Below are 220,369 nucleotides of genomic sequence, written 5' to 3' on the forward strand. Positions count from 1 at the left end.
TGTTGGTGTGTGTGTGGTGTGTGTGTGTGGTGTGTGTGTGATGTGTGTGTGGTGTGTGTGTGGTATGTGTGTATGTGGTGTGTGATGTGTCTGTGTGTGTGTGTTGTGTGTGTGTGTGGTGTGTGTTGTATTGGTGTGTGTGGTGTGTGTGTGTGCACTCAGGGTCCCTCTGCATAGCTGGCATCCCTGCCCACACTGGCCTCTGCCCAGGGCCCCTGAGGAGAGGCAGGCTCCCGGGGTGGCTCCTGACAGGATGCACTGGAGGCCGGCCGGGAAGCAGTTCCTCACCGTCTCCCACCGTCTGCTCACAGCTTGTTAACCTGGCAACTGTTTCCGCCCCAGCCCGAGGTGAACCCGGAGGTAAAGCCAGGGAGAGTGCCCTGTGTCATCCCCTGGAGGGAAAGCCTCGGCCTCCTCCAGGTTTCATACTCCTGGAGAAGCAGGTGCTGACTCCCTCCAGACCCCCTGCCGTCTAGCATCTGCTCCGTCCACCAGTTCACACCTGGAAGGGCGGCCGGGACACCTCTGACGTGACATCTGATGCCCGGAAGGGGCCCCTGGGTCCCTCGTCGGCGCCTGAGCCCCTGGCCCTCTTGAGAAGGACACAGAAGCAGGCTACGGGGCACGCAGGGGGCTTCGTTATAACCAGAGACGAGGCTGGAAGGGGCGGCACAGGGCCGCACAGGTGACAGGCGCTGTCGCGGGGGGCAGGCGGCCAGCGCCCCACGTAGGAACGGACGAGGGGGTGCAGGCCCGCCACTTGCTGCAACAGCTGGGGGAACACGGCGAACCCCCAAGTCATCTCTATTGGCCTCGGGACCGACATGCCCAGTTCTGACCAAATCACCCTTTTCAAGCCTCGCTTGCAACACTTCAGCACTTCTGAAGTGGGGCACCCCCAAGTTTCTTGGCATTCTTAAACACTTTCACAAATTAAAACTCCACACACCTAACTGTCCTGATAGCCAGCATAGTCTGTATTAATGATGAGTTTTCATTAGCCTGTCCGCCTTGCGTTCTTCCCACATTCCCATGTTGGCATGCTATTCTTATAACAACGGCAGCCACAAAAAAAGAAGAAAAAGCCGCTAGCTAAAAGGTTCGAGAAAGTGAGCATTTCTCTGTGCTTAAGATTTACCTGTGATGGATTCATTTTGATATTTGGCAAAACTAATACAATTACGTAAAGTTTAAAAATAAAATAAAATTTAAAAAAAAAAAAAAGATTTAAACACAAACCATAACTAAACAGCCCTAAAAAGGTCTGCGGCTCCCTAAGCCTGGAGTTTACACTAATGTAAAAACATTTGCTTTTAAAAACTTTAAAGTATTTTAGATAAGTAATTTAAGTTCAAACAATTTCTATTTCTTAGGTCAGCCTGACAGTTCAGTGCTGACTGACTGGGATTTATTCCCAGCAGGAAATTCATCTGGACCACACACACGCGTGGATACTTTATTCTGAATTAACATTTTGAAAGTCTTAAATTATTTACATGAAGAATGCTGATTCTGATTTATCGAGGCTAATTCTGTCAGTAACACTGGGACAATAGCAGTTATTACAATATATAATTTCATAACTACTTAGTATATAGGAATACACAGTTGTATACATTTTCAATTTTGAGCCAATGAAAAAATTTCCTACCTTGGGCATAAGAAATATTAAACAACCATCTGTGACTCTTAAATAAGAGACAAAGGCCTGCAACTTACCCATTGGTACCAAACATTTTGAGAAAAAGAAAAGAAATTCAAATAATCCCAATGAAAAAAAACCTTAAGAATTCAACAATCCAGTCTGCATCTAATTCATATTCATTTCGCCTTTGAAAGCCTTGCTCATCTAAGTTTTAAGGCGACTCCCTGTTGGACCGAGCACAGAAGAGAGCAGGGCATGGGGTGGGGGCACAGGGAAGACCCCCACGGGTGGGACAGAGGGCCACTGAACCAGGAGGGCCCCTCTGCGGTCCCACGCAGGTGCCCGCCCGCCCTCTGTGCCTCGAGCGCAGGGGTCTTCACACTCAGCTTCAGCACTTGAAGGAGCCGCGCAATCAATCCCGTGGGTTGTAAGCAGCATGTGCGAGAAAAATGGGCCAAGATGGACTAGACCAGCATGACAGGCCCACGCGCAGGCCAAGAGGAGCCACGTAGTTCTCCCGACTCTACCACAGAGGGTGCCCGTGCCCCAGAGGCCGGGGCGGCAGCATAGCCACGGCGCCACGGGTGTGTTCAGCGCTGCCCAGCGACAGATGGAGTGGCCGGACACAGGGCAGTGCGGGGACGGTCAGGGAGGCCCGCGGTCAGAAGAGGCAGCGCCCAGCTCAGAACGGGCTCTGAGCCTCCCCTCTGCGTGTGTGTGTGTGTGTGTGTCCCAAAGAGCTCGTCAAGCCCCAATAAAATCAAGAGAAACTGAAAACCCACAATCACAGCATTTTCCTAAGAATTTAACAGCTAGTATTTCTGCCCTGCCCTTGGAAAAGCCCCAGATCACTCATTACAAAACCTTTAAAAGTCCAGAGTCACACGGACGAGGTGGCACGTGGGCGCCACGTGAATGCTGCGGGCTGGGGGCAGCATCCGACTTTACATGAGGACCCTCTGGCCTTCCTGCCACATCAAGACAGAGACCTTCCCCACTGGCCGGCCCGGCTGCAGGAAGACCCGCGCCCCACTGCATGGCCAGGCCAGGCGTCACAGAGGGCGCGTCCCCACAGACAGCTGGACACCCACAGCTCGGGTCAGCACACACATGCACCACACAGCCTTGGACAGACCCGCTTGTCAGAAGCACCTTCTACATCAGCAGCCACTGAGTGCCGCCAGAGCCCAGGACCCCTGGCAGCTGAACTCGAAGCCCAGCTTCATGACACGCTTTCTCATGAAGGCGAGACCTAGCCATGGGGCGGGGGTGGGGGTGGGGTGGGGTGGGGCTGGCCCTGGGTCGGGGGTGCAGGAAGTGGGGGGATTGCTTGGACAGCTTCCACTTGCTCAGCCAAGCCCAGGCTCCTCCAGACATGGGGCGCCCACCGCTGCAAACCTGCCGCTCGGGCGCTCCTGCCAGGGCTGGAAACCAACCCAGCAAGTTAAGGCCCCGCCATCCGGGGTGGGGCAGGGGGGGCGCGGGTGTCCCAAAGCGCATGGCACAGAATTAGGGTCCCCAGGGCCCCAGGCAGGCGAGGAATGTGAGGTCAGATGGACTCAAGAGGGTTTCGGAGGGCCGAGCCCAGGGGCCCACTGACCTCCGGGCTCCAGGGTCGAGCCTGAGGCAGGAGCAGGCACATACTGCGGGGGGCACGTGCTCGTCTCTGGGTCTGCAGACGCAGGTGGGAAGGGCGGCCCCTGGGTGGCAGCTGGGACACGACGCCAGAGGAGGTGAGCCCGGCCTCCACGTCTGCCCGACGAGAACTGCTGTGGGCTGGAGGGGAGAAAGGAGCCGCCTGTGGGCACGCGAGGAGACCAGAGGCAAGACAGTGCGGTCTCCTCGAGAGTGATGCAGGGAGAGCCCAGCTCAGGGTGACCGCCTCCGAGAGAGAAAGGGGAAGACGTGGAGAAAGGGGAAGACAACAGCTTCCCTCAGCCTTCCTCTCACGGGGACCAGAGCCTTAAAAGGTAAGAAAGGCGTCTGTGCAGCCCACAGACCAAGGGGCAAAGTGGCCGGTCCAGACAGACGGACGTCCCCGCCGTGGGCAGCTCTGGGGTGAAGAGGCCTGGGGCGGGCGGGCCCAAGCCGCTGGGGTGCCTCGCTCGAGGGCCTGCCCACTGGAGCAGCCCCCTGACCCGCAGCCCCGGCTCTCTGCCCAGCGCTGCCTGGAAAGGCCCCGGGCCACCCGGAAGAGACGCTGGTGCTGTTCCTCACGGTGCAGCCTTCTCAGTCCACGTGCCACCCAGAGCCCAGCACACAGAAGTAAAGCTGGCCATGGAGAGGGCCACACACACTCGTCACGTCCGACCCTTGCACAGACCGCCTGAGTGATGAGCCCGCCACTGCACGACGTGGTGTGACTGTCTTCATGCCCAGGACCCCCAGGACCGACTGACCTTCCGGCCCAGCCACCCGAGTGGGCGCCCCAGGGGCTCAAACATCTCCGCCTGGTGGGCACGGAGGACGCTGACTGCGGGTCTGGCCGAGTGAGAGCAGAGCGGTATCAGGTCACAGAGGGCAGTGCCCAGGCGGTGCCCTGGGGCCCAGACCTTGAGAGGGGGGCCTGCCCCTGCACCCCAGTGGGCAGTCTGAAACCTGACAGCAGCGGCGGTGACCGGATCCTGGAACTCCTGGAGCTCGACAACCCTGCACAGCACAGGCTCAGGTCCCCAGACCGCTCGGGCCGGGCGAATTCTGTCCCCGCCTCCTGGACGGCAGCCCGGCCACAGCGCGGACAGCCACGGCCCCACCCCAGCAAGCTGGTCAGACACGGCAGGGGGCTCCAAGGGGTCCATGGAGAAAGCCCACCTAAGCTCTCTTTCTTCCTGCAACAAATCCTGACCCAAGGCTGGACCAGCACGTCCCCCGTGCGGTGGTTGGGACCGGCAAATGGGCGGGTCCTAGAGTCCAAAGTCCGTTCCGCTGCACCTCATGCCTACAAGACAGGGACCGGGATGGACGGGCCGACGGCACTGACAGCCTCCGGTCACAGCCAGCCTCCTTCTGGGTCACACCCCGAGAGCATCTCAAGTGGTCCTGGGAGACGCCTCCTCTCAAGGCCCACGGGTCCTCCTCTCCAAGGCGAAAGACGCTTCCGAGTCACAGTTCTTCACAGTCACGGCTTTCCTTGGGCCCGTCCACTGAGGACAGGGCCCCAGAGCGCCCGAGACACCCCCGCTCTGACGACGGACAATCTGAGGCTCAGAGCCGCCAAGGGCAGAGGCCCCTCCCACGTGGCCACCCCAGATCAGTGCCATTCACCTCGAGACTTCTCTCTCTAGGACTGAGATGGAGGCCACAGCACTTTCTGCCCTCTGCCCCTGGCCCGCGGGCAGAGCCAGCCAGCCCCTCAGGACTGCCCGCCACCCCACCACCTTCCTGCAATTTTCTGTTGCTTAAAACAGGACCACACCAACCAGACTCGTTCACACCCTCGGCGAACAACTTATTCGCTGGGTTGAGCATTTGCAAAATTTCAAAATGAATCCAAATCATTATGCAGGCAAATAAAAGGCAGATTTCTAGTGATTTTTTTTTTCACTCAAAATAAAAAAACAACCTTTTCTAAAACTTGCCTCTGTATATTATGGGAATGGAAATGCAGCCTACATGTAATACAAATTAGTACTGGTTAACCGGTACGTGTGTACGGGACCCAGTATTTCCGAAGTTCACGTTCCAGAGAGACAAGAGTGGACAAACAGGAGCCCAGTCCTGCTCCTGCGGGGACAGCCAGAGGCAGCACGCAGCAGGCACGCCCGTAAACATCAAAGAGGCTCCCCACCCTCTCGAGGGAGCTTTATTGGCACAGGGAGTTCTCAAAATACACACGAAGTGTTTTTAAAATCCATTAACACCTGCCCTTCCTTCATAGGCACAACTCTCAACCTGTCCAGCAGACTTATTTCTGTTTCCTATTTGAAAAGCCAATGCAGTCATGTTCCTAAACCCAGCATCCCAACCAGTCACCTCTGAGTGAGCAGCTTCTCCTCTCCTCTCTACAGGAGGTTGTAATTAGATGTCCGGAGATCATGCTAGGATGAAACAGCTCTCAGGAAAGGATGAATTTAAACCGGTCCCCGGTAACGAGGGACGATCTTCTGTAAATAATCGAAATGTGGTTTTGCCTTTACTTCAACACAACGCAGCCAGAGAGGAAGACAAAATGTATTATTCCTACTCTCAAAGCTTTTCAAAACGTTTTACAGTAAGTTCACGTTTATAAGCTCAGATACTAATCAATCAGCAAACAGGCTTGCCAGTAGCTTCCTGCGCATGTATATGAAGCAGAACCAGCTCGCTCCATTTTAAAATACTGCATGCACAACCACGCCACTCGCCTGTGCACCTGAAACTAACTCACTGCAAATCAATTTTTTAGAAAAAGAAAACTATACTTCAACTCTTAAAAAAGGAAAAAATGTTATAAAACAGCAATTTAAAAAGTAAAAGATGATTGTAATACAGTTATGTCGTCGAAATCTAAATTCACTCATCTCCCAAATCTGTCTCAGTCACTATGGTGAGGACGATGGACTGCCGCTGCTCCCCGTAAGGCTGACTCGGGACGCGGGCAGTGTCCCCCCGAGGGGTTGAGGGGGCTTGGCGTGAGGGACTCCCAACCCAGCCTCACTCGGGGTGTGGGTCTGTGGTCCCAGGGCCGGGCTTTTATTATCTCCATGGGACACACTTCAAGCTCCAAGATGCAAACACAAGAAAAACATTTTCAAAGTTTACACTTAAAAGCCACCATTCACTAACAGGCTGAAAATAAAGCTGTACCCGAGACGCCAGGCTTCCTCAACAATTCTGTAAGCAACAAAAACATCTGGAGTGGCCTACCTGCTGGCTGTTTAAAACGTGGGTCTCCTCCAGCAACCCTTTCTCCGAATTCATCCTAAGACTGGAGGACTTCCTACCCACTCCAGGCACGCAGCTCTGAAACACAGCACTCAGCCTTGCCGCACGCCTGTGCACGTCAGAAAGTTTAAAGGCATTTCAGATGAAGTTCCATCCGCTCCCTCCGTCACCCTGGCAACAGGACACTGCAGGAAGCTGTGGTCTGCCGGGATTCAGGCTCTATCTCAATTGTCTCCACAAAGAAAAAAAAAGCCGTTCACATAAATCATGCCGTGAGATCATTTTTAAAGTATTTCCTCTCCCAAATCAGAAGAATAAAACTTCAGCTGATAGGGGCAATTTCTCAGTCAGCACAGCAGCTGCAGAGAATTTGTTTTCTAGCCGCGTGGTGCAGGGTGCAGCCTTAATTACAGCCCCCGACGGGTCTATTATGAGCTCCACGTGCACGCGAGCGTGGGCCCAGCCCAGAACGGAGGGTCCTGAGACCTGGCCCCAGCAGGGCCCCTGCTCCACCTTCAGCTCGGTCTGGTCCCACCACCCGAGCTGGCCTCAAAGTGAGAGAGCCGTGGCAGGTCCTGTTTTAACTTAAAAGGGAAGCAGGAAGAGAAAGAGCCCTGTGTCCAGAAGCGAGGGAGCCCTGCAGAGCACCTGCTCAGCTCTGGACGTGCGGGCGCCCAGGGCCTCATCCAAGGGGCTCCTGGGGGCACCCTGCCCAGGGCTGCGGGCAAGGGGGCCGGCCTGGGGCTCCACCTTGTTCGGCTTTGTGGGGAGAAAGGCACAGGCAGCCAGCGGGAATGTCTGGTGCACAGACTCCACGACGCTGGCCGTGTTTACTGCAGAAGCGCAGGGCGCGGCCCGGACGGCAGCTCGCAGACAACAGGCGGCTCCGGCCCGGCCTCGGACCCGTTCTCACACGATAAACACACGGAAGCAGGAGCGGGCAGCGAGCTGAGGCCGCCACCTCCACCTCAGGGAGCACGGGAGGGCAGCCCAGAGCAGGGAGGACACTGGGGGCCGAGAGGGCCAGCGAGGAGAGGGAGGGAGCAGGGACCTGGGGGGCAAGGAGGGCACGGCTGCCCCGCCCAGGAAGGGGCCCCGGGACTCAAGGGCCTCAGGCACCTGCCGGCCTGGAGGGGCCGCAGAGCCTTTACCTGGGCAGGGCCCCGTCTCTAAGGAAAGGGGTGCCCTCCAGCCCGCGGAGGTCCCCTTCACGCCCGTGGTGGCAGGGCTGAGACACAAGTGGGACACAGTGATCTCCTTTGCACTCCCTGGCCTCCCCCTCCAGCACGCACACACACATAGGCACACGTGCAGAGGAAACCCACAGGAGGGTTCTGGGGGGTGACCCTGCGGTTTTCATGGGGATCAGCTGAGCCCCTGACTCTGTGACCCTGACCGTCCTCCTTGCTGACTTCCAAGGGCTGTGCACTAATTCATAGGATTTGGGGGGAGGCGGTGACCCCTTGCCAGAGCAAAGGACAGCAGTCTGCAAAGGCCTCCAGACAGAGCCTAGCCACGACCACCAGGGACCAAGAAGGAAAAGAGACGATGGGACAGGCCCCGCCCACAGGCACAACCTCCTGGTACGGCGGGAAACCCTGCGTCCCGGAGCTCAGCCGCTCAGGTCCCCACTTGGTCTGTGTTTTCAGCGTCTTGCACAGACGTCCCTGTGAGCCTGCACAAGCAGCATGGCGTCACTTCACGCGTCTTATTACCACACTCAGCCCGAAAGGTGGCCCAGCCACGCGAGGTCCACGTGGAGCTGCGCCCTCCAGGTTCCTCTGTCTCTCTGGGGCTCTCTCTGTCTCCCCTTTGGCTATCAGTCTGTCCCTCCTCTGCTGTCCACAGGGCAAAGAGAGGAAGAGAAGAGGTGAGAATCGGGCCACAATGCCCCTCTGCCAGGTGGCACCCTGGGGGGCAGAGCCTGGTGGGCCTCCTGGAGCGAGGAACCAGACATTCTGAGCACCCACCACACCCACCACCACGTCCTGGTGGTGTCGACCTATCGCCAGATGGGGGTGGGCTCAGAGACGGACGGGGCGAGAAGTCCAGCACAGCCCCTAAGAAGCCTGGCACGTGCCAGTGGTGTGGAGCTGTCCGGCTTTGCCGAGAGGACAAGGGCGGACAAGCTCAGAGAGGCCCCTGGCTCCCGCCCCTCCGAGAGGAGGCGGGCCCCTAACCCGAACCAGGAGAAGGAGGCCAGCGAAGGTCAGACCACCCACCCTCGGGGATGCCCAAAACTTCCCGAGGAAGAGGCGGGGCATCCACAGTGACCATGGTGACCATCAGGGGAGGTGCCCGGGAAGCCAGCCTCGCCTGCCCCCAGCTCCTCCCCGCTGGCCTCCTGCAGCCGCCTGGTGTCAGCTGTGACCCCCGGGCGGGACTCTCGAGTCTGAGGTGAGACATCTGACCATTCGCCATCCACTGGCCCAAGCCCCCCATTCCCCTGGCCCAAGCCCCCCATTCCCCAAGCCCTCCCCTCACCCAGACCACCACATGGCCCCAAAGGTAATCCTAAGGGCCCCTTCCTGCCCCAACGTCCCTCCTGTTTACTCTTGGCAAAGCAGCCGAGGGACCCTTTCTAAACCAGACTGCCACCGCTCGCGTCCACCCATCCGGCCGGGAAGCCAGTCCTCTGGGGCAGGGTTGGCAGCAGTTTCGGGCAGGGCTGTCCACACCCAGTGGGTGTTCCATAAACAGTCCCTGAAGGAGGAATCAAGGCACTGGGAGACCCTAGCATGTGCCCCTAAGTCAACAGGATCTCAGCGAGAGGTAAGATTCTTTCCTACGTAAGAATTTAAAGAGTACGCTAGCACGGACCGACCAAAATAAGCAAAAATCCAAGTTGAATTTCCCTAGAAAGAGCAAAGCAGTAGAAGTAAGAAAGAGGTAAAAAGAGCTTGTTTCGAAATGTCTGGGGAGATTTCACCCCAGAACATGTGAACTCTGTAAATTGCCCAGAGTACCCCAGAGGTGAGCCAGGGGCTGGAAGGCTGAACCTCTCTGTCAGTCTCAGATCTGAGGTCCAGCTCGGGGTCCCCGCCTTTGCTTTGGGGGGTCATCTCCACAGAGCTCACGTGTTCAACACCAGCACTGGAGGGACCACGGAGAGCCACCCTCCTCCCAAAGTGCCCCTACCCTGCTCCCCAGAGGAGAGTCTGGACCTGCTCCCGGGGAGGGAAACGCATGGCCTCAGCGCCCCCTGCTGTCCAGACTGGGCACTGCCAGTCCTGTCACAGCTCCTGGACCCACTCACAGGCGGCCCTCGGCGAGGGAGCAGGCGCGAAGACTCCTGGGCACGGTCAGCAGAGGCCCACCCGGCTCCACACACAGCACGGCTCGCAGTGGGGGCGAGAGGGTCGGCTCCTGGGAGCTGCGCTCCAGCGCCGCTCCCCCAGGCCTGCGCTGCTCAGCTCGGATCCCCACACCTGGACCCTTCAAGGCCCTGGGCACCTTGAAGATGTCACGCAGAGGCGAGGACCTCCTTCCGAGGCCGGCTGTACACCTGCGGGCAGGGGCGGACCTCTGCTAACCCAGGCTCCTGCCCCACCTCTCAGGCCCCTCTCAGTGACCGCCTGCCATGGTCAGGACCACAACACACAGAAACTCACCTGCTGCTTCTACACCTGCTGTCTCAGGACCCCCAGGGAGGACCCCCCACACCTCCACCTGCCAGCAACACCTCTCCTCGCCCTGGCCCCCACCGCCCTGCACACCCCTCTGAGGCTCCCTCCTGGTGCCCTCCTGCACATCCATCTGAGGCGCCCTCCTGCACACCCCTCTGAGACTCGCAGGCTGCACTGCCCACTCAGCACTCACAGGCCCGGAGGACACACGATCGTGCACATGGCACTCCCGGGAAGCTACCCGTTCAGAACAGAGAACAAGCAGAGCCAGCGTGAAGCCCATACAACCCTGCAGGTCACAGGGAAAAGCGTCACCGGTGCCCACTTCTCTCTTTGGTTCTGCACTGGACATGCCACCCCGGGCCACAGCTACATGGACAGAGCGTGCAGAGAGTTCTGCAGTGCCCGCCCACCCCGTGACACCTGCCAGTCCATCCCGAGGTGGCTGGGGCGTCAGCCCGGTCATGCTGCAGCGGTAAGGCAGCCTGTGACGATGCTGCCTTGAGTCGCTGCCTGTCTCCTGATCACAGGCTGTCGTCTCAGAAGGGAGGGGCTCATGTGTCTTCAGGGTCACTGCGAACAGCAAACACTCACGCCCACTAGGCAAGAGTCCGGCTGCTTCACACCCACACCGACACGTGCACGGTCCACTGTTCTTTCCACGTCCGACATTCTGCAGCATGGACCTCGCGGACTGCCATTTGCTTCCCTGACAACTGCTGTGGTTCGATCCACCAGAGCTGGGTTTGCCACTGGGTGTCATCTCTCATCAAAGGCCGGTGTGCATCTCTTGCTGGCTTTGCTTTGCTTGCTGGGTGTCATGGGGACACAGGGCCTCCGAGGGTCGCCGCACTCATGTGCCCCTGGGCACCCTAGGGATGGGGTGCTGGGATGAAGGTAGGTTCTGAGCATTCGCTGGGTCAGAGTCCATCCTGGTGTTTACGGTTTGTGTTCAGCTTAGAAAGTCTTTCCCTCCCCAGCACCACGAAGATGAGCGTCTACTTTATCCTCCACTAACTCTCGCTTTGCCCTTCCCAGGAAGATTTCCGACACAGCTGGATTAAATCTGTCTGCACAGCATGGGGGAGAATCCAGCTTCTCTTTCTTTCCCTCTTTTTCCGTGTAGACCTGTCCTCACCTCAGCACCACTGAAAGACCACGTCGTCCCGGCTCTGCACGCAGCTGGTGTGTCCGCAGGCGCGGCTCTGTCTCTTGCTCTCTCTCCTGCTCCACTGCCTCTCCAAGTACTGACACTTAGTCTTCCCCGGCTCTAAAAGTGTAAGTTTTGGAGGCTAATAGAGGACGTCTTCCTAACTCATTCCTCTTCAAGAATGTCTTGGCTACTACACTTGACTGTCTGCATTTCGACAAATTTTTTAGAATTATCTTCTTAAGCTCAACAAAACTACCTGTTGGGATTCTCATTAAAATAACATCCAATCTATACATCATTTTCTAACTGTATCTACAACTGACTTTAAAATTGTTTTAATTGACTGAGGGTTAGGGTCTCCTTTTAGGTTAGGGTCTTCTCTGCTGCGCACGGGCTTTCTCTAGTTGCAGCGAGCAGGGGCTGCTGTCTGGCTGCGGTGCACAGGCTTCTCGTGTCGCCGAGCACAGGCTCCCGAGTGCACGGGCATCTGGCTGTGGTACACGCGCCCAGCTGCCATGTGGCATGGTCCTTCCATATGCACAGGGATGGCACCCACGTCCCCTGCACTGGCAGATGGATTCTTACCCACTGGACCACCATGCAAGTCCCCACACAGCTGACTTTTGTATCCTGACCATTTATCCAGCAATCTTCCTAAATCACTCATTAATTTTCAGAATGAACTCATAGATTGTTTTAGATTTTCCATGTTACAACCTCATCATTTGAGAATGATAACATTGTTGTGAGAATGATAACATTGTCATTTTCCTTTGCAAGTTTTTAAACTTCAGTTGTTCTACACTAACTAGGACTTGCAGAAAACATTTAAATTGAAATGGTAGTGACAGATATCTTTCCTCATTCCTGATCCCAAAGGGAAAGCTTAAGTCTTAAGCATGTGATGGTTTTTTTTTTTTTTAATACCCTTATCAAATTAAGGAAGTTCCCCTTAATCCCTATTTTGTTTAAGGGGTTTTTTTCTTGACCATGAACAGATATTGAATTTTACCAAATGTCTTTCCTGCTTCTGTTAAGATGATACATGATTTTTCTCCTTTACTCTGTTAATGTGGTAAATTACATGACTGATTTGCAAATGTTAAAAATACTGTGTCCTTAGAACAAACATGAGGCTGGACCCAGTGACGTGTGTAGCTGAGGACCCCCACGTGTCCCACCAGTGAGCTGCCCCGCAGCTCTCCTTTCCTCTCAGGTGTCCATCAGGTTTGGGTTCAGGGTTTTGGGGGCCTCACCCAATGAGCTGGACAACGAGATGATGTCCAGGCCCTTTCTAGCTCTAACAGCCAAAGATTCCAGCTTCTGCATCAGAACACAAATTAACTTTCTGTTTTAAGCAAAAAGAAACCCCATAGACAATTTATTCCAGATAACTATTATTGAGTTTGTAAGAAATTATCTTGTGGTCTATTTTTAAAACATCACTGAGCTCAAATAGACAGCTGCATGCTCATATTCATAACATCACTGGCCGCATTAGTCAAAGATGGGAGCAACCCCAGGGGCCATCGTCAGAAGGATGGATAAACACAAAGTGTCTGTCCACACAGTGGAGCGTTATTCAGCCTCAAAAAGGAAAAATGTTCTGACACCTGCTACATGGATGGGTGAACTGTGAAGATGCTAGGTTAAGTGAAATAAACCAGACACAAAAGTCAGTTCCTGGAGGCAGAGAGCAGGCAGGGGTGGCTGCCAGGGGCTGGGAGGAAGGGGGACTGAGTGAGTCATGGGCACGTTAAAAATGATGTGAGTGCTTACTGCCTTGAGCTGGACACTTAAAACGGTAAATTCAACGTTCTATTCTACTACAATTAAAATACACACATACACACACATGTATACACACCCTAAACAAAGGTAGAAAAAAGTCACAAAGATATTTTCAAAATATTTATCTGACAAAGGATGTGTCCCCAAAATGTAAAGAACTACTATGAAATCTACTTTTTAAATAATTAAATAAATAAAATAAAAATTTAAAAACTAGAAGGACATGAATAGGTTACTAATTCAAAACAGGGAAAACTCATATAGCCAAAGAGCCCAGGATGGAATGCTCAGCCTCACTCACAGTCAGTGAAATGCAAATTAAAATGAGCTGGCATTTTATTGACACAGAAAGACTTCAGTTCGGCAGTCCCAAGCGTCAGTGAGCAGGGGGGACACGTCCCGCTGGTGAGCAGACCCTGGATGGGCTCGGCCACACCAGTCACAGCCACCTGATGCCCTGAACGGGTGTGCACACGGACCCCTGCCGCCCACCGTCCACTGACGACCTGTTCAGAGAAGACTGTCCCGACCGTGCATGGAGTGCCAGGCAGCAGCAGAGTGGAATGAAAACCGTTCATAATGGAATGTCGCGTAACAAGTAAAATAAACTAAGACCCCAAGGCAGAGCTTGAAAACGTGATGCAGTGCTCTAAAACTGGCAGAATAAGATGTGTAGTAGAATTACATTTGTGTAAAATTTTAAAACACACAAAATGAGCCAGTTAAAGGACCATGCTGCCAGGGTGGAGGGCAAGCAGGGAGGGGTGAGCAGGTGGAGCACGTGGGGCTCGGGGCAGAGGGGCTGCTCCATGCGACACTGTGATGGTGACCGCATGCCCTCCTCCACCCGACCAAACCTTCCGGATGACGGCACCAGGGGCGGCCTCCACGCGAGCCTGAACTGAAGCTAAGAGTCAGGGACCCGAGCGGCCTCCACACGAACCTGACCTGAAGCTAAGAGTCAGGAGCCCGAGCAGCCTCCAAGCGAGCCTGAACTGAAGCTCAGAGTCAGGGGCCCGAGCGGCCTCCACGCGAGCCTGAACTGAAGCTAAGAGTCAGGGGCCCAAGCAGCCTCCACGCGAGCCTGAACTGAAGATCAGAGTCAGGGACCCAAGCGGCCTCCACGCGAGCCTGAACTGAAGCTAAGAGTCAGGGGCCCGAGCGGCCTCCAAGCGAGCCTGAACTGAAGCTCAGAGTCAGGGGCCCGAGCGGCCTCCAAGCGAGCCTGAACTGAAGCTCAGAGTCAGGGGCCCGAGCGGCCTCCAAGCGAGCCTGAACTGAAGCTCAGAGTCACAGACCCAGCACAGCACACACACGGAACTCTCAGTACTTCCTGCTAAACTTCTCTGTAAACCGAGAACTGCTCGAGGAGTGAAGTCTATTCTTTTCCAGCGTTACAGATCAGAGAGAAGAGCGATACAAGGTGAAACCGTCAGGACCTGTGGCGCAGAACCACATCTTTAGAAGGGGGCACGGAATGGAGCAGGACCCCTTGAGGCCTTCCTGGGACACACCCTCGCGCACCCCCACCTCCTGTTTGTCGACAAGCTTTCGCCTCCTGGCTTTCCCCTAGTCCCAAAGAGCAGATTCAACCAGAGAAGTGAGAAAGCGCGAAAATGAAAGAGAACCGTCAAGCAGAACAAAATAGTAACAGTTTAGCCAAAAACAAAGTCAAGGACCTTTAGCTTCTCCTCAGGGCTGCAGATAATATCCTGAGCCATGTCCGCAAACTGTTTCGCAGATACTGAAACCCTCGCCAGGAGGAAGTGAACTGCACGCTGCCCCCCGCCCAGCACCTTGACCCCAGGCCAGCTGGAAGCAGAAGGCAGATGGCTGAGATTCCCGTAACATCACCTTGTTACCTCACCACCAACCAACCGGAGAGCTGCCCGTGAGCTGATCAAGTGCCCCGTGAGCCCCTCCCCTGAAGCCCAGCCGGAGTCCGGGCCTTCTGAGCATGAGCTGCTCGCTCCCCTCCTCTGGGGCCACAAGAAAGGCTGCTCGGTCCTCCCCACAACCTGAGTCAGTGGACGAGCCTTCCTGTGCACCGCGCAAACGGACCCAAGCTTGGCTGAGTAACGGGTCACGACAGACCCCATAGGGTCCGTGTGTCCAGAACACCGTGCCCGGCAGGCTGAGGACACAGGCGTTATCACGACTCTGCCGAGAGGCAGAGGGAAGGCCGGGGTGGGAGGGGGGGGGAGGGGCTGGGAGTGCACGTTCGCTCGCCTTGAAGACCAAGGTTACGGGAGAGGGAGGGGGCAAGGCAAGGGTGGGAGTCAATGGAGACTCAGATGTATCATTTCTGAAAACCTGGAGAATAAAGAGAGAAACACTCAAGTCACCTTACCTCAAGATCATCGAGGGAGCGGGTGATGCTCAGCCTCCGGGACCTCCCGAAGGACCTTCGGCTGGAGGCGCGCGGAGCCGGGGTCACGAGTCCAATGCCCCGGCCGAACTTGGAGCCCTGGAACAAAGACAAAGACCCGTTACCTGCTTGGGAGAAGACGCTCGTTCTGCCCGACCGGGGCGCCGCCTGGAGAGACGAGAGGAGGGGAGGCCTCCAGGTCAATCTCACGGTGCGTGGTCCCCACAGCCGAAAGCACAAAGTGGGAAAGGGTCACCCAGGGCCCGAGTGCTCACTGGGCCACCTCCAGCTACGCGTCCAGAGGCGACCCCAGCCTCAGCCCACGCGCACGGGCACGGGAACAGCACAAGCGCGTGTCAGGGAAGCTCGAGCGGGCGGAGGAGTCGTTAGTAACACAGGCTGGTTTTCAGAAAGTTTGTGCTTTCACATAATTTTATAAGCGTTTTAGGGAATTAAAGAGTCTCGGGACGTTCAGCTGGTGTCTGAAGACCAAACCAGCCCCGTGGATGAAACAACCAACCATTAACACATCTCATCCTTTCTCTGGGAAATGACCAGAATTAATTCACTGCCGTTATGCCAGACATCTCCCCAAATGTGGTTCAGCAAATAAGCCGTCACATTTTAAAAATAAAAAGCGTCACAGCTGAAAATCTCCGATTTCCTGGGCACGTGAAACCCTAAGTGACCAGCTTCAGGCACAGAAGGAGCTGCAAGTTTCTAAACATGTCAAGACCTCGGGTTCTCCGCTCCGCACCTGCGGAGGGACCCCAGGCATCCTGAGCAAAGACAAAACGCACAGCACTTCCTTGAAGCCTCTGCGCTGAGTTTCTGCATCGTCAGCCTTGCAGACGCACCCGTGCCCTGCTGAACACACCTCCGCCGGGGACAGAGGTCCAAGCAAGGCCGTGCTGCAGACACTGAGTAGTGAAGGTTCAGAAAAGCGACCCGGAGCGGAGAGTGTGAGCTGGAGCGAGAGGAAATCCGGAACAAACGGGAGAGGAGGGAGGGAGACAGAGGCAGAGAGAGGACGGAGCTGACTCAGGGAGAGGGGACGCAGAGACGACTGGGACTCCTCGGACTCATCGTCACCAGCAGCAAAGGGGTCCCTGGCGCAGTAATGCGTCACCACACACTCCTCAGCCCCCGTGTCCCAGCAAGAGCCCGGGCGCGGACACATCCCCGCAAGCGCATCCTCATCTCTGCACCTCCAACCCAGGCGGGACTGTGCTGCCAGCCTGCCCGCCAAGGTCCCTGGGCAATGCGATGCCCACGGAACTCCTGGGCATGGGCCTCAGGGCAGCGGGGGACAGGGAAGCGGGCCGTGAGGGTGCCGAGCCAGAGCCAGACCCGCAAGGGTCCGGGACTGTCACCCTGAAAAAGAGCAGCCGCGGAGCCGTGAAGAAGTGAGGCTGCGCGGGGCGGGGCTTGGCCTCTAAGGAGCCAAGTTGCCCAGAAGACCTCCTTGTCCCCAGACGGGCCTGGGACCCACCATGCTGCCTCCCGGAGGCCCAAGTGTGCTCGGGGGCCTGGTCTCCAAGACCCTCCGCCACCCACCAACCAGGGGTGAGCCTGTGCTCCCAACTGCGCTTCTGCTCCAGGGCACAGGCACCCGGGCTGGCCCAGCGGGGCTCTGTGACACTAACGGGCTCTCACGGGCTCTTCTCTTTGTCCCAAAGGTGTCCCCTCCCCTGCCACCTTCCTCTCCCACCCCCAGCAGCACTCCACCTCACTGCTGGGCCTTGCCAGCAAGTTACTGACATACTCTTGAGCAATATTTGTCTAATATTTTCAAAAAATATGCCCCGAGCTGAGTCTGTGTGTGAGATGTATTGGAATCCAGCGACCCCTTTGCAGACCCATGCCGCCCCCCACCCCCGGGCACCACCCCCCAGTATGGCACACCCTTTCAAGAACTTCCTTCAGCCTTGTTTTCCATAAGCAAGCCCCCCTGGGGGAGGCGGTCCTGGAACCACAGGCCCCCAGCAGGCCCACCTCCCCAGCGGGGGCTGCAGGGCCTCTGCTCTCCGTGCTCCCTTTGGGAACACCTGCAGACACGCTGTTGGGGGAGGCACACTGACTGGAACCGCCCACCCTGGCCAGGCCCCACGGTAACCATTCGCACGAGTTGTTTTATGACAGGACCTCCTGGCAAGGAGTACGGAAGTGATAAGCCACCACCAATAAGAAGAGCTCGGGAAAGGCCTACAGGAGACACGGCGCGTCCGTCCACTTCCCAGAACCCCTCTTGCTAGCGTCCATCTTGGCTGAGTGATGCGTGCGCCACCAGGGGAGGCTGATTTAGAATCACTGGCCAAAGACCGCCGGAAACTAATCCCATCACCAAAAACCCGAGGCTGCGAGCCGCGCGGCAGAGCGGTCCTCCTGGGCTCCCTTCCCCTCCTGCTCTCCACCCGGGCGCCCTTTCCCAATAAAGTCTCTTGCTTTGTCAGCAGATGTGTCTCTTCCAACAATTCATTTCCGATTGTTAGACAGAGCCCAGTTTCAGGCCCTGGAAAGGGTCCTCCTTCCTGCAACAGGCCGAGGGCCACCCCGGCCTCAGCTGAGGTTTGGCGACCTCAGCACGATCCCCCTAGATGGGGCCCAGAAGAGGGAGCCAGCCGGTGGGGTGAAGGCAGAACCTGGCCGCCGCCCACCCGCCACCCGCGGAGGGGCCTCCCGTAGCCCACGCAGTGAGCTGGCTCGTCCGGCCTCCTCGGGCTGCAGATGAGAAACCACAGGCAGAGAAGGGCCCGCTCGGGACCGCGGGGGCCAAACCCACCTCTCGTCTTGATGGTCAGAGCCAGGAACGCCCAACTGAAGGGTGGAGACACAAGGCCAGCAGCCCCGGGGGGGTAGGGCCAGGTCCCTGCTCAACAGCGCTGGGCACGCGGTGGGCGCTCTGGGAGCACTTGGGGAACAAACCCCAGCGCACGGGGCCGTCTAGCTTCCAGCAGAGGCCAGGTCCGCTGAAGGCTCCCCAGGAGACCCCGAGGAGCGAGATTTCCAGCTGACGTACCTCTCTTGCTGAATCAGGCAGTGTCCAGTCAGAAAGCAAAGCCACCCTGACTGCCTCACAGAGCATCCCTGTAAAAAACCGCCAGCCAGGCAGCAGAGAAACGAGCGGGCAAAAGGGATGCACGGTGCCAGGAGGCCGGGTCAGCACAGGAAGAGGAGCTGTCTGAGCCTGCGGGCAGACATGGGGTGGGTGCGGCAGGACCCTGGCCTCAGACTCAGGCCCTCAGGGGCCACGGGCGACGGCTGATGTCAGGCAGAGAGGCCCGGGGAGGCGAGGAACCGCACGCTGGACACGGGCAGCGGGGGAGCACTGCAGGCCCCCAGCCGCTGCAGCCAGAGCCGGCAGCGAGCCAGCTGACCCGGGGGGAGGGGGCAGACCCCGTCCCCGAGCCCGGCACAGGAGGCGGCCCCGGGGCTGAGGGACGAGAGCTGAATGGGGCTCCTACAAATTCGGCCGTCAGAAGAAGTCTAAGCCCAATATCCAATCAACTTTAGAACCAAAAGAATTCCACTTGCAACATGGCCCTGGACAAGCACGCAGAGGTGACTCGGGTGGCGTGAGAGCTGAGGAAGGGCCCCTCTTCACTGCAAATCACCTTCTCAAGAAAGAAGCCGAGACTGGGTCTCCTGCTCAAGAAAGAAAAGAGCAAGTGTGTTTCTTGTTGTTCAGTCGCTCAGTCGTGTCCAACTCTTTGCGACCCCGTGGACTGCAACACACCAGGCTCCCCTGTCCTACACTCTCTCAAGGACTTTGCTCAAACTCATGTCCATTGAGTTGGTGATGCCATCTAACCTCTCCATCTCATTCTCCTGCCACCGCCTCTCCTTTCGCCTTCAACCTTTCCCAGCACCAGGGTCTACCTGTAGAAAATTCTTAGAGATGGGAATACCTGACCCTCTCACCTGTCTCCTGAGAAACCTGCTTGCGGGTCAAGAAGCAATAGCTAGAATGTATACAAAACGACAGTCAAATCAAGACAGAAAATTAAGGAATATGCTTTGTTTATTCAATAATGTCTAAGAGACAGGCAGTCATCAAGAGTGACAAGAGACACTTGTTTAAAAGACAGAAACACAGCGTGTGCAGAACTTCCAGCTGATAAAGGAGGCGATGAAGAAAGCAAGGAAGCCAACAACAGCCTGGAAACAAAACAGAGACCAGGCGGAAGGGGAAGCCGAGGAAAGACAGAGACCAGGCGGAAGGGGAAGCCGAGGAGAGACAGAGACCAGGCGGAAGGGGAAGCCGAGGAGAGACAGAGACCAGGCGGAAGGGGAAGCTGAGGAGAGACAGAGACCAGGCGGGAAGGGGAAGCCGAGGAGAGACAGAGACCAGGCGGGAAGGAGAAGCCGAGGAAAAAGACTCAGACAGCACAGGGCAACGCCACGGAGCCAAGACCACACACGGCAGCGATCTCATTTATTCCAATCTTACTCCTGAGTCTCGGAACATCAAACTGCATTGGGGCAAACATCCAACCACCTGCCACTCACAGTAACAACCCTAAAACATGAAAAATGGAAAAGTTTATTAAAGGCAGAAAATGCTGACTCAGAGAAGGCTTGTGTAGCTATGTAGAACAGACAGAACAGTTTCACCTCTAACAGAGGTTTTTAAGTAAAAGATTCAATACGCCAAAAAGAAAGGGGGGGGGGCGGGAAAAAGAAAGGGGGGGGCGGGAAAAAAGAAAGGGGGAAAAATGCCACCATTGGTTTTATGACTTTGTGAGGTTAGAATAAACTTGACACCAAAACTAAACAACGAGAGGAGGAAAAACTACAAGACGGTCTCACTCTAAAGCGCAGACGCGGAATCCTACAGGAGCACCAGCAGCCAGAGCCCGCGGTGATAAAGACAAGCCCAAGCTAGGCTTATCTCAGGAACGCACGCTGCGCTCAGTATTTAAACTATCACTATAATATACCATGTTAGCATTTTAAATGAGGAAGCCCATTTGATTGTCTCAATGAGTGCAAAAGAACCAAAAAAGAAAGACTAAAATTCAACACCCATTCATGATGACAAGTACTCGCAAGCAGGCACAGAAGTAACCCTGGCAAGGCAGCTGCACGCAGAAAGCAGCAAATGCGCTGCACTTTTAAATATCACATGACGACAGGCGCGACTTCTCCGTATGTGCCATTAATAACAGTAGCAAAGCATACAAGGTATCTAGAAATAAGTCTGGTCAAATAATCTAACAATAAATATAGTCAACAATGTTTATGAAGGTAAGTACAAGACTTTACTGAAAGAAAATAAAGAAAATCTAAATGACGAGAGATACCACTTTCATGGATAGGACAGGATACAGGATATTTCATCCTGGATATGCTGTCCCAATAAAACAATCAATAGCAATTTTTTTTTGGAGGATTTATTAGCAGATTATGAAATCTATATAGAAGAGTAAGGCTCAAGCAACACCAAGATCAGATAAGGCACGTTAGATACAAAGCTACAGCTCTGAAAGTAAAGTGTGGTTGAGGTACTGACAGCGGAGGTCAGAGAACCGAGGCCCACACGTACGTGGACACGTGGCCCACGGCACAGGGCACCAGTGGGCCCCTGAGAGCATGGATTCAGTGCTCCAGCCAGCTGTCCACACAGAGGGAAGAATTAACTTGTCACCCCCTCCATAAAATGTTAGGGGGAAAAAGGAGAAAATCTTTCAGAGCTCAGGATAGTAGTCAATGTGTTAAATCAAAAGTGCGAGAGAAAGGCTGAGAAGCTGGAGAACATCAAAGTCAGGAACTTCTGTTGGTGACACGGCATGTGGAACGCTGGGAGAGCACTCAGGGACTGTACGTAATTGGCGGAGGGTAACAGCCAGAATCTGTAACTCCTACCAATCAGAGAAGACAGCCCAACAGCAACATGGGCCGTTTTCAGCAGGCCCCTCGAAAAAGAGGAAATCATCTTTGTGATCGAGGGAACACAAAGAGAAACCACAGCGAGATGCCACTGTACCCGAACAGGTTGGCAGAACGTGGAGGAGCCTCACGAAGGCAAGTGTCGCAAGCGTGCGGGCAGTCTGAGCTCTGAGAGGAGCAGGCGCAGGGCTGTCGGGAAAACAGCGCGCTTCTGCGTGCTGAGGCCTTGCTGAGCTCCTGGACCCGACTGGGGGCGTGCAGGGTGACGCCGGATACGGTTCTCGCCGCTCCAGGGCAAGGACTGGGCACCGGGACACAACACGGGCAGGACTGTCCGTCAGTGATTCCATCTGCGCCGGCCCCAGAGACCCGTCTACTGTCGACACGAAGGAACACAGAGACCAAAGGCTTCCCACTCGGCCCTGCTGCAGAGCCACAAAGCAGCCTTCCATTCTCTGGACAGACCCTGAGAATTGCCTTCATATGCACACCTGGAGACGTGTGCAAGAATGTTCACCAAAGCATCGTCTGTCATTCTGTTAATGGCTGTGTGTGGGTGTGTGTGTGGGTGAGTGTGTGTGTGTGTGAGTGTGTGAGTGTGTGTGTGAGTGTGTGTGTGTGTGTGTGTATGGGTGAGTGTGTGAGTGTGTGTGTGTGTGAGTGTGTGTGAGTGAGTGTGTGTGTGTGGGTGAGTGTGTGTGTGTGGGTGTGTATGTGGGTGACTGTGTGTGTGTGTGGGGTGTGTGTGTGTGGGTGAGTGTGTGAGTGTGTGTGTGAGTGTGTGTGTGTGGGTGTGTGAGTGTGTGTGTGAGTGTGTGTGTGTGTGAGTGTGTGTGTGTGAGTGAGTGTGTGTGTGTGTGTGAGTGTGTGTGTGTGGGTGTGTGCACGCGTGGTAGTGGAATACTCACACAATGGGTAATTTTATAGCTAACATGATGAACTGCAGGTGAAGATAATAAGGCTAACTCTCTGAAGTGATAGCAGTATCAGAGAACAAGTTACAGACACTGTGTTATAAAGCCACTTAAAGCTTCAGTTCAGTTCAGTCACTCAGTTGTGTCCAACTCTTCACGACCCCATGAATCGCAGCACGCCAGGCCTCCCTGTCCATCACCAACTCCCAGAGTTCACTCAAACTCATGTGCATCGAGTCGGTGATGCCATCCAGCCATCTCATCCTCTGTCATCCCCTTCTCCTCCTGCCCCCAATCCCTCCCAGCATCAGAGTCTTTTCCAATGAGTCAACTCTTCCCATGAGGTGGCCAAAGTATTGGAGTTTCAGCTTTAGCATCGGCCCTTCCAGTGAATACCCAGGACTGGCCTCCTTCAGAATGGACTGGTTGGATCTCTTTGCAGTCCAAGGGACTCTCAGGAGTCTTCTCCAACACCACAGTTCAAAAGCATCAATTCTTCGGCGCTCAGCTTTCTTCACAGTCCAACTCTCACATCCATACATGACCACAGAAAAAACCATAGCCTTGACTAGACGGACCTTTGTTGGCAAAGTAATGTCTCTGCTTTTTAATATGCTGTCTAGGTTGGTCATAACTTTCCTTCCAAGGAGTAAGCATCTTTTCATTTCATGGCTGTAATCACCATCTGCAGTGATTTGGGAGCCCAGAAAAATACAGTCTGCTACTGTTTCCACTGTTTCCCCATCTATTTGCCATGAAGTGATGGGACCAGATGCCATGATCTTCGTTTTCTGAATGTTGAGTTTTAAGCCAACTTTTCCACTCTCCTCTTTCATCAAGAGGCTTTTTAAAGCTTAAGAAACAGCAAAACTAATCAATACGGGATTCAAGCACTTCAAACCCTTCTGATTCTGGCAGGAGTGTGGTGGCCACTTAGCTGGGAACACCCTCCCTTTTCCTGGCAACTGTCTAAAGCCAAAGAACAGGAGGCGGCGGCCCTGCTACGTGCGGGCTCCCTTGCTGCCTGTCTGCTCCACCTGGGTGTCCTCCCGTCTCTGTGCTCCACACTGCGTCCAACTCCTCTGGCAGCCCTGCCCCGCCGGGTCCAGGAGGGGCCGAGCACTTCTCCCCGCCGGAGTGGGGAGCACAGGGTGCACGAGGTCGGAAGGACCGCCTCGTGCGGGATGAGCGAGCGCAGAAAGCCGAGGGGCCCGACGTCCCATCCCCCTCCACCATGTCCCCGTGTCCCGTCCCCGCGGCATGCCATCCCCACATCCCGTCCCGGAGTCCCTGCGTCCCGTTCCTGAGTGCCCGCATCCCCACATCCTGTCCCTGCGTCCTTCCCGGAGCAGGGTACCTCCACCGGCCGGCAGGCGGGGCAGGGCGGGGCGGGCCCTGTTATCTCCCAGACCAGCTGAGTCTCCCCATCGTTCCACCACTGACTCTTAGAGAGCCAGGCGACGCTGAGCAAGGGCACTGTTTACAAGGAGGGGAGATCAAAGCCGCTCTTTTTAGAGGCAGTTAAATCTCAGGGGCCTCGCCCAGCCTTTTCAGTGTACTCTAGACTTTGATTTTTTTTACAGTCTATTTTAAAACTTCCTCTCATTGTACTAGAAGAGAGGTCAGTCTGTTGAATCCCATACTGTCCTCACGGGAGGACGCATGAGCCTGTCCTTAGCAAAGCCACAGAAGTACCGATACTGCTTCCAGCACCAATCCTCACTCTGCTCTTAATAAATAAATAATTACTAAAATAATTTTAAGTTTTTTCTTCAAATGTGTTCTTTTTAGTTAAGTAAAACATGTTCAAATTCCCACAATACAAAATCGAAACAACAAAAAAATAAAATTCCAGCGTCCAGGACCCTACCAGTTTTCCCCTGCTGCCCTGGGTGACCAGGACTAAGTGTCTCCCTTCCGTTTCTTCTATGTTTTACACATAAATATGTGTGCGCTTTGAAATGCATACGTTTACTTGGGGGGTATTGAAATGCTTTACACAAAAGCGGGACCATGTTAAACATGCACGTGCCCGGCTTTCCCGCTCCCTGCACCGTGAGGGCTGTCCCCACGGTGGCGCTCCGCCCACCCACCTCCCACCTGGCTGCACACCCGCCTCCCCTGCAGCAGGGGCAGCCACGTGACGAGGCCGGGCCCATGAGGAGCACCAAGAGGGTCCCCGCAGCTTCTGCCTGGCCTCCACCCCCCCCACCCCCAACTCCTGCAGACCCCCGCCCCCCACTCCCGCAGACCCCCCTCCCGCCCCCCACTCCCACAGACCCCCCACCCCCCACTCCTGCAGACCCCCCGCCCCCCACTCCCGCAGACCCCCCGCCCCCCACTCCCGCAGACCCCCGCCCCCCACTCCCACAGACCTCCCCTCCTGCTCCCCACTCCCGCAGACCCCCCTCCCGCACCCCCCCTCCCGCAGACCCCCCACCCCCCACTCCCGCAGACCCCTCCTGCCCCCTACTCCGTCCTCCTGCAGGCTGGAATGTGGACAGCCGCTGTCTCACCCCTGCGGAGCAGCTGTCTTCAACCTCAAGTTCAAGCACAGGCACACGTGAGACCATGGAAACAACACCACTGGGAACACGGCTCCTAATGAAGGGGGAGCCTCCACGCCGGCCCTGGGCAGCCCACCCAGGCCGACCAGCGGAGAGCACAGCCCCACAGGTTCAGGCCACGCCACGTGAAGTCCTGTGTAACAGACTGAGATCCATCACTTGTAAATGAGCGCATGTAGCCTACCGTGTGAAAATACATCAGTCTTCACTCCATTGTCAACAAGCACGTTTTATTCAATCGTATTTTGGTGACGACCACTGCTGCCAGTTTCGAAATGACTCACCCTTGAAAGCCTCCCCTCCTGCATTACCCGAGCCTCTCTGGGGCAGCTGACCTCAGACACTGGCCTCAGGACGCCTGAGAGGTGTCCGCCTGCACGGGCAAGAGTCAGAAAACGCTTTCCCTGCAGGCTTCACAGCAGAAAGGGTCTCAGAAAGCTGAGATGTGGACTGAGCCAGCGTACACAGGACGAGGAGACAGCAACAAAGCCCGGGTAAAGCAGCATAATGAAGAGAGGGCCGTCTGGACACAGAGGTGACAGGACTTGGGGACCGACTGCTGACCAAAGGCAGTGATAAGAGTCCTGCTAACAGCTGGCTTCCTTCGTGCAGACAGAATAGAAAGGCTGTGTGCCAGGAGTTCCAACGGGAACATTTAACACAAAGAGCTGTTGAGCGTGACATGGAGGCAATCATGAGCACCCAAGGGTGGAGGGGAGAGAGAGACAGAGCGCGCACCCCTCGGGGGCCCCTCCTAGCCTGGGGTCAGGCCTGCTTGCCCTCACTGGTCACAGGCTACCCGTTCAGGGGCACAATCGGCAGAGGTGGCTGAAAAGAAGCTGGTGAGAAGTCCCCTGGGGCATGCAGAGCTCCTCGGGGCCCTGGAGAGCTGTGCCCTCCCAGGGCTGTGCTAGCAGAGCAGAGCCCGCCTGTCAGGAGCGAAGGCCGAGGCAGCTGACAGGTGCCCGGCGGAGTGACGGAGGCTCCACGCGCACCGGGCCCCTTTGCGAAGACCGAGACTGACCAGCTCCAGGCACGCGGGAGAACCTCTGCGCGGTCAGCCGCTCACATCTACGTGAAACACGCCGAGGCCTCGAGGACACATACAACGAAGAAGGCCCTGGACCAAATTTGCTCGGAAAAGCCACTTCATGAACATCAGCAAACACAAGGACTCTGTGTGGGGACGGAGTTGGGGGGAGGGCAGCAGCGGGCACAGAGGCGGGGCGGGGCCGGCGTCCCTGGCTCTCCCTCTCAGCACTGAGCACTCAGCACCTTCTTCGCCTGCGTCGGACGCTGGAGCTGGGTCGTGCGGACAGCACTCTGCCTGCAGGGCCGTGCTGGTTCCCGCGGTGCCAACGTGGCCACATTCTCCCAGGGCCATTGCCCAGGGCAGCCTGCTCCCCAGCAGCCAGTGCCGCCCCCCAGCCTGCCGCCCCACAGGCCCGCCCCCTGGGCTTTGAGTCTCTGCCCTTGCCCCCTCCGCTGCTTCCTCCGCAGGGTTCCATTCGCGCTCCCCTGGCTGTGAGCCAACTCTCGTCTGGTTCTTCCTGAGAACTTCTCTCTGTTCAAATCGCAGGCGTGTTTTCTGTCTCCTGGCCGGACCCTGAGGACGCAGCCTGATTCTGCACAGAGTAAGGCACTGAAGCCACAGTCTCCGTGGAGACGAGCTGACAGCAATTCCGGACACCACCCACCCGGCCTGCTGCCCTATCTGGCATCTCCCTCTCCCACGCCTAATGCCTCTTCCTCTTGGCATTTCTGGCACTTCCGGCCTCCATCCCTTCCTGGCCTGTCCTCTGCTGATGCAGACAAGCCTCACGCCAGCTCAGGCCAGGCCAGGAGGGACACCAGGAGCCCCAGCTTAGGACCCTGGAAGCTTTTGCCACTCCAGCCGGGGCTGTGGGGTTAGGCTGTGCTAAAATGAGGAGAACCCACTTAGCAAAGAGCAATGGACACACTTCCAGAGACTGGAGCTGCAGTAACGTACAATCTATTACTACTTATTTATTACTGTACTACTAACTACAATTTATTACTACTTAGATAAATTGTGTGTCCGTCACATCGCAAGATGAATGCCACCTGACTATTGGTAAGTCGCTGGATGTACATAAACCCTACTCTCCTTATCAGTAGGATGATGAGCTCACAGCATCCCCATTCAGGTCAAATAAGGAGATAAAGCAGACTGCAAACAGTGAGCGCTTCGTCGCCACTCCCCAGCTCTGGAGACATCCCTTCCACGCCAAGGGCTTCGTTCTTTTGTTACAGTGTAAGCAGCAATAGCCAACACCTTCCTTTTCACTACATTTTTGTTCAAGGTGAAAGAACATTAAAAAGAAGTCCAAGACCCTCCTAAGTGCAGACCACTGTCCCTGACAAAGGGTCCAAGATAATACAAGAGAACAACGATAGTCTTTTCTACAAAGGATGCTGGAACAAGGCGTCCACAGCCAAAAACTGAATCTAGACACAGACCTCACACCCTCAGAAAATTAACTCCAAGTGGATCACAGACGTCGGTGTAAAACAAACAATCCCAAAACCCCTAGAAGATAGCACAGGAGAAAACCTAGGTGACCGTGGGTTCAGTGATGTGTCTGGCACAGCACCAAAGACACGATCCGTCAAAGAAAGAATTGACAAGCTGCTGGACTTCATCAAAATAAAGAACTTTTACTCTGTGAAACAGGGTATCAAGAGAATGAAGACAACTCGGAGAACGGGAGTAAATATTTGCAAAGACACATGTAATGAAGGACCGTTATCCAACACAAACAAACAGCCCTTAAAACTCAACGGTAAGAAAACAAACAATCCAAGACTCAGGGCTCCCCTGGCAGCCCAGCGGTTTAGACTCCACGCTTCCAGTGCAGAGGGCCTGGGTCTGATCCCTGGTCGAGAGAGATGTGCCGTGCAGTGTGGCCAAACAATCTGATAAAAAATGCGCCAAAGATCTTAACAGACACCTCACCAAAGATACCCAGATGGCAAGCAAGTACAGGAAAAGACATTCAACATCACATGTCATCAGGGAGATGCAAGTTAGAACAACGAGACACCACTACACAAGTGTCAGAAGGGCAAAAACGTTCAACTCCGACACGCAATCAGGGCCAGAATTGAAGCGACAGAAACCTTCTTCCTTGCTGGCAGAAATGCAAAATGGTGCAGCCACTTTGGAAGATACTTTCTTACAAAGCAGAACATACCCTGAGCCTGCAATTCAGCAACCTCACTCCCTTGGAGCTGACCCACAGGAGTCAAAAACTTACACCCACACAGAAACCTGCACACAGGTGTCTAGATCAGCTTTATTCAGAGCTGCCAGAACCTGGAAGCAACCACAGTGTCCTTCAGGAGGGGAACAGATAAACAAACTGTGATGCCTCCAGACAATGGAATATTGTTGGTGCCACGGGAAAATGAGCTGGCATGCCAGAAAGACAAGGCTTCTGCTTAAAGGCACGTCACCGAGTGAGAGAAGCCACTCTGAAAAAGCTACGTGCCGGTGCTAAGCTGGCATTCTCCAAGAGCGGGACAGTGCAGACCGCAGAAAGCCTGAGTAATGGCCGGAGCTGACAGAGGGAGGGAGGGGCAGGCAGAGCACGGAGGGGATTCAAGGCAGTGGAAACCACTCTGCATGACCCACAGTGGTGAAGACACGTCCTCATACACTTGTGCAAGCCCACAGAACACACACCACAGAGTGACCCTAGGAGAAACTGTGGGGTCCAGGTCTGCTGATGGTGACCAGGTCCCCCTGGGGGGGAACGGGACGGCGGGGAGGCTGTGCACCTTTGAGGACAGAGGAAACGCCGTGCCTTCCCCTCAGTTTCATTATAAACCTAAAACGGCTCCAAAAGACAGTCTTTTGAAAAATAGAAAGAAGCCCAAGGTTTGAATCATGAACCTGCTTCATCCTGACGGCTGGCCTCAGACAAGTCCTTAGCCCCTGCAGGACCAGTCACCTGCCTGGACGAGCACAGCACCACCGTCTCAGGGTCCCTGAGGTCAGACCTCTGTCCCCGAGGAGCTGAGACCGCGTGGAGCTGGACGGGGCCGACGGGCACTTCCCACCAAGCAGACAGACGTGAGGCAACTGCCGTCCACCCTACGCTCCTGTCAGTGACGGCTCCCCGGCACAGCGGCAGTGGAGAGGAACCCCTCGTGGGGGACGCACTCAGAGAGAGGGCCGACGCCCATACTTCAGGTAACGCTTCGGCCACTTTCCGGGGCCTCTCCTCCCCAGCCCCTCCCCGACCCAACGGGGACGCCCAGGCGAAAGCTGCCGTCCACCCGTCCATGCCGCAGGTGGCCCAGCGGGAGTGGGTGGGAAGGCGGCCCCAGCCAGGCAGCTCAGACCCTGGAGCTGGGGGAGGGGCCCTCGAGGGCAGAACCCCCGAGCCCGGCCACTGTGGCGATGTGCTCAGGCCCTGTGATCACAGCCGTGTTTATAAAGGCAGGGTCTGCACTCAGACACAGCACAGGGCCACCCGGGCGTCGAGGGAGGGAAAACCCTGAGGGACTTCCAAACCCTCTGTCTGGAAGCTTTCTTTCAAGTGTTTCGTGTCAGACCTGGGAAGGGGTCAGGTCTTGACCCCCTCCTCTACTCTGACTCCACCCGACCCACCAGCACCTTCCCGGGATTTTCAGCTTCTGGGAACAAAGGTGTGAACAAACGCAGAAGAGGCACTTCAAACCAAAAAGGTCCTCTGAGAAGAATTCCTCTCAAACCAGCTGAGCGGCGAGCCAGCCCCCTTGTTCCGGCCGCACCCCACGTCTCGCCCTCCCTCCAGCACCTGCGGGCCCCGCGTCCCGCCCTCCCGCCAGCACCGGGGCCCCGCATCCCGCCCTCCTGCCAGCACCTGCTGGGCCCGGTCTGGCTCAGATGGTACAGAACCCTCCTGCCAACTCTGGCAGGTTTGATCCCTGGGTTGGGAAGACCCCTGGAGGAGGAAACAGTAGCCCACTCCAGTATCCTTGCCTAGGAAATCTCATGGACAGAGGAGCATGGCGGGCTATAGTCCATGGGGTTGCAAAGAGTCGGGCAGGACTGAGCAACTGAACGGAACTGAACTGAAGGGATCACGCGCACAGTCCAAGCCTCCCTGAGCTGTCTGCGGCGGCTTCAGCTGCTGCTTCTCGTAGCAGCACCTCCTGCGTGGAGGAAACGCTGTGGGGAAGCTCCCTGTCCTGAAGGGAGCAGGCTGAGCGTCCAGAACCTGCCCCCATGGCACCCACCGCAGTAGGAAAGGATGGGAAGCGGGGAGGAGGGCCTCACCCCAACCGGGAGCTCACTGCCCCTCCACTGCCGCCTGTCCCACCCGACGCCCGCCTGGGCCCCACCCAGAGCCCCAGTGAACCCAAGGGAGGTGCCATGAGGCCTCCAGAGGCGCCCGGGCCGGGCGGGAGGAAGCGGGCCACGCAAGTGCCAGCGTCCATCAGTAACTGACCGAGTCAGGAACCACGCTCGCCTCCCCGACCCTGCCTCCAGGCTCACCTTCTTGTCTTCCTTGGTCTTCCTAACACTTCGATGGGGGCCGAAGATGTTCTGCACGCCAAGGGCCTTCCTGGCCCAGTCCCTGCGCTGGGTGCTGGGCGGGGGCTGGGCTGGGCTGCCCTCCACGCGGTAGCGGTCAGCGGGAATCTTGCTCATGGGCGGGGGCAGCGTCCCACAGTTGACGCTGGACCAGCCGTCCGTGGAGTCGGTGTAAGACTCCTGGTCGCTGACGTGCCCACACTGCCACTGCCGCAGCACGTGCACTGGGAGCCACCGCTGGCTGGAGCCGCCGCCGGGGCCCACAGCGCCCCTCCGGGAGGGCGGGACCGGGCACCTCAGGGGGCCGGGGGGGCCCTCCACGTGCGGAGCGGGCCCCAGGTGCTTACCGAGGTCCCGGCACCTGTCAGCCTGCGGGGCAGCCTCGAACGGGGCCCCCTCAGGGTCGAGACAGAAGGCCCCGTTCCAGGGGGCAGTCCAGGGCTGGGGGCCCCTCCCACCTGTGCCCTCCCAGGCGCCGCCGCCGGGGCCGTGCCTGCTGGAGGCGGCGCCCAGGTCCACCACGAGCACGCGGCTGCTCCTGTCCTCGGGGCTGAAGTTCCCGATGCCGCTGTCGCTGTTGCTGCTGGTGCTGGTGTTCTGGTGGGCATCGGCGTCCCCGTCAGCGAAGGCCCGGGCCCGCACGCCCTCGATCAGCTCGCCCATGTCCCGGTAGAGCACGGAGATGAACTGCAGCACGGGCAGCGAGGACGCGGGGAACTCCAGGCAGCCGTTGGTGTCGGGGTCGGCCGTGCACTCAAACCCGAAACGCCGGGCGATGCCCTGGTGGATCTTGTGGCTGAACAGGTCGGGGTCCACCATGAACACGTGGCAGGACGTGCGCAGGGTGCCATCCTCCTCCTGCGCCAGGCTCCCGTCGTCGCCCGCCTGCATGGTCACCAGCCCGAAAAACCTCCTGTCGTCTGGGCACACGGCGCTGAAGGCCAGCCTCTCGGCCGGGTAGCGGGCCAACACGGCCGCCTTGTCCGTGCACAGCTGCACGCAGTCGTGCATGACCTTCATGGTCACCAGCGAGTGGATCTTCTGCTCGGCCCGCAGGCGCCGCAGGCAGCCGCGGATGGCCTGCACGCTGTCCGACTCCAGGCTGCAGCCGGCAGACGGCAGCTCGATGGAGCCCAGGTAGCCCACAACCATGGCCACGTTGAGAATACTTGCATCCAGCCCAAAGTCCTCAGGAGCCTCCAGCCCCGCGCCGAAAGCAGAACCATGGTTGCCCGCTTTGGGCGTCTCCTCCTTAGAAGGCAGGCTGGGGTGCGGGTGACTTGCACTCTCACAGGCAAGGTCACACCGGCCAGCGGCCGACTCTGAAAGCGACCTCTGCTTCAGCTTCAGAGGCTCTGAACTGCTGGCTCGAAGGCCAGGGTTTTCAAAGATCATGTTGAAAATCCCTCCTGACTGCATTTCCTCAACGACTCTCTCTGCCCTGTTTATTCCTAAAGCCTTAGAGTCGAGCTTGGGCTTCAGCCAGCCTTTTCCTTCGTAAAAGCCGAACTCCTCGTCACTGGAGCAGGACTCCAGGTGGCCGCCGCCCTCCGCGATCACCATGTGCAGGACCCCAGAGCACTTCCCGATTAACTTCACCACGTCTTCATGGGACGCTTTCTTCACGTTGATCTCGTTGACGGCCAGGATCTGGTCGCCGGCGCGGAGGCCCACGAGGTCGGCGGGGCTGCCCCTGAGGACGCAGCTGAGCACGCAGGGCGCCTGGCCCGAGAGCGTGAAGCCGTAGCCGGCCCGGCCCCGGGCCACCTCCACGCTGCGCAGGCGCGGGGGCGCCGGGTCCCCCGCTCGGAACATGTCCGCCGCGCCCGGTGCATCGCTCACCCCACCGGCCGGCCCATGGCGCGAGGCTGCCAGCAGCCAGTCCGGTCTCCTCGGAGGGGTGCCCTGCGGAGGAAGAAGAGAGAGCTGGTTGTTGAAGATCGCACCCTGTACGGTGTGCTTGCTTAAACTCGAACGCACAGTCCCCAGCGCAGCCACCGCGGGGTCAATGCGCAGGAGGGGCACGGTCGCTGTGTAGCCCAAGGGGCCCCCTTGAGGGGCAGGCCTTCTGTCCTTCCGACCCCCACCTCGGCCCACCCCACTCACAGTGTGAGGAGCACAGGACTCCAGCAGAAGCTGCCCCCTCGGGTCTGGACGCAGAGAGGCGCATCCTGGGACCCCCAGGGCCCTGGTGGGCCCCCACCCCGCCCTGGGGGCAGTGCAGAGCCCCAGGGGGAGTGGCCACCCCTAGTCCAGCCTGGCTTCGATCACCACTGCTGTCCACACCAAGTCCGCCCCCAGGAAGGGCCGTCTGCTGGTTCTCTCTCACATCCGCCACCCTCTCTCCAGTAACTGATTTTGAACAAGGCGTGGTGTGGAGAGAACACACCAGCCTGAAACAAGTCCTGCAGGATGGAGGCCACCCCGCGGAACAGACGAGACAAGCAAGGAGAGCACGGGAATCTGTACTTAATTGTCCCACAGGGACGACTGCACAGTGAAAAGGACTGGTTGTCACCAGGAACAAACCCGGGTTGGGGTCCCCAAGGCCACCCCGGCTTCCAGCAGGAGGACGCGCAGGACTGGGCACATTGGTCCTCTTGGCTCCAATCCATCACAGCGAGAAGCTGCAAAGCAGAACCAGCAATGGGAGAAGGTCCAGTGGGGGAGGGGGTGGGGTCCAGGGGAGACGGGCCCCAGCTTCCAGAACCCCGTCCCGAGGACACACAACGGACCCCCAGAGACACGTGCGCCCAGGGAAGCTTGTCACAGACTCAGAGCCAGGGTTCTTACTGGGGGGCCGGCCCTGCAGGCCCCTCTGCTGGGCACTCAATCCAGCCCCAGGGTGGAGGGTGTAAGCACAGACAGAGCATGGAGGCACAGGGAGCCCCCATCTGTGGGGGTGCTGGGGGCCCTCCCGACACCCCAGCTCCTGGATGCCAGCCCCACACGTGGGCCTCTCGGAGGACGGCAGTCAGGACCACTGGGAGGACCCCTCTCCTCACAAAACCCTTTAAAGCTCACTTCCAAAAGCAACACACTGAGTAAATTATACTGTGAAGATCCAAGATATAATAGAACATGTTTTTTTAAAGAGTGTATGTTTTTTAAACAATTGTTTTAACATTGTCAGAAGAAATTCTCAGGTCTTGGGAAACAGTTTCCAGTAACAGAAGCCTAACACAAAGTAACTGATGCTCCCCACCAAAAAAGTGCAAGAGCTGGACAAAAGGGAAAGCATGTTATCATAGGACTACAAGGGCAGCCTCAGGCATGACAGAACAATGGTCTGCAGGATGTATGTTTAATTACTTTATGATGAACAAAGAATAATTTATTTCTAAAGTGGAAGTGAAAGTCGCTCAATCGTGTCCAACTCTGTGATCCCATGGACTATAGAGTCCATGGAATTCTCCAGGCCAGAATACTGGAGCGGGTAGCCTTTGCCTTTGCCTTCTCCGGGGGATCTTCCCAACCCAGGGATCGAACCCAGGTCTCTCACATTGCAGGTGGATTCTTTACCAGCTGAGCCACAAGGGAAGCCCAAGAGTACTGAAGTGAATAGCCTATCCCTTCTCCAGTGGAGCTTCCCGACCCAGGGATCAAAGCAGGGTCACCTGCATTGCAGGCGGATTTTTTACCAACTGAGCTATGAGGGAAGCCCTAAATCACCACATTATTTAATATCTGAGTGATGCCAAATTAACCATTCAAATATGACTGGAATTAATGCCCATCACTGAAGGTGTGTTTATCAGTCTGCCATGTACTGTCCTCCACTCTTCCCACCGGATCTCCTAAAGGGGTGTGGGCTGAAACACGCCCCAGAGCCACCCACGTCCAGACTCCTGGAGCCTGTCACCTCACAAGGCCAAGGGGACCCTGCAGATGTGATGAGGGGAAGGGTCCTGGGAGGGAGGTCCCCCTGGATTCACAGGGTCAGGGAGGACATGACCACAGGGTCATCGTCAGAGGGAAACAGGAGGTGGGAGTCAGAGAGAGGCCTTGATGAGGGCAGCAGAGAGCAGAGCGCTTGGCCTGGAAGGTGGGGGGTGGGCCCCCGGGGGCCTCCAGGAGGGAGCAGCCCCTCCTCCACACAGGCTTCCCCAGAGACGCTGATTCTGGGCTCCTGGCAGGGCTGTCTGGGAGCTTCATAGTTGGGCAGGCATGTGTGTAAGATGTCACTGTGATGCAGGTGTGACTGTTATTCCCATTTTGCAGATGAGGAAACAGAGGCACAAAGAAGTAACTTGTCTTCAGCTGCAGAACTACTCAGCGTCAGAGGTGGGCTTGAACCTGCTGCTCTGGGCTTCCCCGCTCCCCACACAAAGGGCTTCCGAGAGGAAGCAGAGCGGTACTGGGAGGAGACCACCAGCAGACCCCTGTACCTCAAACCCACCCCCAGCGCCACCCTTTCCCAGCAGGGGCCTCCAGCCACCACCCTGGCTGCTGACACCAAAACCCACCAGGCACCGCCTTCCCCAGACACCCCTCGGGGACACACACACACAGCCCCGGAAACACACCAGATGCATGCTGACCGCCCTGTGCCCCAGCCACCTCATCCCCCAGTCCATTCCAGCCCTGCTCCACGGCCACTCCAGCGCATCTGCCTCCCCCAGCCACAGGGCCCGAACCACCCAGGGCCCTGGAAGACCACAGGCGGCTGCGCTCATCGAGGCCACCACCCAGCAGCGCCCTTGCCCAGCTTTCACCCTGAAAGGGCCCCTTTCCACACCCGCCGGCATCAGTAAGGCCCGTCACCTGTTCATCGGTGTCACCAGCAGCCTGCCACGCACTGGACGGGGCCAGACATAGGACTGTTAGGAGGGAAGGTCCCTTCCTGCGAAGAGCCCTGGGCAGGGGTCGAGGAACCAGAGGCCCCCATAGCAGCAGCTTCTGAGGGTGTCCGCAGCCCCGCCGGCAGCTCCCAGGCGACCCAGGAGGCACCCCCCCCACCACTGTGCTCCCTGCAGATCACTGCTGCCGGCTCCCCATCCCTGTCCCCTCTCCCTGAGGACCCGCTTCCTCTCTGAATGCAAAGCCCCCATGTGGGTAACCCCGTGGCCTGACCACCCGCTGAACTCTCTCCTAGGCGCCAACCCCATTTCCCGAGCTCTCAGCCACGTGTCACCCAAACACGACCCTGCCCCTACGCCCACCCAGCCACCCAGGCCCTGTCCCTTGTCCCCGGCACCTTCGTCCCCCTGATGCCCCACCCTGGGCCTTCTCCATGCCTCTGCTCGCGCCAGCAGCCCCACTCAAGGTCACGTATGTCCACATGCTACTCCCTGGCCTCACGCTGATCCTGCACCCCAGAGACCCCACTGCAGGCCCCCGCAGCCACCCCACCTCTCCCACCCACAGCTGCTCCCGCCGCCCCACCTGCTGCGCCCACTCCAGTCCACCACGCTCTCCGCCCCTCTCCAAAGTCACACTCGCAGCCCCAGGGCCCTCAGCACCCCCGTCAAGCCTGACAGTCTCCCCCAGCCATTCACGACCACCCAAACCCACCCGGGGGCCCGGCTGTCCCCTCCCTGTGGCCTGTCTCTTACTTTACAGAGAAGACAAACCCCACCAGCCCACCCCGCCCCCACCACCCCACCCCACCCCACCCCGACCAGCCCTCCCCCAGCAGTGCGCACCCTCCCCTCTCCTTCAGGCCAGCATCTCCCCTGGACCCTCAACACCGTCCCCACCACCTCGGGGTAAGGGGGACGGACACCACCTGCCGGGGTCTGAAAATACCCAAACCTCTCTAAACACGGAAGGAGTAAATGCCTCCTTCCCCAGGGCCACGCTGCCGCTCCCCCAGGCAGCTTCTTAAGGGCTCATCCGTACTGGGGGCCCAGCCCTTGGTGCCTCTGAACACCACTCACACCAGCCACCAAGGACCACACGGCCCGGACCAGCAGGCGCGCCGGGTCCTCTCCCCCAACTGCTCAGCAGACTCAGCAGATTCCGCACGTGCGCGTCCCCCCAGGCTCCTCCACGTGGCTTCTCTCCCTGCCCCCGGCAATCACGCCCACCCCAGAGAGGGTCTCCCACCTTCTGATCTCCACCTGCAACTCTTGGGCAAGCTCAAGGCCCCATAAACTCAACAGTCAAAACAAACCCCCTTCCCCAAATCCACCCCCTCTCCGTGACTGGCCCGCCACTCGCTCAGTCACATAGCAGGGGGTAAGGGGGGTGGCCAACACAAGTGGGGGCTCCCATAAAGACTCCTGAGACCCCGATCAAGACACGTGGAGATTCACACAGATGCATTTTCAACTGCAGAGGAAGGAACACTTCTGAATGCATTCTATGAACCAGTACCACCCTGATACCAAAACCAAATATATCACAAGAATAAAAAATTAAAAGCCAATATCACTGATGAATACAGATGCAAAAATCCTCAACAAAATATTAGCAAACTGTATCCACAACATATTAAAAGTACACCATGATCAGGTGGGATTTATCCCAGGGATGCAAGGATTTTTCAGTATCTGCAAATCATTGTGATAGACCACATTAACAAACTGAAGAATAAAAATAATATAATCATCTCAGTAGATACAGAAAAAGCTTCTGACAAAATTCAACATCCATTTATGATTAAAAAAAAAAAACTCTCCAGGAAGTACACATAGAGAGAACCTACCTCCACATAATAAAGGTCACATATGACAAACTCACAGCTAAGATCGTACTCAGTGGTGAAAAGCTGAAAGCATTCCCTCTAAGATCAGGAGCAAGACAAGGATGCCCACTCTCACCACTTTTATTCAACACAGTCTTTGAAGTCCTAGCCACAGCAATCAGAGAAGAAAAAGAAATAAAAGGAATCCAAACTGGAAAGGAAGAGTAAAACTCTGCAGATGATACAATACTATACTGAGGAAATTCTGAAGACACCACCAGAAAACCACTAGAGCCCATCAGTGAGTCTGATAAAGCTGCAGGATACAAGATCAATAGACAGAAACCTACCGCATTTCTATTCACTAACAACGAACCATCGGAAAGACAAACTAAGGAAACAATCACATTTCCCATCACATCAGAAGGAATAAATAGTCGTGAACAAACCTACCCGAGGACGTGAAAGACCTGGACTCAGAAAGCCACAGACGCCACTGAAAGAAGAGGCAGACGACACAGACGGACGGAAAACACACCACGTTCACAGACTGGGGGACGGACACTGTGAAAACCTCCATGCCACACAAAGCAATCTGCCGTTTCGATGCGATCCCTACTAAAATGCCAAAGGCATTTTTCACAGAAATAAAACAAGTTTAAATTTTCTATTGAAACACACAAGACCCTGAATACCCAAAACAATCTTGAGAAAGAAGAACAGAGCTGGAGGAATCACACTCCCTGACTGCAGACTATGCTACAAAGCTACAGGAGTCAAAACAGCATGGTCCTGGCACAAAAGCTGACACTCACACAGATCAACGGAGCAGAACAGTGAGCCCAGAAACAGCCACACATGCTTATGGCCAATTAATCCACAGCAAAGGAGGAAAGAATACACAGTGGAGAAAAGAATCCCTTCAGCAGGGCTGAGATAACTGGAGAGCTTCAGTGGATGAAATTAGAATGTTCTCTAATACCACATACAAAAATAAACTCAAAAAGCATCAAAACCCTAAATGTAAGGCCAGAAACCATAACACTCCCACATGAAAACATAGGCAGAACACTCTTTGACATAAATCATAGCAATATTTTTAATTCATTTCCTTAGCAAAGGAAATAAAAGCAAAAATAAACAAATGGAGCCTAATTAAATTTAGAAGCTTTTGCACAGCAAAGGAAACTATGGACAAATGAAAAGATAACCCACTGAATGGGAGAAAACATTTGAAACGATACGACCAGTAACGGCTTAATATCCAAAATACACAAACAGCTACTACAACTTAACATCAACAAAATACCTGATTAAAAAAGTGGGTGGAAGACCTGAATAGACATTTTTCCAAAGAAGAAGTGCAGATGGCCAACAAGCACATGAAAAGATGCTCAACGCTGCTAGTCCCTCGGGAATGCAAATCAAAACCACAATGAGATACCACCTCACACCCGTCAGACGGCTATCATAAAAAAAGAACATGAATACCAAATGTTGGCGAAGATGTGGAGAAAAGGGAACCCTCATACCCTGTTGGTCACAATGTAAATTGGTGTGGTCACCGTGGAGGACAGTCCCACTCCTGGGTATATGAAGGGGAAAGTGGCTCAGTCGTGTCTGACGCTTTGTGACCCCACGGACTGTCCGTGGAATTCTCCAGGCCAGAACACTGGAGTGGGTAGCCTTTCCCTTCTCCAGGGGATCTTCCCGACCCAGGAATCGAATCGAGGTCTCCTGCGTTGCAGGCAGATTCTTTATCAACTGAGCTATCAGGGAAGCCCTCCTGGGTATACAATCCCCCAAAAAAAACTAATTCAAAAAGATACATGCACCCCGATGTTCATAGCAGCACTGTTTACAACAGCCAGAACACAGAAGCAACCTATGTGCCCAACAACAGACAAACAGATGAGGAAGATGTGGTGAATACATGCAATGGAATACTGCTCAGTCATTCAAGAGTGAAATCCTGCCATGTGCAACGACACGGATGACTTGGAGGGTATTACGTAAGTGAAATAAGTTAGAGAAAGACAAATACTTATCACCTACATGTGGAATACCATTTATATTATAATATCACTATACGTGCAATCTAAAAAATACAATAACCAGGGATTGTAACAAAAAAGCAGCAGACACAGAGAACAAAATAGTGGTTACCAGTGAGGAGAGGAGTTGGAGGGGCGAGAGAGGCGGAGGACTAGGAGGTGCAGACTATTGCGTCTAAAACAAGCTGCAAGGGTCCATCGCGCAGCACAGGGAGCACAACCAGTGTTTTACAGTAACTATGAACGGAGCACCACCTTTAAAACCGTGGCTCGCTATATTGTACACCTGTAACTTACATGACTTGGTACATCAACTATACTTTGACTAAATAAATAATTTGCCCTGCAAAAAGCAAAGCAAAACAGAAAAGATGAAGCCTCAAGCAAAGGTTATCACAGACAAGGAACAACCGTGCAGAGTCTGCAAAAATCCACAAGTAGCCCAGGGCGGGAGGACAGTCCAGGGCCGCGTCCACAGCGGAGCGGGGCACTGTGGGAAAGGGACAGGCCGGAAGGACGCGCCCAGGGGTGACCGGGGAGGGAAGCTGGGGACGGACTCAGCGACAATCCTCTCTGCTCGTCTGTCACTGGGCTGCCCGTAAGGCAGCCTGGAAGGGTTTCCCAAATGTGTAGTGTGTGTTTGGGGTTGGATGACTTAAATTGTAGATTACGTGGAAACACAAAATTATCCCTGGAGAACCTTAGAGGGAGCTGAAATCAAAGCCAGGCTTTAGCTTTTGGTGGGATGTTTGACCTCATTTGACTTAAAAAAAAAAAAAGAGTGGGAAAGGAGAGAAAGAAATTGGAAGAAATAGCAGAGGGATCCTATAGTAGTTAAAAGAAAGAAAAGACGCCCTCAGCCCCGCCCCCCGCGAAGTCAGGAAACACAGGCCCCGTGCTCAGGTCTCACAGACAGAGACAAGATTGGCGGTTCATCACAAGTGCCAAGCCACAGGTTACGCCCCATCTCCAGGGACGGCTGCAACAGGCTACTTCTGCACAAGCAGCTGGTTACCACATGCCAGGGAACACCGCTCCAGTTACGGGTGGACGGGCGGAGGGGTGGAGGGAAGGACGGATGGGGAATGGGGAGGTGGATGGGAGAATGCAGGGATGCATGGACGGCTGGGGAGGACGAGGGAATGGATGGGGAAGGACGGATCGGGGGACTGATGGCAGAATGGAAGCATAAGTGGAAGAATAAGGCAGACAGAGGAACGGGTGGAGGAGGAGAGGGTGGACGGGGAGACAGATGAATAAATGGACGTGTGGATAGAGGGATGGACGGGGGAGGGAGGGATGGATGCATAGGTGGATGGACAGACGGGATCGGAGGATGGGTGAGCAGGGGTGGAGTGGGTGGGTGGAGGGACTGACTGAGTTCGTCAGTGGTGGCCAAAGTTTGCCCAATAACACCTGCTTGCCTAGTTGATCCAAAAATTAATGGACCATTTCCCAGATCTACAGACAGACAAGAACCTTCCCATTCAAAGGGCCCATTAAGCGCTAAGCAGGGTAAGTGAAAAAGTCCCCCCAAACCTTCAGAGAGAAAGGTCTTGCGCGAAGGACGAGACCCTGCCAGCAGGTGTCTGAGGACAGCAGAGCCCACCCCCCAGGTGCTAGGCCCCCGCACGCGGGCCAGCAGGCAAGCGGAGGCTGTGGTGGGTGTTCAGGTGGGGGCACACCGAGGCTCTTAGTGATAGCTGTGCTATCAACACGCCCCGCCAGGACTTCAACCTGTGACGGCTGTAAACAGTGAGGGTGGTCAGAAAAGGCAGATGTCCAGCAAGGCCGCTTGAGTGTGACGGTCAAGCACGGGGAGGAATGTGAGTCTGCGGCCGCCTGCACCAGCCATCAGGAGGGGCCCCGCCAGGAGCAGAGGCCCCTCTCAGCAGGGCTGGGCCCAGGGCCCACACACACCCTGGCAGAGGCACAGACTGAATCCACCAGACAGACAGACAGACAACAGGAGTGCTGCGGGCAGTGCCCCCAGACCCACCCTCCGCTCTCTGGCTGGCGGCCACAGCTGGGACCCGCCGGGCGCCCCACCCCCACCCCGAAGGACTTCTCAGCCTCTGCAGCAAAGAAGGAAGGACTCTTTTTAAAAGGCCCTCTGGTCAGGCAGGATCTGAGTGCAGAGCCTCACCCCTCCCCTGAAAGCCCGAGGTGCTAAAATAGCTCTACTGATAGGTCTCTGCCCACGTCCCACCCACGTCCGCCCCGCAAACTCGTAGGAGGCCTTTGCCAGGCTCAGCCAGGGGAAGCCCATCCTGGGGAACCCATTTTGGGGGGGAGCCTGTCCTGGGGGAGCCGTCCTGGGGGCCCCCCTTCTGGCTGTGCCAACAGCTGAGACAGCACAGCAGGCCACTCGTCAGGGCCCTGGGCTGTGGGGCTGGATGCTGGGGCCAGCCAAGCCACGCCCCGCACAATGGAGACCCCAGAGCACCTTTCCTGGGGGCAGGCGAAGGCCAGGCTCACTCTAAGTCTTCCACCGTCTGAGGAGCCACAGGGCCTGGTGGGTAACAGGGGACCCCACGCAGCTCCCCAAGGGCAACAACTGGCTTGGGGCCCTCACCCCTACACCAGCCTCATCTGCACTCTCCCCTCTGCAATGTCCGTCCCAGACCACCCTCCTCCACAGGGCCCAGCACTAGCCCAGAAGGCAGGTTTTGTGCGGGTGTGGGGACGTGCGGGTGTGCAGGTGTGGGACGTGCGGGTGTGCAGGTGTGGATGTGCGGGTGTGTGGGTGTGCAGATGTGCAGGTGTGCAGGTTGGGGATGTGTGAGTGTGTGGGTGTGGGGACGTGCAGGGGGGGACCCGCAGGTGGGGGACATGTGGGTGTGGGGATGTGCAGGTGTGCGGATGTGCAGGTGTGGGGGCGTCCAGGTGTGCGGGCGTTCGGGTGTGCGGGCGTCCGGGTGTGCCGGCGTCTGGGTGTGGGGGTGTGCGGGTGTGTGAATGTGCGGGTGTGAGGATGTGCAGGTGTGCGGGCGTCCGGGTGTGCAGGCGTCCGGGTGTGCGGGCATGCAGGTGCGGGGGTGTGGGGGCGCGGGGGCGTCTGGGTGTGCGGGTGTCCGGGTGTGCGGGCGTCCGGGTGTGCAGCTGTGCAGGTGCAGCGGGAGGGCTCTGCGTCCAGGTCCTGTGCCCCTTGGAGTGGGAGGACGTGCATGGCGAGCCTGCACAGAGCCGGGAACCGTCCAGGACTCGGCAGCACTCAGTGTTAGGATTTAATGACTCCAGTCCACAGAGGCTAAGTTTTCTACAAAGAACAGATCCGACCTTTGCCGTGAGGAAAACAGCTGACTGAAAAGGGCCCCATCCTCAGCCACAACCACCCCCCAGTCGCACACAAAGGAAGGCGGCTTCTCTGCAGCCCCAGGTCAGTCCTGCCCCACCGAGGCTCGGGAACCCGCCCTGCTGTGGGGTCTCAGGAGACACTGCGTGAGCTGGGAAGGGGACTGGCGAGGGCGTGAGGCCTCAGCAAGACTCCCACCCTGGTTGCAGGAAAGCAGGTGCCAGGGCAGGGGGTGGGCTGCCCCTTCATGTCCGTCAACAGCAGTCTGGACCAGCGCCAGCTCAGAAAGGAGGGGCAGGGAGGGGTGGGCACCACACAGGAGCAACCCGGAGAAAGCCCGCTCGGGCACATTCCCAGGCCCCAGAGAGCGAAGTGGCAGCCCACCTCACTCCCTGTCCCCAGACACCGGCACCTCATCACCCCAGCGCCCGAGCCAGCCTGAGACCTCCAACGACGGCTGCTGGCCCAGCCGCCCAGCCAGGTGGGCCTCATGGAGCCCCCCGCCCCAGGGTCCCAGCAAACATTCAAAGCGAGAGCCGTGGGGGCCGCGGGGGCGACGCAGGCGGCCAGGGCCATGCTCCCCTCTCCGCTCAGGTCACCTGCGTCTTCCAAGTCCTGACCTGGACCCTGAGGGGTGTCCTGAGGCTCAAGGGCCAAAGCAGGCTGACACGCTCCTATCCAGGGGGAGGACGCCGCCAGGTGTCAGATCACAGGCAGGGAACCTGTGGAGGAGTGTTCAGGGACGGACGTTCACACGTGACGCACACAGGAAGCCCCAAGCTGAGATCCATTAGCCTGAGTCCAGGTCACAGCGGAGAGAGGGGACCCTGAGCTGCGGGCTCACGCGCGCGCACCCCTCCTGCGGGCAAGGCTGGGCCCCCAGCAAGCTCGCCAGGCTGCCTCTGAACTCATCCCGGCCCTTCGGCCCGACGTCCCCACAGGCCCTGGTGTCCCAACTGCTCACCCGCCCCGCCTCTTCTGTGCACGACATAGTCCTGGCGCCCGGGGTGTCCGCTGAAGGCCGCCGCATGCGGGGAAAGCTGTAAAAGATGGGCTCACTGGCCCTCGCCAGCAGGAGCCCACACAGAGGAGGGCTGGTCTCAGCGAGCTCGGAGGGACAGCCCTCGTCTGCTGGAGAGAACACCACGGAGGTTTCATGGGAGGCCCCCGAAGGTCTCAAGAAAGCGCTGTCCGTGGAAACCTGGCAGTGAGAGCTGAGTCACAGGGAGGACAAAAGGAAAGCGGGGTGCCGGCCCCCAAATCCTACTGGCGGGAGGCAGGCTGAGGAAGCAACTCAACTGCAAACGCGTGCGATCCTCGTGGGTGGGAAGGCGGAGCGCCAGTGTCCCCAGACCTTCGGATGGGGAGCTTCTAGCACGTCGGGGCTGTGCCCCAGGACGCCTGCACGTCGCTTTTGAGGAGCGTCTACAAGCTCATCCCGTGTCTGTCCCAACACCGCTCACTGCCGAGGGGGGGGCTGAGCGCCGGTCTCCTCGGTTCACGTCCAGGATGGAGAGGAGGGCACTCCCGCAGCGGCACTCAGGGAACCCCTGCTGGGGAGCCTGCTGCGTGAGTCTTGGGGGGCATGTGTCTTGCCTGTGGGAGGGATGAGTCACTGAGGCTGGGGGCTGGACAGACAGGCGGCCTCCCAGGGGCCCCAGTGATCCTGCCTGTGGTCGCCCACTCTTGGCAGGCCCCTTCCCCAAGGGCAGGCTCCACAAGGGCCCCCTTCAAACCAACCGAACAGGCAGCTTTGAGACGAGGTCGCTTTCAAAGGCTCTCCTGCTCACCCCTCCCTCACTTGCTCCGAGAAAGGTCAGCCAGGCACTGAGCTGCCCTCAGAAGCCGCCCACGTGGCAAAGAAGGCCTCTGGCACCAGCCAGCAAGGCAGTGAGGCCAGCCAGGGGTCACACGAGTGACCCGGGACATGGATGCTCCAAGGCCACCAAGCATCGTGACGGTGAGCTTGGTCCTCCGCATCGCGCCCGGCCGTCACTCTGACACCAACCTCGCGAGACCTGGCATGGAGCAGCCAGCTCAGCTGCAGCGGGCTCCTGACCGAAGGGACCAGGAGACATAAAACACTCGTCTTTTGGGGTTGGTCTGTCACACAGCAGCAGTAACGGACGTGCTACCTAATCCAGTAACTGACGTGCTGCCTAATTTCAAATTGGGAAAGGAGTATGTCAAGGCTATATATTGTCACTCTGCTTATTTAACTTCTATGCAGAGAAACAATGGACTGGATGAAGCACAAACTGGAATCAAGATTGCCAGGAGAAATGTCAATAACTTCAGATACGCAGATGACACCACCCTTATGGCAGAAAGTGAAGAAGAACTAAAGAGCCTCTTGATGAAAGTGAAAGAGGAGAGTGAAAAAGATGGCTTAAAGCTCAACGTTCAGAAAACTAAGATCATGACATCCAGTCCCGTCACTTCATGGCAAATAGGTGGGGAAACAATGGAAACAGTGACAGGCTATTTTGGGGGGTTCCAAAATCACTGCAGATGGTGACTGCTACCATGAAATTAAAAGATGCTTGCTCCTTGGAAGAAAAATTATGTCCAACCTAGGTAGCATACTAAAAAGCAGAGACGTTACTTTACCAACAAAGGTCCGTCTAGTCAAAGCTATGGTTTTTCCAGTAGTCATGTATGGATGTGAAAGTTGGACCATAAAGAAAGCTGAGCACCGAGGAATTGATGCTTGTGAACTGTGGTGTTGGAAAAAACTCTTGAGAGTCCTTTGGACAGCAAGGAGATCAAACCAGTCAATCCTAAAGGAAATCAGTCCTGAATATTCATTCATTGGAAGGACTGATGCTGAAGCAGAAGCTCCCAATACTTTGGCCACCTGATGCGAAGAACTGACTCATTTGAAAAGACCCTGATGCTGGGCAAGATTGAAGGCAGGAGGAGAAGGGACGACAGAGGATGAGATGGTTGGATGGCATCACTGACTCGATGGACATGAGTCTGAGCAAGCTCCAGGAGTTGGTGAAGGACAGGGAAGCCTGGCATGCTGCCGTCCACGGGGTTGCAGAGTCGGACACGACTGAGCGACTGAACTGAATCCAATACGTGAATGCTGTCACTTGACTTTTCCCCATTCCTGCTGCACACACACAGGACAGCACATGCTGGTTTCTAAGCAGCGATGCCTTGATTAAGCATTCTTCCCTCAAATCTAATCTGTGATGAGCTGATTAAGGGAATCCTGCTGCATAAACCAGAGATAAACTGACTGGAAATGGGAAATCAGCTAATAAAGCCACTACCATCAGATGACGACCTGGGCAGCCACTGTCGCGTGGCCCCATTTCACAGAAGAAACCAAGGCTCGGGCCCCTTGCCTACACCATGACCAGAGGCAAGAGTCAGGACTCACCTCAGGGGGCCTGACTTCAGTCTGTGCTCTTGACCCTGGCTGCCCCCACTTTTTCCATCAGCATGCGAGCCAATGCCAGTGTAGAGGCTGACCTCCCCTGAAGCATGCTCGCAAACAAAAATTATCCACCTGCTTCTCAAATGGCCCGTCTCAATTCCTAGGGAGCTTCACCTCCCACGTTTGAACATTAAGTCCAGGAAGCAGGTCAGCAGCTCCCCAGATTACTGGGATGCATGGTTGTTGAATAATTTATGATGGACTGAACAGCATACAACATATAAAACGCTCCAGCTTTGCATTTGGGTATTATGCAGGGCTTTTTGTGAGGGTTCTTTTTAAAGGTCAGTTTTTAAGGTTTTAATGCTTTAAGCCCAGAGATACCAAGAGGCCAGGCTGCAGAGACGCAGAGCAGATGCCCTGGGTCTGTCCCCGGGGGGCACGTCCGTCTCAGCTCAGCAAGAGCCAGGTCACAGCAAGGCAGCCATGCGTCCACAAGGGATGGAGACGTGTGTGTGTACCTATGGCTGATTCATGACAGTACTTGGCAGAAAACAACAAAATTCTGTAAAGCAATTATCCCTCAAAAAAAAAAAAACCACGAAACAGTGAAGTAGCTCTTGGAATTAGGAGACACAGCAAATACAAACAATTAGGAAAGAGGAGGAAAAAATAAGAGAGAGAGGAAATGAAAGACCGGCAGACTTAAGAATACAAAACACCTCAGGAAAACGCAGACACGACTCTCACTCACGGTCCAATAATGTTAAAAGGACATGGAGTTCCAAAAATAAAGTTGAAGACGTACAGCGATGCTGATGCCGTGCTTACCGCCTAAAGAGAGGCTAAGACACCAGCTTTAAACTCATCCAGCTCCACCTCCCTCCACGAGAAGACACCGCAGGGTGCGTCTTACACGGTGCTTTTTCTTCCCTCCATGGGAAGGGCGAGCGCGGCTCAGCCACAGAGGAGGGGGCCGCCGAGCCTGCGAGTGCCCGCAGCACACAAGCAGAAGGGCCCCGGGAACTGGACGCCTCCCGGGCGGCCTGAATATTTCATCGCCGTCTCCGGCGCCCCGGCTACGCCAGGCCTCACCCAAGTAGCCCCGGTCTCCAGCCCTCTGCCTTTTCTCCAAGCGGAGAAGAGAGTCCAGACTTAGCAGAAAAGACACTTTTAAATCACAAAGGTCCGTGTGACTGGCTCAGATGTATTCCTGTATCACATCTTTCTGATTCTGATGCTATATAAAGTTTACATCGTGAAAAATCCACATGATAACCAATGAAGAGAAGCAAATGTTTGCGATCTCTCTCATCTAAAAGAAAAAAATAAAAGTGTAAAACACTGCAAATCAGCTATGCCTCAACAAAAAATTTAAGTTAAAAAACAATTATTTTTTAAACCTAAAACCTCCGACGAGCAGGTGCCCCCGGTTGGGCTGGCACAGGCACTGAGGGGCCAGACTCCTACAGCTCCGAGGGCACGAGGATCCCATGCTGCGGCCAGGCATCCGTGTCCAGAGAGACTGCTCCTGAAAACACGGGCGCCACTGGGGGCCAGGGACCCTCTGCTAGCCCTGGGCATCACGCTCCAGTTTGCTGGGCGTGATGGAGACACTGGGATGCGTGCACTCTGGAGTAAGTCTTTGACTCCTGTCACAACAAAAACACTCTCTACACACGAAGGAATTTCATAAAGGTCTCAATTAAGGAAAGAAGCAGCTTCGCAGAAGGCAGGCAGCCAGACATCCAGGTGGGAGCCGGCAGGGCTGATCCCGGCCAAGGTAGGGGTGGGGAGGGGCGGGGGGCGGGGCTGCTGGCACGGGCAGGAGCTAACACCTGCGGGCCCCACCACAGATGTTCCCAGGGCCCCGCGCAGGCCTCAGTGCCACCCGAGCAGGCCCAGCGTCAGCACCCATGACCGTCCTGCACGCTCACTCACTCGTCCGCCCAGGAGCCGGGCGGGGGCCCCTGCGGCGGCAGTACGCACGGTCAGGTGACCAGTGACGGCCCACCCTGAGGGGCAACAGGCCGATGCGACCACACGCGGACGTAGGGGGCACAGGAGGCCCTGTAGCCCTGACCCCATTTGTTTTAAAAGCCGCTCTTTCCAGAACCTACCCCCCCACCTCCCTCCGCCGCTCCTTGGCTCAGTCTGCCCCATTCCTCCCCGAGACCCCCTCAAGCCTGCCCGCCCACCACGTGACAGCCGTAAGAAGCAGCAGAAACATCAGCTCGGGTCCATGTGCCACAAGGTCAGGACACACGGAGGCCGTGAACCCAGAAGCCCTGACTGTCCAGGAGCACCACGCCACCCAGGAGCCCCCTCGCTCCCACGCGGCCCCCACAGCCAGGCCTGAGTGGGGGGCGAGTCCAAAAGCGGGTGCTGACCTACTCCAGCTGTCGGCGGGCAGACCCCACCTGCCAGCTCCGGGCTGGCTCTGGGCACCAGCCTGGCCATAACCGGCTGGGGAAAAGCAGGACGAGCAGAAGCCAAGCGTTTCAGGGTCTACAACTGATGGGACTGCAGGGATATTCCTGACTCCAGAAACAAAATCTGGTTCAATAATCTTGAACTACTGGAGGTTAAACCATCTCAATCTTCCCTTCCCATTATTCTTTGACGTTCCCTTTTTATCTCTGCTCGGGATTTATTTCTGTTTGTGGTTTTTAAACCTGGCGAAGAGAGGATATAAATGAAGTTACTGAGTTTAGCAAATAAAAATAAAGGACATCCAGTTAAATTTGAATTTCAGATAAAAAGACAAATGACTTTTTACTCAAAGTAGGCCCCAAATATTGCCTGGCAGGTTTTATCTGACGAATCTAACTACGAAGAGGGCCCCGTTTTAGGCCTCCTACAGGACACTGCCCCCTGCCTACAAATCTGGTCATCCGCGGGAGGACACAGAGGGAAAGGCCGCGGAGCGCCACACACTCCTGACTCGTTTTCTTCAGCGGGGCGGACGGGGGCGTCTGTGGCCTGCATCTCTCTCTGGTGCTCTCAGGGAGACACGGGGTCCCCGGTGCCCACGGGAACCCACCCAGGAGGCACGGCCGCAGAGGGCGCGTGGCGGGAGGCACGTCTCCACCCTCCTCCGCCCCCACCCACCCCTGCCCGCGACCCCACAGGGCTCCTCACGTCCCAGGTCCAGGGTGTGCTGGGCTGACAGCGGCCCCAAAGTCGTAAGGCCTTAACGTCCAGAGCCTGGAAGTGCGCCGGCGGGGAACGGGCCCTGCAGATGGGCCTGCGGGCAGGTTCTGAGAGGAGGAGGCTGTGCTGGCTGCCCACGGGCCTCCGTGCCATCACACGTGCCCTCGTAAGGGGGCGCAGAGGGAAGGGGGTCCTGGGGAGGCCATGTGAAGATGGAGGCGGGCCCTGGGGCCCCAGGAGCCTCCGGAGGGCGCAGGAGGGCCCTGCCCACACCTCCAGGCGAGCATCTGCGTCCAGAAGAGTGAGAATAAACCTCCACCTCTGAGGCCCCGGTTGGTGGTACTTTGTTACAACGGCCGCGGGAAACGAGCGCCACGGGGCTCAGGGGCCTCCCCGGCCTCGCCGCTCACCCCCGCGGTGCGGAGCGCCGGCCTGCCTGGCTCCTCAGGCCCATCCCTCCGGGCCAGACTCCAGGCCTCGGGGGCAGACGGCGGTCTGGGCACCTCACGCTGCCCAAGTACCTCCAGGTAAAATGTGTCCCAGGCCGGGCTCTGCGGGGCCACAGGCTGGCAAGAAGTAGGGGCTGGACGCAGACGCGCCACGGGTGCCCACCCGCTCAGAGCAGCCAGGCCGAGGGCACCAGCAACGCCCCGCAGGCCACACAGCCGCTGGCGTCTCACACTCGCTCTCCTAGCTCATCCGCACGGCAGTCTCAGCACTAACCACGCTTCACAGACGGAAACTGGCACAGAAGGGCAGTGCTGAGGCCAGACCAGACAGCAGGGCGGGTGAAGGGCAGGCACCCAGGGCGGCGATCTGGGCTGGGCCTCTCGGCCCACAGCAGCAGGACCAACCCGTCAGAGGCCAGCGGACAGACGCCCTCCTGACCCTCGGCGACCTTACCAGACGGGGGGCAGTGAGCGGCGCACAGGGCCCCTGCGCTCACCCCGCCGTCTGCACCCCAGGCAGGCACGTGGGGAGTGCAGCCCTGGGCGTCCACCGGCCCTGGAGGGCTTTCTCTCGGGCTACAGTGGTCACTCCCTGGCTCCCCACTTCTCCAGACCAGCAACAGGTCAGCTCCGAGGGCAATGCCCAGCCCAGCAGGTCCCCCAGTGAAGGGAGAGCCTCACACGGGAAGGCCCGCTGGGGGCACGCTACAAAACCCGACCACCCGCGGGGGCTGAGCGCAAGGAGGCGGGCGGACACCAGGGGTGCTGCTCCTCGCAGGAAGAGGGCTGCGTGGGGTGAGGAAGGGCACTGGTGTCTGGGCATGTCTGGGGCTCAGCCGGACGCCGCGCTCCTCCAGCTTCGGGCACAGGACCAAGTCAGGCATGGAGGCGGCTACAAAGGGAGGGGCGTCTCAGTATCTCAGATGGGAGGGAGCTGGGGAGAGAGGGGGACCCGAAACCTGGGGGTAAATTCTTCCAGGCCCTGACCTCCCCAGGCCAGGAGACTGTGAGGGGCCAGCGCTCCAGAGGCCACGGCGGAGCCGCCTGGGTCCCCACAAGTCAACTCCCGGGACAGACCAGCGCCTTCATAACGGAGAGCCACTCCTGCAGATGCTGTGATGCCCAGCACACAACCTCTTTTACTAGAGGCTCAGAGAAACAGGGAGGCATGACCCAGTCAAGAGATAGGCCAGGGGAGCTGATCCTGAGATAAGCCAAGAGCTGAAATTACAGGCCAGGACTTTAAAGCAGCTGATACAGTGTGTTCAGGGATTTAGTGGGAGACACAACCATGGTAAGCAGGTGGCCTATTTCAGTAGAGAAATGGAAACTATTAAAAAAAAGAAGCAAGTGGAAACTCTAGAAGTAAAAACTACAGTAATTGAAATTTTACAACTCATCGAAATGGACTTAATTTGGATTGCAGATGGAAGAAAAAAGAGATGAAAAAGAAACAAAAAATTTTAAAATTAGAACCAGGCCTGAGTGCCCTGGGAGACAATAACAAACATGTAACACAGCACCAGGAGGAGAGGAGAAGTGGGGCGGGAAGAGCATCCGAGTAAACCATGACCAAATCTTCCCCAAGTTTGGTAAAAAAAGTTATAGACGTATTTATCTAAGGAGCTCAACAAACCCTGAACAGGATAAATTCAGAGAAAACCTTCCCAAGGACATCACGGTCCAAGCGCTGGGGGTCTTAGGCACAGACAGAGCCGGCGACAGCGTCTCCACGTGACACACGGCGGTTACGACGGGCTTGACTCGACGGCTGACTCCACCACAAGACGAGCAGACCAGTCAGAGGGCCGGGAAGAGAACCCGGCCTCCAAGCCAGCAAAAAGGTCCTTTAAAGTGCAACAAAAATGAGCACGGTTCAGACAAACCCAAACTGGGAGGATTTGTCACCAACAGACAAGAAATGCTAAAGGAGTGTTTCAAGCTGAGGAAAAATGATACCAGATGGAAAGTCAAATCTATACGAAGGAAGGAAGCATAACAGAAATGGTGAATACTGGTAAACGTTTTAAAAATATGATTTTCCTTCTTTTAATCTCTTTAAAATACACGACTTTTTAAAGCAGAAACTGTGACAGTGTTTCGTGGCTTAGAGCACATGCAGACTAAGACGACTGACGACAAACTGCTCTGCCGCGGCACAAACGGGACTTCCGTTACCGTTACAATACACGGCTCTTACGCTCCATCTGGAGTGTTATCAAACGAACTCTAAACAGACGGCAAAAAGTCAAGATAGGCATTTTAGACTACTAAAAAATAGTGCAAAGACGCAGTACTAGAAAATACGTGTGTGTTTATTAGATACACACACTTGGTACATGCACCCATAGATACAAACGTGTGCATCCCTGGGTGAGCACACACAGACACACATGCACTCAATTAACCCAAAACAAGATAAGAAAGGAAAAACAGCAACAAGAAAACAGTAGGACAAACCGAAAACAAAGTGACCCAAGTCAGCCCTGGTAATATTCATGCGAAACAGAAATGAAGGAAGAGTGAGGAGCAGGGGGTCAAGAGGAGACCAGAAAGGCAGGCCAGACGTCACAGGTCGTTACGGGTGAGCGATGACTACCTGGGCGTGCACTATATTCTTCTGTTTACTCTGTCTGTAGTCACATATTTTCCACAATCAACACTTTTTAATTTGTATTAAGAGCGTGCCAAATATTATCTATAATCAAGTGGGCCTTAGGAAGCATCACTACAAACAAAGCTAGTGGGGATCGTGGAATGCCAGCTGAGCTATTTAAAATCCTAAAAGATGGTGCTGTTAAAGTGCTGCACTCAGTATGTCAGCAAATTTGGAAAACTCAGCAGTGGCACAGGACTGGAAAAGGTTAGTTTTCACTACAATCCCAAAGAAAGGCAATGCCAGAGAATGTTCAAACTAGTATTCAATTGTGTTCATTTCATATGCTAGCAAGGTAATGCTCAAAAGCCTTCAATCTAGTCTTCAACAATACATGAACTGAGAACTTTCACAGGTACAAGCTGGATTTTTAAAAGGCAGAAGAACCAGAGACTGGTTGTGTCCGACTCTGTGACCCCATGGACCATAGCCCACCAGCTCTGTCCATGGGATTCTTCAGGCAAGAATACTGGAGTGGGTTGCCATTTCCTCCCCCAGGGGATCTTCCTGACACGGGGATTGAATTCACATCTCCTGCATCTCCTGCACTGGCAGGCAGGCTCTTTACTGCTCGCACCACCTCCCAAGAGCAGGGCAAACATCAAGCAGATCAACAAAAGGAGGAGGAGGACCGAGGATTAGTGCAGCCCCAGAGTTCCAGCCTCTAAATAAATGGAGTTCCAGAGAGAACACAAAACTGAAAGAAAGTGAAGAAGCACACTAAAAAACGCCAGGCCTAGGCGAACAGGGCTGCCTCACCCACTAGTGATGAGAACATGTCATCACGTTCTGACGGTTCAGATCTCGGGGAACAAGGGGTGCTCCTGAGGGCCTCCTGGAGCCCATCACGGAGAATCACTGGGGCATCTGCTTCCCGCCAGGGCTGGCAAGTGTCACATGCAGTGCAGCAGCGGCTTCGACGCTCTGAGAAAACACTCCTTGGTAGAATTCTATACCCAGCTAAACTACAAGTTAACGGAAAAGCAATTTTCAAAATCAAGAGCAAAGGGAAAATCCAGATGAGGTTTCTTGGCTATCATGAACATGCACTTCCACAGAACCAGGGTGAGCCCAGACTGGGAAGAGAGGTCCCTGAGCACAGACACATGTGGGCGTGCAGGCCCCACAGGGGCCAGGACAGAGCGGGGCAGGAAGCCGGACCCGGGAGCCAGGGGCCACCACAAGAGGGGAGCCGCAGGCCTGCGCAGGAAAGGGCTTGTGCTCCAGCAGCTCGCTCCAGGAACAGACAGGTGAGCAGCAGACACTGGTGTAACCGGCAATGCAGTGACTGAGCTGGGAAATGGAGGGCGAGGGAGCATCACCGCCTCAGAGGAGAGAGCCTGGGTCCCCGCACCTTCTAGAGAATTCAAACACGCAGACTAAGACAGCAGCTTAGCTGGCAGGAAATGCCTGAGGAGCCGGAAGCTGGGGTGCCTGCCCCGGGAGATGCGGACAGCAGCGCAGGAGAGCACCTGGCGTCTTCATTCTTTAATCAGTAGCTTAGCTCCTCATCTAAGTGTCCTAGAAGAGTGGCCAAGATGACTGTAAGGGACAAAAATAAGATGTAGAGAAAGATACATACGTAGCACAGAGTGTGTAAAAAAACAAAGAAAGTCAAGGAAGGATACATGTGGGATGTCATCTGATGACAGGGCTGGGGACGGAGAGGAAGAGGGGAAGAACGCAGGAAGGACAAGCCGGGCATCTCCTTTGCCTCGAGTCCACGGCCTCAGGGTTGAGTCTGCTGAACCCCCAGAAACCACAGGGAAACTTGCTTGTTAAAATAGAACGTGCCCATGGTTTGAGTATACTTCAAGGACTGACTACAGCTTTTATTTTTTTTACATTATTTATTTATTTATGTAGGCCGCACCGAGCAGCGTGCAGGATCTTAGCTCCCCGATCAGGGATGGGACCCAGGCCCCCTGCAGTGGAAGAGTACAGTCCTAACCACTGGACCACCACGGAAGTCCCTGGTTACAGCTCTTCTCAGATGGCCAAAGGAGCAGGTAACCAGCACCCCTAAAAGTAAACATGAGCCATCTGCCGGCTGGGAACCCCAAGCCAGGCTCATCTCCTCCCAGGGACTGCTGCGGTCTCTCCTCCAGTGCTGGGCGGGGACGCACGGGGCGGCAGCAGCAGCATCCCCTGGGCGGGGGGGGGGGCGGGGGCGGGGGGCGAGACGCTGCTCCCCAGCCCACGACAGGAGAGACCCCAGCCCTTGCAAGAGTGCCCAGGGCAGTCCGCAAGGACACCAGGCCAGAGGCCCCGGGGCTGTGAACGTCCCCTCACAGGCAACAGGGCCTTGGCAGGTGTGGTGACACTAACGCGCCTGTGTGGGGAGAGGACCTGGCTTCCACACGCGGGCGTGACCACGCGTGTCCTCTCGGGAGGGATGCAGAGCAAGGAGCCAGGACAGAAAGAGGGAAGCAGGAGCCAGGGAAGGATGACACGGGCTTGGTGTGAGGGTGCCCCCGCTAGCCGAGAGGACATCCGGCCTCCTTCTGCTTTTAAGCCACTAGGCTATGGTCCTTTGTTACAGCCGCCACGGGAAACTCATACAGGTGTTAACCAGGAAGTAAAATGTTTCTGTGAATTCCACCAAATTCAAAGAAGACATAACACGCCATGGCTTCGCCATGTTCGTGTCAAGTCTTAGCGACACACTGTTCTTCCTTCATCCTGACTTTTGCTTGACCCACTTCAGACAAAGGCAAGCGTCCAAAGGCAGTGTAATCAGAAAGCTCACGCGCTCTCCTCTGCTGCGGGAGGCTTGGGCCTCCCCGCCTCCCCTGCCTAGCACGCCCCTGCAGGCTGGCTGCCTCCTCGGACAAGACCACCCGGTCCCGGCCTCCCAGCCTGCAGCTGCTCCTCTGCCTGGTCGCTGGCCCCTTCCTGGACGCCCTCCTCCTAGAAGAGGGGGAAAGGAGCCTGCCCTGAAGCTGGGGCGCTGGCCCACCCCGTGCCCGCTGCTCACCTCCTGACCCCGCCCAGGACGCTGCCACCCACCCCGCCCCGGTCTACTCCACACGCCAGCCCAGGTCCCCCTCTCCCAGGGGCGGTCACCCAGCACCGGGGTGGGCACCTCAGTGATGGGCTTGTCCCCATCTGAGGAGCATCCCTGAGGCCCAGGCTCCGCGTCCCCAACCCACAGCCAGGACCTCTAGGCTCAAGACCACCAGGTTGGAGGACATTCTGATGAAACGTCCCACTGTGACAATAAGTCCCTAAGGCAGGGTTTTAAACACCTTCTCTCTTCTTGTTCATGGCCCACTGCCCACCGCCTATCCGGGCACTCGTCTCAGACCTGGAGTGGGGGGTCTCCAGAGCAGCAGTTCCCTCCCTGCCAGCCTCACGGTCCGTCTGCGGGTTCCACGGCCTCACAGGCGCCCTTTAACCATAGCACGTGCCACCGATGGACACTGACCACTCGGATCCACTCCGACCCCGAGCGACCCCGCGGTTACAGGCAGGTCCTGTTACAAACCCAGCCCTGCAACGGGGAAGCCGAGGCACAGAGGGTGGTCGTCTGCCCCGGGGTCTGTCTACATCCACAGCTCCGGGCCATTCTATCTGCACCCACAACTCCAGGCCACTCTGTCTACACCCACAGCTTCAGGCCACTCCGTCTACACCCACAGCTCTACGGCCACTCTATCTGCACCCACAGCTTCGGGCCATTCCGTCTACACCCACAGCTCCAGGGCCACTCCATCTACATCCACAGCTCCAAGCCACTCCGTCTACACCCACAGCTCCAGGGCCACTCTATCTGCACCCACACTGGGCCACTCTGTCTACGCTCACAACTCTGGACCAGTGTTTACATCCACAATTCCAGGGCCACTCCATCTACACTCACAACTCCGGGCCACCCCGCCTGCACTCACAGCTCCAGGACCATTCTGTTCACACTCAACTTCGGGCCAACACTGCATCTACACTCAAAACTCCGGGCCACCCCGCCTGCGCCCGCAGCTCCGGGACCTCGCAGCGTCCCCCACCCCCTGCTCTGAGCGGCAGCTCGGAGCCCGCACCGGGAAGCCAGCACAAGGCTGCGTCGCGGCGCCGCATTCCCAGAGCTGGGGTCTCCGGAGGCGGCCTCTGGTCAGACAATGCGGCCGCCCGGGATGTCGGACAGGAAACTCGGGAGTCCGTGAGGACTCGGCCCCGGGCGCCCGCCGTCGGTGGGCGTCGCAGGCCCCGCGCGCTCGGCCCTGCCTCGATCCCGGGCCCTCGGGTCCCGCGGCCGCCCCTCCGCCCGGCCGGAGTCGCGCTGGGGAACAAAAGGAGGGCGGCGGCGGCCGGGCGGCCCCGAGAAGCAGGACCCGAGGCGCCGGCCGCCCCCGGCACTCTCCGCTCGGCCAGGCAGAGCGGGCCGCGGAGGCCGCGAGCGCGCGCCCTCAGAAGAAAGAAAGCGGAGGCGGGGCGCCGGCGCCCGGCCCGCAACCTACCGGCCGCTCGCTCTCCGGCCGCGATCCACTCAGCCAGCGCGCGCAACGGTCACAGCCGCCGTAGCCCGGGGCCGGGAGGGGGCGGGGCCGATGAGAGGGGCGGGGCGACGCGAGGGGCGGGGTCGCCTAGAGGGGCGGTAACCTGAGTGGGCGGGGTCTAAGAGAGGGCGGGGTTGTAGGGCGGGGCCTTTGGAGGGGTGGTCCATCCTTGGTGGGCGGGGCCGTCTGTGTCTGGACCAATGAAGGGATCGGGTCGAGTAGGGCGTGAAAGGCGGGCGGGCCCTGGGGCGGGGTCGTGAAGGAGCCGGACCTCCAGGAAGAGAGTGGGGCTGGCTTGGCCTCCAAGGCTGTGGGCGGCTCTCAGGACGCGGCCGGTGTGCGTGGTCTACAGGGCGGGGATGGGGCGTCCAGTGGACAGCATGAGGGGCGGCCCTTCCAGGGAGGAAGGTGGAAAAAACCGAGGGACGGAGTCCGAAGGGGCAGATCTGGAGGGGCGGGGACCCCCCAGAACTGGGGCGGGACTTCCGCTACCCGCGCGAGGTGGCGGGTCCGCCTCTGGCTGTGGAAGCCCTGCGCCCCCCACCCTGCGCCGCCCGTATCCCCTCCCGCCCCGGGTGCCCTCCTACGCCCTCCACCCGCTTTCCGAAGGCGCGTTGACACTTCTGCGCCCCACATCTCGGGGTCCCCGCCCCTCCTCTCGACAGCCTTCCACAACCTTAAGGCTCACCAGACCCTATTCTGCCGGGACATCATTTTATTTTTAAGGAAGGGAAGCGGAACGGAGTGTGGGGTTCCCAACAGCACTCAGTCACCCCCTAGTCCCCCAACAAGAGGGAGTGGTCAGGCAGGCCAAGCAGGTGCCCAGCTCCACCCGGCTGTCCTGGAGCTCCCGGGGGCACCTGCTCCCCTCTTCTCTTCCTGGAACCCGGCCTTGTTCCCAGGAGCACCATCCAGGGTTACCGTCCCTCCCACATCCCGTTGTCTTCCTCCTCAGCGATCACTTCTTTGGAAATTCCATTTCCCGTTAGTCAGTGACCTGATAGGCACCTGCCAGACCATTTTCAGGAAACAGTCGGCTGGGCATTTATTGTACAAGCCAAGAGTAGGAAAGATTTAAGCCCAGGACTCCTGGCTGGTCAGACCTTGACTCTCAGTTATTTGGCCGGCTCCCAAACCTGGCCAGAGCCTCCTCGCTTGTAGGATAAATCATCGTGACAAATATTAATACGCCAGCCATCACACTTCAAGCCCTTCCACTCACGGTAGAAAAACCAGAAAATCTTAATTGATGCTTCATCTTCCCTTCAGTGTTCCCAAAGTGGCGGCAAAGGATAAACTTGTCACTACCTGGCAAGTGGTCAGGACATGTCTTCCCCTTATATTTGCAAATGAAATTCCCCAGACAGAATCCTGGGATGTGGACCTGTGTCCGCAGGAGTGTGTTGACCAGTGGGAGGGACGAGCTCTGCCCAGCAGAGGGCAGGAAGTGTGAGCTCTCAGGCACTGAGGCCAATGGTCTCTACAACAGCACAGCTACAGACCGTGTCCCCCCAAAATTCACATGTTGAAGCCTGTTCCCGGATGTGACGGTGTTTGGCGGTGATGAGGTCATGAATGTGGAGTCCAGTGAACAAGATTAGTGCCTATACAAGAGAGACCCTAGAGAGCTCCCTCATCCCATGGGCCACAAGAGAATACAGACCAAAGACACCTGTCTGTCAACCAGGAAGCAAGTCCTCACCTGACAATGAATTTGCGCATGACTTGATTATAGAATTCCACCCTCCAAAAGGTAGAACAGAGGGAGAAACCTCTGCTGTTTCTAAGCCACCAGTCTGTAGTATCACTGGGGTAGCAGTTAGCGGGGTGGATGTATGATCTTCCAGAAATGCCTAGATTCACTTGGCCCACCTGTGCACTGAGCCAGCAGGGAGAACCAGGTGCCACTTGTCAGCTGGGGCTGTTATGACAGACACCACAGACTAGGGGGCTGAGACAGCAAGTGTTTATTTCTCACATTTTTGGAGCCTGAAGTTCCAAGATCAAGGTGCAGATGGATCCTGCATCTGTTGAGGGCCCTCTTCCTGGTTTACAGACAGCTGTCTTCTCAGAAGGTGGAGATCAGAGAGAGAGGACAAAAGCTCATATCTCTTCCTGTGCTGTTCTTAGTCGCTCCGTGGTGTCAGACTCTTTGCAACCCCATGGATTGTAACCCTCCGGGCTCCTCTGTCCATGGGGATTCTCCAGGCAAGAATGCTGGAGTGGGTTGCCATGCCCTCCTCCAGGAGATCTTTCCAACCCAGAGATTGAACCCAGGTCTCCCCCATTGCAGGCGGATTCTTTACCAGCTGAGCCCCCAGGGAAGCCCTGTCCCTTTCTATAAGGGCACTAATCCTGCTCGTGGGGACTCCTCTCTCATGGCCTGATCACCTCACTAAGGACCACCCCCAACACCATCGCCTTGGGGGTCAGGGTTTTAACACCTGAATGGGGGTGGGAGGTGACAGTCCACAGTGGCACAGCTGCAGCTTTGACAGCCTGCATTGGCCATGCCAGCCTTGCAAAAGGTCTGGGGCAGGTGAGCCAGACAGTTCTGCAGCACAGACCCCACACGCAGACCCAGAGGATGCACTCGCACTGGCGTGGGGGTCCTGGCTCCCCTCCAGCCTTCCAAGGGCCGATGACTGGGCAATGAGAGGCCTGAGAAAGAAGGGTCCGGGTTTCGCTTCTCATGCCTTCACCCAGGGTCAGATTGCTCCAAGTGAAGCTGTTCACAGGCAGCCCAGAGACGACCTGCATCACTGGGCAGAAGGCCAGGCCCTGTGCCGGCTCTGGGGACAGCCTCATGTGTCCCTCCCAGCCCTGCTTTCACCGCCCTCCCACAGGCTCTGTGCTCTAGGGAGCCCTGGCCCAGGCTGGCAGGCAAGCATAACCCTTCCAGAAGGCAGACCTCCACGAAGGGGTTTTGGAACTGGATTCCCACCCTGTGTAAAGGACCCTGCTGCTGGTGTGAGTGACGTGAGGGCAGGACTCGAGTCCATGGTGACCACTAATGCCTTTGTTCACAGTCACTGGGCCAAGATGCCGGCCAAGGCAGTGCTGGGATGTGTGAAAATTAACAAAGGGAAATCTCACTTAAAACAGAGCTGGGGGGAGCTCCCTAGTGGTCCAGTGGTTATATTACTGAAAGGTATGCAGGGGGTGCGGCTGCTCGCCGCTCAAAAGCCAGTAAACAGGCCAGGTTGGTGGAAATGAAAGTTTGCTTTATTTCAGATGCCAGCAACTGGGGAGGAGGGTGGTGGACAACTGTCCAAAGGCCGACTCCCCAGCCCCTCTGACAAGCAGGGGGTGAGTGCATTTAGAGACGGGGGTTGGGGGGCGTTATATGCAGAAACAGCACAGTCATCTCTAACAGTCATCTTCAATTGGTCATCAGTGGTCTGACTGGCAGCATCTTGGTTGTTTTAGGTACAGTTAATCTTCAGAAAGTGAAGAGGAACTAAAAAGCCTCTTGATGAGAGTGAAAGAGGAGAGTGAAAAAGTTGGCTTAAAACTCAACATTCAGAAAACGAAGATCATGGCATCTGGCCCCATCACTTCATGGCAAATAGATGGGGAAACAGTGAAAACAGTGTCAGACTTTATTTTTGGGGCTCCAAAATCACTGCAGATGGTGATTGCAGCCAAGAAATTAAAAGACATTTACTCCTTGGAAGGAAAGTTATGACCAACTTAGATAGCATAGTAAAAAGCAGAGATATTACTTTGCCAACAAAGGTCCGTGTAGTCAAGGCTATGGTTTTTCCTGTGGTCATGTATGGATGTGAGAGTTGGACTGTGAAGAAGGCTGAGTGCTGAAGAATTGATGCTTTTGAACTGTGGTGTTGGAGAAGACTCTTGAGAGTCCCTTGGACTGCAAGGAGATCCAACCAGTCCATTCTGAAGGAGATCAGCCCTGGGATTTCTTTGGAAGGAATGATGCTAAAGCTGAAACTCCAGTACTTTGGCCACCTCATGCGAAGAGTTGACTCATTGGAAAAGACTCTGATGCTGGGAGGGATTGGGGGCAGGAGGAGAAGGGGACGACAGAGGATGAGATGGCTGGATGGCATCACCTACTCGATGGACGTGAGTCTGAGTGAACTCTGGGAGTTGGTGATGGACAGGGAGGCCTGGCGAGCTGCGATTCATGGGGTCGCAAAGAGCCGGACATGACTGAGCGACTGATCTGATCTGATCTGATCTGAATATTACTTACTGTCCTCCGACTGTCTTCCTTTGTTTCAGCATTTCTCACTTCTCTGATTATTCTTTGACTGAAGTTTTCCACAGACAAAAGGCAGGCAGAGGACACGGGGCGGGGATGGGCGGCAAGCACCAAGCGGGCCTGCTCTGTCTCAGGGAGGCACTCCAGGCTTTCACTGCCGTAGGCAAGGTTGATCCCAGGTCAGGGAACTAAGATCCTGCGTGTGTGTGTTGTGGCAAAACACACACACACACAAAACCCAAACCAAACAAAACAAAAACAATAAGTGAATAAATAAAATGGAGTTGGGAAGCCCTGAAGGGGACCTCTCACCTACAGGAAGAAAGTACTTTGCATCTTTGCATCTGGGCTGCTTAACTTCGCACCCCTCCCCCTACCCTGCAGGAGGAAGCTCTTCTCTTCACCCAGCAACAGCCTAGCCAATGAGAAGCCTCCACTGCTCGGCCAATGAGAAGCCTCCACTGCTCGGCCAATGAAACGCAGTCAGCCCTGAAGCCCTGCTTTCCTGTAATGAACTTGGGAAGCAGGCACTCCCTCCTTCCCCTTTTCACTGGATCAGGTTCCTCTCCGCCACCCCCACCCCAGCCCCACGTTTGCCAGACTTGCTCGTGGTTTGGCCACAGCTTACATGTCTCAAGTGCAGTTCTTCTGCTCTTCTTGAATGAACTCATTCTACTGGTAAAATAACTTAAAATAACTGATGTGCTGTTTTATTCTGGAGGTCGGCAGAGTTAAGTGACTGTGCCACGTGGGCACCTGCCCTCTGTTAGCAGCCCCCTTTCTCTCCAGGAGGAGGCCCGTTGGGGGCAATAAAGCATGTGCCCACTTAGCCTAAAGAGTCCAGCGCGCCCAGAGCCTGGTGGTGGCTGCCTTCAGGGGCCAACAGTGGACGGTGGAGGGGCTGCCGTGGCTGGTCCCTCCCTGCACGCTCAGGAGGGAGTCCAGAAGAAAGGGAATGTGCTTCCTCCGCAGGAAAGGTGTTGGAGCCACAGGAGTGGGCAGGCTGGGGAGGCCTGAACTCCGGGGGGCTCTGTGGCAATAATGTTCTCCAGGCAAGAAAGATGGGCAGGTCACCGGGTGCTGGTAATTTTCCACAACCTAAGGAAAAGAGGGCTGGTGAGTGGAAGGCTGCAGCAGCAGACCCAGGGGAGAGCCTGGCCATCCCAGGTTACCGGATCACAGTCCAGGGCCCAGAGCATTTCTGCAGATGGAAGGCTGCAGCAGCAGACCCAGGGGAGAGCCCGGCCCTCCCGGGTTGCCGGATCGCAGTCCAGGGCCCAGAGCCCTTCCGCAGATGGACCTGTGGGCCTATTCCTCCCACAGGCCCTGCACACTCACCACTAAGCGGGGGCGCTGGCGTCTGACAAGCCCCTCACGGTCCTTCCCGCACCTGGGCCAGCCCTGGAAGTCCCGAGGGGCGGGGACACACTGCCAGGCCCCTGTCCCGAGCCTGCGTCTGCTGTTCCTCCCTGCTCAAATGCCCCGAGAACACCACCATCTGCAGGAAGAAGTTCACCGAGTCCAAGGCCGGTGTTGAAGCGTCCCCTCCACGAAGGCCGTTTCTGCCTTCCAGGGGGTCCAAAGGACCCCACCTTGGGCCTTACAGCCGGGCATCCAGATGCAGCTGGACACGAGGCCAGAGCAGAGGGCCAGTCACGCGACCAGTGACCGCAGGCCGAGTTCCCTCTCACTCCCGAGCCGGCACGCCTCCCCACTGCCTGTCCATGGCAGGCCTGCTGGGAAGTTGCCCCCAACCCATCACCTGTCAGGGCTCAGCTCAGGCGTCACACGCACCCCACCCTGGTACCCACCAGACCTGTAGGCCTACCTGTCACTGTCCCAACATTCTGTCAAGGGGTCGAGTTCAGGTCTGTTCCCCACCCCCCAGACTACACCCCTCCAACACGAGCTCCTGGAAAGAAGGGACCATCAGTAGGGTGGGCTTCTGAGCGCCCGCCCGTCCCAGGCACGTGGTAGGCTCGGGGACACAACATCCCGGACAGAAGCGCAGAAGGCTCCAGCAGCTCCGGGTGGACCGGCCCAGCCCAGGTGCCATGCAGGGGGGTGGCCAGCAAATGGGGGCGGGGGAAGCCGGCCAGCAGAGAAGCCTGCAGGCTCTTCAGTAGGACTTTGGGAACCACGTCCAGGACCCTGGGCAGAGAGGCTTCCAGAAGCATCCTTGGCTGGGTGAAGGAGGGGACAACAGAGAGGGGCAGTGGTGGCGATGCTGGGGACTCGAGACAGTGACCCGGCCTCGGAGACAGACAGGGCCCTGGGGAAGGAGCCACGGTGGGTCAGAGGGCCTGGAGGCAGCGGAGGAGGCAGGGCCCTGGGCCAAGCGCCAAGAGGCCAGGCTGCCATGCACCCAGGGGTCAGACGGGACTGGGCCCCCAGCCTGGGCCCCGCTCACACCTTGCCCCCACCTGAAGTCCTCCATCCCAAGCGGCCCGTCCTGAGGCCATGGCCTGCAGGGCTCCGGCCAGCCCTCCCCGAGGACCTTCTGCAGTGGGGGGACAGCGGGAGCAGATGACCAGCCCTGAATGTGTGGACTGCGCCCCTGCGTTTGAAACCCTCTAGGATCCGGGAACAGAGGGAATCAATCAAGTGAAGCTCCGTGTGGTTTTTAACTAGAACACAGGAAATTCATTAAATAGACCATGTTGTCACTAAATAGAACTTGTATTAATTAGGGACATTGTTACCAAACAGGGTGGCATTAATGACATAGACCATATTGTTACAGAAAAAGAATATACACCAATCAACCAGAGCACACGGGGGCCCGGGGGCCCTGAGAGGATCCCACAGGGCTGCTGGTGGTCTGGGGAGGGGGCGGCCCCACAGGCAGCCTGGCCTCGGTTAAGGTCACTGAGCCCGGAGGGGAGGCCCCTGCCTGGTGTGAACATTCTGGCCGGGGCAGAGATGTCTGCTGAGATGTCTCTTCTCCACGAACCCCCTAAACACGCCGGAACGAACCCCTCCTGCTGAAAATGTACCTATTGGGGGACAGTGTATGTCAGGAGATCGTGTTTTCCTCCACAGAAATTAAACAAGAAATAAATCAGAAACATCCCCTCAAAACAGGGAGATGACAAGAGGTCATTTCTGAACGCCCCTCAGCGATCCTGTGACAGCCCCTTGGCTCCTTGGTGGACTCAGGCTCGCCTTTCAGACCAGGACTTGGGAGGGCGAGAGTCCCGCCGTGGCCACTCCCCAGCACCCACGAGTCCATGCTCCTGGCCCAGCCTGGCCTCTTCTGGGGCCCCGGGCGTGTGCAGAAATCCCTTGAGCAGGACGGGCCCCGGGCGTGTGCAGAAATCCCTTGAGCAGGACGAGCCCCGGGCGGGCGCCCCTGGGTGCTAGCGAGTGGGTGCTCCCCAGCCTGGCCTCGCCTTCCCCAGCCCCACTCCTGCCCACTCACAGCTGTGCCACGCAGGCTCCGGGGGGTGGTGTCCCAGACCCGACATCGTTGATTTGGACTGATTCTGAGTTGAGACTGTATTTGCCAGTTCACTGATGGGAAGCTGCCTTTTACGTAAGAGTGAGCAGAGAGCCCTGACGCCAGCCGGTAGTTGCAGGGCTGTAGGAAGTTAGCCCGCCGCCCCCGCCGTGGGCTGCCATGACAAAGAGGGGGACAGTAAAAGATGCCTTTCTGGTTCTAGTCTGGAAATGCTTTCCCACCCACTGACTGCATAGGCGCAAACGTTGCAGACCACAGGGGAAGGTCTGACCTTGGCCTTCTGAGAGCTGGCCCAGTTCACCTGGGCCCCTCCAGGCTTTCCCATCAGAAGTCCTCTGTCCCTGAACCCCCGAAGCCCTCACCCCATCCCGCCTCTGATGGATGTCAGGGCTAACCGAGGGACACCCAGGCTGGACACAGGTATTGCCTCTCATGCCTCAAGGAATCACATTTCCCAGTTGGTCCTGGGACGGGACGTCCTGGGTCACCCCAGCGGTGCCCCAGCCCGGGGCTGTAGGGGATCTCCACCACCAGCGTGCTGGGTCAGGAGAAGGAGTAGGCAACTCCACAAAGCCGCGTCTACACCCTGCAGTTTTCACATGCTTCTCAGTCTCAGGATGAGAGGGTTGGCTGGCATCACCAACTCGATGGACATGAGTTTGAGCAAGCTCCAGGAGTTGGTGATGGACAGGGAGGCCTGGTGTGCTGCAGTCCATGGGGCCTCAAAGAGTCGGACATGACTGAGCGGCTGAGCTGAACTGAGCTCTCAGTCTGACCCCTTTCAGGTCCAGCGTGACAGAGTGGATTTCCCGGCTGTCCCTCCCTGGGGAGCAGGGGCCACCTGGGGCCAAGCCAGGCTGGGTCCCCCCACAAGAGACACGGCCTCCTGGGAGGCTGCCATGCTTTCTTCACCTTAGAACCCACCGGACCCCCGCCCATCAGACGACCGCCCCGCCCACCCAGGTTCCCATCCAGGCCTGCAGGCCCATCTCAGGGGGCTGTGCTCCGGTCTGTGCAGGAACAAAGGGAGACTCTTCGGAGGCTGGGGGGTCGCGGGCCTTGTCTGCCTGCCGCCAGGTTCCTCCACGGCCCTCTGGAGCCCCTCTGGTCAGTCCCTGCCAGCCTTCAGCCCCTCCACTGATCCTGAATACTCCGGTCCCCAGGCCACAGTGCGGATGGGCACTCCACACCCCATTTGCCCGAATACTAATAAGTGAAGAAAATGCCTTCTGTCTTTCCGCCTTGACAAAATTCCCACAAAGCAACAAAATTGAAACAGCAAAAGCTGTGGATTTTTCCCTTTTTTTTGGTGAAATAGACAAGCACAGGGAATCCCCTGGTGGCCCAGCGGTTAGGGCTCCATGCTTCCATCGCCAGGGGCCTAGGCCCAATCCCTGGCCAAGGAATTTGTATTCATACTTAGCCACTCAGTTATGTCCGACTCTTTATGACCCCATGGGCTGTAGCCCGCCAGGCTCCTCTGTCCACAGGGACTCTCCAGGCAAGAATACTGGAGCGGGTTGCCAGGCTGTCCACCAGGGGATCTTCCCAACCCCGGGATCAAGCCCAGGACTCCCGAATTGAAGGCGAATTCTTTACCATCTGAGCTACCAGGGCACTTCAAACCACAGGGCATGGCCAAAAAAAATAGACAAAATTTGCCTCGGAACCATTTCTCAGGTGGTATTAAGCTGTTTTGCAGCTGTCACCACTATCGGCCCACAGAACTTCCTGAACGAAAACTCTGTCCCCTTTAGACACTAACTCCCCATCCCTCCTCCCCTGGCACCCACCCTTATACTTTTTGTCGCTATGAGCTCGACTCCTCTCAGTTCATGACCAGCCTAGACAGCACATCATAAAGCAGAGACATTACTTTACCAACAAAGGTCTGTCTAGTCAAGGCTATGGTTTTTCCAGTGGTCATGTATGGATGTGAAAGTTGGACCATAAAGAAAGCTGAGCGCTGAAGAATTGATGCTTTTGAACTGTGGTGTTGGAGAAGACTTGAGAGTCCCTTGGATTTCAAGGAGATCCAACCAGTCCATTCTAAAGGAAATCAGTCCTGAATATTCATTGGAAGGACTGATGCTGAAGCAGAATCTCCCAATACTTTGGCCACTTGATGCTAAGAACTGACTCATTAGAAAAGACCTTGATGCTGGGAAAGACTGAAGGCGGGAGAAGGGGGTGACAAAGGATGAGATGGTTCGATGCCATCACCAAACTTGATGGACATGGGTTTGAGCAAGCTCCAGGAGTTGGTGATGGACAGGGAGGCCTGGCGTGCTGCAGTCCATGGGGTCACAAACAGCTGGACACGACTGAGCGACTGAACTGACCGAATGGCTCAAGGTTCATCCATGTTTAGCCAGTGTCAGAACTTCCTTCCTCTTTAAGGCTGAATAATATCCTGTTGTACGATGGACCACATTGTGTCCATCCATCAATCCATCCACCCAAGGACACTTGGCTATTTTCTCTGTAATCAAAAATTTTTCTTAATTTTTAAAACATGAAATAGTCAATCTTCTTTAATTAGTTTTTCCGTAAGCATTTCCTCATGTTATCAATAGCGTCAATGCCCCAGGTGACTGAACAGAGCAAATCTGAAGTCAGCTTCGTTTTCCCCTGAAGACCATGGCCAGTCTCTACCTGAGGATATCCTGCTATTTCAAGTCGCTCTTATAATGCAGCTGAATCTTGTGTAAATTAAATCTAATTGCTTTAACAGTGCTTAATTGATGTTCTTTTTGTGTTGCTGAGGGTGATTTTAAGGTCAAATGCGATACACGTTTCATGGAGATGTTCCATCTAGGGGCAGGCGCAAAATCCATCAAGTCTGGTTTCTGCCTTATTCTGAAGCATGGCGTCCCTGTCGGCCTCCAGGAAGCCACGCCTCTGAGTAGTGAATTCGGACTCTGGCCGGAGCTGGCGCTAAGAGCCGTCTGGGTTTCAGGCCCCGGTTCTGTCTTCTTTTTCTTTTGTACATCGTGATTCACGGTCTTCCCCTGGCAATCTTTAAAATTATTTAAATGAGGGCAAAATTATTTTATTTGACTGTTGAAAATTTATTGGGATCTTCTTAAATAAACGCCTCCCGGCTTCGTGTCCAGGGCGCTCCCTGCTGCGGGTGCGCGGTGAGGGCCCCACGAGGTGGCCCGGTCCACTCCCCCCCCGCACGTATGTGGGGAAGGACGTGCACGCCCCACGCGGCGGACGCGCCTCGGCTCCCAGGGAAATGGCGGTGATGCTCTGCTGACTTCTGAGACCCTCCCAAAGAAGCGGGGATGGAGACGGGGAGGAAGCAAGACCACGGCCATCGGCACCGTCAACACGTGGGCTTCGTTGTTCGAGAATCCAGGTGCCCACTCTGTCTTTGAGGAAGGGTTTGACAAACTTGTTACTTTGCGTGCATGCTCAGTCGTGTCCGACTCTTTGCAACCCCAAGGACTGTAGCCCACCAGGCTCCTCTGTCCATGGGATTCTCCAGGCAAGAGTACTGGAGTGGGTTGCCATTTCCTTCTCCACGTGGAGCATAAAGATGAAAGAAAATGGGACTTCCTCCCCCTGGGGTGTAGAAGGAGGCAAAGGCTTCCATTCCCACAGTAAGAACAAAAAAACCCAGGGTAAAAATTATACCCTTATGGCTCAGCGGTAAAGAATCTTCCTGCAGGACAAGACCTGCAGGATTCGATTCCTGGGTCGGGGAGATCCCCTGGAGGCGGACACGGCAACCCACTCCAGTGTTCTTACCTGGAGAATCCCATGGACAGAGGAGCCTGGTGGGCTACAGTCCCTGAAGCTGCAGAGTCAGACAAGACAGAGCGACTTAGCGCACGTGCATGAGGATAGGGGGCCAGTTGTTGATAGTGGGTCAGTTTATTGTCGTTGGTCAGTCAGTAAGTCAGGTCTGACTCTTTGGGACCCCATGGACTGCAGCACGCCAGACTTCCCTGTCCTTCACTATCTCCCTGAGTTTGCTCAAACTCACATCTATAGAGTTGGTGATGCCATCCAACCATCTCATCCTCTGTCGTCCCCTTCTCCTCTTGTCCTCAGTCTTTCCCAGCATTAAGGTATTTTACAACGAGTCGGCTCTTCACACCAGGTGGCCAAAGTATTAGAGCTTCAGCATCAGTCCTTCCAATGAGTATTCAGGGTTGGTCTCCTTTAACATTGACTGTTTGATCTCCTTGCAGTCTAAGGGTCTTCTCCAGCACCACCGTTCAAAAATATCAGTTCTTCAGTGCTCAGCCTTCTTTAGGTCCAGCTTTTACATCTGTGCATGACCACTGGAAAAACCATGGCTGTGACTATGTGGACCTTTGTGGGCAAAGTGACACCCCTAGTTTGTCATGCACTGTCTGTGTTTATCATGGTTTCCTTCCAAAGAGCGTCTTTTAATTTCATGGCTATGTTCATCATCCAGTAGGTACAAGTAGACCAGAAGGTACAGGATAACTTTTATGAACTGAATTCTTGAGAAAGACAACTCTTAATCAAGAACAGACATTCACAATTATATATATTCACAGATATACAACTATGGATCACTTTGCTGTAGACCCAGAAGATTATAAATTGACTTCAATTAAAAAACAAAACCAAAACTGATTTAATGGTGATGGTTGCACCACTCAGTAAATTTACTTTAAAAAACCATTAGAGAATTCCCTGGTAGTCCAGTGGTTAGGACTCTGTGTTTCAGCGCTGACGGTCCAGGTTCAGTCCCTGGTCAGGGAAGTAGGTCCTACATTCTGCAGCTAAGACCCAGCTCAACCAAAGAAATAAATAATAAAAATAAATTTTTTAAAAATTAAAAAAAAAAACGCTGCAGGGTAATAGGAGGTAGAGGGCTGGGCTGAATGTGAGCAAACAATGTAATTAAAGCCTTGTCCCAGCTCCAGCGACAGCTTGACTCTTGGAGGAATCCAAACAATAGGTCCAAACCCAAACTGTGGAACGGCTCGCCTTCTGTGGGAAACAAGCAGGATGAAATCAAAACAAAACATCACATACCGGTCACCACCGTTCACTTACACACAATGTCTGGAGTGGAACTGAAAATTACAAAAAGTGTGAAGCAGCAGAAAAATTTGGCCAAAAATCAAAAGAAAACACAATCAAAAGATATAGACCCCAAATGATCCAGGGATTGAAATTAACAGACACATAATTAAAAAGATATTATGAGTAAGCAGAAGAATTACAGACAAAGAGAAATAATAGAGATGGGGTATTTTGAAAGACAAATGGAAACTAAAAACCTCGAAAGAAGTTCAATCACTGAAAACGACAATATCACAGTATCTGAAATAAAAAACTATTGGCTAGGCTTCTGGACACTGAAAAAGGAAATTTCAGTAAATCTGAAAACAGATCAGTATGAATGATCCAAACTAAATCACAAAGAGGGAAAAGAGGTTGGGTAAAAGGGAAAAGAGTACGGTAGCCGATGGGGTAATACCAAGTGGTGGGGGGGCGCTCTGTAATTGGAGTCCCAGCAAGATAAAGTGGGGGAAATATCTTAGAAGAAATAGCAGCCAAATTTTTCTCAAATTTGATTTTTAGAAAATCAATCCATAGACCCCCAAATTCAACACACCTCGACACAAGCTGTAGAAAACACAACAACAAAACTGAAAAGCCAGAAACACCTAGAAGGAAAAAAAAGACTCCATACGTCACCACCACAACGAAAACGAGTGCGTTCGTATCAGGGTCCGCAGAAACCCGAGACAAACAGAAAGCAGCGTTTTCAAACGACTAGGCACGAAAACTGCCAACCGATACTTCTAAACAGTGAAAACAGCCTTGAGCAGCAAAGGCTCAGCGAAAGGCACTGCCAGGCAGACAGAAGCGACCCTAAACACGCGCTGTAAGAAATGCTCAAAGACGGTCTCTGGCCAAAGGGAAATGGTGCCAGATGGAGACGTGGATTCACGCGAAGGAATGAAGAGCAGAGCAATGGTAAATACGTGCACAAATAGGAAAGACCTATTTCCCCCCTTTTTTCATTTCTTCAAAGGACAGTTGGACATTTCAAGCAAATATAGTGACCATGCTTTATGAGGTTTATAGCAAATGTACGTGTAAGTTATGCAAAACAATCGCAGAAGGAACGGGAAAGGAAACGGAATTTTATGTTGAAAGGTCTTTACATTATACATGAAGTAGTATAATATGATTTCAAAGTAGACTGAGGTAAATTAAGGATACATATTGGAATCCCTAGAGCTAACTCTAAAAACATAATTCAGTATACTGGAGCTAAAACGCAATGGAAGGGACTTCCCTGGTGGCCCAGTGGCTAAGGAGCTAAGCTCCCCACGTGGGGGCCGGGCTTCCACCCCGGCTCAGGGAACTAGACCCAACGGGCGGCAACCGAGAGTTTGAATGTTGCAGTGAAGGTCGGAGGCCCCGCATTCTGCCACTAAGACTCTGGGCAGCCAAAGAAATAAATATTTTTTAAAAAAACAAACAATGGGATGGACTTCCTGGCAGTCCCGTGATTAAGGCCTTGGCTTTTAATGCCAGTGGTGTGGGTTTGATTCCTGGTTGGGGAGCAAAGATCCCACACGCCTTGTGGCCAAAAAAACCAAAACACTAAACAGAATCAATATTGCAACAAATTCAATAAAGAATTTAACAATGGTCGACGTCAAAAATAAAATCTTAAAAAACAAACAAAAACTCAATGGAGGGAACAAAATTTTGTTTTAAATTTTAAATCAGTTAATCTGGAAGAAGTTAGAAAAGGAAGAAACAAAAAAGCAAAGAACAAATAGGACAATTAGAAAACAATTAGTAAGATTATAGGTAGATTCAATCTACAATATCCCTAATTACATTAAATATAAATTGGCTGAACATTCCAATTAAAAGGCAGAACATGTCACACTGGATTTAGAAAGAAAAAAAAGCCTGCTATATTCTAGTTTAGCAGAGACACACTTTAAGTAGAAAAACACATTTAGATTAAAAGTAAAGAGATAGAAAAAGAAATACCATGGGAAAATAGTCATAAGAAAGGTGGAGTCGCTGTATACTCAAACATTTGAAGCAAAATTGTGAGAACTAAGAGGAGACGATAATAAAAAAATAATAGATTTATAATTAAAATTTCAACATTTTTCTATTATAAATTGATGACAAATAAAAAAATCAGGGCGGATATAGAAGATCTGAACAACACCATCAATCTAACAATCACTGCATATGGAAGACTACCCCCATCAGCTGCAGAATACAGACTGTCTTCAAGTGTACATGGAACACTCTCCAAGAGAGAACATATGCTGGGCCATCAGATAAATCTTTTAATGTTAAAGGACTGAAGTAATACAGCATACATCCCCTGACAGCAGAAACCAACAGTGATGCCTAGAAAATCACTCCGTTTTTGACAATCGGGTAACATACTTCTAAATAATCCAAAGGTTGAAGAAGAAATCACAAGGGAAATTATAAAAATATTTTACCTGAATTGTTAAAATCTCAATATCCTGAAAACTGTGGTTTCAATTTTCAGTGTTTATAATAGAAAAAAGTGATTTGAAAGTCATGACCTAAGTCTTGTGCGTGCTCCATCGTGACCCTGTGGACTGCAGCCCGCCAGGCTCCTCTGTCCATGGGATCTCCAGGCAAGGATACTGGAGGGGATTGCCGTTCCCTTCTCCAGGGGATCTTCCTCACCCAGGAGTCGAACCTGTGTCTCTCGCGTCTCCTGCACTGGCAGGTGGCTTCTTTACCAGCTGAGCCACCAGAGAAGCCAGTCTAAGCCTTACATTAAGGCAAAGCGGCGAAAAACAAAGAACAAACTAAACCAAAAACAAATGAAGGAAATGAGTTAAATGGAGGAAGGAAGTAATAAAAGTAAGAGTAGAAATTAATGAAATACAGAAGAGCCAGACCACAGGGAAAGCCAAAAGTTGGTTTTTCGAAAAGATTAATACAATTTGTCAAACCTTAGTAAGATTAGTGAGAGACAGAGGGGAACATAAACTACTAATACGATGAATATCATTACAGAGCCCACAGACAGCCAGCAGACAGTAAGCGAGTAGCTGGTTTAATATCTGAAACTCAGCCTTTGTGATTCACCACATTATCAAAATAAAGGGGAAAAAATCTTGCACTTAATAAATGCAGAGAAAGATTTGTCAAAATTCAATACCCATCTGTGATTTGAAACTCTAAACAAACTAAAACTAGAAGGGAATTTCCTCGATTTAATAGAGTATCTAGGGGTTCCCTCGGAGAAGGCAATGGCACCCCACTCCAGTACTCTTGCCCGGAGGGTCCCATGGACCGGGGAGCCTGGTGGGCTGCAGTCCACGGGGTCACGAAGAGTCGGACACAACTGAGCGACTTCACTTTCACTTTTCACTTTCACGCATTGGAGAAGGAAATGGCAACCCACTCCAGTATTCTTACTTGGAGAGTCCCAGGGATGGGGGAGCCTGGTGGGCTGCCATCTATGGGGTCGCGCAGAGTTGGACACGACTGATGTGACTTAGCAATAGCAGCAGCAGCAGGGGTTCCCTGCCTTTTGCCTTTTCACACTGGCAAAAAGTCCGTACTTAGACTACAAGGAGATCCAACCAGTCCATCCATAGGAAATCAACCCTGAATATTCATTGGAAGGACTGATGCTGAAGCTGAAGCTCCAATACTTTGGCCACCTGATACGAAGAGCTGACTCATTGGAAAAGACCCTGATGCTGGGAAAGACTGAGGGCAGGAGAAGAAGGGGGGCACAGAGACTGCAATGGGTTCCCATCCTTCGTTCCTTCTCCAGGGGAACTTCTGACCCAGGGATCGGACCTGAGTCTCCTGTGTTGCAGGCGGATCCTTTATCGTCTGAGTCATGGGAGGAGCCCTAAAATTTCTCCAAAGGGAGAGCTATACCCTGTTCAAAAATGGCCAGATTCAGTATTGATTGGTAGCATGTCTCTTCTCTTCAAGTTGATCTGTAGATTAACAGATTTATGCTGTCTCGATAAAAAATTTCAGCAGGCTTCTTTGGGGAACAAATAGATAAGCTGAGTTAAAATTTATATAGAAATAGTAGAGATCTATAGCAACCAAAACAACTTTAGAAAGGAAGAACAGCTGGAAAAGTCACACCGTCGGACCTCAAGACTTTCTATAAACCACAGCCAGCGATCAAGATAATGTAGACGCTTGACCGGCAGAAGTGAATGGAGTCTAGCCCCACCTGCGCTCAGCGAATTGATATTTGACAAAACACCAGAAAAATTAAATGGGGGAAGAAAAAGACTTTTAATAAATGGTGCTGGAATAACTCAATAATCATGAGAAAAAAATAAACCTTGATCTCTTCATCACATGACACATAATAATTGATTTGAGTTAGGTCAACGATCCAAACATCATCACAGCTGCTAGAATAGGATCCGGGAAAAGAAATTCATGGCTTCGGTGAAGAGTTCTTAGGCCACAAGAGCTGTGGCCACACAAGAATAACAACGGTAGATAATTTTGATTTTGTTGTTGAGTCGCTCAGTTATGTCCAACTCTTTGTGCCCCACGGAGCGCGCCACGTCTGGTTCCCTGTCCTTCATCTCCTGGAGTCTGCTCAAACTCATGTCCATGGAGTCAAAACAAATTCTCTGCGCCCCCCTCCACAGGTACCACTAACTCACACTCTCCAGGACGGTGGAGACCCACACCAGCTCTCCACTCCGGAGAGGACTGAACACTGACCCTCCGCGTGAGAAGTCTGTGGGACCCTGGACCGCAGTGCTGAGAGGAGAGACACGCGCGGGTGAGCACGGGGCGCCCAGGTGCCTCAGAGGAAGCCCTCTCTGTGGTCTGGGCTGCGGGGTCAGGGGTGAGTGGGCTCTGCCTGGGGTGGAAAGGAGCTCAGAGGCAAGCATGGGGGCTGTGGGCTGGGCTGACCTGGCCCAGGATGCACTTTCAGGGAGGAATGCCGTGCGTGTGGGGCCCAAAGTCCAGGGTGCAGGCTCCACCCTGACTGGGCGCGGCCACTGTGCCCAGCCGCCCACCGGCCGCCCCTGCCTGCCCTGTGCAGAGGCCCATAGCCCCCACCTCCAGCTGGGAGCGTTACTATTCTTGGCTGTAACCTACACAGCTGCCCATTAAAATTCCATTAGTTTCGAAAGGCCTGAGCTGCAGTTGATATTTCTAATTATTGTGAAATTAAAATTGTCCCTATAATTTAAGGATAATTGCAGGAGATGCCAGCTGGCACCCTGGGGAGCCACACTGTTCCCAGAGAGCTTGGAAAGTCTGGTGAAAGTTCTCTGAACATGGAAAGACCAAGGCGTTTCGGGAAATGAGGCAGGGGTGGGGGGCAGGTGGTCAGGCACGAGGCTGGAATATAAATTTCAAAATTTCCACAGGAATGGGTGGCCGTGAGCTCCCGACCTGGAGGTGGTTGGGGCAAGCAGCCCCCAGACCCCAGGCAGCCAGAGCTGAGGGTTTGCTGGGAGGAGGTTGGAGCCGTGGTGAGTGAAGAATCAGCTGTGGGGGAGGTGGGCCAGTGTCGGAGGAGGAGCGGCAGTAGAGGGTGAGACGGCGGCATCAACTCGGTGGATGTGAGCATGAGCAAACTCCGGGGGACAGCGGAGGGCAGAGGAGCCCGAGGGGCTGCAGTCCATGGGGTGGCAAAGCGTTGGACACCACTGAGCAGCTGAACAGGGACAAGTAAGCTGGGAACATTCTAGAAGCTGGTGGAAATCTCGTGGAGTGAGGCCCGCCTTGAGGGCGTTTTGTGGATGTGACATAAAGCAGCAGCTGGAGCAGGCGGGGGACAGGGATCTGTGTGCCCGGCCCCCTGCGAGCGAGGCCCTCTCAGCCAAGAGGCCCAGCCGGGCTCCCCAGGGCCCGCCCCACATCCCGGCCGGGGACCATCTGCACGTGCGGTGGGGAGGCCTCGGCCCAAGGACCCTCCGAGCCCCTGGGCTCCTGGACGGGGCTACTCCCTCCTGCCCTGGCCCCCACACCCTCGTGCCCACTGGCTGGCCCTACTATCTGTCAGCCCCTCCCACGCTGGCCGCTCTGAAGGCAGGACTGTGCCAGGTTACACTGGGTCCCCATGAGGGTCCCCGTGGCGTGTGCCCAGGGAGCTGTGGGAAACGGAGGGCCTGTGGCCCGGGGCAGGACCACCCAGTGCATCACTGCAGTCTGGGGACAGCCCTGCAGCACCCACGAGGGGGCCAGCATCAGCCTGGGCGACGGGCCACTCAGCACCATCTGTGCGGCAGGCTGGAGGCGCGGAGCTGACTTCATCTTGCTCCTGGGACTTTCTCGCCGACCCCGCCATCCCCCAGGGCTGCTACTCCGCCTGAGTGTGGTCTGCCCACTGAGGTGGGCCAGGTGACAGTGTGGCCCCACTCTCCTCACAACACGACCCGGGTCACTGGCTTTCTGGCCTGCGGTGGGCAGAGGGGGTGACCCCTCCACCCCTGCTCAGCTGCCCTCACTCGGCCAGCGCAGTGTTCTAGGAGCAGCCGTGGCCAGGACCCCTTTCCCTTTCTGATACTAAATTTGCTAAAAGTTGAGCTAGGCTGGAAATGGGGCTTCCCTGGTGGCTCAGTGGTATAGAACCCGCCTGCCAATGCAGGAGACTCAGGTTCAATCCCTGGGTCGGGAAGATCCCCTGGAGAAGGAAATGGCAACCCACTCCAGTGTTCTTGCCTGGGAAATCCATGGACAGAGGAGCCTGGTGGGCTACAGCCCACAGGGTCACAAAGAGTCAGACACGACTGAGCAGTTGACCAGTAACAAGGCTAGAAACGACAGTGGCCTGGGATGGAACTTTATTACTCTCTCGTAAGAGAAGCCAGGCCTGCACAGCAGCATCCCAGGGCTGGCAGGCCCCAGGCCCACAGTCTCCCTCCTCTGTTGGGCTGTGACTCTCATCCTCAGGGGGGGCCTCATAGTCCTAGAGGGCTGCTGGAGAGCCGGACATCTTCTCCATGTCCCCTGTTGTGGGGCCAGAAGCACAAGAAAGTGGGGAAAACGCAAGAAAAAACCCACATACCTGCCTGTTCCTTTCTTAAGGAGGTTTCCCAGAATTTGCACCCAACTTCCTCAGATGCCTTGTCACCTTAAATTGCAAGGGACTTTGGTCAACTTCAGTGGGAATATTGCTGCCCAGAAGAATATAAGTGTTCCTGGGGAAGGGAAGAATGGATACTGACGGGCCTTTAGCAGGCTCTGCCACAAAGGAGGGTCTTCGGTTCATTGTAACAGGAGAAGAGAAAACTTGAATCAACCTCGACATCAAACATCAGAGATTGGAATAAAAAGTGGGGTCTGTCCTGAGCTCCTCCAGGGCAGGGACACAGCATCGCAGCACCTGAGCCTGAGCAGGGGCCCAAAACAGGCTGTGGCTGTGGCTCCCTGATGGCTCACACGGCCGGTTACACCGTGCCAGACAGACTGGAACAGCTGAGACGGCCGCGGCCCCCGACCCTGGTCACCTCTGACCCCCTGGCCCTCAGAGCATCCCGGCCGCCCCTTCACATCACCAACCCTGACTAACCCTCCCCGTTCTCTCACAGCCTCACCCTGGACCCTGGATCGTGGACTGGGGGAGCGTTTGTGGCGAGCATGGTTCTGATGGAACATTGAGAGCACAGCGTCCAGAATCCGTCTCAGAGAAGGGCCCCCAGGGGGCTCCCAGAGGGCGGGCGGGCTGGGCAGGAGACGGGCCACGGGCGTCCCCGTGGCGGCCGGGGTGCTGCCCGGCTCCTCCTCTGGGTGCGGGAGGAGGGGGCCCTGGGGGACCGAGGGCAGTGGCCCCCGCGACACCTCGGTCCAGGCCCTTTCCTGGCCTTTAATGATTGTGCTCACCTGTCCTGTCCGTTGTCATCCATTCACAAGCACTCGGAACACTACACAATTACACGCTTGACAGGAATAGGACTTCCCCCACGTCCGTATTACAATAACACAGAAAAAGGGGATTTTATACATGTGCCTTACTGTTAACCTCGAAGGGTTTTCTTTTAGGTTTCCTGGTTTTACAATCACGCCGTCTGGCCAAGAGGGAAAGTATCGCATCTGGCATTCCCGGTTTCTACACTGATGGCTTTGTCCTTGGCTGAGTGGGCACAGCGCCAGGCAGGGACCCGCCACACTCCGGGGGCGCTGGCCGTTGGCACCGCGGTGACCGAAGCAGGCACAACCTTGTCACCCACAGGGCCTCGAGAGCAGTAAACAGGCCCGTGACGGGGGTGGGACTGGGAGGGGTGGCCCCGGCCTGGTCTGTGCGGCAAACCCCACCCCTGGGAAGGCTGGCGGCAGGGTCTTCACTGCAGACCCCGCGGCACACGCCCACGGGGTCGGGCAGGAAGGGGTCCGTGGGGAAGGGTGGCAGCTCCCAGGGGCTCCACGAGGGCCTGAGTCCTAGGCCCCAGGTCCCCGCGCCAGACGCTGTTGCCCGCCTGGCCCCCAGGGCCCCGTGCGCCCTGGTTCCTGCCACGGCCCCGGCCACAGGCCAGCAGTGAGTGCACTCCTTTCCCTTTGGAGTGTCCTCGATGAGCAGTAGAAAGCCTACTCTCCAGCTGGGGTGGGTTGACCCCACTGCGGAGGGCTCCCACGGGCTCCAGGGATCAGAGGCTCAGTGTTGCACGGGCTTAGCCACCTTGCAGCCTGTGGGATGGTCCGAACCAGGCGTCGAACCCGAGTGCCCTGCACTGGCAGGCAGATCCCAGCCACTGGGCCACCAGGGAAACTGTGGAACAACGTCTTCCTCGACAGGGGGACTGACGGAAGCTCTGATTGTTCAGACCTGTGTACCTGGCAGACGTTTTCTTGAAGACAACAAAGTGAGTCTGTCCCTTCAAGGAAAACTGACGGTGCTTGTGACCAGCGATGAACTTCAAGCTTTCATCAAAATCAGAGACTGGGATTTTGAAAAACTTGCATCCACCACCAGGAGCTTGCCAACTCACCAAACTACAGACGTTTTAGCTGAGACTGACGGTGAATTCACACAGGGACACTGACACAGGATGGTCGACACGGGGCAGACCTGTGTGCTTGGCGCCCGTCATGTTCCAAATGCCCACCTGTGACGTCACAGCCCTAAGTGTGGAAAGGACTGGTGCAGGTGCAGGACGGACGGACGGATTCCAGGAGACACTGGTGAAAGCTCACTGATAGGGTTTCAGAGTCTACGCTGTAACCAGCCCACAAGGGACCACCGTGGTCGAGTCTGGGTGTCGTCAGAAGGAAGAACGCCCGTGACCCGCAGGTGTTGAAACCTCCGCTTCTTTTCCAAACGTGTATCCACACGAGGCGGGATTTCCCAGATTCCTTCACCTGGCAACCAAGCCATGTCCCATCGCGGCCCCCGAGTGCTCAGGCCAGAGATCCGAGGAGACGCGGCACAATGCCACTCCTCTCGCTGAAACTCCTCGTTTAGGAAAACATGTTTTCCATGCACTTGGTGTGTGTTACCACTGTAAGGAGTTTATTGCTATCTTGAAATGAACATTTCTAAATCTTGGGTTTAATTTTTTAATTTCTACTTTTTAAAACAAGTATTTTTAATTTATCTGGCCGCACGGGGTCTCAGTTGCAGCATGTGGGATCTAGCCCCCTGACCAGGGATCAAGACCGTGCCCCCTGCATTGGGAGCGCATATTCTTAGCCACCAGACCACAGGGAAGTCCCTGCTGTGTTACTCCATCTGTCCTTCCCGGGGGGGTTTCAGGGTGTCACCACCCTGAAGGGTTGCGTGCCTGTCAGGGCTCGGACCAGAGCTTCGAGTTTCTCTGGGCCAGGGCCCAGTGTCGGCTGAACCAGTGAGTTCTCACGCTGGTGTCTTGTCTAAGAGCTAGAAATTCACTGGGCAGCCCCAAACGCCGTTGCTGGACCCGGGGCACCTCCAGGCTGACCTCTGTGGTGGGCGGGTGCGGGAAGCAGACGCGGTCACCACGGGCGCACCTGGCAGCTGGTTCACCCCAGGAACCACCCCCCTTCACCTGGCAGCACGGTCCAGCCCCAGGCAGGAGGGTCCAGAGTCCATGGCTCGAGCTCTCTAGGTGGGGATGGGGTGGGGGGGTTGCGGGTGGGCCATCCTGCCAGCCCAGCTCCACCCAACCCCTCCCTCCCAGGGGCAGGCTTCGGGCTGGCCTCTGCACCCCCAGGGGGACCTGGAGTCTGACACCGGCTGAGTACTGGTCACTGCCTGGCTGCCCTCAAGGGTCACGGGAGGATCCGGTGTGCTGGTGGCCATCACACCAGGGGGTCTGCAGCAGCCTCTGGGCAGGGCCCTCCCCCCAAAGCACCAGAGGGAGCGGGTCTAGACAGTCACCTGCCACTAACCCCAGTCCCCGAGTCCCCTCAACCCTGCTGATCAGGGCAGTGACTTGCCCATCCCAGGCGAAGCAGACATTCCATGAAAGATCCCCTCCACCGGGCAGAGCCACACGGACCCAGAGAGAGAATCAGGGCCATGGGACCGAGGACCGTGATAGACGCTCTGTGCAAACAAGCAGGCCCTCAGACAGGTTTTCTGGCCCAGGTTTTCTCTGGGCAAGAGTGTGAATGACCTTGCTCTCCCTACAGGGTGAAGCCACAGCCAGTGGCCAAGCTGTCTGTTCTTTGTGACTTGCCGCTTCTCACTAGACGCCTGCCTGAGAGTCACATGGAAGGGTTTCCTCTCCCCCGTCTGCACGGCACTCTCAGAGCTACGGAGTGGCTGCGACCCCGGCCGTGTCCCGAGTGAGACTCTGAATGAAGCCCGGCTCTCGTCTCCCCTGGGGGCCTCCCTTCAGTGGCCACCTGAGCCCAGTGACTCAGGAGGAACTGGGGGTGGGGGTGGGGTGCTCTGGACAGGCTCTCTGGCCTGTAGACCCTGCACCCCACCCCAGCCCCTCCCTCCTGGGAAGGCATCTCCCCCTGGGGTGGCTGTCCGCTCCCCAGGCGCCCCAGCTGTTGTGTCCAGCCCCTCCGGGCCCTCGAGGCCTGCAGGCGGCCCTGCCCTCCCAGCGCTTTCACACCCTGCTGCTAGTCTGTGTTCCCGCCCGTCCACGTGTCAGCTCCTGAGGTCAGCGGGCTCTCCCACCTTTCCCGAGTTGATAGATGGCACAGGGCGGGATGCATGGGCAGGATCATCGTTTTTATTGAGCTGTTGCCGATGGGGGTCCAGAGACCCCACGTCCCGGAGTGGGGGTGAGGTGGTAGATAAAAGGCCACCAGAGGCCGTGCGGCCCCCTGGGGTCTCGGGGCCAATGCAGGCCCAGCGAGGGGGCACCTGCGCGCACACCTGCCACGGAGCCGCCTCCACCGGCTTCGTCTTCGGGCGGGGGACGGCCGGTCGCCTCCCTTCATGCCCAGCCGTGAGCCCTGCTCCCAGGAAGTTGTGAAAAGCACACGATTAACGTCAAAAGCCGCTTCCAGTACTGTCGACACTGACAATACCGGAGGGCAGATCCCAGGCGTTCTTACTGGGGAGCCGCCCAGCAGTGACCCTGAGTCCAGGGGCCTGGTGTCCAGGGAGGGGCTTTACGCCGGGGGGTCCCACGCCCGGGGGCTCGGGGCCGTTCAGGGGGCGTGGCCCAGGCCGGAGCTGTTCCGGGGGCGGGGCCCAGGCCAGGGGCGGGGCCCAGGCCAGAGGCGGGGCAGCTCCGGGGCGTGGCCCAGACTGTGGCGTGGCCCAGGCCGGGGGGCGGGGCCCAGGCCTGGGCCTTTCCTGGGCGAGGCCCGGGTCAGGGGCGGGGCCCAGGCTGGGGGCGTGGCCCGGGCCGTTCCGGGGGCGGGGCCCGGGCGGCCTAGACGCCGGACTTGGCGATGATGCGCTCGAGCAGACTCATCATTCGCTCCTGCAGCTGCAGGCTCTGGGCCTGCAAGACGCTGTGCTGGTCCAGCGCGCGGCGCACCTCGCGGCATGTCTCCTCCAGGGCGCGGCTCAGCCGGCGCTGCTCCTCCAGCAGGGCCTCCAGCAGCCGCAGCTTCTTTCTCTGCAGGTGGCCGCCCTGCCCCTTGCGCTTCTTCACAGGCCGCTCCTCCGACCTGGAAGGACAGTGTGATGTGGAAATGGCTGGGCCCTCCTTGTCACACAGCATTCCCACACCCACTGTGCTGGGTGGGCAAGGTGCACTCATGGTGGGGTGAGTGGACACCCAGAGGGACGAGGAAAACGCAGGGTGGGAGGGCCTACAGGGCAGACACCACCAGTTGGGGCCAGCCTCTGGCAGACGGGGGAACCCCTGCCTCCTGGCAGCCTGGAAGGGGCCAGCACACCTTGGGGTGAGGAGATGGGGACAGCAGGCCAAGGGCGGGGCCATAGAGGCCAGGCTCCCCTCCAGGACAGGAATCCTTCCAGGGTCAGGGCTGAAGGAAGCCCATCTCTCTGCTGTGAGTGGGGCCCCCAGGGGTGGCAGGGAGCTGCCAGACGCCCCCAGGCCCTGCCTGTCCCCAGCCTAGGCCCTCTGCTTCTGTGCAGGATTGTGGCCCAGCCACCCTTGGGAGCAGAGAGCACAGCCTGGACTCTGGAGGGAGAGGTGCCCCACGGCCCGGCCTGGCGCAGCACCGGGCAGCCGTCAGTCTGGGAAGTAGGCTCAGCCCACGGAAGCAACTGTCTGCCAGCGGCAGATCCCCTGCACCCCAGCCCGGCCACTAACAAAGGCGATTCTGTTGGGAGGTCTTTGCTGAGAAACCACCCCCCCGCAGGGAAGGGGCGCTGGACAACCGAGCAGGAGCCCCCAGATTCTGGGTGTCAGACTGGAGGGGCCCCCGAGATGCCTTCCTCACCCCACCCCCATCTGACAGACTTGAGACTGAGCTTGGGGGAGGCAGGACCAAAGCGCAAATGTACACTCTTCCTGTTCTCTTCTCCAATGGCCAACTTCTATTCACCAGTGAAAGCCCAGCCCAACGTGACCTCCTCTGGCTCCCTGGCCCCACACCACACCTGTCTGAGGGTGTCTTGAGGCAGGGTCAGCTCAGGGCTGGCAGGACGCCATGGATGGCAGAGGGGCTGGGCCCCCACTGCAGCCAGGCTCCAAGGACACCGTGGAGGCTCAGCCTGATGCCCCCTCCCTGGTTTTGAGAGACCAGCCAGCCTGGCAAGGCCAGGGAGAAGAGGTCTGCTTGGGGTGGGGGAGCTTGAGAGCCAGACACCGAGGAAAGGGCAGGAGGCTCGCCTCTGACTCCCAGCCTTTGCCAGAGAAGGTCCTGACTTATCCCCATTTTACAGACAGAGACTGAGGCCCAGAGAGATCATGGACTTTCCACACAGCTGAGCAGCGAGGGTGCAGGAGACGCGCTTGGGCAGTGAACTCGATGGCCCAGGCCTCGGCCCACCTGCCTCCCTGTCTCTGGCCTCCCTGCCCCTGAGGTGCGTGTGTGCCGCCGAGGCCTCTGCAGTCGGCCCTGGGTGGCAGAGACTGCCGCCGCCAGGACGGCCGCCTGACCCGTCTCGGGGGCGGGCGGTGGGGCGGGAGCGGGGCGCACACACACCTGAACTTAAGGGACAGTAAGCTGGAGGCGCTGTCGGAGCCGTCGTCCTGGAAGCGGCCTTCGTAGGAGCAGTGGTTATACGGTAAGTACAGAGGGGCGGACTTAGCAGACGGCGACAGGGACGCCTCGGTCTGGGACGTGGAGGGCCCCGGCTGCTGGCCGTCCGGCAGTTTGCCATCACAGGACTCGGGGACCTTGGCCAGAATCCTATCAATGGCTAGGTAATAGGGCCAGTCGGGCGGGACGGACTCGCTATCTGTCATGCATTTTAATTTCCTGAAACGAGAGACACAAGAGCCAAGGGTGAGAAACGGCTGCTCCTGGCCCTGCCCGCCCGGCCCGTCTGCAGAGGCGCGCTCGCGGGCGCCGGGCCCAGGGGGCCGTGCGGCACGGGCGTGGGCCACTCCTGGCCCTGCCCGCCCGGCCCCTCTGCACACGGGCGCCGGGCCCAGGGGGCCGTGTGGCACGGGCGTGGGCCACCCCCAGCCAGACAGGCCGCCCCGGAAACGTGGGCCAGGTGAGACCGGGTCAGAAAGAGGTCGGGCTCGGGACCCTACGCCGCTGCGGGCGTCGGCAGGCCCCACAGGCCCCGGTGTCAGGCTGGCGTCTCGAGCTGACCCCTAAAGTCCTCTCTTTGCTTTTCTGGAGTTTCTAAATTCTCTGCAATGAACAAATGCCGCTTTTTAATAAGTCAGTCAGCAATAATAAGAACACATGTGGTATAATACCAACATAGGAGTGAGATAAGAACACATGTGGTATAATACCAACATAGGAGTGAGATGTGGTATAATCTGTAACGCGAACGTAGAATGAGTCAGGTCACAGGCGTGTCCTGAGGAGGACGTCCCGGAGCAGGAGCTCAGGAGGGACGAGCACAGGCCTCGGTGGTCACGGCTCTGAGTCTGCGGCTCATCTCTGCCGCTTCGCTGTGTGAGCCTAGGCAGGTCCATTAACCTCTCTGAGCCTCGTGTCAGTAAAATGGGGATGATCCAAGTTGTGCTGGGAAGACCGGAGCAGACAACGCCCGGTGCCTGGCGAACAGCGAGCTGTCCAGATGACGTTCTTGGTACCAGGAGGGGGGGCGCTGACGCCCCCGGGGAGGGTCTGCTGCCCGCCTACGGTGGGCCCCGCCCGCCCAGGCCCTGCGTCCTGCCCTCCCCTGCAGACAGGCCCTGCGGTCCCTGAGCCTCGGCTGTCCCTGGGGAGGTGAGGCCATAGTGCAGGCCCCGGCCAGCGAGCGAAGGGGCCACAATGGGGTTGGCGTGGGCCTTCTGCCTCCCGAAACCCCGGCCACCACTGGCAGCCCCTCCACATTCCCCGTCCTTGCTCCTCCGGCTCTGGGGAGGACTCTGAGTGACAGGGTCCCCCACCGCAAAGTGGCTCCTGTCTCCCAAAAGGGTGCCCCGAGGTCAAGTCCCTGCCGGGGCGTGGCCACTGGTCACCCTGGTCCCTGGAGATGCGCTGACCATCTGAAAGCATCGCCCTGGCGGGGGTGTGCGGCTCGGGGCAGAGGCCGAGGGACATGGGGTCCTCAGCAGGGAGCCAGGACGGGCTGCTCCACCTCCCTGAGGGCAGGAGGGCGGAAGGCTGTGCCGGGTCCCAGGCCCCCCTCCAGCTCCTCCGGAAGCCCCCAGGTCCCGCTCTGGCCACCCGAGACAAAGCCTGCCCCATTACAGGGGGCCCCTGCACAGCACACCAGCAAAACACACTCCCTGGAACCAGGCCACCCCCAGGCTTCCTTCACAGACAATCTGTTTTTATACTTTGGCCACACGGAGCAGCTGGTGGGATCTTAACTCCCCAGCCAGGACTGAACCTGGGCCCCTAGCAGTGAGAGCGTCGAGTCCTAACCACTGGACCTCCAGGGAATCCCACCAACCACCTGCATATCAACTGTTTCCAGAATCCCTGGGGGGTCCTGTGGTTGGGACTCCGCAATTCCACAGACGAGTGCCCAGGTTTGATCCCTGGTCGAGGAACTAAGATCCCACAAGCTGGCGGTGCATTCAATAAATAAATAAAGATTGGCTTTGTTTTTGTTTTTTTTTTTTAAAGTTTTCATGAAAAAATAACTAAAGCCTCGGCTGTGGGCAGCTCTGGGTGGTGGGGGTCAGGGGAGGTGTCGGAGAAGGTAAAGAACCAGTCCCCCAGCCAGAGTGTCGGTCTGTAAGGTCCTCTGCGTGCGCACTCCGTCTCTTCAGTCGTGTCCAACTCTTTGTGAGACCCCATGGACTAGCCACCAGGCTCCTCTATCCATGGGCTTCTCCAGGCAAGAATACTGGAGTGGGCTCCATGCCCGCCTCCAGGGGATCTTCCCGACCCAGGGATCAAACCCAGGTCTCCTGCACGGCAGGCGGATTCTGCAGCGCTGAGCCCCTGGGGAAGCCCTCTCCTGCTCTGGGCCTTGGTGCCCGTCGGTGACGGCAGCTGAGAGGTGCCGCTGCGCACAAGACTGTGAAGCGCTATGCGCGTGCGGCCCCACCCCGCCGGCCACCCCCTCGTCTCCTGTGGCCGCCTCAGCCCACCTCCCCTCCAGGAATGGAAGAGGATCCCTCCCTGGGGCTCAGGAGGCGGCTTTCAGGATAAATAATGAATAACCCGGCCAGACGCCAATCAGAGCCGTGAGTCACGGAGTCAGATAGCAGGCCATAAAGCTGCCCACCCCAGCCCTGCTGCCCCCTCCCTGCCAGGCGCTGCGGGGTGGTGGCGGGGGTGGTAGGGGGCACATGGCTCGGCCCCGGCCTCGGACCACCTTTACCCCAGCGGCCGGCCTCCTCTGCTCTGCCCCGAGGCCTGGCTGGGGGCCAGGCTGCGGGTCAGAGATGAGCCTCTGGACGGGCCAGGCTCAGGACCGGCTCCTCCAAGACCGAGAAAGTTAAACTGATGCAACTGAAGCGGCCTTCAGTTGTCCAGGGCCCTGGGAGTCTCTGCACACCCCCAGGCCCCAGACGGGCTGGGAGCCATAGGCCAGGAGGGGCAGGGTAGGGGGATCCTCTCATCCACAGAGTGTGGCTCAAGGTGCCCAGGCCAACCTGCAGGGGCCTGTCCACGCCCCCCTGGCTAACCTCTGCTCCTGTCTGGGGCTGCCTGGACTGGGACCAGCGGGGTCCTCGTGTGTCCTCCTGGGAAGGCAGCCCCCTAACACGGACAGGCTCCTGGGGGCTGTGTGGGCCCAGCTTGCCCACAGGGCCCACTCTCTATGCCTCCCTGACTGCAGCCCAGCTCCTGCTCGACCTTCACCCCACCCGTGACCCCCTCCACCCCCATGACCTCTCACCTGCCCATGACCTTCTCCTCCCGGGGACCCCAGGCAGATAAACCTGGCCCCGCCCTCTGAGGTGCGGGGCACGGCCTGGAACTGCCCCCGCCCGAGCCATGTGCCTGGCAGTGACCCAGCCCCTCCCGAGGCAGCCAGGGTAGGGGCCCAGCGTGGGGCGGGGAGGGGGTAGAGGCGCGGACCCTCTTGGGTGCTCAGGGCCTCCACACCCCCTCCCCAGCCCTGAGGCCAGCGCTGTGCCCACAGTGGGCTCAGTGGACACCGGAGACAGCGGGTTCAGGGGCCTAGCGGCCCAGCCTCGGGTATCCTGCCCCCCGGCCGCCAGCAGTACCCTCCACCCTGCAGGGCCTTGGGGGTCTCCCTGTGCACCGCTCCATGGGGCCCACAGGTCCCCTCTTGCCTACACAAAGCTGGGACCCCCCCCAAGCCCCCGCCATCGTGACCCAGCAGGCCGCCCGCTGCCCACGGGCCTACCTGTACTGGAAGGTCATGTTGGTGATCTTGATCTTGATCTCCTCGCCCAGCCGGCGCTCGCCCGTCATCTCCAGCAGCTTGCTGGCCATCTTCTCGTACACCTTGGCGTTGCGCTTGGTCTGCTTCAGCTCGTCGAAGAACTCCTCCCAGACGAGCATGAGGCCGCGCATCTCAGCGTCCGTCCAGTTGCGGGCCCGCCGGTGCTTCTCAGCCTGCGGGGACACGAGGTAGCCCGGTACCTCGGCCGTGGCCATGCCCGGGGCACCTGTGGGGTTAAAGAGCGCGCTCGGGGCGGGCCGCCGGGGCCTGCACACCGCGGCGGGAGCCCTGCTCCTGGAAGGCAGCTCCTCGCTCAAAATGGGGCCTACATCTGACAGGCAGGAATTTAGTTAAAAGCTTTTAAACGGGAAACGTCATTTTGATGTCACGTTTCCATAGCAACAGAGCAACTGCATAAGCTACAACAACAGAAACCTTTTAACTGAAAGCGCAGGAATCGGGGCCGCCCTGACGGGCCATCAATACTGCAGCGAGCGGGCCAGGCCCAGAACAGGCGGCCCAGGCGCCCGGCCCTGCCTCCCAACCCCGGCCTGGCCGCCAGGCTGGCCGGCCCGGGGCCACTGAGTGAGGCCCCTCTGCTGGGAAGATTGGGCTCGGGTGGCCAGGCCCCACTCTGCCAGGGGCCCAGGGAGGGCCCAAGATGGGGGGCTGGGGTGCAACGGAATGAGGTAAGAGGCGGAGAGGGAGACCCAGAGTAAGAGAGACGGGAGGACAGACAGACAGACAGGAGACTGGCACAGGAACACACGCTTTGGGACCTGCAGAGACACACGTGTGCAACGCCCACCCGCCCGCATGCCCCACGCACGGCCATCCTCCAGCCAACGGCTCACACTTAACAGTACAAACGCCACCACCACCAGGCTGGGCACCAGCAGCTGTAGCAGACCCCTGGCTTGGTCACTGTCTGCTTCTTCCCCTCCTCAAGGGGCATGGCTGCCGGCCTGGGCGACATGGTAGCCTGGGTGACTTGGCACGGGCCGAGGAGCCAGCGCAGGGCTCGAGGCACAGGGTACCTGGGAGCAGATGGTGCCATGAACAGCAGGGCCCTGTGGGGCTCCCAGGCATGGGAGCCTTTTTGTCCCCCATCCCTGATGGACAAGACTCTGTGGCCTGCTCCGCATTCCGAAGGGCAGAGCGGTTGCTGATCGGAGGAGGGACAGGACAGGCCCGTCAAGATGAGCAGGAGACAGACCACTGGAGACCCTGCACAAACGGTGAGCTCATCAGCAACCCCGCCTTTTGGAAAACTTGCAGAAGCAGAAATGAAGACTTGCTACTGCCTTGACCCTTATCACAGACCCCTGCCTGACTATAACCTCTGCCTACACACCAGGGAGCGGGGCACAGCCCTTGAGGTGCTAGTGAAACCGCTGACCTCAGTTGGGGCTTAAAGCCACGTGTCTGGGAACGTAAACCTGGCCAAAACCCTGCTGGAGACTCGACCCCAAGTGGCCGGGACTCCAACTCGGCCACAACGCGTGCTCTGCCAACTGAGATCACAGGCCTGATGTCAGGACCTAATGAAGCTCAGGTCTCTGATGTCTCATTGCAGAAGGAATTCAGCGAGAGACAAAGTGATAAGGAAGAAGCGGATTTATTCAGAGAGAAACACTCCACAGAGTGTGGGCTGACGCAGAGGGCAAGCAGCCTCGCAATGTCGTGTGGTTAGCTTTTCCTGAGTTGGGAAGGTCCCCTGGCGAAGGAAATGGCAACCGACTCCAGTATTCTTGCCTGGAAAATCCCATGGACAGAGGAGCCTGGCGGGCTACAGTCCTTGGGGTCACCAAGAGTCAGACGTGACTGAGCGACTTTCACTTTTGTTTTTTACGAGCTGGGTAATTTCACAGGCTAATGTTGTTCAGTCGCTCAGTTGTGTCTGACTCTTTGCAGCCCCATGGACTGCAGCATGCCAGGCCTCCCCGTCCATCACCAACTCCCAGAGCTTGCTCAGACTCATGTCCATCGAGTCGGTGAGGCCATCGTGCCATCTCGTCCTCACAGGCTAACGAGTGGGAGGACTGTGCCAACTGTTTTGGTGAAGCGGTGGAGATCTCCAGCAGTTGGGCCACTGCCCACTTTTCGGTCTCTGAGGGTCAGCCCTGGGACTGCCATGGTGCCTCTGGGTGTGTCGTTTCGCTTGCGGATGTTACAGAGAGAGTGGACGGAGGATCGGGGTCTAGCTGAAGTTGACTTGTCTGCCACCTTGGACCCACTCGACTCTAATCAGCTTATGTTGTGTCCTCGGTCTGTGCCATTCTTTCAGAGGGTGCGCCCTGCCCCTCCCTCCTGTTTGACTAGCTTTGCCTGGAGAAGTAAAGCCACCCTTTCCTTCTCCTCTGAGACTCTGTCTCCACGTTTCTGTTCGGCATTGGTGCACAGAGTGCCGAGATTTGGACAACAGCGTATTCCCACCCGTCCTGCAGCCGGACCATCTGCACCCAGACCTGCCTTGTGTACGGGGCTCGGTGGGGTGCTCCCTGTACCCCCAGGACCCCACAGAAAAGGCCTTGGTGAAGCCTTGCTGAGTAAAGCTATGGACTCTGAAAGACTGACCTCAAGTAACTCTCCCCTCCCTTCCCAGTCGGTGGCCTGGATTTTGCCTTCGGGCTTCCTGGCAAACTCTTACTCGTTCTCCAAACCGTGTTCTGGCAACACCTTCGCTCTGAAGTCCTGCTGTTCCACTTTGGTCCTTCCTCCCATTTTCCCTCCTGCAAACTGAACCTCCGGTGAGCCAGCCGTTTCCTGTCTGCCCTCCAGCTGTGTGACCCTGGGTTAAGAACACTTGCAAAGACAACAGTCTTAAGAATGCGAGCTCGCTGACCATTGGCCCCTGTTCTAAGCGCAGTGTGTCTGTTTTCAGCTTTGACCCTCATGGCATTCTTGTGAGGGAGGCTGGCGCTGCTGTTATTCCCATTCTGCAGATAAACAGCCTGAGGGACAGAGGTGAGGCCACCCTGCGGGCAAGGGGCCAAGCTGGGCTCCGAATCCAGGCAGGCTGGCTCGGTGCCGGGTCTGACCTGTGCTCCCCGGGAAGGACACGTCAGGCCTTCTCTGCCCACGGTCCTGGGCAGGGTCTCACAACCCATGCTGCCTGCCTGGGCAAACGCTCCCATTGTGCCCTGGAGGCCTGGGGAGGCCCCCTAGTGCGACCCTGGACAAAGTGGCCTGGCCAGCCCCCTCCTCAGGCCTCCGCCAGACTCAACTGAGGCTCAGTCCCAAGATCTTGGGGGCAGACCTCCACGTCACACCTGCTGGCCGGGCTATGATGACCACACAGAGCCCCTGTCCTGCCCCCCGGCCAGTGTGCTGCGAGGGTTCTGGGGGGGCGCTGAACTTGGGGAAGGGCTCACAGAGTGCAAGCTGAAAACCTCCCCAGGCACAGAGGGCCCTCCTCAGGCCTGCTGGGTACAGGGGAGTCCTGGCCTGAGCCGCCCAGGACAGGGAAGCCAAGCCTGGGGCCGGGGCCAGGGCGGTGGGGGGCTGGGTCCCTGAGGCTCTGGCTAGGTGACCTCACCCTGCACCTCCCCGTGTCCAGAGCTTGCCCTCTCACCCCGAGAGAGGGGCCAAAGCCCAGCTGGAAGGAGGAGAGGGCTCAGGATGGGGTGGGCCACCCGGGGCTCTCTCCTCCCTGCAGTCGGAACTTGGGGTGCAGAGGCAGAAGGCAGCAGGGTGTCCTGGGTCAGCACCTGGCCCTGCCCTCAGCTCCTGGTGGGAGCCCCTCCCTGTCGCAGCTTCTGAGGTTTCCTGGGGACACAGGGCACCCCTGCCTGGCCACACAGCACCTCCCGGGAGGGCTGACAGCTGCTACGCCCCTCGACCAGGCACCTGGCCCACTCAGTAGTGTCTGCAGAGTGCGTGAGGGATGAAAGGCCCACCTCCTCCAGGTAGTCCTCCCCAAGCCCCTCTTAGATAAAGGATTTAACCTACCAGGTGGCCTGAGAGCTGATTCTCTGCCCCCAGAGCCTGGGGTAGCCCTGACTGTCCTCCAGGTGGATGTTCCCTCAACCCCGACCCCCAGAGCCGAGCAGGTCTGCCTCATAGCAACCCCCAGCGCCCAGGCAGGGCTCCGAGGGGAGGCAGGCCAAGCTCAGGATTTCAACCTGCCTCAGCCAACTACAGACACAGCTTGGTCAGACCACCCCCAGCCCTGTCCTCACAGACACCTGCCTGGACAAGTGACCCCACCGGACATGGGCTGGTGCAGAGGGCACAGCTGCAGCTCCGAGGCCCCTCCCTGCCCTCCCCTCTCCTCGGGGCATTTGGAGAGGGCACAGGCCGGCATACTGGCCCGGCTGCGGAGTGGTCATCAGGAGGCGCTGCCGCCCTAGGTGCCCAGCTTGGGCAGCCCCAGGGCAGCAGGTCCCAGTGCCTCTGCAGGGGCAGCTGTGGGCCTGGGGCAGCGCTGCTGGTATGCAGGGCCAGTGATCACCCCCTGCTGGCAACCAGCCGACGGGTCCCGCAGAGGCAGGGTAAATGGCTGGGCTCCAGCATCTCCACTGAGGTTTCAGGGGTGCTGGAAAGCCTCGGGTGTGGGGCAGGGGGGCGCTCGCTTTGGCCTGCAAGGACAAGAGGGAGCCAGGGGGAGACGGAGGCAGGCCAAGCTCTCGGCAGCCCGTGGGAAGGCCCTGTCTGCCCTTGGTGGGGTGTGGACGGGGGCTGCGTACCTTGGCACAGCTGCATGGCCTGTGGGGACCCTCAGGCTCTGCGTGCCAGGGAGGCAGAGGGCCTGGGGCCAGGCGTCCAGCAGCACCTGCAGAGAGAAGGGTGGTCAGGCCTCAGCGGGAGGGGCCCGGGCACGCAGGGGAGGCCGGCGCCCTCCAGGGGCCCAAAGCAGGAAGGGGCATCCCTCAGGGGCCTCCAGCACCTCACCGGGGGCAGACGGCAGGGAGCCAGGCCCATCCCAGGAGGTGGCAGTCCTTACGGCAGCATTAAGGCCCCCAGCCGGGTGGAGGTGGGCAAGCACAGGGGGTGTGGGGCTGGGTCCAGGCCAGGGGCGAGCGGAGCAGGAGGGTGGGCTCTGCTGGGCACAGTGACCCGCCTGGCAGCACCGTCCTCTCCCCACGGGAGCCCAGACCCTTAACTCTCGGTCCTCAGTGGGCATGCCCAACCCTGAGTCGATGGCTCTACCACACTGGGCCGCCCCTACCCTGAGTGCCCCAGGGCCAGGACGAGTGCAGGCCCAGTCGGCGGTTATCTGCTCACAGCTTGGCATGGAGGCTTGGCAACGCCTGCCCTAGAGGACGTGGCCAGGAAGGGGGGACCACACCTGGGTAGCCCCCGGGTTCCTGCTCGAAAGGCCAGTGGGGATAAGCTATCCTGGGCGAGAGGCCAAACTGCAAGGCCCCCAGGCTTGTGGGACCCCAGGCACCCCTGTGGTCTGCCAGGAGCCTTGGTGACTCCACAAAGCCAGCCCACCTCTGTGCCCATGGGCCCCTGGCAGGAGGCCCCTTCCAGCAGCGCCCGGGCCACCCTGAGGGGCGAGGCTGGACCAAGAACCCCTGGGCCCAGAAGGGCTTTCCAGGTTCAGGTCAGGAAGCAGGGGGTGGGCTGCCCTCTACCGAGGGCACCTGTGCTGGGCGGCTACAGGGTGAGCGGGACGTTGTCGCTTCCTTCCAGGGCGTCTGGGGCCCTCGTCTAAACACGGAGGCCAGGGCGTGGCCGCCTCACCCAGACCATGGCGGGCAAGGAGGGCTCAGCCCCTCCCAAAGGGGAGGCTGCTGGGGCCTGCGGCGTGTTGGGGGAGACGGGCCTGTGAGCTGACCTCTTCCCACACGCACAACGGGTGCACACACACTCGCGGCCTGGCCACTGGAACAGCACCACGAGGGCAGCGCCCACACGTGCCATGACCAGGGCACAGGCCAGGCTTCCTAAGCCCGCTGCCTCTCTCTCTGGGCACCCGCTGTGGTTGGGCTGGGGGCTGCCCACTCCCACCAACACCCTGGGACCTGGGAAGCCTTCGGCAGACTCTGTGGAGCACCCATCCCAGGCAGTCCATGACCTGGGTCTCTGCCTCCGCAGGTGGTGTAACCTGTGGGCTGTGACCCTGCACGGCCGGCGCTCCCCAGGAGGGGCTGGGAGGGCTGGTGCCCGCGCAGCTGACTGGAGAGGATTCCTGGAGGAGCTGGTGTTTCCAGCGGGAAGAACATACCAGCTCAGATGGACGGGGCAGCCTCACCACTCGGTCCCAGGGCACGGGGGCCGGTAGCCAGTGAGGCGACAGGGGCAGCAGGGCCACGAGGGGCTCCAAGGTCAGGTCACAGGCCCCATGTGAGCCCCCAGGACCTGTGCCCGCTGTGACCACCCCTCCAAGCTGGGGCCTGGGGCGAAACCACACGGCCCCTACAGGGATTCGACATAACCACCGCAGCCTCTGCAGCCTCGGGCACTGGTGGGGGGCTGCCCCCGTCCCCGCAATACCCAGCACCTGGGTCCCATAGCGCTGGGCTCCTGCTGGTGTGGTCTGCCGCCCCCTGCGGGGGCAAGGTTCCCCATAAGCAAAGCAGGCCTCACACGGCAATTTACTTTTTTTTCTTTTAATTCATATGTACAGTATTTGTAGCCGTTTAAAAAATTAAAATATACATCTCATGTCAGAGCTTCGCTCTCTTCTCACAGACAAGCCTGGGCCAGGCTCCGGGATGCATCCATCACAGCCCTGTGGGTGCCCGGTGTGTGCATGGTGGGGACCCTGGCGGTGGACAGCGTGGGCTCCAATCCTGCTGGAGGACGGTCACCCGTGGAGCGTGCTGAGCCCACCCCCTGCGGAAGGTCCCTGATGCTACACTCCTCTAGGCCAGCGGCCACCCGCCTGCAGCAAGACAGCTGCAGCGACTGTCGGGGGCCAGGGGCTCCTTCGGCAGCATGACTGAGTGCCAGACGCACAGGCCCCTCCGTGGCTGCCCCCGCCTGAGCCCAGCCCCCGGGCTCCCCCGCTGAGCCCAGGCCTGTGGCACCAGGCAGCGGGGAGGGGCGGGGGGGGGCCGGGGGGCGGTCCCCTCCAGGTGGGGCCACCCCAAGCTCTCCGGGGAGCGTCAGTGACCTTCAAGGTGGTTCTTGCACCCCCGCCGTCACTCCAGCGTGCAGGACCACCGAGCATCACCCTCGCCAGGACCTACCGTTTCGGGCACAACGCAGAGGGGGACAAAAGGCAAAGCAAGGTCACGCGCCAGGAAGAGACGCCCATGGCACCGAGAGGGAGCAAGTGCACTCCTCCAAACCACAAAAGAGTAACCATGCTGAACGGCCCGGAGGGGCTTCCCCAAGACGGCCGTGGGCAGCTCTGCTAACCCGCGGTGAGCTGCCTGCACCCCTGGGCTCGGCAGTGACACCCGGCCACAAGTGGGGTTGGGTGCTACATGCCGGGTGTCCGGAGAATCCCAACACCATCCTCGCCTCCCAGGAGGATGCGTGTGCTGTAGGAAGGCGAGGGGACAGCGGGGAAGGGCACCTGGAAACACCCCCTCCCCCTGCCCAGCTCAGTGGGGCCGCCACAGGACCCATAGGATAAGACGCACAAGCACCTCGCCCACCAACACCCTGGTTTCGCTCAAATCTTCCCTGTGTCACCAGCAGGAAAACAAACCGCATCCTCGCCGCCCCCTAACGACCCTTTCCACACAGTCTGGGGTGGTGAGGTGACTGCTGCCAGACGCAGACTTTAGTCCACTCGGTCCCTCTCAGACAGCTGACAAGCGGGCCCATCTCTCAGACGTCTCAGCCACGCGGCCCACCCTGTGGGGCAGGTCTGAGTAAGGTCAGCTTCTGCAGAGACCTGTTGGCCGCCCTCAGAGGCCCGGATGGAGACACAGGTGCACACCCCCACACATGTACCCTCCTCCATGGATAGTGACCTCCCCGAGCACTGGCACCCACCCTGGGGCAAGCCAGCGGGTCTCTGGGTGGCACCGATGGCCAGAGCTGGCTGCAGCTCCTCGCTGAGTGCTGACAGTCACGTGGGAAACCCAGGCAGGCCCTCGCCCAGCTGTGCCTGGCGCTCGGACTCCGAAGGGGACCGGCCCCCCGCTCCACGCTCACAGGCTGTCTCTAACAAGTGCAAACACCTAAGCGCAGACAGCACGGGCCTGCGACACGTCTGCCTTGGAGGTGCTGAAGGGACCCTGCGGGTGAGGGCAGCAGTTCCAGAACTCCCCGTGTTCATGGTCACTCCAGCAGGCTTGCGCCTGCCACGGTGAGGATGAGCCCAAGTGAGAGGCAGGGGAGCAGGGACGTCACTTCTGTGGAGTCGGAGCTCCGCCCTCAAGGCCCTGGCCGGCTTCTGACCCACGTCCACCGCTCACACTACTGGGCCCTCTGCAGGGCGCCCGGATACAAGGGCAGCTCTGAGGAGGGGCTCCCTGCGCACGCTGACCCTGGCTGGCCCCAAACTGCCTGGCTCCGGGGGTGGGGGCTGGGGCCTGCACCCATAGGAGGTGTGTGCAGCGGGCGGTGTGCCGCAGAGACAGGCGTGAGGTGCACCTGAGGCCTCCTCCCCCTACAGACCCTGGACGACGGCTGCATGTCAGCCCCGCTTGCCGAGGAGACGCCCAACTGGACGCACCTGAGCTCCTGACCAAGCTGCGTGTCGTGCCGCTGACCACAGGGCCGGCTGCCCCGCGGCCCTATAGAGCCGCCTGGAAGGGCTCCGCCAGCCCCCGGCCACGCACACTCCACTGAACTGCTCTGGGTCCAGGAACAAGCTGGGCCAGGGCCTGGAGTAGGGGTGGCGGTTGTGCCCGGCGCCCCCTGCCCAGCACTGGCCCCGCGAGCACAGACCTGTGCTCTCCCGAGCTGAAAGGAGGCCCCGCTGATGGACCGAGGGGCGAGGTGGCGCTGGGGTCTTCCTTGACCAGCCGCTGGGACACCGTGCTCTGCTCCTGACACAGTAAGCTGCTGTGCCCTCGGGGCTCCCGGCCAGTGAGTGGCTGGGCCCATGACGCAGGAGGGACACAGGCCTGGACGCCAACACCTGCCAGCCAGCCCCGGGCAGGCCAGAGCCCAGGTCAGGGCAGGCGCAGGGGGCTGGCCTGCTTGGCTAACTGCCCACATGCTGTCACCGCCAGAGAGTGGCCCGTGCCCGGAGCCGACCATGCACAGCCAGGACAGCCAGGTGGGCACCTTCCCCGCCTCAGCAGAGCAAGGACTCCTGACCAGCACAGCAGAACTGCCCTGAACTCCAAACGGGAACTCTTATAAAAGAGGGTGGCATGGTGGAGGCTTAGGGCTGCCAGCCAGCCAACCCCGCGGGTGGCGGGGAGGACAGACCCCGTCCACCTGCTCAGAGACTGTGACATGCAGTGCTGACCTGGCGATGCACAGACTGTACACGGGCGTAGAAAGTTACCTTAAAATTAATCTCTTTACTGATAGAATTAAACTTTAAATCCTGAGAAGACAGAGACGGGAAGGACAGTGCAAACTGTCGCACTCCCAGCCCCCCCGCCTGGCCAGACCCGGCATGCGTGCCCTGCGGAAGCCCGAGACACCCCAGGACTCCGCATCTCGGAGCCTGTGGCGTCCCCTCCCGCCTGCGGGACAGCGGAGGGCTCATGGCTCGCTGGCAAGAGCAGAGGAATCCTGCCCCCCGGGCAGGAGCGGCTGGGACCTGGTGACAGCCGAGCGCTGGACGGGAGGAGGGTGTAAAGAGCGGGCGGCTGGCTCCTACACCAGCTCCAGTCCGAGGCCCGCCACAGCAGCTCCCGCCCCGAGAGGACTCAGGCTCAACCCCAAACGTTACCGCGTGTGCCCTGCACGCAGCTTCGCCACCACGTGGCGGGACGCCCGCCCCCTGGCTCCCCGGAGAGAAGCCCATGCTGCCTGCTGCCTGGCACAGGCTGGGCCCCGCGGTCCAGGGGCCACCTCGTCGCCACCCGCATGGGCACTCAGCATGCAGCGGCCTTCTGGACGCTCCGCAGACAAGCCAGCAGGCGGTGGTATGGGTTTCCGGGCACGGCGACCACCTCGAACACGGACTGGAAGGCCCTGCGGTCGAGCTCCTCCTCTATCTGGTGTCGGTAGAAGTCCGTGGCCACCAGGCAGAAGAGGTTCACGTCCACCTGCTCCAGCTTGCCCATCCTGCTCACAACGTGCGGGAGGCTGGCCGGCCAGTTAAGGGCGCAAGACGGCAAGCTTGGGGAAACCTGTTCCTGTGCTCCCGGGGGTTCTTGCCTCCCCCAGGGCTCCGGCCCCGACACAGGCCTGCGGACAGCGGAAGCACCGGGGGGGCTCCCCAAAGCCGCAAAAGCAGCGGCCCAGGGCTGGGCGGCAGCTGCCTCCTGTCTGGGTCTGGCCCCTTGAGCCAGAGGCTCCGCCCGGGGAGTTGGAGCCCCCGCCCCGCGGGGCCGCCCCTCACGCAGGGCTTACCTGGCCTGGTTCCCGCACACCCAGCACAGAGCCATGCCGCCCGGCCAGGCCGCTCTCCGCTCCAAGGCTCTGCGGTCTGTCTGGGGAAGGCTGATGGGAGGGGCCATCCCCTTTTGGCAGCCAGCGTGTTGGGGGCGGGAACTGGATCTTCACTGACTTCAGCGTTTGCCCAGGAGTGATACACAGCACGTGACAAGGGCTAATGAGAAGCAGCGTGAGCGGCCCGCCCAGCTGACAGGCCCGCAGGCAGCCATGGGGGCTCCTCTGGGGGCCTCCCTGCTGCGCGGCCACTCGGCGCAGGGAACCACGGGCTCCTGTTTCTTGGTCTGTGCCTCACTCTCTTGGGGTTTAAGGGACGCATCACCCTGACACCTGGGCTCCCTACTGAACGTGGGCTTCCAAAACGCTGACGCAAATGTCAACCAGGGTGCTGACGGGACGGCAGGGCTGCCCGGGGCCCAGAACCAGGCAAGGATACATCGCCGAGACCCACGGGCTGGTGGACGCGCTGACGAAGAAGCAGGAGAGACTCCACATGGCCATGGCGACTGGGCTCCGCTGCGTGAAGTTGGAGAGGGACAGCATGACCCAGTCCCGCACCATGGGCGATTGCCCCGCGCCGTGCAGCGTCTGGAACACCTGCGAGAGGCCACCCCATCAGCGCCGGCCGGGGGGAGCTGGGGGCCCGGGGCCTGGTCTGGGCGCCCTGCCCCGGCCCCTCACCTGGTACACGACGGTGGCCATGAACTGCGGGTATGGCTGCTGGCTGGACAGGAACTCGCCGATGACCTTGTTCATGACGTCCTGGGGCGGGAAGAAGTCGTCCAGGAACTGGGGCAGGACGCGTGCCACCACGCGGGCTTCGCAGGGGAACCCCTTCCGGATCCTGTGGTGGGGGGGAGCGTGGATCAGAGCCCGTCTCGCCCACACTCCCCAGCCCGGGGGCTCCTGATCCGGCTGGCATGCTGAAGTAGCAGCAAAGATGGCTAGGGCGGTGACATCACGGCATGCCACAGCCCCTTGTGACAGACCAGCGTCCTCCTGAGGCCCTCAAGCGCGCCTGTGCCCCTGGAACCCATCAGCGCCCTGCCAGGCCCTCTTCGTGGCAGGCCCTCTTCCCTGCCCCAGTGCTCTTGGCTGCCTGCCCTCAGCAGACCCGTGGCTGGTCCCTGGCACAAGGCCCTCCCAGGGCCAAGGGGCAGCCAGCAGGCTACTCAGGCTACTGGCCATCGGCACACCTCCGCTGGCCCTCCATGTCCATGTGTTCCGCGTGCAAGCCCCACCTGCAGGAAGCTGAGCACACACAGGCCTCGGGGGTGCGGAAGTGGGTCCTCTGCACCAGCACACACGAGGGGCCAGCGCGTCACACCCTGGAGCCCGTGGGGGTGGCCCCCAGAACCAATCAAACAGGCGCCTGTGACTGAGAAGCACCGGAAGGGACCTGGAAACCAGCCCGGTGTGCCCACTCCACCTGCCTGCAAATGCCAGCCGTGACCCGCAGGCGTGAGACCCGCAAGGGAGAGTCAGCGCTGTCGACCCAGCGTCCCCCACACGTGCGAGCGTGGCCAGGCTGAATGCCGGCCCTGCATGGGCGGACGTGCTCATCTCGCAGCACGCCTGGCACATGAGCCCCCGCGGGTGGGGCTAAGCGTGGGCGCCCTGCATGCCCCCGGGCTTGGTGAGTGTGAGCGCGGGACTGAGGACGTGCGCTGAAATGGGCAACGAGGGCGTAGCATGCTCAGTCCACTCTCCAGAGCACCTCATCCGGCCAGAGCACGCCTGGAGAAGGTTCTGTGGAGAGTGCTCTCGTGAGCACCCGGATGGTCACCTGCTGACCAGAGCTGACCAGAGCTGAGGGGCGCAGAGCAGAGCCAGCTTCCCTGAGGCCACAAACATGGCCTGAGAGGCCCAGGGCAGAGCCGGACGAGGCCCCCAAGCCGTCCTGGACCCCAGGGCACACATGTGGAGGCAGGCCGTCATCACAGGCTCTCAAGGATGCTGCCTGCTCGTAAGGCTGTCCAAGGGCCACGAGAGCAGCCTCCTTTTCACGAGGGCGGCCTCCTCCCGAGCCGCTGCTAGCGCAGCCCCCAGGCCCTTCTCTACAGGTGGCAGCTCAGACAGTCGCTTCGGTCTCCAAGCAGGCTCCAGGCCGTCTCCTCAAAGGCCCCCGACACCGCCACACTGCCCCTCGCCACCAGGACCTGGGCAGCACTTGGGACAGCCCTGAGCCACCTGAGCCCAAACCCGGGCGCTGGGTGCCAGGACGGCCCGCGGCACAGAGCCCGGGGCCCAGGCGGGAGCAGGCCGCCCCCAGCTGCGGGCAGGCGGGCTTGTGCTCACCTGTCAAAGAGGACAGACACCCGCTCCATGGCCACGATCACGGACTCGCTGTCGGGGGCGGCAGTGCTGGGCTCGGAGGCTCGGCCTGGACTGACTTTCTCCTTTCCTGGAACAGAGCCGTTTTGTGCCGCTGGTTTGTAAAACTGGATGGTTCTGGGAAGCGGGCCTGGAGCTCACACAGGAGTTTACGAACTCCTCCTGATGGTCTGATACCGGGGGGCGGGGGCCCGGCCCCCAGGGCCCAGCCGAGACACAGGGCACAGGGGTCAGACTGAGAACCGCTCCCAGACGGGGCTCTGACCCCACGCAGCTTGGTGGCCCAGAGAACTGGAGGGCCCCGCAGAAGCCCTGCGTCTGGAGCCCAGGGGCACCCGCGTATCGGGCTCACCTGTGTACATGCAGGTGAGCATGAGGCCCAGGGCCGCCATGGCGCGGTGCGGGCTGTGCACATTCACCCGGTCCACGCTCAGCTTGACCAGGGACTCTGCGTCTAGCCGGGAGAGCTGCTCGGAGAGAAGGAGGCGCTCCAGGCCCCGCAGGACGCAGTGGTAGACGACGGACGGGGTGGCCTCTTCGCTTCCAGACAGCATCACTCCACACATCTGCACGGGGGGAAGGCTTCCGGGTCAAAGGGCCGCCCAGCCTCCTCCCTGGTGGGAGCCTCTGCCGGCCCAGCCCCCAGTCGCAGAGCACAGCCCGGGCCAGCCTGGCTCACCTGTATGACGGAGGCCGAGAAGTCCGGGCCCACGTCCAGCGGGTAGTTCTCGATCAGGTAGAAGGCCGTGGCGCACATCACCAGCACGTGCTGCTGGCTGTGCACGCTCACGCAGCTGAAACCGATACGCAGCCAGGTGAGCGACACGCCCGCCGCGCTGTCTGCCAGCACTGCGCGCTGGCCTCCTGTCTCAGGGACTCAGCCAGCGTCCCTGTGAGGAGGGCACCCACGTGGGCCCCTGCTGGCGCCTCAGCCAGGGTCTGCTGTACGCGCACTTCTCACAGGCACCCCCACCCCCCACCCCATCGGACGAACCCGGGAGACCGCGGTGGGAGGCCGGCCACGCCCACTCACTGGGCTCTACCCTGGAGGTTGGAGAGGAGGTAGTCGGTGACGACAGGGACGAGCTGCTTGGCGGTGTCATCCAGGAGGTCGCACTCCAGCACGTACAGGACGCCGTGCAGGGCACCCATCGTGCTGGGCAGGTGGCTGCTCCGGAGCGCGCTCTCCAGCAGCCGGCTGACCGGTTCCGCCACAGCCTTGTCCTGGGCACAAGCACACGGCGGGCTGGGCAGGGCCCATACCCCAGGGGAGGCCCGGGAGGCTGGCCTCACGCCACAGGGGCCTGCGTGCAGGGCTGGGGTGTCGCGGGGGCCCCCAGCACCCCTATGAGTCAGGGCTCCCTGAGCCTCCATGTCACATCTGTGCTCACACCCTTCTCCTGGGGCTGGAGTTCAGTGTGTGAGTGACACAGGGACCCACGAGGCCGGCCCTGGGAAGAACCCCAGCCCTGAGTCTGTGACGGACTTCCCTGGGGACAGATCACCCCACCCAGGGACAAGCAACCACTGCTGGCTGAGGGCCTTGTCTCACTCTGCAAAAGCCTCAGAGGCTGTCTGACTACCCCTCAGCCCCCGGGAACTCTGCCCTGTGGTCCCCGCGAAGCTGACACTGCAGAGGACTCCCTTCCTCCCACCCACACCGAAGACCGCCAACCACCAGCAGAGCCCGCGGGGGCAGCTTTCATAACCTGGGGAAGTCTGGAGAAAAGCAGAGCTTGAGAACTCCGCGGCCGGGCTGCGTGGGTACAGCCACAGAGGACAGGGTCCCGTCCCAGCAGCGTGTCCCTGTCCTGGGGGAAGCAGTGCTGCCCCCCACCAGCGGGGGTTCACCCCAGGCCGACCCGTCCAAGCCTCTTCTTGAAAGCGTTACTCATTCCATTTATAGACAACACAGCTTAGCCTTGGGGATTCAGGCCTGAGCACAATTACCGTGAGAACGAGCCAGCAGCGAAACTCCCCGCTGAGACAAAAGGACCCCTCAGGCCTCCAGTCTAGCTGCCTCCAGCTCCCGCAGCAACCCAGGGGGCCCCACTTGGGCTTCGAACAGCAGAAGCCAGGGGACTCATCATCCCGCCCCTTGGACGGTGCTGCAGGGCACTGCAGGGGGCGGATGCGTTCTCAAGGGGGAGGACCTGGCCTCGTGCCCCCTAGGGCACAGCCGAGCCCCTGGAGGAGGCATCGCACCACCTCAGGACCCAGGGCCACGGGAGCCCCACTAGAGGCCCGGCTGGCACCCCACGCTCTGCAGTGACGTGGGGCCCCTCCTCCCGCGGCTGAGGCCCCGCACGCCCTCCGCTCACCATCCCGAGGACAGCGGCTGCTTTGCAGGTGGCGGGCACCAGGTACTGCAGAAGAATCTCGTCTTCCGAGGGGTGTACCTTCCGCAGCTCCGTCAGCGTCAGGTACATCGTCTCAAACTGGCTGCGCTCAGTGAACAAGTCCGAGACCACGAGGAGCTGGAGACGGACACGTGGTGGGAGGGGGCGGGTCACTCTGGGCTCCACACCCTGAGCAGAACCTGCACCAGAGCCTGGGCCCAGGAGAGAAGGGTGCCCGCGGCCTCCCTGGAGCCGGGCTCACACACTGCGGCCACTGCCAGCCCAGGTCTCAAAGCCGCGAAGGAGAAGCAGGTGCCTGGCTCAGAAGTCAATGCTTTGGCACCGATTCCTTCTGTCTCCCCAGAGTCTCCAGTTTCTCGTGTGACATCTGAAGATGGGCTCTGATCAGGTGGAAGCCCCCCGAGCACCGGGAGTGTGTTGGAAGCGGGGGCTGGCTGGTCTTCAGGGACCCTGGCAGCTGAACAACTTAGCCGGCAGGACTTCAGGCCACCCGTGGAGGCACGCAGGCCTCTCGAGGTCACAAGGTCAAACACTTTTGTAGCAACGCTGACCCGACCTGCCCCTCTCTCCTGTGCCCTCCCGCACACAGGCACAGCGTTGTTTCCCAGAAGTCACCTGATGTTAACAGACTGAATACACAGGAGCTGTGAGAACCCAGGGACTGCTGATGAGCCAGATGCTGGATGCAAAGCAACTAAAAACTTTTAAGTTATCATTTTTAAATAGACAATTTTTTTTTTTTTTTTGGTCATGCCATGTGGTTTGTGGAATCAAATCTGGGCCCACAGCAGTGCTGAGTCCTAACCACTGGACCACCAAGAATTTCTAGCAACTTGTTTTTTTTAAGATCTTTAGCAGTACTTGTAGTTTGTTGACCTCTTTAATAAAAATCAATTTGCAACTTACAAGTTAAAAGTGAAGTTTTTAAAAATATCAACTTGACCAAATATCAGACAATCTGTAGAAACCTTTAAAGGAATACTGAGAAAAACAGGTTTAAAAAAAAACAAGTCACTCCCGAAAGGAGACACCTTTAGGTCAAAAGAACAGAAATAGCTAACGCGATGGATCCAGTCCCGGGCAGCCCTCCTTCCGGACGAAACCCAGGTGACAAGCCGGCACCGAGTGAGTGACTTTTCAAAGCTCTCAGGTGTGACTTCAACGCTGCGAGGACTGACGGGTGCTGCTCATAGGAAGCTACACTCCCTGGCGGCCCCTTGGGGCTCCTGGACATGAAGGACTCTGAGGCCAACCCCCGGACAACAACCGCCCAGATAGGTGCTTGGCTGCTGGGGGGGTATGTCTGTCACAGGCCTGAGGAGACAGCGCTGTGAGGACAGGCGGTCCCGTGCCGACTCCACGATGCGGCCACTGGGCTGGGGCGTGCCTGCCTGGCACTGTGCGTGGAGTCGGCCCTCCCCTGGCCTGAGAAGCACCACAACCTTCCGGTGTCTCCGCACGGGCCCCGGGTACCACAGGGGCGGGCACGCCACTCACCGAGCGCACTACCTCGCTGATCAGGGTGACGGGGGTCCTCCTGGCGGAACTCGACGGCAGGATCCAGCGACTGTACAACTCAAGCAAAAACTGCGAACAGGAGTGGATGTCGACTCCAGCCCGGTGTTTCCTGCAATTTCCCCCAAAAGAGATGAGAGGTTCATCAAGAGGCCCCCAAACAAGGGACTGGACGGAGCTCCCGCTCGCTTGGACAGAAGGCGGAGGGAACCTGGAGTTGATCGGAGATGTGGGCGGGGACGACGGTGCCGGGGCCTCGGTCTCCTCCTCCTCCTCGTCCCACTCCTCCTCTCGCAAGGGCGTGATGCTGTTCCCCAGCCACACCGAGTGGATGGACACCTTCAGGGGACACGGGACGGGGGCGGTGCTCAGGCGCCGGGCCCGCCTGGGGTCCCTGAAGCGAGCACCAACCCCCATCCCCAGTCAGGGCTGGTCAGACCCCCAGGGGTTCGGGGATTAAGAATGAGCCCCGGGAGCAGCTGAGGTGAAGAGGCGCTAAGAAAGGGAATGTTGAAAAAGAAGAAAGGAAACTTGGCTACTGAGAGACGTCAGGGTGAGGTCTTGACACAAAACGGAACGACAAGGTGGGATCTCTATTCAAAACCGGTCCTCTCACCAGACAACACGTGTGGGCCCGTGTTTCTGAATGACGTAACAAAGCCCCCTACACATGCAGAGGACAGTCAGCTAGCTCTGGAGAGGGGGGGTGTTGGGGAGGAACCAGTCCTGCTGGCCACCCTCCGGGCACTGACCTGGCCAAGCTTGTAGCTCATGTCCCCCAGCTCACGCTCGGGGTTGAGCTGCAGCAGCAGCTTGTCATGGCTGATGAGAGCACCTGCGGGGCAAGGACGCATGAGTGTCCCCCTAGTGGGGAATCCCGTCCCTGCACAGCCCTGAGTGTCCCCTGCAGAGTGGGGAGTCCCATCCCTACACAGCCCTGAGTGCCCCCCAGTGGAGAATCCCATCCCTGCACAGCCCTGAGTGTCCCCCCAGTGGGGAGCCTCATCCCCACACAGCCCTGAGAGTGCCCCAGTGGGGAGTCCCGTCCCCACACAGCCCTGAGTGTCCCCCAGTGGGGAGTCCCGTCCCTACACAGCCGCCCCCCAGTGGGGAGTCCCATCCCCACACAGCCCTGAGAGTCCCCCAGTGGGGAGTCCCGTCCCCACACAGCCCTGAGTGTCCCCTGCAGAGTGGGGAGTCCCGTCCCCACACAGCCCTGAGTGTCCCGCAGTGGGGAGTCCCGTCCCCGCACAGCCCTGAGAGTCCCCCCAGTGGGGAGCCCCATCCCTGCGCAGCCCTGAGAGTCCCCCCAGTGGGGAGCCCCATCCCTGCACAGCCCTGAGTGTCTCCTGCAGAGTGGGGAACCCCGTCCCCACGCAGCATATGAAGCTGGCAGGGCCAGCAGGGTGATATGAAACTATCACTTTTTCTCCATAACAAACCAGACTGAACGGGAACTGGCTGTGGGCTGAGCTGCAGAAGCTGGAGTGTCAGTGGTCGCTGACAAGGTGCCCACCCAGCCGGCAGCCCTGACGACTTTCTGGAGAGTGGGGCCTCCCGAGCCCCCACCCTGGCGCTGGGACAGTCCAGCTGTGCTCATGGGCATAGGGAGCAGGCTGACACCCTCAAGCGACCCACCCTCCCCATGAGCCCCTGGAACCTGTGGTGGCCGGGGCCAGAGACGGGACGGGGTCCCACGCCTGGTACAGGTGGTGAGTGGCGGCGTTTTCTCTCCTGGAAACCATTGCCTGGATCTCCTGCTCGACAATCCCTCTGATGATGCTCAGCTTCCTCCCAAACCTAAGTTCAGAGCAAAGGTTACTGCCATCCAGCTCCTCCGGAATCTTCACAGTGAACCCCCTGGCTCCCAGCTTCGCCTCCAGGAAACACGGAAGAGCCCGGGCCCTGCACAGGCGCCCCCTTAGCTCCGCCGGAGCCGGCCCCCGACACCGGAGGCCAGGTCATCAGACTCAGCCACCAAACCACCCTGGCAGCAAAGGAAAGGGCGCCCCGGGGCCTCCCTGCTCCCATGCGGCCGTGCTCTGGGGACACGGTTCTCGGGCCCACCTGGTGTCAAGGGCCTTCAGGGGCTTGTTCCGGGGCTGCTGCTCCAGGCAGCTCACGGCCGGGTTGCCAGCCACAGGCACGGTCATCGCGCTCAGCACCAGGGAGGTGATGGCCTGCACAGCCAGGACGTGGATCTGCGTCCTCTCCACGTCCTCCTGGAAGGAGAGCCCCAGGTCACCAAGGCGCACACCGCAGCACGCTACCTCCCCCATGGCTGCCCGGCCAGGCGGCCTCACGGGCACGGGCCCCGAGCAGGAGGAGGAGACGCTTCAGAGTTTCCCTGAAGATAAACCCAAAGGCTGGGGACGCCCGATGAGCCGAGCATCCCTCCCGAAGGCCGGCCCGGCTCACAGGCAGCTGCTGAGGGTTCACGGAGGCCCTGACGCAGCAGAGAGAGGCTCCCTCTGACCCTGGAACTGAGTGTCTGGCCCCGAGCGGGACAGATGGACGTGCCTTCCTGCCCGGGGTCCCGGGGTGTCTGCCTGAATTCACCAGAATCCACATGCATCTATGATTTGAGATAAATCTGATGGGCAAGTGGCTGCTTTTCAGAGCCAGCTTTCCTCCAGACACAAACCTCCAAATAGGAATTACTTTTTAAGAAACTGTCCTCAATTTCCTCACCAGCTTTAAGGGCCCTGCATATGACAAGCTGCTAGCTCCTCTCCAGCGAAAGTCACTCCTGGTAATGTCTGACACATATACTCTCTGAACTGCCGTTTCTGCTGCTTCATACCACACCTTCTACCTGAAGAACGTGTGTCTGAGGACTTTCAATATTTTAGGCTTTCCTTTACCAGAACGTGTCTTCTATTAATTTTAAACTACCATAATATGCATTAACACTCCAAGCCGCATAAAATTTTTGCAAAACAAGAGAAATAAACACTGGTAATCACGTGTGGCCTCTAAGACACGTCTTTCCTCTTTGATGGAATGTTGCTACACACCATACCTGAACAGTGAGAAGCAGAACACAAGATACATTTAAGAAAGGACACAGTCCTACGGCCTGGAGGCAGCACGCTGCGGTAAACGCCTTCCAGCCACGATTCTAGAGCACCCAGACCTTGGAACACCAGCCAGGACGTAACTGGCTACCCGTTTACCAACCGGGTGAGACAGGCGGAAGGGCGTGCTGCCCCGGCCCCCACGCACGGGGTGCTTCCGTGCGAGCCTGCGCGCAGCCTTACTTCCGGGGGGCTCTCCTCCTGCTCCATCATGAGCGGCTGAGTCACCAGGACGCCGAGAAGGGTGGCCCATGTCTCCTCAAACTGGGTGCGGCTGGTCCACCCTGGAATGTGAGTGTTGCTTTAGACAGACGGTCCCCGCTGCTCCGCCTTCTCTGCGAGACAGGGCAGTGGGTACTCTGGCTCTCGCTGGCCAGGTGCCCACAAAGCCACTGCCCAGAGACTCAGGATGGCGCTGCAGTGCAGCCTCACTTCCGGCCGAGCCCAGCGGTGAACAGACCAACACAGCTGAGTTCAGCCCAGGTGGCCTGGTGTGAAGCACCCTCTGGACCCTGCTGTGTGGATGTCCGAGTGGGTGACGCTCATATGGGGTCAGAGTGCCCTCTGCCCAGCTTAGCAGGGGCTGGGACGGCCTTACTTAGAGTCACACCCCCAGACCACATGGGTGTGTTCAGCCTCCACTGTGGAACCACACCAGAGCGGATGCACAGGCTGCCGGGTGAACTCTACGTCAGGGCAGCGGCATAAAAGCTTAGAGCAATGGCTGCCCTGACTCCGTCAAGAAAGACGGTAGGTCGAGACAGAGTGTAACCTGTGGGGAAAGTCCAGTCTGTGAGGAGAGCATCTCAGGGGCCATTCTCAGGCACCACTGTCCCAAGCCGCTCTCAAGGTGGTCCTGGGTGAGCAGTTATCCCAAGGGCCGTGACCCTAGAGGGGAGGAGGCCGTGCCACTTGAATCAGGGCTACAAGGGGCAAGAACAGGGTGCCGAGGACAGAAAACCAAAGCCGCAAACATTAGGAACTCTCTGGTGACGTGACGTGGACAGACAGAGCGGCTGATTCAGGTACGGAGCAGACACACAGATGAGCTGAGGCAGGAGGCCTAGAGAGACGTGTGCAGACTCCCCAGCAGGAGAGAGGAAACGAAGGACCACGGGCAGCAGCGGCGTACGGGGAGGCCTGCAGGCCACCTCCAGGTGAGTGGGGACTGACGACGCAGATGGGGAAGCCCAGAGACACAGGGCGCGGGGGTCGGGTGGGCTGGGGGAGGCAGGGGCCGCCGGGGAGAGGGCGGAGAAGTTCCGAAGACAGCAGCCTCAGACTGCTGCTCAGGCTTCGCTGTGGACAGGGAGAGGGCTCACCGCTCGACTCAGGGAGGAGAGGTGGCAGCGAGGTGTCTGCTGGCCCACGCCCCAGGGTCACCGCAGCACAGACCCCGTGCAGGCTGAGAGAGGAGGGGCGCTGGGCGGAGGGGCCGACGTGGGGCTGGGGCTGGCATGGAGTTGCCCTGCCGGGCGCAGCCTCGCAGGCTCTGCCGATGACAGCGCTCACGCGCCAGGGCTACCCCCAGCCACAACACGGGGACGAAGAGGGTGAGCTTCCGCTATGCTGCAGGCAGCAAGGCAGCGTCCTGAGGGGAGCCTGGGACCCTGCTGCTGACGGAGACGCCGCGCGTCGGGCCCTTCCGTTTCTAAGGTTGCAGCAGTTGTGTGAAACAGCCGCCACCCGCGTGCCACGGACGGTCCAAGAGCAGTCCTGGGGGTCAAAGCGGCTGCCCCGCAGCCCAGTGCTGCCCCCCTGGGGTCTGCTGCCTGCCCCGCCTCATGGCGCACACCGCTCTGCCTGGCACACGGGGACCGGGGCGGCAGCGGTCACAGGCGGCTCCCGCAGGGAACCCCGCACCCTCCAGCCGAGGGGCCGAGACACAGGCCAAACCCGGCTCAGCACCACCCATCACAGGGGCACCGCCTGACCTGACGTGAACATGCGGGAATAAACGCTCTCACACACACACGTGCACACACACTTGTCATCGTGACAGCTTTGTGTATATTATAGAATGTACGCACACGATTGTGTCCTGCCTCAACGCCTCCCTGGATAAAAGAAGGCAGACCCCACCGCTGCCCCAGCTCCCAGCAAGCGTGTCAGGGCGACGCGCCCACAGGGCCCTGGCCTACCCAGCGTGTTGATGCGGTAGATGAACTCTCTGAAGACCTCCTTCTCCTGAAGGAACTCCACGGGGATCTCAGGGAACACTGTGCCGAAATCCCCGCCTGGTTTGGGTGACCATCCGAGTTTCCACACCTAAGAGGGTGGGAGAAAAACAGTGAAGGCAAGGTGGCCAGACGGGGAGGGCACCCAGAAACGCGCCTTCTCTCCCCACGGCTCCCTGGCTGCAGACACGGTTGAGCGGGGGAGCTCTCCGAGTCCAGCTTCGTCGCCCAGTGCTGCTCCCGCAGCAGGAGCCCAGCTCCCAGCCGGCCCCGGCTTGCGCTGGATCCCCGAGTCCGGTCCCCCGGCCCCGGCTCGCGCTGGGTCCCCGAGTCCGCAGCAGGAGCCCAGCTCCCAGCCGGCCCCGGCTCGCGCTGGATCCCCGAGTCCGGTCCCCCGGCCCCGGCTCGCGCTGGGTCCCCGAGTCCGCAGCAGGAGCCCAGGTCCCAGCCGGCCCCGGCTCGCGCTGGATCCCTGAGTCTGGTCCCCCGGCCCAGCAGCTCCAGCACCTCTGGCAGACACTCTCAAGGAGCCACGTGGGGCGCAGCGCTCGCGCGAGGAGCCTCATCTACAGGGCGTGGTCTGTGCGGGCCAGACACTGGGGCCTCCGGACTGTGCCTTCCTCTATCTGCTCCCCACTCCCTCCCAAAGGCGAGCCGGCTTGACACCTGCAGGGACGGCCCGAGGGCAGCGCCAGCTCCCCAGCTCTCCTCCCAGTTCCATGGTGACCTCAGGACAGCAGCTGCTGGGCTTTCCCTCAGAAGGAGCCCCTGAGTGGGACTCCTTCCCCTCCCACAGCAAAATCCTCTTCAGGCCAAGGGCCCCCTGCCTCCTCTGAGCAGCCACCGCAGAACCTCGTGTGCACAGAGGCTGCACCCCACCAGCTGGCACGCACCCTCCCCAGGCAGCAACAAGCACCCGCCTCAGGCCCCGGCCCACCTCCCCCGGCCGGCTGCAGCCCCGCATCCTGCTCGTCCAGGCCCTACCGGTTATCTAGAACCAGGTCCTTTAACAGTGCCCACTGGATCCTGGTTCTGGTTCTGAAGCTAGCTTTGGAAGAGCAGCTGAGCTGCAGCTGGGCCAAACCCCTGGGCCGCCTTGGGGTGACTGCTGACAGGGAGGCAGTGAGGAGCGCAATTTCTGCTCTCCCACTAAAGAGACGGGTCTGAGGAGCCGCCTTGGGGTGACTGCTGACAGGGAGGCACGTGAGGGGGCGCAGTTTCTACTCTCCCACTAAAGAGACGGGTCTGAGGACCTTAGAATAGCACCTGGTGCCGTGGGGGCAATTGCTTCATTTCGCCTCATTTTGCCACGTGATCCCTCACCGTTTCAGAGCACTGCTACTAATGACCGAGCCACGGCGCGCCCGAGGAGCCCAGACGGGTGTCTTGACGGCACACAGGAGCACGCCAGCCCCCGTCAGCGGGCATTGGCGCGCTCACGCCTTGGCTTCCTGCTCAGGGACCCCGAGCTGGGCGCCTGCCGAGTCTGCCTCGTCTGCGTCCTGCGCCAGGGGAGGGCTGACTCACCAGGGGCGGGACGCGCATGTAGCTGTTGACGAGCGGCAAGCGGGCCAAGCTGATGACGATGTTCCTGAGCACCGGCGTGAGGAACGCGGGCGTACGGCTGTTCCTCTTGTGGCCCAAGGCCAATACCGACGGCAGGCACTCCACCATCTCGGCCACCATGCCACAGGCTGCAGTGATGTACTGAGGGTCTGAACAGACACCGCCGTAAGAGAGGCCCCTGCTGTTGAAGCACACCCCGAACCACCGCCCCGCCCCCGACTTGCCCAGCCTCACAGGGTGGGAGGCACAGGCCCACCACGCGCCAGAGACGTGACTTGTCGTGGGCGCCTCACATGGACTCATTTACTTCACCCTCCTGCAGCCCCATCAGCTGAGCGGGACACCCCCGCGGGGTGTGAGGTCACGGAGAGCCAGGCGGCGGACCATGCCCACAGCGGGGCGGAAAAGGAGCCATCTCCCAGCTCCAGGACAAGCAGGACACAGCCGAGGACGGGTCAAGCATCCACACCGACCACGTAGGAGTACTCTCCCATGAATGACTCTCAAGCCCCCGAAGACTCGACGTAAGAGAAACGACCCCAAGACTTACTCTGTGTGTCTGAATCCACGCTGTCCTCTCTGGCAGCCTTGGGGGTGCTCGTCCTTCTTTCTGGACTAAGAAGCTGGTCCCCGGGCTGCACCACAACTGAAATCACAACGAAACAAACAGAAGAATTCCAAAGCATGTCGACCGTCCCTTTCTGTTCAGATTTTCACATTCGTGTAGCCTTATGAACGCTTCCCAAGTGACAGGTTAGGTCAAGTGAGCTTGAAGTTTCCTAGATTCAACTTGGGACAACTTCAGACCCACTAGACTCAAGTATCAATCTCTAGTTAATCTGAAATGCACCAGGATCTGAACTTCTACACTTGGATTCCTCAGTCCTTCCGCTCTCTGCCACCTCTGACCCTGAGGGCTTTTATCAGACAGCTCATGATCCATTACTGCTAACAGCATGCCTGGAGCCCCCAAGAAGCTTGGCTTTGATAAATCACTCCCTGGATCTTTGTTTTCATGTTACTACAAATGGACAGATGAAAACAATTTAAACAATGAATCTTCAAAACACCACTCTATATTTAATTTAAAAATACAAAACATCAAGACACCCTCTCACATGTAAACTATAAAATCCAATTTTAAAAACATTTTGGCTAATGACCCTTGTTAAGGACACTGTCCCTTGAAAAGAATAAGACACTTTTATTTCAAAATTGATGCAGTATAGAAACAAGCATTTTGACTGTAACAGAAAAAAAGTGATTTTTGAAGGTAATCTTATTGGTCTTGTGACGACTCACAACTAAAGGGGGAACCGCCAACTAGGACCCGAGACCAAAGGGCCAGGAAGCAGATGCAGTTCTTAATGGAAGCTGAAATTCCAAATCCACACAAAAGCAAATTCAAGTCAAATTCTAGGGCAGACTCCAAGAGCCCGGAGATGAAGGCAAGGCCCGTAATTCCTCCACCTCCTCACTCCCGATTCCCAGCTCAGCACCTGGAGAGCAGGTGGCAAATAACCGTCTGCGCCTAGCCCTGCAGCACGGACCACTGCTTCAAGGGCCAAAGGACAGCGCGCGCCCCGGTCTCGACTCACTGGCCTCCAGGATGAACCGCACACAGTGGATGAGGGAGCAGGCGTGGGTCACCATGTCGGGCGCGGCGAGCAGGCTCCAGAGGCCGGGCAGCTGCAGGGCCAGGCAGCAGCAGTCCAGGCCCGCCTGCAGGTCCAGGCTCAGCGGGACCCTCGAGTGGATCAGGTGCCACGACAGTGCCTGTGGGGCGGGTCGTGTGAAGGAAGGCCCCGGGCCCCATCCCGCCCCAGGGCCCGCCGTCGGGCACGTCCAGACTGCCCTCCGGAGCCACGGCTCTCAGGCCACCACTCCCAGCTCCTCCAGTCCAACCCCGACCCGCTAGCTCACTGGGGGACGCCCGCCTCATCTGGTTGCCCTGTCTTCAGCTTCTGCGCCTCCGGCTCTGACCACTCAGGCTGTGGGCTAGGCGCTCCCCTAGAACTCCCACAGCCCGGGGGGCTCCCACAGCCCGGGGCCTTGGCCTCGGCCACAGTCATGGAGGCTGAACCCGACAGTGAGGCTGTGCTGGCTGCTTCCCAGCAGGTAGAGCCACTCAGCCCGGCTTCCCTCGTCTGTGAAATGAGACCAGCAGCCCTCACAGGGCTACAGTGAGCCCTGAACGGGATGCTGCAGGGAGGGCCGCCCTGCCCATGGCGACGGCAGCGGCCTCTGCAACATCACCAGCTGCCTGTCTGCCAGCCTTCCTGCGGCCCCAGCACCTGAAGGGCAGGGTCACAGCACTCGGGCTCATCGCTTCAGGAGCAAGCGTGTGAGTGCCCTCTGCATGCCGCTGTCTCCCCGCGGCCCGGCGGCGGGGGTGTGGGTGCTGTTCAGGTGTCTGCCTCCCAGGGCGCAGGCCGGGCGCTTCTCCAGAGGGCACATGAAAGGACCGGGGCCCACCCTGTGCACACGGTTCAGGTTGGGGGTATTTATAAGTGTTAACACCAAGAGCGTTCAATTCCCCACAGCTGAAATAGCAGGCTTATTGCTCAATTTGAAATATAACAAATTTCTCAGATCGCTACTTTTTAAGTGTCTAAAATTAAAATACTCACGACTTTTTCTCCCTGGAAATAAATTTAAATGGATGGTTTGTACTAAATCAAAAAACTTTCTTGGCATCAAGGAAACAGACTCACAAATAAGTGAACAAGGCCTCCCCGCCCTGTACCTGGGAGACCCCGGGCAGGAGGCCAGGTCCCAGGTCTGACTCGTCAGAGCGCCCGCCCCCCCAGCCCAGAGGCAGAGATGGGGGCAGATGCTGCCAACCTCACGAGGCAAACTGTACAACAGAGCCACAAGAGGAGCGACCGTGCTCAGAGGAGCAGGGGTGGGCGTGCTGCGGGACACGGGCACTGAGGGGAGGGCAGGCCTCGGGCGTCAGGCTGGCCCCGCTCTGGGTTTCAGACAGAGGAGCCTCCTCCCTCTGCGGGCGGTGCCTCAGCCTTCCCGCAGCTCTGAGCCCGAGTTCCCGCACTGCGGCTTACCTCGACAGTCATGACCATGAACTTCACAGTGTCCCTCTCTTTCTCAGGAGGAAGGTGCAAATGGCTGGGCAGCTTGGAGAACACCAGCAGGTACTGGGCCAGGGCCTGGGCCAGGGTGGTCAGAGTCCGATACAGTGCAGCATCCCCTGGAACAGAAGGCCCCGTGGGTGGACGAGCCCCCAGCAGAGCCCTGACCTTCCCTGCGAAGCTGACAGCGGCTGCAGACATGGCTCCCGGAACACACTGCACACACCCCACCGTCCCGTGAGCCCAGGCCCCGTGTTCCCGAGGCTGAGACTGCGCTCCTCGGGGCCCGGAGCCTGGGCCACGCCAAAGCATGGCAAAGTGGGACACACAGCAAGGACACTCGGAGCCAGGGCCCAGGGCGGGCCCCCGGCTGCCTCTACATGCCACAGAGTGCTGGCCCGCAGCCTTCACTGTGCCTTCACTCGGCGCAAGGCCTGGCACCAGCTCTGCAGCATTTTATAAAAGTAAGAGGAGCTTTCAGTGTACTTACCAAAGAGGTCATCCAGCTTGCTCCAGTAGGCGCTGGGTTGCGTGGGCAGGAACGGCTGGAAAGCTTCGTGGACGGCGGGAAGCTGCTGGACCACAACAGTCACGCGGTCCAGAGTTGCCGTGCGAGCTGCTTCAAAAAGGGGGCTCTCCTGGCCCCCCGAGATCTCACGCATGCCCAGGCCCAGGCACGGCGCCAACAGGCTCAGGTTGAACTCCTGAATCAGGGCATTAGAGGTTGAACAACGACTGTGACACGTGTCCAGTCAGGCAAGAGACACACAGCAGAGAGCAGAACACAGACATTCGGAGACGGCAGATAAGCACGGCGTCAGAGACTCGCGAACAAGTACCTGCTCCCGCTTCTGTCACAGATAACCGACCACCCCCATCCTACATCCGACCAATGAGGTATTTTCTGGACTCTACTAGTTCCTTCAAGTTTTATTTATTTTGGCAGAGCCACAAGGCATGTGTGATCTCAGCTCCCCAACCAAGGATGGAACCCAAGCCCCCGAGTGGAAGCGCAGAGTCCTAACCATTGGACAGCCAGGGAAGTCCTGGTACTTTAATTCTAAAGAAATGTTTCTGCCTTCATATTTATCTGAAGTCAAAAATTTAATATGATGGAATTTTAACTGATACAGATACAAAATCAAGCTGATGTGCCACCCAGGAAATCAGTGGAACACCAAACGTCCCCAGTGTCTGAAAAAGACAAGTGATGTTTCAAAAGCAGGTGAAAGAAATCACAGCAGGCATAGAAATGTGGCAAGTTTGATTGGAAAAACAGCACTCATTCGATAATGCTTCAATTTGTATTGTGCTCTGCCAGCTTTTGAAAGCCATTTAAGGATCTTTCCAGCAGATCTTTAGTTAACATTCAGAAAAGCGTGTCATCACCAGTGACCAAAACTGAGCCCTCTGGTACAGCCATTAATGCTGAGCCTTTCTTTAAAGCTGGTAAAAGTCTAATTCGCAAATTTGGAAAATTCAATAAATCGGTTATTAAGTAAGCTTATCATTTACCAGCAAATCAGCTTTCACTGAATGGCTCTTAAAATGATTTTAGCAAACTGATGCTCCTGTTCTTTTTCCACGGAGCTTTTATTTTCACACTGATGGAGGGTCAGTGCTTGGGAACACGCGGCTGCGTGGTTGCACCGAGGCTCTCCGTGTCACACCTGGACTGTCCCCTGGGCCTACGTCACTCCCACTTGGTCTACTCAAGGCAGCACCACGACACCTAAAGGTTTATCAGCTGCTGGTCCCAGGAGGTCTGAGAAGGGACCTGCCAGGGCTGTGGCCAGCTCCACACAGCAGCCTGCAGGCTGCCTCATGAGGCGGGGGCCTCCCTGCATGCACTGCGTGCAGGGAGGGGCTTCCTAGTTTCCAGAACATCATCACAGAGTCTACTCCATCACGCACCGCAACACCACGCTGCTGCTGCCTGTCAGGGGCGCGAGACAAGCAGATCTCACTGCAAGTCAAGGGAGCCTGCTTCCTTCAGGTTCCCAGGGGGTGCCAGTGGCAAGGAATCCACCTGCCAACACAGGAGACCCAAGAGATGCAAGTTTGATCCCCGGGTTGGCAAGATCCCCTGGAGAAGGGAATGGCAACCCACTGCAGTATTCTTGCCTGGAGAATTCCATGGACAGAGGAGCCAGGCGGGCTACAGTCCATGGGGTCTCAAAGAGTCGGACACAACTGAGCGACTAACACTTATAATTGATTTCCTTTAACTGCGTGAAAGGGTGAGCTAAACACAGGAGGCTGAGGTCACACGCTGCATCAGGTTCCCTGCCTTTAAGGCACAAAGGTGAGGGGCGCACACTGCAAGCAGGTCATGCCACAGTGGAGCAGGGCAGGCCCGCGCGAGCGGCGAAAGCGACGCAGACCCCGCGTCCCTAGCCCCGTACCGAGTGCATCATGAAGGCGCCCAGGTCGCCCGCAGGGATCCGGCTCACCAGCTCTGCGCCTTCCAGCAGGGCAGAGTCTGACCGAGTCCAGCACTGGGCCTTCACCAGCTGCACGTACCAGTCCTGGACAGAAGGGAAGGAGACGGCAGGCTGCAGCCGCGCGGGCTCTCGGGGCTGCAAGCTGACCGTCAGCCTGTCTCCGTGCTGCCTGACCCTCACGCCCATGGCCTGGCCCAAGCACACTGGGCCATCCCTGGGCCACGACCAACCCTCAGTGAGACCAGATGCTGGCCGTCACCACCCCGCGGGCCCTCCTATGGGAGAGGCCATGAGGGCAGTGATGCAGACCTGTGACCTGTCCACACCGCCTCCCCTCATCTGCTGAAGGCGCCGCTGTCCCTGAGCCTCAGCCGTGCCCTGAGGGCAGCGGGCCCACCTCTGTCCGCCCTGCTGGGCACTGTGCCCATCGCCTCTGGGCATCTGCTCTGCTCCCTCTCCCCAGGGCCAGCGCCGTGGAAGTGAGGACAAGTCATGCCTGAGAACTGCGGCCCAGGCCTCGCTAGTCTCTGCTCGGGATGCTGGATTCTGGGGTCCAACGACATATTTAAACTGAACTCGCTCCCAGAAAGGACAGCAGCAAGGCTCTGCCAGGGCTCTGAACGAGCTCCAGCTCTGAGGTGAGTGGTTCCCAACCCAGGACAAGGTGCCAGGGCCCACAGGTCGGGGGTGGATATGCGCAGATCAGCAGGCCTAAGCAGAGGAGACAACTCGGGTGGGTGGGCCACAGACACCGTGTTCCGATTCTCCATCGACCACCCGACCCTCGGCCCCTGCTAAAAGCCAGGGCTGCATTGCACGGCCCTGTCACCGATGCAACTGTACCCACCGCGGGCAAGAATCAGGGCAGGCTGAGGGCCCTCGGGGGCTGCACTGGGTGCCGGGAGGACCTGGCACCTGAGCCACCCCGTGGCCCAGGCGGACAGCAGTCCTCAGCAACCCAAGGGCCGGGGTGTCAACACGCAGACACTTACTTTGTCAGGATTCACTGCCTCCAGTGCCAGGGGCCCATCCCCGTCCAGGGGGTGGGACGTGACGGGGGGCGTGGGGCCATGCGACCCCGGTGCGGTGGCGAGACGAAGCCTGTCCAGCAGGGAGTAGAGCCTCTGGTGTCTGGAAGGCAATCACACGCGGGTTAGAAGCCACACCGGCTCTTCCAGCGAGATGAGACGTGCCTGAGACTGTGCAGAGCTGCTCCTCCTCAACACTCACACAGGTCATGGTGCAGAGTCAGGCCTAGCTGACGGGCAGCCTCCAGAGACGCGGCCCGTCAGCATTCTCCAGGAGCCTCGCTCACCGGACAGCGCCGCAGGGACACACAGCGTGAGCGCCACTCGGTGCTGCTCGGGGACCCACGTGGACCAGGTAAGACCCCAGGGCACAGATCCACTCAGTCTCCGCATAATACACAGTTTATACCCATCTACATTCACTTCATAAACAAATCACCTCATCTGGCACAGGGTATTTTTATTCTTCCTCATCTAGGGACGAAAAAAGAAAGTCTGACCTCCCATCACTTGTTTTGAGAACAGAGTTCTGATGCAGACTACAATGTCAGCCACTCCACGTGCTGACAGGTCACCTGAGGCCACACACTGCCCAGGAAGTCCTGTCCCTCTGAGTTAGACCATCAACTGCTACTCCTGAGACTGCAGTCACAGCACACTGACCCAGCACAGGAGAGAAGGTAAAGCTCCCTTTTATTCTGCAGTGATGGAAATACACTCACGTCATAGGCATCAGGATTTCAGATAAAGGCCTCTAAGGCTCTGCAGACAAAAGGAGGTGATAGATTGCTATGGAGCGAGAACACTGACGAGCTGCAGACACACTTCTGGGTAACGTGTCTCAGCTCTGCTGTCTCACTCACTGATCGGATCACAGGTTTCGATCCTAAGACAGAGCTGATCACTGGTACTGCCACTCAGAGCAGACAGTAAGCGAGGGCTATGCCAATGCGCACCCTTCTCAGCCATGGGCACTAACGCGGCAGAGCGGGTCTGCACTCTGCACAGAGACCGGGTAATTTTGAAGGCTCTCTCGAGGCCCATCTGCCACCTAGAATGCACGTCCCTCTCTTGTCCTGTGAGGCTGTGCCCTTGTGAACCCTTGTCTCCGCACCTGCGGTGAGAAGCCCGGCCATGCGTTACCTCTGTGCTAACCCGCTGCTCTGCAGGTGCTCCTGGATCCGGATCAGCTCCTCCGCCGGCAGCTGGGCCGTGCTGCTCTAGAGGAGACAAGACCACGTCAGTGTGTGTGACGCACAGGAGGTCAGAGGCACCGCGCTCATCTACAGAACACAAGAGCTGCGTCCGGCTCCTGGGAGCAAAGGCGGACCGTAAGCACAGGAAGCACAAGAGTGGGACACACAAAAAGGACCGACGCAGCCGTGCTGCACACGTCGCTCAGGGCCGTGAAGACGACGCCTGCGGAGGAGGAGCCGGCCCAGAGCTTCACCTGCCCTGCCAAGTTTCCAGTAAAAATCAACGCGCAATGTTATCTCCTAGTACCTGTAAATTTGCGGCCAAAAGCATTTCCACCCGGCGACAAGCAAGGGTGTCGACCATGCGAGCCAGCACACGGAACGGCGTGCACAAAAGCTTGTCCACGTACAGCATCAGCACGGCACCCGACTGGCTCAGGTGGATCCCTTCCAGGCACTGGAGCGTTCTCTTCAGCATGGTGGGCTGCAGAGTGAGAGAGGAGAGAGATGAGGGCAGCGGAAAGAATAGGTTAAAAAACCAATGGGGGCTTCCCCGGTAGCTCAGGGGTAAAGAATCCACCTGTCAATGCAGGAGACATGGGTTCGATCCCTGATCCGGGAGGATCCCACACGCAGTTGAGCAACAAAGCCTGTGCACCAAAACTCTGGGGCCTCTGCTCTGGAGCCCGGGGGCTGCAACCACTGCACCCCGCACGCCCCGGGCCCACGTCCCACAGCAAAAGAAGCCAAAAATGTCAATGCTCCATTCTTCAGGCAGAGAAAACGCGCATCAGCCGGCACCCAGGAGACTTACAGTTGAAAGATTTTCACAGCGAGACTGAATTGCCTGGATGAAAAGGCCACTGGCAGCGGAATTCCGATGGATGGCGCTGATGAAGTCCTGCACCGGAGGCTCGTGGGACAGGTTGATCAGGTCTTGAATGTGGTTCACGATGAGCCATGTCAAGTGCTCCGAATCATGCAGGTTCTGGCACTGAGGACAAAGCCAGCAATGAGAGGCCACCGTCCAGTGGACACACACGGCGACGCCACAGAAGAGGCCAGGACAGGCAGGGAGGAGAGAGCCGGTTCCAGACTGCAGCCCTCACTGAAAACGCCTAGCGTCTGGACAGCGATACTGACGAGGTCCAAACACACTTCACAGAGCCTGACCCCCGCCACCCCAGCCCCAACAACCACACAACGTGGCCGTGACATTCCATCAGGCCCCAGGGACGTGCACCCCAGCAGCTCGGCCCCCAGGGCTGAGGGCGTGGGGCGCCCAGGGCAGTGGCGGCCGCGTGAGACTCCAGGGCAGGCGGCACTCCAGCCAGAGCGCACCTGCATCCCCCGCCCCGGGCCGCGGTCCGGCCTCCTGACGGGAGCTCTCCAACTACTCTTGCTCCAACTTTGTGACAAGTCAGTGGAAAAAAAGAATTCCCTGTTAACTGTCACAGTTTTGATAGTTTCTGAATTTAAAATATGAATGATTCCTACATATCCGATGAACCTTAAGGGAAGATATTTCACATAAGATTTATAAGGAGATAAAAAATACACATTTTAAAATATGTATGTTGCCTTTTCATTATAATTCCTGATCCTAGGCAGAAATTGTTAAAACAAGATACATTTTCTGCCATCGGGTTAATGATTAATACTTTTCATGTGGGATAATTTGATACTATTAACATAAAATAAATACTTTTCCTACTGTTCTGTGAAAACATCATTATATAATTATAACAAATTACTTTAAAAAGTGGAACAAGATAGAAAAACTACTTCAACAACAAGAATGTAAAGCAATGTGTAAGTATTAACAAACTGCCATCATGGCAGGAAGAAGCTCTGCAGAGGGCGGAGGGGAGCGCGTCATGTCTGCCCCGAGGCGGGCGGTATTCCCGTCCACCCGGAGAAAGGATCAAACGTCAACGAGGTGGAACGTTGGGTCCTCTCTGAGTTGTTACCATTAAGGTTTAATTTTCTTCTGTTTACTTATTTGGCTTTTGCAAATTTTCTGTGTTAAACAAGAGATGACTGTAATTTTATGGTAAAAAAATACTAAAAGAGTCATATTTTAAAAGAATGTCATTCAAACAGGAATCTATTTAAAACGCGGCAATTAACTTCTGAAAACCTTTTCCACAGATTTAAACAGATTTAGTCAGAACCTCACTCAGATTTGTAGTTCCTTCCCATTAGTACTGTCACTGAAGACGACAAAGGCACCCAGCGCTGCAAGTGGCCTGAGCAAGTGATGGCTGACCCAGCCTTCTGCAGACGAACCTCAACTCCTGGGACCAGATCCGAGTCTGACTTCCCATTATAGTTAGGAGCAGGATTCAAATTTAGTTTTTCACTGGCGGAACTGGCGGGAGGGCGGAAGTCAGTCTGGAGCGGCATCAGCTGCGTGAACCCTGACCCTGCCACCGCCGGCATTCGCACACTTACGACGTAGTCGCAGAAGAGAATGAGGGCGCCTCTCCGCACGATCTCTCTGTTGCACATCCCCAGCTTGGAAGCCACGTCCGGATCCTCGTCCTCTCCAGATGTCTCCGGACTCAGCGACTTCGTGCTGGACAGGCTGCGTCTTCTAGAAGGAGCAACAGAAGCTCTGACGGCGTTTCTGAGGCGGCAGCGGCTTATTTTCAAAACACTGAAGACACTTATTGCTCTGTCCCAGTTCTAAAGCAGTCCGTTTACTTTAAATACGGCCATACCAGAATGATGTAAGAGCCACTCTCAGTGATCTACTCCTGAGCTATGGGATGAAGCACACGTGGAAAACTAAAGAAAAGAGGAGACTTAACAGGCAGGAAACTAAGCTGCTTGACTGGAAGGCCAACTCCACCCTGAAGTGCTCTTACCTCATCAGCGGCATCTGATCTCACAGCTACAGCCTCTGGAAGGCCCTGAAAGCTGTCAGGAGCCAGAGGAAAACCTCCCCATGCCCACGTTTCAGTCTTCAGTTGCCAGCCTAAACACACCTGCAGTGTCCATGTTATCATGGAAACCCCGACTAAAAGCTTTTCTGCAAAATTAATTCTTCACCAGCGAAGGTTATTTCAGTTCACGTTTACTTCTTACCTCATCGTAATTCCCATTACAAACAGGTGGGGTCTGCTCAGCTCTGCTCCTTATTTGGGGGACTGCATCATCACAGGCTTGTCATTTGCCTATGATAAGGCATACGAACTAAGGCATAGGCTTATCATATACCTATGATGAGGCATAAATGATTACGAACTCTGAGATTCTCAATTCTGGCCACCACTCTTAAAATGCAGCAGTTGCCATGCTCGCAAACTGACTCGAGGGTCAGTAAGATAAGGCCCTCGCCTCATCAGCCAAGGCTTAGCAGAGATGGAGACGACATCAGGACTAGAATATTCTGAAATGTGTCAACTTTTCCTACCAACATCTCAGTATTTGAATGAGAACTGGCATAAAAAAATTCTACAGGTAAAAAAAAAAAAAAGAAAACTTTACCATTTCTGTTTTTGAACGAGTGAATGGATAAGTGGACGTGCACACAACGTGAAACAAGGCAGCAATCACAAGAAGCTAATTCTGATGTGTGCAACACAGTGAATGAACCTTAAATACACTGAGCTAAGTGACAGAAGCCAGACTCAGAGGGCACAGACCGCGGGCTTCCGTTCACAAGGCATTCTGCAATAGGCTACATGCAGAGGCAGAAGACGGGCACGTGGGGGACAGGTGACGGCTCTGGACACGGGAGTGCCTGTCGTGATGGCACTGTCCCAAACCTTGCTTGTGGTGGGCGACCTGACCTCACTGGGCACAGAAGAGCATGTTCACTGCACCGCAAATTATATGTCAACAGAAACCCTTCCTTACTCAGTCAGCCCTCCTGCCAGCCCCAACATGACCTGCATTCAAGCTGTAACTCTGTGTTCCGCCACGGTATAGCCGTAAGGAAAAGAGCCTCTGAAGGTGGAGCAGAGAATGTGCAATTCAAATATTAGCAGTGAACACAGAGAAGGTCCAATGTCAACCCAAATTTGGTCCCAGTTTGTAGGAGGGCAAGCGCCCAAGACAGATGCTGCCAGCTACTGATAGTGAACGATCTTCCCAAATAAAAGGTGACTGCATATGCAGGACCTTAACAGCCCACCTGACAGCAGAAAGCAAAGGATAAGTCCATGACGATGCAGTCCCCCAAATAAGGAGCAGAGCAGAGCAGACCCCACTGTGGCAGCCGTGGTACTTCCAGGACGCACGGCCTGGGGGCCCGGGCTCGTCTGAGAGCCGGCGTGTGCTGGGCTGTGTACAGAGCCTCTGTGACAATCTGATGAAGCAGTGCTATATCTGCAGAGTATATGTGTAACAAAAATAATGGCTTGTACTACTCTGTACCCCAAACTCTAGTGATTCACTTTCATCTTTTGGAAATGGACACGCGTCACAACAGCCAGACAAGGACACACCAGAAAGGAAAATCACACGGCAATATCCTGATTAAGACAGATGCAACACCCTCGACAAGGTACAGCAAACCGAACGCAGCAGGACATTAGAGAGGCCCCATATCACGACAAGTGGCATTTACCTAGGGATGCCAAGGACGGTTCAACATCTGTAAATCGACCAATACATCATGTTAACAAAATGAAAAATAAAAAAATGATCATCTCAACAAGAAGCACTTAACAAAGTTCAACATTTATTTATGATAAAAAAAAAAAAAAACTCTCAGTAAAATGGGTCCAGAGAGACCATTCATCAACATAATAAAGGCCATATATGGCAAGCCTGCAGCTAACATCATAGTCAATGGTGAAGAGCTGAAAGCTCTTCCTCTAAGACCAGGAATAAGACAAGGGTGCCCGCTCCCACAATCTTTACTCAACACAGTATTGGACGTCCCAGCCATAACAATTAAGCAAGAAACAGAGAGAAAAGGCATCAAGTCAGAACGAAGTCTGGCTTCCACTGCCTGCACGTGGCGTGACAGTGCATGCAGAAGCCCTGAGGCGCCCACTCAGAACCCGTCAGAAGCAACAATGAGCTCAGTAAAGCTTCAGCATACAGAATCAACACAGTAAGTCCCCCACGTACGAGTGAGTTCTGTTCTAAGGGTGCATCCTAAGTCCAACAAAATTGGCCTAAGCACTCAACTAACACAATCAGCTCTGGAAGCCCACTGTACTGCAATAGGCTTATAAATACCCTTCACACAAATAACACATGAAAAAACATACCAAAAACAAAGAAATCCTACAGTACAGTGCCTTGAAAAGTCGAGTACAACCACTGACACACGGGGGTTGGCCCTGAGTGAACAGGCAAGAAAAATGACTGGAGAGGGAGGTGGGTGGGAGACGGTAGGGTGGAAGGATCGTCAGCAAGAGGAGACAGAGGGCGGATGGAGTTTCACTCATCCTGATGTGGATGGCACAGGTTCCAGTTCCTTGCTGGATTCAATTGCATCTACTCTCTTAAAAAAAAAAAAACGATCCGCTGATGTCTGGGTAGTAGCTTTTCTCCTCTCATCGCAGACGATATCCTGGTCTTGAAATAAAGACCCTATACCACTGGACCCTACACAGTAGTGTACGGTACCCAGAAGCACAGCCGTCTGTGGACGACGCACGCAGGCGACACTGTATGCCAGACACGTGGGCCTTGCGTGACTGGACACGTGAACACACGTTTGCATCTTTGAAAGCTCACAACTCCAAGGCCTGTATGTAGGGGACTTACTGTATACAGAAATCTGCGGCATTTTTATACACCAATAACAAACAGAGAAATTAATGAAGCCCCATTAACAATTTCATCAAAAATAATAAAATAGGAATAAATTTAACCAAGGAGGTGAAGCTTTGAGACACTGATGAAAGAAGCTAAAGAAGACACAAACGAGAGGAAAGACATTCCTTGCTCATGGATCAGCAGAATTAATACTGTTAGAGCGCTTCCCAGGCAGCTCAGAGGAAAGAACCCACCTGCAAGGCAGGAGATGCAGGTTCAAGCCCTAAGTTGGAAATATCCCCTGGAAAAAGAAATGGCAACCCACTCCAGTATTCCTGCCTGGGAAACCCCATGGACAGAGAGCCTGGAGGACTACAGTCCATGGGGGTCCCATAGAGTTGGACACGACTGAATGACTAAACAACAACAACAACATTGTTAAAATGCCCATAACATACAAAGCAATCTATCAATTCATTGCAATCCCTATCCACATTCCAGTGGCACTTTTCACAGAACTTGACAAAAAATTCCAAAATTCACACAGAACCTGTAAAAGACTCTGAAGAGCCAACACAAGCTTGAGAAAGAGAACAAACCTGGAGGTATCACGCTCCCCGATTTCAAACCACGCTCCAAACCTACAGCAGGCAAAGCACTACGGCACTGACCTAGACCCAGAGACCAGTGAACAGCAGCCAGAGCACCGAGAAGTGAACGCACACTACTGCGACAGTGAAGCTATAACACGTGAAAATAAACAAGCGGGGGATCACGTATGCACACATGTGTGTTAACCTGTGACCGCACGCAAGTTACTTTACCTCTCTGGGGAAAGAAGCCTCCTCATCTGTAATATGCATGCAGTCCTAGGGGTTTTAATGACTTAGTATAACAGGAAGCCCTTAGAACAACACCTGGCACTTGGTGCTATGTGCGTGAAAGGACTCTGCTGCTGCAGCGTCAGGGAGATCAAATCACTAACTCACGTTAGTGCTGGGATACAATGAGGGCCCTTGTGGGGTAACATTCTCAAGGGAGAGAGAGATGGAAACCAAATTGTCACTCAAATAAACATCAAATTACAGTTTCAACACATGCCAGAAAAAAGAGGCAAAGGCTGGAGTGAGAGCAGATAGTGTGAGATTTCACCAATCAAAGAGAAATCAAGAAGCTTTCCTGAGGAAGCGATGACTGAGCTAAGAACCCAGGATGGACGGCCTTCCTGTATCTGCTGATATATGGAGAGAAATCAGGAAAATTTAAGTTCGATTGTAAAAATCTGGCAAAAACTAAATCAGTATCACAAACCTGAGGTCTGTGCCTCAAAGCCCATCCGCTCTCACCAACTCTAGATAATGCTCTGTATCATAAGGGTGGCCCACGCCCTTCGACCTCTCACCCGGAAACTCTCTCGTGTCCCCATTTCCTATTACTCTGCTTCCCTCCAGAGCAGACCTACCCTGACCACTGTTTGGAGCTGCTCTCTAAAGGCCCTCGCCCATCTTTTTTCTTCACTTCTATTTTGAAAATTTTCAAGCCAACAGAAAAACTGAAAGAATAACTCAATTAACAGTCACATACTCTTCAGCTAGATTCAACTACTAGTAAGTCGCCACGTTTGTGCTCAGGCACACACACACACACACACACACACACTCACTCTAGACATGCACACACTCTACACATACACATGTAGTTTTGGGGGCCTGCACCATTTAAGAGTCATCTGTAGGTCAAGAGACTGTACCCCTAAATGCCTCGGCAGGTGTCTCCCCTAAAAGCTGCTTATAACCAAAAGCACGCAACGAGGGCTTGTTCCAAGGGCCACGCCCACTGTTGGACCTGACAGCTGGATACTCAGGAGTTGGGGTGCCAGCCTCTGGTGTTCTTGCCTTCGCCCCAGGACGAGTCTGGGGAGCCTCACCACGTCCTCCCCGTCATACCAGGCAGGACTAGGTGGGGCGGGGCCTGAGCTAGCTGTGAGGACCCGCAGGTGCTAGGCAGGTGGACAGAAGGGAGACAGCACCCACCACGGGGCCTCGGTGTGCAGAGCAGGCCCCTCAGACCAGACACTGGCAGCCCCAGGAGCCGGGCAGAAATGCAGAGTCCTGGGCCCTACTCTCTGGGTGAACTGAATTCAATCTGAACGAGCCCCACAGGCGATTCACATGCACAGTGACGAAGCTCTCAAGGAAGAGACTCTGACTTTCCGTTCCTGACTTTCACGGCACTGAAGCCACCATGGCGAGCTTAAACTGTCCTCTAAGCAGATTAGACGCTCACTGCTCTGCTCCCCCAGCTCGCCGTGAGCACGTGGAGGGCCGGAAACACTGACTCCTCCTCCGCACACCCAACGGCACACAGCACAGAGCGGGCCAGCACCTGCGAGCGCGGCCCGCCGGCACATCCTCGTGCCGACGCTGAGCGGACAGGGCTGACCTCGGCCCTGCAGCCTCCTGTTTCCAGAGCTTTCTCTCCTGGGGGGCTCTTAAGTCTTCCAGAAACACTGCCCCAGGGACTCAGTTTGGGGCGGGGGTGCGGAGGGGTGGTGATCAGCTTTTATCTCCACATACGCACACACGGCTGGGCAAGAGGGGCCTGAAATCAGAGTCACACCTGGAAACTTTTTACAAAAAGAGGGCCACCCACAAGCACATACTTAGTAAGTCTTTCTGAACGACAAAAAATAAGGTAGTTTTGAAACGCGGCTAAATAATGACTGCATTATCTAAGAATAACCAGAACCACATTTAACTTATAACAAAGTTAAAATGTTGCAACATTTCTGGCTCTGGAACCAATTTAAGAACAAGAACCCAGCAGGAGGGACACAGGACAAGAATGGCCCGTAAGATGGAACGGTGTCAAAGAGCTTGCCAAGGAAGTCACGTGTGAAAAGCAGTGGCTATTGTGAATGCCTGCAGTCAAACCACATTTCCCTGCAATGGTGTCCAGGAAAGAAAGGCATGGGAGCAGAACCTTTCAACGCCTCGGGAAGACCGGGCCGAGCTCCGGCCGCTGAGAGCCGCGCACAGGAGCCGGGCGGGCCTGCCGGGGGGAGAGCGCACGTACTTGGGGGTCTGCTGCACCTCTGCCCACCAGCGGTAGTCGGTGTGGCTGACGAGCAGCAGGATCTGACACCAGAGCAGCACCAGGGCCGGGTGCGTGGGGACCATGGAGCGCACCCACGCGTTCAGGCTCTCCAGGCCATAGAAGCCGCCGTCCGCGCCGTCCCTCAGGAGCCTCGAGGCAGCTGCGGTGATCCTCCGGAACGTCCCTGGAAACAACCCGGAACAGAGCGGATTACGGGGACACGTCTGTGCTGCTCCTGGCGGCCCAACGCTTCACAGCCACATGAAGCTTTTACACCAAAGGGGCACACGCAGGGCTCCTTCCTACATTCACACGTCCAGGGCACCTGGCACTTCGGAAACTCCAGCCTGACAATTCGCCTCCTTAACTGAGCAGCCGTGGAAGCGGGCGCCCCACCGTCCCCTCCTCCCCAAGGAGACCAGGCTCTCCAGGGGCTCCGGGCAGGAAGCCTCGCTGGTGCCGACAGTGGACACAGCCCCACAAAAAGGGCAGCAGCCCCTACGCGGCCTGTAGTCAGGTCACTTGCAGCCAGAACAGCCCGAGCCACAGCCCTGCGGGTGGGCAGGGCGCGGCCATCCTGCAGGCTCCAGCGAGCTGAGGGCCGGGTGGCCCCCACGCCCACCATGACACGACCACCTGGGTTGGGTGGCCAGGCAGGCAGGCATCTACGCTCAGTCCCGCATGTCAGCAGCAGACCCAGGCAGGCTCTGCTCCAGCTTCCCCACAGTGTTCTCCTCAGGGCCCGGAAGCTCTCCCCCAGGGGAGAGCGGATTCCTGTTTCCTTCTAGCCCACCTCAAAATGGACACGAAGCCAGCTCCACATGCCCCAGGGACGCAAGGACACGAATTTGTCCACAAAGTACAAATGCTGCTTTGGCCCACACATACAGGGGAATATAGGCCCTTTTGAAAATACCAGGAAGTGAGCTGGGCCTGCAGGAAGGCAGCAAGGGGGCAGGAATGCTGCCCGTGGCTGGGCAGGCGTCTGCAGGGCGGTGGGAAGGGGCAGGCGACGGGGCGACTGGACGACACGGTGAGCAGCAGGGAGCCTCACGGTGGCCACAGGCCAGACCCAGCCCTGCCCGTGGCAAAGTGATGGACACTGTCAGCCCGCTGCCGGCTCCCCCTGCTTCCATCTGGGCAGCCGGTTTCTGAGCACCTGTAAAGTGGAGACCAGGTGCCTTCTTGTCTGTTTGCGCCAGATGGAATCCGACACAGGCCAACGACTGTGGGGTTCACTCCCCTCCTCCAACACAAGGGGTAACAAAGTGAAAACACAAGGCCATTACTCAGACTGGTTCCTATTTTAAGAAATAACACCTGAAATGGGCAAATTCAAAGGTCTCAATTTTCAGTGCAGGGTGTAATTATTGTCATTGTTTAAGCAATGCAAAAACAAAAATTACCAACTTTAGATGCTAAAGGCACCTTATTTATATAAAAGTACACGATGATTTAATTTTATCTCAAAACCAATCACACAGTAATTCTGCCCCCTAGTGTGTTTAAAAGAAATGGCGTCCAAATACCCGAGGAGCTAGAAACAAGACCTTAATACACACCCATCGCCGCTTATTTACAAACACCAACATTACATGGTGATCAAAACCATCCCCAAGAAAAAAAAGGCAAAAAGGCAAAACGGCTGTCTGAGGAGGCCTTACAGATAGCTGAGAAAAGAAGAGAAGCGAAAGGCAAAGGAGAAAAGGAAAGATATACCCATTCAAATGGCGAGTCCCAAAGAATAGCAAAGAGAGATAAGAAAGCCTTCCTCAGTGATCAATGCAAGGAAATAGAGGAAAACAATAGAATGGGAAAGACTAGAGATCTCTTCAAGAAAATTAGAGATACCAAGGGAACATTTCATGCAAAGATGGGCTCAATAAAGGACAGAATTGGTATGAACCTAATGAAAACAAAAGATACTAAGAAGAGGTGGCAAGAATACACAGAAAAACTATACAAAAAAGATCCTGATGACCCAAATAACCACGATAGTGTGATCACTCACCTAGAGCCAGACATCTTAGAATGCAAAGTCAAGTGCCCTTAGGAAGCATCACTACGAACAAAGCTAGTGGAGGTGATAGAATTCCAGTTGAGCTATTTCAAGTCCTAAATCATGATGCAGACAGAGTACATCATGCGAAATGCGGGGCTGGATAAAGCACAAGCCACAATCAAGATTGCCTGGAGAAAGGTCAATAACCTCAGATATGCAAATAACACCACTCTTATGGCAGAAAGTGAAGAGGAACTAAAGAGCTTCTTGATGAAGCTAAAAGAGGAGAGTGAAAAAGCTGGCTTAAAATTCAACATTCAAAAATCTAAGGTCATGGTATCTGGTCCTATCACTTAATGGCAAAGATGGGGGAAAAATGGAAACAGAGAGAGACTTTATTTCCTTGGGCTCCAAAATCAGTGCAGATGGTGACTGCAGCCATGATATTAAAAAACACTTGCCCCTTGGAAGAAAAGCTAATGACAAACCTAGGCAGCATATTAAAAAGCAGAGACATTACTTTGCTGACAAAGATCCACCTAGTCAAAGCTATGGTTTCTCCAGTAGTCATGTATGGATGTGAGAACTGGACCATAAAGAAGGCCGAGTGCCAAAGAATTGATGCTTTTGAACTGTGGTGTTGGAGAAGACTTTTCAGAACCCCTTGGACTGCAAGGAGATCAAACCAGTTCATTAGAAGGACTGATGCTGAAGCTGAAACTCCAATACTTTGGCCATGTGAAGAACTGATGTGAAGAACGGACTCATTGCAGAAGACCCTGATGCTGGGAAAGACTGAAGGCAGAAGGAGAAGGGGACGAAAGAGGATGAGATGGCTGGATGGCATCATCGACTCAATGGACTGGTCTGAACAAGCTCCGATAGATGGTGACGGACAGGGAGGCCTGGTGCGCTGCAGTCCATGGAGTCACAGAGTTGGACACGACTGAGTGCCTGAATAAGGAACAATAAGGACCAACTGAACTATCTCCAAAGACATGAGCTGCAAAATCCAGGTGCCCCGACGCCTGGCCGGGACTCCTGAGCAGGGCACAGCCGCTCACACTCCACTCCACAAGTGGCTGTTCAAATTTAACCAAAATTAGATCAAATAAAAGCGCTTCAGCCACAGCAGTCACACTTCCAGAGCCCATGGGCCACATGCAAGCACAAGTAGCTGGGTTAGCACAGACACGGAACATGTGCACCCTGCAGGAAGCGGGCTGGGCGGCCCTGCAGCAGACACAAAAGTGTCCTCCCTGATCTCTGAGGAAAGGAGGATGGTTAGAACAGCAGGGGAGCGAGCACCGTGAAATCCCTGGGTGCGGCGAAGGCCGCAGAACGTACCGCTCTTATCAAAGAAGGTGGAAAGCAGCCCCTGATGTGAACTGGGGTCAGATCCACACCAAATGATGGCCAAATATGAAAGTGACCAACATGCTAATAACAACTGATTCTTCAATGCCTTAATTATCCTCTCAACTTCACACTTACAGTGGTGGGTTGGTGGGGCATAAATTGGAAGATCCTCAGAAAGAAAACTGTTTCCGTGTTAAGTAAATAAGATGGCTTAAAGCTATAGCCCATTATCACAAACTCTGACTACACCCCAGGGCCGAGGGCGCCTGCAGTCACGCGGCGCAGCTGAGGAGGCATCCGGCCCCATCAGTCTCGGTCCCGCTGCCTCCCAGGCCCTCTGGCCCTGGCCGCTCTCAGAAACTCTCTCCAAAGCGCCAGCTCCTTCTCCTCCAGGCCTCAGCTTTGCGGTCGACGAGGAGAGCCCGCCCCGTGCTGCCTGCCACTGTCTTGTTTCCTGATCAGGAGACATCAGGACCTGCGGCGGCACCTCTGTGTACCGGCATCTCTGTGTATCGGCATCTCTGTGTACTGTCCGACTCGCTGGACTGACAGCCGCAGAGGCAGGAATCACATCAGCTCTACTGACCACCGCACACCCAGGCCCGGCCCGGCGGCGGGTGACTCAGCACCTCTTTCTCAAGCGAATAAAGGGCGATGATGGTAATGACCTTCTGCTTTAATGGTACGTATCTGCGTGTGTGCTTTAATTGTGTTAAGGTGATATATACACGAGTGGGATTTGAACTCGTGTGTATATATCACTTTGATGCAAATTAAAAATCTCGTAACACAAGAGGATTTGATTCTACAGGTGCCCTGCCGCATCCCTCTGAGGGCAACTTCTCATCGCTCTGCTTCAGGTCTGGTGGTTGCCTCCGAGCTCACCCTGACGCGCTTTCATCGCCTGCAGCAGACCCTCAGGTACTCTGTCCACTCCGCTTCCCTCGCTCACTGTCGTTTGCTGTTCAGTTGCTAAATTGTGTCCAACCCTTTGCAGTACCCTAACTGTAGCACACCCGGCCTCCCTGTGCTTCACCCCCTCCCGGAGCCTGCTCAAACTCATGTCACTGAGTCGGTGATGCCCTCCAGCCATCTCATCCTCTGTCACCCCTTCTCCTCCTGCCCCCAATCTTTCCCAGCAACAGGGTCTTTTCCAATGAGTCGGTTCTTCACATCAGGTGGCCAAAGTATTGGAGTTTTAGCTTCAACATCAGTCCTTCCAATGAATATTCAGGGTTGATTTCCTTTAGGATTTACTGGTTGGAGCTCCTTGCAGTCCAAGGGACTCTCAAGAGTCTTCTCCAACACCACAGTTCAAAAGCATCATTCTTCGGCACTCAACTTTCTTTATGGTTCAACTCTCACATCCATATGTGACCACTGGAAAAACCATAGCTTTGACTATACGGACCTTTGTCGGCAAAGTAACATCTCTGTGTTTTAACACGCTATCTAGGTTTGTCATAACTTTTCTCCCCGTGCTACTGGAAAGTAACCCCCTCCCGCAAACGAAGGCTGTCCAACCTCTCAGCGGGCCCAGGGTGGCCGGACTCTTGCAGCCCTGAGACCACAAGTCAGAGACCCTCCCTTCTGCCATGGGGAAGGAGCCCACCAGACAACAGAGCCAGCACAGTAAGAGCTGAGATATGGAAACAGGCAACGTGGCCACAGAGTGAAGCACACTGGAGGCCGCCACCCAAAGGGCACCCACTCCCACACCTCCAGGTGTGCTGCGGGTCTGGGCCAAGCTTTCCTGCTGTTTGTGTTTCCCCGAGATTAGAACTGCCTTTCGCTTTTCTTGCTGAACAAAGAAAGATATGCCTCTACCCGATAACTAGCAAGACCACTGCTTTTGAAAATGCTCATTCCTCTTGAAAAACTCGGGCCCCTTCCTATGCCTGCTACAGGGCAGGGACTTTGTGATCTCTCTCACTCTCTCTCGTGCAATGACTTTTTAAATTCACAATCATACATAAAGGCAACAGAACATCCTGACTTCCCGAATCTTTAACACAGCAGAGGCCCTCAGATTCACGTTCGCACAGCACCGCGTCGTCAAATACACACAGGGCACAGCAGAGCTGGCTCTGCGCACACCTGCACGCCGGGTGTGTTGGCAGGGCGGGGCACAGGCGCTCTAGCCAGGCTAGTGCGGTGCACCTACCGGACTTGAAGATGTGGATGAGACACATGAGCAGCGTGCCCAGCTCCTGGCAGTAGAAAGTCTGCTGCTGCTCGCTCACCTCCACTCTCAGCTGCTTTGTAACAATGTCCTCTAAGAGGACTCCAACCAGCTGGAGCAGAAACCTTCAGAGAGAGGGAGAAGGGGAGAGCAAAGTAGGTGACTGTCACAGAGCACTCCTAAGAAGTACACCCACGAACATCACACACACGGTAGGTACAGGGGGAGTCCAACGCAAGAGAAGCAGAACAGGGAAGCGTGAGTCGCTCAGTCATGTCGACTCTGTGCAACCTCACGCACTACAGCCCGCCAGGCTCCTCTGTTCTTAGGATTCCCCAGGCAAGAATATTAGAGTGGGTTGCCATTTCCTTCTCCAGAGGATCTTCCCGACCCAAGAATCGAAACTGGGTTTCTTGCACTGCAGGCAAATTCTTCACCGTGTGAGCCACCAGGGAAGCCCAATACAATGAGAGGAGGAGAGAGGCCCTGGATGAAGCCACTTGACCTCTCTGTGCACCACTTTCCTAACAAGATGGGATAAGCACAGCACCTCTGAGGGCGTGTCAGGAGGCTCAAGGGACCTGTGGTGTTCCTTCCAGGCTTTCAGCCATCAAGCGGGCTAATGCCCACCACAGGGCGTTCCTGCAGCCCGCACCTCAGCCACCTGCCTAACCGCGACAGCGTGAGCCGCAGGCTGCGTGCTGACCAGGTTCACCCGCCTCATCTCCACGACGACCTCTACCTACGGCCACCCAAGGGTGGCACACGGCCATCACGCAGGCAGGAAGTGAGCGCCCAGGACATGCTCTGCAGGCTCTAACTCAGAGCACACCCGAGTACAGCAGACGAGGAGGCACACTTGTCTAACAGCAAGTCTGTACAGTGCCCGAGTCATGAGCGTGGCCTCCAAGGAGCTTCCCAACATCGACACGGGCAGACACGATCTGACACCACAAACACACTGGTGGGGCTTCCCAGGGGCTCAGTGGTAAAGAACCCGGCTGCGATGCAGGAGATGCAGGTTCAGTCCCTGGGTCAGGAAGATCCCCTGGAGAGGGGAATGCCAACAGGCTCCAGTATTCTTATCTGGAGAATCCCACGGACAAAGGAGCCTGGTGCGCTACAGTCCACAGGGTCGCAAAGAGTTGGACACAACTGAATGACCAAGAACACACAAGTATACGGAAGGGAGCACAGCAGAGCAGTCCACCTGGCAGGGAGCAGGATTCTACTGCCTATGGTGTCAGGAGGGCAGTACACAGTGGGGAGGAAAAGAAGCGGGTCTTTTTAGTGGGTCTTCCTACATTTTCCAACTCTCTGCAGGCAACGCACCCACAGACTAGTCTGGGCAGTCTTCAGAGGGTCTGATTCAGGACCTGACCGAGCCTGCAGAGAGGCAGGACCAAGGGCCAGAGACGAGGCTGGCTGGGCAAAGAGAACACACCGGCTCCTTAAGCCACGTTGTCGGTCTTAGGGCTCCAACACCACATGACAGCCCAAGGCCACGGACTAGACGTGACACGCACCTGGCAAATGTTTCTTCCGGCAGATTCTTCATCTGTCTCCCTTCAGTGTGCTCCTCCAGTGCTGAAGTACTGTCCCCATCTCTTAACCTACTGATTGTCGGACAGGAGACCAAGTACGGAGAGAAGGAGAGCTCCTGGATGCGGGACAGGACGATGTCCTCGGTCGACTGGGAAATCAGCACCCGCAGGATGGCCAGGATGCCTGACACCCACAGCTGGACCGTGCTCACCGCTGCCTGGGGACAGAGCCGGGGAAGCGCTGCTGAGGAGGACAGCCAGACACCCCCCTGCCAACGCCAGTTACGGAGACCCCCCTCCCCTCACCCCCAGTTTGACAAAGCCGCCTGAGTCCCTGTCTCGCTGGTTCTCAAAGCGCGGCTGGGACCAGCGGCCTCAGTGCTGTCTGGAACCCCATGAAACAGGCAAAGTCTCCACCCCCAGCCCTGCAGACACCCCCAGGCGCGGGACCCAGAACGCCACCAGGAGCCAGGTACTCACCAGGGTGTCTGGGGTGACGAACATACTCCGTAAAAGCATGTCCACAGGGCGTAGGGAGGAGGGGGCCAAAATCTCAAACAACGTGTTCAGCACTCCCAGGGCCTCGTGAGAATCAATGTGCATCTGTTGCGAGTGAATGTCGCAGACGTTTCCCCGTAAGCCAGCAGAAAAAAGGTCAACGCTGCCCTCCACGTGAGGTGTCTCACGGCCTGATGACCTGGACCATCCCATCGTTCCCACCCCGCAAAACTTCCATACGACTCAACGTCAGTAGCAAACCAAGGAAACGTTTTTTTAGAACAATACCGTAACAGCTACGTTTTTTTTCGCACGATGGAAATCTTTTCATTTCATTTAGATTTTTACTAAATAAACCAAACATGCTTTCTGCACAAATTCAAATAGATCCAAGTATGAGATTTACTCAGCTGAGCCCGCATGGCCTGCCACAGTCACCACTGCTCCGGGGACCGGCCCCTGCTGCACCCCTTCCTGCACGCGCAGCTCACCCACGTGGGCATCACACTCTCTGTCTTCTACCTTCTTTCACTCTCTTCACCTGCACTCCATCCCCACCCCACCACCGAGTAGACGACGTTCGCAAATTAGTGCAGTTCTCTTTAACTTCCTCCACATTCCTGTACCTGTAGAGAAGTTTTTAAGTTGTTTCGAAAAATTGTATTATGTCTCTGTTTTTTTTCCACTAAAAAATAAATGAAGAACGGGTTTCAAACCTTAAGGTTACTTTTAAAGGATGCAGAATGGTCCCGATTGAGTGTGCACACAGCGCACTCGCCCGCCGCCCTGCCGCTGAGCCCGTCACAGCTGACAGGGTGCACATGGCCACGGCTGCGGGGAGTGCCTTCTCTCCTAGGTTTCAGAACACTGTGCCGCCTGCGCCTCCGGTTCCCCGCCCCGCCCCCGTCTGGTCCGCAGGGCCCCTCACACCTCCGGGGCTCGGCCGCATCCCACTGCCCACCCACCCTGGCCCGCAGTGCCCCCGCCCCCTCCAGGCCGGCACCCCAGGGGCTTGCTTCAGCCTCCTCGGGGACCTCCTGCTCTCCCAACCCAACACATGCGGATGAGGCTCCGAGCTCCCCCTGAATCTCGCTCCGTCCAGGTGGCCCCTAAGCCATCACCTTGCAGCCACTGACCTGCCCCTCCTCTCACGCCCACTGAAGCTGTCAGCACAACTCGCTGGTTCTGCATCCGAGCTGCGTCCAGCGGGTGCCCCTTCCTGCCCCTCTGTCCCCATGCCCGGGTCTATGCAGGCCCTGAGCTGTGAGCGGCTCTCTCCGCTACCCCTACCCTGACCGCCTGTTCAGCTCTCAGATTCACCCTGCCCCCCTTCCTACCAAGCCCCCTGAGGGCTCTCCCACAGCCCCCCCAGAGAGAGCTTCCCCAGGTATCTGCTCAGGTCACCCTCACGTCCTTCGCGTCCCCCCTCCACAACCCTCGTCAGACGCTACAGACAGTAACCAGGCCCTGTGCTGGCTGTCCCCAGCCCTAGGCCAGCATCCTCCGGGGCCAGGAGGGCAGGCGTAGTCGGGGGGGACGTGCGGATGCACCCTGCGCTGTGCCCCTGGCCCACAGACCACCCGGCACACAGTGCCACTGCAGGGGAAGGTACGCTGGGCGTTCACCCCGCACTGCGGCCCCGGCCCGCTGCCTCCTCAGTGTCTGCGGTGAGAGGAGTGCAGAGCTCACGGAGCCCCACCCTGGAGATGCGTCCCTGCGGCCATGGATGCCTCGGCCAGCTGAAAACAGCGGAGCCACCCACTCATTAAAACTGCGTCTTATCAGGCCCTCCCTGGCGGTCCAGGAGCTGGGACCCATCCTTCCACTGCCTGAAGCCTGGGTCTGATCCCTGGTCGGGAGCTGAGATCCCGCAGCCACATGTCAGGTGCCAGTCATCAAAAAAATCCTGTGTATCTGTTGTTCTTACCAAACACCATGACCCCGCTCCCCGGCCCCCACCCTGGCCTCAGGATGACGGTCTGTGACGAGAGCAGAGCAAGCAGCTGACGCCGTGAAGACAGGGCCTACCCGCTCCCGTCAGCACCAAGAGCCATGGGCACCGCACCGCCCAGAGCACTCACTCCCGAGCTGGCCGACCTGGACGAGCTGACGGGCACCTGCTGGCGGCACCCACGGCACCTCACAGCCAGAGCTGTGCCGGCAGCAGGCAGGGTGTCCTGGCAGCGGCCTCTGGAGTGACCGTCTTTGGCGCGTCCCTGCTGCTGACTCCGAGGCGGTGCTGCACCCGGCAGGGAGTCCCGCCCTCAACCCTGCACGCGTGGGGCCCACCGATGGCACCGTTCAACCACAGAGATCCTAAGTGTCGGCTTACTGCTAAGCTACTCTGTAAGCAGCAAGAGAAAACCCTCCCTGACAGAGCAAACAGGAGGGAGGCAGGGTGAGCCGGAAAGGAGGCAGCCCCGAGGCGCCGTGGGCACCAGGCTGTCTCTGACCCAGGCCCCGCACTGGCCCCGGTGCACAGTTAACGCCGATGAAACGCGCCCGCTGGGAGTGAGCCTGAGCACGCAGCTCCAAGGCTGGCCCCACGGGAGGCGCAGGTGGGGGCGGGGGGGGGACGCACCTGCTGCTTGGCCAGCATCGGGAGGATGACGTCGGCCACCTGCCGGGACAGCCGCTTCCACCTGTCCTCGCTCTCCTTGTGGCACTGCCGCAGGACCAGCGTGAACATCTCCAGCACCTGCGGGGACGGCCCAGATGCTTGAGCCCGGCCCGCACGCCCCAGGCGCCGTGCACACCAGGCGGACCCAGCACGGCCACGCCTCGGGCCTTCCCAGGCTCCAACCAGAGGAAAGCCGGGCGCCTGTCGGCCTCGGGCAGAGCACAGGGGCAGGACCGGACCGCCGCGCAGGGGCCCCGGCTGAGCCTTCCCCTCTGCTCTGCGCTCTGCAAAGCTCCCCTCCCCCTGAAGACGGTTTGGGTCCCCGGCTCCCGTGAGCCTTCCCCTCTGCTCTGCGCTCTGCAAAGCTCCCCTCCCCGTGAAGACGGTTTACTTCAGAAGAGTTCTCCGTGGGTGAGCCCCAGTTTGGTCGTGATCCCTCCTAAACAGAGACCCCTGAACGCCTGCTTGATAAACACGGCCTTGCTGGCATGGGGCCACCGTGAACCTGCTGCCAGGACGGCGCTCACACGACAGCAGACAGGGAGAGATGCAGGTGCCAGGCAGCCTGCAAAGCTGAAAATGCTTAATCGCAGAGACAGTCTACAGCCCAGTCTATAAAATGCCACGTTCCAGGCGGAGCCCACTCCCTGGAAAGCCTGCCCGGCCGCCTCCTCCCACAGCGGCCTCTCCCTTCCCAGGACCCAGCGGCACGTACGCAGAGGCAGGCAAGTCTGCGCTGTGGCCCGTCTTCCCAAACCAAGGCCAGCCGCGCTCTGTCCCGTAAGCCAGGCTGCGGACGCGCGGGACACCAGCCCATGTGCCTGCCAAGAGCTGGGCACTGGCTCTCGACCCTCTTATGGAAGTTGTACTTTTAATCCTACAGGATTTAATTCAACGCTAAGTATTTAGTTAAATATTACCTAGGTTAAGCAAAACGAGAATGCATAGAAGTTTCTGTGAGAGAATCTGTGCCAGAGACAAACAGTAACAGGGATTACTGAGACCATGAGGGCGAGGCCCCTGCCAGTCATGGAAGAGCGCTCTCTAAAATGCCAGGTTTCAGACAGCCTCACACCATCTGAAATTCCAAATGTACCTGGAGGAAAGCGGAGCCAGAAATCAGTGCAAAGACTCTGGTCCTCCACCAACACGGTGGTAAATACATGTACAAACAAGTGTTTAAATCACTTCAGGCTGAGACCTTTCAAAACACTCAGAACTCCAGCACCGTGATCAACGCTGCTGACTGATTTTTCCTTGTTTTGGAAAAGGGTCCTCCACCACCTTGACTGAACTTATGACCGTCGGCCAGGCGTGGGGCCTTAAAGAGAGACCCCGTTAAGCCTTCCGCCTGCAGTGTCTCCCCACTGCCCAAGAGCCCAGGGCTGGCACAGAGCCACACTCGCTGACGAGCGGACAGGGCCACCGCAGGCTTCCTGCCACTCCTGCTCCCCTACCCCACCCCTTACCTGATGGTACTGGATGAGTCTCAGTAACATGGACACCACCACCTCTTTCTGGGTTTCAAGCTCTTTTCCTGCATCAGCCTTATTGGTTCCTCTTAAAACGAAGAGGTCGTGGACTATGGGCTGCAGGGCAGGTATGGCTGTGGGCACAGAAGGACACTAAGAAGGCGCTCGGGAGACGACACTGACGCCTCCAGACGATTTCCAAGAAACAGAGGTCTGATCCACACTCGACTCGGCGATCAGGGATAATTTCAGGTTACCCAGGAGTGCACGGAGATTATCTGTACGCCATCCTGGAAGGTCAAGGGTCTTCCCTGACACTTCACAAGGTTGTGAAATCTTTTTGAAAACTAGGACTTCTGTGACATAACATTACTTCTGACACAAAGTGACACAAATTCAAAAGTCGAATTTAAACTAAAAAACAGCAGCATTCTAACCTCATACACCATCTGCTCAGTCACCTGAAAAGAGCACAGATGCTTTTCCCACAGAAAACACTTAGAGGATTAGATTTCTATAGTGTTTCAAGCAACTCAACTCAGTCTCTCGTTAGACTAAGCGTTTCCCCCTCAAGGCGTGTCTTTACTCAAAACAGCAAAGTGAAGTCTTTGGCCGAACACACCCTCAGGAGTAAACTAGGAAGGCCTTTCACTGAGGAGCATCAGCCGGGCCAAGTCACCAAGTTACTGAAAGGCACACTCTCACCCTCAGCCTCTCTCACACTCTCTCTCTCTCACACACATGCAGACTCATACACACACTCACACACACATACTGGCTGAGTTTCCCACAGATGACCAGGCTCTGTAGTGGAGACAATAAGGTCTGACTGTCCATCAACTTTCTTTCCAAACAAAGAACTTGCTTCCCTCTGGTCTGGGAAGCCTCAGCCGCCCCTCCAGTGAGGCCTGCACTCTCAGCTCCAGGGCCCAGGCACACGCAGTCAGGGCCCCTCTGCCGAGGCCGGGACAGGGGCCTACAGTAGGCTGGCCGCCTTGCTAGCGTGGAGGCGGAAAGGAGCTGAGCCCTGCGTACCCCCGCCCCCGGCCTGGGAGGTCCGCCGCCGCGGGACAGCACAGGGGGACCTCGGTGCGGCAGCCAGCAGAGGTCACAGGAGGCGCCCCCACCACGGCGCAGAGGCCTCCAGGCTTCTGCCGACAGCGCCACATAAGGCGAGCAGGGCGAGCTGGGAGGAAGTCAGAGGGGTGACACTCCTCCCCACAGCACAGCCTCACTGCGCCAGGCGGCAGCAGGTGCCTGGGCTGCGGGTCGCTCTCTGTGGACCTCACTTTAGCTCCTATGAAACAGGCAGTCAAAACAAGGTCCTGAATCAAGGCCACACTGTACCTTCCAGGACATTGGGCAATAAACCCAGTGGCCTTACAGAAGCTGGATTTTAAAGTTTTCTGTTTCATGTGGATAGACAAGAGTATTTATGGCCGACTCCACGTGCGCTGTTTGTACCCAGGTGGACCACACTCCCTTCTTCAGACACCTCTGGCCAGAGTACACACGCGCACAGCCAGCGGGAGGCAGTGTAAGCACACAGACCAAAGAGCCAGGGAGAGGCCCGCCCCCCATTACCGTGCGTCACTGCCTTCCTCCCGCTGGCCATGATGCCGTCACAGAGCTGGATGATTTTAGGGATCCCGATGATCTGTTTTGAGTGGTAACGCTCGTAAGACAGTAATACCAGGAAGAAAAAGATGTTTGGGATAATCGCCTCTGACTCCCTAGAAACAGAAACATCCAAAGACATCCTTTTAAAATGAAAAAACATCATCGTATTAACAGCCCCAAAACACTCCTGATTCAAAGTGGAGAGCATGCATATGAGAAACAGGAGAGCGTGGGGTGGGGGGCAGCGCTCGGAGCCTCGGCACCCGGTTCGGTCCCGTCACCCTCATCTCGAGTCCCTGTCTGGGGCGGGGCCCCCACGCCCGCTAGGCAGCTGGCAGGGCTCAGTGAGGGCCCTGAGGGAGGCACCCTCATCACCGCAGCCCAGGGCGCCTCCATCTGTCCCTCACCCTGCCACTGAAGAAGCTGGCACCCAAAGGAGAAAAGGTAACTTGCCTCCAATCACATGGTCAGGGTGACACACCCAAGAACAAGAGCCCGGGCCTCTAGACCCGGGGGCAGGGGGAGAGGCGGGCGGACGGGCCGCTCAGGACACTCCTCTGCACCACACTTCCCTCACGACTAAGTGGCTCAGAAACTAAAGGAGTTTCATTTTCAATTATATTTACAGGATGAAGTATTAAAACCTTACAGGCTAGCAAGGTAAAGTTACTAAAGATAACCACATCTAATGCTGTTTTCTGTAAGATTAGAAAAAAATTACTGTTATCTCAAATAAGATTTCATTTAGCAAAACCATTATAATTAAATGCTTTAAAATCTGAAATGAAAACTGACAACACGTGTAAATGTCAGGTGAAGAACGACCTCCCAACAAGGCTTGAGATACTTAAGTCATTAATTTTCAAGAGAAACAAAAATCCACAGAACGTTGATCAGACTTTCATTAAACACAGTGCCTGGCAAAAACGCCCAGCGATCTTTAAAGTAAACATTCATCTTAAAAATCTAGAATTACACGTATGGACTTCCCCAGTAGGAAGTGATTAAGACGCCACACTTTTACTGCAGGGGACACAGGTTCAATTCCTGGTCAGGGAACTAAGATCTGCATGCCACTTGGTGTGGCCAAAAAAATAAAATGGATGAAAATAAAATAAAATTACATGTAATTATGTAACAAGGACAAGAAGTCTAAAGTAACAAAATGCAATTACCTGAACTGGCCGACCTCAATGTATTCAAACTGCTTCAGCACAAATCCAATAAACACCTACAGGCAGGAAATACAATTTTCACATCAGTAATTAAAATGTGCAAACAAGGTTACTCTCCTTGGCGCTCATCTGTATAGACCTCTGACAAGTTTCCTGACGGTAGACAACCTTGCTTCTATACAAGAACTCAAATGTATGCTACGGTCAGATTAGATAGTTTCAAGACACTTGCAGAAACCCTTTTAAACTCGTTTACTCAACACTGAGGTGAAACCTCCTGGGAGAAACAAACGAGAAGCTCCAGGGGCCACCAGGGGGCCCCCAAAGGGCGCAGCACAGGTCCCGCTGGTCCGGCTGCGGCACGCCTGGCAGCCTGGGGGTCCTGAGCTGGCTTAGGGACAAGACGTCCAGCTGAGCCCACCTTCTCCCCACAGCACCAGCGCTCAGAGGGGCCGGGCACCCAGGGCTGTTGGGGGCGCAATGGCTGTGAGTGGAGGCCACACCCGGGACTGCTCACGACCATGTCGAGCTTTAGGCGCGTGTTCGTTCTCCACCCTGACACTCGGAGCTCATCTCCGGCTCCCTCCTGCCCCCGGTGTGACACAGACACACGCAGGGGCTCCGTAAGCCATGCCCTGAACTGAGGCAAACCGTGGGCCTCTTCCGTTTTTCTACCCTGTTCATAAAGGCCATCACCGCAACTAATCCTAAGACCTGGGGAGAGAGGGGACCTCTAACCACCACTGAGAGGACTGGTCTCCATGAGGAGTTGCGAAGGTGCCTGCTGGGCTCCGACAAGTGGAGCCAGCCCGTGCCGGGCCCTGCTTCCTCCCGGGAAGCCCCACGGCAGGTCCCACGCCTGCCTCCCCTTGGCCACAGCCACCCCACCGCGGATGAGGGTGTCCCCTCCCCAGACGACAGAACCACCATCCCCTGGGAACGTTTCCCCAGAGAAGGAAAACAGCTCTGTGGAGAATGTCCTCCTGAAAACCAGCGCGGAGAGCAGGGTGGTGAAGATGCTGGCCAACACAAAGCCCCCAGGCCCCTCCCCTTGGGTGGACCCCCAGCAGCACTGCAGGGAAAGCGGGGTCACCTCTCCGTCGAGCTTCCCCAGGGCAGCGACGCTGCCACAGCACCCACAACACGGTGACGTTGAGGGGCAAACGGAGAGCTGCAGCGTTTCCACCTCAGAACACTTCCTATCTCGCCCAGGAAAGCGGCCCACGGTCACAGCCCAACAGGGATGGTCACATCCTGACGCCCCAAACACAACTGTCCCTGGGGTGACCTTGGCTGGCCTGACTCCTGCTTTCAGAGAATTCACGTCATGAAGGGATCTGCCTTTCCACAGTCGCACACGCCAGAGCAGGGTGCGGGGGTGAGGGCCCACGGAGTGGAAGCGAGTGAGGACCCTCGGGACGGCTCAGACAGCTGGGGCGCAGGGGCCAGCCGCTGCCCGACAGACCACACGCCTTTGCAACAGGTGACAGCTTGAAACTGGCAACCGTTCCTCATAAGCTGTTTAAAACCACACTCTGGATTCTGCACAGATGTCCCCCCAAACCGTAAATTCAAATTACTCTTGGGGTGGGGGCAGGTGGGTAGATGGGAGGAACCACTGCAGGAGCATGAAGGCTGGAGAGCCCAGCTGAGGGCGCCAAGCTTGCCGAGGCTCCGCAGGCCAGGCCTCTGCGCCCGACCGTGGGTGAGACAGAGAAGAGGCAGCAGCCAGTGCGGGAAGGAAAGGCACACTTCCTGACGGCAGATTCCAGCGTCTTTCCCAGGTAACCTTCACTACATCGTGAACAGGTACGGCAGAGCAGAGGCGCAGTGTCACACCTGGTCTGAGTCCAGGAGGCAGTAGTTGACCCGCAGCTGCACCAGCTGCGCCAGCAGGTCCAGCACCTGCTTCTGCAGCTGCACGGAGGTGGTGGTCGTGTACTGCTTCAAAGCCTTTATAACAAGAGGCTCGAACAAGCGAATGTGATTGTGAATAGCATTCTGCGAAGGAGAAAGAGCACGCGAGTGAGTCTTCAGCGGCAGCCGCTTCCAGCCGCAACCTGAGGGGCTCCCAGTTACCTTGTCTGCTCGGTTCTTTGTGACGCTGGTGAGGTTTGTCTTCAGCTGGGTTGACACTTTCTGGAGGACGTCAAACCACCTGCCAGGTAGGAAAGAGGGCAAGCAAAGAACACCCTTACATACTCTCCTGTGTCCCCAGCTAGACCTAGGTCAAGCTAACTCCAACTCACAGAATCAGAACATTTCAGGGTCAAAAGGACTTCAACAGCCACTCGGTGTAGCGGCATCAAGCTCTTCTTTTAATGAAGATTAGTCAGGCAAGGAAATGGCAACCCGCTCCAGTATTTTTGTCTGGAAAATCTCACGGACAGAGGGGCCTGGTGGGCTATAGTCCATGGAGTCGCAGAGTTGGACACGACCGAGTGACTGAGCATGCCATCAGACAGGACTGAGTTTGTGGTGGACGGACCACCATGGCTCGTCACCTGCAGCAGGTGACCTGGGCCAGAGCGCTACTGCTGCTAGACACTCACGCAGCCCCGGGGGCAGGGGCTGGAGGCGCCAGGCTCGGAAAAGGCTCGGAGACTCAGAAGGCATAGCTTGATTTCTTTAAACTTTTACAGCAAATACCCTTTTCAAGAAACGTAATATTAAATGACAATGATCAGACATTTGCTTGTTTTACTTATTTCCCATATTAGACAAAAATTTAAAGAGCCCTAGTCGGAGAAGGCAATGGCAACCCACTCTGGTACTCTTGCCTGGAAAATCCCGGAGGAGCCTGGTGGGCTGCAGTCCATGGGGTCGTGAAGAGTAGGACACGACTGAGTGACTTCACTTTCACTTTTCACTTTCACGCACTGGAGAAGGAAATGGCAACCCACTCCAGTGTTCTTGCCTGGAGAATCCCAGGGACGGGGGAGAGCCTGGTGGGCTGCCATCTATGGGGTCACACAAAGTCGAACACGACTGAACCGACTTAGCACCAATAGCAGTCCTGAGACTTAGAAAAAGTCTGTATATCACCAATTAAAGCCCAAAACATGGACATTTTCCTAAAATACTCTAAATCTACGTAACAAAAACCCAGGAGTTCTACTGCTACTACATAGTAACTCAAATATGCATTAACAATTAACAGTAATTTAAGAAACAACTACTGCAATTCCAGACATCCTAAAAAAAGAAAGAAAGCAAAAAAGAAAGTGAAGTCGCTCAGTCACGTCCAACTCTTTGTGACCCCATGGACTGTAGCCCACCAGCTCTCCCTCTATGGAATTTTCTAGGCAAGAGTACTGGAGTGGGTTGCATTGCCTTCTCCGGGGGATCTTCCCAACCCAGGGATCGAACCACACTGCAGGCAGATGATTTCCCACCTGAGCCACTGGGGAAGTGCAACACAGCCATAAATTAAGTGGAAAGAGATCTTTATCCATGAAGTTGGGACACACCGCCCACCAGTCCTCTGCACACCAGCGCAGCTGCACCGCCCGAGCGACCCCTGGGCGCCAGCAGCACAGGACCTGACCCTGCAGCCACGCGCCTTCAGTGTCAGACACACGCACCCCCTTCCCGGTCTGCTGATTCGTCAGCTCTCCTGTCCCGCAGCCCAGCCCCACCCGCCGAGATGGGAACACCCCAGGCCCTTGTCTCTCACTGGGCTACACGCTTCTCTGAAGGGGGGGCCCTGCCTTCAGCACCGCAGAGAGCTCTGGAGAACACAGGGGGCGCTCAGAAGGTTACCCTGCGGTGTCCTGGTCCTGCTCTGCCTGCGCCGCGTTCCGCAGGCTGGCGTCCGCTAAGGCCTGGGTGAAGAGGGTGTACGGTGCCATGAAGCAGTAGTGGTACAAGCCGGGCCGCGCGCTGGAGGAGCCGAGGCGCTGCGCACGGCCCTGCGACTTGCTGGCGTGCGAAGACAGGCCGTCCAACTGGGAGGCCAGGTTTGTTCCAAACAGAGTCTTCAGCAACTGGAGCAGAAGAATTGAAGTCACTGACAGTCGAATTAACGTGAAATTCCCCACATACGCAATGAGTCCACCTGAAACGAACTGGATGCACGAGCAAGACTTCCGGCCGTACGGACGTGGGAGGGGCGCTCGGACAGCAGGAGGGGGATGGGAGCCTGTCCCCAAGGGCGAACCCCTCCTCCAGGGGCGCAGGGGACAAGCAGCCTCCTGGCCCGAGAACGAGCGAGCAGAGGCGGGCTGGTGCAGCTGCCGCATGCAACACCTCCTGAGCGCCAGGCTGCGCGCCAGCGACGTGCAGGGAGAAGGACTTCCCGGGAGCTCCTTGCTTACCTGCTGAACACACACGGTCGCCATCATTGGCTCTCGACTGAAGCAAGACTTCAGGTATCCCAGAATCTCTTCAACACACTGGAAAGGAGAAGTGTGAGGCATTAAAGGAAGCGAGTCACAGACCACTCGCTGCCGCAGTCCCACACGGACAGCACACAGGAGTGCTTCCATTTAAACTGGGAACATCCATCAACACCAGAGGACACTCAGAGCAGGCTCTCACTTATCACAGCCAGAGACAGTATGAAGCACTGAAACCCAGGCTCTCGGCCTTCCTTTCACGCGCTTCTACATTCATGCCTTCGTTGGCTCACTCGTCCAGACACAGGACATCTAGGATCTGCCGCGCCCTCTGCGTCCAGCTCCGTTCTCAGAGCAGGAGGTCAGAGTCCACAGGGGAGCTGCATCTCAGGGGTACCTGCAGACGGTCAGCTGAATGCAACACATATTACGTCAGGTGTGATTTGCCACAAAAAGTCCTGGATGTGTCTTGACAGCCTGCAAAGATGACCACCACGACTGCCTTCAAACGCCTGCCCTCACAGGTGCTTCCCAGCCTCGTACGCGAGCTCTCGGCAGACAAGGCGCCCTGGGGACGAGAGCCGGTCCACGACTGCCAGCGGCAGCCCCTCCTCACAGCCACGTGGCCTCCAGCCACTGCTCGCGGCACATCAACTACAGGGAGAAGGCCACTCGCTTCATTCGTTTGATGCAACTTCCTGCACTAAACAGTGACAGACTTCTGTTCACTTCATATACTCAGGCCCATGTATGCTGAATATTCCGATTAACTCCCCTGGACCAGATGTCCAAGGCTGTATGTATACTCTGCAGGGTTGAGTTTGTTCCACGCCACCGCTCATAGCAGGTAACTAAGAAGTGTTAACTGGAAGAATTCAACCAGAGTCTTTCATATCACAAGCTATCTAATAATCCTGTCTCTTAACAAATACACCTGGAATGCTTTCTGTGCATTCCCAGGTCTCCTGCACCGCAAGCCGACACCACCACCTGAGCCACCAGGGAAATCCAGAAACTAAGTTCAGTTCAGCTCAGTCTCTCAGTCATGTTGGACTCTTTGCAACTCCACAGACTGCAACAAGCCAGGCTTCCCTGTCCTTCTCCCAGAGCTTGCTCAAACTCATGTCCGAGTTGGTGATGCCATCCAAACATCTCATCCTCTGCGTCCTCTTCTCCTCCTGCCTCCAATCTTTCCCATCATCAGGGTCTTTTCCAATGAGTCAGTTCTTTGCATTAGGTGGCCAAAGTATTAGAGTTTCAGCTTTAGCATCAGTCCTCCCAATGAATATTCAGGACTGATTTCCTTTAGGATGGACTGGTTGGATCTCCTTGCTGTCCAAGGGACTCTCAAGAGTCTTCTCCAACACCACAGTTCAAAAACATCAATTCTTTGGCGCTCAGCTTTCTTTATAGCTCAACTCTCACATCCATACATGACTACCGGAAAAACCATAGCTTTGACTAGACGGACCTTTGTTGACAAAGTAATGTCTCTGCTTTTTAATATGCTGTCTAGGTTGGTCACAGCTTTTCTTCCAAGGAGTGTCTTTTAATTTCATGGCTGCAGTCACTATCTGCAGTGATTCTGGAGCCCAAGAAAATAAAGTCAGCCACTGTTTCCCCATCTATTTCCCATGAAGTGATGGGACCAATGCCATGATCTTAGTTTTCTGAATGTTGAGCTTTAAGCCAACTTTTTCACTCTCTTTCACTCTCATCAAGAGGCTCTTTAGTTCTTCTTCACTTTCTGCCATAAGGGTGGTGTCATCTGCATATCTGAGGTTATTGATATTTCTCCCGGCAATCTTGATTCCAGCTTGTGCTTCATCCAGCCCAGCGTTTCTCATGATGTACTCTGCATGGAAGTTAAATAAGCAGGGTGACAATATACAGCCTTGAGGTACTCCTTTCCCAATTTGGAACCACTTTTCCCTCTCTGGTTCTAACTGTTGCTTCTTGACATGCATACAGGTCTCTCAGGAGGCAGGTAAGGTGGTCTGGTATTCCCATCTGTTGAAGAATTTTCCACAGAAGAATTTTCTTGTGATCTACACAGTCAAAGGCTTTGGTGTAACCAATAAAGCAGAAATAGATGCTTTTCTGGAACTCTCTTGCTTTTTTGATGATCCAACGGATGTTGGCAATTTGATCTCTGGTTCCTCTGTCTTTTCTAAATCCAGTTTGAACATCAGGAAGTTCACGGGTTGAAGACTGGCTTGGAGAATTTTGAGCATTACTTTGCTAGTGTGTGAAATGAGTGCAATTGTGAGGTAGTCTGAACATTCTTTGGCATTGCCCTTCTTTGGGATTGGAATGAAAACTGACCTTTATCAGTCCAGTGGCTACTGCTGAGTTTTCCATATTTGCTGGCATGAGTGCAGCACTTTCACAGCATCATCTTTTAGGATCTGAAATAGCTCCACTAGAATTCCATCACCTCTACTAGCTTTGTTCATAGTGATGCTTCCTAAGGCCCACTTGACTTTGCATTCCAGGATGTCTGGTTTAGGTGAGTGATCACACTATCGTGGTTATCTGGGTCATAAAGATCTTTTTTTGTATAGTTCCTCTGTATATTCTTGCCACCTCTTCTTAATATCTTCTGCTTCTGTTAGGTCCATACCACTTCTGTCCTTTATTGTGTCCTTCTTTGCATGAAATATTCCCTTGGTATCTCTAATTTTCTTGAAGAGATCGTTTGTCTTTCCCATTCTGTTGTTTTCCTCTATTTCTTTGAACTGATCACTGAGGAAGGCTTTCTTATCTCTCCTTGCTATTCTTTGGAACTCTGCATTCAGATGCTTATATCTTTCCTTTTCTCCTTTGCCTTTCGCTTCTCTTTTTCTCAGCTATTTGTAAGGCCTCCTCAGACAACCATTTTGCCTTTTTGCATTTCTTTTTCTTGGGGATGGTCTTGGTCACTGCCTCCTGTAAAATGTCACGAACTTCGGTCTATAGTTCTTCAGGCACTCTGTCTATCAGATCTAATCCCTTGAATGAATCTATTTGTCATATTCACTGTATAATCGTAAGAGATTTGATTTAGGTCATATCGGAATAGGCTAATGGTTTTCCCTACTTTCTTCAATTTAAGTCTGAATTTGGCAATAAGGAGTTTATGATCTGAGCCACATTCAGCTCCTGATCTTGTTTTTGCTAACTGTATAGGGCTTCTCCATCTTTGGCTGCAAAGAATATAATCAATCTGATTTCGGCACTGACTATCTGGTGATGTCCATTTGTAGAGTCTTCTCTCGTGTTTTTGTAAGAGGGTGTTCGCTATGACCAGTGCATTCTCTTGGCAAAACTGTTAGCCTTTGCCTTACTTCGTTTTGTACTCCGGGGCCAAACTTGCCTGTTACTCCAGATATCCCTTGACTTCCTACTTTCGCATTCCAGGCCCCTATGATGAAAAGGACACCTTTTTTGGGTGTTAATTCTTGGAGGTCTTGTAGGTTTTCATTGAATCGTTCAGCTTCTTCAGCATTACTGGTTTGGGCATAGATTTGCATTACTGTGATATTGAATGGCTTGCCTTGGAAACGAACAGAGATCATTCTGTCACTTTGGAGACTGCACCCAAGTACTGCATCTCAGACTCGTTAGTTGACTGTGAGAGCTACTGCACTTCTTCTAAGGGATTCCTGCCCACAGTAGTAGATATAATGGTCATTTGAATTAAATTCACCATTCAAGTCCATTTTAGTTCACTGATTCCTAAAATGTTGACGTTCACTCTTGCCATCTCCTGTTGGACTACTTGAAATTTACCTTGATTCATGGACCTAACATTCCAGGTTCCTATGCAATACTGCTCTTTACCACATTGGACTTTACTTCCATCACCAGTCACATCCACTACCAGGTGCTGTTTTCGCTTTGGCTCCATCTCTTCATTCTTTCTGGAGTTATTTTTCCACTGATCTCCAGCAGCATATTGAACTCCCTACTGACCTAGGGAGTTCATCCTTCAGTGTCCTATCTTTTTACCTCTTCATACTGCTCGTGGGTTCTCAAGGCAAGAATGCTGAAGTAGTTTGCCATTCGCTTCTCCAGCGGATCACGTTTTGTCAGAACTCTCCACCGTGACCTGTCGCCTTGGGTGGCCCCACGCAGCATGGCTAAGAAACTGAGAACAGGTTGAGAAGAGGCTGGTGCTGTTGGCTCTGCGAGTCCAGGGTAACAAGGAACCAAGTCCCAGGCAAGAACATAAAATCACAGGATAACAGGGACACCCCATTCCCAGCCAGTAAGGGGTAGGAGGGACTACATTTATCCCACAGCCAAACCACCAAAAAAGCCAGACAATACATGAAACCACAGCTCCAAGACCGTGATCACCAGGCACCAGAGGACAGGAGTCCCTGAGAGATGGGAAACAAGCTGGTCAGCCGAACGGCTGCCCTGTTCACTATGCCCTGCTCACTATGCCCCTCGGAGAGCTCCCAGGAGGGGCATGAGGACGAGGGACGGAGCAGAGACCAGGAGCCCCGAGTCGAGAAGGAGCTGGGAGTCCGGGAAACGGACTCAGTGAGGGTTCCAAAGAAGGGTGGCCTCCCAGAGAGGACCTGAGGAGGCCCCGCAACGCTGGGCGGGGAGGAGGCGGGCAGAGGGAGCAGCGCTCAGAGCTCACACAGGCCCGGACAGTGACCCCTCTCCCTGTGGGTTCGCAGCCCCGGGCTGAGCCAGAGAGCCCTTGCCTCGGGCGGAAGACTTAGCCCTGGACTGAGCACTCCTTCACCCCCTTCTGAGTTGACATGTGGGAAAAGTACAAGAGACAAGAAACAGAAGACAATGTGTACAATGACTGAGACCAGGTAAGCTTCACGCACGTTGAGAGAAAGACGGGGAGAATGAGCACAGCGAACTGCACGGTAGCCCATGTTCAGCGTGGGCTTTCGGAAACTCACTGTGGAGTTCATTAGACACCACGATGCCCCAGCCGGACAGGTGGGTCCACACACACCAGAGCAAGTGGGCAAGGTGCTGACTGTCACATCTGGATGTGGACACAACAGGGGCAGTCACTGCACGGCCCCTTAACTATCCCGTCTGCTTGACCAGGTCCCCACGACAGGAGGGTGGCGGGCAGAGGTTAGTCACTAGGCTCAGCACCAAAGTCCACAAGCCTCAAGCACAGCTCTGCTCCTTCCTAAAGCGCCACCGAACAAGCCCTCACTGTGACTGCTTGGACTTTTCAACATGCAGCAGGTCAGAGAAGGCAAAAGATTCAACAGTTTTAAACCCAGTAATTTTCTAATTCAACTGTGAAAGGAGAATACAAACTGAACTCCCCTCAACGTGAGGCTAAGATGAAAATCAGACTCAGGTGCCCAGACTGAAGAACCTGCTCCCTGCTTCCCAAATGTGCCAGCATGGTGGGCTCCCACTCCAAGGCACCTGGCGCAGAGGTGCATTTCAGGCGTGGCAGCCACGGCTCAATAAGAAGACAGGAAACACAAACCTTCCCGATGTCCTGCAGCGTCGCCAGCTCCAGAATCTGAGACAAAACGTCCAAGGCAGAGCGCAGGAAGCCCCCAAACTTCTCGCCGCTGCTCTGAAGATCCAAGGTGACCTGGGGGTGAGGAGGGAGACGAGAACAGGCATCGCTGGGGCGGCAGCCTCCCGGCACCTGAGACAGAACCACGGTCTGCGCTGGCAGCTGTGCTCCACCAGGCAGCCCAAGGCTCATCTTGGTGGGGGTGGGGGTGGGGTGGGGGTGGCTTCTATTTGTTTGCTTGTAGCACTGGGGAAACGCCTTGGAAAGGAAATTACTCTTCCAGATAGCTACATAAAAACTGATTTTCAAAGGCATCTTCCAACTTACATTTGACACTATTGAAAGAAATAATTCCTAACCTTCTATCATAATGAGAAAAAATGCTTAATGCCCATCGTAACCAGTACCTGATAAGCAGCAAAAAAAAAAAAAAAAAATTGAATGTAAGTCCTTTTCCACACCAGGGTGTCCCTGGTGGCTCAGGTAGTAAAGAATCCGCCTGCAATGAGGGAGACCCGGGTTCGATCCCTGGGTCAGGAAGATCCCCTAGAGGAGGTTGTGGCAACCCACTCTAGCATTCTTGCCTGGAGAACCCCATGGACAAAGGAGCCTGGAAGGCTGCAGTCCATTGGGTCACAATCAGACATGACTGAGCGACTGAGCACAAGCACAGCTCTTCCACACACATTAGGACCCCTGGAAGAACCATTATCAGATCCGGACACAGCCTTTTAGTCTGGGTACGGCAAAATATTAAATTAGTCTAAGAGGTATTAAGTTAAGATCCTAAAGGGCCAAGCTTAAGTCAATTTTGCAGCAATTTCCCCCATTTAACAGATGGAGAGGAGGATCGGGCCCAAAGATATAACATGTAAGAACAAAGGTGAGAGGGAGAGACTGAAAATAAAAACCGGCAAAACCCTCGCAAAGACACTACACTAAGTAGAAAGCAATTTGCTCAGTGAAGTAAAATCTAACCACTGCTGGAAAAGGAAAAAATCTCTTTCTCAGAATGAGAAATATACCCATGCAGAAGAGTCAAGAGAGGAGATGGCTGTCCTTCCAGAAACCCGCCCGCAGGCCTGGCCCGGGGATCTGGGAGCTCGGCCGGGAAGCCGTCCGCTGGACGGACACCAGCCCTCCTGAGAGCCGGGGGCTCAATGTGCCGGCCTGTCTGGATGCGCGTGTTCAGGCGGGACCCCTGCTTTCCTCTCCTAGCATGGCCGCACACTTGCTCTAGTGAGTGGTGGGGGTGTGGTCCTCGTGGCCTCATGGGGGCAGAGGTTGCTCCAGACTCCGCCTGCATCCTCCCCATCACGGGCTGGCCGTGTGTCCTCCCTACCCCGCTGTGAGGAGTCCGCACTGCGAGCGCGACCACGTGCTGAGTCCTAGGAGTCCGTCCAGCCGATCTCTGAACGTGGGTGCTCTTGGGAAGCCCAGACCCAGCACCAATAGATCATAAAGACATCACTTTCCCAGTAAAAATCCTAACCTTTTGTATGATGGAAGCTATCATAAACAAAGCCGAAAAAGCTAATCGTAACTCATATCCCTAAGGCCCTCTCACTTATACATGTCTGTAAGCTACAATTGTAGGAAATATGTCGACAGTCCCCTGAAATGTGTGAGAGCAAGGGTATTTTTACAGAAGCAGTACCTTGTAGTTGGCGTGAGTGGCTTTCAGGACGTCGTGCAGTTTGAGGTAAGAAGGCAGGTGACAGAAGCTTCCCAGTGACGAGGACTTGTTTGTGGCGACAGGCCCCGAGGTTTCAGGTGGCCGAGAGGCTTCACACAGACAAGATACACTTTCACATCAAAAGGACACACTTGCCAAGTTTAAAAGAGATCCCTGTAACAATTATTTTTAAAGTATTCTAGAAGGAGATCAGCCCTGGAATTTCTTTGGACGGAATGATGCTAAAGCTGAAACTCCAGTACTTTGGCCACCTCATACGAAGAGTTGACTCATTGGAAAAGACTCTGACGCTGGGAGGGATTGGGGGCAGGAGGAGAAGGGGACGACGGAGGATGAGACGGCTGGATGGCATCACTGACTCGATGGACGCGAGTCTTGGTGAACTCCGGGAGTTGGTGATGGACAGGGAGGCCTGGTGTGCTGCGATTCATTGGCTCGCAAAGAGTCGGACACGACTGAGCGACTGAACTGAGGATAAAATGCCACCTTTTCCTGCCTTTTTGATTAATTAGAAGTAGTAAGAGACTGACTACTAAACATTAGTAGACTCTGAGCACCTCCCAAAGATAATACAGTAAAATAAAAAGAGAAAGAGAAGACAAGCGTGATGCTGGAGGTGTCTGCTTTGGCCTGGCTGCAATTCAGAGGAACAACCGGCTCAAGGGCCTTCAGTCAATCTGAAAACCCCCCAGAGCACAAGGCTCCCAGGGGCACCAGGGGGATGGCCCCCAGCTGACTGAGGTCACGAGCCCTGTAAGCAAGTCAACAGGGGTGCAGTGAGCATGCACGGATGACCGCGCGGGTCACACGCTATCACTGAGCTGGTACTAAACACAAAATGCTACAAGGCCTTACAGATGGGTGGTTGGGGTCCTTAGTTTATCAATCATCAGAAAGATGACCAGTCACATACTGATGACTAAATCTGCATAGTTCTGAAGCTTTTTAGATGCTAAATCCCCAGTGGAACTGCAATCCTTAGAAAACAGCATCTTTTCAAATGCTTTATACAGGAAACTAACTCCCTGTCGGTCCAGTGCTCAGGACCCGGTGTTTTCACTGCCAAGGACCCAGGTTCAATCCCTAGTCAGGGAACTAAGATCCCACAAGCCATGCAGTGTAGCTGAAAGAAGGAATAAACTTCCAACAATAATAAAATGCTCAACATGAACGCTTTATAAGCAAAAATGAATGGAAGAGTCACGTGCGGCCCCAGCACTGTGAGGTGGCATGTGACTACGTGTGGTGGAGTCCAGTCGCCTGCCCTCAATGCCCACCGTGAGGGGCACAGACGGCACCTGTCACAGGCAGAGCCCACGGGCACTCTGGCCCCTCTGGCCTGAGACCCCGCTGCTGCTGCTGCTGCTGCTGCTGCTGCTGCTGCTGCCCAGCTAGCATCTGTGAATTCTTCAGGTTTGGCTCACTCAGATGATTTCATCCCCACTCTCCTCCCTATGCGGCCTTTCCTAATGGAGGGTTTCCACTTCCTACTTCATTAGTCTCACCCACTACCTCTGTTCCCAGCCGTCTACATCGCCTCCCTTCCTGAAAATCAACGAGAAGAGCAGAAGGGAGGAGGCGCAGGGCGTAGGGAGCACAGGGCGGGCACCTGTAGACGGCTGGGACCCCGAATAATTAGAACACCACACTCAGACGTGCTCAAGGCCAAAGTGTGCTCTGTGTCCTCTTAGCAGTTAACACCGGAAACCACACCTGGGGAAACCGTTTCTGTGGTTTCGTTCTATGCATTTTATTCCCCAAACTCCACGTCATCCATCAGCCCGGACCTGACCAGAAGTGTTGGGTCCTAATCGCTGTGACACAGTCGGCCCCCGCCCCTGCCCCGCCCCACCCTGCCCGCCTCCCAGCCCGGGCCCTCGCCCCGACCGGCCTCACACCTGGACTGGCCTCGCTGCCTTTCTTGGGACTCACAGGCACAGACGCCTGCTCTCCTGGCTCCTTCTCTTTCCCTTTCCGTCGGATTGGGCTCAGAGAAGGCGGGTTTGTGAGAGAAGGCAGGGCTGCCTAAAACAGAACACAAGACACTGTGAAGGAAATGTAACCAACACAAAACCGAGAACTAGGCTATTGTGTGCTTCACCCATCTGTGGAAAAGAGTCAACCCATGGAATTCATTTCTTTTGTTTGAATCTGCATCTGTGGGGCTCAGAGTCTGTACGCACACTGTCTACTTTAATCCACACGACAATCATCCATGGTGGGAGGTGGCCCAGCACTTCCTAATGGGAGCACCGTGAACGCCAGAGGCCGGAGAGGCCTCAGCAGGCCACAGGGGCTGCAGGAGGCTTTGGGAGTCCAGGCCTGCCACCTCCAAGAGTGAGCACTGGGACACCCTCCGGGGGCCAGGGCATGAAGCAGGGTAGGGAGCAATGCTCCGAACTCCATTTCAAATGAGACAGGCTCAGCAATGATGAAGGGACTTATTCAAGGTCACAGCCAACAAGCAGCTGAGCTAGGCAGCAACAAACCCAGACTCTTCATGAAGTCCACACTGTGCACACCCATGAGAGAACGCAGAGCCCCAGCCCGCACTGCGGGAGGCAGAGGCACAGGCACCTTGGCTCGCTGCTTGCCCAATTCAAGATCTAAGAAGTCACCTTACACCTTGGAGCCTTGCCTGCAAAGCGGACACGGGGGCTTAAGGGCTGCCATCAGAATGGACTCCGAGGCAGCAGGGAGGGGCTAGAGAGAGCCCGGAAGCAGGCGGCTGCACTGGGGAGACCCGCGTGTCTGGGAGCCCCCGCACCACGCGAGCTGCGGGAAGAGCTGCCCAGGTGAGGCGTTACCTTCACTGCGGGTCCCGGAGCCACATCATCCAGGACGTGTGCGCAGATGTTGATGACCTTCAGCAGGTGGGAGAAGAGCTGCTCCACCATGGGCACCAGGGTCCGGTCACCCAGGGCCGGCCACGCCTCCTCCTGCTTGGTGGCTGCCGTGCTGGCCTCATCTTCAGAGGCCCACGAGCTCCTCAGAGACCTGGGGGCACTGGCTGCGATACGGGCACACATGTCATCCCCCAGCACCAGGGCAGGGGGCAAGACCAAGTCACTCAAACCCGTCCACATGGGGTGTCTGCTGGACAACCCCTGGGGTCAGCTGATGCCTTGGGTTCCACAGGAACCTGACATTTCCCTGTGTGCCCACTTGCCATGAACCCACCCTCATATACCCCCAGGACGACAGTCCCCTTCCTGACCTAGACAACTCAAGTTCACCTGGCGATCGAGACCTGCGGATTCTGTCTCCGTTACTCTCTTTTAATTGGTTTCTTCAACACAAGCCACAACCATCACCCTGTTCAGACTCTCTCCATCTTGCCTTAACTACGAGTTTCCCTAACTTCTCCAATCTGTATTCGCATAAGCCAAGTGGTCTTTCTAAAATACTGACCCGATTGTTAGTCCCTTTCATGAAGCTCTCCAGTGACCTCCCAGAGCAAACGGACTAAGTTCTCACTACTGGAGACAGACTGCTCGCCGGCCACATTCTCCATCCTCATCGTCACTCACGTGGCATCCAAAACTGTCAGCTCCGACGCCACACGCAGCTTGCTCCACGTCCCGTGCAGCACCCTGCGCGCTGTGCCCTTTCCTGCCAGTCGACAAACCCTGTCCCTGTCCTAATCCCCCGTGGGGAGCATCGCGCCCCGCCGCGTTGACACGTGTCCTTATGAACTCCTACATTTGAGCACGCAGCCCTCTCACTGCCTCCTTACTGCCCGGGCACCCAAGACAATGCCTGCACACAGTGCCCGTGCAAATGAAATCAGAGGTGAGTTTACCCACAGCCAAGTGTTTCAACTCAGGGCCGATACCTGCCAGCAAGTTCCCGGCTAAGATCAGAGCATCCTGGTGGGCGGAGAGATCCAGCGGGAACCAGGCAGACGACAGCAGGGTCAGGATCATCGAGACCATCCCCACGGTGCAGCTCTTCCTGGACTCGTCTGAGGCACTCAGCGGGGGCACTCTGGAAGCGGGATCAAATTACAGAACAATGCTGAGCTAAGTCTTGCCTCCTCTTATGAACCAAACAGAAGATTATGGCTATTCATTTCATGGCTGCTCATAAAGCGATTTTACTAAATTGTAAACTAGCATCTTTCTTGTAACCACAGGTCCATAAAAATCACCTGAGAAATGAAATCAGGGAGAAGATCTGATTGAAAGTATAAAGAATCCACCTGCAATGCAGGAGACCCCGGTTCGATTCCTGGGTTAGGAAGATCCACTGGAGAAGGGCTAGGCTACCCACTCCAGTATTTTTGGGATTCCCTGGTGGCTCAGCTAGGAAAGAATCTGCCTGCAATGCGGGAGACCTGGGTTTGATCTCTGGGTTGGGAAGATCCCCTGGACAAGGGAAAGGCTACCCACTTCAGTATTCTGGCCTGGAGAATTCCATGGACTGTATAGTCCATGGGGTCACAAAGAGTCAGACACGACTGAGCGACTTTCACTTCACTTCACTTCATTAGGGCCATCTACGGGAGGAAAATCCTTTTCATTTTTAAATGAGAACTGCTAATGTAAGTACAGTAGTTCCTAAAAGACTCTTGTAACTGATCACGACTTTGCATGATAGATCACATCTGATTTCAAACAAAGAAAGTTTCTAAATTTTTAATAGTAGTGAATAATTTTGGAGAGAATCAAGCCAATTAGAAAAGTATTTTGCCAGTGTATGCAAATTCCCTTCAATGAGACTGCAAGTCACACCCTCAAATCCTCCAAATGCTGATGAGTGAGCATTTCACATCGAAAAGAATCACAAGTAACTCACTGCTTCCAAGTCTCCTGTCACTAGCATCCAACACAACTAACCGGGAGAAGCAAATATTCCAGTGGGTGTTTCCCCAAAAGGTAACACTGATGAGAGACTTCACAAGAGAAAAAAAAAGGATCCGTATAACCATGATTGTATCACATGACTGTAGTCATGTGCCAAGGAAATACATACCCGCAGTGCCAACCCAAACTCCAAATGCAAACTGGGAAGGCAGTTGAAAGTAGACACAGAGCTTCACAGCATCCAAACTAAACAAGAAAGGAATGGTAAGATCACACCAAAAGGGTTCATTACACTGACCGTCCTTTTACGCTTTATAAAACGTACGAACAATGAAAATAAAGTCGGGCTCTGTACCCAGGCACAGGACATCTGCCCTCCCACAGAACAAGTTCACACCGGAGAATTCAGACACAGCTGGACAACCGAGATACAGGTTTAAGGAGGGTCCTTACATCCAGGGAGGAGAGGCCGGCAGGGAGGCACCTCCTCTAGTTGGCTTTAATCTTCCTGTGCCCTCCTCCGCCCCCCAGCTGGAATTCCCTTCTCCCCTTCTCCGCTTCTTCCCCCTACCCCACACCGGCCATTCCTGAGCTCAAGCTAATTAATGTCCATCTTCCTGACCAGACTTAAAGAACCACAGGGCAAGGATTCTTCTTGTTTTTACATCCCAAGCCTAGAACAGTGTCTGACATATGGAGGTCACAATAAAGACAGATAAAATTTATAACATTTTGAACAAATCAAGGGAAGCCCAAACTACAGACAGCCCAAACAGTATTTAAGTTTGAAAGGCACTTATATAGTATCAAGAGAGTCTAATCACAATTGTCTGAGTTTTTACAACAGGAAAGCATTCCTTCTGTCACAGAAAATAAAGGACAAGGTTTAAGCTGCTAACTCAGTGAACTGGCACCACTTTTCATGTTAACATTCTTTTTTCTGATTATGGAAATTACATGTGTTCATTTTAGAAAATGTGTGATATCTTAAAAAGAATAACCATTCATAAAGTTAATTTTAGTTCTAAAATTAATTTTAGTAATTAAAATTAATTACTAAGTTAATTACTAATTAACTACATTCTAAAATTAATTTTAGTAATTTTCTGCCAATTATCCTCCTGAGTGAGAGAGGTGTTTCCGTGAACGTTGCTTCTCACCACCACTACACACCAGCGCGCGGTTCCGTTCTGTGCGTTTTTCACTCGGTATTATCGCCTAGAGGCTCCCTCTACAGACTGTTACAAATGCTGCAAAGCACCGCACTAACAGGTGCACAAATAAACACTTCAGCATCCATACAGAATTTAGGCATCTTCAGAATTTATCCAGTAGAGAATTATTGGACATTAGCCTTCTTTGCACTTTCAGCATCATAAGTAATGATACAGATAATCACACGACACAAAAATCTTCGTCAGTATTTCCAAGTTTTTCTTCCTCTTCATATATATTATAAAGTCCTTGAGTCAATTATTTTAGAGATATTTTAAACTGCTGATATACTACCAATTTGGATTACGGTAGTTTTTCATTATTATTTCTTCCCAGATGGGCTGAATGTTTTTTTTTTTTAAATAAACATGTATTACTTTAATAACCTGAAAATAGTTGTTTCCATTTTCGTTGGAATAAACCAGGGTTTTATTAACAGAAGCCCACATGTAAGAGCTCTAATACAAGTATCCTATCATGAAGAACAGACCACACAAAACTACTGAAATTAACTCATTGGCCCAACCAAGAGACTTACTGTGAGTGCCCTCGTGGTCGATGTGATCAGTTCATGAGAAACCGCTGCAATGACTCTAGAGAGGTTATTTTCCAGAGTGACATCTGTGATGCTTGGTAACAGGTTATAGCCTCTATAAATTCTAACGAGAAAGATACAGAGAGACTTAAAATCTCCCATTAAAGTTTATGACATTCTCAGAATTCAAATGGCGTTTAAATACTTAAGATTAAAGGCCACAAGAAGTTAAAGCAGTCTTGACTTTTTAAGTTACAGGAAAACTGGAAATAAATGTGGTCATTATTCTATAAAGAAGGATGAAACAACCCGTCCCTCCTCCAACACCCAACCACACCAGAGGATCAACACTCCCCTCAACACAGCCTCGGCTGCAGCCTGCGTGCCGATTCAAAGCCGCCCGTTTTCAAGCTTTACATTATGTCCAATGGGAATCTACTCCTGATTCCAAACAAAACAAAGTCCTTTCCTACTACAAGACTGTCACTTTTTCCGCATTCCATTCACGGCACACATGAATTTCAATCCCTCCTAATGGTTACATACAAATTCTAATTCCCCAACCACACAGAGGAAGCCCAGGCAGGGTGAGTGTCGACTCACTTCTGTTCCCCTCGGGTCTTGTCCACAGACACACTCAACGATACACACTAAGGAGAACACATTTTATCTCCTTACATAAATCCTGCAAGTATAGCGCAAAACCGGGATTTGTGCTTATCATGCAAGAACCAAGCTGAACAAAGCTGAATGTCGGGAGGACAGTCCGAGTTTGGACTGGATATTTTCACAGCTGTAGTTACTAACCAATTTTAATAAAATATTATATGTATCTCTGTTGGCATCTAATGACATTTAGAAGATGCAACCTTGTTGACAAGTTACTTATCATAAGCTTGTATAATTCCTGATAATGAAATATTCTTATATTGCTTCTGCTTATCTTAAAGGAACATTTATCCTGAATCTTTTCAAAGAAAGAAAATGCCAGTTTTGAGGTTAAAAAAAGGAAATTAGGAAAAAAATTATTTCCATGTTTTTAAACAACCTGTGCATTAGAAGAGATATTTATTAAGAAAAAATAGCTTCAAAATTTGACAAGCTGAGCTTCAAATTCAGAACAAACTGTCACATGGACATTTTGGCTTCAAAAGTCATTTAGCCCACGTATTTTTTTAAAATGCCATTCAGGAAAAAAGTATCACATAAAAGCTAATTTTTTAAATAACATTTAAAACACAGAGAATTCTTTAAAAGCATAATAGTCTTATTATCATTTCTGCAACCTTCCTGGCAAACTGAAATTTTAAAGAAAATCAGAACTTCATTAAAGCATTTCTGATGATTACTTTTAGTCTATCCCACTCATCTGAGAATCAGAGAGAGGGCTGTTTAGTCATTTGAAATTGTATTTAAAGACCTTCACAAAAAAATGTGAATAATAATTGCTAATCACTTAACTAGTGGATAACCCTAAATAACACTGACACTCTTTAAGAGCCTGCTAAAATTAACGCTATTACATAACCATACTCTTAGATAACACAGAGAAAGTGAAAACTTTAAGGACAAGATAGAGCATTAGAGTCCTACAGAAAAATACAGTTGTCAGTATGTGGCTCGTAACAAACGAATCTTAAGACTTGTGATGTCACTGCTGCGTGGCTGCAGCAGAACCTAAATAAAGAGGCTGGTGGTAAACCCTGAGAGACAGAAGCATCCTATCGAAGGCAGCCCACCTGCTCAGACACCCTCACTAAAGCATTTTCTCTAGAAAATGCAAGCTTTCGATGAGTGCCCACATGCCTTGCTTAGCATACCTGGTTACGGCGCTGACGGAGAAGTGGGAGGGAGGCTGCGTCTCGTGCATGAGAAGCGTCAGGTACACACTGCTCTGGTCTCGTGCCACGGCCACCACTGGGTCCGCTTGTCCTTGGTCGCACTTGTAAAACAGTTTTGGGACGAGCCTAACATAAAAGTCAGGTTTATTTCCCTTAGAAAGTACGTGAAACCCCTTCTGATTACGCCAGGCCCTGTGTCACCATCAAGCTCGGCAGCACCTACCCACAGACACGTCTCCTGAGCGGCGGCACTGGTCAGGCACGCCCCACACCCCCGCTCTGAAACGACCAGGGGCTGGACTTTCTTCTCGTCATCACACAGTTACTTACAGCTCTCTCCACAGATTAACTCCTCTGAGTTCAGAAGCCCTCCGAGTGCTCCTCTAATCGCCTTGACCAGCGTCAGCAGGTGCAGGAGACTGCCCTGAGCAGGAGTCGCCGGGGCGGGGCGGTGGGGGGGTGCGGGGCCCTGCACAGGAGTCACCCAGGTGGGCCCCTCCTCACTCCTGCGACTTTCTCTGCAGGACCGCCCCCACACCCCCAGGGGCGACGTCCCAGCTGAGGCCCGCATCTCAGGCCAACTCTGAGGTGGAGGCAGGGAGCACAGGGGCTCTGCATGAGCCCTCACACACCTACGGGCCGGCCTGTAGCTTCCAGAAACAATCAACTGTTTTAAAACAGTGGTGTGTAAACTCCATTAACTTTAGTTAAAGTCTCTTTCCTCCAGGAAGACCTGGCCATAAATACCATTTTTTCCTAAGGTTTAATAAATTACTGTCATAGAGAATCCCATGGATGGAGGAGCCTGGTGGGCTACAGCCCATGGGGTCGCAAAGAGTAGGAAACGACTGAGCGACTTCACTTTCACTTTCATAGAAAATGGTAAAGATTCAAGATCTTTGGTCAAGCAAGTCATACAAACCCAGTTAAGTCCCTGAAAAGGCACAGCTCACAAGCTTTGGTTGCTTTGGTTGATAGGCACATGGCCACACCAAAAACCCCTGGAGAAGGGCAAGGCTGCCCACTCTGGTGTTCTGGCCTGGAGAACTCCACGGGCTATACAGTCCATGGGGTCGCAAAGAATCAGGCACCACGGAGTGACCTGTACACTGAAAACCAAAGGGCTATCCACCAAAACACAATTGGTTTTCTTTGAGCAGTTTGACTACAAAGGTTTTTATACTTTTCCTCAGTTTTGTTTAGTAAACATGTTATTTTTAAAACAAGATAAAAGTTATGTTAAAAAGAAATACCAATAACTGCCTAAGCAACAGACAAATACTTAATGTTTTTTGAAGTGCTTGCTTTGGTGAAGACTCGGGCACAATCCCACTCTGGTGGTGGGAGGACAGGCTGACCCGCTTCTGGACAGAAACTTCACTGCCTGCTCAGTCGCTTCAGTCGTGGCCGATTCTTTGTGGCCCTATGGGCCACAGCCCGCGAGGCTCCTCTGTCCACGTGATTCTCCAGTTAAGTACCAAAACCATAAAAACCCACTTGCCAGTACCTACCCCCGAGAAATGAAAACATACGTCCAAAGTCTTGGAGGAAAGAGTTTAAGCAGCATGATTCATAACAGTCAAAAAGTGAAAATAATCATATCACTTGGTGAATGTATACATAAAACAGCAGTATTATCTACATAACAGAACGCTGTTAAACAACGAAGAGAACAAACAATGGGCACCCAACCCACAGCATGGACAAGCCTCGAACACCGAGTGAAACACAGTCAGGAGCAGAGTCCCTCTACTGACGTGTGCACACATCTATACAAGTGTGCAGAAAAGGCACACGCGCCGCTACTGACCGTGTGTACGCATCTATACAGAGTGTGCAGAAAAGGCACATGCACTTCTACTGACCGTGTGTGCAAGTCTATACCAAGTGTGCAGAAAAGGCACACACGCCTCTACTGATGTGTGCGCGCGTCTATACAGTGTGCAGAAAAGGCACATGCACCACTACTGACCATGTGTGCGAGTCTATAACAAGTGTGCAGAAACGGCACACGCGCCTCTACTGACGTGTGTGTGTGTCTATACAGAGTGTGCAGAAAAGGCACATGCACCTCTACTGCCCATGTGTGCGAGTCTATACCAAGTGTGCAGAAAAGGCACACGCGCCTCTACTGACTTGTGCATGCGTCTATACAGAGTGTGCAGAAAAGGCACACGCGCCTCTACTCTCGTGTGTGCGCGTCTATACAAGTGTGCAGAAAAGGCACACGCTTCTCTACTGACGTGTGCGCGCGTCTATACAGACTGTGAAGAAAAGGCACACGCGCCTCTACTGAAGTGTGCGCGCGTCTATACAGAGGGTGCAGGAAAGGCACATGCACCTCTACTGACCATGTGTGCGAGTCTATACCAAGTGTGCAGAAAAGGCACACGCGCCTCTACTGACTTGTGTACGCGTCTATACAGAGTGTGTAGAAAAGGCACATGCGCCTCTACTGACCATGTGTGCGAGTCTATACCAAGTGTGCAGAAAAGGCACACGCGCCTCTACTGACATGTGCGTACGTCTATACAAATGTGCAGAAAAGGCACACGTGCCTCTACTGACCGTTTGCACGCGTGTATACAGAGTGTGCAGAAAAGGCACACGCACCTCTACTACGTGTGCGCGCGTGTATACAGAGTGTGCAGAAAAGGCACACGCACCTCTACTACGTGTGCGCGCGTGTATACAGAGTGTGCAGAAAAGGCACACGCACCTCTACTACGTGTGCGCGCGTGTATACAGAGTGTGCAGAAAAGGCACACGCACCTCTACTACGTGTGCGCGCGTGTATACAGAGTGTGCAGAAAAGGCACACGCACCTCTACTACGTGTGCGCGCGTGTATACAGAGTGTGCAGAAAAGCCACATGCACCTCTACTGACATGTGCACGCGTCTATACAGTGTGTAGAAAAAGCACACGTGCCTCTACTGACGTGTGCGCACGTCTATACAGAGTGTGCAGAAAAGGCACACGCGCCTCTACTGACATGTGCGCGCATCTATACCGAGTGTGCAGAAATGGCACATGCGCCTCTACTGACGTGTGTGTGTGTCTATACAGAGTGTGCAGAAAAGGCACATGCCCCTCTACTGACCGTTTGCGCGCGTCTATACCGAGTGTGCAGAAAAGGCACATGCCCCTCTACTGACCGTTTGCGCGCGTCTATACCGAGTGTGCAGAAAAGGCACATGCCCCTCTACTGACCGTTTGCGCGCGTCTATACCGAGTGTGCAGAAAAGGCACACGTGCCTCTACTGACCGTGTGCGTGTGACTATACCGAGTGTGCAGAAAAGGCACATGCGCCTCTAGGGACGGGAAGCAGAGCAGTGGTTGCCTGTGGCCGGGTAGGAGCTGGCAGTTACTGCAAATGGGCACAACAGATCCTTTTGAAATGATGGAAATATTGTAAAGTTGGATCGTGGTAAAGGTTGCACAATTCTAAGTTTACCAAAAATCATTAATTGTACACTTAAAATGGGTAAGTTATAAGAGATAAAAAATTTTACTTCAATAAACCTAAAAATAAAAGGTTTGGCTTAGTAACTCAACTTCCATGAATTAATTCTTAGAAACAAAAGTTATATGTAAACATTTACGCGTTATACTAGTCACTAGCTAAACATTTATGTATAATACAAGTCACTGAACCGTTATTCATTATTTAAATCAATAAAAGCTTAGTATCCAACTGAATAATCTTTACAAAAAATTCTATCACAACTACACAGTGAAAAAGTGGCCACTAACTACAGATTTCTTGTAACAGGTGTTTCCAGCCTTTCTGTATCTGACACTGTGTGAAACGCCATTCGCCTCAGGACCGAAGCATGGACACACGGAACGGAGGGAGGTGCCCCAGACGAGGGCGGGGGTCAAAGAGGCCATTTCAGAGGAGTATTTCTAACAGGAAAATGCTAATTATTATTCTGTGGAAGTTAACAGATAACAAAATTGCATGTACACTGTGTCCCAGTTTTGAAAAAGAAGCTTGTATAAAGGACATAAAGCAAAAAAATGTTAACAGTAGTTATCTCCAGTGGGAGAACTAGTGGTGATTTTTATTTTCTTCTTAGTGCTATTCTCCATATTTCAAAAATCTGGCCGTCAAAGCCCATTACTTTTACAATATGAAGCTAGTACTTTATTGCTGTCTTAATTTTCATTTCAGGCTCTTGAGACAGTGAAAAATATGTTTTTTGATAGCTTAAGAGTAACTGAAAGTGAGCTCAAAAGATTTAGGATTATGCCCTACGGTCTCCAGATTTTTGCCTCTCTTCCCACGTCATATCGTTTAGTACTTTATCCAAGAAGATGAAATGAGAGAGGAAATACTGGGCAAATACCTCATCAACGAAGCTGCAGCAACATGCCGCACCCTGGGGTCTTCATCTCCAAGCAGATGGATGACAACATTACTGAGTACCCGCTCTTGCAGTTTTAAAAGCTTTGGAAAGAAAGATGATAAAAACAGGTATGATCTCTGTATTTAAATGAATTTTAGATCAGGTATCTTGGAAAGCCGGTAAAGAAGAACTCAACGTCACTAGCCCTAAACTCACATATACGATCACAAGCTTCATGATACAACACATTCCTAGAAATCCCACACCAACAGGAAAGTGCACTGCTGGAAGTTAAATCACGGCCTCCCAGAAATGAAGGGCTTACCCCTGTATAGTGATGGGCCCCTCTGTGCAGGCTTTCTGCTTTGGCCTCCAGAAAGCTCACCAACCTAACACAAAAGAACATATTTCACGGTGAATAATTCAGCTACTGAACAAAGCCGCGTGGACGGCCTGCATGGCACGCAGAGGAGGACGGCCAGGCCAGGGCCGCAGGTGGAAGCCGGGGAGGCTCTGAGGCAGCCCCACGCCACACAGCAGGAAGATGCCTGCTTCCAACAGGAGAACACACGCTCCTCCCGACTCCAGGCTCAGAAAGTGCTCCATACTTTTCTTCGAAGTGAATATACACACCTGGTGTTGTGAAAGACCCCAGGTGCCCTACAGAACTAGCTCTAACACCTCAGGTGGCGGGAGGGCAGACCATGGGGAGGGGGCTGAGGCTCTGGCCCCCTCAGAGACCAGCGGGTCCCCCCCCACCACTCGGGGTCCCGTCCGTGAGACGCAGCGGGAAGCAGCCCTGACTTCACAGACATGCTCTAAGGCTGAAGACAATGACCCACAGAGGGCACCTAGCCCACCCCGGCACACAACCAGCCTTCTACAGACGGGGGCTTAAAAAAACCCCACAAACTCAGACAAAAAGGAAAATTTCCCATCTAAAAGAAAGCATAGAAAGAAAACATGGGCAATCATGCTTTCTCAGAAAATTATCATAAACTGCAAGGCATCAGAAGTTATTCTTTAATTGTGACAATACCAATCTGCCGTCTGACCAAGGCTCAGTACAGCACGGCGTGCACTCGTCTAAACAGGCCCAAGTGACACGAGCATCATCGTTCTAGAAGCCTGAGCTCTTTCACTCACCAAGTGCAGAACACTTGAGTGACTAAGACTACCAGAAAACTCCACTCCTCTGCGTGGACGTACAAACTCAGAGGAGAGGGGCGGACAGAGGCACACAGTCACCACCTGCAGCTGGGCACCGGGCCGCCCAGCGCCGTTCAAGCCTGACCTAGCGGGCCCGCCTCACCCACCTGAAGTCGATCTCTGCCACGGTCTCCAGAAGCTCCGTCCGCACCAGCCAGTAGGAGCTGCTCCGCAGGGCCAGTAAGTTGGTGATGAGCTGCAGCCCCCAGGCACTGTAGCTGCTGCTGCAGAGGCTCATGACACAGAGCTGGAAGGCAGGCGGCAGGTGGCCCTCTGCAGACCCCCACACGCACCCCGCCCCGTGCCTGCTGCAGCCCCCTGACAGCAACCTCACTCAGGAACACTGGCCACACGCACGCGCCTCAGTCCCCTCGAGGTGGAGCACAAGCGTGTCACCACCACGGGACCCAGCTCTCTCCCCGCTGCCCCGCCTCGGCCCAGGCCTCTCCCCGGCCACCAGGCACGCGCCTCCCCTGCTGGACCCCGGGCCGCCCCAGCCCAGCGCCACGACCTGGAGCCCGCGTCCTGCCCGACAGGACCCGGCCCCAGCCCGCCCCAGCGCACGCGGCCCGCTGAGTGCTGCTGACTGGCTCCCTTCTGCCCCAGCAGACACGGACTGACCGACACCTGGCAAACAGCTGGGACCAAGGAGCAAGTCTGGCCGGGCCGTGACACTTTAAAGGGGGACATGAATCTGACAATGGTAGGGTTTGGGGGTTGATTTTTACTGCTTAACGTGGACTGCTGTCGGGCCAGTTGTGAGTTATGAACCAGCTGATAGAACATTTCAACATGCTGCCTCAGAAAGGCCTGGGGCCGCCCCACCGCCAACGCCACAGCGATTAAATAACCCCAGGGCCTCACTCTGTGCATTCGAGGGGCCTGAAAGAGCTGCTGCGTTTTAATTCAGCAAGTTTTACATGTAATATGAGCAAGGTAGAGATACCCTTTAGGAAAAGTGTATTTCAAACAAATATTCTGAGATTTAAACCGAAGTCTATTAAACCTTGAGTCTGCGGGCACTGTTTTCCTTCTAAGGCTGAGGTAGATACACAGATGTTTATTACTCTTGCAAATGGAAATATTTAATATTAAGCTTAACCTTTCATTGTTAACATTGGTGAAATTTCCACTAATCAAAGAAATGACATCACAAACACTCACGCTCACCCTCACAGCAGCACAAGCCAACTTGCAAGTAACTGATGATTCGTCCTTCAAAGTTTTCTGCAGCAGGGGAATGCAGTCCGCCAGAGAAAATGTATTTCCTGCCCGGAAGAGCAAGCACAGAAGCCTTCGTGTGAACCTGAACTCGAGAACGCCATCCAGGGGCGACGGTGCTGGAAGCTGGAAGCGGGCGCTTACCTGTCCGGGCTCTGACGGCGCCCATCCAGCCCGCCACGTGGAAGCGGCACCGGCCGAGGACAGAGCAGATGAGGGTCCCGCAGAGGATGGCTGTGGCTCCCCGGACCTGCGGGTCCCCGTGGTCGACATAGTTCAAGACGTCGGACACGTACTGCTCCTCTGCGGAGAGAGATGGCCCGGCCACTGTACAGGTCCCTACCGTCAACTTTCTAACTCAGGGCAAAGGCCGAATTCTCCGGAAAGAAAAAGAAGGGCAAGGGAGCGATGCTAATCTAGAAAAGACTTGACTGTAACAACCATCAGTGGTAAAAAACATCCCGGATTTAAAGACCCTATATTCATCACATCCCTGACAGCGCGTCAACACGATAAGAGTTTCTGGGTTACAATTCCAGGTTGTCAGCCAGTAATCAAAATTCCAACATTTTGCTTCAGGAAAATGACTAGAGAGCCTCAAAGCTTTCCACACTTATTATCTAAAATAAATTCAAAAGCATGAGTTTGTCCCTTCACCCAAGGAAAGAGAGGAGAGAGAGAGCAGGCGGGAGGGTAACTTTAGGAGAGCAGTCTTCCACCAGTCACCCACTGGAGGAGACGCCCCAGGACTTGTGCTGTGGAAGACTGGCTGGTGCCGCCCAGCTCATCTCAGCCCCCGTCGGCTCTGAGCGTTAATGGCTCGCTCCCCACTGGCTCTGAGTGTGAATGTCTGGTCTGGCTGGTGTGACCCAAAGCAATTTTGATTACACACAATTTGTGCTTTTGCTAAAATCCAATACATATATTAATCAGCTCTTACATTCCCAGACTTCTATTGCTTTCCTCTGTGTGTTTCAACTAAACACTGCATCTGTAGGGAGTCCAAGAAGCCAAAAACATGACAATTGATGTGTTTTATGCAGAGCTGTAACACAGCTCAAACGCTGCAAACTTACTCAGAAAACTTAGTGTTCCAAAACTAAAATAGTCCGAGTTGGAAACAGTATTCAAAACAATGACTAAACATGAGAAATGAGAAAAAGTGTGAACGTACCAGGGTATTCCACGGTGTCAAGAGGTGCTCTGTAGAGTTTGCTGAAGAAAGACTCAGGATGAAGGGCCACGGCGGCTCCAATGCAGCTGAGGGCCAGCGCCTTCACGCTGACCCGCACGTCCCTGTCCGGAACCAAGGCTGGAACAAGTCCGAGCGGCCACCGTCAGCGTCACAGAAGCAAATCTTTAGCTTCCAAACAAACAGAGCCAGACCCACGAAACCAGCCTCCCCCAGCCTCACTGCCCCTTCCCTGTCAGTGGGTGAAAACCAAAGCTCGGATCCAGCTTCTACTCTGGCTGCTGCAAACAGGCTCAAAGCTGGTGACCAAGGTGACCTCTGAAACCTAAAGTTACTCCCTTTGGCTCTGCACCTGCTCTTTGATACTCACCATTCTTTTCCCCTGTGAGCAGAAATGAAGCGGACAAAAGGCGGACGCAATGGACAAGAGGGGCAGAATCCTCGTCAGTGGATTGGCCGATGTCGCCTTTGACCCGGCAAGGCTGTAAAGAGAAACCAACACTTATCGTCTTACAATCATGGAACCTACAGGCTGATTCCTTAGTTCACCCAACAAAGAATTCCAGAGCAGCAACTGTGCAGGAGCTTGGCATTCAGAGACGTGCTCGACCTCACAGGCCACGGTGGGGCAGGATTAGACCCCTGGGGGGAGTCCTGACAGGGGGCCCGAGGGCTGGGGCGGAATGAGCCCAGCTGGAAGGGAGCACGCCGCACAGGCAGAGGGAAGCGCCCAGGGACACCAAAGCTGTGAGGGGAGGGCCACTGTCCCAGGAGCGGCCAAGGTCCAGACGGTGGAGCATCCACAGAGGGACCAAGTGTGAAGCACTACTTGTTGCCCTTGAGGAATTTAAAATTAACTGGGAGTACAGGACACTCACAGGGAAAAGGCAAGCAATACAGAGACAACCCTGAAACAGCTCAATGGACAGCTGGGCAACAACTGAAAAAATCACACAGCCCGAGTTAAAAATGGGCAAAGGACCTCAAGAGACGGCTCCCCAAAGAAGATACGCGAATGGCTAATTAACTCACGAAAAGATACTTCACGTCTCTAATCATTAGGGGAGATGCAGGTCAGAAACCTCAGTGATACACCACTGCACACCCAGTGTGATGGCCACCCTCAAAAAAAAAAGAAACAAAAACAGAAAGAAGTGTTGGCGAAGACGCAGAGAAACGGAATGCTGGTGCGCCACGGGTGGGAAGGGAAGATGGTGCAGCAGGGACTTCCCTGGGGTTAGGACTCTGTGCTTCCAATGCAGAGGGCGCAGGTTCAATCCCTGGTCAAGGAACTAAGACCCCACATGCCACACGGTGCAGAAAATAAAAACAAAGCGGGGCAGCTGCTGTGGAAAGCAGCACAGGCTTCCTCAAAAAGTGAGAAACACAAGTATCACACAGTCCAGCAAGTCCTCTTCTGGTGTATTACCCACAAGAAATGAAATCAGGGTCTTGAAGAGGTATTTGTACACTCATTGATAACAGCATTATTTACAACAGACAAAAGGGGGGAGTCACCCAACTGTCCATCAACAGATGAAGAGAAAAGCAAAACATAGTAAACACAGGCAATGAAGCAAAATTCAGTCTCGGGGGAGAGGATTCTGACAGCTGCTGTGACGCAGATGACCCTGAGGACACAAAACGACAAATACTATGATTCCACTTATGAGAGGTCCCCAGAGTAGTCAGATCCAAAGAGACAGAAAGCAGGATGATGGGTGAGAGGGGCCAGAAGAAGGGGGAATGGGAGTCAGTGCTGAATGGAGACAGAGCTCAGTCTGGGATGGCTGCACAACACGCAGCATGTGATGCCACTCAACTGTGCCCGGAGAGGGGCTGTGACGGTGAGCTGCACAAGGACCTACCACGGGAGTGAACAAGTAACTCAGTGGAACAAAACCAAGAAACGTTGGCAGGCCACACACGACCATCAGATGGACGGTCCAAGAAATCACGTGCGGTCCACTCGGCACCAACAGGTGTGTCCGGGAAGGGCTCCCAAGAAGGCCGAACGTCGGGCAGTTCTCAAGGACGCATCCACACCTCGAGAGGCAGACAGCGGAGCGGACTCGAGGTCGATATGCGAAGGGGAAAGAGCTGAGCAAAGGTGCAGCCACGGGACAGCCAGGAGCGCGGCAGACAGAGCACGCTTAAACACTCAGCCCGCGGGACACGGCGCGGGCTCAGGCCCGGAGTCTCACCTTGTTCTCTGGATCCCCTGGCTCGGCAGCTTCCTCTCTTGAGACAAATTTATCCACACTGCTGTCAGAGGACTGCCTGCAGTGGCCCATGCTTTTCAACAAATGTGCTTGTTGAAGGGCTTCGAAATCAAAGAAAGAGACTAAGTCAACCGACAAGTTTCCAATTAAAACACAAATACACGTATCGACACAAAGTCAGTATGAAAACACAGGACTTGTCATCAAGAACGTATGATAATCTCTCAGCTGATTTTCCTCATTTGCTATTTACAACTCAGGAAACAGATGCCAGAAGACTTCTTAGAAGCTAAGACATAAGAGGTCAGGGTTGAAAACAAGGCCGCTTAGTAGTACAGTAAGGCCCCTCCAAGCGAGCTTTCAGGTCACAAACTTTCCAAGATGTGAACATGTGTTCACATTCCAATCACGAAAGTCAGTTCATGTGCGGGGTGTACCGCCACACGCGTGCACCCTTTACAAGTGTGCTCGACAGAGTACAGCACTGTACACAGTGGCTGCTGTGGTTCAGTCGCTCAGCTGTGTCTGATTCTCTGCAACCCCATGGACTGCAGCATGCCAGGCTTCCCTGTCCTTCACCATCTCCTGGAGCTTGCTCAAATTCATGTCCATTGAGTCTTAATTTCAAGTCCAGGGAAAAGTATGAAAAGTATTATAAACCTATTACAGTACAGTTCTTATGTGGCCCATCATGTTAGTTGGATACCTGGGCTCGCTTTGCTGGACTTAGGAACAAAATCTCGGAATGGAGCTTAGTTGTGTGTCGGGGACTTATGTACACCTCCTAAAGTCAACGTACCGATGGAAGAGTTTCTGAAAGCCTCCGCGTCTTCGTCAGGAAGAACGGCGGTGGCGTCCTCGTCCTCGTCCTGCGTCTGCCCCACCTGCATCCCTGGATACTGGCTGTCGGTGCCATCTAAGACCTGGACGTGCAGGAGGGGCTGTGAGGTTCTGAAGCGCCACCGCCCAGGGGCAAGCCCTCCAAGGCGGAAAGGCAAAGGCAAAGCCCGTAAGCAGCACGGACCACGCCTCACACACCGACAGGAAGGGCGTCTCCTCAAAGGCACAGGGCGCAGGCGTGAACAGTGCCGAGAGCTTACTGACTGCACGTTACCATGTTATGGAAAGCTTCTGTGGTTCTAAAAATGCCAAAGACATCCCAATCTGGACGTTTCTCTTTTTTGATTACAAAAGACAAAAATCCAAGCAAAAACCTCTGTGTTCACAAGCAAATTTTACAGCAAGTGAAAAATGAGGAAAAGTCTTTTAAACAAAAGTCTAACAACAGGTTACCCCCTGCACTGCTAGGACTGACCCAACTAAGTGTGGGGTACAGTATTTCACATATCTAGCCACACACACGGGTGGTGATTTCAGACTGCCAAATCTCTGTCCACTTGAAATCCCCTGTAATTTACCTGAAAAACTGAGTGAGAGACCCTCTGTATGTTAGTAATTATTTCTGAAATAAATTCTGTATCATTATAAAGTTAAAAAAACAAAACTGAGCTATTAATACATGAGCAAAAACAAGAGAGAAACAAACTTCCTCCACTCTCCAGATGACTTAAGAAAGCAAACACCCCACACAGGCTAAGATGAGAAGTTCTACCGTAATAAACAACGTTTTCTGAAAACCCCAGCGCACCCCCGGCTGGCGTGAAAGCACCCCCACGTATTATGTCCCTTATCCCCACAAGCCTCACAGCGCTAAGCACCATCTCCAGCTTCATTCTGTGGGTAAGGAAACAGGGGCAGCAAGGGCCACAGCTGTGGAGGCTGCCCAGGTCCTGAGCAGCTGAGCCAGAGCTCTCACGGGGCTGGGCTCCCCACAGGCCACGCCCCGAACCACCACACTGGACAGTCTCGTCAGGGAACCCCGGCCCCTACAGTTGGCTCCTTTTTCTCTGTGGCACTTACTGCCACCTGACCGTGTGTTTATTTACCTGCTGATGACTGGCTTATGATCTGCCCTACCCAGACACACACACTCTAGTACGGAGGAAGGGAAACCTGGCCCATCACCAGTTTTTGTAAATAAAGTTTTATTGGAACACAGCCACGCTCATTCCTTCACATACTGTCTGTGGCTGCTCTGGCGCTTCAACAGCAGAGATGAGTGTGCAACACCAGCCCGACGGCTCACAGAGCCAAGGAGGTTCTCTCTGGCCCTCGACGGAAAGAGTCTGAGGGCTCGCGCTCTGAAACGTGAGCTCCGTGAGAGCAGTTCTGTGCGCTGCACCCCCTGCTTCACCCCCTGTGTGTAGAGCAATCCCTGGAACATAACAAGTGCTCAGCTCGTGTGTTCAGCAAACAACTCGAACTGAATAAAAGACACAGGAGCACCTCATAAAGCAGAAAGGACTCTGCAGGGGTGAGACATGCCAAGGGGAGACGTTTAGCTCCCTGCAGGCCAGAGCCCGGCCCCACAGCACACGGCTGCTGCAGGAGCTCCAGACGGGACGCTCGCACGACTTCCTGTGGCCATTCTGTCCAATGGCTAGAGAACCCGTCCAGAAAGCATCACCTATAAGACGGCAAGACGGGCTTCCCTGGTGGCTCGGGGGTAAAGACTCCACCTGCCACTGCCAGAGACATGGGTTCCATTCCCGATCGGGGAAGATCTTACATGCTGAGGAACGTGAATCCTGAGAGTCACAACTACCGAGCCTGAGCTCCGAAACAAGAGAGCAGTCTCTGCTCGCCACGACTAGAGAAAAGCCTGTGCAGCAACGAAGGCCCAGCACAGCCAATAAATAAATAAAAATTAAGAAGAAAAAAAAAGGCAAGATGTAAGTTGGTACAATAAACCGACGACAGAAACTTCCTCCGCTCACTTAACGCACTACTGGGCACAGCACTTTCCTAGCCTCCCCTTCTCCCTGCCTACTGGTCAGTACTCATCACCCTTTCCTGACTTCAAATCATTTCCCACATCCCAGTTATGGGAATCATTTCCCACAATCCAGTTACCCTATCTTCTGCCAGGTCTTCTGGGTCTTCTAGCTAAAAACCCCAGTGGTGAGCCCACTCCTCCAACTGAGCCAGTGGAAACCCACTGGGCCGTCAGAAACTACGTTCACGTGGCAAGTGGACAGCTGCCAGTGCTTCGTCCTGTGTTTCTCAAAGCTTCTGCATTTACTCCAGTTTAAGAAAAAAATCTTAATAAACAGAACACATTCAGTAGTAGTGAAACAATTGCCAGTAGAAATTGTTTAAATAAAATTGGGCTGTAAAGCTCAGTTTATGCCTGTACCAAACTTCAGACCACTCCGGAGGGCTTCGTGTCCACTAACTCAGAGACGAGAGGTGCTTAGAGACACGTTCTATAAGATGGACTATGTAGTCAAGGTTCTTGAAGAGTCAGAAAGTGTTAAAACAACGCACAGTATTACTGTTATTAATCATATTGCATTAAGACTGCAGATCTGTTAATAACAGGTTCATTAAGGATCTTCACAATAATGACTTACCCTGTGCCCAAAAAGGTAAACATTTCAAACGCACTTAATCGCACTCATCAAGTGGCCTAACTTCTGACTCCATGTCCAGCACAAAGGGCACCTGGCCGACCCTTCAGGGAAGGCCTTCGATGGGCTGCGCTGCCGACTCAGGATCCGAGCTGGAGACCTCTACACGCTATTCACAGGCCAGATGGATGGAATAAACCAGCCAGGAGGATCCTGGTCTGGGGCCCCAGGGAAGGCCCCTCTGCAGAAACTAGGTCTCCCCCTCTGACCACTTACAATTTCAGAACTGTCGGAAGGGGTCACGGCTGAATCGGGCCCCTCGGTGGTGGTCTGGGAGCTGTCGCTGATGGGCGAGGAGGCCTGGGTCCCGTCGTTCAGGTCCATGGCGGGGTCAGAAGGGACGGCGCTCATCTGGCTGGAGCTGTGGCTCAGGATGTCCTCCTCGTCCCCATCGGTGGCGGCGCTTGTCAAGTCACAGGCGGCCAGATCCACCGCGTCCGTCTGAAGCGTGTGCTGCGACCGGGGCTGCTCGGTGATGATGTCGTGACCCACAGAGTCGGCCGCTGAGCTGGCAGAGCCAGGCGTGGAGATCCCGGAAGAGGCAGCCAGCTCGCCTCCAACCTCACCCTTGACTGAGGCTGCAGACAAAGGAACATTCACTCTTCAAAGGGTCAGCAAGAGCAGACAACAGGGAACCGAATATTTGCAGAATACCCCCAAATTCACTGTCAGCACCTGTTTTAACTGCAAAACTTCCTTAAATACAGTGAAAATATGAACTAGTCAATTTCAAAAGCAAGACAAACAGTGCATCCTTCAAACATTTTGACTGGATTACTTTTCTTTTCCTCTATCACTATATTGATAAAATAAGGACCACAAGTAGCTACTTTTAAATGCTATAAATATTCCCGAGTGGCATTTCACCGCCAACTCTCAAGTTTGACAAGCAACATTTGTCAAACCACCTCCAGCTCTCAAGCTGCTGCTCCGTCCTGAGTACAGAGCAGCATGGAGACTCTGGTGATTCCCTGGCAGCCAGGTTGGGGTACAGGCGGGGTGCTCACAAGAGCTTGGAGCTTGGAGTAAGCGGCGCTCCGGAAGGTGGGCTTTCCATCTTCCCAGATCCCGTTCAAGACTCCTCAGCCAGTCCCACTCCCCTGGAGCATTAAGTTCACATTTCCCTAGTCTTTAACTCCCATTTAAAAAACATCACCCTACATAAGAACCCACACCAAGCTGTGAGCTATGTCACTCCTGGAGGCCAGGGGGTCAGTGAGCACTTGGGCACATGGATAGCTGTAATTTTTGTTTAATGTTTTAAGTTTATTTTTGTAATTTAAAAAGTCTACCCATTCCAGTATTCTTGGGCTTCCCTGGTGGCTCAGATGGTAAAGAATCAGCCTACAATGTGGAAGACCTGGGTTTAATCCCTGGGTTGGAAAGATTTCCCGGGAGGAGGCCATGGCAACCCACTCCAGTATTCTTGTCTAGAGAATCCCCATGGACAGAGGAGCCTGGCCTGGCAGGCTCCTCTGTCCATGGGGTTCTATTTTGTAAAATAAACCAGTAAATAAATAATCACCACTGAAAAGTATTCAGACTTTCTTTCCCTGTATTTCAGCCTTATTTTCAGTTATCTAAAAATATTCATTTGGCTAGGGTTATACAGACCAAACCCCTCTCAAATGGTTTTCATCTTTTCCATCTGTTACTGCGGTCTGTCACACTGACTGATTTGTGGACAGGGAAAAACCCCTGCCCCCAGGATACCCCTACTTGACTGCTTCCATGTTCACCAGCAACACTGGCCTGTAGTTCTGTTGTTACTGTAGCTTTGTCTGGTTTCAGTTTCAGGGGGATGGTGGCTTCACAGAATGAGTTTGGAAGTGTTCCTTCCTCTGCAGTTTTTGGGAACACTTTGAAAAGGGCGGGTGTCGACCCTTGTCTGACGTTTGGGAGAACTCGCCTGTGAAGCCCCTGATCGTGGACTCTGGCTGAGAGCGTCACTGCCACCTGCCACCTGCCGGCACTGGCTCAGATCCTCGGACCATCCTTAATCCCGTTTTCTTCCTCACACCCATGCAGTTCATGAGACACGTTACCCACCATGCCCTTCTCAACAAGACTTACACCCAGGGAGCATAAACCTAATTTTAAAACAGCTTGAAAACAGCATGTATTTGACATAGGAAAATATCCTATATAGGAAAACAGCAAATATTTGATCCAAGAAAACACACAGGTCGTGCTTCAAAGTGAACACTATGAAAGGCGCCTCAAGCGGGCTTCACGGCCGCCTCCAAGGAGCACGGCCCACTGCGGGGCAGAGCTCAGCGGAGAGGAGCAAGGGGCACACCGCTACCTGAGAAGGCGGGGCTGCTGCCCTCCGACCTGGGCTCCGAGTCGTCTTCCAAGGGCGCTGCTTCTCCAAAGAGCACTTTCCCTAGGGAAGGACACAGCAAGTCAGCGCTTGCTGAAGGAAGCACTCTGAAGAGCAGACAGCAGTGCGCTCCAAGAGGAAACGCGCTGGCACACTTAACCCTGCCATCAGCCTCTCATCACATCCACGCTTCCTGACTTCTCCACAGTGCTAATACGAAGTGCACACACATCCTGTTTAGAGTATTATTAAAATCAATGAACCTGTATGAAAAACAGTTAAAAGCAATGATTCTTAATCTGTACCACAAAGTATTTTAATTATTAATATTAACTGACTTAAGACTACTGTCAGTGTTAAATAATTTATGTTACTATTTAACCTTTGGAGAAGGCAATGGCACCCCACTCCAGTACTCTTGCCTGGAAAATCCCATGGACGGAGGAGCCTGGTAGGCTGCAGTCCATGGGGTCGAGAAGAGTCGGATATGACTGAGCGACTTCACTTTCCCTCTTCACTTACATGCATTGGAGAAGGAAATGGCAACCCACTCCAGTGTTCTTGCCTGGAGAATCCCAGGGACAGGGGAGCCTGGTGGGCTGCCGTCTGTGGGGTCTCACAGAGTCGGACACGACTGAAGCGACTTAGCAGCAGCAGCAGCAACACCATTTAACCTTAAAAATGTCAAGTTATAGCCAGAACCCATTCTATTAGCCGCCAGGATATTCACGTCATATCTCCAACAAAAAGTCACTTTTATTATCTTTTAACCTGAAGGATTTCTATTGTTGATAACCAGTACTCAAGTACTATATGATCTGGGAGGATGGAATAGTATTTCATCTTTAGCTAAATTCTAAAAATACATTTTACAGTCAATGGTTTCCAAATTATAATACGGAAAAAAGAAAACAACAGTCTTAACATGATTTAAGTGGGATCATTAAATCCTTATGGTTACTTTACATATAAATGTCATTAAATGACACTATCAAAATAATTACTGGCAAGTTCCAATTTCTAACTTCACTCCTCTTCAAAGATTAAGTCACAGGTGTGATACTTCCATAAATCTACACTGATGTGACTTTAAAGCCCTCCTCCCATCCAGGAAAAAGCAAAGGAAACTCAAGATCTAGATGAAACTAACACAGCAACCTGGCTTACCTATAAATAACATAGCCCTTTATTACAGAACAAGTGATTTACCTTGAGAAAGCAGATAACACTGCAACCTGTGAATTCAGAGTTAACGAAAGCAGCCTCCGTCCTTGCAAACAGCAGTCTGCAAATCTGTTCCAAGGAGTTCTCCCCACAAGGGGGCAAGGCCAGGCCACGCCCCCCACCCTCACCCTGATCTGACACCCAACAGCTCTGTCTCTCTCTCTCATATATTGGCGTATTTCACCTGAAAAGAAAGATCCTGCAGCTACGACAGCAAAGTATGACAACTGCAGCTCTACAGGACAACAGCAAAACACTCAAAAATAAAAAAGAGCCTGAGCACAGATTCCACATTCCAGCCCTCAGAAAACATTGCAACCTGAATCTGTCATCGCCTTGTCATCAGAAAGAGAACAAGAAACAAGGCAAGTGCTAGGGAAATCTGGTCACACGCCTTAAGTCTCCTCCTAGTCCAAGGAGAGAAACATGAGCTTTTGACAGAAGCCTTTCAGGTTTCAAGAAATCTCAGGGTTTTCCCCAAAATCTCAAACTTGAAAGGATCCCACATCATGATGATCCGTGCACGCATGTGTGCAAAACCGCTTCAATCGTGTCTGACTCCATGCAACTCCATGGACCACAGCACACCAGGCTCCTCTGTTCATGGGGATTCTCCAGGCAAGAATACTGGAGTGGAGTGCCATTTCCTTCTCCATATGATGACGCAAATATTGTTAATTCCAAGTATTCTAGGAAACATTTACCTAATCCAGCCAGGATTAGAATATTATTCCTAGTAAGATCCCACTCAACACTACAAATAATATTAGGCATCAGGCTGCCTCAATTAAACACTCAAGACATGAAACAGACTAGCATGTTACATGTAAAAAATTAGCTTTTTATGTCAATTTAAAAAAAAGGAGTCTTTTAGAATTTCAAAATAGAAAACAGCAATAGTTTTCTATGGAAATCTAGAGCAGAGGAAGAAAATGATTGGTGCTGTAAGAAATGATGTGTACCAAAACTTTCAGACCATATCAGAAGAACTTTGATTAAATAAAAATAATTATATCAGAAAACTTGGGTAAGTACAAAGGTAAATATGGCTGAAAAATGACAACCAGGCCCAAATAATTAACCAAACATTATCCCTGACTAATACCAAACAAGTTTCTTTGGGATGATGAGCTGCCTTTGCAAACAGAACACCCCCAGGAGCAGGAGTTGGCAACCAAATAAAGCTGTGCTGGAAGGCAGCTGTGCCCGTCAGCTTTGCATCATCTGTGCCTACCTTCCTGCCACAAGACACAGCTGCTGCTGCTGCTGCTGCTGCTGCTGAGTCGCTTCAGCCGTGTCCGACTCTGTGCGACCCCACAGACGGCAGCCCACCAGGCCCTGCTGTCCCTGGGATTCTCCAGGCAAGAACACTGGAGTGGGTTGCCATTTCCTCCTCCAAAGCATGAAAGTGAAAAGTGAAAGTGAAGTCACTCAGTCGTGTCCAACTCTTAGCGACCCCATGGACTGCAGCCCACCAGGCTCCTCCATCCATGGGGTTTTCCAGGCAAGAGTACTGGAGTGGGGTGCCATTGCCTTCTCCGCAGGACAGAGCTGAAGCCCTGCAAAAAGAGGACTCTAAGGGCTACACCTGGCCCTTCACAGAAAACGTTTGCTGACACCTCACCTAAAGCGTGAGAAATTTATGACAGGGAATTTCCCTGGAGGTCCCGTGCTGAGCACTCAGTACTCTCACTGCCAGGCTTGGGATCAACCCCTGGTCCCAGAAGTCACACGGTGTGCCCTCCACCCCCCCAAAAAAGAGAGAGAAATTTACGATAAACCAATTCTGATCCACAAGTAACTTTCTGAAGCCACCCAACAGGACTATTCGGGCCTGGTTATCAGATTTCAGCTGCATTTATACACACAATCACCATGCTGAGAAGAGGCACAGGCATAGCCAACTGCATCAGAGAAATACTGAAAAAGCAGGAAGATTCAAAACAATCATTTCTGAAATAATCACCTTTTTGTTTTCTTGAAAGGACAGGGCTGCATGAAGAACCCCCTCCAGCTGTAAGTCACAGAAAATGACAGGTGAGAATACAGTACAAGCGGCTGAGATCCAGAAACAATCAGAAAATCTTCAAGCTGGATTCAACTTTAGAAAATACATGAACGTTATTTCTACAGGTGGTGCTTAACCACCATCCTGTAACATAAAAACTGCATAACTTTAATTTCAATAACTTGAAAATTACATTAGCACTCAAAAATACAATTCTAAAGATGTGACCTAAAACGTCAAAAGAGCTCAAAGTGCATTTAGAAAGCCAAACTAAAAACATTAGAAAACCCAGATTACTTGGTCAACCAATAATCAAATAGACATTTTCATTAGACACAGTCATTAGAAATTAGATCACTGGACAGCAATCATTTTTGTCAGGCATGCACCCACAGGGAAAGGACAGCTCAGGACAAAGCCCAGTGGACATGCACAGCGACAGATTCTCCGTGGGGCTCAGGCAGACGCTGTGACCACACGAGGCCGCGGGCAGACATCGCAGCCCTCCCTGGTCAGTACTGATGGTGAAGGCCACCTCGCCCGCGCTGCACTGAGCAGACCCCACGCGCCAGGCCTGGTGCGGCCGGTCCGCAGAGGCCCAGAAGCCTCCACTGCTCCAGACCCGGTCCAGAGGCTGCCACTCAGGGACCCCTGACTTCTAGCTCCCCGGGGACCAGTCCAAGTCAAGCAGGGGGATCTGCAGCAGCAGCATATGGTGGGGTCAGGGCCACGTAGTGCCCAAAAGCACAGGGAAAAAGAGCAAAGCGGGGAGAAGGGGCCGGAGGAGGAGGAGGGACAGAGGGCTGCCTAGAACCAGGCGGGACCACAGAGCAGAGCCCAGAGGGCAGCAAAGGCCTCGAGGGCCTCAGGAAGACCCCAGGATCTGTCACGGGCAAACAGCGCCAGTGCCGTCACTCTCCGACAGGTGAACTGCCACGTGGAGGCAGCCGAGTCCAGGTCAGGAGGCCAGGCATCCGTGCTGGCCTCACCTCACCCGCCTGCACCCCCCAGTCCCTGTGTGCAGGAGGAAGGACGACACCTGTGTCGTAGGCAACTCAGCCGCCCGTGGCTCACCAACACCGGCACGAGTTTCAGGAGGGGTGCAGAGTCACGGCAGAGTGGACTCCAGAGTGGCCGTCCAAACGCCCTACCTATCAGCTCCACGATGCTCCCGCTCCGACTGCGGCCCCCGGGCTCATCCTTGGAGGCCGCGAGCTGCCGGACGCCGCCCGCCGTGGTCAGCGCGCGCAGGAGCTCGGGCGGCGGGGTTCGGAGGAGCTGCTGCAGCAGCTCCAGGGCCCCAGTCACGACGTTGTGGTCCTGGTGCTGGGTGTAGTGCAAGGTCAACTCGTACACCTAGAAACAGGAGCACCGCGTTACTGCCAGCCATGGCCCTGACAATGTCCCAGCCTCCAGGCTTTTTGCTTTTGTCTTCTGTTGTGAAAATGTGTGCCTTCTCCCCCTCAACACTTCTCTATCTCTTCTACCAGTGTAATGATTCACTTCCATGGTTTTCTAAAGTCCCGGGACTTTTTTCACGGTTATATTAATTCCTTAGAAATAAGCAGAGCACTTCCACAAGAGGAGAAGCATGGTAATGGAGAGCTCCATCTCCCTACACTGGGACCAGGAAAGGAGAATCAAGTCCCAAACACACCGTGCACACAGCTCCTCAGACACACAAACCAAGCAAACAGCACTGGCCACAGTGCACTGAGAAAGGGTTTCCAAAGCTTTTAAAGGCATCACACCACATGTGACACTGTGCCACAGTACATGAGCGTAATGGGCTTATCCCTTTCTTCTTCATTAGAGGTGCCAGATAATACACAGAGTGCCCAGTTAAATGCAAATTTCAGATAAATAATTTCAAAGTGTAACACTGAGCTGTGCGATTTCCAGCCTACTTACACAACAAGGTTACTGGTGATTTACTTGAAATTTAAGTAACTGGTGCCCTCTATTTTTATTTGCTAAGTTGGGCAGCCCTACCTGTGATATCATAGAATACGTATTTTTTTATAACGACAGTATAGCAGTGTATAAGGTAAGTCTTTGACTCATTTGATGTCTCTGCTTCTTCTGATGGGCACCTCCCAGCTCTAGGTCACAGGTCTGTGACCCCCAGTCTGCGGGCAAACCTGGCCACCAGCTATTCTGCACACAGTTTTCCTGGAACACAGCCGAGCATATACTGTCTGTGGTTGCTCTCCTGCTACGAGCTGGGAGTTGGCCCGTGACCCCTAATCAGCTCACAAGCTTAAGCTGTGATTACTGACCTGTCTGCTCTGAGCAAAGACTCTCCTGACTTCTTAGTCCATGGATGGAGGAAACTCATACCCTATGCTCCCTGACCTCATCTGCCTCCTCCCAAATTTTGAAGCATAGTCAGTGCTCTCGTGTTATTAAGGGCTGCATTTATACACTAAGATATAACTTCTTAAATCACGTGTGCTTTGCCTAGATGTTGAGTCTAAATACTGAATTAAAAAACCAGTATGTACCTCAAAATGCGCACATTAACCTCATTCATGAAGAATTGATGCTTGTGAACTGTGGTGTTGGAGAAGACTCTTGAGAGTCCCTCAGACACTGGAGAGATCAAACCAGTCCATCCTCAAGGAAATCAGCCTGAATATTCATTGGAAGGACTGATCCTGAAGCTGAAGCTCTAATACTTTGGCCACCTGATGCAAAGAGCTGACTCATTAGAAAAGACCCTGATGCTGAGAAAGACTGAAGGCAGGAGGAGAAGGGGATGACAGAGGACGAGAGGGTTGGATGGTATCACCGATTCAATGGACATGAGTGAGCAAACTCCAGGAGACGGTGAAGGACAGGGAAGCCTGGCGTGCTGGAGTCCATGGGGTCGCAAAGAGTCAGACACGACTGAGCGACTGAGCATCATTCACTGCAAAGCCTATTAATGTGACCGGGCCCAAGAAGAGAGAACTGTTTCACTATCACTAGTCCTGTGTCACTTGAAAGAGAATGTCCCAAGGATAACAATTCAGTGAATTCTCTATTATTATAGTCTCATACTTGCTTAAAATCAGTCAACAATTTGCTCCAAAACTGCTAACAGTTTTCTCTGCTGTACCTTCCTGGTTTTCCTCCTCACACACACACACACACACACACACATGCACCTTCCCTTGTTCCAGCTCTTAGTCATGACAATGGCCGCAGGGAGCTCCTGGGACCTCCCGTCTCTATGAAGAATCTGAACAGCCCACTGCACACGGTCATCTCAGAACTGCTTCCACCACATTCGTGGTTAGCTGTGTTTCCCAGGTTTCAGGGCTTTGGGATTTTTGCATCTGTTTCTCATTTTGCTAGAATGCATCTTCAAATAATTTTTTTTTTAAAGCATACACAAAAAGAAAAAAAGTGTACATTAAAAGCAAAATGAATTCTTGCATATCTAGAAATATCTGTGTTTTGCCCAGACTTGCTTACCAATTTAGCCAGGCCCAGGATTACTTCAAATTCTATTTAAATATACCTAGCCACACTACATTAGTTGAGTTGAAGTTCTTAATCAAATTAATTTAATTCAAAATGGCCATAAGTCAAAAGAATACAGATTAGATATGTTTGAGAGAGAATCTCACCTAGCTTGCTAACGTGACAAGGTGCCATAGCGTTTAATCACGTTGAAGAAATGTAACTATTAAGGAAGTCGGAAATCAATGAAACAGCGCCTCCCCAGCCCTTCCCTTAGCCTCCCAGGACTGCTGTTCTCCTAGTTCAGCACAGCTTTCCGCACACCTCTCATGGCATCTTCCCCCAGCACCCCAGCTGACCTGGGAGAGCCTGGACGCCTCTGCTCGCCAGCTCGCCCTTGCCCACACACTCAGTCTCTCACTCCGTGGCCCTGGCGAAGGCCACAGTCCGCAAAGCTCTCTCCTCCCAACTTTCTGTCTCTGGTCAAAGCCTACTCTCCCCAAAGCATCATCAGCTATTAACGGCCTGTCCACAGCCCCCGCACCACACACGCTACAGAACACCAGCCCTCCCACCGTGCTATTTAGTGAAAGCCTGCCTGCCTCCCCCACGAGGCCAATGGTCTCCAAACATTTGACTAAGAAGCCTCTTTAAAAAAAAAAAATCAGAAAAAAATTCTGAGTATGCAGCCCCAATAATATTTGTTTTAAAATACTGTCCAGGTAGTACTGAACTCAGATATTACGCATGTTATAAAACATGCACTGACTCTGACAAGCGTCTCACTCCAGTTACTGGTTTACAGGAAATACAGACAGCAAAGAGAACTGTTAACTCACACAGTGGAGAGTCAAGGAATAAAAACAAGATTGCCAGGAGTTCCACAGGACTGATGATCCGATTCTTCAAAAACTGAACTCTAAGAGAAATTAGACACAGAAGGGGACCAAGAGATCAAAGAGACGGACATCCTTCACAGCCAGTCTCATCTGGATGCTGGTTCCAAAGAGCGGAAGAACAAAGTGACAGGGATGCGTAGGTATCTGATGCTAAGCAAATGTTCTTTTCTTCAGGTGTGACAAAGGCATTGCCCTTAAAATTAGAAACACAGAGTCCTCACCTACAGGGCCCCACGTGAGACACCTGCGGATGAAGTGACACCGAGGCTGGGATTCATCCCCAAGGGGCTTATGGAATCATCTTGGAAAGCTTGTAAGAACACCTTTGTTTTACTCCGCTGTCCCACCATACAAAGGTCGAGGACCTGGGGTCATGACCCAGGGTCTGAGCCAGCAGCTCCAGCTCCAGAGTGCACAGTCCTAACTCTCTGTTCTCGGTTCCGCTGCTTCTCTTCCAAAGGAGCCGAGTTTCTGAACGCTGGTCCTGTCTGCACAGGCATCGGAGTGAAGCTCGGGGGCTGCCTACCTGGACGAGCTGCTCCGTCGAGGGAGAGACTTCCATCTCTTTCCGCGTCACCCCAAAGCTGCCTTTCAGGCTTGTGTCCTTGACCTGCTGCTGCAGCAGGGGCACCAAGTACCTCAGCGCGAGCAGGACGCCGAGAATCAGGAGGGTGGGGTGCTCCCCCTCCACGGGGACCAGCAAACCTACAAAGGCAGCAGCGAGCCTGTCACAGCGGACCCGCTGCTGGGAGCCCATGGCGCCCTCTGCTAACAGGAAGAGACCCAAGAGGCACCCTGAGGCTGGGGGGACACAGATGGCACGAGCATCACTACAGAAAAGCACACGGCCTCGAGCAGAGACCCAGGGGCGCCGCTGGGGGAGACACTTGGCCCCTTGGCTCAGCAAGGCCCCGCACAGCGAGGGGAAACCAGGCAGCTCTCTTGCATCCGCTGCCCAGGTGCTGCCCGCGCCACCTGCCGGGACCGATTCCCACCACCGCCCCCAGGCGGGAGGCCTGGTCAGCAGGCCTACAGCCGTCCAGACGGCCTGTGGCTCGGGCTCCCTGCATCCAGGGCCTGCACAGAGGCCGTGAGGTGTGCGGCCTGGAAGGCCAGTCCCAGGAAGGCTCCCACCCCACCCCGCTGGCTCTCGTTGGGCCGGCGCATCCACGCTGCTGCCCCAGGGAGGAGGGCGGGGAGAGGCTTCCCCAGGCCTCACGCCACCCCCTCGGGCGCGCCTGTACACTCCCCCATCAGCCAGGCTGAAGGACCCCGTCAGGAAGCTGAGGAGGGGCTGCCTGACCGTAAAAGAATTTCAAAGGCCTATCTCGGGAAGCTGCCAGGGGCCCCCACACCCCGGGGCGAGGCACTGGCCGGTCGGGCCTCACCTAGGAGCACGCTGAGCAGCCAGCTGTAAAAGTACTGCGTCCTCCTGGAGTGCTGGCAGATGCTGACCACCGAGCCCGCTGCTGTCCGCCGCACAGTTGGGGAGCTGGACTTCAGGTTCGCGATGAAAGCCTTCAACAGAACCTGTGGAAGCCAAACCCAAGTGGGCGGAAGATGAGGCTCGGGGAAACTCAGCACATATTTCAGAGAAGCATGACCTGCTCCAAGTTCTCGCAAAGTATAAAGCATTAACCACTTGAGACTTTTCCAGAGCCAAATGGAAACCCTTCAAGTGTGGGATACCTCAGAGCTATATGTGTGTGCAGACTCTTCACTTCTTTATGAACTGCAAGGAGGGCCCTGCTTAGCATCTACGTCCCTATATCAGAGTGAAAGCCTTCATTTCTACAAAACATGTCCCCGCAAGGCCTACGGCCAGGGTCAGTGAGTTTTTACTGTTGTTTAGTTGCTGAGCTGTGTCTGACTCTTTGCAACCCCATGGACTATAGCCCGCCAGGCTCCTCTGTCTATGGGATTCTGCAGACAACAACACTGGAGTGGGTTGCCATTTCCCTCTCCAGGGGATCTTCCCGATCCAGGGATCAAACTCATGTTTCCTGCGTTGCAGGCAGATTCTTTACCACTGAGCCATGTGGGAAGCCCAGGGTGAGTGAGTAGTGCTGTGTAAAATAAATGCAATTAAAAAAAAAAATCAACAAATAATGAAGTCCAGGAGGAGAATGCCTAAATGACAGCTTGTCAACTTGCTGCTAAAGCCACTAAGAGACACTCTCAGGTCTGGAAACGTGCAATACGGCTGAACTGAGACCACACACTCAAAGTTATCTTCCTAAGAAATCAGAGAAGGAGACTTTGTTACCGTGCCTCCAAAGGACACAGTGCTATACTTCTAGCGATGGCCATTTAAGTCTTCACAAAAATATCCAAAGAATGAAAGGGGGTGACTACGCAGCTGCATGAGCTTGGTGACCATGCTACTTAAGAACACCTATCCCCATCACTCTGAGCAGTGACCTGGCCCTGTTACTGCTGGGTGCGTGCAGAGCGCGGCTGAGCAGTCAGAGATACGCAGACGCCACCGGGGAAGGTCTGCCTGTCAGCAAACCAGCACAACTTAGCAGAGCAGCATCCGACTTGTAAGCGAGCTTCTCCTAACAGTGTGGCTAACACTAACTGGCTCTCAGGGATCACTGACACTCTGTGAATTCACAGATCAGAGCTCTGGAACCAGAGAGGGGAGGACCAGACCCCCAGCCACATGACACCCCCAGGAGACCATGGCCAACAGTTTCTCCTCAGAGACAACACCTGGAGAGAAACCGCTCAACTTATTTCTGACACACTCTTAGCTCCAAACAGAGAGCATCTTAAAGAACTCCTTTCAGTGAGATCACACACATACATCATCTTGGAAACAGTAAGTCAAGACTCATTCTGACTAGTGCAAACTTCTAAGCAGAATGAAAACTAAACATTACTATGATGAGTCAGCCCACGTTGAACCTCAAGTTTGGAATAATAATAAAATTGAATCTGCGAGCTCCAGGGGGCGTTCTTGGGTCCAAATGCCACAGTCCTGAGAAAGCCTTGTAAAGGCAGCTGGTGGGAGGTCCCCGCACTGTCCTTAAAGGTCTTCTCATGAGGAGGAGGAAGCATAATAGATGGTAGGGTAAGATAGTTCCACTCTTCTAAACACCGACAGGACATGTATTTAGAGCACTTCAAAAGAAAAGAGACACAAAAACCATTCCACTTTGGAGTCAAGAGCACTTCAGGGAATGGAAACAGAAATTCAACCAAATGCGGCAGCAGAGTGTACTCAGCAGACGATGTCACTGAAAAGCACGACCGTTCCAGTCCGGCGGTACAGGGAGCTGCCAGGATCACCCGTGCCAGCGATGACAAGCTGTGCACTGCCCAGCACTTGGCACAGCTCTGCGGTGTCTGCCGAAGTGGCAACATCCACCCTCACACCCGACAGCTGCCGTTCCAGGTGTCACAACCTGTGCTCCAGGAGACCCGCACGAGCACGGCGCGGCAGCATTCGGGACATCAGCACTTCAGGCGACCCCCGGTCCAGGGTCCAGAGCAGTAAAAGGGCCGGCTGCATCACACTCACCCAAGGGAACGCTCGCAGCTCCAAAACCGCAAGATCTAGTGACACACGGCGACAGGCAAGACTCTCACAAGTTTAGTGCTGCGCAGAAGAGACCAGACTGAGAGTACATGCCCCAAGGTCCTCATGGCTACGGCTCACACGCTGCGACTTACATACTTACATACCGTAAGGTTCTCCACGGCTACAACTTAAAGACAGACCCCCTGGCATTAGACGCCAGGTCAGTGTGACCAACCCTGGAGAGGAAGGAGGGAACGCAGACAGGGAGAGGCTGGGAGAGGCCCCTGGGTGCCGCTAACGTTGCACGTGCAGACCTGGGCGGCGGCCGCAAGCACAGTCTCGCTTTGTGGCCCCTAGCTGAGGAGGCATGTGTCGCCCACGTGCTGTGTCTTCATTCCACATCAGCCAAAGAAAAGCTCGAGAGTCTCCACACCTAACACAACAGGGCTCCTGTCAGGAAGCTTCTGATCAAACCTGCTGGTCAGAACCGTGGACGTCTACCACCCAGACAACCCACAGGAACCTGGGCACAAGGTGTCACATGCATGAACTCACAGGGGTAAAAAGAACAGGACGGGGGCAACGGCAGACGAGAGGCATTCGCAAATGCGGAAGCTAGACGGCAAACAAGAGGAAACTGAGTGAGCGGTCCCCAGAGAGGTGCTCCTACACGAGCCTGTTTAGGAGCTGGGGAGAAGGACCGAAAGCCACCGCCCAAAGCAAGCCCAGCCACGGAGTGCTACGGAGAGCTCGGGTGCGGGGGCGCCAGAGACCCGTGAGCGTGGCCTGGGCGTGGGGACAGACAGCTGCATGCCGGGCTGCTCCTGGGACATGGGCACCGCTCCCCAGCTCCTGCAGAGGCGGGATCCCGGAGAGGCCGCCAGAGCAGAGGACGGACGCCAGCACCGAGAAAAGAGAGGAACTGAGGAAAAGTCTGCCTTCTGACCACTGAGACTGTCCACACAGCCCCTCTCTAGCAGTAAGCCTAGAGAGATGGGCACCCGGCAGCTGGCAAGCAGGCTTCTGCTGGGGGGCCAAGATGCTGTAAGACAGGCCCAGGGAGCCCTACCAGGCTGCTGCAGCGGCGGCTGGAGGACCCACGACGGCCAGGGGAAGAATCAGGTCCGGTCAACCAGCCTTCGTGCGCACAAGTGCAGAGACACGCTCACAGCGCCAGGAGAAGGTGTGACAAGGTGGGGAGCGCCAGAGAGTAATAAGCACACGAAAAAGAGGCAACTGCTGACTCCAGAAATAGCGAAACGCTATACAAAGAAACAAGCACAAGCACAGCACAGCCCAGGACTAGCTGTGACCGCCACTCAGGCGCAGTAACATACACACCGAACACTTACATCACTGTGGTGGAAGATGGGAGAAAGGTTAGCGCTAAACACACCTTCCCCACTGTGAAACATATACATAAAACCCCCAAAACCTGCAATGTAAGCATGTGATTTAGAAATGTAGAGGGAAGTACCCAGAGAAACTCTGGCACAGGACCGGCCCACTAAGAGGAGAAGGCCAGGACTCTTGGCAACCCTCAGGGCGTGTGCCCGGACACTCTGAACAGGACCCGAGAGAGGGGATGAAGACTGCCGGCAGGGGCGCAAACAAACAGGAGGCTGAGCGGCGCCCCGGCCGCGGGCACTCACACTCAGAGGACGCCGTCGGGGTGCCGGCTCCGCCTGCAGTTCAGGGACCGCCGCTGGCTTCAATCAGGCTAGGCAGTCAAGCCTGGACACCAAAACCAGTCTGCTCTGGCAAAATGCCTTTTGAATTTGCTTCTATAAACTGTCTCCCTGCTCAACTTTTCACCCCACAGTGAGAAGGCAGAAGGGGAAAGAGGCCCTTTGTGTGCCTTCAAGAATTCAAAGAATTATAATCCAAATTATGAAGCACTCTCAAATGCCTGTCTGTACAAAAGGGCGACTCCCACTAAGACTCATTCACACGCTTGTGGCTTGAGGCAACGCTCATACCTTAATCTCATTGTCGTTCGCAAAGTTGCCAAAAGAAGCCATAATTTTAGGGATCGCTGCCGCCAACGTCTCCTGAACAGACTCCTCAGGTCTCTTGCTTGTGCGTGTCAGGCAAGGCAACAAGTTCACCAAGTACGGCCTGCGGTGGGAGAGGAACACCTGTTACTCTTCCAAGTCTACCTTAATGAGAAACACGAGTGGTCAGCTCAGTACCTGTTAGTTTTTATATGCCAGAGTCCTTCCTGGAAAATAAACAAACCTCAGCGGGAAGACTCAGTGCAGATGAATCAATAGCTTGTTTTTAAAATTCTCTGCAGTAAATTATTACAGCTATTAAAACAGTCAGATTTTAAATTAGAAAATAACAGAAAGAAAGCACCAAGAAATGAGAATGGAGCTTTCTTAAATAGGGAGGACTGCACAGTTTTTTTCTAAGCATTCCCACTGAATAAGGCCTTGGTGAGAAGCCCCAGCCCCGAGAGAGCAGCGGGCAGTGCGGGCCTGGAGAGGAGCAGTCCCAGGACAGGCGCGCTGGGCGCAGGCAGGGCGCCCTCTAGAGGCAGAGACAGGCAGCAAGCAGCGGCTCCCCTGGCACTGCACAGGGAGGGAGACGGGCCCTCCGAGAAAGAGATGGCCCAAGGGGAGAGCATGCCAGACATCACAACAACACACGCTCAACTTTCCAGAGAAGCCAAGGGGGTCAGTGAGTCAACAGTGTCTGCGGGGACGGGGGCTCTGGGGCCAGGTCTCCCTGGGCCTTGTACGGAGTCTGGACTTATCTGAACAGCTGTGGGAAATGAGTGGCAAGTTCAAGTAAGGGAATGGCATGACCCAATCATAGATTTTAAGGTCTCTTTGGCTTCTATGTGGAAAACCTGGGATGCATTGCTTCAGACATATATTAATAAGAAGTTTCCAAACTACGGACAGTAAAGGAGCGAGGTTACATGGAGGGATTCCCCTGGTGACTGTATGTCCACATCGTGTAAGATTCGTATCACACTCTGACCCCGTGGGACAGATCTTTGGTGTCAAAGGAGAGGGTTTCTGCCACGCCACCAGTCCCGCAGGGACAGAGCCAAGGTATCCATGGACATCAGCACATCTTGCCGGTCACAGAGACGAGAAAGGAGTTAAAACGGTGGTCCTTCCTTTGGTTTTCAATCCATTAAGAAAGAGAGACACAGATGTAAAGAACAGACTTTTGGACTACATGGGAGAAGGCGAGGGTGGGATGATCTGAGAGAATCGTGTATAGCTGAAACATGTACATTACCACACGTGAAACATGTGAACAGTGCAAGCTCGGTGCGTGAAGCAGGGAGCTCAAAGCTGGTGCTCTGGGACAACCCACGGGATGGGTGGGGAGGGAGGTGGGAGTGGGGTTCAGGATGGGGGGACAGGTTCACCGTGGGTGATTCATGTCGACATGTGGCAAAAACCACTGCAACATTGTAAGGAAATTATCCTTCAATCAAAATAAACTAATGAATTAAAGAAAAAGATACAATTGTTTCAATCAGTCAAAACTTTCTTCACAGTGTCTATTTCTAACCCACGTGATAGACAAAGACAGTTTTTTGTAGTCCCTACGGTGAGCAGCAGTGAGGCGGCGCGCACTCTGCGCCCGCCGACAAGCATCTCCTCGGCAAGCCCCGGGCAGACCCCGTCAGCGGGGCTGGGCCACAGCAGGGCCCGACAGGGACGCCCTGCTGTGCTGGGACTCGGCTCCTGCGTCCCTTGGGGGAGGGTGGGCAGAAAACGAACCAATGTGAGACAGCGTTTCAGAGCCATGGCTGCTGTGAGGGAAAGGAAGCGGACATGCACTGCAGCAGGACCGGAGGAGGTGGACGGCTTCAGACAGTGGCGTCGGGGAAGACCTCCAGAGAGACGGCTTTTGAGCCGAGACGGGAAGAGGCCACGGGAGCTGGCCCCCGACCAAAACAGCAGTAACAGCGATGACCCAAAGCGTCCACTTCACCTGCATTTCTGAGGCCGGACCAGGTGAGCCAGCTCGGCAAACCTCCAGAGGGCAGCGCGCAGGCTCCGAGGGGCGCCGTTCTGAGGGAGTGAAGAGCAGAGAGTTACGCGGAGGAGCCGCAGACTGCAGGCGTCAGCAGGACCTCAAACACACAAAAGCGCCTCTCGCCGCCCGCTCCCATCTCTAGAGAAAAGGCCGTTCAAGCCTGCACCTGCTTTTGACATTTTAAGGTTTAATGGGATGAAATTATAAAGATTTTTCTCTTAAAACTACCATTTTAAGTCCCATCTCATTTAACAAATAATGAGGAGCAACTTCCTGAGGAAAAGTAAAACAACAGAGTCTACTTTACCAAACAGCATTTGTTTCCTTCTAACATTTTTACTTCTCAAGTAAAAGAAATTTTCATACACTGCTCAATACAGGGGATCAACAGACTTTCCTCAATAATGAAAAACAAAAACCTACCTTTTTAATTTCCTTATAGAGTTCTAGCTGCAACCTCGGAAGATTAGAATCCATCAAAGCCTACAAGAAAACACAAGAGATCTGCTCACGGAAGGCACAGTCTACCAGCAGTTCTGAGAGTGGCGGTGAAGGGCAGTGGAGCGGGCGTGCTGCGGTCCACGGGGCCACAGTCGCACACCACTGGGCGACTGAACGCAGCAACAGAGCAGCTCTAAAGAAATCCAAAGGGCAACTAAAAGTTCAATTTGGACGCAAAGGAGAATATAATAGCAACTAAATTGAAGACTTGTTCATTAAGAAAGAAGTATATGTATGCAGGCAGCTACCAACTAGACACAGGTCATTCACTATAATATTTAAAAAGGAAGGAAAAGAATGTTCATTACAATCGAATACTACATAATATCAAAATTAAATGGCAGATAGTTCAAATTCACTCTAAAGCTCTTATGTTCAATTAAAGTACATCCTTTAATCATTTTTAATCATTAAAGCACATTCTTTAATCATCATTTTTTATGATGATCCAACATAAGCAATGCCCTGGAGTCTGCAGAGCCAGCGGGGCAGGAGGCAGATACCCAAGGTCAAAGCCCTGATTCTGGCATGGGGACACTCCTCTCCACGCAGAAGCTGCATCCTTCCCAAAGGTCTGGTCCTCCCATGATGCACGGGTGCTCCCCACCTCAGGGCCCCAGCGACACACGAATCTGCTGGAACCACAAGCTCCTCAGAGCCCTACCCCTGTTGCTCGATTACAAGTCAAACCAAAAAACAGCCACACGGGCAACTTCAACCCAGCAATAATGGCTGATGGCAACCACCAGTAGGGACAGAGTCCATGCTGGAGATGGCTCCAAAGACGGAAAGGCCTCTGTGCCCCACTCTCAGCCCTGAGAGCCCGCTCCTCCGAAACGGCAGTGCCAACAGCCTGGTCACAAGAAGCGAGGAAGACGTAATGAAGCTGGAAGAAGCTAGGGGAGACGTACCCAAGCCTCCACAAAAAGCCCTCTGCCTTTCCTATGATATAAGCATGTGACATCTGTAGACCAACTGGTCTTTGCAAAGCTCACAGAGGCTCAGCGAGCTTGAAAATCAAAACAGGGTCACATTCTGGGAGGTTCTGAATAATGCCTCGGATATTTTAAAATTCTAACGCTACTGTTTCAGTTTGTACTACAATCCCCTAAACAAGCACATCAAAACAGACAAGTATATAGTAAAACACTGCTTGGCCAGTAAAACTAAAAGGCATATCCGAGTTTTGTTTCACTTTATAAATGTTTTATAAGCTAATGTCAAATGTATTTTATTACAAGAGAAAAGTACACTCCAAAGCTGTGAAACACCAGTGAATAGGCGCTCACAGTCACCGGCGATGCTAATATGCCCCCGACCCTCCCTGCTCCTGTCCCCACCCCGACACCGGGGACACAAGCCGCCAGGGCCAGCCCGTGACAGTCCCACCCCTGCTCCTCACTCGAACCCCAGCACCTCCTACTGGTTCAGGGGCCCCCTCTCTTCCCTGGACACTTAGCCTCCCTCCGGATTCCGGGCACACAGCCTCTCTCCTGTCCAAGGCAGGCTACAAGGCACCACCAGGCTACTTGAACTACCTGGTTGCAAATCTTCGAGAGCTCTTCCCTTTCTTCATTCTCTACCAAATAAAGTACAAACCCCTTGAACTGATCCTCAACATCTCCCGTTCTCTGGCAGAGTCCCCCTCCCCTGTGAGTCTGCAAGGGTAAAGAAGGTCCTATGGGACGTCCCTAGAGCACGCCTTGCTCCCACTGCAGTGGGGCACGGGTTCAAGTGGGGCACGGGTTCGATCCCTGGTTGGGGAAACCAAGACTGCGCATGCCGCACAGCAAGCCAAAAAAAGAGAAGGTCCTAAATCTTTTCATTCACCTAATTGCCACCACCTCCAGGGAGCCTCCTCTGCCTCCCCAGACAGAAATCACCTCCGCCTCTAGACTGCAGTGATGAGCTGCCAACATCTCCCAGAACTCAGAGCTTACACCATGCATTCAGCCATTTCCGTACAAACATGCTTCCCATCTGAGACTGCATTATCTGAAGGCAGGAGCACACTGTCAGCGGAACCCCCAGGATGGCTGGGGATACAAACCAGGAGAAGGGCAGAATGAGAAAAACAAGGGCCGTTTTCCAAGGCAGTAAGAATTATGAAAGAAGCACTTCATCTTCAATAACATCAAAAAACAGGAAAAGGGAAAAGTAGATTAAAGCTACAGGGATCTCAGACTCTGCACCGGGAAAGCCTGAGCAAAGAGGACAGGCGTTTCCCGCGCTCCTCACCTCACCTCCCACCCAGGCGGCTCTGGCTTTCTGGCTTCACCAACTTTTTCTGGGAACTCCTATCTCCTATCTCAAACCAACTCCAGCCAGAATGCCAGCCAAGCGACCAGAGAAGGCACATCCTTCCCTGTGAACAGTCCTGCCTGACCCAGGACTTGGGGGACAAAGACACCAACAGCAGACCCCACCGTCCGTCCCCTTGCCGTCTCGGGGCCTCGCAGTTTCTCAGCAGCGTGACACTCGGTCCAAGGGTCCCCAGTGGTCACCGTCAGCGCCCATCCCTGACCTACGCCCCGCGCAGGCATGAGAGGAAACCCGTGCCCTCTGAGTGGGCAGGTACAGGCAGCACCCTGGCAGACACTAGAGTGCCTCCAAACCACACACTATTAGATTAAAAAGTGCAGCCGCCCTACAGGACCCTGCTGCTCAGAAGAGAAGAACGCCAATTTACGGTTTCTCCTCTTAGCCATAGTGACCGCATCTCAGAGAACACCGTCCAGAGGGCTCTTACTTTTATGACCTTGTTGAGGCATTCGTCAGCCACCATCCTGACATCTGACTCCGCGTCGTCACTGCACAGCAGAAAAAGTTCCATAGCGATGCCCAAAAGTTTCTGAAATTCTGGAGAATTTCTAAGTGAAAACAGAAGAAAGACTGTCACAGCCAAGAGAAGACATGACGATGAAACGCAGTTAAGTTTCTGGTATCCTATGTGGGGTTCTGGAACAGAAAAAGGATGTTAGACATACAAGTAAAATTCATTTTAATAATATATTTCATTTAACCCAATGTATCAAAAATATTACTTCAACATGTAATCAACATGAAGAAATTAGTGTGCTATAGAACAATCTTTTTTACCGCACATCTGAATTCAGACACAAAATTTTCATCAGAAATATTGTATTTGGGGGCTTCCGTGGTGGTCCAGTGGTTGAGTCGCCTGCCAATGCAGGGGACACGAGTTCGCTCCCTGGTGTGGGAAGACTGGGAGGCTCCCACATGCTGCAGGGACAGCTAAGCCCAGGCACCACAATACTGAGCCTGAGCACTGCAACAAGAGCAGCCCGCGCACCACAGCCGGACGGGCCCCGCCTGCTGCAACAAGAGAAAGCCCGAGAAGGAAGGGAGACCCAGCACGGCCAAAAATAAGTAATTAAGTAATCTTTAAAAAAGAGAGAGAGAAGGAGACAGAAATACTTGTTCAGAGATTCCATAAAATTCACAGCTGAAAAAGTAGGCTTACTTGTAACTAGGAGATAACCTGGAGCTCTGACGCACAGCTTAGTGACTGCAGTCAGCAATACTGCATTTTAAACTTCACAGTTGCTAAGAGAGTAGCTCTTTACTGCTCTCAACACACAAAAAGGAATGCCAACGACACGACAGAGGTGCTGGCTGCCGCGGCGCATCATACAAGCGAACCAAACCAGACTCACGGTGTCGTGCGCCCATCCTACCCCAATTTTTAAAAAAGAAAAAAAGTACGTTTATACACTACTTCTAACCATGCTCTTTAAGACACTCTCCAATAACTAAATCAGGGGACAGGGGAGCCTGGCGTGCTGCAGTCCATGGGGTCACAAAGAGTCAGACGACTTAGCGATTGAACAACAAAATAAGTGACAAGGACAGGGTTTGCCTTCCTGCCTAAAGCAGTTGATAATGGATAAAACGCATGTAACTGTGGTTTCAAGGCATCAGGTACTAGGCATCTCTGGATAAATGGAGAGCTAACGCGACGAGCCTCAGGATTTCCCCAGATGACTGCCTGGAAGAGGTTTCCCAGTGAGGACATGAAGAGGGGGACCCGGGAGAGCCCACGGCTGCTGAGACGGGGAGACAGAGCTGATGGCCTCAGGAGGCAGGGTGGCTGGGTCCACTGGGGGATGACCAGAGAGGGGCGAGCTGCACAGAGAGACCCCGAGATGCGCGGAGCCCTCAGGTCTCAGCTGAGTCTTGCTGCAGAAAGTGGCCTGGGGCTGCGGGTAGAGTCAGCTGAAGGGGCTGGAGGGAGCAGGTGCTGAAACTCCAAGTGCGGGAAAAGCTCCTGCTTTTCCAGCTAGAGGGGAAACCTCATCCTTCTGGCGCCTTGGGTCGGCTGCTCAGAAGGCTTTGCCTTCACAACAGAGCTGACTAAGCTCAGCCCTAGGTGAGACGCTATTTTGATCCTGCCTGCAGGCAGAACCCAGGACGGCCCTAGTCCTTCAGAGCAACACAGCTGCATTCCGGGGCAAGCTTCAGGAACGTCAGAATTGCAAAGTGTATAGCACCCAAAAAGATAGAAGTTATAAGGTCTGGCATCTGATCAGAAATGGTCAGGAATGCTTCCCAAGAAGCAGGGAAACATGACCAACAGTGAGACAAATAACTGAAGCTGACCCAAACGATATTTAATCCAGAAGGCAGAAACAGAGAAAAGGGCAATTAAAGAGCATATGTGCCAAACAGGGAAGTCACAGCACAGTGGCAGATTGCAGATTCAAACCTAGCTTTAGGGACTTTTCTGGTGGTTCGTTGATTAAGAATCTGCCTTCTAATGTAGGGGACATGGGTTCAACCCCTGGTCAGGAAGCTAGGATCCCACGTGTTGCAGGACAGCTAAGCCCTGTGTGCTGCAGCTGAGACCCGCTGAAGCCAAAAAAATAAAAAATAAACCTAGTTATATCAATAATGACATGAAATGTAGAAGATTTTTCTGATCAAATGAGAAAACCCAATATTTGCTGCCATAAGAAATACATTTTAAATGTAAAGATTCACATAGGTTAACAGTAAGACAATGGAAAGAGGTTCATCATGTTGGCCCTGAACAGATGGAAGCTGATATTACCATCAAGTGAAAGTGAAAGTTGCTCAGTCGTGTCTTTGCAACCCCAGAGCCTGGCGGGGCCCGCAAGCTCGGAGCTGGGAGGAGCGTCCCCATGGTGGCCTTGGGCTATGAAAGGCGAACTAGGAAGCGTGGAGATGCGCCCATTCTGTGGGATATGATGAACCTGTCGTTGTTCAGTCGCTCAGTCACGTCTGACTCTTTGTGACCCCATGGACTGTGGCATGCCAGGCTCCCCTGTCCTCCACTCTCTCCCAGAGTTTGCTCAAACTCATGTCCATTGAGTCGGTGATGCCATCTAACCATCTTAGTCAGAAGCAAAAATCCTTCGTAATTTTTAAATTTAATTTTTATATTATTATTATACCATCTATTCACAGATCTATAAATCATCTTTAATAAAGTTAACTAATACTTCTTTCCATAAACGTACCGAGTGTTTCAATCCCCCTGCAGGTAAGCTATGAAGATTCTCTTTCACTGTTTCATGGGCTGACCAGCACTACACCAGCGTCACTGGACACTCTCCTAAGGAGAAACCCCCAAATCGAAATGCCTCAATCAAACAGGCCAAACTGTCTTTCCTTTTGTTTAATATTTATTTATTTGGCTGTGCAGGGTCTCAGCTGCGGCACACGGGATCTAGTTCCCTGACCAGGAATTGAACCTGGGCCCCCTGCATCAGCAGCACAAAGTCTTAGCCCCTGGACCGCCAGTGAAATCCCCCAAGTTGCCTTTTAAAAAAGTTGTATCATCTCTGAAAAAATCCTGAGTATTTTTTAATGTCTGCAAATTTAACAAGTAAAAAAGCAATGTTCTGATTTTTGTTTTAGCCTCATTCCAGTGATTGCTAGTAAATCTGAACACACACACACTCACACTCACACACACTCACTCTCACACACTCACACACACATGTGAATCTAAGCCAACATTCCATCAATTCCATTGGGAATTATCAAGAAACAAACTAAGCATAAGGCATGAGGCACTCAGAATGGAAAAGGTCTATTTTCTGGGTCCATAAGCTTTCAGTGTGAGGTGCTGCTTCCTGAGACCCGGATGCTGGAAGTCAGGTGAGCGCAGCTGTGCTAGGGCAGCAGCAGGCCCCGGGGGTCTGCCAGGCGTTCAAACAAGACTAAGGCAGTGTGCAGGACAGCATGCACCACCAGGGGACGGGTTTCTGCCTCGCAGGAGCTCACGGGCACTTTCACGCAGCTCTCGGCAGCGTCTCACAGGTGTCGCTCCTCCCACAAGAGCCCTGAACACTGCGTTTACACATCAAAGACGAGGCCACAGGGACTCCGAGAAGTGAGCCTTGTCTGAAGCCACCTGGCTTATACGGAGTGGAGACAGAATCCAAACCTTTTCCCCTACTTTTCATTAGTACTATTCTCTACAGTTCAGTTCAGTTCAGTCGCTCAGTCGTGTCCGACTCTTCGCGACTCCATGAATCGCAGCATGCTAGGCCTCCCTGTCCATCACCAACTCCCGGAGTTCACTCAGACTCACGTCCATCGAGTCAGTGATGCCATCCAGCCATCTCATCCTCTGTCGTCCCCTTCTCCTCCTGCCCCCAATCCCTCCCAGCATCAGAGTCTTTTCCAATGACTCAACTCTTCGCATGAGGTGGCCAAAGTACTGGAGTTTCAGCTTTAGCATCATTCCTTCCAAAGAAATCCCAGGGCTGATCTCCTTCAGAATGGACTGGTTGGATCTCCTTGCAGTCCAAGGGACTCTCAAGAGTCTTCTCCAACACCACAGTTCAAAAGCATCAATTCTTCAGCACTCAGCTTTCTTCACAGTTCAACTCTCACATCCATACATGACCAGTGGAAAAACCATAGCCTTGACTAGATGAACCTTTGTAGGCAAAGTAATGTCTCTGCTTTTCAATATGCTATCTAGGTTGGTCATAACTTTTCTTCCAAGGAGTAAGCGTCTTTTAATTTCATGGCTGCAGTCACCATCTGCAGTGATTCTGGAGCCCCCAAAAATAAAGTCTGACACTGTTTCCACTGTTGCCCCATCTATTTCCCATGAAGTGATGGGACCAGATGCCATGATATTCGTTTTCTGAATGTTGAGCTTTAAGCCAACTTTTTCACTCTCCTCTTTCACCTTCATCAAGAGGCTTTTTAGTTCCTCTTCACTTTCTGCCATAAGGGTGGTGTCATCTGCATATCTGAGGTTATTGATATATCCCTTGGCAGTCTTGATTCCAGCTTGTGTTTCTTCCAGCCCAGCGTTTCTCATGATGTACTCTGCATAGAAGTTAAATAAGCAGGGTGACAATATACAGCCTTGATGTACTCCTTTTCCTATTTGGAACCAGTCTGTTGTTCAGTGTCCAGTTCTAACTGTTGCTTCCTGACCTGCATACAAATTTCTCAAGAGGCAGGTCAGGTGGTCTGGTATTCCCATCTCTCAGAATTTTCCACAGTTTATTGTGATCCACACAGTCAAAGGCTTTGGCATAGTCAATAAAGCAGAAATAGATGTTTTTCTGGAACTCTCTTGCTTTTCCCATGATCCAGCAGATGTTGGCAATTTGGTCTCTGGTTCCTCTGCCTTTTCTAAAACTAGCTTGAATATCTGGAAGTTCACAGTTCACGTATTGCTGAAGCCTGGCTTGGAGAATTTTGAGCATTACTTTACTAGCGTGTGAGATGAGTGCATTTGTGCGGTAGTTTGAGCATTCTTTGGCATTGCCTTTCTTTGGGATTGGAATGAAAACTGACCTTTTCCAGTCCTGTGGCCACTGCTGAGTTTTCCAAATTTGCTGGCATATCTAATGCAGCACTTTCACAGCATCATCTTTCAGGATCTGAAATAGCTCAACTGGAATTCTATCACCTCCACTAGCTTTGTTCGTAGTGATGCTTTCTAAGGCCCACTTGACTTCACATTCCAGGATATCTGGCTCTAGGTGAGTGATCACACCATCGTGATTATCTGGGTCGTGAAGATCTTTTTTGTACAGTTCTTCTGTGTATTCTTGCCACCTCTTCTTAATATCTTCTGCTTCTGTTAGGTCCAAACCATTTCTGTCCTTTATTGAGCCCATCTTTGCATGAAATGTTCCCTTGGTATCTCTAATTTTCTTGAAGAGATCTCTAGTCTTTCCCATTCTGTTGTTTTCCTCTATTTCTTTGCATTGATTGCTGAGGAAGGCTTTCTTATCTCTTTTTGCTATTCTTTGGAACTCTGCATTCAGATGCTTATATCTTTCCTTTTCTCCTTTGCTTTTCACTTCTCTTCTTTTCACAGCTATTTGTAAGCCCTCCCCAGACAGCCATTTTGCTTTTTTGCATTTCTTTCCCATGGGAATGGTCTTGATCCCTGTCTCCTGTACAATGTCACGAACCTCATTCCATAGTTCATCAGGCACTCTATCTATCAGATCTAGGCCCTTAAATCTATTTCTCACTTCCACTGTATAATCATAAGGGATTTGATTTAGGTCATACCTGAATGGTCTAGTGGTTTTCCCTACTTTCTTCAATTTCAGTCTGAATTTGGTAATAAGGAGTTCATGATCTGAGCCACAGTCAGCTCCTGGTCTTGTTTTTGTTGACTGTATAGAGCTTCTCCATCTTTGGCTGCAAAGAATATAATCAATCTGATTTCAGTGTTGACCATCTGGTGATGTCCATGTGTAGAGTCTTCTCTTGTGTTGTTGGAAGAGGGTGTTTGCTATGACCAGTGCATTTTCTTGGCAAAACTCTATTAGTCTTTGCCCTGCTTCATTCCGTATTCCAAGGCCAAATTTGCCTGTTACTCCAGGTGTTTCTTGACTTCCTACTTTTGCATTCCAGTCCCCTATAATGAAAAGGACATCTTTTTTGGGTGTTAGTTCTAAAAGGTCTTGTAGGTCTTCATAGAACCATTCAACTTCAGCTTCTTCAGCGTTACTGGTTGGGCACAGACTTGGATTACTGTGATATTGAATGGTTTGCCTTGGAAACGAACAGAGATCATTGTGTCGTTTTTGAGACTGCATCCAAGTACTGCATTTCGAACTTTTTTGTTGACCATGATGGCTACTCCATTTCTTCTGAGGGATTCCTGCCTGCAGTAGTAGATATAATGGTCATCTAAGTTAAATTCACCCATTCCAGTCCATTTTAGTTTGCTGATTTGTAGAATGTCAACGTTCACTCTTGCCATCTCTTGTTTGACCACTTCCAATTTGCCTTGATTCATGGACTTGACATTCCAGGCTCCTATGCAATATTGCTCTACAATAGCATACTAACTCAGAATTTTTGTATTTTTATTTTCAGCACATATTGTCACTTCGTTTCTTCCCACAATATTTCTACAAATTAGATAAAAACAGTAATCGTACACTGTCTTTCATTGAGTTCAACTAAAATGAAATACTCTACATGAAATCACTTCGAAAGTATAAAATACAAGTGGCAAGGTGCCACTAACAATAAATGAATCACCAAATTTCTGTCAGTACAAAAACCAAGGTAATTATTCTTAGAGGTTTTTCTAAGAGATTACAAAGAGCCCTTCCCAACAGGAGAATAACATGAATGATTTACTCCCAGAGAAGTATTTCACATGTCCCATCTGAGTAATGGAGTTCAGAAGCCATAAGCACATCTGTGCCCTACTCACTCATTCAAAGACAGGCTTAAAATATCTACCACCCACAGACACGAGGAACAGTACTCAGAAAAAAAGACAGACAATCAAAAGCAAGGAGAATAAGGAGAATCAGCAAATAAGCTATACAAGAAGGTGCTGCCTGCTCACCCCAGAGGAACGACCGAGCCAGGGAGGTGGGCCTCCGGTCAAGGCTCATGACCCCACCGTCCCAAAGCTGTGATGAGCAGGGAGCACCCCTACAGGGCGGACAGGGCAGAGCGCCGAAGAAAAACCACCAGGAGACCCTGGTAATCGGGCAGGCTCCTGTTCCTACCACCGTTACTAAGAAAAATACAAACATGCTGTTCGGTTATCCTAATGGTTACAACAACATGGTGTACGACTACAAGAAGTATTACTCAGCACAGTGTCTGGAAATCCTCTGCATCCACGGCCAGAAGGGGGAGGGGTCCCGTAAAGGTTTCCAAACAACTGGGGCAACGGAGAACCTTCTAGCCCGTTCAGAATGAAAACACGGAAGTGTTCTATTTTCACTAGCAAGTTGGAAGTGCAGTTACCTGAGAGACTGAGCAACTATGTTCTCACAGATGGTCAGACAGTGGTGCACACGGTCTTTCTTGGTGGCTGAGAGCTCCTTCTTTCTAAAAGAGGGAAAAAAAGAGCAAAGGCAGTTAGTGTTGTCCACTCCATCAGTTTCTACGTGGCATTCACCATTCATTCATTCAACACAGCTTCCTGACTCCAAGGAGTAAACCCAGGCACCCCGAGCTGGGGCAAGGTGCCCTGAGGTCAGAGAGGTGGGGGTGGGCCGATCCCTGGGTCCCCTATAGGACCGGGCTCCACAGAAGAGCCAGGGGCGCCACTAACACGCCTGCCTTCTCCGCTGTAGCAGAAGAAGCTGCAGGGCCAACAGGGCTCGCCCAGGATCGCGCGGACAGAGGGAGCCCATGCCTCCTCTACGCAGCAGCCCCGTGCAAAACCACACGGCCTCACACGATTAAGTATCAGAGAATGCATTAACACAATGGCTAATTGCTCCTATGACCCCAGATGGCTACAAACAAGTACCCTGCCCAGAGCCTTTCTCAAAAGCCTCCTAGTAAGATTTTTCAGCCCAAAGTTTAAAAAGGAGACGAACAGACTGGTCAAGAAAATGAGATAAAAGATGTCTGCTTCTCACCCAAACCTGTGACTTCAGCGGTCTCTGAGGTATGCACCAGAGAAATACAAAAGACAGGGATGATCCAGAGAGGAAGCGGAAAATAAATCAGGCTTGATGACCACATCCAAAAAAGGATCTGAGTGTCTGACAGCTACCAGGACATGGTACTAACTGGAGACACTGAGACCAGAAGACTAGTATGTTTTTGAGGGAATTCAACAAAGAGCCAAAGAAATTAAAATACTAACTGACCAACACCTCCGTTTAATCCCTAATGCAACCTCAGGCTCCGAAAAAGAACACATGAAGGAACAGACTCTTCCAACTGTGCAAACCAAGAAAGACACATCCTCACGAGGCACTTCAGACGTGGCCAGGGAAGAGCATGAACAAGGAGAGTCTCCAAAGCGAAAAGTCAGGGTCCAGGAGAAGGAAAGACAGGCCCGGATAAGAGGCCAAGTCCGTGGCGTGCGGAGAGGGGCTCCCACGACCCAGCCAGTAAGTCTCTGACCACGTGGACAGGTGACCACGTCCCCCACCGGTTTCCTTCCTAAAAGAGACTCGCTGATGAGCTGTGTTGTGGGCCGCTCTTCACCCACCAAAACCTCGTGCTTCCCTTCTCAGACACAAGCTTCCTGCTGAGGAGTCCCCCGGACCGGCTTCCCCGCAGCAGGCAGAGACAAGTGACTGTTCTCGCCGACAAAATGGGAACCGAGCAGCGGCTGGAGCTTCCGCCCTGGCTTGCCTAGGGCACCACCCCTCCTTTTAGCTCCCCACCTGGAACAGACACTTCTAACACCCGGCTCTTGAACATACAGACAAAGACAACAAGCAGGCTGCAGGGTGGCAGGATGGAGGGAGCCCGGCTCCCAAGTGACCGCAGGAGGCAGAGACCCCCACGCCCGCCCTCTGGAGTCACGCACTTCAACAGTGCGGGGACAGAGACAAGCCAGATGTCCCAGTGGGCAAAGAGCGCAGCGGAGCGATGGAACACTGCCTGGTGGCGAAGAAGCAAACGCTGACACGCACAAGGATGAAGCTCAACGCACCCGCTTCAAGGCACAGAGGGACGATTCAACTTATGCCGCACGATCTTTGCCTTTAAGGGAAAGTAAACTGATCTGAAATTTACCAGGGCCTGGCAGGGGAGGAGAGCACACTAAAAAAGGTGCTGATGAGTGAACTGAGTCCAAAATCGGGAAAGGAGCACGTCAAGACTGTATACTGTCACCCTGCTTATTTAGCTCCTATGCAGAGTACACCATGTGAAATACCAGGCTGGATGAAGCACAAACTGGAATCAAGATTGCTAGGAAAAATATAAATAACCTCAGATATGCAGATGACACCAACCTAATGGCAGAAAGTGAAGAGGAACTAAAGAGCCTTGTGATGAAGGTGAAAGGAGAGAGTGAAAAGCTGGTTTGAAACTCAACATTCAGAAAACTAAGATCATGGCATCCAGTCCCATCACTTCATGGCAAATAGATGGGGAGAAGATGGAAACAGTGACAGACTTTATTTTCTTGGGCTCCAAAATCACTGTAGACAGTGACTGCAGCCACGAAATTAAAAGATGCTTGGTCCTTGGAAGAAAAGCTATAACCAACCTAGACAGCATATTAACAAGCAGAGACATTCCTTTACCAACAAAGGTCCATCTAGTCAAGGCTATGGTTTTTCCAGCGGGCAGGTATGGATGTGAAAGCTGGACCATAAAGAAGGATGAGCACCGAAGAACTGATGCTTTTTAACTGTGGTGTTGGAGAAGACTCTTGAGAGTCCCTTGGACTGCAAGGGGATCAAACCAGTCCATCCTAAAGGAGATCAACTCTGAATATTCATCGGAAGGACTGATGCTGAAGCTGCCTTTTCATACTGTCCATGGGGTTCTCAAGGCAGGAATGCTGAAGTGGTTTTCCATTCCCTTCTCCAGTGGATCACATTTGTCAGAACTCTCCACCGTGACCTGTCCGTCTCGGGTGGCCCCACACGGCATGGCTCACAGTTTCACTGAGTTAGACAAGGCTGTGGGTCATGTGATCAGACTGGTTAGTTTTCTGTGATTGTGGTTTTCATTCTGTCTGCCCTTTGATGGAAGCTTCCTGATGGGAGAGACTCAGGAAAGATTGGGAAAGACTGGGGGCAGGAGGAGAAGGGGAAGGCAGAGGATGAAATGTTTGGATGGCATCAATGACTCGATGGACATGGGTTTGAGCAAACAAACTCTGGGAGATCGGGAAGGGCAGGGAAGCCTGGGGTGCTGCAGTCCATGGGGTTGCAATGAGTCAGACATGACTGAGGGAGTGAACAACAGCAACTATATGTGTGTGTGTGTTTGTGTGTGTGTGTGCGCGCGCGCCCGCGCGTATGTATATATTATACCTCAATTTGAAAAAGAAAGTACTATGAGAGCTTAAATGCTCTCTTCTTTGAGCCACCACATTAAAGTCTCGACTACGGCAGCTCGCCTAGTTGAAGACCTTAAGTCATCAACAAACTTAAAGAACACTGACCTCTCCCAATACGTTAGGAGGCAAACTAACTCTCTTCTCCATGGCTCCTTTCCAAAGTGAAAATCCGCCAAAAGCCTTGAATGGGCCGCATCCACACCCTGGTCTCCCAGCTCCACAGGCAGCGGCCCCTCTGTGGGCAGCCTCTCACCCTGGGCTCTGAAACAGCTCCTGGGGGACAGCAGCCAGAAACAGCTGACAAACGCTGAACTGAGCGCACCTCGCTGCTTATGGCTGTCACGGCAGAAAAGTGATCCACACAAACTCAAGTTTAAAAGAACTGTGTCTCTCTCCTCATACGTGGACTGGGCCACAAGAATACAGGTAACAAAAAATGACACAGCTTTCTGAACCCACTGCCTGATTTCCTTAAGACCCATGTGTTAAAACTGGAGCAAAATTTATGAAACGAGAGAAAAACCGAAGACCGAGTACTAACCTCACCCACCAAAATAAAAGTTCATTCCTGCGTTGTCTGCTTCCATCTAGCTCCTCCTCTGAGCTCCCTGTGGGGATAGAGATAAAGAAGTGTGTGTGTGTGTGTGTGTGTGTGTGTGTGTGTGTGTGTGTCTTGTCCGACTCTTTGCAACCCCATGGACTGTAGCCGCCAAGTTCCTTTGTCCATGGGGTTTTCCAGACAAGAATACTGGAGCAGACAGCCGTTCCATCTCCAGGGGATCTTCCTGACCCGGGGATCAAACCTGCATCTCCCTCTCTTGCATTACAGGTGGATTCTTTATTGCTGAGCCATTGCGAAAGCCTCCCCTATTCCCTCACAGCTCCTGCCCCAGCCCCTGTCATGAGCCGGCACCTGGATCACTCTCTTTGGAAGTAACCGTTCCCACGATTACCTCTCCAGGGATGACAGACTCCCTGAGAGCAAGGGCCACATCGTGACTCTCACAGGCACTCAGCACCTACACTGGAGAGGAGTTTCACAGACAACAAAGGAGTGGACGACCCCATGGACTCAGTCCACAAGATTCTCCAGGCCAGAACACTGGAGTGGGCAGCTGTTCCCTTCTCCAGGGGATCTTCCCAACCCAGGGATCGAACCCAGGTCTCCCGCACTGCAGGCAGATTCTTTACCAGCTCGGCCACAGGGAAGCCCAAAGAGTAGGTTAAATGCACAGTAAAACTGACTCAAAAGTCTTGAGTCGGTCTTACAAACAGGACTCGGAAGATAACTGATAATTACGTTAAACTGGAGTTCCAAAACCAAGAGGTGGGAAGAGAAGTAGAAACAGCAAAGCTTAAAAAAAGACCACGAGGAGCAGTCCCACAGGACCGAGCTCGAGCAGCTTGTGGAGTCTGAGCTGCAGCCCACAGGTGTGACCAAGACGTCAGTGACCGCCCGCCTGTGACCCTAACTGTCACAACTTTCCTGCCAGAAAGAGTGAGTACACGTCCCATCACGGTCAGCTACGAAGAAAGCACACGTTTCAGATCTCTTCGAACTCATCCAAAATCACTTCCCAGCAATCCACACAGATTTGAGGGGGAAAACATTTGCTCTGATTGAATTCTAGTCTTTTCTGCACTCAACAGGTAGTTCTAAAATAATAAAATCCTTCAGGTAGATAGATGGACGGTCTTCAGTGGTTACTGATCTTATATTAAAATTCAAACAATAATTACTAGGTGGTGCTAGTGGTAAAGAATCCGCCTATTAACGCAGGAGAAGCAAGAGGTGTGGTCTGATCCCTGGGGAGAGAAGATCCCCTGGAGGAGGAAATGACAACCACTCCAGTATTTTCGCCTAGATAACTCCATGGACAGAGGAGCCTGGGGGGCTACAGTCCGTGGGGTCACGAAGAGTCGGACACAACTGAGCGCGCACGGACGCACCTATCTTGGGTGAGGAGCATAAAAACAAACCATCTGATTGCTACATAAAGAATTATCCAACAAAATTGCCTTTTATCACACTGAAGAATACCCACATTTTAAAGTGGATATTTTAAAGTCTGAAGACCAGACTTCATCCTCAGACACCCCAACATAGAGACGTTAGCCAAAAATATCAGAAAACTGAAAAAAAAAAAAAAAAATCCATCCAATACCATACCCTGAAGGATGTCAGGGCAGCAACACAGCTGCAAAAGCAACGAACAATCCCCCATGGTGCAAACACCAGGCGGCCTAACCAGGCCCAGGGCGGCCTGGTCTCAGCCAGCTTTCCCAGGTCAGTACTGGAGCCTGCAGGGAGCTCTGGCCCCTGGAAATACCTCCCTGGTGCCTGCCTGAAACACCTCCTTCCCATCTTATTCTGTCCAATAAACAACTTGGCGGTTTAAGAAAACTACAACGATTTCATTCCCCCATGAGATTTAATTAGATTCAACTGTTGAACTGACATGTCAAACTGACTGCTTCTACGGAAGGTGTAAGTATGGAAATCAAAGCAATTGAAATGGAACTGCCCTGATCTCGGCAGGAACTGGATGAACAAGGTGAGAACTGGAAAAACAGGGTAAGAACTGTCCTGACTTTTCAATCATTTTTTTATCAACTCCACCTTCAAAATCAAAACAAACCACTGTCATCCCCTCTAACTTGGTAATGATGCAACCTGTACATAAACACCATCTGCAAGGTGGTGGGTGTCGTTCAGTCACTAAGTTACATCTGACTCTTTACGACCCCATGGACTGCAGCATGCCAGACTTCTCTGTCTTTTATGATCTGGAGTTTGCTCAAACTCATGTCCACTGAGTTGGTGATGCCATCCAACCATCTCATCCTCAATCCTTCCCGGCATCAGGATCTTTTCCAGTAAGTCAACTCTTCACATCAGGTGGCCAAACTATTGGAGCTTCAGCTTCAGCATCAGTCCTTCCAATGAATATTCAGGGTTGATTTCCTTTAGGATTGACTGTTTGATCTCCCTGCAGTCCAAGGGACTCTCAAGAGTCTTCTCCAGCACCACAGTTCAAAAGCATCAATTCTTCTGCTCTCAGCCTTCTTTATGGTCCAGCTCTCACATCCACACAACTACTGGAGAAACCATAGCTTTGACTAGACGGACCTTTGTCGGCAAAGTAATGTCTCTGATTTTTGACACACTGTCTAGGTTTTTCATAGCTTTTCTTTCAAGGAGCAAGCATCTTTTAATTTTGTGGCTTCAGTTACCATCTGCAGTGATTTTAGAGCCCAAGAAAATATAGTCTGTCACTGTTTCCATTGTTTCCCCATCTATTTGCCAAGAAGTGATGGGACCAGATGCCATGATCTTAGTTTTCTGAATGTTGAGTTTTAAACCAGCTTTTTCACTCTCCTCTTTTACCCTCATCACAAGACTCTAGTTCCTCTTCGTCTTCTGCCATTAGAGTGTTGCGTGAAAGTCGCTCAGTCATGTCTGACTCTTTACGACCCCATGGATTATACAGTCCATGGAATCCTCCAGGCCAGAATACTGAAGTGGGTAGCCTTTCCCTTCTCCAGGGGATCTTCCCAACCCAGGGATGGAACCCAGGTCTCCCGCACTGCAGGCGGATTCTTAACCAGCTGAGCCACCAGGGAAGCCCTTAGGGTGGTATCAATCTGTATATCTGAGATTGCTGGTATTTCTCCCTGCAATCTTGATTCCAGTTTGTGATTCATCCAGCCTGGCATTTCGCATGATGTACTCTGCATACAAGTTAAATAAGCAGAGTGACAATATACAGCCTTGACGTACTCCCTTCCCAATTTTGAACCAGTCCATTGTTCCATGTCCAGTTCTAACTGTTGCTTCTTGACCTGCACACAGGTTTCTCAGAAGGCAGGTCAGGTGGTCTGGTATTCCTATCTCTTTAAGGATTTTCCACAGTTTGTTGTGATCCACACAATCAAAGGCTTTAGTATAGCCAACGAAGCAGATTTTTTTCTTAGAATTCCCTTGCTTTCTCTATGATCCAACAAATGTTGGCAATTTGATCTCTGGTTCCTCTGCCTTTTCTAAATCCACCTTGTACACCTGGAAGTTCTCAGTCTACGTACTGCTGAAGCCCAGCTTGAAGGATTTTGAGCATTACCTTGCTAGCGTGTGAGATGAGTGCAACTGTGCAGTAGGATGAGCATTCTCTGGCATTGCCTTTCTTTGGGACTGGAAAAAAACCTGACCTTTTCCGTCCTGTGGCCACTGCTGAGTTGTCCCAATTTGCTGGCATATTGAGTGCAGCACTTAAACAGCATCATCTTTTAGGATTTCAAATATCTCAGCTGGAATTCCATCAGCTCCACTAGCTGTGTTCGTAGTGATGTGTCCTAACGCCCACTGACTTCACACCCCAGGATGTCTGGCCCGAGGTGAGTGACCACACCATTGTGGTTGTCATCTGTAAGGAGGGACCTATGGAAATCAAGGTCTCCAGATCATAGTAAGTGAAAGTGTTAAGTCACTCAGTCGCATCCGACTCTTTGCGACCCGGTGCACTGTAGCCCGCCAGGCTCCTCTATCCATGGGACTTCTCCAGGCAGCAACATTAGAGTGGGCTCCCATTCCCTTCACCAGGGGATCGTCACGACTCAGGGATCGAACTTGGGTCTCCCACATTACTGGCAGATTCTTTACCATCTGAGCTACCAGGGAAGCCCTAGTACAGCACGGTACAATCAAACGGATTATCTAAGAAATAATTCTGAAAACAGGAATTCAAGCCCTCTCATCCAAATTCACATGTTTAGAATTATGTTATTTTAAGATGAAACGTGGAAAATTTGATTCCAGGTTGAGGGTGTGCAAGAGAAGACCTGGACCACCCCAGGAACTGAAGACAACCACTCACCTCGAACCTTGCTGTTCATGCTCACGGGTCCTTTCACACACACATCCCGAGTCAGGGTCTGCACGCCCCACACAGGACGCAGAACTGAGGCCCAGAGGTGGCCCCGTGGCAGGAGCGCGGCAGTAAGGGGCGGGGCAGCCAGCCAGGTCTGCCGATTCCACATCAGCGGCTCTTTAAGTTTAGCCAAGTACTAGACTAATGTGAGAGTGTTCCTAGCAGATTGGAACTCCTTTGGAGAGATCCTCTTTCCTCAGAGGAGGAACAGAAATGCCTAAGTCACTTTGGAATTATGTTTCAGACATAATTTCAAAATAAAGTACTGGATGAGGGGATTCTCTGGCAGCCCAGTGGTTAGGATTCGGCGTTTTCACAAATGGCAAGGGCCCAGGCTCGGTCCCTAGTTGGGGAGCTAAGATTCCTCAAGTTGTGTGGTGTGGCCAAAAAAAAAGTCCTGTTTGGTTAGGGAAAGCAAGGCCTGATGGTTCCCCACTACACAGTCTATACCTTAGAAAAAAGCTATTAATGCCTTTCTTACTAGTGATTTAACTGAATACTATAGAAGAAAGTGCAGTTCAAAGTCCAATCTGTTACACTAAGTGAATAAAATCTGACACAAAGGCCCGACATGAATGATTCTGTTCATAAAAAACATCCAGAACTGGCAGTGCCCTAGAGACAGAAGCAGATCGGGGGTTGCCAGGGCTGGGGGAGGCAGAGGGGGCGGGGACTGACTGCTGTAGAGACGGCTTTCTTTCTGGGTGACGCAATGTCCCAGAAATGAGACAGGAGTGATGGTTGCAGACCTTATGATCGTACGAAAAACCACTACCCCCCCAGCACTGCCGACCCCCCCAGCGCTGCCGCCTGCCGGGCGCCAGCCATCCCAGCTCGGGCTCTGAGCCCCGTAGCAGCCTCTCAGCTGATCTGATTGCTTCCAACCAGCTTCCATTCCTTCCACAGCCTCTCTCACGCCTACTCCCTTGTCCACCTGGGTGGCCTTTATCGTTAAAGCTTTTAATGAGGTAATTGCAGATTCATGTGCTATCATAAGAAATAAACGAAATTCAGGGTACAGTTCCCCCAGTTTCCCCCAAGGGGAACATTTTCCAAAGCAATCACAGCCAGAACAGTGCTACGGAACAGTGCCACTGACCTTCAGATTTCCGGTTTTACTCGTCTGTGTGAATCTATGTGGCTCTACACAGCTTCTCAGATGTGTACATTTTCGTGTCTCTGCCACCGGTCATGAGAGGGGACACTCCCATCGCCATGGGGATCCCTGAACTGCCCTTCAGAACCACGCCCACTCCCTCGCCCTCTGCCCTCCCCTCCCCCTGGCAACCACTCATCTGTTCTCCACTCCTACAACTGTGTCATTTCAAAGACTTCATAGAAGTAGAACCAGACAGTACATAGGGCTGCCCTGGTGGCTGAGCTGGTGAAGAATCCGCCTGCAATGCGGGAGACCTGGGTTCCATCCCTGGGTTGGGAAGACCCCCTGGAGAAGGGAAAGGCTACCCACTCCAGTATTCTGAGCTGGAGAATCCCACGGACAGTACAGTCCACGGGGTCGCAAAGAGTCGGACACGACTGAGCGACTGACGCTTCCACTTCCCAAACAGTGTGTCACCTTTGGGGAATGGCTGTTTCCACTAGCACAATCTCCTTAAGAGTCACCTTAGCGGCTGCGTGTGTTATCAGGAGCTTGTTCCTTTTCCTACTGCTCAGCAGTCTAACCAATCACCTGTTGAAAGACATCTAACTGGACTCTAGTTTGGAGCTACTATGAGTAAAGCTGCTACAAACACTTGTGTACAGATTCACATAAACATACGTTCCCACTTCTCTGGGATAAACCTCCAGGAGTGCTACAGCCAGATCATGTAGTAATTGAGAGTTCGGTTCTGTAAGAAACTGCCATAAACAGAGCAGCTCTCTCCTTTCGAAGTCCCGCCAGCGATGATGAAGTGACCCAGTTTCTTTCGCACCAGCATCTGGCGTTGGCTGAGCATCACAAATTACATCACTTGTTTGACAACACAAGTGTGCATCTGGGCAGGGGAATATCCAAAGTCCTCAGACTGGGGCACGAGGCCGTCCAGGGCTGCCCCTCACCTCCCCTCCTGGCCTCCTCACGCTCCTCCTTCAGACACCCACGCGGCCCGCTCACTCCCTCCGCTTCAGAGGTGCCTTCTCAGTGGGCCTCACACCCTAAACCATACCCCATAGCACCACCCTCCCGAATTCTGTTTCATTTTTCTCCACAGGATTTATCACCAGCCCTTGTTCACCGCTGTAACCCAAGGGCAGAGGGCCCTGGCACACGGCAGGCACCTGGCCGAAAGCAGTTCTCCCGGGTCACCCGTCCAGGCCCCACTTAAGGCCCCGTTCCCAGCAGCCGGGGCTCTTAATGGCACCACAGCTCCTTTGGCAGTGTTACAACCTACTTAGAGCCACACAAACACTCCACGGCCTAGGACAGAGAAACAACATCGCCTCAGCCACAGCTGCATCGTGAGCGCCTCAAGTCTTCCCTCCCAAATGCAGACGGCATTGCTACATTCAGTTCAGTTCAGTTGCTCAGTCGTGTCCAACTCTTTGTGACGCCATGAACCGCAGCACTCCAGGCCTCCCTGTCCATCACCAACGCCCAGAGTCCACCCAAACCCATGCCCATTGAGTCGGTGATGCCATCCAACCATCTCATCCTCTGTCATCCCTTTCTCCTCCTGCCTTCAATCTTTCCCAGCATCAGGGTCTTTTCCAATGAGTCAGCTCTTCGCATCAGGTGGCCAAAATATTGGAGTTTCAGCCTCAGCATCAGTCCTTCCAATGAACACCCAGGACTGATCTCCTTTAGGATGGACTGGTTGGATCTCCTCGCAGTCCAAGGGACTCTCAAGAGTTTTCTCCAACACCACAATTCAAAAGCATCAATTCTTCGATGTTCAATTCTTTCTTTATAGTCCAACTCTCACATCCATACACGACCACTGGAAAAACCACAGCCTTGACTAGACAGACTTTGTTGATAAAGTAATGTCTCTGCTTTTCAATATGTTGTCTAGGTTGGTCATAACTTTCCTTCCAAGGAGTAAGTGTCTTTTAATTTCATGGCTGCAATCACCATCTGCAGTGATTTTGGAGCCCAGAAAAATAAAGTCAGCCACTGTTTCCCCATCTATTTCCCATGAAGTGATGGGACCGGACGCCATGATCTTAGTTTTCTGAATGTTGAGCTTTAAGCCAACTTTTTCACTCTCCTCTTTTACTTTCATCAAGAGGCTCTTTAGTTCCTCTTCACTTTCTGCCATAAGGGTGGTGTCATCTGCATATCTGAGGTTATTGATATTTCTCCCGGCAATCTTGATTCCAGCTTGTGCTTCATCCAGCCCAGCATTTCTCATGATGTACTCTGCATATAAGTTAAATAAGCAGGGTGACAATATACAGCCTTGACGTACTCCTTTTCCTATTTGGAACCAGTCTGTTGTTCCATGTCCAGTTCTAACTGTTGCTTCCTGACCTGCATATAGGTTTCTCAAGAGGCAGGTCAGGTGGTCTGGTATGCCCATCTCTTTCAGAATTTTCCATAGTTTATTGTGATTCACACATATTATAACATCAGAAAGATAGGGCCTGATCATCTACAGCAGAGCTTCTCAAGCCTTACGTGCACAAAAACTGCTCACAAACCTTGTTAAAATGCAGACTCGTGACTCTGCAGGTCTAAGGTTGGGCAGAGATCCTGTACTTCTTATACCCTCCCAAGTGATACCAAATTGCTGGCCCTGAAACCACACGCTGAGCAGCAAGAATCCGTGGCAAGTCTTGTCTGTGGTTTACTGAGTGGCGGGCTCACGTTCAGGGACCAGAGGGAATGGGGTGGGGCCTCTGAATGTGGACGGCTCTGGAAAGACCTCTGCCTTGAAACCTCTGTGAGTCCTCTTTTACAAAGAAATTCCACAGCATTGCATAGCCAGCCAGTAAGAATTATATGTACTGCAACGAAACAACATCTTCAATATATTGCTAAATGAAAAAATATAGTGTGAGCAAAAAAAAAAAAAAAACGACTTGTACATGCACTAAAACGCCAGAGAAAACAAAAGAAGCTTACTTGTTATTCTTAGAGAATAAGGCTAGGACAGCCAGGGAGGAAGTCTTGCTTGTCATCTTCTGTGCTAGCTGAAGATGCTGTTACAATGTAGGCGTACAATTTTTATAATTTTTTAAGCTAGTTAAGAAAAACCAACTGAAGAAGCAATGCTTCCCCAAAGCGGTCTCAGCATATCTGATCCGGGGTGGGGGGCAAACCAGAGCCTGCCTGTCCTGGACAGTCTAAGAAGTGTTCTTACACTTTTTAATGGTTGACAAAAAAAAAAAAAAAAAAAACCACATCAAAGAGTAGTCTTCTATGACATGGGAAAGTTACACACAAAATTCAAAGTTCCACGTCATTAACAAACTTTCCCTGGCACAGAGGCGCACTTGCTCTTTTGCCTGCAGCATCAGGCTGCTCTGACCCACAGTGGCAGAGCCGAACGGCATCTAGAGGTGTGCTCACAAAGCCTGAAACACTGACTGTCTGACCACGTGCACAAAGCGTGGGCCAGTGTTCAGGAACCAGAAGACTTCATGTTGATGAGACGCCGATACTCTCCGAGTTGATCCAGGCAATCCCCATCAGAGAATCCTGGCTGGCTTCCTCACTGAAACGGACAATCTGCTCTTATAGTTTAAATGGAAATGCAAGGGGCCCAGAGTAGCCAAAACTATCTTGAGAAGGAATAAAGTTGAGGACTCACACTTCACTTGAAATTGGGATAAAAATTAACAGAAATCAAGACTGTATGGGGCGGGGGGGGGGACACCTTCCCTGGAGGTCCAGTGGTTAAAAATCTGCCTTGTAACGCAAAGGACACCAGTTCAATCCCTGGCTTGGGAAGATCCCACACACCTTGGAGCAACTAAGCCCATGGACCACAACCACTAAAGCCCGTACACCGCAAGTAAGCATAGGCCCCACTCACTGCAACTGGAGAAAAGCCCGGATGCAGCAACAAAGACCCACCACGGCCAAAAATAAATGAATCTTAAAAATATTTTTTAGAAAAGACTGTCTAGGGGGAACTTCCCTGGCGGTCCAGTGGTTGGACTCCACTCTTTCCACCGTCGTGGGCCTGGGTTCTGTCCCTGGTCAGGGAACTGAGACCCCACAAGCCGTGCAGTGCAGGGAAAAAAAGTGAAGAGACAACCCAAGAGAGGGAGCATAATTTCACAAACTGTGTATCTGATAAGGGTCTAGTACCAAGAATATTATGAAGAACTGTCACAATTCAACAATAAAAAGACAATAATTCAACTTAAAAAATGGGAAAGAATGAGAACAGGGACTTACAAGTACAAAAAACAAAGCTGGGCACCAATCACTGTGGAACTTCCTCACACGGAAGTCTTTTTGTCTCATAATAAATTCTGACCTGTTTACGTAACTGCAGAAGAGTTCTCTGCTATTTGCAGTTGCATGGAACCCTGAACGATAACACCAACTATGGCTAGACCATGCTCAGCAGAGAAGAACAAGTCCTGTTGGTTTCACCTCCAAAATTCAGCCACTTCCCAGCTTGCCGCTGCCGACAGAACTCACCATCATCTCGCACCTGATCACGCCACCAACTTCCTAACTGGCTTCCTGCTGCTGCCCAGGCTGTCCGTCAACTCGGCTCTCAGCCAGTATTCATTTTAAAACGGAACTCAAATCCTTCCCACCTCACTTAGAATAAATGTCACTGTCTTTATTCCATCTGGAAGGGATTACTGATCTGGCGAGGCACTCTCTCTCTCGGACCTCAGCTCCCACGAAGTCTCCTCTCCCGAATTCAACAGGCCACACCCACCACCTCGAGAGTCCTCTTCGGGAGTCTAGACCTGCTCCCTGGGCCTGGTCTTTACTCAAAAGCCACCGACTCATTGGCCTTCCCTGGACATCCTATCTGAAAACCGTCACTGCCTCCCTTCCCCGCTTTGCTGCCATTCCTCCTCCACTTGCCGCTAACATGCCGTGTGTTTAACTTAGGCACCCTGTTTACAGTCTGTGCCCCTCACTAAAATGTAAGCTTCATGAGGGCAGAGCTTTATCTGTTCAAGGCCGTAGCACTGCACCTATTTAGGATACTGGCTGGCACTCGTTAGATGTTCAGCAAATAATTAAGTCAGGGAAAATCTAGGAGGGAATATGAAGGAGAGTGAAAAAGTGCCAAAGGCCAATGCCAACTGCCTCATAATTGCAGTGAGGACCCTGCCGAGCTCTGGCACTCCCCTGCACGCCAGCCTTCTAGAGACTGCAGCCAGCACCTCGCAGAACCCTGCATACCATACGCTGAGCCCAGAGCAGGCACGCAGATCCTTAATCGGAGCCCACACTCAGCTGGTGACACTACAGTTCCACAGGCAGCAAGAACCATAAAAACAGAACAGTTACTTTCTCATTGCTTTTGGCCAATCTTATTTTGGGGAAGGGATTTTTCAGCTTAAACATATGAAGAGACATGTTAAGATCCAAATTTGTAAGCAGGGAGTTTGTTACTCAAAATCAATGAATATTTGCTTTCTCAACAGCAAAGTACATAAAAATACATTTATGTATTTTATAACTATAATTAAGCCAAATGCAGTTGATTTCAGAGCATGCTAAGAACCTTTCAAAGTTGCTATTCTGAAGTATTTTTGTTTTTAAAAATTTTAAAGTCTATCCATATATATATACACACACAAGTAATACCAGGTGGGATACACAAGGAAGAAGTGTAACAGTGCTTGCCTCTGGGAACGCAGTTAGGTACTCAGGAGAAAGGAACGGGAGAGACATGTTAATTACCTGTCTGAGATTTTGGAATTTGTATCATGTTAATGTATTGTTTATGCAAAGATGACAGACTACATTTTAAAAATAAGTCAATCATACATTTCCTTACAATAAAGTAATGAAACATCTACTTTGTCAAGCTGGCTTAAGAAAGAAACCTCTTCACATCCGTATTTTGAAGAAGACACCATATTCAGGTTCTGTCAAAACAGCATAAGAAACAGAACACATGATTTTAGACTGACCGAGTGCTAGAACAGCAGACAGGGATGGCAATAAGACCTTCCTTCCCAACCAGAGCCCTGCCTAGTGCTTCCTGTTTGTACACAAGATCCAAGAGATGCCAAGATGCGTGAACTTCTCTGACTTCTACCTCCACAGAGAAGAACTACACTAAGTCTGGAATGGGTCATGGTTATAAGTTATTTGCTGCAGAGAAAAGTCAAGTTGTTAGATTTTCTTTTTTCTCAAAGTATCCAAACAGGTTTTTCACCTTTTAGCAGAAAAAGCGCTTTACTGTTACATTTTAACAGATAAGCCAAAATGACTCTCCAAATACTCATTTCCTGATTAAACCTCGAGACACAGCAAGGAATTATGTCAGAAACAAAGATGAAAACATGACTAAAAATGAATCCACCTTAACATTAAGGTGAACTTCTTCAAGGGGCTGCTTCCCGAAAACTGCCCTCATTAAATGCCCTCTTGTACAAATCCAGATGAGAAATAAAATGCCCGCACATGAAAGAAAGACCTGAAGGGCACACCCTGACCTCTGCGGAAGACCCAAGACTTCAGGGGAAAGCACTCGGGCTCTGTAAGAAGGTGACATCAAATGGCCTCTCTTCTTCTGTTTCGAAAATTTCCCTAGCACAAGCACCGAACAGTACCAGGATGTCTGCGACAGGAGACTGTCCGGAGACACCCATCCAGGTTCTGGCCAGCGAGACTGCGATGCACGTGAGACGCACATCACTCGCCCCGGCGATTAACCTCTCCCTTAGCAAGCCGCGATTTATTTCCAATTGCAAACAATAAACTTCAATCCACTCTTCCCAGTATTGAAGTCCGTGTTACTGTTTCTCGTACGTTAATATCAACCATCTAGGCTAAGTTCACACTTACGGGGCGACCACCGCTCATTTAAGGGGCCTGCAGACCGACTAGAACTGAGACAAGCCGGTCTCTTCCCGACACTTCATTCTTCTGCTGCGACCCCCTAACTAAACGAAAAGCCCTGAGGCTGCGAGAAGACGGGCCCGACTGACTCCCAGGCTGTTTAAAGGGGGCCCCGCCAGAGACTCCCCATTGGACCGCGCGCGCTCCCCCGCCCTCCAGTCCGACGTCCCCAGGCATGAGGTCACCACTGTCCCCGCATCACTCTGGCTCCAAATTCCCGGCTCCTCGCGGAGCGCCCAGACGCACCCCTGCTCCCCTCAGAGCAGGAGGAGGGGGGGCGGTTGGACGCGGCCTCGGCGCGGCCGAGTCCTGCTCACAACGCAACCCCGGTTCCTCCCCAAAGTGGGCAGCCGGGCGGGCAGAGGGCCGGGGCCGCCTCCGTGCCTCAGCGGGAGGCTGGCGAAGGCCGGGGAGGGCTGGGGCCGAGCTGCGGCGGGTCAGCACTCACGGTCGGTGCAGCGGCTCCTCGGCCGCGGCAGGGCCAAGCGGCGGCGGCGGCGGGGGCGGCTGAGGCGGCGGCTGCGCCTGCGGCGGCGGCTGAGGGGGCTGAGGCGGCTGAGGCGGCGGCGGAGGCTGCTGCTGCTGCTGCTGCTGCTGCTGCTGCTGCTGCTGGAAGGATTTGAGGGACTCGAAGGCCTTCATCAGCTTTTCCAGGGTCGCCATGGCGGCCTGCCGCCCCGCGGGGACAGCGCCCGGAGCCCTCGGGCTGGCTCGCGGCTCCGCTCAGCAGCGCGGCAATGAATGAGGCTCGAGGCCGAGGGCAGGAACGGAACCCAGGCGCTCGGCCATCTTGGGTCTGTCCCGGCAGCCCCCTCGGCCTTACGCCCCGCGACGCTCCGCCGTCGGGCGGGGCGGGGCCAAGCCGACGGGATTGACAGCCGAAGGGGGAAGCCTCCACCAATGGCCAGACGTGGCGCCCGCGCGGCTCTCCGCGCCCGCCGTCTCGCCTCCTGGAGCCGCCGAGGCCACGAACGTCGGTGCGCTCCTCCCAGGAGAGAACGAGGGGCGCGGCCCGGAGGGGGCGGGGCGCGGCGTGGAGGAGCGGGGCGACAGGGCGGGGTGCGGCGGGGCGCGGCGGTTGTGAGCCTCCGCCTCGCTGACGAAGAACCCGCTGGGAGAGCAGCCCCCGGATGACGCTCGCGGGTGGCAGAGCAGGCCGGCCACGAGCTCGGAGCCGGAGACCCTGCGAGGGAGCCTGCCCACTCAGCGTCCCGGGCGGAGGGAGAGCTCACGGGACAGCCCTGCAGAGGAGGGAGGGGGGAGAGATGCGCCCCGGCGGAGCCAGGGCACTCTCAGGTGGAGCCCAGGTGTGGTCCCCGGAGGAGAGCACATCCCTGGAGGGTCACTGCGCAGCCCGAGGAAGAACCAAGGGGCCTGGGGCTGGCACGGCTGGTCAGAACCTGCCTGGTCTGCGCCTGCTGCCCCGAGAGTCCGTGGCTGGTATAGCGAGAAGCAGCTTTGGCCCCAGAGGTCCCCCACCGGCAGGACCGCCAGACCCAGGAGGAGGGTGTCCCGCTCCTCGGCCGAGGCCGGCTGCGTGGGCCGGCCCGGGGCTCCAGAGCCTTACCACCTGGAGGGGGGCCCTGAGCAAGCAGAGGAGTGGCACGTGGGTGACCCCCAGGAGAAGTCCCCTGTTCTGGGCCACAAGCCACATCTCCACCTGATTTCAG

General features: G+C 54.5%; 3 protein-coding genes and 5 non-coding genes across 11 annotated transcripts in view; all 8 read right to left on the bottom strand.

Moving 5' to 3' along the window:
- RGS12 (regulator of G protein signaling 12) overlaps positions 1–56,469 on the bottom strand; it is a 114,924-nt gene extending 58,455 nt beyond the window's left edge. For all 3 annotated transcript variants that reach the window (XM_024993717.2, XM_024993716.2, XM_059887839.1), the window contains exons 1-3: positions 56,439–56,469; positions 30,323–32,266; positions 15,429–15,545 (exon numbers count right to left, since the gene is read on the bottom strand). In XM_024993717.2, the coding sequence (XP_024849485.1) occupies positions 15,429–15,545; positions 30,323–32,176 (1,971 nt within the window). In that variant the 5' untranslated portion in view covers positions 32,177–32,266; positions 56,439–56,469. The remainder of the gene's footprint in view (positions 1–15,428; positions 15,546–30,322; positions 32,267–56,438) is intronic.
- A 23,801-nt stretch (positions 56,470–80,270) lies between these two features.
- MSANTD1 (Myb/SANT DNA binding domain containing 1) lies at positions 80,271–97,284 on the bottom strand. Its single transcript, XM_005208263.2, has 5 exons — positions 96,813–97,284; positions 91,115–91,200; positions 86,388–86,652; positions 82,634–82,909; positions 80,271–81,184 (listed from the first exon to the last, which is right to left on the bottom strand). Exons 2-5 carry the CDS (start codon positions 91,128–91,130, stop codon positions 80,944–80,946), a joined length of 798 nt encoding a protein of 265 aa, XP_005208320.1. The 5' UTR covers positions 91,131–91,200; positions 96,813–97,284; the 3' UTR covers positions 80,271–80,943.
- On the bottom strand, positions 95,790–219,505 carry HTT (huntingtin). 2 transcript variants are annotated; one of them, XM_002688430.6, is made up of 67 exons: positions 219,148–219,505; positions 202,766–202,849; positions 195,267–195,387; positions 192,440–192,499; positions 191,972–192,051; positions 189,991–190,129; positions 185,874–186,015; positions 185,012–185,190; positions 181,291–181,495; positions 180,098–180,145; positions 176,890–176,970; positions 174,801–175,162; positions 171,854–171,977; positions 171,037–171,155; positions 169,203–169,314; positions 168,815–168,952; positions 167,785–167,943; positions 167,590–167,687; positions 166,527–166,666; positions 165,536–165,599; positions 165,211–165,311; positions 160,838–160,984; positions 159,021–159,141; positions 157,437–157,513; positions 156,298–156,449; positions 155,270–155,472; positions 154,361–154,487; positions 152,424–152,551; positions 150,731–150,841; positions 145,246–145,323; positions 144,692–144,915; positions 143,009–143,087; positions 142,769–142,930; positions 140,930–140,985; positions 139,719–139,867; positions 138,132–138,268; positions 136,624–136,740; positions 134,025–134,147; positions 133,527–133,762; positions 131,983–132,125; positions 126,437–126,641; positions 120,095–120,236; positions 118,455–118,634; positions 117,948–118,124; positions 117,588–117,664; positions 116,409–116,547; positions 115,378–115,500; positions 113,463–113,676; positions 112,946–113,091; positions 111,482–111,659; positions 110,434–110,529; positions 109,845–110,032; positions 108,282–108,408; positions 106,324–106,424; positions 105,131–105,285; positions 104,724–104,863; positions 103,816–103,898; positions 103,275–103,402; positions 103,046–103,175; positions 101,510–101,665; positions 100,222–100,412; positions 99,868–99,982; positions 99,541–99,754; positions 99,153–99,258; positions 97,536–97,698; positions 97,291–97,451; positions 95,790–96,545 (listed from the first exon to the last, which is right to left on the bottom strand). In XM_002688430.6, the coding sequence occupies exons 1-67, from the start codon at positions 219,360–219,362 to the stop codon at positions 96,332–96,334; spliced, it is 9,390 nt and encodes a 3,129-aa protein (XP_002688476.2). In that variant the 5' UTR covers positions 219,363–219,505; the 3' UTR covers positions 95,790–96,331. The 2 variants fall into 2 exon arrangements, with proteins under 2 accessions (XP_002688476.2, XP_024849486.1); XM_024993718.2 differs by lacking the exon at positions 180,098–180,145.
- On the bottom strand, positions 98,553–98,619 carry MIR2451 (microRNA mir-2451). Its single transcript, NR_031195.1, has one exon. It is a non-coding gene; the product is annotated as a microRNA mir-2451 (primary transcript).
- On the bottom strand, positions 162,916–162,988 carry MIR2450A (microRNA mir-2450a). The gene has a single exon (NR_031192.1). It is a non-coding gene; the product is annotated as a microRNA mir-2450a (primary transcript).
- On the bottom strand, positions 163,186–163,258 carry MIR2450B (microRNA mir-2450b). Its single transcript, NR_031191.1, has one exon. It is a non-coding gene; the product is annotated as a microRNA mir-2450b (primary transcript).
- MIR2450D (microRNA mir-2450d) lies at positions 163,295–163,367 on the bottom strand. The gene has a single exon (NR_129537.1). It is a non-coding gene; the product is annotated as a microRNA mir-2450d (primary transcript).
- On the bottom strand, positions 163,829–163,900 carry MIR2450C (microRNA mir-2450c). The gene has a single exon (NR_031190.3). It is a non-coding gene; the product is annotated as a microRNA mir-2450c (primary transcript).
- Positions 219,506–220,369: the final 864 nt, after the last annotated feature.

Source organism: Bos taurus, chromosome 6 (genome assembly GCF_002263795.3).
Source record: "Bos taurus isolate L1 Dominette 01449 registration number 42190680 breed Hereford chromosome 6, ARS-UCD2.0, whole genome shotgun sequence".
Lineage (NCBI taxonomy): Eukaryota > Metazoa > Chordata > Mammalia > Artiodactyla > Bovidae > Bos > Bos taurus.

Excerpts from the sequence above, each read along its gene's own strand:
- MSANTD1 (XM_005208263.2), bottom strand. Across the intron at positions 82,910-86,387 it reads AACATGACCTTCCAGTACAG|GAAATTAAAATGCATGACAG; the intron begins GTAGGCCCGTGG and ends CTCTCGTTTCAG. Across the intron at positions 81,185-82,633 it reads TTACTGTCCCTTAAGTTCAG|GTCGGAGGAGCGGCCTGTGA; the intron begins GTGTGTGTGCGC and ends CTGTCCTTCCAG.
- HTT (XM_002688430.6), bottom strand. The coding sequence starts at position 219,362 with ATGGCGACCCTGGAAAAGCTGATGAAGGCCTTCGAGTCCCTCAAATCC. Across the intron at positions 166,667-167,589 it reads TGGCTTGTGCTGCTGTGAGG|CTCTGTGTCATGAGCCTCTG; the intron begins GTGAGCGTGAGT and ends CCTGCCTTCCAG. Across the intron at positions 97,452-97,535 it reads TGGCCACCGTCGTGTACCAG|GTGTTCCAGACGCTGCACGG; the intron begins GTGAGGGGCCGG and ends GGCCTCTCGCAG.